This window comes from Coenobita brevimanus, chromosome 91, assembly GCF_032717465.1.
Source record: "Coenobita brevimanus isolate Jiangsu-jjx chromosome 91, ASM3271746v2, whole genome shotgun sequence".
NCBI lineage: Eukaryota > Metazoa > Arthropoda > Malacostraca > Decapoda > Coenobitidae > Coenobita > Coenobita brevimanus.
The window spans coordinates 1,021,484-1,258,478 of record NC_137044.1 but is presented as its reverse complement, the minus strand read 5'-3'; the positions used below and the strand labels follow the sequence as shown (position 1 = coordinate 1,258,478).

The 236,995-nt window shown below is 41.3% G+C and overlaps 8 protein-coding genes and 1 non-coding gene across 13 annotated transcripts; 5 read left to right on the top strand and 4 right to left on the bottom strand.

Annotated features, from left to right (window-relative positions):
• Nucleotides 1-3,628: 3,628 nt before the first annotated feature.
• Trax (Translin associated factor X) lies at nt 3,629-23,390 on the bottom strand. The gene is made up of 4 exons (XM_080281784.1): nt 23,327-23,390; nt 17,731-17,963; nt 14,228-14,367; nt 3,629-5,640 (listed from the first exon to the last, which is right to left on the bottom strand). The coding sequence occupies exons 2-4, from the start codon at nt 17,943-17,945 to the stop codon at nt 5,171-5,173; spliced, it is 825 nt and encodes a 274-aa protein (XP_080137910.1). The 5' UTR covers nt 17,946-17,963; nt 23,327-23,390; the 3' UTR covers nt 3,629-5,170.
• A 396-nt stretch (nt 23,391-23,786) lies between these two features.
• Nucleotides 23,787-46,224, top strand: Ogg1 (8-oxoguanine DNA glycosylase). Of its 3 annotated transcripts, XM_080281770.1 has the most exons (8): nt 23,787-23,896; nt 25,129-25,352; nt 25,476-25,551; nt 28,731-28,880; nt 31,278-31,410; nt 31,937-32,131; nt 39,350-39,457; nt 46,209-46,224. In XM_080281770.1, exons 1-7 carry the CDS (start codon nt 23,814-23,816, stop codon nt 39,446-39,448), a joined length of 960 nt encoding a protein of 319 aa, XP_080137896.1. In that variant the 5' UTR covers nt 23,787-23,813; the 3' UTR covers nt 39,449-39,457; nt 46,209-46,224. The 3 variants fall into 3 exon arrangements, with proteins under 3 accessions (XP_080137896.1, XP_080137894.1, XP_080137895.1); XM_080281768.1 differs by having other exon boundaries at nt 25,129-25,551; XM_080281769.1 differs by lacking the exons at nt 39,350-39,457; nt 46,209-46,224 and adding an exon at nt 37,768-37,865 and having other exon boundaries at nt 25,129-25,551.
• Nucleotides 46,225-49,220: 2,996 nt separating this feature from the next.
• On the bottom strand, nt 49,221-123,492 carry Not3 (CCR4-associated factor Not3). 2 transcript variants are annotated; one of them, XM_080281954.1, is made up of 13 exons: nt 123,361-123,492; nt 114,124-114,356; nt 107,926-108,081; nt 104,049-104,231; nt 98,999-99,136; nt 97,460-97,654; nt 96,329-96,512; nt 90,478-90,570; nt 81,427-81,755; nt 72,507-72,591; nt 67,018-67,319; nt 64,628-64,837; nt 49,221-51,624 (listed from the first exon to the last, which is right to left on the bottom strand). In XM_080281954.1, exons 1-13 carry the CDS (start codon nt 123,383-123,385, stop codon nt 51,526-51,528), a joined length of 2,232 nt encoding a protein of 743 aa, XP_080138080.1. In that variant the 5' UTR covers nt 123,386-123,492; the 3' UTR covers nt 49,221-51,525. The 2 variants fall into 2 exon arrangements, with proteins under 2 accessions (XP_080138080.1, XP_080138081.1); XM_080281955.1 differs by lacking the exon at nt 107,926-108,081.
• Nucleotides 95,502-95,620, top strand: LOC145412009 (5S ribosomal RNA). Its single transcript, XR_013899519.1, has one exon. It is a non-coding gene; the product is annotated as a 5S ribosomal RNA (ribosomal RNA).
• A 5,957-nt stretch (nt 123,493-129,449) lies between the features above and the next one.
• On the top strand, nt 129,450-141,792 carry LOC145411828 (triosephosphate isomerase). The gene is made up of 5 exons (XM_080281789.1): nt 129,450-129,648; nt 134,850-134,941; nt 136,938-137,099; nt 140,592-140,765; nt 140,990-141,792. Exons 1-5 carry the CDS (start codon nt 129,537-129,539, stop codon nt 141,194-141,196), a joined length of 747 nt encoding a protein of 248 aa, XP_080137915.1. The 5' UTR covers nt 129,450-129,536; the 3' UTR covers nt 141,197-141,792.
• A 2,640-nt stretch (nt 141,793-144,432) lies between these two features.
• On the bottom strand, nt 144,433-159,991 carry loj (p24 family member logjam). Its single transcript, XM_080281790.1, has 4 exons — nt 159,790-159,991; nt 153,968-154,164; nt 151,233-151,299; nt 144,433-145,583 (listed from the first exon to the last, which is right to left on the bottom strand). The coding sequence occupies exons 1-4, from the start codon at nt 159,979-159,981 to the stop codon at nt 145,353-145,355; spliced, it is 687 nt and encodes a 228-aa protein (XP_080137916.1). The 5' UTR covers nt 159,982-159,991; the 3' UTR covers nt 144,433-145,352.
• Nucleotides 159,992-167,502: 7,511 nt separating this feature from the next.
• On the bottom strand, nt 167,503-177,770 carry LOC145411835 (UPAR/Ly6 domain-containing protein bou-like). 2 transcript variants are annotated; one of them, XM_080281795.1, is made up of 3 exons: nt 177,634-177,770; nt 169,736-169,882; nt 167,503-167,870 (listed from the first exon to the last, which is right to left on the bottom strand). In XM_080281795.1, the coding sequence occupies exons 1-3, from the start codon at nt 177,704-177,706 to the stop codon at nt 167,665-167,667; spliced, it is 426 nt and encodes a 141-aa protein (XP_080137921.1). In that variant the 5' UTR covers nt 177,707-177,770; the 3' UTR covers nt 167,503-167,664. The 2 variants fall into 2 exon arrangements, with proteins under 2 accessions (XP_080137921.1, XP_080137920.1); XM_080281794.1 differs by lacking the exon at nt 169,736-169,882 and adding an exon at nt 169,007-169,162.
• A 4,322-nt stretch (nt 177,771-182,092) lies between these two features.
• On the top strand, nt 182,093-199,499 carry LOC145411847 (uncharacterized). Its single transcript, XM_080281805.1, has 7 exons — nt 182,093-182,172; nt 183,296-183,437; nt 183,757-183,904; nt 188,916-189,062; nt 189,396-189,614; nt 193,997-194,188; nt 199,369-199,499. The coding sequence occupies exons 2-7, from the start codon at nt 183,297-183,299 to the stop codon at nt 199,497-199,499; spliced, it is 978 nt and encodes a 325-aa protein (XP_080137931.1). The 5' UTR covers nt 182,093-182,172; nt 183,296.
• Nucleotides 199,500-214,601: 15,102 nt separating this feature from the next.
• On the top strand, nt 214,602-236,540 carry LOC145411846 (uncharacterized). The gene is made up of 4 exons (XM_080281804.1): nt 214,602-214,686; nt 221,189-221,292; nt 223,858-223,935; nt 236,520-236,540. The coding sequence occupies exons 1-4, from the start codon at nt 214,602-214,604 to the stop codon at nt 236,538-236,540; spliced, it is 288 nt and encodes a 95-aa protein (XP_080137930.1).
• The last annotated feature ends 455 nt before the right edge of the window (nt 236,541-236,995 follow it).

Sequence of the window (236,995 nt, the reverse complement as noted above, 5' to 3'; positions counted from 1 at the left end):
TTTTGTTACTGAAAGCATTAGTTGCACAGTTGCACTGCACATTACAAGTGATGATGGGCCAATGGTTAAGCACATGCAAGAAGGTGATGTAACACGATGCGCTATCGCTGCAGCAAGACATGTAACAGAATGGATGAGTGGCATGGGGTGATGGGCAGAAGGGAGCAGGTGCAGCTGACTCAGAACGGGATTCTGCACAGTTAAACATCGGATGGCCATCGTCGCTTAAATGCATGACTACTGGTTTGCCTGTCACTGCACAGACATTGGAAGGATCACTCGGATCATATAAACAGAGATTCACGGTCATTAAGTGCAGACAGGGTATATAACTTCTTGATGATCGTATAAGCAAGTGATCCCAAAGCAATCAATTGTCCAGCGAGGTTGGACTGTAAAGAAGTCACTGCATGACAGCACAGTAATCCTCACTCTAATATACAGAAGTGAAGCTTTGACTTTCTTGGAACGACACAAGTCAAGAACGAGAGGAGTGGAAACGAGTTACTGCATCCAAAAGGACTATGTGGAAGTGTGAGGAGAGGTAGACAGACAAATGAGGAAGGTCATTAGCACTGATGTTGATATGGACCTGCAGTAAAGTATCCCGAGATGGTTTGGCCATGTGGAGAATAGAGGAAGAGAGATACTGACTAGGATAAGTACAGTATGTAAGTGAGATGGAGGAGACCAAGGTTAGGGTAGATGGATGGGGTGCAGAGATATATATGAATGAGGGTGGCATGAATCTAAATAAGGGAGGTGTAAGTTGGAGGGTAGGCAGCCTGCTGGTGGAGGACACGGAGACAAAGAGGCAATTCAATTGTGGCCACTCTCTCCAGGATTAAGGCATCTGGCTATAAACAGAGAAAAATGAACAAAAATAAGTATCTTTCATTAGCAGCAGCTAATACAACAATTCCACTCAAATACACGCAGTCCTCGATGTAAGTCAAGGATGTTTCAATATACCACTTCTTCCGTACAATTTGTATTGTAAACTGAGGGAAATGGCAAATCAGCTTTACATGCAGCAATAAAACTTTAATAAACACTCTTTCCATAAGTTACCATGGAAAAAAGTGATATAATAAGGACTGACTATATCATAATGTGATCAGCTAATACAAGTGCATGAATACACTTATGTAACATAACACAACAGCTAACACACCTCCATTTGTATATCATAATTATTTACCACTTTTCACAATGTTGGGGAATAATACAATGGACAAAAGCACTGCATTAACCCCTTCAATACCATGACATACAGTACTTCTAATTAAATTTCCTGCAATGAGGTATGACCACAAGATTTTATTCAGCTTTGGGGGGACCTTTCAACTTAGGGGAGTTAACTTCGGCCTTTATCAAATACCCCTACCATATAAAACAAGCCTTGATTTAGTTCAATAAAATGCTGAAGGCTGCAAAGTAAACTAAAAAGATGTCACACAATTCAAGCGGTTAAAACACTGATAATTTACATGATACAGCCCAATTTGAATAGCAATAATATTTTCTGGCCAATTATGCTGAATTTAACCATAGCATTTTTGGGAGATTCATTAACAGTATCTCGCAGCACTACTATTCAACAATCTATTGCTGGTTGTAAATTTGGTGCTCATTTCGTGTTGTAAGGGAGGTGAATGCAAGAGTTTTAGGTGGAGGTCTGAGTCTGGTGAATGTTGATGGTGGAGAGTGGAATCTGAAGCAGCTGCTGTTTGCAGATGATACTGCACTGGTGACTGATTCAGAGGAGAAATTGAGACAGTTGGTAGAAGAGTTTGGAAGGGTGTGTGAAAGGAGGAAATTGAACGTAAATGAGAATAAGAGTAAAGTGATGAAGTGTACGAGGTTGATGGATGGTAGGGGGATGAATATAGTTTTGAATGGTGAGTTGCTTGAGGAGGTAGATTGTTTTAAATATCTAGGGTCACATGCTGCTGTGGATGGAAGAATAGATGCAGAAGTGAAGTTTAGAATAAATGAAGTAGGAAAGGTGCTGGGAGGAATGAAAAAAGTGTTAAATGTCGTTCGCTTAGAATGGATGTAAAGAGAAGGCTGTATGAGGGTGTTGTGGTACCGACTGCGTTATATGGGGCCGAAACATGGAATATGGGTGTAGCAGAGAGGAAAAGTTTGAATGTAATGGAGATGAGGTGTCTGAGGATTATGTGTGGAGTGACGCATATGGATCGAGTGCGAAATGATGAATTGCGAAGGAGAACTGGAGTTGTTTGGGAGATGGTTGGTAGAGTTGAGCAGAGGGTGTTGCGATGGTTTGGTAATATGGAGAGAATGGATAATGAGCGATTGGTGAAAAAGATAACTAGATCTGATGTGAGAGGTGTAAGGCTGAGAGGAAGACCACGAATAGGATGGATGGACAGTGTGAAGAGAGCGCTGGATGCGAGAGGGATGTCTGTTGAGCAAGGAAGAGTGGCTGTGCATGACAGAAATAAATGGAGAGAAACTGTGAATGAATAAGTGATGACGCGGCCCTGAGGGGATATTCTCCCGCATTTGGTCTGATCAGCTAGTCAGGTCAGGTGCGGGTAAGGGGATGGGTCTGTTATGATGTGGCAGGGGTAAACCAGTTCTGCTGTTGGGCCCTGCTGCGGATGTCACTGATTGCATTGCACAATTGACCCTTGTGCGGTGTGGTGTGGTGCGGTGAGGATCTGTCCGTTCTCCCCTTTGGGGCTAAGATGCGAATGAATGTGTTTGAATGGATGAGTAAATGGGGAGTGTGTCGTCCTGTCTCAGCTACCTCCCTTTCCTTGGGGGAAGCAGCCTAGGTATATAGATAGATAGATAGATAGATTTCTTGGCACTCTGTTATCAAATATTACTGAATATTGGAAATGCATAGAGAAATGGCATTTATGAGTTCAAGTCATACTTAAACTATTTTCTATAAACATTTCCATTTTTTAATTCACATCATGGCAAAATCAAAACACTAATGAATTTCGTTTTCTTGACACAGGAAGTGAAGACGAACACAAATATCCTTGTATAATATATTTAAAAGCCAGACACAACTGAAAGATGTCTATGCATCAACAAATGACAAGCAAAATTAAGTGGAATCATAATACTTTTATCTAAATGTACAGATCAGAGGTGTCAAACATGTGAACCGTGGGCCACATGTGGCCCTCGAAGAGGAAATGAGTGGCCCACAATAACGTCAGGAAAAAATAAGATATAACAGAAAACCTCATAAAATTTGTCAAATTACCAAGCTAACAAATATTACAGCACTATCAGTTAATATTTATTGATAATCTGACTGATAAAAATACCATCATCATCATCCTCATCCTGACCTTTCCCACCCTAGGGCAGGGTGAAGAGTAGCAACATCCAGACAGCCCAAGTCTGCCCAGTCCAATGGGCCATGCTTCCATGCACTCATCATTCAAGCCCCCAGAATCCTGGCTCTATCTGATACACCAAAAACTTTCACCACATTCTACAGCTTCACAAAAACGTATCCAACAGAATTTATTGGCGAACAAACAAGTCACAACACTTTTATTCAAATATTATAACACTTGAGGCAGAATCCAATGCCAATGCAAGGGCTAGAAAGTGTATCGAACTTCAAATGTATGAATAGGCTGTGGCTTTGCTGTATGATATATTTTAGTTTAGGTAGACTTGGCCCTTGGATGATTAACAGAACTGAAGTGTGGCCCTTGGGAAGGATTGAGTTTGATACCACTAGTACAGATCAAGCTTTTAACTGCATACTGTCCAGTCAACATATCAATGTTCATGAATGTAAATAAAGACAATGTTTCTAGTTCTTCTTATAATCAACAGGCAATAAAATTAGATATACAGGTACCAGAATCTGAAAAGGCAAATGTTTTACATGCATGAATGCCTCATAAAATGGTAATTTAATGCATTCTGAAGATGAGGAAAAATAGCTGCAACACAAATTCTTCAGCTAAATCATATCACCTGCCTTCTTGTTATTTCTGATTTCCACTGTGCAACTGAGAAAAAACATACAGACCAGTTTCCAACAAAATCTGAACCCTGAAAAATCTTAAGTCTGAAGAATAAAATACAGTAGTAAACAGTACAGGTAGTCCTCACACGAAGTCTAGGATATGTGCAGGCAAAATTGCTACAATAAGTAAAACAGCTTTATGTGACACACACTTCTTGTTCATTATGGGAAGGAGGGGGAATATGACTTCAAAATAAATTTGTAATTAATATCATGGAACTTGATATGGAAAAATGGCATTAATTCATCAGCAACATATGAAACAACACTATATAAAAACACACACAACTAGTGCTATTTCTGGGCAATGCATGGTACACTAGGAGGTTTGTCTGAGAGGAAAGGGGAGGGTCATGACAAGGTGATATGAGACGAAGGCTGTAGGGGTCAGGAAGACTGTAATGAAGTCTCCAGTTACCGACAGCATTAAGACTGTTAATGTAATTTAAAACAAAAACAAAAAAAAGTTCAATAACAGTAATCATATATGTGTGGTTGCAAAAGACATGATATTGCAGCAATAACAGCATAATTATTCTAACAGACAAGTGCTCAAGAGTTGTATACTGACAACACTGCAGTTGGCTTGGCTTGTGAGGTAGAGCAAAAATTCCAAAGGCTTGAATGATTGAAGAATGTTAAATGCATTTTACTGGGCATAAAGTTTACAGCAGTTCTCCTACTTTCATACTTTCTATTTCCTTGCTTTTTGATCTTACCTCACCCCAATCTTGGGGGGGGGGGAGAGAGTCTGAGGTCAACACATATGCTAAGACACAGCCATATTCACTTACTACAAGTGAAACATGGAGTTTTTGCCTTGCAAATATCTTATACAAAATAGCTGGAAGCCACTTACTATGGTACTTTTGTTCTCAACTGTGCACCTATATTTCAACCCAGCATTACAAGGTTTCTCTTAAGTCAAATAAAACTATTAGGTATTATCAACATAGGGTAAAAATGGCAACATCATACTGAAAAGATGAAACAAGACACTCTTAGAGTACCCTTCCCTACACAAGGTCTCTCATAAAGTATGAATGTATGAAACATACAGAACCATACATCATAAAACATTTCCTGTATGACACTTATGTGTCATTCCTCTTAAACCAACAGACAAATTTCAAATCACATTAAGTGAACATTATTTTCATCTGCATCATACATAGCAAACACATCGCTTAGCATCTCAGCAGGCACTTCTGACTTTCTAAGTTGCAATGAGTAACAGGCTTCTTCAACTTTGTGCAAACTGGACCTGAACACCATCATTTTGTGATACAGCTCCTTGGCTGGAATATAGCCCAGCGAGAGGAAACCACCATGCATTGCTTTCAGCACATCACATATATGGTAACACTTGTCGAAGTCCCCAGTACTTACACATTTGATACAGAACCTCATCAGTTCCCCAGTGAGGTCAGCTACACCAAGAATGTATTCTTTGGGCCGTACCAGAACACTGAGTGGAACCAACGCATCCTCCCCACGTTCTTCCCCACCATATGTCACCCGTCGCTGCACCTCATCATGGCTTATGATACTTCCCGTTAACAGGAAATGATGAAATGACAATGCCTCTATGTACTCCTGGAGGCCTGGAAGGCAGAAAAGTGTCTGAGAAAACACTGATCTGAGTCATGGTGGTACAATACTCTATAAAGCAGACCATCTTTCAACACTGCTGTATTTGAACTGATTGTAAATCCATCAACTTATTACCACCTGAAAACAGTGAAAAGTAATCTTGTTGTTTTTAATGCATCAAAAGCTCAGTTCTTACACCTATCAACCCAACAGAATCTTCCACAGGAGTACCCACTAATGTTTAATAATATCCAGCTCAATTCTGCATTACCTTTAAACATTTTATCAGGATTTATCTTGGAAAGATCATATTACATCTTTTGTATAATCTGCTCCCGAGAGATTAGGTGTGTTAAGCTGACTCCGTACCTTCTTTACCCCTGCACAGTTGCCGACTTTATATAGGGGTTTTATTCGCCCCTGTGTAGAGTACAACTCCTGTGGGTGGGGAGGCTCCCCACATACAGCTCTTCTCAACAAGGTGAAGTCAAAGGCATTTCATCTCATTAACTCTCCTCCTCTTACTGGCTCCCTTCAACCTCTGTCTCTTCACTGCGCTGATGCATCTTTATCGCTTTTCTATTGCTGCTTCAGTGGTCACTGATCCTCAGAACTGTCTGGTTGCATCCCTCCACCACTACGATGGGCGCATAACACCTGTCTAGCAACAAACTCTCATCCCTTTTCTGTCCAACTCTCTAACGCAAAAGTCAACCGTTACTCCCATTCCTTCATGTATGCAACAGGTCAACTTGGAAACTGTCTCCCTCAGTCTGTATTTCCTATTTCCTATGATCTCCAGTTTTCCAATTGCAGTGTGTCCAGGCATCTTGAAATAAATGGATCTAGAATTTGGCTCTCTGTTGCATTGTGTTTGCTTTCTCTTGGAAGGAACAGTTTTTGGGCTCCTGGCCTTTGATTCCTTCTTCCTTGCATATATATATATATATATATATATATATATATATATATATGAAGGGTTATATACCATATTGCATATAAGCTCCAAAACATCACAACATTTTTCAAGCAACTGATACTCTAAGTCTGAAAGGTAATTTATATCAAGAAATATAACACACAGCCTCTGGATGATAGGATTGAAACTGTCTCGGTCAAAAGTGATGAGACACTGCATAAAAATATAAAAGAAAGAAGGTCCCATAATAAGAGGCATACATCAGGGGTCTGTCTTGAGCCTCGTTATTGTTTGTCATGGTGCTTGAAGCTCTCTCCCATGACTTCAGAAATGAAGTCCCATGAGATATGTATGTTGATGACTTGGTGTTGACAGCAGAGAATGAAAGGAAGGCAGAGGAAAGATTAGGAAATGAAGAGATGGAATAAGGCACAAATGAGAGCAAATGCAGATAAAACAAGTGATGATATCTAGGGCAGAGTGTGGCCATGTGCAGTTTGCCACAAGGGTTTGGGAAGTAACTCCAGCTTGTGCAGTGTTTGTGCTAAGTGGCTGCGTCAGAGATGTGATGGTATTAGAGGTAGATAGCAAAATTTTGTGTGTGCAGTGTGTCAGAATATGTACTATGTACAAACTGACAGATGTGAAAGGACTGATTTTGCTGAAGAGTCTCTTAAGTGTGCATGGAGTTCTGTTATTTGGGAAACATGTTATGTGGAGTAGACTATAGCACCAGTCAAGCAGGGCAGTACTCCCGAGGTGGATGAAAACCTGATGACAGGGAGAGCTGGAGCTCCCGTTTCATCAGTCCTCAGGACTAGCTCCTGACCATCCCCCTTTGCTGAACTTTTTCAGTGTCTCAGTAACACAGAGAGTGGGCCAGCATGCTCTGCAATACAAATTTCTCTACACCAAACTACATGCACAGTGCACACTACACTTCCTTTTCCAAAATTTAAAAAAAATCATGGCTACTCAACATTCAGCCTCGGAGTCCCCGGGGGGGGGGGGGCATAAATGCCCCCACCTTCTGCCCCTCTCCCGGTGACGACTTGAGCTGCCTGGAACCACTGTCTGACTCACTTCTTCATTTCTGCAACATTTGCAGCCTTTCCTCTAACTTTCGCTCTGTTGAGCACCACCTCTCCTACTTTAAACCTCACCTTCTCTTTCTAACCGAGACTCAGCTGTCTGAGGCAACTGACAGCAAACCCTTTTTTGTATCCTCCTACTTTCTCTATACTCATTTCAATGCCAAAGGTGGATGTTGTGTACATATACGCAACAACTTATCTTGCTCTCGTGTTCCAGAACTCGATTCTTCTGAATTCTCTACACTCTGGCTTCAGCTTTCCTGTCATTCTCTGACTAAATATATCTGTGCTGTTTACTTATCCCCTAATTCTACTGACTATCAAAAATTCTTTGACTAACTTACTTCTACGATGGAACACATTCTATCCATTTCCCCTTTCTCTGAAATCTCCAATTTAGCAGATTTCAATGTTCACCACCACCTTTGGCTCTCTTCTCCTTTCATTGACCCATCTGGTTAACAAGCCTACATCTTTTCTATCCTTAATGACCTAGAGCAGTTTGTACAGCACCCTACCCGTATCCCAGACTGCCTTGGAGAGAGCTCCAACATACTTAACCTCCTCCTTACAACTAATCCTTCTGCTTACACTGTTAATCTTTTCTCTCCATTGGGCTCCTCTGATCACAACCTTATCACCTTAACCTGTCCTATCACTCCAGTACAGCCTATGGAACCTCCAAAGAAACGTCGTCTGTGGCACTTTGGAGTTGCGGATTGGGAGGCCCTCAGGCAGTACAGTACTTCTTTGATTTTCCCTGAAATGATTATTGCTTCCATGGCCGGGAGCCATCTGAGTGTGCCTTGCGCATTACGGAGGTTATTCTTTCGGGCATGGAAGCATACATTCCTTTCTCATATCTTTTGTCTAACGAAAGAAAGCCTTGGTTTAATCACGCTTGTTCTAATGCTGGCCACAACAAGGAGAGGGCCTACAAAAGGTACCGGAGCAAACCCACCCCTGAATCACATCATCTTTACGTTTCTGTCTGGAACCGTGCTAAATATGTTGTTCACTATGCTAAAAATCATTTCACCTGTACTAAATGCTCTCAACTCTCCAACTCAAACTCTTCCCACTCCTTCTGGCACCTTGCCAAAAACCTTTCTAACAACTTTACCTCAACATCCTTCCCTCCACTTTCTACTCTGATGGTTCTGTAGCTATTTCTTCTACTGATAAAGCAAATCTCTTCAATCAGACTTTCTCCTCCAATTCCACCTTAGACGATTCCGGTGCTGTTCCTCCATCACGTCCCCCCTCTGACTTCCTCATGGCTGACATTAAAATTTCTCCAGCTGATGTATTTTCTGCCATCACTGGCCTCAATACTAACAAGGCATATGGGCCTCCTGTTGTTCTCAAGAACTGTGCTTCTGTGCTTACACCCTGCCTAGGTAAACTCTTTCGCCTTCTCTGTCAACTTGTACCTTTCCTTCTTGCTGGAAGTTTGGTCTCATTCAGCCAGTCCCAAAGAAGGGTGACCAGTCCCAACCCTCTACCTATTATCCAATTGCTTTAACATCCTGTATTTCAAAAGTTTTCGAGTCAATTCTTAATAGAAATTTTTAAGGCATCTTTCCTATCACAACTTTCTTTCTGATCATCAGTATGGGTTCCACCAGGGACACTCCACTGGTGATCTTTTCACCTACATTTCAGACTGCTGGTCATCCTCCTTTCAGGACTTTGGCAAAAGCTTTGCCATTGCACTTAACATCTCAAAGGCTTTTGATCAAGTCTGGTATAAATCTTTAATTTCCAAACTGCCCTCTTACAGTTTCTATCCTTCTATCTGTGCCTTCATCGCTAGCTTCCCTCGTTCTAAAGCCACTGTTGTAGATGGCCATCGTTCTTCTCCTAGATCTATGAACAATGGTGTTCCTCAGGGCTCTGTCCTATCACCAACTCTCTTCCTTTTATTCATCAATGACCTTCTAAGCTGTACATCTAACCCTATCCACTGAAACGCTGATGACTCCACCATTCACCTTTCCATTCGGTTCCCGCAACACCCATCTCTGCAGTTACTTCAACAAACAAGGGATGAGGCTATGGCACACCTAATGTCTGACCTGACTCGTATCTCTGACTGGGGTAAAAATAATCTGGTTGTTTTTAATGCATCTAAGACTCAGTTCTTACACCTATCAACCCAACAATATCTTCCACAGGTACACCCACGAATGTTTAATAATATTCAGCTTAATCCTGCATCACCTTTGAACATGCTTGGGGTTTCATTTACTCGGGACTTATCTTAAAAAGATCATATTACATCTCTTGTAAAATCTGCTTCCAAGAGATTAGGTGTGCTAAGCCAATTCCGTTCCTTCTTTACCCCTGCACAATTGTTGACTCTATACAGGGGTTTTATCCGCCCCTGTGTGGAGTACAACTCTCATGTGTGGGAAGGCTCCCCACATACAGCTCTTCTCAATAGGGTGGAGTCAATGGCTTTTCAACTAATTAACTCTCCTCCTCTTACTGACTCCCTTCAACCTCTCCTCTGTCTCTTCGCCACACTGTTGCATCTTTATTTCTTTTCTATCGCTACTTCAAAGGTCACTGCCCCTCTGAACTGTCTGCATGCATTCCTCCACCTCTACGACAGGCGCATAGCACCCGTCTAGCAGCAAACTCTCATCCCTTTTCTGTCTAACTCTCTAATGCAAGAGTTAACCGTTACTCCCAGTCCTTCATTTATGCAACAGGTCAACTCTGGAACTGTCTCCCTCTGTCTGTATTTCCTGCTTCCTATGATCTCCAATCTTTCAAACGCAGTGTGTCCAGGTATCTCGAAATGATCGGATCTTGAATTTGGCTCTCTCTTATGTTTTGTTTTTCTCTTGGAGGTAACTGTTATTGCAGGCTCATGGCCTTTGGTTCCTTCTTCCGCACATTGAAGGAAAAAAAAAAAAAAGGGCTGGAGTATGGCTACGATAAGGAGTGGTTGGATGAAGTTCAGGGAGCTTCTGTCCCTCCTAACACTGAGAGGGCATTCCCTCCGTGCTAAGGGATCTTTGTATGCAGAATGTGCTTAGAGTGTAATACTGTACTGTACTGTAATGAAACATGGGTGGTAACAGAATAGGACATTCACAGGTTCAAATGTACAGAATTGACAATGATTAGATGGATGTGTAGTACATTCTTGAATGTGAGGCCCGGGGGAAAAGGGAATAGGACTACAACTGAAGAGCTGAGAGGAAGGATGGGACTGGAATGTATTGGTGTTGCAGTGAGCAAGGGTAAACTTTGGTGATCTGGACATGTAGAGTGGATGGAAGACAACTGGGTTTGGTAAATGAGAAGAGTGAGCATCGGGGGTAGAGAAAAAAAAAAAAAAAAAAAAAAAAAAAGAGACTAGATCACAGAGAGTGACCTCAAGGAAAAGGGACAAAAGGGAGGCTGCCATGAGACTGTGCAACATGGAAAGTCACCATTAGGTGACCAAGTCTAACACAGAGAAGCATGTTGGAGCCTTTACAAATAATACACATACAGTGCCCTCGCACAGTGAATGTATTCATAGTAAACGATTCACCTAGTGAACAAGGAGGGGGTAATCAGGTCCACAAAATCTTAATGAACGAGTTGATCTCCAAGTGAACGAAATCGGGGAAAAGAGTAGGCCATAACCACTGTTTCCCATATTGAATGATTCCCCCCCCCCTCCCCAGTAGACGCTGCACAAGAGGTCAGATCTGAGCAACATGTTTAGCAGAATCCAATGGAGGACGAAGATCTGCCTATGTTAAAGATAAGTTAAATTCTAGTGACAGTGGATGTACTGAGAGAAGAGGTCAAGGCAAATGAAACCAGCTACCTCAGGACACAGGAAGTGCTCAGTGGAGTAGAAACCACTTTTCGTTATAAGACTGCCAGGCACGATACGGAATTCAACATGAGAAAACAAACGCTCATCACATGCTACTACTAAACTCAAGAATAACAGGTGCCAGTTGCCTCTGCATCGTCTGCTACACTTCCTGAAGAAGACGATAATGATGTGATCAGTGATGTCATCTTTGGACTTTGAAGGTTTTGTGGAAGAGGTGAATGGGAGAGGTGAATGGGGTTGAGGCACGTGGGGAAGTGGTTCAGTCAAGTGATGAGGGCAGGACTGGTGACGGGAACAAAGGAGTAGAAGGTGATGTGAAAGGATCACCTTAATTGTATCTCCCTGTCTCGGAACCACCTGTATTCAAGCCAGACAGGATTGCCATCTGCTCTACTTAAGGTAAATAATCATGTATTTTATATTTTATATATCTGTACTGTATGCATTTGAAATGTGTCCCTTAGTACATCACTATGGCTCAAAAAGTGGACTTTGAGGAAGCAGTGCCGCCCATATGCTATTTTTCCCATAAGATATGTTGTTCACAGTGAATGAATTCGCAGTGAACGAGCTCATCTGCCGCCCATAAATTCGTTCACTGTGTGAGGGCACTGTACACTGTATATTATACAAAGAGTTTAGTCAAACAACGATGAACGTGCCAAATCAATGTTTTGAGATAAAGTGTCAAAAAAAATTTCAATATAACTCATTAACCAGTAGCCCAATTTTAATAAACAATGTGTCAAAAATAAGGCTGGTAAAATACTTTATGACATAAAAATAAAATACAAAATATAAGATATATCAGGTTATAATGCTGTTCTGTATTAAACCCCATACCATGGTACCTCTATGGAAAAAAGAAAAAAAAAATGAAAATACAGTAACCACTTCCAAATCCTGCCTGTCTTCTTGGTTGATATGCCTCTAAGGTAGCACTAATTTGATTTTTCAAGACTTTTGTGAAAAGTTTGTAAACAATAGGTGGAAGAGTATCATCATCATCATCATCCAATCTTACATCGCCCCATGAGGAGCGTAAGAGCCCGGGACTAGGCAAGTTGGTCCTGACATTTAAGATGACAGTGACCAGCCTCACTCATCCCTGAGTGGCATTACATGAGCAATATACCCCAACCACCCCTTGGATATAAACCTTCACCGGCTCAATTCGACTGGAGTGCCATCATTACTCACTAAACAACCAGGTGCCAAAATCCGGTTATATGGTTACCACTCAGCGTAGTAAATGGTTTCCTGGTGTACAGGAAACCTTTTGGCTTGTCACTCAGTGTAGAGTCACCCACAGGCAGAATGAAGAGGAAAGAATGAAGGAAAGACAGACAGAAGAGGGAGTGTAAAGTCATCTGTAGGCAGCAGCACGAGGAAAGAATGAAGAAAAGAAAGACAGAAGAGGATGGAAGGAAAGAAGGATGGAGGAGAGGAAAGGGCAGACACCCAAGTGCAACACTACAATGAGTGAGTGAATGGTGAGTGCCCCCACCTACCACTTAACTGCAAGATATGTATTGGGGTCTTTGATGTCACCTTTTTTATGAAGCTGAATGGGGGTTGTATATTTTCAAGATTTGGGTACAGCTCTGACTTCTAAACATTTCATAAATAGCTTTGCTAGTTCATTTAAAGCACAGTCACCTCCACCATTAATAAAATCAGCAGTAATACAATCATCACCTGCTGCTTTAACCCTCATCATTACTCTCATTCTTTATTTCATCTATTGTAATGAAAAGGATGACTATGTCTAATGTTTCTCTAGCCTAATTCTTTGGCCACAGTACTGCTACATTAAAGTTTTGTAAACAATTATTCTGCCTGACAACTTCATTTCATTTCTTTGTTGCTTCTCCATTGGAGTCTCTGAGAGAAACATTTGGTTTCTTCCTATACCAAGCCTCTGCCTGGTTGCTTTCAGACTTCCTTCATTCCTTAAAGTTTCTTCAATTTCATTTTAAAATATCTTCATTTTTTTTTTCTTCTTCAGTTTTCTTGCACTTACAGTCATGTTCTTTCTCTTCTTTTGTAGTTCCTTTGAACTTTCAGTGAGCTTGCTGCTGTTTTCTCATGGTTTTCTGTCTCCTGCTTCTAGGGCTGCTTTGTTTATGCATGAGAAGTTTTTCGCTAATTTGTTCTGTGTCAATATTTGCGTCAGCCATCTACTGTGAGTATTTATTCTGAACTTACAAGTTAAATTCTGCTGTCTTGTGCCTCACTGCTACAAAGTTTGGCTGTTCTCTTTGAATTAGCCTCTCCCTTTTTCTTCTGAGATCTAGTGTTACTTGGCATCTAAGAACAAGCTATATATATACAAAATCTGTTAGTAGAGTAGAACATAGTTTGTTTAACTTTGGGTAGGAGTACGGTATGGTGCCTGGTAATCCCAAGCTGGGGATATTTTCATACGGCAGGAACCATCAAGGTTACCAGAATGTTCAAAGTGCAGACATTTCATTGAAAAGCCTCAGCCTTTCCAGGTCTAAGAAGTCCCTGGGACATTTAACTGCTACTGGTGGTCATACAAGGGTAATACACTCCTTTCTAGCAAGTGTATCCATTCAATGAGGGCAGAAACAAAACCAAAGTGACTATTGCAATTGATCAGGTAAGTCAATCCCATATTACCTCTCTGGAGCACAAGGGCCTGAGGGTAGATTATCATAGTTCAGAATATTTAAGGGTAGCTATGAAAAATGAAAATGGTGAAAGTACAATACCTGCAGTGTAGGCATTAACAAACTGGTATGGGTCCTCATCACACAGCTCCATGGCAATATGCTTCAGTAAGGTCTGCTCCACTTCTCTTAAGTCACCACCAGCAGTACTTAGTAGTCCTTCACGCTCTTCCTCTGATAATCTACATAAAAAGTATAAAGCAGTGCCATCAAACCAATGTACTGTACTCAGTTACAGGCACAAAAAATATTGTACATGACAGTGCCATGCTGGAAGATTGTATCATTTATACAAGATGACATCATGGCAGGGCTGGATTTACATCACAAGCCACCCTAGACCAAGCAACACAGACCACTCTTCTGAGTTAATGAACAGGGTACAGTCTCCTGAAAATGTGTCAGCCTTTCAAGGGCCTAATGTTTCAGGAAATGCATATGACATACATGGCAGGTTCAATAGCATCTGTATTTATGACAGTGGTCTGAACATTCTTTCTTTTTCTTTCATCCTGATAAACATCAAAATGGCTGTACTGCATACCACCTACTCTCAATTATACATGATCTGCCATTTATTTTTTATGCCATATTCAAATCTAATACAGTTATTTGTAGTCCCACTGATTTATGTAACACAGACAATGTCTGTTCCAAAAGTTGGGTTGCCAAGAAACAACATACACTAATTCCCTGTTTACCTCATGATCCAGCCAAGGCCCAGTCAGACAATGCATTTTTCAGATACTGCTGTTCTACCCCAAAAAAACCTACATGGGGGTACAACCCACTACAAAACCCTACAGAGGTCTCCCTGTCAATAGGTTAATTTGCCTCAATACCGATTTTCTAAATTCCCCCTTTTTATATTCATTACTGTATTTCGTAGCATGTAAGACACTGTTTTGTGACATGCAACCTAATTCTGGAAGGACACTTCTGAGAAAAAGTTTGTCTGGAGCAATACTGCAGAAAGCACTGATTGATATGAGTGATTTTCACCCAAATACACGCTCAACTTTCAGAATTTCCATTCAGCACTATTCATCAATCATTGGTTTCTTATATATATATATATATATATATATAAATCACAAAAAGTTCCTTAGTGCCACCCTGTCACCTTAAATCTGCTTGTGTTCATTAATTCTCCTATTTCATTTGTATAAGAGCTAACTGGCATTAATGATCTCCTCTTTTACAGTGTAATCAATATATCCATTGGTAAATAATAATAAATGCTAATTTTGTTGAGATAACCTAAAAACTACTGTATACAGTTCTCCCTTCGAATTCGTGGGTTTGCGAGTATAAGTGGCTGGGGAATGGCTGGGAGAAGGAGGGAGGTGAGAAGACAGGAAGAAATCAGTAGGATAGAAGTTGTGGAAGCAATGAAGAAAGTTAAATCTGGGAAAGCCCCAGGAATTGATGGAGTGTGTGGTGAAATGCTGAAGCATGGGGGAGAGATAGTAGTAGAATGGATGTGGAAGATGTGCAGATTAGTCTGGGAGGAAGGTAGAGTCCCGGAGGATTGGAAGTCAGGTATAATTATTCCCTTGTACAAAGGAAAAGGGGAAAAAGAAGTGTGTGGTAATCATAGGGGCATTTGACTTCTTAGTATAATAGGAAAAGTGTATGGTAGGATACTTACTGACAGAGTTAGAGAAAGAACAAAGAAATTAGTTGGAGAAGAACATGGAGGCTTTAGGAAGGGAAGAGGTTGTGTAGATCAGATATTCATTCTTAGATCTTTAGTGGAAAAGTTTCTAGAGAAGGGAAAGAAGTTGTACGCGGCATTCATGGATTTGGAGAAAGCATATGACAGGGTGGATAGACAAGGACTGTGGAAAGTGTTAAGAATATATGGAGTAGATGGGAAGTTGTTGAATGCTGTGAAGAGTATGTACGATGGTGCGAAGGCTGCAGTGCATGTGGATGGTGAACTAAGTGAATTTTTCTCTTTGAAAGTTGGGTTGAAACAGGGATGTGTCATATCTCCATGGTTGTTCAATCTGTACATGGATGGGGTAATAAAAGAGGTACAAGGTAGGGTAGTGGATGCTGGAGTGGCCCTGGTGAGAGAGGATAGTGTTTGGAAACTCCCTGTACTGTTGTTTGCAGATGATACTGTGTTGTTGAGTGAAGACGAAAGGGAGCTGCAAGGCTTGGTGGATGAGTTTGGGAGAGTGTGTAAGAAACTAAGAAACGGAATCTGAAGGTGAATGTAGGGAAGAGTAAAGTGATGGTCTTTGAGAGAGGTGAAGTCAGTGAATGTACAGCGAGGTTGGATGGTGAGGAATTGGAAAATGTGAGTACGTTTAAGTACTTGGGTAGTGTGATGAGTAAGGATGGAGGTTTGGAGGGTGAAGTGCTTGAAAGGGTACAGCAGGGAAGAAAGGTTGCTGGTTCTTTGAAAGCAGTGATAAGAAACAGGGAAGTGAGCATGGAAGTGAAAAAGTTACTACATGACAGTATTGTGATACCAACTCTAACGTACGGAAGTGAAGCTTGGATGTTGTTGGATGGACACAAGTCAAGAGTGAGAGCAGTGGAAATGAGTTATTTAAGAGGAGCCTGTGGAGTCACATGGAGAGATAGGCTGACGAATGAGGATATAAAGGAACGTTGTGGTGTTGATGTGGATGTGATAGGGAGCGTTATGAGGAACACACTGAGGTGGTTTGGCCATGTGGAGAGGATGGAGGGTGAAAGACTGACGAAGAGAGTGTATGTGAGTGAGGTGGAGGGGGGAAGAGGGAGGGGGAGGCTGAGGATGAGATGGAGGGATGGGGTGGTGAGGTATATGAGAGAGGGGGGTGTGAGTTGGGAGCAGGGCAGTGAAATGGCGGGGGACAGGGCGACTTGGAGGCGATTTGTTTGTGGCCACCCCAAACGAGATTGAGACGTCTGGCAATAGATAGATAGATTTCACCTATATTGATGAAAGTAGTGTACTTAGCAAAATATATAACTATCAGACAGAACACACATGCTTGTAAAGTCAAAGAAATTCAGATCATCACTGGCCACAAACACAAGCAACAGAATGAGTTTCAATACGAACACCTACGACTGTGATCTTGAATAAACATGACAAAATATGACATCATTATAAAATTCAGTTTCATTAGTAAAATAAGTACATTCATGTGTTCCCAGTGTCAGTTAATGGGTTAAATGGGAAGCCTAACCCTTGTCATGTGCTACATGCTATAAAAAATTAAATGTCTACAAAATGGATTCACAAAATGCAGCTTGAGACTACCAAATTAGTTTTATATCCATGCTATACACCTAACAATCTGAACAGTCTGCCATACATTAAACTGCAGTATATATCTGTATGGTACAGTATTGTAAGACAGCTATTTCATTCTGGCTGGGGTAGTTATTTCATTCTAACCTATATAATAATCTCTACATATTTACTGAAATGCTAGTTTTTAACATAAATGTAAGATTTTTAGGGCTGGTGTAAGGGAGTTTGGAGGATTAGGAGGAGGTAGCACCCAGTAATACATCAACCAAACAAAAGCTGACCTCACCCTGGAATTCGCTGAAGAGAGAAGATAATGCGCTTGCTTCTGACAGTAATATCACGGCTGGTCTTGTAAACTCGTTCATACTTGTCATTTTTCTGATCGAGAGCTCTGGAATACCTCCGGAAAAGCTCCATTAATGGTGTGTCCTGGACTATGGTGATGGTGGAGGTGACAGATAAGCCTGCTCCTGCTTCATTGCTCACTACTGCCTCTGCCATTGTTGAGGACAGAAGGCTCTGAAAATAATGTGTTCAACTGTCACACAAACTACATTCAGTAATTACTACCAATGTACTGCTTATCTACTACAATACTGTATAAGCACTCCTCATTAAAAGTCAAGCATGCACTTCACAATTCAGTATCACAACTTTTGCCAAGAACAGAGCAGCCTCGTTATGCAATAGGGTTGCATCAAGTAAAGACTTACTTCATGACGAATTATCACAATGAGGTCAATACTGTATAACTATCAAAAACCTTATGACATTTTACGTGTATACTTTGAGTAAAAACAGAAAATAATAAAACGACACGAGCGAAAAATGTGTAGCCGTGGGTGAGGCAGGGAAAGAATGTTTTTTATCTTGCGTGCGGGTGAAGAGGAGTATTCTACGTTTGTCATCTAATTACTGCAAAACTATTGGATGTATCAATTTCCTGTAAGAACCATATTTGCCATTTCCTCCTCACTCAACCTCACTGTACATTCACTGACTTAAATTCTCTTGAAGTCCATAACTTTATTCTTCCCTACATTCACCTTTAGATTCTGTTTCTTACACACTCTCCCAAACTCATCCACCAAGCCTTGCCGTTCCCTTTGTCTTCACTCTGCAACACAGTATCATCTGCAAACAACAGTACAGGGAGTTTCCAAACACTACCCTCTCTCATTAGGCCACTCCAACATCCACTGCCCTACCTCGTATCTCTTTTATAACCCCATCCAAATACAGACTGAATAACCATGGAGACATGACATCCCTGTTTCAATCCAACCTTTAAAGAGAAAAATTCACTCAGTTCACTAACTACATGCGCTGCAGCCTTAGCACCCTCATACATACTCTTCACAGCATTCAACTACTTCCCATCTACTCCATATATTCTTTTCACAGCATTCAACTACTTCCCATCTACTCCATATATTCTTAATACTTTTCACAATCCTTGTCTATCCACTCTGTCATATGCTTCCTCCAAATCCATGATGGCTGCATACAACTTCTTTCCCTTCTCTAGAAACTTTTCTACTTAAGATCTAAGAATGAAAATCTGATCTACACAACTTCTTCCCTTCCTAACATCTCCCTGTTCTTCTCCAACTACAGTAATTCCTCTGTTATTTCCCTAACTCTGTCAATAAGTATCCTACAATATACTTTTCCTATTGCACTAAGACAAATGCCCCTATGATTACCACATTCTTTTTACCCATTTCCTTTGTACAGGGGAATAATTATACCTGATTTCTAATCCTCTAGCACTTTACCTTCCTCCTAGGCCAATCTGCACATCTTCCACATCCATTCTATTACTATGTCTCCCCCATGCTTCAGCATTTCACCACACACTCCATCAATTCCTGGGGTTTCCCCATTTTGACTTTCTTCAGTGCTTCCACAACTTCCATCATACTGATTTCTTCCTCTCTTCTCACATCCCTCCTTCTCCCAGCCATTCCCCAGCCACTTATACTTGCATTAGTTTCATTCTCCATTTTCAATAATTCCTTAAAGTGTTCTCTCCATCTGCTCACTCTTTCTCCTCTCTCCACCAGTAATCTACCATTTATATCTTTCACTCCCCGACTAACTTCTTTGACACCCTGTCCAACACTCTTTACCTCTTTCCAGTACATTTTCTTACATTCCCTCCACTTTACATTGAAATTCCTTCTGAATTCCCCATCCACTCTCTTCTTACTCTCTCATACAGTACTAATATTTTCACCTCTCTCTTCCTCTCTACATATGACTCTCTTTTGTTTCTCAACTTCTTCCACACCCGTTTCTCATCCACTCACTATGTGTTTTCTTCTTATGAGCCACAGCCTGTCTCACCTCTTCATTCCACCATGCTCTTTCCTGAATCCCCTTTCGTCTTCTCTTCACCCGACACACAATCTCACATACTGCACATATTTCTTCTGTGAATATCTTGCACACATCTTCTACGTCCCCCATCTGCTCCAATCCATATTTATCCAATCACTCCTCCACTTCTCTCTTATATTCTGCCTTTTTTCCATCTCTTGTAACCTTTCCACCCTCCTTGTATTAACACCTTCCTCCTGTCCTTCCCTTCTTCTATTCCTCCACTTCATTTGGACCTTGATTCTCACCACCATCATGTGGTGGTCAGAAACTCCACTTCCCCAACCTCTATATATATGCTCTTCCACCATTACACACCATGTCATCCTATCGTCCACACACACACAATCGAGCACTGCCTTCCATTCATTCAGTTCACCACCCACCCTTCTCATCACTTGCCATGTATACCTGTGGATTATCTTGTGTCTGAAGAGGGTATTGGCTATCACCAACTCCCTCATGGCACAATTGTCCACTAAAGCACTGCCATTCTCATCCATCTCTGCAGGCACACCCCACTCACCAACTACTCCATCCACCTACACATTCCCTACTTTTCCATTCATATCTCCAATCAAAAACACTCTCTCATTCCTTTTAAACTTTCCCATGCACGCTTCCACATACGTCCAGAACTCTTCTGTTTGCACGATCTTGCACTGGCGCATACACACAGACAATCGTCCACATTTGTGGCCCAACATTCAATCCTACCCACACAATCCTTGAGCCAACTGATCCTTACTATCTTCTATATGAAGCATTTTAATTTAACCACCAAGAACTATTCTGTTAACCTGTATCATGTTTTAATGGATATCTCCTCTGTGATGCACATAAACATTTATGACTGCACCTACCTTCACCATCACATGGTCATTTGGCAATTGCCAAACGCGCCATGACTAACGAATGCTCTTAACCCACGGTACTGTTTTGGTGCAAGTTATACCTAATGTACATTTTAGTTTGCATGCTGTGAGGTAGGTTATAATACTTGGTGGGTGTGGGGAGTGAAACCCCCCAGCTGGGTTCAAATGACTCCAGTTGAGCTTCCACTGCTATTTGTGGTGCTTAAAACTGTATACTTTTGAGTGTTTCATGTCCTAATGTCACATCCAGTCTGCGGGATTGGCAGTAAACAGGTGATCGTGGGCATTTAGGCGGCTCTCTGCAATATCACTAAGTAGGTATTGTTTGATCAAAACTATCTGACTGAGAATCAAATGTTAACCACCTGTGATGTACAGTATCTAGTGCTAAAATAATTTCCCTTGTGAATGTGGATGTAAAAGAAACCCTCTCAAATCACTGCATCACAGTCATTTTTCTTTACACTTCTTTCTATATAATGAATTGGGTGTTCTCAGTCCCAGGTGGTGTGTCTAATAACCACTAACAATGACATTTCACACACCCCGCATACCAAGGCATATGGTGGAGCGACACGACCAGAAGTCCGCCTTCCACAGTAACATCTACCTGTGCATAGAAAAAATGGAGAAATGAATTCCCCGAGCTAGGCAACTAAGGCCATATAGCCCAGCTGGGGTTACAGGAGGGAGCTACCCCTCCCGGCAATGGTAGCCCGGGCGAGGCTCGAACTTGCGACCATAACTAACAGTCCAGGAGCCAGGGACTTGTAAGTACCCAGAATGTTGAATATTGTATGAACTTACCTCAAAAACCTCATTTTATACTTCTTTTGCATTAAGTCTTTTATGTTCCTTATTGGTGTGATTTGGGTCTTAAATAGGTGCTATGCATGTCCAGAGGGAGTTGTATAGGTGTATTTCTGAGTTAGGGTCCATAAGTACAAGTCCAGAAGCTGGGGCCCAATAATCAGGACAGGACCACTATCCGGACCTGCCTATGGCTCTATTATGTCGGATATTGGAGGGATTACTTTATTCCTTTTTTATTATTATTTTTTTTTTAATGTGTCCGACTCTGGGCAAAGGCTTCAGGGCCTATATCTCGGGGGGCAGTAGCCTAACCCAAGGCCCAGTAGTCCTCCTACACCTCCACATGTCACCACTTCGGCGCTAACACCCACCGTCCATAGTGAATACATGCTAGGGCTGTCTCATACAGGACTGGTGTATTGATATTAGCAGGGGTATTTTTACGACATGTTGGCGGGTCATCTGGTAGATCAGGAAAGTCTTCATTTTATGAAATTCAAATCCTTAAACTGTCCCCTGCCCCAGCCGGGATTCGAACCTGGGTCCATCAAGACTGCAGGCAGTCTTACTACCGATTCAGCTACTGCCCCCCCCAAATGACGTTTATTTACAGTATTTATATATATATATATATATATATATATATATATATATATATATATATATGGATGGCTATTTAATTCTCTAATAAGGCTATATAATGTTATGTCTCTTTTTTTCCAATAATGACAGCGACTTTTCATAAATACCACAACACTTGGCAATGTTGCATTCCAACGTTGCCACGCTTGTAAGGGTAGAGTGACCGTGTTAATCCAGGTCATTTCCACTCTGGCCGCCACCTGAGAGGGATGCACTTAGTCCTGCTACTCACTCTCGTGTGCTCCACAGTAGAGAAAAAGAACTCATTTACAACGTAAATAAGTATTTTTTTAGAGGAGAAGGCAAACAGAGGACCTATAATTGTTCCCTCAAAAGCTGTTGATTAGGCCTCCTGGAAAAAAAAAAAAAAAAAACACGCCTTGACTTTTACCTCAAAGGTGGTGTGGAAAAAAAGTCAAAATTATAAAGTACAAATAAAACATCATACTTTAAGGAAAGTATCACATTCATAAGAAAAACATAATGTTGACAGACAGACAGTAACAGAGAGAGAGAGAGGAGGGAAAGGGAATGGAGATAAGGAGGATAGGCAGACAGCGAGGGAGGGAGGTTGGAGAGGCCGGAGATAAGGGAGAAAAGGCAAGAAGGAGGAAGGGTGGGAGGGATTGTGGTGGAAATTGATTAGGAGCACAACAAGACAGCCAGGACGCTTTTCCTCAACATCAGAAAAGGTGTGGAAAATATATCAAAATAAACCACAAATAAAACATCATGCTTTAAGGTGAAAATCACATAATAAAAAAAATGTTAGAAAGAGAGAGACAGTCAGTCAGGAGGCTTTTCCTCAAATTTTAATAATTCATAAAACCGTATACTTTATACAAAAAGAAATCTACAAAAAATGCAATTTCTATATGCAGAGAGAGAGAGTGGTGTGCTGGGAGGAAGAGCTGTCATTTGCGCCTTTTCTCTAATCCGATTAAGTTGCCCAGGTAAGGCAACACTGTGGGACGGGGACTCCCCAAGAGAGACAAAGCCCAAACGCGCTTCATAAAATAAATGGACCATAGTAGAACAGTATCCAAGTGTCAACCGTATCTAAGGTATTTCAACTAACAACAACGTTGACACGAGGTCTTGTTCATCTATTCAACTTCACAGTATACTCTAGAACTTATTTTCATTGATATAAGTTACAAAATAACTTACCGAAGCAAGAGTATAACCTACGAAAGACAAAGTAATCTACACCGCTTTGAAGGCTCGAGGCTCGAGCAATCAAGTGTCAACAATCCACAGGAAATAGATCTTTGTAAACTTTAGTAATTTATGTCGGATGATGATATATAACTCACCGTGAATAAGTTTACTTATATTAATTAACATAAACACTCAAATATTTATATACATAAACACTGGATCACTTCTTATATATATATATATATATATATAAAAAAACTACTTAAGATGTTCGCAACCAATATTTTTAGATAGAGGAAGCCGAAATATTCTACCAATAAAATTACATTCAAATTCAGTGGTTATCAACATTTTGAAAACAATTGCTAATAATAATTTTGCAGTTCTTTTATCTGCACGTTTGATTCTTTTGCGCAAGAAGGCAGCGAAGTTGCCGAATACTGTAAAAGGCATGTTAGCCCGGGTTTAAGTGTTAGGAATTCTTTCTGTTAAATCAATGGCATCTAAGATATTCAGGATATCATGTCCAAGATCTGAACTGGATCTTAACATTACCTTACAATGTGGGCAATCCTTTAGGTAGGTGATACAGCATAATGTAATAGTATTGTTGATAATGTAAAATTTTAAAAATTGAGAGACTTCTTAGTAGAACTATTAAATAAAAACAATTTGATTACATCGTGCCAACATGGATTTGTAAGTGGAAGGTCATGCTTAACAAATATGCTGGAAGCCTTGGAAGACTGGACTTTACAACATGAGAGAGGGGATCCTTATATAATTTGTCTGGACTTTAAGAAGGCCTTTGGTAGTATCCCCCATGAGAGACTATAAATTGGATACACTTGGAGTGAAAGGAAACGTCTACAGTTGGAAGGAAGGATTTTTGACTGATAGAAGACAGTGTGTATCTGTAAATGGAGTGAAATCAATATGGACAAATGTGATAAGTGGAGATCCACAGGGCTCAGTCCTAGGTCCTATACTTCTTGTTATGTTTATTAACGATTTGCCAAGTAATGTAAAGTCTGTTTGTAAAATATATGCTGATGATACTAAAATCTACAGTAGAACGTCAAATGAGGAAAACGTAATATTCAGATCTACAATATTTAGAAAAATGGTCGAAAACATGGCAAGTGGACTTCAATGCAGAAAAATGTAGTTGTCCATTGTGGCCATGGAAATACTAACATGTCATATAGAACGCTAGATAGTGAGTTGGAAGTAGTAAGAAAGGACTTTCGAATAATAATTGCAAATAATTTTAAAACTGAACATCATATAACCAGCATGACCACAAAAGCAAATAAAATGGTGACTAATAAATCTTTTGATTACTTATGCCTGGAAACATTTTAAATTTTATATAACAGCTACCAGTATGTAAGACCACATTTGGAATTTGCTGTACAAGCATGGTCACTGTATTTGAGAAGAGATAAAGACATCATTCATTCATTCATTCATTGCCAGACGCCATGTATCCTAGACGGGGTGGCCAATGGCTCAGAGTTAACTGTTTCACAGGGAGGGGCACTAATCCTCCACCAACCCCACTTGACATGTGTAGAAAAAATTCAGTGAAGACCTACCAGTCTAATGATGCCATGCCTCCTCATAAAGGAAACCCCATATTGACGATGGCAATGGTACAGCTGAGTTTTTTCTGGGGACTAAAAGCTGAAACTGGTGCCAAAACCAACTGATGACATCTTAACAGTTACTGGAAACTGGTGGGGTGGTAAATAACCTCCATTCACTACAGTACATACAGTTCTTTACTTATACTTTGAATACCATTTCAGATGGCGAAGAGTGAGCCCTGGCAGTGAGAAATGGCGGGGAGTGGTGGGCAACGTTGTGTGGACTCTCTCACAGGATGACTCTTACCTCATCTGTCAGCCACATTTCTCACACTCTCAGTACACCACACCTTACTTCTCTCAACATGGAAGAAAGAGAAAGAAAGACATGGAATTAGGGATACAAATAAAGCCTACAAATAGTGAAAAAGTACTTGACTGCATTAGTGAGGAACAAGTTGATGAAGTGTTTAGAAATTATTTCCAACTTGACATATGCTTAGAAAAATTGTACAAATCATGGGCTGAGGCTGATAGTAATTTTGCCTTAGTCTGCCCTCAATTTTCAGGTGTCCGTATGCTCAGGCAGGACCCAGTAGAAAATGTATTTTCCTTCATCTGTTCATCCAACAATAATATCCAGAGGTAAGTACCATACCCAGTATCCAGCAGTGTTGTGTACTAGTGGGAGTGTTCAGTCAACGAGTATGTTGGATATCGAAGTAATTTTCCCCCTGAGATACTGAAGAAAAGCCAGAGATGCATCCCAGAAATCCAAACCCTCTTATGCTTTACTCAGTCAATAGAGACTGACACAGAAACACCATAGGTAATGTTATTATCCACATAAACAGTACTAGTGTTAAAATATGGCAAATAATCATCACATGCAGGGGGGTGAGATGATGGGACATGCAATGTTCAACACTGCTTCAGGGCAACTAAACAGCCAGGCAGGCTGCTGACTGTGCCAAGTAGGGGTGGGGGAGGGCAGGGGGTTTGGGGAGGGAAACAAGCTGGAGTGGGGGAGGGATACAAGTGGGGGTGGTGGTGAGGACACAGAGAAGGAGGCAAGAAAGCCAAACACCCCTACTACCCTTGCCCCCAGTCTCTCTCTCTCTCTCTCTCTCTCACACACACACACACACACACACACCACACACACACACACATACACACACACACACACACACCAGATTGAAAGTAAAAGGAGGGGTCTATGGGGATGCAGCGGTGCGGGCTGGGATGGTGAGCAGGTGTTTCCAATCGGTTTTCGCTGGTGAGGGGGAGTTTGTGGAGGGGGAGGGAGTGATTGAAGATGTACCGGTGCTCGGAGATATGGGGGTGGAGGTGCAGGAGGTGTGTGAGTTGCTGGAGGCCCAGGATGTGGGGCGGGCCCCGGGACCTGATGGGGTCTCTGATTGGATGCTGAGGGAGTGCAGAGAACAGCTGGCGGATGGGGTTCACGGTTTGGTCGTGTGTTCTCTGGAGGAGGGGAGGGTGCCACAGGGGTGGAGGGGGGCGGGTGTGGTGCTGGTTTGTGGGGGAGGAGGCAGGGAGGGGCCCCTGAATTGTGGACCGGTGTCTCTGACCAGCATGGTCGCAGGGTTGTGCGGTAGAGTCCTGAGGAACGGATGGATAGGGTGTCTGGGGGAGATGAATATTTTGGCTGAGTGTCAGTTTAGATTCGGAAGTGGAGGGTCGTGTGTTTCTGGCTTGTTGGGCTTTTGCTCGGGGGCAGTTGGCGGGGTGCGGGAGAGAGATGGTTGGGTGGATTGTGTGTGCTTGGGCTTGGAGGGGGCCTTTGGCAGGGTGCTTCATGGGAGACTGGTGTGGGGGCTGGAATGTGTGGGGAGGACTGAGAGGGAGACTCCTGGAGTGGATGAGAGACTTTTTGAGAGACAGACAGGTGAGGACGATGGGGTGTCTGGGTGGAGGGAGGTGGCAGGTGGAGTCCCTCAGGGCTCGGTGTTGGCGCCGGTGATGTTCCTGGTTTACATTGGTGACGTGGTGGATGGAGTGAACTGTTGTGTGGGTCTGTTTGCTGATGATGTGGGGATCTTGGGGAGGGTGGGGGTTGGGGAGGATTGTGGGGTGCTGCGGGGGGATCTGGGTGGGGTGCGTGATTGGGGCTGTACGTGGGAGGTGAAGTTTGACATGGGGAGGTGTAAAATATTTGAAGTAGGTGGGGGTGCCGGGAGGCTGTCACTGAACTGTTTGTTGGGTGGTGGATTGGTCGCGGGGGTGGGGGTGGGGGGATTTGGGAGTGCTGGTCCGGGATAGTTTGTCGCCTGGGGGGCACGTTGGCGTGATAGTTGGGGAGACTTGTGAGCTCTTGGCTGGCATGGGAGTGGCATACAGTAATACCTCGATATACGATACCCCTAGATGCGATACCCCGGCTTAACGTTGGGGGTAGAAATTGCACCATACCCCGCCTAACAATGGCCAAACCCCGGTTTAACGATGGGTTTTTATTTTTCTTACCGATTTTGTTGATATTTTAGGCTAAAATTGTGTGTTTAGGTTGATTTATAAACTGTTTTTAGACTTCAATTAATGTGTTTTAGCCATAGGTGGGGTGAACATTATCATTTTGGGGTACAGTTTACTAAGCTTGATTTTTTTGACATTTGACGATATTCAGATCTGACTTGCTGGTTTTAGTGAGTTATTTACAGGTGTTAGGCTTTGGTTAGCTTCCTTGACAGCTGTTAGGCCATTTAGATTGCCTTTAAACCTGTTTTAGGGCTCATTTGGGTGGGTTTTGGGCTTGGTTTGGGGGGAAACCCAAGGCTGGTAAACGCTCCACATTGAAATACATGTTAAAAGTACCCCGATATACGATACCCCGCCTAACAATAGGGTTTTACCTAACCATTTAGATCGTTAAACTGGGGTATGCCTGTATATTTATATACATATATATATAGGAGCCTCTGTGGTACAACGGTAAAGTGTGCGTTTTCGTACACTGAAGAACAAGGGTTCGCGCCCTGCCAGGGTAATAAACTTTGGGAACGTTCTTCTGGTCACGTACTGCATTGGCGGACACGGGGTGCTGTGGTTGAACCAGTGTCGCATACTATAAAGTATGCTTGCACCCAGTCGGCTTGCGTGGGCCGATTACGCTTGGTTCACAGACTACACACACATCCAATGCCACTCCAACACTACAATTACACTTACAAGCTCTTCTCACCCTATATACAATCTCTACCAGACAGCCTAAGCCACTTGGTAGAGATACATTGGCTGTATCGTCCTCACTTCAGTCGGGATAGGCCAGTCCTGCAGTGGACACTCAAACGGCTGATGAGATGATAATGTACCTGTATGTGTGTATATATATATATATATATATATATATATATATATATATATATATATACAGTATACTTGTTTTGATATTGCCAGTGTATACCATGGTAAAGTAAAGTGGAGGTATTTCCACCCATACCATGCATTTTGGCAGTAAGTACTGTACTGTATACTGTATTGATAAACATAAGGCCCCTGGGTATTAAGGTGTCTTGAATCATGGCAGTACAGTACAACAACTTGTAAAAATATACCGCACCAGACAGAACAAATTTAATGTTTATTTTAAGGTCTTGAATCATGGCTGTACAACAGTTTGTAATAATATAGTGTACTGGACAAAAAAAGAAATTTAATGTCATTTCAGGTGATTTGTTTGTGGCCACCCCTTATGGGATTAAGGCGTCTGGCTGTAGATAAATAGAGAGAGGTTTTAAGCTCTTCATTAATTACCGATTGCAAGAAATCATCAAACCTAATGAGAAACTGCTGTTCACATTCAGGATCACAATGCTGGTAGATCGCCTGTGCAAGTTGTATGGGTCCCTTTTGACCACCGTTGAAGGTACAACCTGGCACTCCTTTCCCACTGTGGCTGTATTGGCTGGGGATGGAGTGGAAGACACACTCAGAGCTGAAGGATTTGGATACAGGTATTGAGTTTCAGTCATCCATTACAGTACATAGTAACCAGCTGCCCCTACAATAGTGGATAGATCTCACCACTCTGCACTTTCACAGCCGGATTTCACCAATACATGCCCTCACTATCTGTTTAAACATTTCAAACACAGTTTTGGAGTATCACTTGTTAACCTCTTCAGTTGGGTGGTCTTTTTTTATAATTGATTTGTGCCACTGGCAGGTGATTGTATTTCACTTGAGAAACTTATCAAAGTAGAGGAGTTAGACATAGCCTTTATTAATCCTGTCACTACCAGGGGACTCATCTTTGGCAGGATAAAACTGTCTGGCAGTATCCTGTCACCACCAGGGGACTCATCTTTGGCAGGATAAAATTGTCTGGCAATAGCAGGAGTGAAGTACCTAACTGAAGGATGTCAGTGTAGTGAAGGTGATGATAGACCACATGGATGTGAGGGGTATAGTCATCTCTCCCCACTGCAGTGAATATGAACAGAAAGACTATTGACCCTCTTTTCATCATGAGGGTAGATAACCTGCTCTCAACATGTACTGTACTGTATTCAGTATGCCATGGAAGAAGTTCAGGGAGCTGTTGCCTCTTCTGACATTGAGAGGGCTCTCCCTACTTGCTAAGGGATCTTTGTATGCAGCACATGTTAGGAGTGTAATACTGTATGGGAGTGAGACCTGGGCAGTAAAGGAAGAGGATATTTGAAGGCTCAAATGTATGGAAATGACAATGATTAGGTGGATGTGCAGTATGTCCCTGCATGCAAGGCCTTGGGGGGGGCTAGGTTTAACAATGGAAGAGTTGAGAGGTAGGATGGGACTGGAGTGCATTGATGTTTTGATGAGTGGTAGATTGAGGTGGTTTGGGCATGTGGAGAGGTTGGGGGATGATAATTGGGTGCAGAAAGTGAGAAGTGTTAATATTGGGGGTGGGCTTGCAAGGGGTAAACCGGAGAAGATATGGGACGAGGTCATTAAGTGTAACCTTAGGGTTAAGGGACTGAACAGGGAGGCTGCCATAGATTGAGCAACATGGAGAGCTGCCATTAGGTGATCAAGGCTGACACATGCAAGCACGTTGGAGCCTTAAAAAATGAAACAAAGACGAAACAGTGGACAGTGTGGTGGCCTGCATCTACAAAAATAACAAAACAAGCTCTGCAAGATTCAGGCCCATTCAGTTTTTTCACCTGTTCCTCAACCAGACATATTTTGTGCAACAAATTCTAGAAGTAAACAACCTCTGGGTGGACAGACACTCATGAAAACAGCAGACTGAGAATTGAGTAAACCATAATTATGAAGGCCTTTAATAAAAATGAGAAGCAGAGGAGTACCTCTGACCTATTTGCATTGCTGTCTAATTACAAATTTTGACTCTGTGGATCACTTACATGATGCAACCTGCAGAGGAGTGTGGGCTGTGCTATATGGTAACCTTAGATTGGAATGACTAGAACTACCTGTAAAGTACATCTTTTCATCACTCTAAATACAGGTAGATGTAAAGTGGCTGCAAAAGTTATGGGGCAGAATTCACCACATCACATCATTTTAGGCAGCTTGGCCATAGTGGAAATATTTTCAGGCATTTGTGCACGAACCCACTGCCCTTTTTGTCACAAACTTATTACAAGGCTCTCACTAGAGGTTTATAGCTTCCTTGGCTCTGTATCCTGTACCTGAAATTTCTTGCAGATGCCCTCTGCAGCCATCTGTTGTCAAGGTTTGAGGTTGTATTTATATTGCACAGTCTGTAATCACAGTCAAGAGACCAGTATCATACAGTATGGCCACATTTTTGTGCCTCTGTTTTTCCCCATAACCCTAATGTAACGAACATTCCATAAGGCATTGCTGCCGACTTTTTTAGGTTTCTGTTCATTATCAAGAAATTTCCTCTGCTCATTATCACATCTTACTCATTTCTGAGTTTAATAATCCTCTCTTCACATTCATTTACCCGCCAGTAACGATAGGTGTAGTCACATTCAGTACAGGTAGTAGAATACAAGTTCCTTGCTCTTGGTTGATCAGTGACACTAGGTTCATGACTGAAATCCACGACCTTATCCCATGCCTGACCTTTCTTCCATTGAGCTATCACATGCATTCCAAGTTGTCAGCCTTTGAATGCTGCATTGCATTACATAGTAGGTTGACAGCCTTCCCCTTTGGATGATGTACAATTTTTGTAATGGAAATATGGTAATAAATAGTGTGCCTCCTTGTATGTGGGAGTGAATGTAGCAACAGGTTATATGATTACTGATGTGCATGTTCCTTTAAGATTTTATTGTTTAAGGATTGAAGATAATTTTGAAATTAAAAAATATAGGATGATAGGAATTAATTTGATGTAGAAGTTCAGCAGGAGTTTTGTTTGTTAACAGAGCCAAGTTCATTCATAAGTCAGCCAAACAAATCCTGGAGAGAGGAGGAGAGAAGTGGTTACATTCTCTCAGACTGCTGCCATACAAGGAATGCCATTCACAGCTTATGAGCCTCCATGGTGTTGGGGCAAAGGTAAGCGTAGTCTGTGGAATGGAGAGAGACAGCTGTATGCTTAAACTGCAAAAGGGACAGTAAACCCTTAACTTTTAGGGTATTTTACAGAAATGTCTATGATTACCGGCATCATCCAATATCCAAATGACTGATATTCAAATTTCCACTTATCCACATTGCCATTTTTTGCATCAAAACCCTTTATTTGAATTGGTATTCCCATTGTATGCAAATTCACAGTACAAAAATAACATTGTGAAAGAGATTTTTCAACTGTTCGACAGCAAGACACAAAGAAAAGCTCATCCATCCCATAGATAGTGTGCCTGTACTTTTTTTTTTTTTTCCACCAAACCCTTTTAACTGCATCGTATTCCCATTTATGTGGGAGGAACCCTCTATGGCCACTTGACATGACCCAACATAAACAGTGTGTTATTTTAAGTGGAATATAATAGTGTGGAGGTAGCAAGAATAAACAAAATTAAGATGCTGAATAGTAAAGGGGTTAAGTGAATGAGAGTGTTTCCCTCACCTTTTTCAGGTAAGCGACTGCATCTGCCTTATGTCAATGGGTCACTTAGATGCCATTCCTGTGGACACACATGTCTTCCAGATTGCAGCAAGAGACTACCTTCCGCACTTGAAAACTCGCAAAACTGTTACAGACAAGGTCTACCAAGAAATCGGTGACCATTTTCGCACTGTCTTCGGAGAATATGCTGGTTGGGCCCACTCAGTGAGTTTTCTCAATAATGGATAGAGACTGATTGAAACTTATACATTTATTTAACCCAGGTGTTCATAAAGTAGTGCCTTGATATCCCCCCGGGGTATCAAAATAGGTTCTTGTGAGTATCCAGAAAGGCATCCTGAAAAAAAAAAAAAAAAAAAAAAACTTGTAGCCTGTGGTAACTCTTCATAGCCATTCTCTTTTTACTATTTGCAGGAAATTGAAAATGAAAAAAGTAATAATCTTAGGGAAGGGATATCAGGTTGACATAGAGCTGAACCAGGGGGTATTGGGGCTGAAAATTTTTAAGAACCATTGATTTAACCTCATCAGTCAGAGTTGTTATTCTTGAGCTAAATAAAATAATCTGACATTAGCTATAGATACAAGACAAAAATATATCTGTCCTATGAGGTTAAGTATTGAATGTACAGCGTAATGCCCAATTTTTACAGAGCAATGGTTTTACGTTAGACATTCACCATATTATGATTCTTAGTTTCTAATTCTCACCAGCACAGTGCCACATCATAAATTTGGTTTGGATTGATTTTTCACTCTGCCTGAGTGATATACAGTATCTAGTTTTCTAGTGTATCAGTATTAGACATCAGAAAGGAATGGAGAATAAATTTGAATGTGTTGCTACAACAATGTTTCACCTCTGACTTTTACATAAGATTAATATTTTTCTCATATTGCATTCCTCCTATTGCTTCCTTATCCCCTTCAAGAAAACTAAGCAAAAGTTTCACTTTATAAATTGTTTTTTTAGTGCAAGTATAAAGCAGTAGAAACTTTTCAGGACTTAAGGCATTTTTTTTTTTTTTCCCACTCTTACCTCCTTACAGGCAGTGTGCCCTCTTTGTTTTAACTTATGGATTGGAAACATAAAGTCTGACAAAGTCTTTTGCATGCAAACTTAGGATCATAGAAGGAAAGGATAACCATATCAGTTAGTAAGGTAGCCACTATCTATCTATCTATTGCCAGACACCTCAATCCCGTTTGGGGTGGCCACAAACAAATTGCCTCCACGTCGCCCTGTCCCCCGCCATTTCACTGCCCTGCTCCCAACTCACACCCCCTTCCCTCCTATACCTCTCCACCCCATCCCTCCATAATTTTAAATATCAAGCTGAGAGGAGTGAGGTGGACAAGGAGAGAGAGAAGCAGTCAAAAAAGAAAGACTGAAAGCCAAGAAGCTGAAGATCAAAGAAATGGCAGATGAATACAGGACCAAAGTAGGGAGGAGTTGCTCAGTGAATTTGAATGAAATGGATCTGGACAGCTTGTGGAATGCATATAGAGATTGCTTAGTTAGGAATGCTAAAGCGGTGTGTGGTGTGGCAAGATTAACAGGAAAGAGGAAAGGTAGGGCTTGGTGGGATGAAGAGGTTAAGAGAGCAGTGGAGGAAAAGAGGAAGTGACTGGAATGGTTAAAGAACAGGGTTCAGTTGAACTAAAAACTGAATATACTGAGAGCAAGAAGCATGTGAGCGACTAGTGAAGAGGGAAAAGAAGGATTTAAATGATGATCTACGAAGAAAAATGAATGCAAATTACTCCGAAAATAGGAAGTTATTCAGGAAAGAGGTGTGGAAATGTAGAAGTGACAGTGGAAAGAAATGTGAAAGTGTGAAGGATGTAAGTGGTAGATTATTAACCCATGGGGATGTAGCAGGAAAGAATATTTTGAAAGCCTGATGAATGGGAATAGAGAGAACTGAGCGACTGTAAACATGATTGGTTCTGGGATGTGCAGAGAAGGAATGCAGTGCCAGGAAACTTGACACTCACAGAGGTGAAGAACGCTGTGAAGCTGCTGAAAAATGGGAAAGCAGCTGGGGTTGATGAGATGTATGCAGAGATGATTAAGTGTAGTGGAGAGAAGAGAATGAAGTGCTTGTTGGAGATATGTTAGAAGGCATGGATGAGTGAAACTGTGCCTGCAAAGTGGAAGAAGGCTGTGATTGTGCCCCTGTACAAAAATAAAGGTGAGCAAAGTGAGTGCAAGAATTATTGTGGCATAAGTTTATTGAGTGTTGGCGGAAAGATTTATGAAAGAATTACTATAGAAAACATAAGAGAGATATCAGAAGTCCTAGTGAGTGATGAACAGGGTGGTTTTAGAAGTGGTAGAGGATGTGTAGATCAATTATTTACAGCGAGACAGATAGCGGTAGTGGAGAAGGCTTTTGAGAAAGACTATAAGGTGTTTATGGCATTTAAGGATCTGGAAAAAGCATATGACAAAGTAGACAGAAAAGGACTGTGGAAGATTTTGCACATGTACGGTGTAGATGATAAGCTGCTAGGTCCCGTCAAGAGTTTTTATGACGGTAGTGAGGCATGTGGAATAGTCCGAGAGTTTTAGCTGAAACTCAGAAATTTGTGGGAACAAGCTGAAATTTTCAGGGTAGGTCCAGAAAAATGTCTAGAATCACATAATAAAAGTCTCCAAAAAGCCCCCTTGTGCATTTTTCAAAATTCAAGATGGCATCCAAAATGGCCACCATTTTCATATTTTTACATAACTTTGTTTCTAGACAGGTTAGAAACATGAATAAAGTGTCTAAATATATGTTGTAAGGTACTAGGAACACATTAAAGTATTAGTTGCAGGTTACACGTACTGGAGATTTCATAAATCAATATGACAGCCAAATTAGAATAAAAAATTTGCTGATATTTCCTTATTTTCCATAACTTTGCTTCCAGGCAAGATATCAAAATAAATGACAGCCATACACAGCTCATAATAAATTAATAAATTTTCACCTTGATATTGTGCAGATTAGTGCATGCATAGTACATTGTTTCAGCAGTCTTGGATTTCATCATCCAATATTGTGTCATCAACCCTTATGTTCACTGCATTGACTCGAAGTCCTTATCATCGTTGGCTTCTAACATCGATGCAGTGTTGTTGCAAGACTGACTATTGCATTTATTGCACATCGAGGTACAATATAGCCTAAGTTTCTTGCAACTATATGTCATGGTTTGGCACTCACATGATACCATGTTAAGTAAGGTGCCAGGTGCAAGAGGGATATATATCTACAGGCACGAGAGTTCCATCGTGTGATCGCCATCCCCATTCTGTTGGAGGTAGACTGTTGCCTGTTCATTCTTGAACTGTGAGATACATGTGGCATGAATGATGCTTTGCTGCAGCATTTGTTGGAAGTAAGCTCACTAGTTGAAATGAGCTCAGGGAACTGTGACCTATGGCCTGTTTGTAAGCGATGTGTTGGAATTCATCGAGGGATTCAATGTTGCTCGCACCATAGAGCTTCAGGATGAAGGTTTCTCCAACATTTTTCACTTCATCATGAGTGCTTCCCTGGTTGGTACATGGAAGAAGAAGAAAATTAACCGGTTTGTTTCCGGAAAAATTATTTTTGAAGCTTCAAAAATGTATGCAAAATGAGGGTTTTATGTCCCATATAGTTTTGGCTGAGGCATATTACCTCTCACTATAACAGATTGTTGGTTACTGAGCAGAACACTGGTGTGGGAGGGGGAGCAGCAAGTTTCAAGAGTGGGAGCAGCCAGCATTTGGGCTGTTCAAGGTCGTTTTCTAGGCGCAAAATGTATGAACACCATATGATGTTGTCAGACTGTTGAGCCCACCTCACTCAAGAACATCATATGGTGTTGTTTGACCGGAAGGGGTTAAAATCTAAAGATTATCTAAGGCTTTCAGATCATTTTGGATTCCAGTGCGACCACCATCTTAGTTTATGACATTTCCAATGTACAGATCCTCTAGATAACCACTGTAATGGGTTACTAGTACCTTACAACATGCATTTAGATACTTTCTTGTGTTTCTAACCTGTCTAGAAGCAAAATTATATCCACCCATCCATTATCCAATACTACGTTGCCCCACGTGGATCGTAGTAAATGGTTTCCTGGTGTACAGGAAACCATTTGGCTTGTCACTCAGTGTAGAGTCACCTATAGGCAGAATGAACAGGAAAGAATGAAGGAAAGAAAGACAAAAGAGGGAGTGTAAAGTCACCCATAGGCAGAAGCATGAGGAAAGAATGAAGTAAAGAAAGACAGAAGAGGAAGGAAGGAAAAGGGGAGGAGAGGAAAGGGCAGATACCCGAGAGCAGCATTACATCGAGTGAGTGGATGATGAGCGCCCCCACCTACCACCAAGTTATATAAAAATATGAAATGGTGGCCATCTTGGATGCCATCTTGAATTTTGAAAAATGCACAAGGGGATTTGCAGGGACTTTTAGTATGTGATTGTAAACATTTTTCTGGACCTACACTGAAAGTTTCAGTTTGTTTCCCAAAATTTGCAGGTTTTAGCTTATTCTGAGCTAATGTTCTTGGACTAAAAGGGTAAAAGGGCATTAGTGAATGGTTCACAATCATTGTGGGTGTGTGACAGAGTTGTGTGGTGTCCAAATGGTTGTTCAGTATATATATGGATGGGGTGATGAGAGAAGTAAAAACACAAATAATGGAGAGAGGGATGGCATTGGTAATGAATGGTGATGGACGAAACATCTCCAGTTTGTGTGCTGATGATGCAGTGCTACTTGCAAATACCGGACAAGAACTTGGTAGACTAGTGCAGAGTTTTGTTGATGTCTGTCAGCATTGTGCTTTGAGATGAAATGTAGAAATGAGTAAAGTGATGGTTATTGACAGAGAAGCTGACTCCCAGTGTGATGTTACAGTGAATGGAGGAAGACTAGAACTGGTGAGTGTTTAAATACCTGGGTACAGTTACAGGAAAGAGAGGAAAATGTTCAAAACAAGTGGAAAGTAGAGTGACACAAGGAAGGAAAGTGGTTGGTGCTATCAAGGCCTTGATAAGAGACGGGCTTGAGTGTTGCAGCTGTGCGAGGCTAACGTGAAGGAGGGTTTTTGCTAACTTTAACATATGGATGTGAGACTATGGTGTGGCATGAAAATGAAAAATCAGGAGTTAGAACAGTGGAGATGGGACTGCTAAGGAATGTGTGTGGAGTACAGAGTGGATAGGACACGAAATAATATGATTCATGAAAAATGCGAAGTGAGGAAGTCTGTGGATACCAGAATCAGAGAGTGTGTACTGAGATGGTATGGTCGTGGAGTGAATGGATAACAACAGAGTGGTGGAAAAGTTATATCTGAGTGAATTAGAAGGAGGGAGGAGGCAAGGTAAGTCAAGGAGAAGATGGAGGGATATAGTGAATGATTGTGTGAGGAAGAGAGGTATGGAAGTCGGTGAGACTAGGGGACTGACAAGAGATCGAGCTGGCTGGATGAATGTTGTGAGCTATTTCTCACCCTGCCTTAGGGTGGGAAAGGAAGTCCGGATGATGATGACTACCCTACTTAAAAAGCAGAAATGGATATTGTTTGGTTACATTGTTCATAAAAGTGATAAATAGCACTTATTGGAAAGAGGGGGGGGGGGACTTAGTGGCAGCCCTGAGATGGAGTGTAAAGAAGAGGCAAGCAGAGAAAATGATGGAAATGAGATCGGCAGATTTACAATGCCGGGTGGTAACTGCATAACCAGATAAGGTGCTGTGGAGCCTACTATAGTTTCCCTGTTAACTGCATGGAGAGATGCAAATGCAATGTTCATCCAGGAACTAAACCTCCGCACACCTTCACAGCTTGCTGTAGTTTAAACGCTGTCCACTGCAAGGAAACTTCAGTTCCCTGCAAGGGCAATTGCAAGCCTGTGGCTGATGGGTCTCCTCAGTCAAACAGACTGGGGAAGCACAACAACAATAGCAATTAGGATTTGATGGAAAAGATGATCAGCCAGTAGGACAGGGTGAAGAATGTTAGATGGGGCCTTCATTCTGCAGTGACCAGGTAAAACATCTTGGATCACTGTCTGACTTGCCTTCCATAAAAGTCCGCACCATTCATGGCCTTTTATCTAACTTCGTCTTTCCTTCATTCTTTCCTTGTCCTTCTGCCTAAAGGTGACTTTACATTCCCTCTTCTGTCTTTCTTTCCTTCACTCTTTCCACTTCCTTCAGCCTGTGGGTGATTCTACACTGAGTGACAAACCAAATGGTTTCCTGTGCACCAGGAAACCATTTACTATGCTAGGTGGTAACCATATAACCAGATTTTGGCGCCTGGTGGTTTAGTGGGTAATTATTGCGCTCCAGTCGGATTAAGCCGGTGAAGGTTTATATCCAAGGGGTGGTTGGGGTTGATTGCTCATGTAATGCCGCTCAGGGATGAGTTAGGCTGGTCACTCTCATCTTAAATGTCGGGACCAACTTGCCTAGCCCCGGGCTCCTATGCTCCTCATGGGGCAATATTTTGATTTGACTGACTTGACCTCTGGAAAACCACCATTCCTCATGTGAACCTCACAATGCTTCTGACTGAAATTCATCTGTCAGACTACCTTCTCCATAGCTTCTTAGTTCCAAATCAGATAGTTTTTGTGTATACTGGAGTGATAATCTTAACTTCTTTGCAGACATGAATTTTTGTAAATATCCACACTTAGGCAACTGCTGTCTTGCCATCTCAGAATGAATCTGTGACCCTTATCTCTCCCCGAACTCTCCACACCACTCACTCAAGGCAAATGTTAAGGGGGCACATCACTTCATTCACCTTCCAGCTCTACCTATGGAAATTCCCTTGTGAAAACCATTGAACTTGTTATAATGAAAGTTACTGTGTTAACACTGTCCTTAGTCTGACACCAACTTATCTACTAAAAACCCTTCATGACTCCAGTTAGACTACAGATATGATTCCAAAGTGTACTGAAGTAAAACAGACATAGAAAGGTGACATTAAAAAGGCTTGAAGAATAAAAAAGTGGGAAAAATCGTACCATGATAGACTCCAACTTGCCAACTAAAACCCTCTGTGACCCCATCTCCTCTACAGGGGTGCTAGGTGCTAAAGGTCAAGATGGTGACCTACACATCACCATGCAGGTTTTTGAAAGCACTTCATTTATCGGGGACCCTTCAGAATTTGGCATATCTTACAGGCACCGTGTAAGCAGAATCTGTGTAAGCGGGGTCTGAGTAGGAGAAAGGGTCACTGTACAGCAAACAATTTCTTTGTTATAATGGTGAAAAACGGTTAAGATGGTAATTGTATATACTGTTTTGCAAAATATTCAAAATCAGCAACTGACTGATTTATAGAATTGTGTGTTATAATGTGATATAGCTTTGACTTCTCTGTGTACTCATATTATACACTTTGCAGGTTTTGTTCAGTGCAGACTTGAAAATTTTTCAAGCACTCAGACCAGAAAGCCAAAATGGTAACAAGAAACAAGGCATCAAGAAGTGCAAACATCTTTAGCATATGAAAGTAAGTGATAAAATGTAATTGATACCATTTTATGTACAGTATATTTTTAAATTAAATGCATGGAAATAAGGAAATATTTTGAGGTAATCTAAAATAAGGAGAACATTTTGACAGGTAACTGACATGATGAAAGTTTTAATTGCCTTTAACTCACTAAGGAGTAGATTTGCCTGCACTGAAATATGACATCTAATAATAGCCAGAAAAAGGTTTAGATGGCTCTGTGGAATGTGAGAGATGCGATTGAGGAGAGCAAGAGAGAGGAAATAATGAGTGATAGGTAGGCTGTGATGGCACTGTGTGAGACTAAGATGAAAGGAGTGTGAAGTGGAGGAGTGGGAGGGTGTGAAATGTATAAGTTTGGCCATGAATTCACATGCAATATGCAAAGGAGTTGCATTGTTGATGAGTGATGAATGACAGAGGGGACTGAAAGATTGTATGATGTGTCAGCTCAAGGTATATTCATGTCAAGTTCCAGTTCTAGAGAGTGAAATTAGCAGTAATTGTTGGGTATGCGTCTTGCGATGGTAGGGATGAGACAGAAAATTATATGTTCCAGAATCAGCTGAATGGAGTGAGAGGACAGATGCCCAGGAGTTTTAAAGTGTTTGTTATGAGTGACATAATTGGAAGGGTTAACACTAGTCCTGGGAATTATGTAATCAGTTGGTATGTTGGACAAGGGGAGAATAATAATGATTGGCAACTGAGTGATATTTGTAAGAAAAGGAGTTTATGCATTTATAATTCATATTTTAAGGACAAAGATGCACACAATACATGGTACGGAGGGAATGGAAAGAGTGCTGAAAGGAACTTGGTTGATTGCATACTTGTAGAAAGAAAGGTCCTGAGGAGTGTTACTGATATGAGGATGGTGAGAAACAACTTGGAGGTCTGTCTGATCATCTGATTGTGTTATGCATGGTCTTCATGTTCACCACTCCTAAGTGTTTGTTTTGGGTGGCATAAATAAATTTGCCAGATTAATTTCCCTTCAAATGTGTTAATTTCCAATGCAATCAGTTCTACTTGTGAGGGTATATCTAGTTTTATATCTGACTTGTAGATTAGATTTTTCCTTGTTAGATTATAATTCCTCCTTCCTTTTTTAAATTTCTGTCTCTTCTTCATATATTGTATTCCTTTAAGTTTAGGGTATCATTGGATATCTTTGGGGTTAATTTTGTTTCAGTCAGGCAAATTATGTGTGGTTCCTTTTATTACGTGTGTGTATTTACCTAATTGTGATATACAGGAAATGAGCTACGCTCATGGGGTCCCGTCTCTGTTTCTCGATAAGTCAAATTTAGCTTTAAACTCATTTAAGTTTTTAGACTGGACGATCTCTGTCCAGGCTACTCCACAGGTCTACACATCTGTAAGGAAAACTATATTTCTTGATATCCTTCAAGCAGCTTGGCTTCTTCAGTTTCATTCCGTGTCCTCTTGTTACTCTCTTATCCCATAAAAACAGATCTTCTTTGTCAATTTTATCTACTCCCACCATGGTCCTGAACACTGCAATCATGTTGCCTCTCTTTCTTCTTTATTCTAAGGAAGACAAATCCAGCTTTTCCAGCCTCTCTCTGTATGACAGGTCTGTCAGACTGGGGACCATCTTGGTTGCTGTTCTTTGTATTCTCTCAATCGTGTTTATATCTTTCTTTTTGTGTGAGGACCACACTACTGCTGCATATTCCAACCTGGGGCGAATCATGGCCACTATCAATTTTTTCATCATCTCCTCAACCATATAATGAAAAGCTACTCTTATATTAGTCAAGAGTTTATATGTCTCTCTAACTGTCTTGTTAATGTGTTTTTCAGGTGACGAACTATCCTGGACCAGCACTCCCAAATCTTTCTCTTCTCTCGCTTTTATGATTGATTCATTACCCATCAAATAATTCAGTGATGGCCTCTTGGGACTTTTACCCATTTCCAATATTTTACATTTCTTTGCATTGAATTTCATTTCCCACATCTGGCTCCATTTGTGTATCCTATCCAGATGCTCCTGCAGCATTTTACAATCCTCCTCAACCTCTACCTTCCACAAGATCTTTGAATCATCAGCAAAAAGACTTGCATAACTTCACTCCATCTACCATATCATTGATGTAAATCAGGAACATTACTGGCGCCAACACCGAGCCCAGTGGGACTCCATTTATTACTTCCCTCCATCCAGATATCCTATCCTTTATTACTGTCCTCATTTGTGTGTCTCTCAAAAAGTCTCTCATCCATTCCAGGAGGTTCCCCTTCAGTCCTCCTATATGCTCTAGTTTCCACATTACAGTAGTCTCATATGGGGTACCTTGTCGAAGGCCTTCTCCAAATCTAAAAGTAAAACCTCGATTTAACGGCATTCATTCTAACAGCAACCCCAGTCTAAGGGCACAAATCTCCTCAGGAATATTTAAGCAAAAAATAAAAATTCCCCAGAAATGGGTAAAAATTAGAAAAATTCAAATGTGGTGGACACCGCGTGCATCTCAATCGTCTGTTTGCAGTTTCCCGCCAGCTGGGTATGTTTATGCTCACCCAGTCTTCCTCCCGCCTAGCCCCCAAAGTGAAAAAAAATAGCATGTAAGGTTAGATTTATGAACTAGTGTTATAGACTTAATAATTTACGTAGTGCCATCTATTCTACTCCAACCTGCCAACTAATACTTACCGAGATTACAGTAGAGTCACTATTTAAGACAAAACGATCTTACAATAACACGAGCATTTAATTTCTCCCATAATTATATAATAGCACGGTAATACCACTCAGTTGCGCGAGAGAAATTGTGGGAAATGGGTGTTTTGGTACTGGATTTCCAGATACAACTCGTGTGTTATGCTTTCGTCGGTCACTGGTTTCCTCGACCCGACCCGACCCACGTGACCCCCATGCCACCAGCCACAGCCTGCTGCTTACCTCAGTGCAGTGTTGCCAGGTTGGTGGGTGCTGTTGGCGCCCAATCCATCCCGAAAACGCGCCCAAAAAGCGCAGACAGCAAATGACACACACACACACACACACACACACACACACACACACACCTCTCCTCCATCAGTATTGGGAGTGGTGAGAGCCAGTTATTGTCATTCTTCTCTATTATTAACCCGTAGTGTGTGTGTGTGTGTGTGTGTGTTGGTAGTTATAGTAGTTGTAGTAGGTGGCGGTCGAAAAGTCAGACCAGAGGAGTGGGATCAGGTGAGAGAGGGTCAGACGGCTGCGCCTGTGAAACATTTACAAGGAGGTGGTAATTGCTCTCCGGGGAGGGGTAGGGGGATAACAGGATGAGTGGAGACAGTGGACTTTAATCTGGATGAGAGAGAGAGAGAGAGAGAGAGAGAGAGAGAGAGAGAGAGAGAAGGATAATACAGAAGGTATGGAGGGGCAGAGGGAGAGCTTTGCGTCGTCAGTAATTATGGGATCAGGGTTGGATGGGCAGGCTTGGTAAAGGGTGTGAGGCGTTCAGACAAAGAGGTAGATGTAGGGGAGGAACAGGGTGGTCATTATGACTCTGGTGCTAATTGTACAACACATAAGTGATGGACGTTAGCGCTGTAGTAGCAACGTATAGGGATGAACTTATATTCTTTCGAAAATACACATTGAAGAATGACAAAAATTATACATTGATATTCAGAACTTTTCATATGAAGAGAGACTAAGAAGACTAAATTTACACTCACTAGAAAGGCGTAGCCTTGAGTCTTGAGGATTCAGGATTAAAACAAAAGGCTAAAACACACACACACACACACACACACACACTTGGGGTCATGGAAAGGCAGGTCAGGTAGAGATGCTAATTGGCTGGGGCTTCACAATGCGTTTGGGGAGTGGCAGGGCAAGGAGTACTGAGTCATACAAGTATTAGTACATCAGGCATACGTTGTGTCTTCTTACTTTTTTTCTTATTTTGATGAACATCGTATCCATAACACAAAATCGCCCAATACTCTCTCAGTCATTTCAAAAAGCGCCCAAAAAAGCGCAACGCGCAGCCGTTCAAATTTAAGCGCAAATCATCTTCCAAAGTCGCCCAATCTGGCGCGAAACGCGCGCACCTGGCAACCCTGCCTCAGTGTTGTGTGAACGGTCGCTGTGATGAGAAGATTATTTGCTTATTTCCTTGCTCCTCGTTTCCTTTCAGAACTGAGCACATGGCTCCAAACTAACTTTAGTTATGCCAAACCACCCTGAAAGTGCTATGAACACAAGCATTTATTATAAATGAAAATGTAAAATTGTTGGACGAAGTGGCGTTTAGCACTGTAGCTTAAATGCAAATGATCAGACAGATAAAATGAATCGGGATGTTTACGATGTGGATAGTTTTTTGTTGGAAAAAAAAAGAAAAAAAGTTAATGATAGAGCAGTAAAATTCATGTATTCGCCTTTAGTGCAATGAGTGTGAAAAAAAAAAGAAAAAAGGCTTTGTGCTCGATCTTTTTGTTATAAACTGACGATCTTTGGTCAAGTAAATTTGGATCTTTCGATACGTGAAGACACTACAGTTAGGCAAGATAATTATGTAAGCTCAGTTCTTGTGAATTATACTGTCATACAAATTATACTGTTTGGCAGACATGTTTATTTTTCATGATTTCTGCATTCGTGTGTATCTGAGAAGTGAGATACGCAATCACTCCATGCTGACGACTTCTTTTTATATATATATATATATATATATATATATATATATATATATATATATATATATATATAGATAGATATAGATATATATATATATATATATATAATTTTTTTATTTATTTATTTTTGATGACTAACGGCCTCAAAAGGTTTCACACTGCATTTTTTTTTTTTTTTTTTTTTATCAGTACCGAGTGATTCGTGACGAAATATGCCTAATTCTTACTTGCTTATAAAGGCACCAACATGCATGCACTGGCCTTGATCACCTAATGGTGGCTCTCAGTGCTGCTCAATCTCTGTCAGCCTCCCTATCCATTCCCTTATCCAAGGTCACACTCTGTGACTCATCCCATGTCTTTTTCAGTTTGCCACTTGCTACCTTACTTCCAACATTCACACTTCTGACTTTCCGCACCCAGTTGTCATCCTCCATCTACTCCACATGCCCAAACCACCTCAGTCTGCCCATCCTTGTCACAACAATAGTACACTCCAGTCCCATCCTTCCTCTCAACTCATCAGTTGTAAACCTAGCCCCACATTCCAGGATACACTACACATCCACCTGATCATTGTCATTTCTGTACATTTGTCTATCTATCTATAGCCCGACGCCCTATGAATATCCTCTTCTTTTACTGCCCACATCTCACTACCATACAACTTTACTCCCCTGTCACATTCCACATAAAAAGATCGCAAGATTCATTACCATGGAGGGAGAGCTCTCAAATGTCAGGAGAGGCAACAGCTCTCCGAACTTCACCCAATCACCCCGCACTCTAGCCACAAAACGAGCTCCAGCCCCACCTCCAGCACATAACATGTCTCCCAAGTATATTACTTCTCCCACACACACTTAAGGGACTCACCAGCAAGATCAATCCTTTGAGGCCTGACGATCTCCACATGCTCTCCCCAATACACGAAATCAGCATTTTCTCACGGTCTACCTGTAAATACCACTACATCTCATATGCATCACTTATCGCAGATACCGGTACTGCACAAGATGGAATTACTTCCCACACCCTTGTGGAAAACCACACATGGCTACTCTCCCTCTGCTTTGACAGTACCGCCACCAATTGTGGATATCATCACTTTTGTTTTATCTGCATTTATTCTCAAGTCCTTGTTCCCCATATCATATCTCCACCTTCGAGTTTTTCCTCCGCCTCCCTTTCATTCTCTGCTATCAAGTCATTGGTATACATCTTCCATGGGAGTCCATTTCTGAAGTCACATGAGAGGGCTTCAAGCACTATGATAAACAGTAAAGGGCTCAAGACCAGCCCGTGACGCACACCAACATTCATGGAAGACTCATCACTCAAACCTCTATCTCACCTGGGTGCAAGCACTCACATCTATCTTTATCTATAGCCCGACGTCCTGATCCCGCAAAGGGTGGCTGCAGACAAAACGTCTACAAGTCGCTGTCACCCACCATTTGACTACCCTCCCCCCTACTCACTCCCTCCTCCCTCATATACCTCTCAACTCCATCCTTCCACCTCATCCTCGGTCTTCCCCTCCCTCCACTTGACTTACACCCTCTTAGTCAGTCTTTCATTCTCCATTCTTTCCACTTGTCGAAACCACCTCAGTGTATTTCTCCTAATTTTCTCAACCACATCCACATCCACCCCACAATGTTCCTTCCCATACATAGCCATAACCTCCCTGACCACCCACTCCTCGATCCCTGTCTTTATTGCCCACTTCACAATCTCCCTAGGGACACTGAAGGGCCTTCTCCAAATCATCAAAAACAAAATACAGATCCCATTTCTTTTCATCCATCCATCCATCATCCAATTCTACGTTGCCCCATGAGGAGCATAGAAGCCCAGGGCTAGGCAATTCGGTCCTGACATTTAAGATGAAAGTGACCAGCCTCATTCATCCCTGAGTGGCATTATATGAGCAATAACCCCAACCACCTCTTGGATATAAACCTTCACCGGCTAAATCCGATTGGAGTGCTGTAATTATCCTTTTCTTTTGCCTGACATAAACCCAAACACAATATATTTATATTTAGCCCTTATGGTTATCCTGTGTGCATTCCCTCCTCAGGTGTTCTCAGTTCCCACTTGACCTAGCTTTGGGAAAGACCACCTCCAGAGTTGTGTGTGCATTTGATTATGCACATCCTTGATGGCCTCCTCCAGTTATGCCCATGGTCTCCTGGACCCCACCTCATTGGACTGTTAACCCTGCTGCTCAGTTGGTACTCTGGATCAGCAGTGAGATTTTATCAACTCTGAATTTCTGTCTCAGAGGTGTAAAATAGGTGCCAAAATGGCATAATATTTATAAATATATTTTACCCCACTATATTTGTGCTTTGTTTTCCTGATACTTAGAACTTTTGGCTTAGTGCATAGAATCTCCACCAACTTAAAATGTACTTTAGATGTGAAGATGGTTCAAATTGGTCTAAAGTTCTCTCTCCCCAACAGTCAATCTTTAAAAAAAAAAAAAGATATACTGTAGTTGTTTTATTATGGGAGGGGGCACGGTGGCTCAGTGATAGAGCATCGGAGTCGTGATCGCGGGATTGCTAGTTCGAGCCTTGCACGGGACTGCCATGCCGGGAGTGGTAGCGCGCTCCTGTAACTTAGCAGGGCTATATGGCCATAGTTGCCTAGCTCAGGGATTTACCCTTTTATGATGGCATATAGATTTGACCAGTACAATGAATATGACAGGGAAAAGTAATAATCTGCTGTCAAGTAGAAAGGTTATCATGTGTGCTTAATCTTCAGCTAAAGAAACCCTATTATACAGTTGGTCTTTTCGGGATATATTATTATCCAAGTGCACACCCACAATCAGTGCACTCGGAGTAATTACAGAGACACTCTTTGGGCAACATACAACTCTCCCAACTCTACATATAACAGATCAGTGATGCCCTGTGCCTCTCTGGCATGGGTCCCTATCCTGTCTACTGCCCACTACAACACCTTCAGACTATACAAAACAATGCTGTATGCATCATCACCAGCTGCACTAATACCCACAGCCCACTTGGTCTGAAAACTAAAGTTCTTCATAGATAATATCTTGATATGAGAGGTGCACAATCCTACTCAGCAGCCTGCTCCAACACACCTGTCATCATATGTTGGAGCCTCATAACATAACTAGGCACATAAAACAATCACCTCAAACCTTCTTCAGCAGTATTCCACATCCAGTCATTCCAACCCAGTTCATGCACAGGGCTATACAACACCTCAATCAGAACACAATAAGCTCCCTCTTGACATCCACCCATCCGAGGTGTCCTTAAACAGAGCTGATCAAGTTCACCTAGCTAGGCATAGATCAAGACATCACCCAACCCTCCTCAGTTACCAGCTTAAATCAGAATTGGGTGGAATCAGAAATGAATCAGTGTGTGGTAATCATTGGGGCATCTGTCTTCTTAGTACATTATAATACGAAAAGTGTATGGTAGGATACTTATTGACTGAGTTAGAGAAAGAACAGAGGAATTAGTTAGAAAAGAATAGGGAGGCTTTAGGAAGGGAGGAGGTTGTGTAGATCAGATATTCATTCTTAGATCTTTAGTGGAAATGTTTCTAGAGAAGGGAAAGAAGTTGTATGCAGCTTTCATGGATTTGGAGAAAACATATGCCAGGGTGGATAGACAAGGATTGTGGAAAGTATTAAGAATATATGGAGTAGATGGGAAGCTGTTGAATGCTGTGAAGAGTATGTATGATGGTGCTAAGGCTGCAGTGCATGTGGATGGTGAACTGAGTGAATTTTTCTTTTTGAAGGTTGGGTTGAAACAGGGATGTGTCATGTCTCCATGGTTGTTCAATCTGTACATGGATGGGGTAATAAAAGAGGTACAAGGTAGGGTAGTGGATGCTGGAGTGGCCCTGGTGAGAGAGGATAGTGTTTGGAAACTCCCTGTACTGTTGTTTCCATATGATACTGTGTTGTTGAGTGAAGACAAAGGAGAGCTGCAAGGCTTGGTGGATGAGTTTGGGAGTGTGTGTAAGAAATGGAATCTAAAGGTGAATGTAGGGAAGAGTAAAGTGATGGTCTTTGAGAGAGGTGAAGTCAATGAATGTACAGCGAAGTTGGATGGTGATGAATTAGAAAATATGAGTACGTTTAAGTACTTGGGTAGCATGATGAGTAAGGATATAGATTTGGAGGGTGAAGTGCTGGAAAGAGTACAGCAGGGAAGAAAGTTGCTGGTTCCTTGAAAGCAGTGATAAGAAGCAGGGAAGTGAGCATGGAAGTGAAAAAGTTACTACATGACAGTATTGTGATACCAACTCAAACGTATGGAAGTGAAGCTTGGATGTTGCTGGAAGGACACAAGTCAAGAGTGAGAGCAGTGGAAATGAGTTATTTAAGAGGAGCCTGTGGAGTCACATGGAGAGACAGGCTGACAAATGAGGATATAAAGGAGCGTTGTGGTGTGGATGTGGATGTGATAGGAAGTGTTAGGAGGAACACACTGAGGTGGTTTGGCTGTGTGGAGAGGATGGAGGGTGAAAGACTGACGAAGAGAGTGTATGTGAGTGAGGTGGAGGGGGGAAGAGGGAGGGGGAGGTCAAGGATGAGATGGAGGGATGGGGTGGAGAGGTATATGAGAGGGGGGTGTGAGTTGGGAGCAGGGCAGTGAAAAGGCGGGGGACAGGGCGACGTGGAGGCGATTTGTTTGTGGCCACCCCGAACGGGATTGAGGCGTCTGGCAATAGATAGATAGACAGACAGAAATGAATGTGCCCTGCTTTTAGACAAGGTACACACAACATAGCACATATCTGTATAATGGAACAGCACAACACATGCCACACTAAGGCTGACACATCAACAGTGTAGGGAACCTATGGGATGACCCTATAAGGGCAGTTGCTTACCTGTGGCTGTCAGACCTCCCCAGCAAAGTAGACTGGTAACGGGGTTGAGCAGCAACAACAATAGTTAATTCAATAACTTTCAAAATAATCACACTCTGAAAAACATTAAACAGGCACTGAAGTTTCATTACTTTCAACCTAACTTGGTAATTATGCCTATGCTTATTACTTATATGGGGGTATACAAAATGACCCATTCCACAGGAAATAGAGTGTATTTTATATCACTTTTATATAAACACCTTTGTCCTCTACTCTGAACCACTGTGTTGTTTGTCCCATTGTCTCATGACACCACAACCACTCTCAAATGCCATGATTAAACAGACTGGTAGCAAAAGAAAAAGAGAATTGAACAAGAAAACAGATCTACTATACCTTAGAGTCAGGAAGTCTTTTGTAAGTGTACTGGGTTTAAAACTTGCTGCTACTTATTTGCTTATGGTCAGCTTGAACAAATAATTATGCTAATACTGAAAGCAGTAACATCAATGGATATCCCCCTTACACAGTTTTTCAATGAGGCACAATTTCTCAAGAAGTTTGTGTAAGAAAATTAGGCTTTAATAAACTGGTCAAGTGGACCATATCTAGTGGTATTACTGCTCTCAGTCCATGGTCACATACTTACACTGCAACCATCTTTACCAAGCCCACCTTGATGTTCCAAATCAACCAAGAAAAGTGGTCTCTCCAGCTACACTGCATACCTCTGTAGGGATGTCAAGGACAGTATAAAAATATCATTTACACTGTATAAAAAGTCTACAACGACTGTACACTATCTACATGATCCTACTCCTTTTGCTGGACACTTGCATGTCTGGGGGCTTCCATAAGTCTGTCAGCTGCATCTTAACTTTGAGCAAGTGACCGACTTCACCAACAAAGAAATCCCCAAAATGTAAATACTGCATTTCTATTACAAATTTCAAATGAAGGAAACATGTACTGAATTGATTTAATATTAACAAAGACTAAAGTGAAATTAACTAACTGCTAATTGTTAAGTCTGGTTTGAAATCTACCTTCCTTAAAGAAAGCTAAAGTACATAGGAATCTAAGGGTATTTTTCATATAATTGTGCAATAGTTAACAATAAATTTTTTGTGACACAACAGTCTTACAAATAATAATGTACAATCTTTTTAATCCTTCAAAACTGTAACACCAGTTAAGTATAATACATCAGAGCATGGCAATGTTCAGGTAATTACTGTATTTCTTTTACATACAATTAAAACAACTTTATAATGGACCTTCTTACATAAACGAAACGGAAATTATCCAATGAATTTCTTCTTATGAGTAAGAAATTGTAATATTCTTTACCCTGGAGTATGTGTTCAACTCTGGGAGAGATGTCAAGCCCTTCCAACCTGAGTGGCAATAAAACTCAGAAGACCAACTAACAGCTTATGCTTTCAGGCCACCAGACTTCATCACTTTCCTATTGGTAGCAGTGCTTCCCATATTACACACTTCAACACCCACGAACCACTACCTAAATAATGCACCTAAGTCAGTGAAATATAAATACTGTATAAATAAATCTGACAAGTTTTTAGTTTTACACTAACAAAATAATATTTCCAATAAATTTGGAGTTATGTATGTAAAATATCTAATAAAATAAAAAATGGCATTACCACAAACAGAATGCTATACACAGTTGTACCTGAAACAATGGCTCTCGGGCGTGATTCAGTAATACCATCCGGGACAACATTTCTGGTTGTTTGGGAACATCTGTGATACAAATTCAACTTGGCATGATGTTAATAAGAGTGGCTGGCAGGCAGATGCATCACAGATCTTTGGCATTCTTCCATATAACCAAAACAAAAAAACATTTTCAATCAACAGACAGTCTTTCAGGTAAGCAGTAAATCACTGCACAATATGTAGCTTCCAGAAAATTTGAGCAATAATGCATAATGCACTAAACTTACAAATCTAAACCCTTGCCTCTTTCAAGGACGAGATCAGAGTGGTGTTTGGGCAATTGTACTCTAGTATGAGTACAACATTCAACTCAAGCATACAGACTTCATGGACATCAGTGGGAACACAAGTCTTAGGGACATGTAAGAGAGGAAACCATCCTCATAAAATAGATATAGGCTCTATTTTGAAAAATCTGATAATTCGCATAAAAAATTTCTTAAATGGAATAGATACACTATCACATATCATGGTGTGACAGTGGTTGTGGCAACCATGACACTTGACTTGACTGGAAAGCAATGAACAACAACAACCAGGGAGGTGGTAGAGCCAAGGCTAAGGCTGGTTTCAAGAGGGGATGGCAAAAAAATAATAAAAAATTCTCCCTCAATCACCAAACCCTGCACCCCAGCAGCACACCCATCACCCTCCTCTTCGTGTCCTTGTTGCCTGCCATATGATTAAATATCACTCAAATGTAGCACAACCACCCTCAGTATGGAACGTGTGCCGAGGGGAGTGTGCCCGAGATCCCCAGCTTGCTGTGGAATCCTTTAGTTCAGGTCCCGGTCTTCTAAGAACCGATATTCAAAGGTAAAATTCTCCTTCTTTCTCTGGCCCCAGTTTTCATAGTCGAAGTAGATATATGTTCCCTGGAAAGTAAATAATATATGTGATTTCAGAAAGACTACTCGAGTTGGATGTTTGTGGCTGATAGGCATTACTTAAAGTTAAAATATTTTCAGTTTTGGCTGTGGTATTCTAACACTAGACTCTTGATTAAAAGTAAAGTCATAGTCAAAAACAGTATATACTGGTGATTAGATGCTTACACTGATATCATAGTGACTTTCATATCATCATGATTATCCTGACCACTATTTCCCACCAAAGGATGGGGTGAGGTTGGGTCCACAAAACATGGAAGGAGAAAGCACAAAGGAAGAACTATCACCCGCATACTCAGTGAATTGGGCCATTCACACATTCACATGCCATTCAAGCCCCCTTGAATCCTGGAATTACATCACAGGATTAACTATTTGCACATACTTTACATTACTCTAATTTTTATTAAGAAGTCATTTATACTACTACTACTAATAATAATAATAATAAAAATTAGCGGTGGCAGCAACAGTAGCAGTAGTAGTAGTAGGGTCTTTTATTTCTCAAAAGTGTCAGTTCTTCCCAAGGAATTTGCTAGCACTTGACACTTATTTACACTTTTACAAGAACTGTGACATCACTCATATACAATTCAGACTTCATCAGCAATTAAACCCTATAAACATCCATCACAACACCTCTCCCCAAAAGTGTAGTGTCTTGAAAACAGAAAGGCTTTGCGCTGCCCTTAAAAGACTGAGCAGTAGTCAATCATCTCAACGGCAATTTATTACATAACACAGGGGCTGTATAAGAGAACGACTGATCAGATAAAGAAGACTGATGAACAGCTGCAGCCTCATCAAGGCCCACAGAATTGTCTTTATTTCTTAACATCACACCTGAGTGTGCTGACTGAAGTTTCAACATTTCAGCAAAATACTTTAGTTGACAAGATTTAAGTAGCTTGAAAATAATAAGACAGTATAAAGTCAATTCTAGTCTTTACTGGCAACCAGTGCAACTCAATTAGAAATTAGGTGGTTCGGGTTCTTGGGGAGAGGCCAATCCACAATGAATTAAAGTAAATGACATGAGACAAGACCATAACATCAACCTGTATTAAGAGGCAGTGTCTATTCAGCACCTGCCTCCCATAGTACAGGTTTCTGATGTGCAGACTACTTCTGGCAAAATGTGATTAATAGGTTATTTTTAATTAAAATATACAGTACATCCAAGTGAGAATGAATGCAGATGTGAATGGTAAGTTTTCCATGAATGCTGGCCTCTGGGCATAGGCTTCACAGCCTGCTTCCAAGGCCCAGTAGTCCTCTTGAACACCATACATCTCTACATGTCACCACTTTGGCGCTAACACCCACCGTCCATACTGAACACAAGCTAGGGCTGTCTGATACAAGACTGGTGTACTGTATTAGTATTACTGGGGGTCTTTTTACGACATGTCGACTGGTCTTCTGGTAGATCAGTAAAGTCTGATTTTATGAAATTCAAATCCTTAAACTGTTCCCTGCCCCAGCGGGGATTTGAACTTGGGTCCAGTTGGACTGCATGCCACCTGTCTACTGAGCCACTCCCTCCCCCGTGAGAAGCTTTCTCATGTGACTTCAGAAATGAACTTCCCCTGGGAGATATTGTATGCTGATGATTTGATGCTGACTGCAGAAAATGAAAAGAAGGCAGAGGAATTATTTAGGAAATGGAGAGAGAATGGGTCGCAAGGGTTTGAAAGTAAATGCTGATAAAACAAACTGATGATAGCTTGGGCTGATGGCAGTACTGCCCAAGCAAAGGGAGAGTGGTCATGTGCAGTTTGTCATAAGGGTGTGGGAAGCAACTTTATTTTGTGCCGTGTGTGTGATAAGTGGCCGCATCAGAAATATAAAGGTATTAGAGGCAGACTACAAAATAATGCTGATTTTGTGTGTGATGTGTGTCAGGGAGAGCATGTAGAGATTGTCAGGCATGAAAGGATTGATCCTGCTGGCAACCTTCTTGAGCGTGTGGAATTTTACTTCAGGGTCATGTTATGTGCTGAAGGTGGGGCTAGAGCTAGCTCTGTGGGTAGGATTAGGAGTGGTTAGAGGAAATTCAGGGATCTGCTGCCTCTCCTGCCACTGAGAGGGTTCTCCCTCCATGCTAAAGGATCTTTATGTGCCGCATGCGTTATATGTGGATGTCACAGAATGCGTTAGGAGAAATACACTGAGGTGGTCTGGCCATGTGGAGAGGATGGAGAGCAGGAGACTAATGAGGAGAATGTATGTGAGTGAGGAGGAGGGGGGGAGAGAGAGAAGAAGGCAGAGGATGAGATGGAAAGATGGAGTGGAGGGGTATATGAGAGAGGGGTGGTAGGTGTGAGCTGGGGGGAGGGCAGTGAAATGGCGAGGGACAGGGCTACATGGAGGTGATTTGTCTGTGGCCACCCCTAACAGGACTGAGACGTCTGGCAATAGATAGATGGATAGACAGATGTGTTAGGAACTTAATACTCTATGGTAGTGAGCCCTGGACAATAAGGGAAGAGGATGTTCGTAGGTTCAAACATACAGAAATTACAATGATTAGATGGATGTGTATGATGTTCTTGAATGCAAGGCCTGGGGGGGGGGGGTAGAATTACGATTGAAGACTTGAGAGGATGAGTGGCACTGGAATGTAGTGGTGTTGTGATGAGGAGGGGTAGGCTGAGATGGTTTGGGCATGTTGAGAGGATGGAGGATGACAACTCAATGTGGCAAGTGAGAAGTGTGAACACTGGGAATAGAGTTGCAAGAGCAGACAGAGAACGACTGGCAAAGAGTGAGACGTCAGGGATAAGGGACTGAATAGGGAGGGTGCCAGAAATCAAGCAGCATGGAAAGCAGCCATTAGGTGACCAAGGCCAACACATGCAGGCATGCTGGAGCCTTTATAAATGAAATGATAACAAAAACGGAGAGTGTTACCACAGCCTTTAGATTTATGGGCTTCAGCACAAAAAATACATGTGCTTTCATCAGATGTGTGACCGAGAACCTGACAGTGGTGACACTGCATAACTCAATATCTGTCAAATGCACAGCATCTTGTAAGACCTACACAGATAAAATTACCCTGCTCTACACTGAAGGAGTGCACTTCAGGAGACATTTTTAACAGGAATGTTTTAGTGTCGTTCTTAGTTCTTGTAATGAGATGGGTGAGTATACAATCACTTTTCATGAGCATCTTAATATTGCTGTTCTTACCTAAAATGCTTGAAATGATGTGAGAGACATCCAGGGAAAGAGAAAGGTCTGTCACAGTCATCTCTGGCAGCATTTGCTTTCGCTCAAGATACTTGGTAAATAACATCAAAGGTCTGTCACCACCATCTCTGGCAGCATTTACTTTTGCTCAGATACTTGGTAAATAGCGTCAGAATCAAAACATTATTTCAATGTTGCACTAGCATCTGCCTTAGCTCTTTCTGTGGGCAGCTTTGTCACAAAAACTTTATAACTTCTTTGTAGTGATGTTTTATACATATTAGACTTGTGGACGAGCGGTTGTTATACGTGAGTAACTTTGTAAGTAGATAATCATGGTTCCCTTTTGTCATGCAATGACAGGAGAGGTAAAGAATTGTATGGGACTATTTTTATTTGTCTTGGAAATATTAACAAAAGTCTCTCACACACGAGTGAAGTATAAAGTAGAGTCCCGCTAGCTACCTCCCTGTCTCGCTGTCGCTCTCTCTCTCTCTCTCTCTCTCCCATGTTGCTAAGCCCTTCTCCCTACTACCTGCCTGTTCTATGGCCTGTCTCCTTCTGCTCTGCTTCCTAAATTTTGGTGTAGCAGGGGTCGTGTCACGTGTGTTACACTGTGGTTGGAAAGTTCTAGAAGCCTGTGTGTGAGTATGTGTGTATGTGTGTGTATGGTCACGAGGCGCTGTCGTGTGCCTATAAAGCATTCCTTGAGTTAAGAGTGTGTAAGCATATTTAGCATTGCTCGATTCTCACAGACACAATACCTTCTCATCATCTGACTTCCTGCTTCTATCTGTCTCTCTATCTATCTATTTATCTATTATGATTTGTAATTATAATATGGAGACCTGACATTGCTTGGCCGTGCCGCTGAAGGTCCTCCGACAGCAATTATCATTGACATATGCTAATCTATTAGTACATAATATTGATTTTGTAGTTACATAATTGTAATAATTGCAGTCCTGACACTGAATCCGGTCATGCTGCGGTCGATGAATATTGTTTGTAGTTACATAATATTGTATACATATCATATTCATAGTAAATTGCAATGATTCAGTAATATTACATTTTTATGATGCGCCGTGCCACTAGCTTGTGGAGACAACCGTTTGCTTTTTTGTTTGTAGTTTATTTTCCAGTCCCTATCTCACCTAATCTTTAGGTGGGAAAAAGGTTCATGATGATAATGACAATAATATAACATGAACATGAATCATCCACACCAGTGATTCCACTATCTCTTGAGTTTTGGTTGTAACTGGCCTGTGATCTGAAGGTGTTACCACTGCCTAGTCAGTAATTGAGAAGGGTTTCCCTTGTGGAATGGTACTTGATGTCAGTCAAGGGCTTTCCCACACCTTTAGAGGTTGCTCAAGCGGTAGAGAGTAGCCTGCAGCCCTACTGGACCCAAGTTCAAATCCCCACTGGGGCAAGGAACAATTTAAGGATTTGAATTTCATGTCAGACTTTACTGGTCTACCAGAAGACCTGCTGATATGTCATAAAAATATCCCCGCTAATAGCAATACACCAATCCTGCATGAGACAGCCCTAGCATGTATTCAATATGGACGGTGGGTGCTAGCAATGAAGTGGTGACATGTAGAGGTCTATGGTATGCAGGAGGACTACTGGGCCTTGGGAGCAGGCTGTAAAGCCTATGTCCAGAGTCAGACACATTAAAAAAAAACTCTAGTCACTGAATAAACAAGTATATACATGCTACTGTACTCTGTGTAGCACACATTCTTGTGTGCAATGAAAAAACTTCTGCCTCATGCTCTTATGTTACTTCAAAGGAACAACACTGATGCTCTACAGCATGGGTTGCTACTGTATATTTCCCTGTGTCATACGCCTGCATTTCACATGGAACAGCACTGTTTGTAGTCATCCCAGTGACTTCAGATACCAACTGACTGATAATGATCAATCACACTAAAAAGATCATGGCAGCGTAACAACAGAGGTCACTGCCGCTGTACAGCATGAGTAAAAGGTGCAAAAGGATACCTAAGATATATTCAGATACATGTACACACATACTGCATACTAGTAACATCATAAACAAGAAGACTTCTCTTCATATACAAAAAATGATTTGTCATCCTCATCTTCATCATCCAATCGTTTATTTTATTATTCTGCAGTAGCTGGGGGTGCCCATCATCCAGTCACTCATTGCAGTGTTGCCTTATGGCCTCCACACTGTGTGACAAGCCAAAAGGTTTCCTGAACTCAAGGAACCATTTACTACGCTGGGTGGTAACCAGATAACTGGGGTTTCTGGCAGGGTTACATGTCTCCCAGATACCCCTATCTAAATTCACTAAATTAAGGCAAATGTTTTGGACAGCCTAAGAGGGCCCAACACCTGCCCAGGGCCCTAACCAAACAGGCAGATTCCCATGGACATGTGGAATATATGCTGTGATGGCACACTGTGAAACTAAGATGAAAGGGTGTGAAATGGAGGAGTGGGAGGGTGTGAAGTGTATAAGGTCAGGCATGAATGGGGGTGGAAGATTCAATGAAGTTGCTTTGTTGATGAATGAAGTGTGCCAGAGTGGAATGAGAGTTTACAAATGTGTCAGCTCAAGATGTATGTATTCAAGTTCAAGTCTGAGAAAGTGAAAGTGGCAGTGATTGTAGCGTATGCACTGTGTGCGGACAGGAGTGAGACAGAAAAAGACAGGTTTTGGGAGAGATAGCGGAATCACTGGTGTAGTAGGAGAAATGCCCTGGAGTTATAAAGTGACTGTAACGGGCAATATGAATGGTGGAGTATGCTCTGGTACTGTGAATGATAAAATGGGTAATAATGGAGTACCAGGAGAGAATGATAAAGTGAAGCATCTGAAGGACGTGTCAGGAGAGGAGGTTACTTTAAACACAAAGAGGAACATAAATATACGTTGTATAGAGGGTATGGAGATCATTATTTCAATGTTGCACTAGCATCTGCACCAGGCAATATTGGCCTGTCTTCTTTGTTACCGTTTGTATCATGCAGTCACCAGCTTTTGGCTCTACTCATTTCCATCTGTGCATCTCTCTCATTCATCATTCAATCCTACATTGCCCCATGAGGAGAGTAGGAGCCCAGGGCTAGGCAAGTTGGCCCTGACATTTAAGATGAGAGTGACCATCCTCACTCATCCCTGAGTGGCATAACGTGAGCAAGAAACCCCAACCATTCCTTGAATATAAACCTTCACCAGCTCGATCCGATTGAAGTGCCGTAATTACTGTACTCATTAAACCACCAGGCGGCAAAATTTGGTTATATGGTTACAATCCAGCATAGTAATTGGTTTCCTGGACCGGAAACCACTTGGCTTGTCACTCTGAGTAGAATCACCCACAGGCAGAAGGAAGAGCAAAGAATGAAGGAAAGAAAGACAGAAGAGGGAGTGTAAAGTCACCCACAGGCAGAAGGACAAGGAAAGAATGAAGGAAAGGAAAAAGAAGAGGATGCAAGGAAAGATGCATGGAGGAGAGGAAAGGGCACACACCCGAGAGCAGCACAACATCAAGTGAGTGGATGGTGAGTGCCCTCACCTACCACAAGCATCTCTCTCATCTTTAATAAATAACAACATTCTTTGTGCCTGCAGCTGAACAAGTACTCAGTATGAAGGAGACAGGACTATGATAAAATAATATGTATAGAAGAAATTCATTTTTCATCCATCCACCATCCAATCCTACATTGCCCCATGAGGAGCGTAGGAGCCCGGGACTAGGCAGTTGGTCCCGACATTTAAGATGAGAGTGACCAGCCTCACTCATCCCTGAGTGGTATTACATGAGCAATCAACCCTAACCACCCCTTGGATATAAACCTTCAGCAGCTCAATCTGACTGGAGCACAATAATTACCCACTAAATCACTGGGCACCAAAATTTGGTTATATGGTTACCACTCAGTGTAGTAAATGAGTTCCTGGTGTAAAGGAAACCATTTGGCTTGTCACTCAGTGTAGAGTCACCCATAGGCAGTAGGAAGAGGAAAGAATGAAGGAAAGTAAGACAGAAGTGGGAGTGTAAAGTTACCCATAGGCAGCAGGACAAGGAAAGAATGAAGGAAAGGATGTCAGAAGAGGATGGAAGGAAAGATGGATGGAGGAGAGGAAAGGGCAGACACCCGAGAGCAGCACAACATCAAGTGAGTGGATGGTGAGCACCCCCACCTACCACAAGCGTCTCTCTCACCTTTAATAAATTACAACATTTTTTGTGCCTGTAGCTGAACAAGTACTCAGTATGGAGGAGACAGGATTATGGTAAAATGATATGTATAAGAAATTCATTTTTAATAATTTAAAAAAAAAATCATGTTAACAAAAGAGTGGCTATAGGAGAATTACCTATCTACCTACTGCCAGATGCCTTAATCCTGTAAGGGGCTGTCACAAACAAAATGCCTCCATGTTGCCCTGACCCCTGCCATATAACTACCTTACCCCCAGCTCACATACCCCCCTCTCATATACCTCTTCACTCCATCCTTCCATCTCATTATTGGGCTCCCCCTCCCTCTCCCCTCCACCTCACTCACATACATTCTCCTCTTTAATATCTCGCTCTCCATCCTCTCCACATGGCCTAACCACTTCAATGTATTCCTCCTGATGCCTTCTATCACATCCACATCCACACCACAATGCTTCTTCACCTCCTCATTTGTCAGTCTTTCTCTCCATGTAACTCCACATGCTCCTCTCAAATAGCTCATTTCCACTGCTCTCACTCTTGACTTGTGTCCTTCTAACAAGGTCCAAGCTTCACTTCCATAAGTTAGAGCTGGCATCACAATACCATCATGCAGCACTTTTTACTTGCATGCTCACTTCCCTATTTCTTATCACTGTTTTCAATGAACCAGCAACCTTTCTTCCTTGTTGTGCTCTTTCAAGCATTTCATCCTCCAAACTTCCATCCTTACTCATCACTTTACCCAAGTACTTAAATGCACTCACATTTTCCATTTCGTCAACATCCAGCCTCACTGTACATCCAGTAGCTTCATTTCTCTCGAAGACCATAAATTTACTCTTCCTTACATTCACATTTAGATTCTGTTTCATACACACTCTCCAAAACTGATTCATCAAGCTTTGCAGTTCCCTTTCATCTTCACTTAACAATACAGTTTCATCCGCAAACAACAATACAGGAAGTTTTCAAACACTGCCATCTCTCATTAGGGCCACTCCAACATCCACTGCTCTACCTTGTATCTCTATTATAACCCCATCCATATACAGAATGAACAGCCACGGAGACATGACATATCAATGCTTCAATCCAACACTCAGACAGAAAAATTCACTCAGTTCACTATCCACACGCACTGCAGCATTAACACACTCATCCATACTTTTCATGGCATTCAACAACTTCCCATCTACTCCATATATTTTTAGTATTTTCCACATTCCTTGTCTATCCATTCTGTTATATGCTTTCTCCAAATACATGAAGGCCACAAAAAACTTCTTTCCCTTCTCAAGAAACTTTTCCACTAAAGACCTAAGGATGAATATCTGATCTACACAACCTCCTCCCTTCCTAAAACCTCTCTGTTCTTCTCCAACTGATTCCTCTGTTATTTCCCTAACTATGTCAATAAGTAACCTACCATATACTTTGCAAATTACACTCAGAAGACAAATCCCCCAATGATTACCACACACTTGTTTTCCCCCTTTTCCACTGTACATGAGAATTATCATACCTGACTTCCAATCCTCTGGGACTCTATCTTCCACCCATGCCAATGTGCACATATTCCACATCCATTCTACAACTATCTCTCCCACATGCTTCAGCATTTCACCACACACTCCATCAAATCCTGGAGCTTTCCCCATTTTGACTTTCTTCATTGCTTCCACTACTTCCATCCTACTGATCTCTTCCTCCCTTGTCACCACCCTCCTTCTTCCTGCCATTCCCCAGCCACTTACACTCACAGTTCTTTCATTTTCTATGTTTAACAGTTCCTTAAAGTGTTCTCTCCATCTGCTCACTTTTTCTCCCTTCTCCATTATCCATCCATCCATCCATCATCCAATCCTACATTGCCCCATGAGGAGTGTAGGAGCCTGGGGCTAGGCAGTTGGTCCCGACATTTAAGATGAGAGTGACCAGCCTCACTCATCCCTGAGTGGCATTACATGAGCAATATACCCCAACCACTCCTTGGATATAAACCTTCACTGGCTCAATCCAACTGGAGCGCACTAAACCATCAGGCGCCAAAATTTGGTCATATGGTTACCACCCAGCGTAGTAAATGGTTTCCTGGTGTACAGGAAACCATTTGGCTTGTCACTCAGTGTAGAGTCACCCACAGGCCGAAGGACGTGGAAAGAATGAAGGAAAGAAAGACAGAAGAGGGAGTGTAAAGTCACCTGTAGGCAGAAGGACAAGGAATGAATGAAGGAAAGAAAGACAGAAGAGAATGGAAGGAAAGAAGGATGGAGAGGAATGGGCAGACAACCGAGAGCAGCACTACATCGAGTGAGTGGATGGTAAGCGCCCCCACGTACAACATTCTCCACTATCAATCTACCATTTTTATCTTTCACTTCCCTATTAACTTCTTTATCATCCTGTCTAACTTTCTTTGCCTCCTTCCAGAACATTTTCTTACATTCCCTCCACTTTACACTCAAATTCCTTCCAAATTCCTTATCCACTCTCTTCTTACTCAATCTTACTATTATATGCACCTCTGTCTTCCTCCCCACATATAACTTACTCTTCCATCTCTCAACTTCCTCCATGCCTCTGTTTCCCATCCACTCACTATATGCTTTCTTCTTTTGCACCACAGTATGCCTCACCTCTTCATCCCACCATGCTGTCCCTTGCAATCCCTGTTGTCTTCTCTTCACTGCACACACCACCTCACATGCTGCACATTTCTTCTGTGAAAATCTTGCACACAACTTCCATCGCACCCATCTGCTCCAAATCATATTTACCCAATTGCTCCTCCACTTCTCTCTTTACTTCTACCTTTTTTTCATCCTCTTGCAACCTTCCTACCCTCCTTGTATAGACTACTGTACTTCCTACTATCCTTCTCTCCTAATCCTCCATTGCACTTGAATCTTGACTTTCATCCCCATCAAGTAATGATCAGAAAGTCCACTCCCCCAACCTTTGTATGCTCCTGCATCTATTACATACCTTCTCATTCTGTCATCCACACACACATAATCAAATCATTGCCTTCCATTCATTAAGTTCACCACTCACCCTATTCATCACTTGCCACATATGGCCGTTGATTATTTTGTGCCTGAAGTGGGTACTGACTATCACCAACCCCCTCCACGCACGAATGTCCACTAGAGCACTGCCATTCTCGTTATATCATGATTAAATAAAGACAACCATCGAAAAATTGCCATCAACTGGACTTGCATGCTGATGGCATCGTAAGAACATAACCCCCATCAACAACGAGAGAGACCTTGTCACTCTGGGGGGAGCACTACACACCGAAACTATCACTTGGATACTTATTTCTTTGACACATTAACACCTGCCCAGTTTAAACAATTCTAAATTTCTGTAAGACTAATTTTTCTCATAATTTACCAAGATTTTAAAATTTACATCAATTTCATTAACTACAAGAATATCACTGTACACTCGACCCTCGATTTGCCTGACTAAAAGGGGGGGACACCAGTCTGGGAATCGCAAAAGTCAGGCCCCACATACCATTCCCCAGACTATTACCATACTTTGTCCGAATTCTCCAATATTGTCCAGCAATTATTCCAATATTCTGGAGAATTCTGAGATGTAGGCTACCTATACCAACGTAACTAACATAAGCAGTATATAAAATAATAACAATGACACAATAATAATAACTGACACAATAGCAGTATTTTGCTAGCTACAACCCTAAGAATGGTTGTTTAGACAGTTGTTGATGAGAATGTGGAGGGTATGATAGAAGAAGATCAGAAAGCTGAGGAAAAAGAGGAAAATGAACAAGGAATGGAACACCACAGGGTCAGTCAACCACTAATCGCTGACCGAGATACAAACACGCAATCTTAGACCGAATCGGCAATTTTAATTGGAAAATATTTTAATTTTTATCACCATATAGGTTTGCACACCTAATTATTTGAAATTCAGTCAAAAATTTGTGCCTAATTTAATTATTAATAGAAAATCAGGAATCAGGGCAAAAATTTCTTAAAGTTAGCAGAAGTGTTTTGCCTCCAGCCTAACAACTTGCCTTGACGGACTTTTGTTTTGTAATAAATATCGATTTACAATGCAGATACATTTTTTTGTACTCAAAATACATATTTATGCAAAATAGAAGTCTGTCAAGGCGTCCTGACGATCTGAAGGGGAAATATCTGCTAACATCTGGCCAACCACTAATCAGCTGATCGAGGTACAAACAACCACCGAATGTGATCTCGATCTTGGACAGAATTGGCAATTTTAATTGGAAAATATTTTAATCTTTATCCCCATATAGGTATGCACACCTAATTATTTGAAATTCTGTCAGGAGTTTGTACTTCATTTAATTATTAATAGAATATCATGATTCAGAATGTAAATGTCTTAGTTAGCAGAAGTGTTTTGCCTCTAGCCTAACAACTCGCCTTGACTGACTTTTGTTTTGTATAAATATCAGTTTATAACGCAGATACATTTTTTTTTACTCAGAATAAATGTTTATGCAAAATAGAAGTCTGTCAAGGCGTGCTGACTATCTGAAGCAGAAATATCTGCTAACACTGGCGCATTTTAGCTTTGAAACCTAATTTTTCAATTAAGTTACATCAAGTACAATTTTTTTTGGCGGATTTCAGATAATTAGGTGTGTATGCGCCACTGTGGCGAAAACAATTAAAATATTTTCCAGTGAAAAGTGCTGATTCAGTATTTAGTCGCACCAAGTCAGGTGAGCTGAGTAGGAATGGATCCCATTGACTTTGGCTGCAAGAAAATATATAATTTTTTATTACTAATGAATATTATTGTCCAAGCCTTCTTGAAAATTTACTGTTATAAATAAACTATTTATAGTGGCATTTGAGCAAGGTAAGTGGCAAATAGGATATTGCCGCACATTAGGAACTGGTGGAGTGAAGCAAGTTGGTGGCCAAGATGTGTTTCATGTATGAAAATATCTTCTTGTGTGTGTTACAAATGGCCTTTATCGAGTCCAAACCTTGCAAAAATTATACTGTGTTGTGCAGCAGACTGCTTATAGTTTTATATGAGAGAATAATGGCCGGACTTTTGTGAGAATCCCGGACTTGTATGGGCACTTGTCCGGCATTTGATAATATTATCCGGCCTCTGCCTGTGTCCGGGAAATCCAAACTCTGAGAAATAAGGGTCTGCCAAATCGAGGGTCGAGTGTATATATATGACAAATACATAAACTGGTTTAGTCTAAAGATCCTACAATTTAGTTAAGATGCGATACTAAGACTGTGAAGTATTCCTGCAATTATTTGTTAAGCTTTTCACTGTCATGACATATTTTTCATATTTCAATCCTGCTGTCTACAAACAATTTTACTAAGCTTATGGGAAACTTCAAATGGGATATGTTAAGATATTGTAAAGCCTCCCTTAACCTATTTACAATGGGACTTCTTCAAGTTGAACACAATCATCTCGTATTAGCCAGACTAAATATACAAAAAATATCCTTAGGCTGAAAGGGTTAAGGTTATGACAAATCTTTTTCATGACAAGGGAGAAGAGATAGCAAGCTTACCTGCTCATATTCATCAGTGATGGCTTTTGGTTCCTCATGCCGTTGGAACCACATCATGTACTTAGTATGGAATCTCCATGACTGCTTCTTAAGAGCCTTGGCTGCCAGGTACTGGGCTTTGGTGCCTTCCATATAGTAGAAGATAAAGAATAGAGTTTCCGTGGACAATCTCTGGAAGAAGTCCACGGTATCTGACATCGGAGGAGAAACCTGCACAAGAAAAGAATGTGTATTTTTTACTTCTGATAATTTTTCAATCAATTATGCAAGAACAACTGGAAACACAAGGAGATATCAATCTCACAGCCAGCAGACACTGTGGACAAAGCATGGTAAACCATGGACACCCCTTTTCATGGAGAAGGCACTGTCCCAATTTAGACAACCTTGGCAGCTGTTTTTGTGGCCCTTGGTGACTGGATATTCTTCTTAATGTCAACTAAAGGTCTAACAACAGACCTGCATGTGTGACCTTTTGATTGGCAGTGTCCACACTACGTCTCTGCACCAGTATTTTGTAAACATATGTGATCATGGCCCTATACACAATCTTTTCCCATCCCAATTACCCAAAATATTGATTCCAGTAGTTTTGACTATTAGTTGTACTGGCAAATAGAGTACAGGACTATACATGTGAGTCTACTGAAAAACTGAAAAGCATATTCATTCTTCTTAATTTAACAAAATGAAAGCATATTATCATTTTTCATGGATGATCATGTTCATTACAGCAATTTTTTATTGCTGGAAAGTTTTTCAATCATCGGTTTGATACAAATAACATTGCACTATGTAGGTTATGCTGAGGATCCATGTGGTTCCTTGCTTTAATCTCAATCCTCACACCATTTTCACAGAGGTAGGTTAGAAAAGGGAAAGGTGCCTGATGAACTCCCTGGGTCAGAATGGGCCTTAACCCCCCCCCATCCCGACGTTTTCTGGGCTGTGGTACGCCCCAGTCCCGACATTTTTGGACCTTTTTTTATTTGGCTCAAACATCCGCTTTTGGTGAGAAACATTGAAAATTCATAGAGAAATCGCTCACCTAAGGTTTAAAATACTCGATCCAGGTAGAAGTACCTCCTTACCTTACAGGGTTTTCTATCAGGCTGGCTGCAAAGAATACGAGTTCTATGGGAGGATAACTATTCCACACCACTCATAAACGGTATTTATTTATTTATTTGGTACGAATTTATAATTGCTATGTGCTCCACTGAGTCAAATGCCTTTTCGTAATCAACAAAACTTAAGCACAGTTTATTATATTCTGTAGTTTTCTCAATTAGCTGATTCATTGTGTGTAGATGATCAATAGTCAAATACCCACTTCAGAATCCTGCCTGTTCATGAGGATGGTTTTCCTCCAAACAGTGGGGTACTTGAGGGGGGGGAGGGGCTGTTTGAAACTGCCCCACAAGCCCCCAATTGAGGGGTGTCCCCAAAAGCCTTAAAAATTTATAAGCTTGTTTATTAATATTCATTCATTCATTCATTGCTAATAGGAATGAAGGTTTACTTTGTTGGAAGTAAAAAAAAAAATAATAATAATAATATGCTTGCATTTCATACGTATATCATTTATTTTCCGCAAAACAGCTGAGTGGCGGGTGAGTGGTGGAGTGATGGCAGGCAGGTGGGGAAGAAATACAGTTGGGGCCAGGACCGTAAACACAGCTCACGTGTGGGCACAGGTGTCATGTTAATTCTACAGTGCAGTCTTATATCATCAGTTCACCAATAAATGTTCAAGATTTTATTTCTCTTTATTTTATTTTTCCATTTTTATGAGTACATTGCATATAATGAATAATTTAGTAGTTAACAGAACGGACTAGTGTAGTACTGCTAGACGTTGTATGCATGTGTGTTATGACCATGGTGTGTGTTTACGATGCAATTTTTCAGGTGGTATCTCTTAGTGTGGCCCCTGATGTGAGTGGTGAGTACCTGAATTGTATTTACTGCTGTGATAATTATAGCCTTTGTACAGATTTGATTTGAATATCAAGAAATACAGGAAAAATCTGTAACTGGGAAGGTAACCGGGATGGTAAATTCCCCAAGCCTCCTGGTTAACTAAGATTGTATTGTAGTTGGTTGAACTCTGATTCAGGGGCAGGTTATCATGCAGTACAAAGTTACCAATAACATTAGTACGCCGACAACTATCAAGTCATAACATTTTCCAAATGAGTTCCCAGCTGGTGACAATGTAACATAACAATAACTTGGCTGAATAGTATGCTTCCCATATTTGTGTTCAACAACAGACTGAATTACAGGTTGATTTTTTTTTTTTTTTTCTTTTTTTCTTTTTTTTCTTTTTTAATGTACTTGCAGGCACTGCTAGTTTGGTGTACGTATGGAAGGAAGGTGAGACTCACCTGTGGGTAATAAAGTGGAGTCTGGCAAGGCTGACGCGGCAGATGTAATCTTAGTCTTTCCGAGTCGGACGGGTGTGGCATGTGGAAGAAGGCTGCCTGCAGCATCTTGAACTGCAGTTCATGTTCAACAGTAAGCTGTGCGGGCCCTAGTGGAGCAACACCCAGCAATGGAGGAATGTGGGCCTCCGAGGTGCCCGTATTCTTACCCGCACTGCCACCACTGCTGCTGCTGCTGTTGTTACTCGTGCTGTTGGTGGTGCTGGTGGGCGCTCCGCTGCTTGATACACAGCTTCCACCTTCAACTGTTGAACAAACACCAAATCACAATACTGTACTGGATACAGCCACTATTTCTTGATACAATATTTAACCCCTACAATCTGACAAATTTTCATGTTCAATTATCTTCCCTCTAAGTGATTTCGTTCAACATGAAAGACTTCTCAACCCAGAGGAGTTATGTATAATCTATTCACAATAAAAGAAACCTCTTAATTTGCATACAATCTTCTGTTGGTGACGTGATTAAAGTGAAAAGGACGTCACTGCAATGAAAGGGTCAAGTGATGCAAGATCTATATGCATAACATCAATCTTATAGACATGATACACAAAACCAAATTATAGTAGAGCTTCAATTAAGCTGTGTATGTATGTGAGTGTGTGTGTGTGGGGGGAGTGGAAACTGCCATAAGAATCACTGTTCTTTGGCTGTGGGACAACACCCCATACTTTTCCAAAAGACTCTACTGATATTAACCCCCACTACCCCCACTAAAAACACACTGATCATCATAAGACTCAATAAACAGTGCATGGAAAAGAACATAATAATAATAATAATAATCTGGCCTTTTGTTTCTCAAAAGCGCCAGTTCTTCCTTTTGGGAATTCACTAGCGCTCGACACACATACATTATTTTTACAATTACAAGAATTGTGACATTTCTTGTATATAATACAAGCTACATCATATATACATGAAAGTGACAATAATTAAACCCTATAATCATCTGTCATAGTACCTCTCTCCAGGTCATAGCATTTTGAAAAAAGAAAGGCTTTCAGCTGTCTCTCAAAGGATTCAACAGTAGAGAGTTGTCTTATGGACAATGGCAATCTGTTATGTAATCTAGGGGCTCTATATGCAAAAGAACGATCAGAGAAAGATGACTGGTGAATGGCTCCTGGCTCATCAAGACGCATGGAATCATCTTCACTGCATAACATCACACCCGGGCGTGCCAATGGGAGTTTTAACAATTCAGCAAGATACTTCAGTTCATCAAACTTAAGAACCTTGAATGTAATAAGACACAGTTTAAATTCAATTCTAGCCTTTACTGGTAACCAATGAAACTCAATCAGAAACGGGGTAGTTGAGGTTCTCGGGGGGAGACCAAAGATAAGCTGTGCCTCCCTGTTCAACACAGACTGAACTTTTGTTAGTATATTATTTGGAAGACCGAACCACAGTGAATTACAATAATCAAAACAAGACAAGACCACTGCATGGATCAATGTTAAGAGGCACCGTCTATTCAGGAATTTTCTCACAGAGTACAGATTTCTGATATGCAAGTTACACCCTCTTACAACCTGATTAATACATTCTTTGTAATTTAACTTAGAATTAAAATAAACACCCAGATTTTGAACAGAACTGACAGGACGCACCTGTGACACGCCAATGTTCAAAGCCAGGGCACTGTCAGTGTCATCACTCCTTCTGTTTCCTCTGATGATGATGATCTCAGTTTTACCATCATTCAGCTTAAGTTTCCTCTTAGCCATCCAAATCTTAATATCAGACATTAGAGATTCAAACTTTGTCTTAGTATCGTTGATATCTGACAACATAAAGCTGGGTGTCATCAGCATAAAAATGATAGGACACATCATGAGCATCAAGTAGAGACGATAAACTACTTGTGTAGATAGTAAATAGAATTGGACCCAAAAATGATCCTTGAGGGACTCTAAATAGAAGAGGAGCAGAATCAGAGCTAGCGTAATCAACAACCACTCTCTGAGATCTGTCCGACAGATACGACTTAAGGAGCAAAAGGGCACTATCACGAACGCCATAAAAATACAGATCATCCAACAATAGTTTATGATCTACTATATCAAAAGCTGCAGACAGATCCAACAGAACTAGGAGAGAGGACAATCCACTACAAGTGTTTGCCACCAAGTCACTCTGAATCCTTGTTAGTGCAGTTTCAGTTGAATGGTATTTTCTGTATAATGACTGAACAACAGGAACAACTCTGTTGTGTTCCAGTAGTGGTAAGAGTTGATCGAGTATGGCCCGCTCAATAATCTTGGATAAAAAAGACAGGTTAGAGACGGGACGATAATTTGTCATGCTCTCGACATCAAGGCCAGGTTTCTTAATTAGGGGCCTAAGCAAAGCACGTTTCTCAGACTGCATAAAATTACTTTCTTACTTACCAGGACGTCACATGCAGGTTTAGCGTCAGAGAGCTGCTGGCTCATGTGTTACTCTTTGTTTGTACTTGCCAATTTTTCATGTTCTGCTGTTATCAAAATAATTATATAAAAATTTTTAAAGGGCCCAGAGAGCAAAGAGGGGGACCCAGGCAAGGTGGCCCCCCCCCCTTGGGTGTGCCCTTGTCCAAGGCTGAGGGGACAGAGCAGGGGGACTAGGCACTGCCTCTAACCCCTTGAAACTTGAGGGGACAAAGCAGGGGAACTGGGCAGTGCCTCTAACACTTTGAAGCCGGAAGGGACAAAGTATGGGGACTGGGCAGTGCCTCTAACCCCTTGAAGCCTGGGGCTACCTTAAAACCCTCAAAATCACCACCCCTATATTTATCACATCCTTGACTTTGTGAGTATTTTGAATGGTTTCCTGTACACCAGGAAACCATTTACTATGCTGGGTGGTAACCACATAACCTGATTATGGTGCCTGGTGGTTTACTGGTTAATTAAGGTGCTCCAATCGGACTGAGCCTGTGTAGGTTTATATCCAAGGAGTGGTTGGGGTTTATTGCTCCTATAATGATGAGTGACGCTGGTCACTCTCATCTTAAATTCAGGGCCAACCTGCCTAGCCCCTGGCTCCTATGCTCCTCATGGAGCAACATAGGATTGGATGATGGATGGATGGATGGTGTGCAAAAATGAAATGATTAGCAATTTTTCTGTACGAAAGTAAAAATGGAATGTTTGTAATTTTTCTGTAGGAATGTTAGTCAACAAATCTTCCATACAAACCCAATCAGAAACATATAAATGGGGTTGGAGTAGAGCTTTATACTGCTGTGTAAACTATGTTTTGTGCAATAAGATGGTTTGTAAACAGAGGGTATATTGTATACAATCAGCCCTAATTATGATCCTTTCCTTGGACATGTGTTCTGTGCCTATAGGCTCATGTGATTGTGAGGAATATCTGGGTGTACATGATTTACAACAATGCTCTCTATAAGCATTTGAAAGGTGGGATAAGCCCATTCCACTCATCTCATTAATCAACCACAGGCTATACATCAACACAAAAACAGCAAAACATGTCTCAATCCAACACTTATAATGAGCAACTCATTTATATATCTCTCTACTCTAAAACATGCATTACTACTAATACAATCATTATCTATCGCCCAATTTTTTAACAGGCTTTACTACCAGCAACTCTTAACAACATTCAACAGCATTCCATCTCCACTATATATATATATATGGTTTGTGGTCGTAAGTAGGGGCAATCCATCACCCACTCACTTGACCTACTGTAGTGCTGCCCATTTTTCTTCACCTTTATCATTCTTTTTTCTGTGTCTGCCCTCCTCTCTCCTATTTCTCCCATCCTCTTCCCATCACTTTCTGTTACTCTTCTTTCCACTTCAGATGGCTCTACACTGAGTGACAAGCCTAATGGTTTCCTGTTACCATTTACAAAACTGGGTGGTAACCATAAAACCAAATTACAGCATGACATGGAGGCTACTATGGTGTCCCTGTTATGTAGGTGGACAGATTCAAATGCAGCGTCCATCTGGAACCAAACCTCCACACTCTTCCCAGCACCTTGCTGGGAAAAGGTAAATTCTGCCACGAGGGAAGAATGGTTCACGGCATGGGATGGCTCTATAGGGGTGGTTGCTGGCATGCGGTTTATGGATCTGCTCGGCCATAAAGATTGGGATACTGAACAACAACAGCTACACCTATGTAACTTTTTCATAATTCTTCACCATTTACTTGTCATTAGCCTTTTCCAGATCCACATATGCCACAAATACCAGACAGTCCTCCTTGCATGCATCTCCACTATCTGCTTAGCTGCAAGCATCAAATCTGCACATCCTCCTACCACTCCTAAAACCACTCTATTCATCACTCGCCAGACACTCTGAGATAAACCTCATCTTCTATTTATATAATTTTCCTACAACACTTAGCTGACTGATACCACAATAGCTTTCAAACTCACTTCAATCACCATTACTATTATAAAAACATAGTCACAGCCTTCTTCTATTCCACTAGTACAACACCAGTCATTCAAGGTTTCAGGCATATTTACAATAAACATTTTATTCCAGTATGTCCATTATATTTAACAATCTCTGCACACACCTCAGCAACACCTAATGCCATCTAATTCTTCAACTTCACAGCATTTGTCAAATGTCACATTTTCAGCAATGCTGTTCTTCTCTGCACAAAACCAAAAACAGAATCATGTTTACCACTGATTTGCTCCCCATCATTCCCATTTTCTGTTTTTCAAAAAAATTTTTCCATGTGCTCCTTACTTTGCTTCCTTTTGAAAGTTTACTTCCACTCTCATTGGTCACATTTTCACACCCTTTTTCATCCTTTGTTTCTATATTTTTGCTTTTTTTTTTCTTAGTTTCCATTGTACACTAGCTTACATTAAATTTCTTCCTAGATCATTATATACCTCTTTCTTTTCTGTTTTTGCTATAGTACTGTAATATTTTTACATGCTGCTTATCATGACTGTGTTTCCTCTTTCTTTTATACGAACCCCTTCCTTGTATTCACCCTGTCCACTATTTTACCTTTTCTTTTACACACTGACAATATACCCCTTTCACGACACTACTCACTTCCGTTCACTCTATGACCATACCAACTGGACACTCTCCATTCTCTTGCTATGGCCATACCAACTGGATACACACTATTCAAGCTTTTCATCATGCAACTACCTCAACTCAATTCTTGTGTCCAACTTCTGCATGAATCTTTGGATTTCTTATCCTAGCCAACCTGTGCACTCTAATCCTTCATGGCTCCATTTTCACTGTAGCTACTCTAGTCATTCTAAAGTCTCAACCAATTCTGTATTGTTCACATGGGCACTGGCACACCTTTTATCGGTCTTCTTACAGCCCATGTACTCAATCAAAAATACCTGTACAAACTTCCTTCAACCATGCCTCTTTTGCCTCACTATGCAATATAATAACAAAAAAGAAACAAACCTGAGGGAGGTAAAGACGTGGAATTAACTTCATTAACTTTTTTCAGTGCTATCGCCTTTAACGATACCGTTGAATCTGCAGAGTTCTGTAAAGTTATTAAAAACAATTAGAAATAATGCCTGAAAATATATCAATTATTTTTAATGTCAGACTAGATATTTCATACAACGAATTCTACACCTGACCCCTGCTGGGCTAATTCCTTGTAAAATAGTTTACCTCCCCTGAGTCACTGTTTTATAATCAATGTAAATTGTACCTAATACAAGGCTTGCAACATGGTCCATGCAGACCTTCAATGTTTCTCACATGAGGTCTGCAGCTTGACATGGGTTAAAACAGTACCATATTTGCTTGCAAACATCCTATCAACATATACTGCACATGGGTATTACAATAACAGTACGGTACCATGATTTACCCAGATATAAATCTGCAGTCCACACTTACTGAACCATTATAAACTCTGGGACCTAGCTGATTTCCTGGCCAAATTTTCATACATATGTTTAGCTTCAATGCTAATCCATGAAAGTACATCTATCATCAAAATTTCTTTTCCATACCCAATACCATGATGCACTAACAACAGTATATGCAAAGACTACATAGACAGGATTACTAATGGAGGTTTTGCTGTCACTCACCAACCACTGAGCAACAAATATATTTTTTTGACAATTTTGGTGTAGCCACAAATGCAAAAAATACATGACAACGGAAAGCAATACAGTACACTCTCAATTATCCATCCTTGCAATATCCGGCCCAACACAATATCCAGCGCTGCTGGCTCAGCTCTATTAAAGCAATATCTGGTGAAGTTAATCAATATCCAGCCCTGAAACAGGACGGTTCTATACCATATCCTGCACTGAGGTGAATCAACCGACTCATAAACAATAGCCAACAGCACTGCATTACTGTACTGTATTGTTACTTTATTGTACTTTATGCTTAATTTTCATCTTGTACTCATGGGAAAGATTTTAGGATAGAGGTTTGAGACAGACTGTAACGCAATACAGGCAGACCCCGAGATACGATACCACTAGATGCGATACCCCGGCATAGCGATGGGGGTAGAAATACCACCCTACCTCGTGGAACTGTAGCCAAACCCCAGTTTAACAAAGGGTTTCATTTATTTTTAGCTAATTTTGATTATATTTTAGACTTAAATTTTGTGTTTAGGTTGATTTTAGTCATATGTGGAGTGAACATTGCCATTAGAGGGTACAGTTTACTAAGTCTGATTTTTTCCTGGCTTATTTTTGGTGATTTTCAGATTATAGTTTTGGTAGGTGGGGGCGCTCACCATCCACTCACTCAATGTAGTGCTGGTCTCAAGTGTCTGCCCTTTCCTCTCCTCCATCCTTCTTCCATCCTCATCTGTCTTTCTTTCCTTCATTCTTTCCTCATCCTTCTGTCTATGGGTGACTTTACACTCCCACTTCTGTCTTCCTTTCCTTCATTCTTTCCTCTTCCTTCTGCCTGTGGGTGACTCTACATTGAGTGACATTCCTGTATACCAGGAAACCATTTACTATGCTGGGTGGTAACAATATGACCAAATTTTAGTGCCTGGTGGTTTAGTGAGTAATTACAGCACTCCAATCGGATTGAGCCGATGAAGGTTTATATCCAAGGGGTGGTTAGGGTTTAGTGCGCATGTTATGCCACACAGGGATGAGTGAGGCTGGTCACTCACATCTTTAATGTCAGGACCAACTTGCCTAGCCCAGGGCTTCTACGCTCCTCATGGGGCAATGTAGAACTGGATGATGGATGGATGGAATTAGGTGAGTTACAGACTGCTTTTAGGCTTAGTTTAGTTTGTTTTAACCCTATTGGGGGGGGTCACATACAATCTCTTCGTTAGTCGTTCACCCTCCATCCTCTCCACATGGCCAAACCACCTCAGTGTATTCCTCCTAACGCTTCCTATCACATCCACATCCACACCACAATGCTCCTTTATATCCTCATTTGTCAGCCTGTCTCTCCATGTGACTCCACAGGCTCCTCTTAAATAACTCATTTCCACTGCTCTCACTCTTGACTTGTGTCCTTCCAGCAAAGTTCAAGCTTCACTTCCATACGGTAGAGTTGGTATCGCAATACTGTCATGTAGTAACTTTTTCACTTCCATGCTCACTTCCCTGCTTCTTATCACTGCTTTCAAGGAACCAGCATCTTTTCTTCCCTGCTGTACCCTTTCCAGCACTTCACCCTCCAAACCTCCATCCTTACTCATCACAGTACCCAAGTACTTAAACGTACTCACATTTTCCAATTCCTCACCATCCAACCTCGCTGTACATTCACTGACTTCACTGCTCTCAAAGACCATCACTTTACTCTTCCCTGCATTCACCTTTAGATTCCGTTTCTTACACACTCTCCCAAACTCATCCACCAAGCCTTCCAGCTCTCCTTTGTCATCACTCAACAACACAGTATCATCTGCAAACAACAGTACAGGGAGTTTCCAAACACTACCCTCTCTCACCAGGGCCACTCTAACATCCACTACCCTACCTTGTACCTCTTTTATTACCCCATCCATGTACAGATTGAACAACCATGGAGACATGACACATCCCTGTTTCAACCCAACCTTCAAAGACAAAAATTCACTCAGTTCACCATCCACACGCACTGCAGCCTTAGCACCATCATACATGCTCTTCACAGCATTCAACTACTTCCCACATACTCCATACATTCTTAATACTTTCCACAATCCTTGTCTATCCACCCTGTCATATGCTTTCTCCAAATCCATGAAAGCCGCATACAACTTCTTTCCCTTCTCTAGAAACTTTTCCACTACAGATCTAAGAATGGATATCTGATCTACACAACCTCTTCCCTTCCTAAAGCCTCCCTGTTCTTCTCCAGCTAATTCCTTTGTTCTTTTTCTAACTCTATCAATAAGTATCCTACCATACACTTTTCCTATTATACTAAGAAGACAGATGCCCCTATGATTACCACACACTTCTTTTTCCCCTTTTCCTTTGATGATAATAATAATAAACCAAATCATACGTGCTCCCTACATGTCAAGTGGGTTCGTGCTCCCTACATGTCAAGTGGGTTGGTGGAGGGTTAGTGCCCCTCCCTGTAAAACAAATAACTCAGAGTCAAATGGCCACCCCGTACGGTTTAACAGTGGGTGGCCACAACATCAATTATATAAGGTACGTCGATGACACAGTGTTGATTGCGGACTCAGAGGAAAAGCTACAGAGATTTCTGGAAAGAGTGAACGAAGTTAGTGAAGAAAAAAGATTAAGCACAAATTTGAAAAAGTTGGAGTGCATGGTAATAACAAAAGGTAGGGAGTCTAGATGTAATGTGAATATTAGAAACAAAAGAATAAATCAAGTGAGCAGGTTTTGTTATCTGGGAAGTCAGGTACCCAAAGGTGCATGGTGTGACAGTGAAATTAGGAGAATTAGTGAGACAAAAAGCGTTTTCGATAGAATGAAAAGCCTCTTGACAAACAGAAATATACCGATAAAAAGTAAAAAGAGGATGGTGAAAACATACACGTGGCCTGTGATGCTGAATGACTGCGAGGCATGGACCACCTGTAAGAATATGGAAAAGAAACTGGAAGCAGCAGAGATGTGGTTCTGGAGAAGTTTTGAAAGCGTCATGGACAGAAAGAGTTACAAATGAGAGAAAATTAGAAAGAATGGAAACAAGTCAAGAACTACTGATAGTAATTAGTAGAAGACAATGGCACATCTTGGGACACATGAGAAGAGGAAAGATGGAGTCTGAGTCTGGCAGGAAAAACGTAAGGTAGAAGAGTTTGGGGTAGACCAACAGAGAAGTACATGGATGGAATAATGGGAGTCACATGAGGCAAGTGAAAGACTACAGAATTGTTACAGAAGGCAAAAGAGAGAGAAGAATGGAAGTCCATGATTGCAAACGCCATATCTGGCATGGCACATTGGTAAGGTAAGGTAATAGAGTGCCTGGAAAGAAGGATAATGGAAAGCGACTGAAGAACATGTGTCACGAAAGGAGGTTGTGCATTTGTAATTCTTACTTCAAACATAAAGATGAATATAAATATATATGACACAGAGGCAATGGAGATCATGCTGAAAGGAGCCTGGTTGATTATGTGCTTGCAGAGAAATCAATGCTGGGAAGTGTTGCTCATACAAGGGCAGTGAGATGATGATGTGGAGGTTTGTCAGACTATTTGAGTGTGGTATGCAAGATCAAGCTGACAGGAGTGAGGTGGACCAGGAGAGAGAGGAGCGTCAGGGAGACAGACTGAAAGTCTAGAAGCTGAGGATTAGATAAATGGAAGATAAATACAGGGCCAAAGTATGACAGGAGCTGGAATCAGTGAATTGGAATTAAATGGAACTGGACAATTTGCAGAATGCATATAGGGATTGCTTGGTCAGGAATGCTAAAGAAGTGTGTGGTGTGGCAAGAGTAACAATGAAGAAGAAATGTATGACATGGTGGGATGAAGAGGTTAAGAGAACAGTGGAGGAAAAGAGGGTGATGTTGCTAGAGTGAATACAGGACAGGGGTTCAACTGAAATAAGAGGTGAATATATCGAGAGCATGAAGCACGTAAAGAGACTGGTGAAGAGGAGAAACGAGGAGGTAAATGATAATCTACACAGAAAAATTAATGCAAATTGCTCTGAAAATAAGAAGTTATTCTGGAAAGTGGTACGGAAATGTAGAAGTGACAGCGGAACGACATATGAAAGTGTGAATGATGTATGAGGTAGATTATAAACCCATGGAGATGAAGTAAGTATCAGATGTAAAAAATATTTTGAATGTCTAATGAATGGGAATGGAGAGAGCTGAGCAGCTGCAAACATGATTGGTTTGGGGTGTGTGCAAAGAAGGAATACAGTGTCAGGAAATGTGACACTTGCAGAAGTGAAGAATGCTGTGAAACGGCTGAAAAATGGGCAAGCAGCTGGTGATCATGAGGTGTATGCAGAGATGATTAGGTGTAGTGGAGAAAGCAGAATGAAGTGTGTGTTGGAGATAGATAAGATGGCATGGATGAGTGAAACTGTGCCAGGAGAAAGGAAAATGGCTGTCCCTTGTACAAAAATAAAGGTGAGCGAAGTGAGTGCAAGAATTATCATGGCATAACTCTACAGAGTGTTGTAGAGAAGAATTATTATATAAAAAGTAAAAGAGATATCAGAAAGCCTAGTGAATGACAAACAGGGTGGCTTTAGGAATGACAGAGGATGTGAGGATCAAATATTTGCGGTGAGACAGATAATGGAGAAGGCTTGTGAGAAGGACTATGTGTTTATCGCATTTATGAATCTGGAAAAGGCATACAACAAAGTAGGCGGAGAAGGATTGTGGAAAGTTTTGCATATGTACAATGTAGATGGTAAGCTGCTAGGTGCCATTAGAGAGTTTTTATGATGGTAGTGAGGCATGTGTGAGGGTAATCGGGCATCTAAGTGAATGGTTCATGATCAACGTGGGCATGTGACAAGGTTGTGTGATATACCCATGGCTGTTCATTATGTATTATGGAGCAATGGAGAGAGGGATGGCATTAGTAATGAATGGCTATGGATGGATTATCTCATATCTGATATACGCTGAGGATGCAGTACTATTTGCAAATACCAGACAAGAGCTTGGTGGACTAGCGCAGAGTTTTGTAGATGTCTGTGAGCATCATGCCTTGAGAGTAAATGCAGAAAAGAGTAAGATGATGGTTACTGAGAAAGCAGCTAACTCCCAAAGTGAATAACAGTGAATGAAGAGAGACTGGAATTGGCAAGAGTGTTCAGATACCTGGGTACAGTGATAGAATCTATCTATTGCCAGATGCCATAATCCCGAAAGGGGTGGCCACTTGACTCTGAGTTATTTGTTTTACAGGGAAGGGCACTAACCCTCCACCAACCCACTTGTTGACATGTAGGGAGCATGTATGGTTTGGCTATATGGTTACCACCCAGCGTTGTAAATGGTTTCTTGGCTTACAGGAAACCATTTGGCTTGTCACTCAATGTAAAGCCACCTGTAATGGAAAGAAAAGCAATAAGAAGTGACAGGAAAGATGGGAGAAATAGGAAGAGAGGAGGGCAGGCACAGAAAAAGAATGATAAAGGATAAGGAAGAAGTAGGCAGCACTACATCAAATGAGTGGATGATGGTCACCACCACCTACCACTATAGTGATAGAAAAGAGATGAAAATATGCAAAAGAAGTGGAAAGTAGTGTCACACAAGGAAGGAAAGTAGATAGTGCTATGAAGGCCTTGTTAAGAAACAGAGGCTTAAATGTTGCAACTGCGTGAGGCTTACATGAGGGAGTGCTAGTGCCAACTTTAACATACAGGTGTGAGACTACAGTTTGGGATGGAAATGAAAAGTCAAGAGTATGAGCTGTGGAGATGGGACTGTTGTGGAATGTATGTAGCGTAAGAAGAGTGGACAGGACACAGAATAATGTGATTCGTGAAAGAAGTGGAGTGAGGAAGTCTGTGGACACTAGAGCTGATAAGAGTGTACCTGGTACTAAGAAGCTATGGTCATGTAGTGAGAATGGATGACAATAGAATGGTGAAAAAGGCATATCTGAGCAAATATGAGGGAGGGAAGAGGTGAGGTAGGCCAGGAAGAAGGTGAAGAGATATGATGGATGAGTGTGTGATGAAGAGAAGTACAGAAGTTGGTGAGTCCCCAAAATAGAGAGATTGCATCTAGTGCACATGGGGAAAGGGAGCTTGGTGAGATATCACAACTTGGCGAGACAGCTAACCAGACTTGAGCCAAGTGCAATATCCATGGTGACATGCAATTTTTGAACCATCTTCTCTTGTAAGTTGAGAAATTTCTTATACATCAGGAAATTTGGGTATTTTGTAATCACTGAGGGGAAAAAAAAAAAAAAAAAGTTGGGCAAGTGGGTGATGCAACCCCTCTGTGAGGTTTATGTAGCGAAACATTTATTAACCCTTTCATTCAAGGTAAGTATCAATAAGTTTCGTGTTCCACAACACATCGTCTCTCTTCCCTCCCCCTGCAATGCACTCCACATAAGTGTATTCTTGGATTATTTTCATCACCCAAACATATTTATTTTGCCACAAAACCTGTATATTCCTATTCGTCGATGTTTTTTCTACACAATAAGCAAAAAAAAAACATACACACAAAAACATACTACAGTATATGTACATTTGGGCGATGTGAATAAACATTCGGGAACATTCATCTCACTTCCCAGCATCATAGCTTGAATATTTACTAAGCTATCTATACATGTCATACAATCTTATGAAAGAAAATTTTATTGGCTTTCGAGTGGGGTAGTTGGCATTTTGATATGAGGTACAGTTTTTGAGTAATAAGCGAAAAAGTAAAACCTATATCCGACAGACAACAGAGCTTTTATTTGGGGAGCTCTAGCAAAAAGCTTTTCTCAACAGAGTTATGTTTTTATTTTATCATCTTACGCAGAACTTCACGGGTTCTCACATGATATAATCAGCGTTCTCCTACGGCTCATAGTTTTCGAGAAAAATGCAAAAAACTACAGTGTACCCATGCCATGTCATGACCATAGGGCAGTTTCCCGCCTCCCTCTAAGCTCCTGCACATATTTCACCAATTCCTTGTACACTAGACATGCACACTATATTCACATGATTCACTGTCACTATTTTTATAGCTGAATCCAGTGCAGAGTAGAGGCAGTGCAGCTGATTAGAAACAGCAGCACAATCTTTCTTGGGCCAACGGCAGATAATGGCAGGAACAATTAACAAACACCTCATTTCCTATTGCAAACACCAAATCTATTCACAATTGTGCCCCAAAACTATACATAAGCATTATTGGTATAATGAAACATGTTGCACGGCTGGGACGGGGGTAATAGAGGAGATTTAAAGGGAAAAGACCGCGCACCACCTTCCCCACTCACGGCTCATTTGGTACTGAAAAACCTGTCTGCTCTCTCGTGGGTATCGGGACCCACTGTTGCCAACTCATTATTTTTGACGAGAGCCGGGCAAGCTATGACGCCTCCAAAAAATAATGCAAATCGACTGAATATATTATGGTTTTATGACATTAAAGGAGTCACTGTGTATTTACAAGACCCTAATGATGCCTAACGTGTCACCATGTACGAAGGGGTTAAAACTTTCCCACTACCACAACACCTATTACATCAAAGAAAATGTAAACCAAATACAGATATGTCATCAGTGGAAGAGGGGGTCTTTCAATAAATTACTAGAAAGCTACCATATGTTTAGTTTTTGGATGATCATTTTTTTTTTTCTCTCCAGGTGTAGGGAGGTAGGACTAGGCTAACCTTTGTCCATAAATTCAAAAGCAGAAAACCAGAATATGCCCCAGGGTGGTAGTCCATAACTGAAAGCCTCCAGTAAATTCCTGGAGACTGGCACAACAACAAAATTTTTACTAACCATTTCTCTACTGGAGGGATAAGGGAGTTGTTTTCAGAAATACATTATGATATGACTATATAGTACAAATCCATTTTTCATTATGTATCATCTCATTCTGCAACATTCTGATCTTAAAGAAAAAAATATCACAGACTGGAATGAGCAGGATGAGTGAAGAGGAATGATTCGAAGGAAATGGAAAATTTGATGATCCAAACTGAAGAGTAAACACAATGCTGTCCTCCGCTACATTCTATCTATCTGAAACTTAAAAATACTGCGTAAACACACAAACCTAGATGAATATTGATGAACATGACAAATTACTGAGGTTCAAGTGTAAAGTACTGTACTATGACATACTGTAATACAGTATTATGTTGTCATATAATATGCACATTAAATGTGTGTGAGAAGCTGTAATGATGATGTAGCACAGGGATGGAAGGAATGGCTGGTACCATGGTAGGGGTAGGGGTGTGGGCCGGATGAGAGGAGGGGGTGGAGGGTGTGGGGGCACCCGATGGGGGTGCTGGGGTGGTGGTCGCGCTGCCCTGGGGTGACGTCACACTGACACTGCTGCTCACGCTGCTGCTCAACCCATTGCTGCTGCTGCTGCTGCTGTTAGTGTTCCCACTACCACTGTTGTTTGATACAGAGTTGCCACTACTGCTGTTACTGCTGTTACTGCAGCTGCTGCTACTGCTGCTGCTGTTGCTGCTGCCACTTCCACAAGTACTATTCACGATGCCACTGTTTATTACTCCACTTGGTTCCGGTGAATGTCTTCCTGCATAAGTCAAAGAAAAACTATCAAAATCATGTATTTAAAAATGAAACATTTGAAACCAAAGATTTCAAAATAAAGCAAATGCAGAGAAAGTAATTCCATACACCTCTGATAAGAAACAGAAATCATAAAGTAACATGACCACTGAGAGGGCTCATACCTCTGCCAAGGCAACACCATCCTCTCCTTGTGACCTTCATCTTTGACCTTTTTCAACTGATCAGTCAATCACATTATGCCAAGTTTCCTATTATGGACTCCCCATTCTGTGGCTGGCCACAGTACAACTGTTTTCTATATACTGCTAGCTAAACCAAGTGCCAAAACCAACTAATTACTAACCAACAGTTGCTGCCAACTCCTGAGAAAATAGAAAACAAAGAAGTGTAATACAATATTAGCAGCAGATGGGGGCATCCATCACCTTATAACATGATGTAGTGATGTCTTCATACAACTACAATGGCAAACCAAATGGTTTTTTTGTACCCCAGAAAACCCTCTGCAACACTGGATGGTAATCATATAACCAAATGACGCATGGTGGTTGAGTGGGTTAAAGCACTTCAACCAGATGGGGCCTGAAAATATTTTTGTCTGAGGGATGGCTGGCATTTACTGTTTACACAGTCACTTGGGTAGGCAAGGCTTGTCACCCTTGCCTTACTGTCAGCAAGCAACCTTGCCCTGAGCCCCTATGTTCTGTGTAGCACAAAAGAAATGGATGACAGACAGACATGGAGCAAAAATATGTACAAACGTTTGTGTGGAAAAACACAATACAAGGTGCTACCAAAAAGTTCCAGTAATTTTAACAGAGGGAGCCAACTGTTTGCAGTTTTGCCTTTTGCCACCAGGAAGAGTCAGCAGCACCCCTTGTGCATCAGTGTGGCCCGGGCCGTGTCTGTGAGTGGACGTGTTGTTGAGGTGTGCTTACTATTGTAACGTGGTGTGTAGGTGGTTTGGCGGTTCTGCAATGGCAGACCAATGGCGCAACAATGTCAAGTAGATGTTGATCGTTTTCTTCTATCTCAAAGGGATTGTTTACAGGGAATTCGTCGCACTCGGTCAGTCTGTCAGTGGAAAGTTTTATTGTGAAGTTTTGTAACGTCTGTGGGAGAACATCTTCCGCAAACGTCCAGAACAGTGGAAGAACAAGGACTGAGTCCTGCATCATGACAATGCCCCCACCCACACATCAATTGAGGCCCTGCACGCCACAAGGGGAAAAGCACCATACCAGCTGAAACCTGTTCTTCTCCACTATCTGCTCCCTCAAACACTACCCTATGACTGCACAAAGTCACTCTGCTCATTTCTAATTAGTGCAGTAAGCGTGAAAATCTGAAGTGAGCAAAGTGACTGTTCAGTCACAGGGTAGTGTTTGAGGGTGCAGATAGTGGAGAACAGGTTTCAGCTGGTAAGGCGCTTTGCCCCTTGTGGTGTGCAGGGCCTCAATTGTAGTCCGGCAGTTCCTGGCTTCCATTAACACAGTACTCATTCCCCATCTACCCTGTTTGCCTGACCTTGCCCCCTGTGATTTTTTCCTGTTTCCCAAGTTGAAATTACAACTGAAAGGGCATCGATTGGACTCGATTGAGGAGATCCAAACAGAATCGCAGGAGGTGCTCAAGACCATCATGCCTGAAGCCTTCCAAGGATGCATGGACTCGTGGAAAAAATGCTGGGACCACTGTATACATGCCCAAGGGGACTACTTTGAAGGCGACAGTGAGAACTAGGAGGTTGGGCAACTTATTTTCCTACAATATTCAAATTACTGGAACTTTTGGGTAGCACCACATATTTAGACCTCAACCTGTAGATATAGCAACTGTGATTCTTATCGTTGTATCATTTATAAAGACTCCAACATGTTTGCATGTGTCAGCCTTGGTCACCTAATGGCTGCCCTCCATGCTGCCAGATCTCCAGCTGCCTCCCTATTCAGTCCCTTTTCCCTGAGGTCACACTCTTAAGACCTCAAACCATATCTTTTTTCGTCTGCCTCTTGCATCCCTACCCCTAATGTTCATACTTCTCACCCTTCGCATCCAATGGCCATCTTCCTCGATCCTCTCAACATGATCAAACCATCTCAATCTACCCCTCCTCATCCCAACACCAATAGATTTAAGTATTATCCTTCCTCTCAGTTCTTCTGTTGCAATCCTACTCCCCCCTATCCTGGCCTTGTACTGGAGGATATACTACACATCCATCTAATCATTGTTATTTTTGTGCATTTGAGCCTAAGAATATCTTCTTCCTTTACTGTCCAGGTATCGCTACCATACAGCATTACACTCCTAACACATGCCACAAACATAGATCCCTTAGTACAAAGCAAGGGCCCTTTCAGTGTTATGAGAAGCAACAGCTCCCTGAACTTCCTCCAACCACTCATTACCCTGGCCACAGGGATAACTCCAGCCATACCTCCAGCACATAACATGTCCCCAAAATGATAAAATTCCTCCACACACACTCAGGAGACTCTCCAGCAAGATAAATCCTTTCTTGCCTCACAGTCTCTACATGGTCTCCCAACACATCGCACACACAAAATCAGTTACATTTTGCAGCCTACCTCTAATATTGCTACATCTCTTATGTATCCACTTATCACAAACACAGCACAAGGTAGAACTGCTTCCTCCACCCTTGTGGCAAACTTCACATGGCCACATTCCCATTACTTTGACAGTACCACCACCAGCTCTAATTTTTTTTTTTTTTTTTTTTTTTTTTTTTTGGGGGGTCAAATAACAGAACAGGGGAAGGAAAAACAAATGAACAAAAAAAATAATCCATACACCAGATTACTGGTCTCCTCCATTCAAAAATATATGCAACAGTTGGACCTGAACAGCTGTAGGTTGAAGTTTGGAGGGAAACAACTCTGGGGAAGCGAGTTCCAGAGAGATGCAGTTCAGGGAATGAAAGAATTGTGACAGGCAGAAGTTCTGCAATATGGCTGAGTGACGTTCCAGTAATGAGCGCTACCAGATGCCCACGTAGCATGATGGAAGGCATGGAGAGGTGGCACAAAGGATGCAACTTCATCTGAGCATTTGCCATAAAAATACCTGTAAAATAATGCAAGGGAGGCAACATTCCTTCATACTTGTAGGGGAGGTAGTTTTTTTTATAATAGCAGGGTTATTAATCATTCCAACAGTTTTGTTCTGAATTTTGTTTAGTTGTTTTAATGCAACCTCTCCACATCCATTCCACAAGGGTGAGCAATATTCAAGCTGCGAGCACACATGACTCGTATAAATTACAGCTACCTGCTCATCAGTGAAGAAGTTGTGGACTCTGTACAATAATCCAAATTTATTTAAGGCAGTTTTAGCGAGTGATCTGACATGAGAGATCCAGCTAAGGGCACTGTTAAGTGAGACGCTGAGAATATCAATACTTTTGGAGATGGGAACATTAGTAGTATTGAAGGCAATATACGAATCTGTCACACACTGACGTCGTTGTCTTTGTCAGCAGCGGGAAGTGCAATTCCACAATGTGACTGGCACACGACACGAGTCACGAGGAAGGCGTACTGGACTGGCATGGCAGTACCAGGGAAACGTTCCTCAGTGTTTGCCATCTTCCCACGCCAGGGCGGGTAATAGTACTGGACGCAGAATGTCAGTATCACTGAGATCTATAATATGGAGAGGCTATCTCCGCCGTAGGCGTGTGATTTTGGCGGCCATATTGAAACACCGACACTCAAATTCCAATTCTAATACTTTATTTCCACTAAGCAGTGATTATTAATAAAGAGACACTTTTTGCTTATAATACAAAAACATATATGGATTATGATCTTTTTTTCTGCCTAGTTCAACGAAATATATCAGGTACATTTAGCCAATGAGTATAAAACGCCATAGGTTGCTGCAGTGCAGAACTTACCCTTTATGGCAATATCCATGTCATGAAACTGAATGTCCAGTTTGATAAAGGCCAGAAGAAACATGGAAATATCTACTACAGTGTGAAGAGAAGAGAAAAGGACATGGAGAGAAAGACTGGAGAGAAATGGGCCCGTTTTAGTGGTCTCATTCATGCAGGGATACTGGGGGAGAATCTTCCCGCCCCACCCCAGGGGGCAATAATCTTACAGAAGTAACAAGATATATTTCTTACTTGTGAGATGTAATGCCATCTCACTCTAATGAATCCCTGTATCCATTTTTGCATCCAGAAGCTGCACAGTTGACCATGGCACTATATATTACAGAATCATAGGCTGCTTTCAAAAATCTAACGAACACCTCGGTTCAAAAACCGTGGGCATCAGGCGAGGTCTAACATGGCTGCCGCTACACAAGCGCCACCCTGGCAGCGGCACATCAGTTACGCTGTGTTTGCCATGAGAAAGCCTCTCCATATTATAGAGCTCAGTGGGCAGTACTAGAGAAGTACTCTTTAGATTTGGCCCACTTTGCGCAGCCGATCTGTACTAGCCCAACACATCCGTACTACAGTAAAGAATTATTTTATTTCTTTGCCGACCATACTGGATGAGAATAGTACTGGACAAACGCGTACTGGAAGCGAGGGTACTGTATATACTGTACATATATATATATGTATAAATATCTATCTATCTATCTATAGCCCGACGTCCTAATCCCGCAAAGGGTGGCCGCAGACAAAACGCCTCCAAGTCACTCTGTCACCCACCATTTGACTCCCCTCCCCCCAACTCACCCCCCCCTCCCTCATATACCTCTCAACTCCATCCCTCCACCTCATCCTCGGTCTACCTCTCCCTCTCCCTCCCTCCACCTCACCTACATACACCCTCTTAGTCAGTCTTTCATTCTCCATTCTCTCCACATGTCCAAACCACCTCAGTGTATTTCTCCTAATCTTTTCAACCACATCCACATCTACCCCACAACGTTCCTTCACTTCTTCATTCGTCAACCTGTCCCTCCACGTCACTCCACATGCTCCTCTCAAGTAACTCATTTCCACTGCTCTCACTCTTGACTTGTTCCCCTCTTGCAAGGTCCACGCCTCGCTTCCATACGTCAGGGTAGGGATCACAATACCATCATGCAGTGACTTCTTAACTTCCATACTCACCTCCCTATTTCTCATCACTGGTATATATACCCGGACATTTTGGGCACCAGCCTTCAGAACCCAAAAATGGCCAAAAAACATTAAAAATCCACCACCACCCCAAAACAGCGCGCAGCGCCAAACAGCTGTGTTTACCCACGGCCCCTTCCTTCTTCCCCTCTCCAGTTACCACCTAACGTCCATCCAGACTAGATGCTCATCGCAATGGATGCCGGATCTGCTCATTTTTGTGAATAAACAGTGAATAAACTGCAATACCTCACCACTAGCCCACATGGGAATTTACAGTGTTGTGCAGTGTTAAGAAATTACAATTCAGAGTGCAAAGGATTAAGCGCGGAGTGGAAACTGGAGGTTGAAACTGGCATAGTGCAATTAAGAACAGAATGTGCAGTGTAAAACAATTATAACTCACAGTGCAAAGAATTAAGTTCAGCACAACAATGGATTACTGTACGTGCTTCAAGAGCATTTTCACCAATGCCAACCGACACATTCAGACATTCGGTATCGTGGCTGCTGGGCTAGAATCGTGAGTGGGAAGTAGTCCATAACCCACAACCAAAGCTAAAATGTCCAGATGCCCATGAACTGAAAGGTCGGGCACTTTTACGTCCAGATGATAACATGTACATTTAGATAATGGTTTAATAGAGTCAAGGTCACGCATCCGGCTAATAAACATGTCTGGATACTGAGCATCCAGATAAATGAGGGACTACTGTATTGCCAAATGCCTTAATCCCATAAGGGGTGACCACAAACATATAGCCTGCATGTGGCCTTGTCCTCTGCCATTTCATTACCCCCACCCCAGCTAACTCCCCCCTCTCTCATATACCTCTCCACTCAATCCCTCCATTAATACTCAGCCTCCCCCTTCCCCTCCTCCACCTCATTCATATACTGTACACTCTCTTTGTTCATCTCTCACTCTCTATCCTTTCCACATGGCCAAACCACCTCAATGTATTTCTCTAAACGTTTTCTATCACATCCACATCCACACCACAATGCTCTTTCACCTCCTCATTTGTCAGTCTGTCTCTCCATATAACTGCACATGCTCCTCTCAAATAACTCATTCTAACTGTTCTCACTCTTGACCTGTGACCTTCCAATAAGATCCAAGCTTTACTTCCATAACATATACAGTAATTGGTGTCACAATACTATCATGCAGTGACTTTTTTTTCTTCCATGCTCATTTCCCTGCTGCTTATCACTGCTTTCAAGAACCAGCAACCTTTCTTCCTTGTTATGCACTTTCAAGCTCTTCAACCTCCAAACTTCCACCCTTACTCATCACACTATCCAAGCACTTATATGCACTCAGATTCTCCATTTCCTCCTCATCCATCCTCGCTACACAATCAGTGATTTCATTTCTCTCAAAGACCATAAATTTACTCTTCCCTACATTCACTGTTAGATTTCATTTCTTACACACTCTCCCAACTCATTCACCAAGCCTTGCAGCTCCCCTTCGTCGTCACCTAACAATACAGTATCATCTGCAAACAACAATACAGGATGTTTCCAAAAGCTGCCCTCTCTTGTTAGGGCCATTCCAGCATCCACTGTTTTACCTTGCATCTCTTTTATAACCCCATCCACATAGACTGAGCAACCATGAAGACATGACACACTCCTGTTTCATTCCAACATTCAGCTAGAAAAATTCATTCACTTCACTATCCACATGCACTGCAGCATTAGCACCCTCATACATACTCTTCACGGCATTCAGCAACTTCTCATTTAATCCATATATTCTTAATATTTTCCATATTCCCTGTCTACCCACTCTGTCATATGCTTTTTCCAAATCCATGAAGGCTGTATACAACTTCTTTCCCTTCTCTACAAAATTCTCCACTAAAGACCTAGGGATGAATAACTGAAGCTCTATGAGCATTCATTTAGGCCCCTTAACTCGACATTTGGTTCATCCCACAGCGCCAGTTCTGCTTACCAAAATTGGCCCACTAGGCACTCAGTGATTTAGCTCTGGAGCTTCAGTCGTGGACTCACGAGTGAGTATGAGTAGAGTCCCTGTCTCGCTCTCTCTCTCTCTCTCTCCCAAGTTGCTAAGCCCTTCTCCCTGCGACCTGTCTGTTCTATGGCTAGCTTCCTTCTGAGCTCTCTCTCCTAAATTCTGGTGAAACAGAAGTCGTATCACGTGTGTTCCCTGTGATTGGAAAGTTCTAGAAGCCTGTGTGTGAGTGTGTGTGTATGTGTGTGTATGGTCACTAGGCGCTGTCGTGTGCCTATAAAACATTCCTTGAGTTAAGAGTGTGTAAGCATGTTTAGCATTGCTCGATTCTTGCAGACACAGTACCTTCTCATCATCCGACTTCCTGCTTCTATCTGTCTCTCTATCTATCTATTTATCTATCTATCTATTATGATTTGTAAATATAATATGGAGTCCTAACATACGCTCGGTACACGCAGCTGAAGGACCTCCGACAGCAACTATCATTGACACGTGCTAATCTATAAGTACATTATATTGATTATAATATTGTATACATATAATATTTATAGTAAATAGTGATTATTCAGTAATATTACATTTTAAACAAGTTGTATACATATTTGAATAAATGTATTAAAAGTAAATTATTTAATTATCCGGACTGGGATCGCGATTCCTAAATGGCCTGTAGAAGCATTATGTGTTACGCAGAGCAGAGTTAGGCAGACTTGGGGATTAATGACGTTCATTTGTGTGCTGTTGTGCACGTGTCGTCAAGCAATGTTCGAGATGGATATAAAAAAAGAACAGAGAATATGCTTCAAATTTTGTGTGATTCTTGGGAAAAATGAAACAGAGACCCTGGCAATGCTTCAACAAGTGCTTGGAGAGCAACCTCTTGGTCGCACAGCCTCACCAAGACCCAAAAGGGCCAGACAGGCGAAAAGCATTGCCAAGAGCATACTGATCGTTTTCTTTGACATCAAGAATTTGTCCCTGCTGGCAGAACTGTCAATTCCAACTTCTACTGTGATGTTTTGCGGTGACTGTGTGACGATATGAGAAGGCAACGCCCCGACCTTTGGTGAGAAAACATCTGGTTGCTTCACCACGACAATGCCCCGACTCACAGTGTGCTCAACACAAATCAGTTTGTGGCCAAGAACACAAAGGCTATTGTCCCCCACCCTCCTTACTCGCCAGATTTGGCCTCCTGTGACTTCTTTCTGTTCCCAAAAATGAAGATCATGCTGAAAGGACATCAATCTGATACAAATGAGAACATCCAGAAACAGTAGCTGGCAGTGCTCAACACTCTCGTCAAAAAGGATTTCCAGGAAACATTCCAGCAATGGAGGAATCGGTGGGATTGGTGTAAAATGCACAAGGGAATTACTTCAAGGGTGATGGCAGCCAATATGTGCTATGGTGAGTTTTCAGTTTTACATAGCATCAGTCTGGAAAATTTTGGAGAGCACCTCGTATGTCCACTTTGGCACCCCCAGGTACCTGGACGATCTCTCTCTCTTTCACCTCATCATTCGCACCCCTTGCAGTCCATGTTGCAATCCATACCACGTCCTCTGTCCAGACAAAATAAATTACAGCAAACAGTATGCACAAATAATGATGAATTACCTATACTGTTGTGTTGTGAGGTTGAGGTGATGAGATGGTTGGAAGTACCCGAACTTGTGCTGCTGTTGTTTGGAGTAGCTTGAGACGTAGAACCTGCAACAAGTTCATTACATATAATAACATGGTGCACAAACCATTTCCAGGAACAAAATAAAATAAAAGAAAACCTAATTAATTACAAGAGGCACTCGACATTCATCATCTTATCTATCTATTGCCAGAAGCCTCAATCCCGTTTGGGGTGGCCTCAAACAAATTGCCTCCAAGTCGCCCTGTCACCCGCCATCTCACTGCCCTGCTCCCAACTCACACCCCCCTCTCTCATATACCTCTCCACCCCATCCCTCCATCTCATCCTCAGCCTCCCCCTCCCTCTTACCCCCTCCACCTCACTCACATACACTCTCCTCATCAGTCTTTCACCCTCCATCCTCTCCACATGGCCAAACCATCTCAGTGTGTTCCTCATAACGCTTCCTATCACATCCACATCAACACCACAACGCTCCTTTATATCCTCATTCGTCAGCCTGTCTCTCCATGTGACTCCACATGCTCCTCTTAAATAACTCATTTCCACTGCTCTCACTCTTGACTTGTGTCCTTCCAACAACGTCCAAGATTCATTTCCGTATGTTAGAGTTGGTATCACAATACTGTCATGTAGTAACTTTTTCACTTCCATGCTCACTTCCCTGTTTCTTATCACTGCTTTCAAAGAACCAGCAACCTTTTCTTCCCTGCTGTACCCTTTCAAGCACTTCACCCTCCAAACCTCCATCCTTACTCATCACACTACCCAAGAACTTAAACGTACTCACATTTTCCAATTCCTCACCATCCAACCTCGCTGTACATTCACTGACTTCACCTCTCTCAATGACCATCACTTTACTCTTCCCTACATTCATCTTTTGATTCAGTTTCTTACACACTCTCCCAAACTCATCCACCAAGTCTTGCAGCTCCCCTTCGTCTTCACTCAACAACACAGTATCATCTGCAAACAACAGTACAGGGAGTTTCCAAACACTATCCTCTCTCACCAGGGCCATTCCAACATCCACTACCCTACCTTGTACCTCTTTTATTACCCCATCCATGTAAAGATTGAACAACCATGGAGACATGACACATCCCTGTTTCAACCCAACTTTCAAAGAGAAAAATTCACTTAGTTCACCATCCACAAGCACTGCAGCCTTCGCACCATCGTACATTCTCTTCACAGCATTCAACAACTTCCCATCTACTCATTATATTCTTAACACTTTCCACAATCCTTGTCTATCCACCCTGTCATATGCTTTCTCCAAATCCATGAAAGCTGCATACAACTTCTTTCCCTTCTCTAGAAACTTTTCCACTAAAGATCTAAGAATGAATATCTGATCTACACAATCTCCTCCCTTCCTAAAGCCTCCCTGTTCTTCTCCAACTAATTTCTCTGTTCTTTCTATAACTCTGTCAATAAGTATCCTGCCATACACTTTTCCTATTATACTAAGAAGATAAATGCCCCTATGATTACCACATACTTCTTTTTCCCCTTTTCCTTTGTACAAGAGAATAATTATACCTGACTTACAATCCTCCGGGACTCTACCTTTCTCCCAGGCCAATCTGCACATCTTCCACATCCATTCTACTACTATCTCTCCCCCATGCTTCAGCATTTCACCACACACTCCATCAATTCCTGGGGCTTTCCCCGATTTAACTTTCTTCATTGCTTCCACAACTTCTATCCTACTGATTTCTTCCTGTCTTCTCACCTCCCTCCTTCTCCCAGCCATTCTCCAGCCACTTATACTCGCATTACTTCCATCCTCTATGTTCAACAATTCCTTAAAGTGTTCTCTCCATCTGCTCACTTTTTCTCCCTTCTCCACTAGTAATCTACCATTTTTATCTTTCACTCCCCTGCTAACTTCACTTCCACCCTGTCTTACTCTTTTCACCTCTTTCCAGAACATTTTCTTACAGTCCCTCCACTTTACACTCAAATTCCTTCCAAATTCCTCATCCACTCTCTTCTTACTCTCTCTTACTAATCTTTTCACCTCTCTCTTTCTTTCTACATATAACTCTTATCATAACCCAGAAATCTGTACTGTAAATACAGTACAGTAATCCCTTAATTCACGCGAGGGTTACGTTCCCAAACCCTTCGCGTATGTGGTAAATTTGCGTATACATTCTGCCCATGTGTGCACATAATTATGCATGTGTATTAAGTGTATTACATCTGAACAATGCTATTTATATACTACATACATCATATAAACTAGTATAAAGTATGAAAAACAACAAAATTGTAAAAAAAATTTAACACTTACTGAACACTGACAAGCACAGGCATAGGTGGAGACACTTTAGCACAGTCTGGTGCACTAGCCATCACTGCCTCCCGTATGCAACGTTCTGCCTTCTTTATTGTACGAACAGTTGACTCATTCACCCCAAACATACGGTTCCAAGACAATTCCCCGTACAGTCAATTCACTGTCTAAACATGGACGATTCCCTGTCAGGACAATTTGCACTCTGGACGATTCTCCGTCATTCTATAAATATACTTATTATTGATTAATAAATACTTTGATAACTAATTTTCAGGGGATTTTATAACTTATATAAGTAAAAAACTAGTGTACTGTACTTCCTAAATAAATTGGTATGTACAGTACCCTCGCGTCCAACACGCGTTTGTTCAGCATGATTCGTGTCCAGCACGGAGCAAAAAATTAGTGCGATTTAATACGATTAAAGTACTGTAAAATGGGTGCATAAGCATAACACTGACAGAGCTCCGAGAAGTGGGCGAAATCCGCAGAGTTTGCCTCTAGCATGATCACCCCTGGTCCAACACGGTCATACTGGACGTTCCCATGATGCTGACAGCCAATCAAAACTTCCGATCAAGTAGCCTCCCCTGCCAGCTACCGTGACATGATTGTGATGTCACCCAATGAAAAACGCTTCTGCTCTCAGGTGATGTTTTGTTTAAATTTCTCCCGCCACAGCACCACTCAGTCGCATAATTCACAGTGGACAGTGCTTTTTTCTCTGCATTTTCTGCCCTTGCTACTGCATTTTACCCTGCTCACGATGCCTAGGAAGCCTTCTGAGAACCCCAAGAAGCGGTGGCACCTCCCTCAGGCCACCAAGCTAGAAATCATCGAGAGGCAGAAGAAACGGGAGAGGAATTTCAAAGGATTTATGAGGGAGGCTGAGGGGTAGCAGCAGCTATTATCCACTAGTGATGCCAGCAGCCATCCTTCAGGGACCCAGTAGGACTACATCCAGCCTTGGATATCACCTTCCATTCCCAGGAAGCCCACCAACACTATCCTAAAAGGTTAGTTATCATTCATAGTACAGTACCATTTATTATAATTACAGTAGTACCATTATATGTATAGGTATATGGTAGGTATTTAGGGTGACTTTTCCTAGGGTTGCTGACATAATTCATTTTTCCCCATAAGCTCTGTTGTTTGTCCAACAAGTTTTTGGTCCAACACGGGACCCGTGCATGACAATATTACTGTGCTGGACGCGAGGGTACTAATAAATGACGGGGAATCGTCCTGACGGCGAATTGTCGCCAACATTCCTTCCCTAGGTTTGTCCAACACTTTAAATTTCTCTGTCAGCAACATCACTTTGCAAGCCCGCTTTGGTGTTACCACATGCATCACTAGCACTACGCTTAGGCCTCATGTTGACAAACAAGGCAAGCAATCACTAGAAGGCAGAAAAATAAGCCACAAATAACAATTCGCTAGTCACGCATGGTATGACCGTCGGATTCAAACTGTGTGGTGCGTGGTAGACCGATCTCCCACACACACACACACACACACAATGTATGTGCACTGGCAGCAGGTAGGCATTTTTATATTTTATTTATTTCTCTCATATATTAATATTATATATATGAATGCTATAATTTTGTTTTAATTATTGTGCGAAAAATTCGTGGATAACCGAAATCGCGTGAAAAAAGTTCGTGTGAATTAAGGGATTACTGTAATCCCTGTACTATCCGGAAGCCCACTATCTGGACTCCCCACTTACCGGACATTTTGGGTCTGGGCCTTTGGAACCCCCCCCCCCCCAATCAACCGTACTTTGAAATTGGCACACAGCGCCAAACACCTGTGTCTACACTCGCTGCTTGCTTCTCATCTTCCCCCATCCCTCCCCAGTTTCCACCTAACTACCGTCCTGTCTAGATGCTCATTCAATGGATGCCGCACATGCTCGTTTTTGTGAATAAACAGTGAATAAACTGCAATACCTCGCCACTAGACCACATGGGAATTTACAGTGTCGTGCAGTGTTATGAATTTAGAATTCAGAGTGCAAAGATTAAGTACTGAGTGTAAACTGGCAGTTGAAACTGGCGTGGTGCAATCAAGAACAGAATGTGAATTGTTAAACAGATATAACTCATAATGCAAAGGATTAAGTGCAGCACAACAGTGGATTACTGTACGTGCTTCAAGAGCATTTTCACCACTGCCTGAGCCCTAGAGGATGCGAGTTAGCCTTCGTAACGAACGGCCATGGACGTGTTGTAAGTACCCTGTATGCTGCTGAATAATTTCCATACTCACTTCTAAGTCCTCATTTTCTGGTTCCTTTTCAAATATTTCATACTTCCTGTCCCTTATTTGTGTGAATACGGTCTTAAATAGGTGCTATGCATGTCTGGTAGAGAGTTATGTAGGTGGTTTTCTGAGTTAGGCTGGGTTAAGTTCTGTAAATACCAGTCCAGGAGGCAGGGGCCCACTATACGGACAGGACCACTTTCTGGACATGCCTATGGCTCTATTACATCCGATAGTGGAGGGATTACTGTAGTGTCAAACACAAATACAGTAATGTGAGTATTAAATACTGTACTGTACATGTATACAGATGTACACCATTCCCTGCTCCCAGCCCAAAGTCCAATTTTTCAACCCATTCCCCCCTCCCCCATGTTACATTTACCTCCCAAACATATTAATACACATTACGGCCATACCACGTTGAGTACACCGCTTCCCGTCTGATCAGCGAAGTTAAGCAACGTTGGGTCTGGTTAGTACTTGGATGGGTGACCGCCTGGGAACACCAGATGCTGTTGGCATCCCTACGTGTCAGGTGGGGTTGGTGGAGGATTAGTGCCCCTCCCTGTAAAACAATTAACTCTAAGCCCTTGGCCACCCCGTTTGGGATACATGGCGTCTGGCAATGAATGAATGAATGAATCACATACTCCAAGGCATCATTCACAAGTGTTCTAGCACATCATCATCATCATCATAATCATCTTTATCATTACCAATCAATATCACTAATCACCATTAATCACCTTCAACCACCAATCAATCACCATCAACTATGCATGCCGTAAGTCATGAAACCAATGCAGCTGACTACTAATAAAATGTCTAATGCATATTCATTGCGCTTTGTTTGAGCCTCTGGTGTGACTAAGAAATCTTTGGTCACATTTTTTCACTACAGAATTTTATTACAGGTACAGTAGCAGCCGTGGCTCAGTGGGTTAGAGCGCTCCACTCTGACCGAAGGGTCGGAGGATCGAATCCACACAAGGGTCATTGGTAGACATCAGGAAGGGCATTCGGTCACAAAATGCTACACGCTCCAGTCCAAAGTCCTCTACCCATGGGCAACGCCTTAGCCCTTCGGGGATACCTGGCGTAAAACCAAATTATTTTTTTTATTATATAGTACATGATCTCTCCCGTGAGTTGGTACAAGAGGCAGAATGATAATAATTTATGCTCACAGGTGTCCTTTTGGGGTTAAGTAGAAAGTGAGATGGTCTCACCTGATACAGGCTTAGTAGGTGTGGATGGAGGAGGAGTGGGTTTGGCGGAGGGGTTGGTGGAGTTGATGGCGACTATGGATGCTGCAGTTGTGTTGCTGTTACTGTTGTTGGTTAGGCTGCTATTGGTACTGGTAATGCTGTTAGACGTCGGTCTTACCACCAATGGCTTGACTGGCTGGCTTGCCTGCAGGGAGATTATACCAAATTAATTAAAACGATATCCATCAACTAATGAGCCAGTCTGAAATCATATTAAATAATAACAATAATAATAATAAAACAAAAATTTAATCCTTAAACTGATTACTGGTACTCAATAAAATCCAAAAATGCCCAATAAAGCCCTAACTTACCCCCCTCAAAAAGGGAGGGAGGGGAGGGGGAAGGTTCCAACTCTGCTGATGGCACACAGGCAATAGCTTAATCATAATCATTCTGGCCTTTCTTCCTACTTACATATGAGGTGGTGCTAGAACCCTCACTGTTTACTTTCAAGTTAAACATTCTAAAAGGAACCATGTCTGATATAAAACTATTAGTGAGGAGAAATCCCTATCCAACCACAAGATGCTAGTATGTGGATTGATACTGAAAAGATTTAGAGGGAAAGAAATTTTATAGGTCCAGGGAAAAACTGTGGTCACTGGGGCATCAGAATATTACAGCTGTGACTTATGTTACGTGGAGCAGTGCAGGTAGTACTAAGAACAAATGAGACGATGAAAAACGGCCACCTTTGAGCAATGTAATAATTTGTGATTGGGCAAAGAAACTTCTAAAGTACCTAATAAAACGAATATGATCAACATTGTAGATCATGTTCACCATTTTGTGAACTTTGGACAAAATGCTTTTAAAAAAGTAATGCAGGAAGGGATGGAAAATTTGAAATCTAGCACTCATGGTGGCTACCATGTTATCATAAACTGAATTCTTCTCACGCTGAGATGTGAAATAGTTCATAATACAAAATACAACACTTATATCTAAAAGTATGATGGCTATAAGTTAATAATCATATGAAAGGTAACAATACAAAAAATTAAGTACTAATCAAACTAAATTATTTGAATTCCTCATCTTTAAAGTTGACATGTGACAGATACTGAATAACAGAACTCAGACACTAACCGAACTAACAGATCTGGACTCCTCGTTTTTACTGGTTCTTTTCTTATCGTGGGGCGTGGTGGGTAGAGCAGGAAGGGGAGCAGCAGGAGTATCATGGTCGTTGGAATGGTTGGTAGCCGGGGACGGGGCAGGAGATGATCCACATGCTGATGACGCAGTTGATCCATCAGTGCTCTCATGGCTCCCACCCAGCAACTGCCGAACCAATATACCTCTAAATTTTTCATGTTCCTCTTGGTATTAGCACAAACAACTATACTTCTTATGCTCTACAAAGAATAAGATAAGATCACAATGATATAGTTACCTGACTACACTACGTATTATCTCTTGTCTTACAGCCAAAGGCACAGCAGTGGAATACCATTGTGGAATCTGCAATTCTCTCTCCCTAGACTTTCAATAATTTGCCGTCCAATATGCCGCCGTAAACAAAAGTCACGACTTGTGACGTCACATAAAAAGATCTACAGGTTACAGGTGAGCAACCACCCCTGCAGGGTCATCCCATCCAGTGAACTAACTTTCCCTTGCAGTTGACAGTGCTTCATTAAGGAAAAGTGTGGTGTTTTGGTTCACAGAAAGATGACGCATTTGCATCTCTCCACCCAACTAACAGGGGCACCATGGTATGCTCCAAATCGCCCAATTATCTGGTTATATGGTTATCACCCAGCATTCGTTTCGTTTCGTTTTTAAAGGCTCCAACATGCTTGCATGTGTCGGCCTTGGTCACCTAATGGCAGCTCTCCACGCTGCACGATCCATTGCAGCCTCCCTGTTCAGTCCCTTAACCCTAAGGTCACACTTAATGACCTCGTCCCATGTCTTTCTCGGTCTACCCCTCATAACTCCAACCCCAATATTAACACTTCTCACCTTCCTCACCCAATTATCATCCCCCATCCTCTCCACATGTCCAAACCACCTCAATCTACCTCTCCTCATCACAACACCAATACACTCCAGTCCCATCCTACCTCTCAACTCTTCCATTGTAAACCCAGCCCCTCCAGGCCTTGGACGCAGGGACGCACTGCACATCCACCTAATCATTGTCATTTCTGTACGTCTGAGCCGGCGAATTTCTTCCTCCTTCACTGCCCAGGTCTCACTGCCATACAGCATTACACTCCTAACACATGCTGCATACAAAGACCCCTTAGCACGTAGGGAGAGCCCTCTCAATGTCAGGAGAGGCAAGAGCTCCCTGAACTTCTTCCAACCACTTCTCACCCTAGCCACAGAGCTAGCTCCAGCCCCACCTCCAGCATTGTACAGTAAATGGTTTCCTGGGTTACAGGAAACTATTAGGTTTGTCTGTCAGTGCAGAGCCACATTAAGTGGAAAAAAGGGTAATAAAAAGCAACAGGAAGAACGGAAGAAATAGAAAGAGAGGAGGGCAGACACAGAAAAAGAATAAAGGTGAAGGAAATAGTAGGCAACACATCATGTGAGCAGATGATGGCTGCCATCACCAACAATCAGGTTAATCAAGTGAAGAGACAAAGAGGTTTAATCCATGTGCTCCACATTCACCTTGCCGACAGTGATCTCTGGAGTAGGGTAGTCGAGGTCCTCCATATCAATGTCATCGTACAGACCAAGATTTTCATTGAAGTCTGGATCCTGCGATGACTCAATGTAGTACTCAACATCCTCCTTTATCATCTTTATCTGCAAATTAATATACAGTATAAGCATAAATACAAATGAAAAATGCAAAGTGCAGTACTCTTACTCTAGGTCATAATTATTCATGTACAGTATATTGTAACTAAAATTCAACTGAAATCTCTGGCTTTAAGAAATTTCTGTTGTATTTAACTTTAAGAGCTGGTCAACCTTTGGGAATGGTAAGTCACTCCAAAGAAGAATATATCAGTAAAGTGTTTGGCAACAGACAGTAAAAGGGTAAATCCCTCAAGCTAGGACCAATGGACCATACAGCTCTGCAGGGCAGGGAGAGATCTTTAGAGAGACTACGGTACATCTCTCACCAGAAATATGCGACCCTGGCACAGGCTTGAACTACCAGCCCTACAGCCGTGAAGTGCAGGCAGTACCAATGAGCTATGCTAGCCCAGTGGACAAAGTCATTCTTTTTTTTCCTCACACCATGACAAGGATTAACTCCCTGAGTCAGACTGGACTCTTGAATGATGAATAAAATAATCAAGAACGTAACCAGGAAAAATAAAGACATCCTCAGACTGTAAGAGTTCAATGGAGATAATTTCCAACCCTTTCAGTCAGAAACATCAGCCTTGGTCATCTAATGGCAGCTCTCCACACTGCTTGATCTCTGGCATCCTCCCTATTCAGTCCCTGATCCCTGAGGTCACACTCTGTGACCTCATCCAACGTCTTTTCTGGGATGCTTCTCACAACCCTACCCGATGTTCACAATTCTCACCTTCCACACCCAACCATCATCCTCAATCCTCTCAACATGCCCAAACTAACTCAATCTACCCCTCCTCACCACAACATCAATGCATTCAAGTCCCATCCTCTCACCTCTTCAATCGCAATCCTAGTCCCCTCAGGCCTTGCACTCAAGGATGCACTACACATCCATCAAATCACTGTTATTTCAGTAAATCTGAGCCTATGAAAATCCCCTTCCCATTCTGCTCAAGTCTCACTACTATACAGCATTACACTCCTAACACATGCTGCATACAAAGAACCCTTAGCATGGAGGGAAAGCCCTCTCAAAGTTTGGACAGGAAGCAGCTCCCTGAACTTCCTCCAACCACTCCTTACCCAAGCCTCAGAGCTAGCTCCAGCCCAATTTCCAGCACATAAAACGTACCCCAAATAACAAAACTCTTCCACACACCCAAGACACTTGCCAGCAAGATCGAGAATGACAATCTCTACATGCTCTCCCCCACATGCCGCACACACAACATCAGCAAGATCGAGAATGACAATCTTTACATGCTCTCCCCCACATGCCGCACACACAACATCAGCAAGATTGAGAATGACAATCTCTACATGCTCTCCCCGACATGCCACACACACATCAGCATTATGTCGCAGCCTACCTCTAATACCACTACATCTCATATGCACCCACCTATCACAAATACTGCACAAGATAGAGTTACTGCCCACATCCTTGTGGCAAACTGCACACAGCCACGCTCTCTCTGCTTTGACTATACTGCCACCTGCCCTAGATATCATCACTTTTGTTTTATCCACATTTACTCTTAAACCTTTGTGCCCCATTCCGACTCTCCATTTCCTAAATCTTCCTTCTGCCTCCCTTACATTCTCTGCAATCAACACCAAGTCACCAGCATACAACAGCTCCCATGGGAGTCCATTTCTGATGTAACAAGTTTCACGCGCTATGATAAACAATAAGAGACTCAAGACTGACCCAGATGCATGCCAACATTCAAACAAAACACATCACTCAACTCTCCATTCACTCTCCCATCTGGGTGTGGGCAACCTCATACATACCCATAACCACCCTAACATGTGTTTGTGTGTGTGTGTGTGTGTGTGTGTGTATTTACCTATTTGTATTTACCTATTTGTAGTATACAGGAATTGAGCAATGCTTGTGTTATCCCGTCTCCATATCCACATTTATCAAGTCTACCTTTACACACATGAATGTTTTTTTCATGCACCACCTCTTTGTCTAAGTCGTTCCAAATATTTAAGTATTTACCTAATATACATAATTGTGATATTCACGGAATGTACTATGCTCGTAGGTTTTCGTCGCTGTTTCTCAATAAGTCAAATTTGGCTTTAAAGTCGTTCAAATTTTTAGACTGGACGATCTCTTTGCCCAGGCTATTCCATAAGTCTATACTTCTGTAAGGAAAGCTATATTTTTTGATATCCTTCAAGCAGCTTGACATTTTCAATTTCATTCTATGTCCTCTTGTTACTCTCTTATCCCATACAAACAGATCTTCTTTGTCAATTTTATCTACTCCCACCATGATCCTGAACACTGCAATCATGTCTCCCCTCTTTCTCCTTTCCTCTAACAAAGGCAAATCCAGTTTTTCCAGCCTCTCTCTGTATGACAGGTCTGTCAGACTGGGGACCATCTTGGTTGCTGTTCTTTGTATTCTCTCAATCTTGTTTATATCTTTCTTTTTGTGTGGGGACCACACTACCGCTGCATATTCTAACCAGGGGCGGATCATGGCCACTATCAATTTTTTCATCATTTCCTCATCCATATAATGAAATGCTACTCTTATGTTAGTCAAGAGTTTATAAGTCTCTCCAACTATCTTGTTAATGTGCTTTTCTGGTGACAAACTATCTTGGACCAGCATTCCCAAATCTTTCTCTTCTCTCCTATTTGTGAATAATTCATTACCCAAAATATAATTCAGTGATGGTCTCCTGGTACTTTTACCCATTTCCAATATTTTACATTTCTTTACATTAAATTTCATTTCCCACGTCCGGCTCCAATTGTGTATCCGATCCAAATCCTCCTGTAGTATTTTACAATCCTCCTCAACCTCTATCTTCCTCAAGATCTTTACATCATCAGCAAACAGACTTGCATAACTGTTCACTCCATCTACCATATCATTTACGTAAATCAGGAACATTACTGGCGCCAACACTGAGCCCTGAGGGACTCCACTTGTTACTTCCCTCCATCCAGACATCTTTTCCTTTATTACTGTCCTCATTTGTCTGTCTCTCAAAAAGTCTCTCATCCATTCCAGAAGTTTCCCCTTTAGTCCTCCTATATATTCTAGTTTCCACATTAGTCTCTTATGAGGTACCTTGTCAAAGGCCTTCTCTAAGTCTAAGTACACACAATCCACCCAACCATCTCTCTCCTGTACCACATCAATCGCTCTTGAGTAAAAGCTCAACAAGTTAGAAACACATGACCTTCCACTTCTGAATCCAAACTGACATTCAGCCAAAATATTCATCTCTTCCAGATATTTTATCCATCTGTCTTTCAGGATTTTGCGACCATGCTGGTTAGAGACACTGGTCTATAATTCAGGGGTTCTTCCCTGTTTCCTCCCTTGTAAATTGGTACCACATTTGCCCTCTTCCATTCTTTTGGCACTTTCCCCTCTTCCAGTGAGCATACAATTAAGCTGTGAATTTTATCCGGCAGTTGTTCTCTGCATTCCTTCAGTACCCAATTAGAAATTCCATCAGGTCCTGGGGTTTTCCTTACATCTTGAGTTTCCATTAATTTATACACTTCCTGTACCTCCACTTTTATATCTTTCATCACCGGAACATTTCTAATCACTCCCTCCCCTTCCACAAGCTCCTTTTCTTTAGTGAAAACTGACTGGAAACGTTTGTTCATTATTTCTGCTTGCATTGCCGCATCCTTAAAGACCTCTCCTTCTACTTTCAGCTTAGTGATTCCTTCCTTTTGTTTCAGTTTGCCATTAACAAATCTATAAAACAGTTTGGGTTCATCCTTGCATTTGTCAATTATACCTTTTTCAAAATTCCTTTCTTCTTCTCTACGTATTCTTGTGTATTCATTTCTTGTTCTTTTAAATTCTTCCTTTGTTCTGTCGTTACCTCTCTTTCTCCAATTGTTCCACGCCTTATCTCTCTCTTTTTTTGCTATCATACACCTTCTATTAAACCACTCCTTTTTCCTGTTTTCTTTCCCTCTTACTCTTGGTACAAATTTTTCCACTCCCAAATTATAGAGGTCTAGAAAGATATCCCACTTCCTCTGTATCTCTCGTTTCTCTGAATTTTCTCCAATCCGCATTTTCAAAAAAGTTTCTCAGTCCTGTAAAATATGCTTTCCCAAAGTTGTATCTTCCCTGTCTATGAAGCTCGTCTCTTGGCTCGACGTTTCCTATTAACATCTGGAACTCAATGACCACGTGATCACTTTTTCCCAAAGGACAGAGATATTCCAATGATTCTATTACATCGGGTTCTTTGGTGAACAGTAAATCTAACCTTGCTGGTATGTCCTCACCTCGAAACCGTGTCTCTTCTTTGACCCACTGCGTCATCACATTATTCATTATTATATTTAATAACATAGTGCCCCATGAATCCTCGCCGCCTCCTGAGTACCATTCCTCCCAGTTCACCTCTTTACAATTAAAGTCACCCACCAAGATTATATTATTGCCTTTCTCAACACTCGTGTGTGTGTGTGTGTGTGTGTGTGTGTGTGTGTGTGTGTGTGTGTGTGTGTGTGTGTGTGTGTGCAGAAGGTTTTGGATGAGAAGCTGAGTCCGGATTTGGACGTCTGAACAATCATGAACAATTGTAATACCCATTTCACATGGCATAGTTGTTGACAGTTCAATGTTTGTCCTTTTTCTTTGTTTTAGGATCCTACCTCATCCCATCTTAGGTGGAAATGAGAGTTAGAATGATAATCAATCTCTAATACTAACTGCACTACTTTAATATTTCATGAACTGGATAAACTTGTCCGGGGATAAAAAAAACAAAAAAAACATCATCATGAGGAATAAAATGTTCAATTACAATAATGAATGGTAATCATGTTGCATAATACAGTACATCAATCACACAATCATACCAATCATCAACTAACCAATCACTCAACTCTCACCTGGTCACAGTCTATAGACTGGTTGTCGAGCATTCTCATCAGGATCTCAAGCTTTTTGATATGGTACTGATGGCGGTCGATGTACTCCTTAAGGTCCTCTATCCGGTCAGACTTGTCTTTATCCATCTTTTTCTTCTTCTGCGTTGCTAGCAGAGACTCTATCTCTGACTCAAATTGGTCCATCTGCCAGTACAAGTGATGGATATTAACTGGAGGGAAAGCAGGAAGTCTCTCTCTCTCTCTCTCTCTCTCTCTCAGACACCTAAATACAGTACAGTGACCCCTAAATTTATATGAGGGTTGTGTTTTTTAAATACTGTGTAATGTGATTTTCACATAATTTAAACATAATTTCCGGCATAACACAACAATTGAAGGTAAGTAATGGAGTTCAATTCTGTGTTCGGTAACACTGTGATTACATACTCTACATAGCAATTATTTAACACTTTGTTCATACTACCAACTCTTAGTTTATGATGTTTAGAGTACAGCACACCTTCATTATAAAATTACTCAGTATTGAATTCATTCCCTGATAGAAGCACAAGAATTGAGGACCCCACCTTGTCAGAAATCTCCTGAAATTAATGTGTTGTTCTGAGTAGTGCTGCTGTTGGGTGTCTGCCCTTTCCTCTCCCCCATCCTTTCTTCCTTCCATCCTTTTCTGTCTTCCTTCCCTTCATTCTTTCCTCATCCTTCTGCCTACAGGTAACTTTACACTCCCCCTTCTGTCTTTCTTTCCCTCATTCTTTCCTCTTCCTTCTGTTGTGGGTGACTCTACACTGAGTGACAAGCCAAATGGTTTCCTGTGCACCAGGAAACCATTTACTACGCTGGGTGGTAACCATGTAACCAAATATTGGCGCCTGGTGGTTTGGTGGATAATTATTGTGGTCCAATCGGATTGAGCCGGTGAAGGTTTATATCCAAGGGATGGTTGGGGTTGATTACTCATGTAATGCCACTCAGAGATGAGTGAGGCTGGTCACTCTCATCTAAAATGTCAGGACCAACTGCCTAGCCCTGGGCCCCTACGTTCCTCATGGGGCAATGTAGGATTGGATGATGGATGGATGGATGGACTGAGGCCTAATGTATGTAACCCTCGACTGTGTGCAGCAGTCAGGAAATGCCAATCAGTAGAATGTGTCATACATTCCAGAAGAGCCACATGAAATACCGTATTGTAAACTTTTCAGTCATTTCTCACGCCTACTGCATGCTTATGCTTGAAGAGTAGGTCATAAATCGTCAGTGTGGAGCGTAAACTTTGTCCGACTAAAATGTTATGTTTGGTTAGGTATAAATGGGCCAAAACACATGAAAACACAATTTTTTTAGCCAGTATTCCTACACCACAGACATAGGAAATATTTAGGGTTACCGCAGCCTGCAGATTAAAGCAAAAATTTCTATTTCATACAAAGCATTATTTATTTATTTATTTTTTTAATGTAGAAAAAAAAGGAAAGAATGAAGGAAAGACGGAAGAGGAAGGAAAGAAGAGAGGAAAGGGCAGACACCCAAAGCAGCACTACATTGAGTGAATGGATGCTGAGTGCCCCCACCTACCACTATACACACACACACACACACACACACACACACACATATACATATATATACATATATAGGAAAACTATGGGGTTATCTGAACCTAGCCCCATATTTTACATGTAAATATGTCATATTTCAGCACAAATATGATTCAGCATGAGATTCTACATAACCCATCTCATGTTCTACAGAGACTCACTATTTTAGGTGGCTATTCCATATGAGGCACTCCAAGCCACAGAGGCAACCTTGCATTTTGCTTATTTGCTTTGACATCTAATTACCAAACAGTAATATATTTTAAACATGTCATGTTTACCACCATTTTAATTGTCTTGGCTAGCACTTTCAAGCTAAACAATAAAATGCATATAAGTATAATTTTACCACTGTATAATTAGCCATGTCAAAGTTTAACAACTAATTACCGAAAATAAGCAAAATGCACGGTCGCCCCTCTGGCTCGGAGCGCCTCATATCTAACATGGGATATTTCTGAATGCCTTTTTTTTTTTTTTTGCGATTTGAGTTGCTGGTTCCTTGAAAGCAGTGACAAGAAACAAGGAAGTGAGCATGGAAGTGAAAAAGTTACTACATGACAGGATTGTGATACCAAATCTAATGTATGGAATTGAGGCCTGGACCTTGTTGGAGGGACACAAGTCAAGAGAGAGAGATGTGGAAATGAGTTATTTGAAAGAAGCCTGTGGAGCCAAATGGAAAGAGAGACTGACAAATAAGGATGTGAAGGAACATTGTGGTGTGGATATGGATGTGATACGAAGCGTTAGGAGAAACACACTGAGGCTATGTGGAGAGGATGAAGAGTGTGAGACTCACCAGGAGAGTATATGTGAGTGAGGTGGATGGGGGGAGAGGGAAGGGCAGGCCAAGGATGAGATGGAGGGATGGAGTGGAGAGGTATATGAGAGAGAGGGGTGTGAGCTGGGAGTAGAGCAGTAAAATGGTGGGGACAGGACGACATGGAAGCGATTTGTTTGTGGCCACCCCATACGGGATTAAGACATCTGGCAATAGACAGACTTGAGTACAGTATGTGATTCCAAGCTGATATCTTTAAGGCTGATGATACAGGCTTATATGTTAGCAATGCAATACTAACTTAGAACAGTACACCTATGTTTGGATATATGGCATAGGTACACTTTTTTTTTTTTTTTTTTTTTTTTAAATAACTCTGGGCACAGACTTCACAGCCTGCTCTCAAGGCTCAGTAGTCCTCCTACATACCATACACCTCGCTACATGTCACCTCCGAGAACAGTTGTACTTGTGTTTCGTTTATTAAATCCTTGACCATTCTACTGTACAACCTTTTTGGGTCTGTCTTCTTTCAAAATAGTGAATAAAAAATCAAAATTAAATAATTCTATGTATAAAAAAATAAAAAAATAAAAAAACATAAAAAAATGATTTTGTATGCATGGACCTCATAAGAAAGTAAATAACACAGAGATGCTCGCACTGCTGTCTGAGCTTGGGGTATGATGGGTTTTCATGTGTGGAGAGGACAGACCAAATGGTGTAGCCAGATCTGCAAAATCCTGAAGAGCATGTGGGTCTCACAGACCTGACCACAACTTCAGTGCGTTATTCACCGAAACTGAGGGAGAGCTGTAAATCCACACACCCACCCTTAGCATGGGCACCGAAACCTACGAAGCTGTTCAGAAGGACAGGGGTCCCTGGCATCTAGAAGTTGCTAAACTAGAAAGCAGAGAAAAAATGTCAGGTCTCAGACCCAGGTATACTGTTCTAAGTTAAAGAAAAGCTTCAAAATTTAAGGTTATTGTATGAAACAATATATGAAAGCACTTACAGCCTTACAGGAATGGTTCTTGATGGTTCAGTCTACCAGACAACCCAAAATAAGTTTCTGATTGCCCCTTACCTCATTTCTTCTTGTAAGGCACAATAGAAACAGCAGCTATACAGCTGTGTGTGTGTGTGTGTGTGTGTGTGTGTGTGTGTGTGTGCACGCGCGCGCAGACACACACGCATCTACCTCAGCCATCTATGGATTTGGTCCAAAATATCACAAGTCCTGAACACTTTTCACCTGGCCTTGAGACCAAGGTCAGAGCGAGTTTTGCAGGGAAAGGCTGGTGCCTTGAAAATATGGCCTTGAGGCACAAGTCATGAGGACAAGGACAAGCCTATGCCCCATGCCTGGCAGGGAAACATGTAGGTTGGTTGGTTGGTAGATATGTGTGTGTTTGTGTGTACATATGTGACAACTTATGCATCACAACCAAACTAGTTAATGAAACAAAATGAGCAGACTTCGATAACTTACCTGGATATTTAAGGTGTCTATAGAGGAACTTAGCCAACTATTGACCTCTTCTCTCTCTCTCTGTGCTGGGTCTTTGTTTTGTGCTGCCCCGAGTCCCTCCTTACTGTATGCTTTGGTCTTCGTTTCTCTCTCCACCACTTTGAACCTTTCCATTTGCTGCAGTGGAATGCATTTGCATTGAGTTTCAATAAATATATGAATACCATTATTATACATATCCAATCACTGCGATACAGGAAAAAAAAAATAATAATGAGTTTCAATCCTCATGGGAAAAAAAAGCCTACACTGCATATGGATTAGCCTAACTGGCCCTATCATTACCCAATTCGCCCATCGCTGACCACTCTTCCTGTCTTCTTTCTTTTAAAAATACTGTAGACTCATTTTGTCTTCTGTCTTTTCATTCCCTCTGCTCCCCAGCCATTCCCATATGCTCATCACTTCACATCTGCTGCACCTCTTAAGGTAGCGTCACACTGGGACAAAAGTGGCTAACATGCGAACAGCTTTTGTGAGGCGAAACGGTTAGCAAAGCCGAGTTGCCGTCATACATGTTTTTACAAGCTGAAACGACTTTGGTGGTACCATTCTTAACTGGCGGTTTGGGTGGGGCACGAACCTCTGTACAGTGTTGCCACGTTTTCCATACCCGCGATGCCTCTCTCTCTCTCTCTCTTTCTCTCGCTCTCTCTCCTGGGGGGAGATGTGCGTCACCCTAGGGAATTTTGTTTCTTTTATGTGTCTTATAAACTTGTGCTTTCATTTCTTTATTTTGTTTTTTATTACATTATTGTTTTACATATCACACCAGATGACCTCGGTGTTGCGGCGCCTTGATTTGTTTTCACTGAATCATTCTCACCCTCCTTCCTTCCCTCCCTTCATCTTTCCCTCAGCTTGACAATGCACTCAACACTGTCCCTGGCCTGCCTTCTCTCTCTCTCTCTCTCTCTCTCTCTCTCTCCTGGGGGGAGATGTGCATCACCCTTGGGAATTTTGTTTCTTTTATGAGTGACTTATAAACTTGTGCTTTCATTTCTTTATTTTGTTTTTATTATATCTAATTATATTTAAAAATATTATTGTTTTACATATGGTGCCAGATGACCTTGCTGTTGTGGCACCATGATTTGTTTTCATTCAATCATTCTCTCCCTCCTTCCTTCCCTCCCTTCCTCCATCTCACTCAGCTGCACTCAACACTGCCCCTGGTCTGCCTTCCACCTCCCCCTCTCTCTCTCTCGTCTGTGGTATTTTAGGATACATTTTGGTTATTTTCTTTTACGTTATAATGTAAATATTGTAAATTTGACTTTATTTTCACACCACCCACGAGGTAAAAGTCTTGGCGCGTTGTTTTTAAGAGGTGTCCCCAAACAGGCCTAGGATAGAGGAAGCTCTGGCCAGGTGGGACTGGGTGTGTGTGAGTGTTGCTGCTCACGAGGGTTTAATGTATTATTATTTTTTTTTTTTTACCAAGAAATTGATATATTTTTACTTATATTCCTGCACATTATCTTATAATCATAATTGTGACATTATTACCAACCCCAGAAATACGGTAACAGCCAATAAAAGTGACTACTTTTTTATAACCAACACTGTAAAATATTTATGCCACGTTTCTGTATTGCCGTATAAATATTTTACTCATAATAAGTTTACTGTTCTTTCATATAATACACACATTACCATTATACTCTTATGTGTTTATCTTATTGTGATGCCTATTACATATATCAGAGCCGTTCACATAGGGGTATGGAACACGTGGCAACACCGTACTGAGGTTCATGCCCCACCCAACCCGCAACTTAAGAGTGGTACCACCATAGCAGTGTCGTCTGCCTTGGTGCCTCACAGTCATTTGTAAACAAACCACCATGGCGTACCCACTCCCTTTACCTCAGTTTCTATAACCACCTCACAACTTCAGCAACTCCAGAGCCACAAGGCAGTCTACTAGAGTTTTCCTTGCTGCAGGATCCATATCAAATATAAGTCACAGTCTAATTTCCAATTGTTGTTTGGAAACAAAACAGACAGCTTCAGCTGCTAGTCACATGAGTGTCAGAATATTTATTTCATGTCACAAAAAAAAAAGAGAAATGAATACAAACGACAAGAATTAAATTATATTTACTTAGCAATTATAGTTAAAGTGTCCTTCTGTGAATAACAGAATATTTTCTCACCAGTTACAAAATTAATATAGGCTCATATGAGTTCTAATCCCACCAACAAGCTGAGAGCGAAAATGGTCATCCATTTTGCCTCGCAAGCGAAATCTCACTCACCGTGGGTCAGTTTGGCTAGTGGCCCACAAAACTGGCTCGCACTTTAGCCACTTTTGTCCCAGTGTGACGTCGCCTTTACTCACTCTCCCAAGTTGCATCTTTCACCCTTTCCATCTCTTCCCCACACACATTTTACACCTCTAGGCATGCTGCATGCCCAAGCTGCTGAATTTTCTCCAAACTTCCTCCACTATACCGACTTAATCTATATAGTAGCAACATACCTAAACTAACTTCTCTGTCACTGGTTCACTGTTGTTGTTATCCTCTTCCTGCAACTTCTCTACTTTTAGAATTTACCCTTCCTCCTGATTATTCCCTTATGCTGCCTCCTATTCAACATTCCATTCCCTGATCAAACTACACAGAAGTCTGATAAGCTACTCCATTCCTCCAACTACTCTCATATTTCTAGAGAAGGGAAAGAAGTTGTATGCGGCTTTCATGGATTTGGAGAAAGCATATGACAGGGTGGATAGACAAGGATTGTGGAAAGTGTTAAGAATATATGGAGTAGATGGGAAGTTGTTGAATGCTGTGAAGAGTATGTACGATGGTGCGAAGGCTGCAGTGCGTGTGGATGGTGAGCTAAGTGAATTTTTCTATTTGAAAGTTGGGTTGAAACAGGGATGTGTCATGTCTCCATGGTTGTTCAATCTGTACATGGATGGGGTAATAAAAGAGGTACAAGGTACGGTAGTGGATGTTGGAGTGGCCCTGGTGAGAGAGGATAGTGTTTGGAAACTCCCTGTACTGTTGTTGCAGATGATACTGTGATGTTGAGTCAAGACGAAAGGGAGCTGCAAGGCTTGGTGGATGAGTTTGGGAGAGCGTGTAAGAAACGGAATCTAAAGGTGAATGTAGGGAAGAGTAAAGTGATGGTCTTTGAGAGAGGTGAAGTCAGTGAATGTACAGCGAGGTTGGATGGTGAGGAATTGGAAAATGTGAGTATGTTTAAGTACTTGGGTAGTGTGATGAGTAAGGATAGAGGTTTGGAGAGTGAAGTGCTTGAAAGGGTACAGCAGGGAAGAAAGGTTGCTGGTTCTTTGAAAGCAGTGATAAGAAACAGGGAAGTGAGCATGGAAGTGAAAAAGTTACTACATGACAGTATTGTGATACCAACTCTAACGTATGGAAGTGAAGCTTGGACGTTGTTGGAAGGACACAAGTCAAGAGTGAGAGCAGTGGAAATGAGTTATTTAAGAGGAGCCTGTGGAGTCACATGGAGAGACAGGCTGACGAATGAGGATATAAAGGAGCGTTGTGGTGTTGATGTGGATGTGATAGGAAGCGTTATGAGGAACACACTGAGGTGGTTTGGCCATGTGGAGAGGATGGAGGGTGAAAGACTGACAAAGAGAGTGTATGTGAGTGAGGTGGAGGGGGGAAGAGGGAGGGGGAGGCCAAGGATGAGATGGAGGGATGGGGTGGAGAGGTATATGAGAGAGGGGGGTGTGAGTTGGGAGCAGGGCAGTGAAATGGCAGGGGACAGGGCAACTTGGAGGCAATTTGTTTGTGGCCACCCCAAACGGGATTGAGGCGTCTGGCAATAGATAGATAGATAGATAGATAAATAAACTTCATTTAGAAGTAGTAAATAGCTGACATGAGACAGGGAGGTGAACACATTTGGCAGAGAGGCGGCCTAGGAAATTCCCAAGACGGACAACACCTGAACGCTCTTCATAAAACAGACAGACCATAGCGAACATTTTTGCAGTTGCAAACTGTGCAGCTACGCTATGAAATGACTCACGACATTATATCAATAAGCTCTATAAAAGTGGTACCGGTTATAAAAGTCATTCATGAAGTTTGATAAGGTTTGTAATGATTTTCCTCACATCATTACTGTTTTGCTAAAGTCTAACATAAACACTGGAATATCGTAATAAAATCATACGAGACTGGCTAGAAGTGTTTTACTGTTATTATTACTGTATTGCAATTACTTTGATGAGGTAATGTGGCTGTAACGCTATTTTGTATGGAAAAAATCTTGTGGTTTGGTGGAAATTTTTGACTCCCTGGGATATTTCCTGCATCAGACAGTCAAAACACACCTTGTATTATCTCCAATCGTTCTCCGTGCTTGGAGTGCCTACAGACATGCTGTTTGTTGCAAATGATAGTAGAAAGATTGACATTTGCCTAACAAAAATTTTAGCTCTCAAGATTAAGGATACGTGGGTTAAAACACGAGTTGAAAACATATAATTCTTTTCCTATTTCTCTGCAATGAGCACAGTGAGTACGTTGTCATCACAGCCACTGCGGCCAAAGGGTTAAAGTATCTACAGAAGCCAAGATTCGGCAGAGCTGCATTGTGGAGAGTACATGTACAGCACATAGGAAATGGGGGGTGCCGTTAGTCACGGAACAGTTGCTTTTGTTGTCAGCAGTGTCGATGATGTGGAGGCTGGAGGGAGGTGGGACGAGTTGTCAGAAGAGGCCATCCAGTAGTATTCATTATTTTTAACTTTTTAATTTTTTTTTGTATTAAATAAAGTGGTTGTAAACAGGCAAATAAGGTTTTTGTTTATTTATATAAGGAAATGGGGGGTCCAGGGGTGTTTTTAAGGGAGGCAGCAGTTATTCGTGGATTTTTAACATAAGCGGGTGTCTCTGTTACCTAACCCCCATCATCCAATCCTAAGTTGCCCCATGAGATGCGTATGAGGCTGAGGCTAAGCAAGTTGGTCCTGACATTTAAGATGAGAATGACCAGCCTCACTCATCCCTGCATGGCATTACATGAGCAATAAACCCCAACCACCCCTTGGATATAAACCTACACAGGCTCAATCCGACTGGGATGCTTTAATTACCCACTAAATCACCAGGCGCCATAATTTGCTTAAATGGTTATCACCTGGCGTAGTAAATGATTTCCCGGTGTACGGGAAACTGGCTTGTCACTCAGTGTAGAGTCACCCATAGGCAGAAGGAAGTGGAAAGAATGAATGAAAGAAAGACAGAAGAGGAGGGAAAGAAGAGAGGAATGGCAGACACCCAAAGCAACACTACATTGAGTGCATGAATGGTGAGCGTCCCAACCTACCACCAACACACTATATAAAAAGAGAAAGCACAACAGAAAACTTTCACACACACACACACACACACACACACACACACACACAACTAAGAAATATAGTACTGCATTTGTAACCACCTACGAACGTATCGTTGCACTAAGCCATCAACTGAGTCTGGTCAATGGTTAAATTTCACGCAGCAATTTATTCATGTCCGGTGACAAGTTTATAAAAAACAGTAAATAATAATGAAGAAAATAAACACAAAACACCAGTTATACAGTAACATATGTGTACTACATGGGTATTTTTATCCTGATACATCCACAGGACTATAGTTGAACTAATTAACAAAAACTAGTTCCCCTCAAAACAATCTACCTGGCACTACATTACTTAAGCATAATCACAAGCATGAATATAAGCCAACCACAATCTTCAGCTACACTTAGCAATATGAAGCACATAACCTTCACTTCCTAGCAACTGTGATATACTAGGCAAAACTAAAGAATGGTCATCACCATGCAACCCCAACCAATACAATTTTAACCCCATACACACTCCACTCCACCCTAACCACGTCAATCCTCACACCACACTATATTTACTACCTTCATGCACCACATTCACTTATGACAGACAATTCAAAGACATATTGTAGTCTCCACATCAGACCTCTAAGAGCACCCTCATGAAAAGATGGATATTTGCAGTCCTTCTAGTTTATGGCAACATGAACCTATGGCATAACTATAAAAACAACCCACACTGTAGCACTCTGCAGTTCCAATTCTCATCACCATTGCTTACAATCATCATTCTGAATTTTCATTCATACTTGCACTGCAAGGACTAACCGTTTCTATCAACTTGCGGTTCTCAAGGAGCTGTGATTTGTCCTTGATCTCGCCCGATGCCAGCCAGGACTTGATTTGGTCCCGTAATCTCTGGAGCTTCTTGATCTCCTTCTTGAGGTCAGCCTCATATTTCTCCTTCTGGTTACTGTTGGTGGCATTGTGAACCTTCTGCCAGATGTCTTCAAACTGCTCAACACCCTCAGCCACTTTTTTCAGGCACCGATCAATTTCACCTGTAAGATGAAAGTAGAGAAATGTTACAGTAAAACCTCAATATCATGGACTTCAACAGACCGAAATTCGCTTTTATCAGAATCAATGAGCTACCGGACTAAATTCCTATATATCAGAAAAAGTCTGATACAGCCAGAAGCAGTCCAGACTGCCTGATCACTTCACATATGTTCACCACATTAAGGTAAATAAAAGACATGTTTATCAGTGTTCAGAACAGTATTATTATACAGTACATAATATACCATTTGATTATTATAGTGAATGTATAATACAGTACAGTACTGCAATGGCAGTTTAAAACCGTTGGAGCGATCCGGACTAATGTCTGATATATCAGAAAAAGTCTAGGTTAGCAGGGGAAAGTCCGGATGTTGCTTTCATCGAAATTTCGCTTTTCTTGGAATGACTCAGGCACCAATTCGTTCATTATAGTGAGGTCTTACTGCACTTGCTAAATATAACTGCTTCCCAAAAAGGTCACAATTTAACAGGTTAAGGACTAATATGTGAGAGTTTCTGTATGACTGCACAGTGATTACATTTAAAACTTACTCAACAGGGTCACATTATCCATTAACACAACAGTGTAGGTATGGTTAATAATCTGATGAAAACTTTATTCCCAACAAAAAACTTAGCTGCCAAAGAATGGTTTATGGTACTTCATGATCAAGTATATGAAGCTGGGTGCTACATATGGCAATTTTATGGGAACTTCTCAGTTGGTATATACTATACTGTACAGAAGTTCATGCAAAAATTCATGCTCTTAGGAAAAATGAAAGGACTTGGATGAATGCATCAGAAATACCAGTACGGTACATTTTTATCAGTGCCAGTTTTTGTACAACAGCCCCTCTGCAAGCAGGGGTCCAGTATATATGTGCAGCAGTCAAGAGTGGTATACAGTAGGGCGCCTGGTTTTGGGACATACAGATTGGCGAACAGCACTTTCACAGCAGCCATCAAATATTCCCATGATTGAACATTCACAACAAAAAAACAGCATTTTCACACCTTCCGACATGACAAGTTTTAGATTCTCGTCACTGCAATACCAGCACCAACACTCACTTTCAGTCTGCTTCCCACAAGTGTTCAGTGTGTCCGCAAGTTGACTGTTACACTCTCACTTCCCTGATTAGTAACTGACGGATATATGTCATCTTGTGCTTCAAATGGAGCCAAAGGTGGACCGAGTGATAGTGGATATGGTGTACAAAGGTAAGAACTTCAGCAGGCAGTAAAGGGAAGGCCAAGCGAGACTACCGCAAGGGGTGAAAAAAATGAAAGTATGGGGACAACTTAAAAAATAAACTCGTGGTGGAAATAGAATAATTCTCTGGCTTTGTGGGGGAGCAAAAGAGGCAAGCCTGAAGGGAAAGGCACAACAGCTAATGTGCTGCATCCAAGGGCACAACAAGGAAGGAGTGGTGGTGATGAAGACGCTGTTGGAGGCAGTGGTGGTGATGGAGAAGTTGTTGAAGACAGTGGTGGGGCCCACTAGCTCTACCCAAAGCCTCAGATATCCCCCCTAACATCGAGTCCATTAAGCCTTTCACCCTGATCTATCTCGTCAGTGTTATGTTAGAATGGAGGAAGTGTGCTGTTAAGTACAGTAGTATTGCCAATACATACCAGTACTGTATTGTGTACTGTATTGCATTTTATTTATTTATTTTTTGTTACCTAGTTACTTATGACTTAATGTGTTAATAGCAACATTTCAGGTAACTTTAGTACATATTCAAAGTAGGAACTACACTAGGGGGTTAAGTAATCTTATGGGCCCGATCCCTATTAGCAAATTTTCCATAAGGTCACTGCCAAAATTTTGGTGAAATCAACTTTCACGGAACTTTTCAGTCCCTGTTAGGCGCGAAACCTAGTGCCCTACTGTACAGTATACATCAGGATCATTAGCTTATCTGGTAAGTACGGAAACTGCATGCTGGCCCTAAAATGAGAGTCCCTGACAGTCTTTCAAACCCCTTTAATATAACTGTCTCACACCAAGTGACAAACCTAATGGCTTCCTGTAAACCAAGAAACCATTTATAGTACAATGGTGGGTGGTAACCATATCACCAAATAACAGGGTGATGTAGAGGATATTATGGTGCCCCTGTCAACTGGGTGGAGAGATGCAAATGCAACATTTATGTGGAACTAAACCTACACACTTTTCCTCACACCTTGCAAGGCACTGTCTACCGCAAGAGGAAATCGGTTCACAACATGGAGCAGGCCTGCTGGGACAGCTGCTTGTCAGTGGTTGTTGGGTCTGCTCAGCCAGAGAGACAGACAGACTAGGATTACTCAACCATAACAACATCTGCTTTACCTATTATATACTGTATTCCAGGATGTCCTTGGGTAGCACTGCTATGGTCCAGTTGGAGCCAAAGAGGGTTTTTAAAAAGTATGTTCAGGTCTACCATGGTGAAGTTTCTTCCCACTTTTTAATTTCTTTACATATCTTTACCTCTACACTATTGTCTTAGCCTGCTCCTCAAGAAGCATCACGCTTATCTGTAGGCCAGTTGGGGCCAAGCAACGGGGTAGTTTAACCCTGGAATATTAGCGCTGTCAGCATCACGTGCCTACTAGTGATGTCCGGAATCCCGGACAAACTTTAGGGGTAGGTATATACACATAGGAATGGTACAGTTTATTTCAAAAAAATTTCACTTAAATTAGATGCTAATCTTAACTCTAGGAACTATGAACTAAATGTATTTAACTAAAACAACAATATAAAAAAAAATAAAACAAAAAATGTGTAAAAATGACAAACAATGCTACATCCTTGTAATCTTTTCACCACTGCCAGCCACAGTGTTGCCTGATGGTGATGACTTGTGCCACACATGAAGTTCAGACGTCCCCTGATATGCTCCAGCCTCCCTAGACAAAATTCGACATTTTACAGTATATGTTTCGTAGGCATACTCACAAGGTCCTATTTTAATAGCGTTGTACGGAATACCGGACAATTGGCTATAGCAGATGATAAAAAAACGGGAGCAACACGAACACACCTCACACACACAGGACAGAGTACAAACTGAAATGTCATGGCAGCAGAGCGCAGTAGGCCTTGGAGTGTCTCCTCCACAACGCAAAGTAGGCCTAAATTCGGAATCCCGAATGACGCTACTGAACTAGGGTTAACACATCAGATTTTTATAGATAAGGGGTTCAATAAATATACAAGTGCCTCCAAGAGCACAAAACCATAAGGTAATATTTCAGCAGCAAATACAGAGGAGCTATTGTACTACAGCTAGTGGTTAAACTCATTTACAATGTTTACTTCATCTGAAATAAGAACATCTGCACGTTTACATGATGCAAAACTATGGGATCTAACACCTACAGCTATTCTCTGGGGCTGAATACTATCTAAATTTTTTGTGATCCCCCTAGCAGTAATGATGCCAAAACCTGCAGATTTACTAGTACCTGTACAGTGCAGTTCACTGATAATAGAACCGGTATATTCTTACACCCACATGGAAAAGCACTAGGGGGTTATGTGTCTAGTTCAGTTTGTTTGCTTTTCTGTCTGTTCACAGAATTATGGAAAACTGCAGAACGGAACTGCACCATCAATGGAACAGTTGATTAATTTTAGTTATACAGTATACAGTACTGGAAAAAAAAAAAAAAGGGGGGGGGAAGAGGACATAGATCAAAGGCAAGGCCAACTCAAACGGTTCTGATCCAATTTTTACCAAACTTGGGGAAGAGTTGAAGGACTGGAGAGGGTTGAGTGATTCAGTTTTGACTACAATACTTGTATATGTAGGTCAGTGGTAAACATCACAGGGCTTGGTAAAAGGTCCAGCCCATTAACTCCCAGTTTTGATTTGCTCTGACTCAAACTTAGCATAACAGCTTAACCCGCCGCGTCCAGTCAACGTATGGGTACGTTGCAACATTTTGCATTTGCCAGTCCCGATGACGTACTGGTATGTTGCGCAATTGCAAGGTCCCTAATTTGCACAATTTTTAATTTTCGCACATGATTTTTCGTATGTATACACGGGACATCTTCCTCTATTCCTCTACAAGATGCCAAGCAGGGACAATGCCTTACACCGCATAACCTCCCCCTCCCCCCCCCGCACGCCATTGTCTCGGCAATTCACCTGTTACCAGTGACCTGGTCAATAAAGTCATTCAGGGCCAGAGTGATTCCCCAATCGATGACAATGTGGAGGACAAAGTTTACGTAGCATTAGAAGAAGAAACAGTCAGAAATGATGATCAGGTAATGTGGCAAAAGAAGGTCAGGTATGGTGATGAGTTAGTGAGTGAAACAATGCTTATAATGCCTATATTACTGTTTGAAAACCAATATACTCTCGTACTACATGTAAATTAGTACCAAGTAAATAAATAAATACCGTTTATGAATGGTGTGAAATAGTTACCCTCCCATAGAACTCGTTTTCTTTGGTGCCAGCCTGATAGAAAACCCAGTCAGGTAAGGAGGTACTGCTACCTGGATCGAGTATCTTAAACCTCAGGTGAGCGATTTCTCTATGAAATTTCGATGTTTCTCACCAAAAGCGGAGGTTTTAGCCAAAAAAAAAAAAAAATTTGAACATACCTCGGGATTGGGGGGTGTCGGAGGTGCGAAATAGCTTGGGACGTGACGGGTTAAGGTTATTCATGGATGAAATTACTGTTTTCATAATAGGTCAAAGGTCAAGGTTACAGAGTAAGGTCAACCTAAACACTTCTGATAAAATCTGAACCATTCTTGGAGGATGGGTGAGTGTCAAGCATGGATGAAGTCATTCAAATTTGATATTTGTTCAGGGATTTAAAACTGAGGGTAATATATTTTTCTTTATTCAGTAATTAACTTTCTACGCAATCTGTTCTCCCCAGTGTGATCCTCCAGGGTATCCAGGCTGCTTATAATCATTTCAGCAGCGCTCACATTTAGTGTGTTGCTAAAGAATTGGCTTTAAATTGACTGTTGCTGTTGCTGCGCTACCCAAGTCTGATCGTGCAGACACATCTACCGCAGGTAAACAACTGTTCCTGCAGGGCCATCCTGTGCAATGAACCTGTTCCCACATGGCTGGCAGTGCCCTACCTCAGCAAGGTGGTGGGATTAGTGTGAAGGTTTGGTTCTTGGCTCATCTCTGCATTTGCATCTCTCAACTAAGCAAACAGGGACACCACAGTAGGCTGCACATCATCCCATTATTTGAGCACATGGTTACAAACAAGGGTTAAAAACAGTTTCCTAAGTTACAGGAAGCCATGTGCCTTGTCCCTTAATGTACATCCACCTAAAGTGGAAAGAAGAGTAGGAAATAGTGACAGGAAGGATGGGAGAAACAGAAAGCAAGGAGAACAGATACAGATAAAGACAAACGTGAATGAAGTAAGCAGCATTACATCAAGGGAGTGGATGATGGGTTCCTACAACATAAATCAACTGGGTGTGGGAGCACTTTCCGCGTGCTCCTTCTTGTCCAATGGGATTTTATACTAATCATTAACCAATCCTGTACATATTTATTTACATTTTCTTGCTTTATACATACAGGATATGCTGTGTGTGTGTGTGTGTGTGTGTGTGGTAATCATGGACATAAGACCACCATATTTAGCAGTTTTCCTCAGTTTTGTCTTCACCACACTCCAAAACCCTTCATGGAATTCTATGAGTAGTTTTGAGTGCATTTTCATGTTCCGATAATTTTAATTTTTTCTCCTCAAAGTGGTAAAAAGTATTTTAGTCACTTTGTTTATGACCCCCAACAGCATCAAAGAGAGACAGATACCGTCTTATGGTGCACCAGACAGACAGATGCCGTCTTTGAATGGTATTTTTGTACAAAATTACCCTTATCAGTTCTGATTTATCCAAACCTAACCTAAATTTTTATAACTTGACCTAACCTAACCTATTTTATGCTCACCTAACCAAACTTATCCTAATCTAACCTATCCTTTCCATAAAAATATATATTTTTGTTTATTTATAGATCCATTTCCTACTTGAAAATGCACTTCTGCCCTGGTGAGAGAGGATAGTGTTTGGAAACTCCCTGTACAGTACTGATGTTTGCAGATGATACTGTGTTGTTGAGTGAAGACAAAGGGGAGCTGCAAGGTTTGGTGGATGAGTTTGGGAGTGTGTGTAAGAAACGGAATCTAAAGGTGAATGTAGGGAAGAGTAAAGTGATGGTCTTTGAGAGAGGTGAAGTCAGTGAATGTACAGCGAGGTTGGATGGTGAGGAATTGGAAAATGTGAGTACGTTTAAGTACTTGGGTAGTGTGATGAGTAAGGATGGAGGTTTGGAGGGTGAAGTGCTGGAAAGGGTACAGCAGGGAAGAAAGGTTGCTGGTTCTTTGAAAGCAGTGATAAGAAACAGGGAAGTGAGCATGGAAGTGAAAAAGTTACTGCACGACACTATTGTGATACCAACTCTAACGTATGGAAGTGAAGCTTGGATATTGTTGGAAGGACACAAGTCAAGAGTGAGAGCAGTGGAAATGAGTTATTTAAGAGGAGCCTGTGGAGTCACATGGAGAGACAGGCTGACGAATGAGGATATAAAGGAGCATTGTGGTGTGGATGTGGATGTGATAGGAAGCGTTATGAGGAAAACACTGAGGTGGTTTGGCCATGTGGAGAGGATGGAGGGTGAAAGACTGACAAAGAGAGTGTATGTGAGTGAGGTGGAGGTGGGAAGAGGGAGGGGAAGGCCGAGGATGAGATGGAGGGATGGGGTGGAGAGGTATATGAGAGAGGGGGGTGTGAGTTGGGAGCATGGCAGTGAAATGGAGGGGGACAGGACGACGTGGAGGCAATTTGTTTGTGGCTACCCCAAACGGGATTGAGGTGTCTGGGAACAGATAGAGAGATATATATACCAGTATATATATAGATTTATATAAATATATATATATATATATATATATATATATATATATATATATATATATACTGTACATGTAGTATAGCCATACAAAACTAATGTACGGTACACACTGTATTCTGGTATTTTCCATTCTTCATACATTTGTCCTGTTCTAGAAGTCCAGCCCTATCCTAGATTTTCATTTCATAATAGGTTTATAGACCAAGGTATGTGTAATTTACACATACCCTCTTCTGTCATGAGCCAAATCTTGCTGGCATACTGCATAACTTCTTACACATTTTATCTACTGCTGTTTCTAGCTATATCTACTTCTGACGCCCTTTAGCTTCTTTGGCCAATTCTAATTCTCCTTTATAGCTATGGACCTGAAAGAATCCTGAACCTTTTTGCTTCTGTTATTCAGGATGGTACAGTACACACACTTTTTGTCAGATTATACTTTAAACATCAAGGTTTCATCATAATGTCTTGCTAGTTAGGCTATGCACTATTCCTGGATATAATTCAAAATGTTGTCTAAAAAGCCATGACCCTGTAAGCATATGTACATCTTTTCACATCATGGTAGCTCACCCTGTGTAAGGAACTTAAGTTACTACAACTTTTAATTACCGATATGTTCCATTCAGCATTAACTACTTAATCTTCTCTTCCTAGCTAACTTACCCTGTAAAGTGGTGATATATTTCACAATTCCCTGAGTTTGGCTCTGAGTTCCAAATCTCGCCTTTATTATAATTTACACTCAATTAGGTTAAGTTTAGATGGCTCTTTCATTTCCAGAAGTTCTAATTTGTATTTTTATTGCATACTACCACTTGCCACACTTCTGATAATGTCCCTTCAACCTCACAACAACAACAACAACAATAATAATAATAATAATAATAATAATAATAATGATAATAGTACCGGGTAGTAGTACTGTAGTAGTAGTAGTAGTAATAACAATACCAATAATAATAATAATAATAATAATACCATAATATAAACTATGTTTATTATAACATACTTTTGGAAGTTTAGCCTGTTTCTTGGGTGAAAATGGGATTATTACTCATTACCAATCTTCTACATCATATCACTGAAAAAAGTATGAATGATTTACTAAATTTATGTAAATCTGTGACTCATTTTTCTGGGAAATGACCACAAACTTTGTCTCAATTCTGAAACTGCACACCCTCATCTTCACTTTAGTCTTGGCCTTGACAGGACCTCCTTGTATGGGCTAACCATCTTCATGCTATTATCTATCTTTTTCTTACATTCTTGCTATTCTATTTGTGCAGCAAAGAAAACAGTGTAAATGTATGATAACTGAACAATGGAAATCTGGAATTCATGATCATTTTAAGACTGTTCGTCCGTACAAGCAGCTATCTTCATAGTCTTATTCTGCTGGGTCTGTTGGATAGCCCATGTAAAAAAAAATATCACACACAAGAGATTATGATCTGATTTTTGTGGCACTGATCACATTAAAATGAAAATTAAAAATATCCAACACAACAGAATTTATGCATTTTTCTAACAAACATATTATGCAGATATGCTGTAATACCATATACATACAGGCTAATAAGAAGAGCTTCATAAGCATACCTGCAAACCTATCAAAACTTGGAACACAATGGTAATCATCTTGGGATTGTACAAAAACACTCTTTCTACTAGGCACATGACAAAATGATGGCTACGGCTGATTGTAAACCTTCCTATCCATCCACAGGTTTTATCTCCGTGGAAACTGAGAACCTATTTCTTTGGCACAGCTATAATGGAAGAGCGAGGGCCAGTACCCCTAACCAACATCACGATCAGCTGGGGAAGACGTCTGTGGTGAACCTCCCACAACAGCTAAACAAAGCTCTTGTATTACGACTTAAGTCGCACTCATAGACTTCAAAGTCGTGCTCATAACAAGAACTACCTTTGAGGACTGGTAAATCTATCTTCTGGCTCACTAGCATCATGCATTGTGCGGATTTTCACAATGAAGTTGCCGTGTTTACACTTTGTAAACAGGCTTTCATATCGTACCTTCACTATTTCTACGGACGTTTTACGCAGTTCTACTCACCTTGTAATTTTCTAGATGCTGCCATTGCTATGAGGAGTGTTTACTGGGGGTCTTGTTCATACTTGTAGGCCAGAAGCCTCACAACATACACAGTAAAATTCAAGAAAGTCACTATTATTTTTATTGACACTATCGACACAATATGGCTACCATCTAAAAGCTTCCTTATCCAAAACTCTTTCAGATACTTCAAATGTTACTAAAAACTACAATAAGTTTTAATTATTTCATACTTTTTCCTCAAAAGCAACTTAAGTCCAAGATTATTGCATAAATATATATTGTTTATATTAAAGTCAACTATTTCAACTTCTAAAGGCTGGATAAAAACGTAGACAAAACAAAGGGAATATTGGAACTGTCCCATTTTCAGTTCACGAACAGACACCATTGAGGATGCACATACGTTAGATACGCTGAAAATGTTCAGTGTCGTTAATGCATTGCCTTATGATTCACTTCACAGAAGATTGTTATATCAATAGTTTATGAAGTCTATATAGTCCATTTCACCAACTTATGGCAGTGTGCTGATGACTGAATAGTCGTCATTTAACGGTTACCTGTCATCCCTGCCTATAAGAACAACAACAGTTTTTTGAGATGGTTGAAATAACCTTCCTCGTACAAACTACAGAACTAAATAGATTTCATTAGGTTGCATTTTCGTATGCAGAAGAATATGAGCAGGCATTTAATATTAGCTTGAACATATCAATCTGTATTAACAGGTTAACATCGTAGTCCAGCTGTACTTCAAACTTAGCATTTTTGTACTTCACGCTGTGTGAAGTCAAGGTTAGTGAAAATACCCCGGGATTTTCGACTATTATAATTTTAAACTATAACTGATTGTCGTATTTCGGTGCTCGCGATAACTGGTAACTGCTCGATATATTTGTTGTCAAAATTTACATATTTTCTTTTTCGTGATAACTTCTCTTATTCTATGCAAGCGAACAAAACATTTCGTATGGCATAAAAGGTTACATCTTTTTATTTATAGGCATATTGCATGCGAGGAAGAGGCATGAAATAACCGCTCGGCGGAGCGAGCCGAACACCACAACAACCCCAGGAGGGTACAGGAAGGTGATCCAAACCCAACAAGATGACGGGGAGGCTGTTCCGCCTTCAGAGCAGGAACGACATATCTCCCCCGTGACCCGACGCCCCTCTTCCTCGCAGCAAGACCATCGGGTAGTACGCGGTTTGAGTGTACTACACTCCGGCGGAGAAAGCATCCGCCACAATAGGGGTGGGACTTGCAATAGTGAAGTCCCAAGCAGGCCATTGGACGCCGTGTCCACCGGATCGGCCTTCACATGAGGAGGAGACTCCACCGGAGCCTCACGTCCTGCAATATCCCAGGGGAGCAGCTGCACAGTAGCGTCCTCCGGATCTACTGTGGGAGCATGGGAGGAGTGACCTCCGGTTCTCCTCCCTCTGCCACCCATCTTCGGGAGCCAGCACGTCGGCACGTCTCCCAGACGACCTTCGCTGGAACTTCCCAGGAGGGAGGCGGGCCACCGGAACTACCTACATGGGACAGACCACCGGTCGTCCCCTCGCTGCACCAGCCCCCGATGGAAGGAGGACAGAGTCCACCGGACCTGTGGCGCCAGCCAGGAAATCCACTGGGCCTCCCTCTCCGATCATCCCCAGGACAAGCGGCCACCTGAAGGAGTGTCCTCCGGATCTCCCTCATCCCAGTATCTCTGTATTCGTGACATCTACCCGTTCCACTGTAGAATGTAGTAATACACGTGTAAGGTTGTTGTCTTAGTTTTTGTGTCCTGCCTCTCTCCCATTTGTCTAAGCTCCGGTCTAGAAAGAGAACCCTGCTACACACTATATGCGTTAGAGGGATGGGAAGCCGACCCTAAAACATCTAGCATTACGGTTTCGAATTACAGTAAAATGCCAGTTTAAAAGCATTTCAGTTCAAGATTTCACTTCCGTTAAACCACACTCGTGTGTGTGTGTAATTCACCGGGTTGGTCAGGATCACTTGATGATTGTGATCGTCAGCTTTTACCCTCCCGGAAAGGAGCTGAGAGCTCATATAGTCCAATCTAAGAGCAAGGCTGTGACCTTCATGCACGCACACATCCATCCTCTTGCTCGAGGTGGACAGTAACCACCCACTTCGTCAGTGAAACTTCGCAACCTGAGCGAGGCGCGAACTCTCGTCTACCAGATGGCAAGCGAGAACGTTACCAGTGAGCCAGCGAGCGGTGTGTGTGTATGTGTGTGTGTGTACGTAATATATATCTATATCTATCTATCTATATAGATAGATAGATAGATACAGTGGTAAAGTGTGTGTTTTCGTACACTGGAGAACGAGGGTTCGTGCCCCGCCAGGATAGTAAACTTTGAGAGCGTTCTTCATACAATTTACTGCATCGACGGACATAAGGAATGCTGTGGTTGAACCAGTGTCGCATACTATAAAGTATGCTTGCACCCAGTCGGCTTGCACTTGCACGGGCCGATTACGCTTGGTACACAGACTAAACACTCATCCACAGCCACTCCAACACTACAATCACACTTAAACACACTTTCCACCCTACATACAATCTCTACCAGACAGCCTAAGCCACTTGGTAGAGATAAATAGGCTGTATCGTCCCCACTTCGGTCGGGATAGGCCGATCCTGCAGTGGACACTCAAACGGCTGATGATATATATATATATATATATATATATATATATATATATATATATATATATATATATATATATATATATCTATATATATATCTATATATATATATATATATATATATATATATATATATATATATATATATATATATATATATATTGTAATGCTAGGTGTTTAAGTTTGGCTTCCAATCCCACACTTTAAGCACCTAACGTGCAGCGGGGTCCTCTTTCGAGACCGGGGCTTAGACAAATAGGAGAGAGGCAGGACACAAAAACTCAGGCAATAACCTTACACGTGTATTACTCAGTCAGACAAGGGAAACAGCAGATGTTACAGACACGATATTCTGGGTGATCATAAACTCTTACAACTAGGTCGGGTGAAGAGTATCTCGCAGGATACTATTGGGAAAATATACTAACACAATGTTCGAGGCGGAATGTTCTAATTTGGTACTACGTGCGGTGAGGGGCTAAGGTTATTTCTCACAAAGGGGTGGTGTAAGGCACTGGGGTCTGATTGTAATTATAGTACTATGAGGCAAGGTTTGATGATAGCGTGTTCACTTTGTTATTTTCTGCCTTAGGGTCACTTTTGGTCAATTATCATTACTTACTTCACGGCCCTGGTGTTAGTCTTATTACCGTACAGTCCGTCACTGCGTCTATCTCTTTTTCCGATATTTGGTCTATCACTGTAAGTTCACTATTCTGCCTCGGCACTATTGGATTACTATTATTGCACAGTACAGTCACCATAATTCTCCCGGCTCCAAGGGTGCTGCTGAGGGGCCACGCAGCTCCGCTACTGATGGGGCTGGGCACCACTAGGAGTCCCCATGCTCAAGGGACACGGGATCACGCGCAGGGGCGTCTGCTCTCGTCCGGGGCTGTTGGCGGCTAAGGGGTCTGAACTCTCGGGACTCGGGACCGGAGTGCTGCCCTCGGGGCTAGGGCCGAACAATTGCCTGGATCTGTCCTTCAGGCTCCTGACAGAGGGCGAGGTCTTCCGCTGTAAAAGTGTAAGGAGTTCCTGCCCGGGTGTTCTGAGTAGGGTCTGGGGTTCCCGAGGACTGCGGTCCCCAGGGCTGGGTGGCGCCGACAGGAGGGGGCTGCAGCACCGGCCTGGATCAGGATCCATCTGGTGGGTCCCTCCAGAGCCAGTCATAGGGAGAGGAGGCCCGGGGAGACTATGGGGCCTCTCCAATACTCCTCTACGCCCTCTGTGCTGGGGGTCGGGGAACAGGCATCAAACTTGGGTGACGGGGTGGCTCTCAGCCACCTCCTGCCATAGGGCCCGACTACTGGCTGTGGCTTCCTAGGGGCGCAGCTACTGGCTGCCAAGGCCCGGCTACTGGTCTTCGCCTGAGAGGGTGTGTGTCTGCCAGCAGTCCCAGCTACACCTTTGGAGCGGCTACAGGCCGTCTGATGAAGGTGGGAGCAGCCACAGCCCGTCTCCTGCAGGAGGGGTGTAGAGCGGCTACAGGCCGTCTCAAGGGGAACATCTTTGGAGTGGCTACAGGCCATCTGACAAAGGCGGAAGCGGCTACAGGCCGTCTCCTCATTACCCTCAGAGCGGCTACAGGCCATCTCCTTAGCGAGGGGCTACAGGCTGTCTCAAGGGGAACACCTTCAGAGTGGCTACAGGCCGTCTGATGGAGGCGGGAGTGGCTACAGGCCGTTTCTTCATTACCCTCAGAGTGGCTACAGGCTGTCTCCTTAGCGAGGGGTGAGCGGCTACAGGCCGTCTCTGGGGGAATGCCTTCAGGGTGGCTACAGGCCATCTGGCGAAGGTGGGAGAAGCTCTCCTGCAGGAGGGGTCTGGAGCAGCTACAGGCCATCTCCGGAAGAACACCTTTGGAGTGGCTACAGGCCGTCTGGTGAAGGCAGGAGCGGCTACAGGCAGTCTCCTTATTACCCTCAGGTCGGCTACTGGCCAATTCCTTAGCAAAGGGCGAGCGACTACAGGCCATCTCAAAGAGGAAGACACCTTCAGAGCAGCTACAGGCCGTCTCCTTAGGAAGGAGAGAGTGGCTACAGGCCATCTCCTTTGGGGTGCTGGCAGGAGCCGGACAGACAGCTCCATCCCTTAGCTGGTTGGTGAAGGCTCGCCTGGAAGGTAGTGCAGGATTCCTGCTATGGCGATGGCGGGCGGGCTCTGGGTCATAGGGGGCGTGCGGTCCGGGATGACTTATGCCGTTGTCGTCCTGAATCCTGGCGTGCGACTGCTACTCCTCCGTGGGTTCTTTAGTGTCCGGGAGTTCCTGGGGGCATTATGCTGTATTTCTGGTGGGGGTGGCTGGGTGCTCCTGGGGGCATTATGCTGCATTTCATATATATATATATATATATATATATATATATATATATATATATATATATATATATATATATATATTGCCAGACGCCTTAATCCCGTAAGGGATGGCCACAAATAAATCGCCTCCATGTCGCCCTGTCCCCTGCCATTTCACTGCCATGCTTCCAGCTCACCTCCCCTCTCTCATCCTTGGCCTCCCTCTCCCTCTACCCCCCTACACCTCAGTCACATACACTCTCCTCGTCAGTCTAGTTCTCATATTCTCCAACCTCTCCACATAGCCAGACCACCTCATCGTGTTTCTCCTAACGCTTCCTATCACCACATCCAAATATCGGACTCGCTTTTGGCACTCCACTCGCTGGCGCTGTAGCTGAGCACCCACATCAGATTCACCCTGGCAACCGAGGAAAGGGTGCCACATTTCCTGGATACAAAAAATGAAATAAATACTCGTAAATGAAAACGACTATATTATGGAAAGACTAGTAGTGGAAGCCACACAGTGTGTATTTAAAGGCATTCGTTAAATAGAAAAAGGGAGCTGAACGTCAAAATTTCAAACAAATGGATACAGGAGCGAGTTTTGGGATAACACCGGCCGTGCCCGTGAGAATGGAGGGTGGGGGAAGGGGAGGCATACAAGGAGAGAGTGAGTGGAGGGGTGGATGTGGGGTGATAAGTTCAAATATCAAGAGAGTGGAATCCGAGTCCTTTGTGAAAGAAATGAAGACAGGTAATGGGAGGGGAACGTATCTGATCTTGGTGAGCGGTGCTGGGACGAGATGTTCAGGAGACGAAAAGGCACTACAAGGGGAAGTACTCCGTAGCCAGAGAGGGGGAGGGATGAGCGGATGGGAGTATGATGGGGACGGGGGAAGAGAGTGAATATGAGGGAAGTGGATTATGGGGGAGGTGTGGTTATGGGAGGCGAAACACGAGAGAGGGTCGGACGTGATACATAATAGAAGAAGGGGTGGAGGAGGAATATGATGGAAGGGGGACTGATAGAGTGAAACGGGGGATGGGGTGGATGAACACGTAGTAGGGGTAGGGATGGGTGGGGGGATGGGGGAAAGCAGATATATCAGATGCAGAGTGTGCCGGCTACAGCAGACGACGGTCTCACTGACGGCTGAGCGGACGCGCCCTCTCTCTTGTCGACCTAAATTAACCATCATGTCAAACCAGAGGAAATTTTTCGTCGGAGGCAACTGGAAGATGAATGGAGACAAGGCTGCCATTGACGGCATTATCAAATTCATGAAGGGTCCACTCAGCCCCGATACAGGTACGAAAAATCTTTCAAGTGGTTTATCGACTTTGGATCATCGCCGGTTCATAGAATCACTAGGCGACAGTTAATGGAGCAATGGTAATGCGCTTATCTGTAGTTACTTTGTAATTAGTAAATCAAACGATGCAGCTTTCCATGACTTTATTGGTATAGCAAAGTACGGCCCCTTGAATTTGACATTTAGTGACCTTCGCCAAGGTCAACCTCTTGTTTTCGTAGGGTAGCATAATGTATCAAATAACAGGTACTGCACCTGGTGTATGGTCTTGCTGTACGGTTATATACAAGCTATCCATTATCACCTGTACGAGACCTTATTTTCCTGGCAACAGCGAAGCTAATAAATTCAGCTCAGGGGTGACAATACATGGTATTGGAAGGCATATGTTTTATTGTAAAATTAAAATGGGGCATGGATAAGACAAGCTGGACTCTTGTCATTCACATTTTTATTCAGAGGTGCTTGTCAAACTGGTCTTGGTGTGAGTGACACCTGTATTATAGTTAACTTCAGTACTCAATGTGACTTCATTATGGAGTGATGTACCTATGCAGGGAACTTTATCTTTGACCTTGGGGTAACCTCTTAACCTGCTTGACCTTCGCTTGTCACTTCAGTTGGTAGAACCTCTATTTGGCTGAGTCCATACCAGCACCAGTAATAGTACTGTTTATTAAGTTTACTCTCCCCCTTCCCCCCCCCCTTTTTTTTTTTTTTTTTTCACAATTTCTTCCATGCACTTTGGGTTGTGCTAAAACTTACAGAAATGGAGGGTAGACATACAACGTAATTTTAGTGTTCTAAACAAGAATCCACCCCACCAAAGGTAGGTACTAGGGAGGGCTTTAAAGATTTGAGGAAAATGTGGGTTTTTTAAAGCAGTGAAATTAGATGAAACCCACAGAGTAGGAAATCCTAGTAAACTTAGAATTATACAAGTAAAGACAAGGTAAAATGGAAAACTAAAGAAAACTTAGAATTTGCATTGTATGTAGTATGGTATGAGGGCTTAAAGGGGTACCAGTATTCGTGACTGGTGGAGTTACAGTCGTGAAGATTGCTGTGGATAGGGAAACCTCCACTTGAGGATAAAAAGATGTACAGCATTGCCAGACAGTTTTGGTGGTGCCTGTCACCCTCTTTGGTAGTTCCACTGAAGACGGCAACAGTAGTTACTGAAACTGATTATAAATACATACCAGGTATTTTTGTCTGCCAATGTGGGCTTTTGTAACCTCAAAAGGATATTACATTCAAAACTAAACTTGAAATTCTCATCCTTTGAAAATTATAATGATATTTTTTAGTCAAACCATGGGATTCTTTACCATCATCATAATCATCATCATCTGGACCTCCTTTCCCACCCTCGGGCAGGGTGCGGAGTACCAGCGTCCAGACTGCCCAAATTTGCCATAACTCTGAAATTCAACCTAAATCTTTTGCATTCTTCAGCACAAATTTCATAGTGTCAAATGAAGGTCTGCATGAGCCAAGCTGCAAGCTATATGATATCCCTTTATGCGATACCGGTACCTTGCCTTAGCGATGTAAAAAAATTAACACCCTTCCCTGCCTATCAATGGCCAGTCCCCAGTTATCCGATGGGTTTTTATCTGATGGGCATTTTTGAACCAATTATGATGATACTTTAGACTTAAATTTTGTGTTTATGTTGATTTATAAACTGTTTTTAGACTTAGATTAATATGTTTTAGTCATAGGTGTGGTGAACACAGTCATATTGGGGTACAGTTTACTAGGTTTGATTTTTTTCCTTGCCTAATTTTTAAGACTTTCAGATTTTATTTTTGGGTTTAGCCTAGGTGAGTTATGAATTGCTTTTAGGTTTAGTTTAGTTTGTTTTAAAGCTTTATGGGGGTTTAGGTGAGCTGGAAACTTGTTTTTGGACTCATTTGGGTGGGTTTGGGACGTGGTTGGGGGGGAGATCCCAAGGCTTCCAAATGCATCCCAATGCTTTCTGTGTTATAAGGTCCCCAGTTAATGATACCCCAGCTCAACGATTGGTTTTCCCAAAACATCTCATCGTTATAATGAGGACAGCCTGTACAGTTTACATTGGTTGTAAAATACCGTAATGACATGAGGGGTAAACTACCTTACAGGGAATCAGCTCAGCAGGGGTTTACAAGTATATACAGTATCACTGAAACCTGATGAAACTTATCCTAAACATGAAAGCAGCACCTAGTGACTGTCACCCAACCATCTTTTGGAATTAGTGAAAGGGGTATTTTGCATCTAATACTGTATTGGCATTCTTTCTAACCAGTGCACAGAATGTAGCCACAGTATTGCAAATTTATGGGAAATACAATAGGATGGTAATTAATGTAAAAGTTATTTTGCATATCCAGTTTTCAAGGTTCAGAAGTTTCAGTTGTAGTCTGTCTTATTTTGCCACATTTTCTCCAAGCCTCAAAAATTTTGTCATTTTTTACAATGTCAAGATTGTAGGATAGATGGGTCATGCAATATAGCTTTATCTTGCATCACAGCTATAGGACTGTGTGGTGCTGGAGAGGGACACCTTCACGTGGTGGCACAATATGACTGGTTCCTCAGTTCCCTCCCTATTCCCCAGGAGGAGGATGGTGGACTGCAGGGGAAGGGTTCATTGGGTTCATGTCGATGAGCCTGGGGTTGCATCTACTACTTTTACCATTAGTGTTATATAATCTAAATGCTAAGTAAGACATAATGGTATACAAATAAAGATAGGTATCAAAACCCCTCCAGGACAGTGAAGTTCGTGGCATCATAGTCATGGTTTTCTTGCTCTGTACAACAGCCAGCCAGTGATTAATGATTAACTGGATGGAGTTATAGGGGACACATTTGATCAAGATGATTTATTTGTTTGGATATTTCGGCCAACATATCCTGGATACAGAATGGGGCTTGGGGCTGTGAGACCTTATACCAGTATGACTGATTTTCTGTTTAGGGTACATGGAGCAGGTGGCACCCACACAGAATGACCCTGACTCCCTCTGATACAGAGGAGATTTTGTGATTTTGTAACAGGCTTGGAAAATAACACATTTTGGCACAGGAAAGGCAAATAAAGATTTTGCTTCTACTGTAAGATAAATAGTGGTAGGTGGTGGCAACCACCATCCACCTGCTTGATGTAGTGCTGCCTACTTCTTCCATCATCTTTATCTTACAGTTTCTGTGTCTGGCCTCCTCTCTTCCAACTCTTCCTGTTCCATCCTGACACTTTTTATTACTCCTCTTTCCACATCAAGTGGCTCTGTACTGGTATCCAGGAAACCATTTACAACGCTGGTGGTAACCATATAACCAGATCACGGGGTGAAGTGGAGTCTCCTGTGGTGCCCCTGTTAAGTGGGTGGACACACACACAAATGTGGCATCCACCCAGGAACCAAACCTCTACTCATTTCCCCTCACCTCATTGTTGCAATGCACTGTCAGCTGCAAAAAAAAGCATCACTTCACTTCATGAGATAGCCATGCAGGGTCAGTTGCTTGCCTTTGGTTAGTGGGTCTGCTCAGCCGGATACACTGGGGTTGATCAGCAACAACAGTAATTGTAAAAAGTGAAAAACTCAATAAAATGGTTAAAACACCAATATAGGGGACTTTTCATTTTAGGAAGAAAAACTTTAAATTAAACAATTTAAGAAATTATTTTGCACGTCTGAGAAGCTTAAATGATATGTTCGTAAAACAAAAAATTTATAATGCAGTACTGTAAAATGTAAGGCATACACATGTATGTTGAGTGTACTGCCCTTCCCTTAAGTTCCACATCAGATGCGTGAAAATTTGTTTAGGTTAGGAGACCATAGACCATGCTAGGGTTAACTTGATGGCATCTCTTTACGAGATGATTTTAAAAGAATCTGACATTTTTTTCAATTGTACTCTGAAATTGGCGCGCAGCGCTGAAGAACTGTGTTTATGCTCGCTCCTTGCTTCCCCCATCCCTCCCCAGTTACCACCTAACTACCATCCTGACTAGACGCTCATTCAGTGGATGCTGCACGTGCTCGTTTTTGTGAGTAAACAGTGAATAAACTGTGATATCTTGCCACTAGACCACATGGGAATTTACAGAGCTGTACAGTGTTATGAAATTTGAATTCAGAGTGCAAAGATTAAGTACAGAGTGTAAACTGGCAGTTGTAACTGGCATGGTGCAATCAAGAACAGAATGTGCATTGTTAAACACTTATAGCTCATAATGCAAAGGATTAAGTGCAGCACAACAATGGATTACTGTACGTGCTTCAAGAGCATTTTCACCACTGCCAGAACTCTAGAGGAGGCGGGTTAACTTTCGTAACGAACGGCCATGGACGTATTGTAAGTACCCTGTACACTGCTAAATATTTTCCATACTTCTAATTCCTCATTCTCTGGTTCCTTTTCATTTATTTCATACTTTCTGTCCCTTATTTATGTGAATAGGGTCTTTAATAGGTGCTGTGCATGTCTGGTAGAGAGTTATGTAGGTGGTTTTCTGAGTTAGGCTGGGTTAGGGTCCATAAGTACCAGTTCAGGGGGCAGGGGCCCACTATCCAGACGGACCCACATTTTCCGGACGGACCCACTTTCCGGATATGCCTTTAGCTCTGTTACATTGGATAGTGGAGGGATTACTGTATTTCCTTACTCATTCCCCTATCACAGAGGTGTACACAAAGGCCCTCATCCCATATCTTTCATAGACGAATCTGCCTCCACATCCGTACCAGTTCTTTTTCTCTTTGCTCTTAATATCCAAACCATTTTAACTTATTGTTTCACTTCACTTCTCTAATATCTCTTGCAGTATAATTTTCACAGTTGTGTAAATTAGGGATGCCTTACTTATCCATTTCATCCGTCTCATTTTTGTCTTTTCCTGTCTGCTTGTATCATATACAGTATAAATAAAGACTGTAAAGTCACTGATATGTGATAACAGTTTCAGCTTTGAAGATGGGGAAGGACTTGTTTATTTACATAGTTACGGCAGTTCACTGAAGTGCCACGTTGAAATTGCTGTACTGTACCGTATACGTTTTTTCTATATAGTACTTCATGTGGTGCTTGGTTGGTAGCACCTCTGCTGTTGTTGGTTATGATACTGTTACATTGTAAAGGCAGGTTTAAGAAAGTTGGTTTCATCGATCTGAGCATGTCATGTTTTTATTAACAGAGGTGGTAGTTGGATGTCCTCAATGCTACCTCATGTACACCCGCCAGAATATGCCTACCAACATTGGTGTTGCTGCCCAAAACTGTTATAAGGTATGTACATAGACACATGTATCTATTTTTGTGTTTTAGCTGAGAGGAAGACCACGAATAGGATGGATGGACAGTGTGAAGAGAGCGCTGGATGCGAGAGGGATGTCTGTTGAGCAAGGAAGAGTGGCTGTGTGTGACAGAAATAAATGGAGAGAAATTGTGAATGAATAAGTGATGACGCAGCCCTGAGAGGATATTCTTCTGCATTTGGTCTGATCAGCTAGTCAGGTCAGGTGCGGGTAAGGGGATGGGTCTGTTATGATGTGGCAGGGGTAAACCAGCTCTGCTGTCGGGCCCTGCTGCGGATGTCACTGATTGCATTGCGCAGTTGACCCTTGTGTGGTGTGGTGTGGTGCGGTGAGGATCTGTCTGTTCTCCCCTTTGGGGCTAAGATGCGAATGAATGTGTTTGAATGGATGAGTAAATGGGGAGTGTGTTGTCCTGTCTCAGCTACCTCCCTTTCCTTGGGGGAAGCAGCCTAGGTATATAGATATAGGTGAATATTAAGTTGTAAGCATACAGTTATTATTTAAAGTTACTTTTTTTTTTTTTTGTACATGGTTCTTTCATTATTCAGATGCTGATGAATTAACCATTGTTTTTCATTTTAAAATGTTCAGGTTTTTATTCACTATAAGTAATTTTTAAGTCTGAAATTGTTTTTTCTGCTCTTAATCCAGAAGCATTTCTCAAAGCTGTTTCACATAAAGTAGTGTTTTGACTGCACACGTGGTATACTCTAAGGTTTGACCGTATGTTGAACTGGAACTAGTGTAGCAGTAAGAATAGTACAGCAGTACTGTAGAGAAGATGCAGTGTGTTACTGGTACTTCTGATGTAGAGAGTTACTGTGTTTCAGTCTTAACAGTATCACTACAAAATGTCTTTTCTTAGCTGAATAAATTCACTTGCCAGTAGACAAAACAATATAAAAAGTTATCATAGGAAGGATTAATGGAGTGTTTGAGAATCCTTCACACAGAAGTATCTCCTTGGGTGAATAAGATCGTATAACAGTACCAGAATAAAATAAATACTGTATTTGTTCGATTGCCAGAAATATAAGTTCATGCAAGAGAGGACACAAATGCAAAACCAGTAAACCGTATTTTTCCATACAACACTGACTTCCTTTTCAAGAGAAGTAGTACCCCGAAACTAACATTGTTATGGGCAAGCCTCATGATTGAGCAAGTTGCTGCATCAGGTGCACTTTCAGCCTAGGGTACATTACAGTAAGTCTGAGGTAGTGAAGAATATTGATACTTGTATGTGTACCAATCATATATACAGTAATTATGTTGTCATCACAAAGTATTTCATTTTATCAACTGACTTCGAATATGATAAAGAATATGTACCAGTAGCCGTACAGCTTGATACCAAACATTCGTAGGGGACAGAATGTAGGAAACTTACTGCCATTGCCTGAAGTCATCTTGTAGCTCTTGTGCATGGGAGATAAAACTCATACTTTGAGTCAGATGCTGTATCAAAGAGCTTTGACATTGTAATCCCACCCCATGTTTCATACGAAGTATGAGTAGGGCAGTGATGACGGAGCTGCAGCATTGTACAAGGAAACTGCCAATCAATAAGCACTTTTTGTGGCATGAGATACAATTGCCAGATTGTTATTCAGCTGAGAGAAAGGTCTGGTAAATAGAGAGATTATTGGTGCTTTGTACAGTATTACTGTATACTAGTAGTACTCTTGCTTTGGTTATTGGAAGTGAATACAAATATTATATAATGTTCTCATTAGAAGATAGTGATGTTACAGACTATAACTTGTTTTAACCTACATTTAGTACTGTAAACTGGAGGAACTGGCAAATCAACTCTGCAGGTAGCAGTGGAACATTAGTTGAGAATTCCTTTGTAATCCACTGTGGAAGTAATAGGGAAGAAAATAAAAAATCATAAAAGGCAACACTGGAGACATGTGTTTTCCTAGGTATAATGGTTATTTTAATTTCCTGGTTACTGTGGCTAGGTGGAGAAGGGTGCATTCACTGGAGAGATCTCACCGGCCATGATCAAGGATCTTGGTTGTGAGTGGGTGATTCTGGGCCACTCTGAGCGCCGGAATGTCTTCAATGAATCAGACCAGCTCATCAGTGAGAAGGTTGGACATGCTCTTCAGGCCGGCTTGAAGGTCAGAACCTGGTTATCTGTGTAGTATCCTGGTATTCTGATTTCATTCAGCCCCTTGATATCTAACCTTACATATATTGTACTGTATATAATGTAAAATTGATGCCATGTTTCCTGTTAAGGAATCTCCGTAATGGAGTTTGCCTTGTTACAGCTTTTGTTTTCTAAGGATTGAAGGTTGAACCAAGTACCAAAACTAACTGACTACTTCCTAACAGTTGTTGGATGCTGTTGAGAAAAAAGAAACAGGATTTGTAATAATGTGAGTCTTAGCTTTGACTTTCACTGTATTTACAGTCACTCAGGACTGCACTTGTGGCTGAATGTTTCTCTCCTAAGAGTAATAATTGTGTGGCTAGTGTGGTAATAGAAATAGATGTTTGGTTCATTGTAAGTGTTAAATTGAGACAGAGTTGTGTCAGTATACGTATGGTTGTTGTGATACAGCTAACAATGACTGCTATATTTGTTAGTCAGTTCAGGTCTTTGAATGTTTGAGCTGCAGTGTCCAAAACTAAATATAGTATATTTTATAGTGATTGTTGTTGAAATGAAAGAACTTGTGATGTTTTGATGAATGGGGAGGATAACTTTTTTTTTTTTTTTTTTTTTTTTTTTTTTTTAAAAAAAAATATTGCTTTAAGTTACTTGGTGCCATGATAGAAGAGAGCGGGGAGTGTGAAAGTGAAGGCCAAGAAAATGGCTTTATATGGTGAGCTTCCCACAGCATCCATCTTAGCAGTTACTTTAACAAACATGGGATGCAACTGTGGCACCCTTAATGTCTGACTTGGCTCATATCTCTGCTTGGGGTCAAAATAACCTTGTTTTTAAAGCATCAAGTTCTTACATCTATCGGCAGGACAAAATTTACTACTGAAGTACTCTCAGTTTTTTTTAACAATATCCAGCTCAATCCCTCATCATCTTTAAACATACTTCGGGTTTCATTCTTTAGGGATTTGTATTGGAAAGAAAATATTATCTCACTTGTAAAATTTTCTTGCGAGAGATTGGGTGTACTAGGCCAACTCTGTATCTTCTTTACTCCTGCACAGTTGTTGACTTTATACACGGGTTTTATTTGCCTGTGTAGAGTACAACTCTCATGTGGGGAGGCTCCCCACGCATAGCTCATCTCAGCAGGGCGGAATCAAAGGCTTTTCATCTCAAACTCTTCACCCCTTATTGGCTTCCTTCAACCTTTATCTCTCTGCCGCACTGTTGCATCTTTATCTCTTTTCTTTTGCTACTTCAGTGGTTGCTGCTCCTCTGAACTGTCTGCTTGCATCCCTCCACCACTGCGGCAGGCATGTAGCACCCATCTGACAACAAACTCTCATTCCTTTTCTGTCCAGCTCTCTAATGCAAGAGTTAATCAATACTCCCAGTCCTTCATGTATGCAACAGGTCAACTGTGGAACTGTCTCTGTCTGTCTGTTTTTCCTACCGCCTACAGTCTTTCAAATGCACTGTGTCAAGGCATCTCAAATTGAATGGATCTTGAATTTGGCTCTCTCTCTTCATTTTTTTTTTTTTTTTTTTTTTTTTTTTTTTAAAGGGAGCAGTTTGCACGCCCCTGGCTTTTAGTTCCTTCTTCCTTGCATTAAAAAAAAAAAAAAAAAAAAAAAAAAATGGACTATGAGAAATATATTATGGAAATTAAAGTAAAAGAAAACTTGACAGAGGAAATAAAAAATGGGGATGCTTTTGATAGGAGTTGCATTCCTTTTTTGAAACTGTTGACTAAATGGTTGTACTCCGTAGGTGATGCTTGAGTACCAAGTGCAATGAAGCTTACTTATTGTGGTGGGTTTTGTGTATGAGATGGAGTAAAGAATTTTGGCGATATAGGTGCTGGATGTATAGACACTTCATGAGGCATTGAGTTGGATGTTTTCCTATTGATGTGGTTTTGTATTACCAATTTTTCTTCTCCATTCCATTTATTATAGTGGAAAATGGGTTGGACTTTTGATAGATGATGTGGTACAAAGGAGTTTTCATAAATGATGTGGTACAAAGTAGTTTAGGTGTAATAATAATAGTAGGTGGGGGCACTCACCATCCACTCACTCAATGTAGTGCTGCTCTCCGGTGTCTGCCCTTTCCTCTCCTCCATCCTTCTTTCCTTCCATCCTCTTCTGTCTTTCTTTTGTTCATTCTTTCCTCCTCCATCTGCCTACAGGTAACTTTATACTCCCTCTTCTGTCTTTCTTTCCTTCATTCTTTCCTCTTCCTTCCACCTGTGGGTGACTCTACACTGAGTGACAAGCCAAATAGTTTCCTGTACACCAGAAAACCATTTACTATGCTGGGTGGTAACCATATAACCAAATTTTGATGCCTGGTGGTTTAGTGGGTAATTACGGAGCTCCAGTCGGAGTGAGCCAGTGAAGGTTTATATCCAAGGGGTGGTTGGGGTTTATTGCTCATGTAATGTCACTCAGGGATGAGAAGCTGGTCACTCTCATCTTAAATGTCATGACCAACTTGCCTAGCCCCAGGCTCTTACGCTCCTCATGGGGCAATGTAGGATTGGATGATGAGTGAATGAATGATAATCTTTTTATCTACATTTTCAAAATCTTTACGATATATCGACACCGTCATAAAGAAACTGCCTAAGTCATTTTTTGGACTTTTCGAAATCAAAGAAGAACTGTCTCATTTTCTTTATTTTCAGTGGCTTAGGGAGAAACTTGAGGCACTTTTTAGACCACTCACACCCTAGACCTGGCAAAGGCACCAATAGGTGCAACACGTGATGAAGAATTGATTTAGGCAAAAATCCAGAAATTGCCGAAAAATGACACGCAGTTTCTTTATGAGGGTGACGATATACTAAACGGATGAAGAGAAATACATTGAGGTATGGACTTGTTCAGAGATGGAGACTGAGTTCCAAAGAGTGTTAGTGAAATTGAAGGTAAGAGATAAACCAAATATTGTGTGTGTGTGTGTGTGTGTGTGTGTAATTCACCGGGTCGGTCAGGATCACTTGATGGTCATGATCGTCAGCTTTTACCCTCCTGGAAGGGAGCTGAAAGCTCATGTAGTCCGATCTGAGGGCAAGGCTGTGACCTTCACACACGCACACACCCGTCCCCTTGCTCAAGGGGGACAGTAACCACCCACTTCGTCAGTGAAACTTTTCGCAACCTGAGCAAGGCGCGAACTCCCATCCACCAGTTGGCAAGCAGGAACGTTACCACTGCACCAGCGATCGGTGTGTGTGTGTGTGTGTGTGTGTGTGTGTGTGTGTGTGTGTTTTCTGGAATGGTTGTCAAAGCAGTGCCCTGTAGGCAGCTCTAGAGGGAGCATGGTGGATGATATTACAGTACAGTACATGTATTGTGATGATATGATGATGATGCACTTAAGGAAGAATTGTGTGTCAGCATTGTTTATTGTACTGTATACATGTATAGGTACATGTGTAAAAGGGGGAGGAGAGAGTGCTAACCTATATTATTGCAATATGGCATTGCAGGTGATTCCATGCATTGGTGAGAAGCTTGAGGAACGCGAAAGCAACCGAACAGAGGAAGTTGTGTTTGCCCAGATGAAAGCACTGGTGCCTAATATTTCTGACTGGTCCCGAGTAGTAATTGCATATGAACCTGTTTGGGCCATTGGTACAGGAAAAACCGCTTCCCCAGAGCAGGTTACGTATTCACATTGTTGTACAGTACACTGTCATGAATGTTTGACATTACTAATGTTACTGCTTTATCAAAATATTGGGCCATTATTACCACCTTGTATGTGCTAAGCTTTGTGGGTTTATGGTACTGGTAGTCAAAATAATGTACATCCCAGTTCATAGTGAAACTGTCAGTTATGTACAAGATTTGCATTTAATTTAACAAAGATTGTGTGACCTTCCAGGCTCAGGATGTGCATGCAAAACTGCGGCAATGGTTGCGTGACAATGTTAGCCCTCAGGTGGCTGACTCCACACGCATCATCTATGGTGGCTCTGTCACTGCTGGTAACTGCAAGGAGTTGGCCAAGACTGGTGACATTGATGGCTTCCTTGTGGGTGGGGCATCACTCAAACCTGACTTCGTGCAGATCATCAATGCTCGTGCCTAACTTTGTCAATATCAAGGACCGTCACTTCTGGATTTTATCTGCTTCTGGTCATCATGCCATACATAACTACTTTCTCGTGATTCAGAACTTTGTTGATAGCTTTTGTTCCTTGGCAAAAGTATACACTTATTACCTTTTTATCTTATTTCAGGATCTGTTTTTTGAAGTTGTTGCGGTGAATCTGTTGCTTGAGGTGGAGCTTAAAGTTCAGCAAAATCGTAGTTATGCACTGTTCAGTAGTGTGGTAACAATGTCTGAATGCCTGTGTGTTGTCCTCCACTTGTGTTGCTACTTTAAAACTGATTGTTGAGTCTGTTAAGCTGTTGTGAATATGAAATACAGTAAATGATGTTTTGGCTAAAAAGCGAATATTCATCATGTGTGTAGTCTTGTAATTTGGCAGAGTTAATGTTAATTGGCTTATAGAATAGATCTCATTATCTATGACATTAATGATTAAAGTATGCTTGTATACTGCAGGGAACCATTAGATGTGCAAGAAAATTACCATTTATTGAAAACATCCAATATAAAATTGATTATAAAACTAGAGAACTCCATTATATGGGAAATAAAGTATTAAATTATGGAAGACACCACTGGTATTCTTACCTTTTGTAATTCTATCTGTAAAATGGAAAAGGAATGTTGTTAAAAAATAAAAAAAAATGCTGAACCTTCCAAGCTACAACTGCTATTCTAATTGCAGAGATAAAAAGCTTACAAACCTCCATCACTGCCATCATCTATGATTTAATTTTTCCTGCAGTTACAGTACTGTACATCACCATCACAGATCAAAACAGCAATGACAGCGTATCTCAATGTAGTATATTACAGTTAACTTTCAAATTCAAGATGTTCAATGTACTGGAACTGTTACATGTGGCTTTTAAGATAACATCTTGCTGCAACCTAACTTAAACATTTATGGAATGATTGTATTAAATAACTACCAGATTTAGAGAACTTCTGTCACAACCCAACAACTAAAGCATTCAGGAATGATTATGTATTATACCTATATCTCTGCATTTTCACCATCATCCTAACTCTCCATGTTCACACGAGATGGAGAGATCTGATCTTTTGGCATATATTCTGGTATTTGGAAGCTTTTAAATTTTACTCCTAAAAGTGAATATGTGGATTTTTTTTTTTTTTTTTTTTTTTTAATACAGCTAATATATAGCATTAAGTAGAACTACAAACTCAACAATTCACATTCTAGTATGAATGGTGCATTGCTGAGTATCCTGTCTTTGTTTAATGATGGCAGCTGTATCATTCAAAACGGCAGCTTCAAGTGATACCTTAATTATCATAGTCTTGTTCTGATGAGCTAGATGAACAGTGAATGGATCAAGTTACAAAAGGCTACATATAGCATAAGCATAAAAATTAGTTAACACAGCATGTATAACTTGGCATAATATACTACAGCATACAATGAGTTTCTGACGGACAAATGAATAAATTACCATCTTAAACATATCATCATCATCAGGACCTCCTTTCCCACCGTAAGGCAGGGTGAGGAGTAGCAATGTCCAGACAGCCCAGGTCTGCCCAATCCAATGGGCCATGCTTCCATTCACTAACCATTCAAGCCCCCAGATTCCTGGCTCTATCTGATACACCAAAAAACTTTCACTACATTCTGTAGCTTCACATAAATGTATCTGATAGTCAGTCAAAATGCTGTTGCATTAAAAAGGGTTGCCAAATCCCTAATCATGCACTTCTTCTCACAACATTCATCCAGCCAGCTTGATCTCTTGTCAGTCCCCTAGCCTCACCAACTTTGAAACTTCTCTTCCTCACACACTCATCCACCATATCCCTCCACCTTTTCCTTGGCCTACCTCACCTCCTCCCACTTTCATGGATATACCTTTTTCACCACTCTATTGTTATCCATTTTCTTCAAATGTCCATACCAACTCAGTACACTCTTCGATTCTGGTGTCCAAAGACTTCATCATTCCGCATCTTTCTTGAATCAAATTATTTTGTATCCTATCCACTCTCTGTACTCCACATACATGCCTCAGCAGTCCCATCTCCACTGCTCTCACTCTTGACTCTTCATTTTCATGCCATACCATAGTCTCACACCTGTATCTTAAGGTTGGCACTAATGCTCCATGTAAGCCTTGTGCAGCTGCAACACTCAAGCCTCTGTTTCTTATCGAGGCCTTCATAGCACCAGCTACTTTCCTTCCTTGTGTCACTCTACTTTCAACTTTTTTGCACATTTTCCTCTCTTTTCTATCACTGTACCCAGGTATTTGAACTCTCACAAATTCCAGTCTCTCTCCATTCACTGTAACATCACATTAGGACTCACCTTCTCTCTCAATTACTGTCACTTTACTCTTTTCTACATTTACTCTCAAGGAATGACGGTCACAGGCATCAGCAAAACTCTGCACTAGTCTATCAAGTTCTTGTTTGATATCTGCATGTAGCACTGCATCATCAGCATGCAACAAATTTGAGTTATTCCATCCATCACCATTCATTACCAGCGCCATCCCTCTCTCCGTTACTCGTGTGTTTACTTCTCTCATCACCCCATCTGTATATATATTGAATAACCACGGGGACATCACACAACCTTGTCACACACCCACACTGATCATGAACAATTCACTTAAATGCCCATTTACCCTTACACATGCCTCACTACGTTTCGTTTCATTTTGTGTTTGAAGGCTCCAATATGCTTGCATGTGCCAGCCTTAGTCACTTAATGGCAGCTCTCCATGCGGTCAATCTCTGGTAGCCTCCTTGTTGAGTCCCTTAACCCTGAGGTCACACTTAAATGACCTCGTCCTAGGTATTATTTGGTCTACCCCTCGCAACCCCACCCCTAATATGGACGCTTCTCACTTTCTGCATCCAATTATCATCCCCTATCCTCTCCACATGCCCAAACCACCACAATCTACCTCTCCTCACCTCAATACCAATACACTCCAGGTCCATCCTATCTCTCAATTCTTTCACTGTAAACCTGGCCCCCCTAGGCCTCGCACACGGGGATACACTGCTCATGCACCTAATCATTATCCTATCATCATAAGAACTGATAGCACCTAGCAGCTTACTATCTACACCATACATGCGCAAAACCTTCCATACTCCTTCTCTGTCTACTTTGCCGTATGCTTTTTCCAGATCCATAAGTGCCATAAATACCTTATAGTCCTTCTCAAAAGCCTTCTCCATTATCTGTCTCACTGCAAATATTTGATCCACACATCTGCCACTCCTAAAGCCAATTAAAAAGGTAAATCTTGTACAATCTGCTGTGATCAAAAGTATTACTTTCTCATCGAAGCTGTTATGATCTTGTTAATGATCGGGTTGATGTTACATCAATTAAATGAAACAATGGAGGAAAACAGCTGAATATCCACATAAATAGTTTATGCTGGATTTGATTCTTTAGTTGTGCAACTAAATATATGGTACACATTAAAATAAATAAATGTTAAAACAGTGGTGCTCACAATGTGACTCAAATACTTACACATATGGAATGCAACATCAGGCAACAGTACAAACTACCATAATGTAAAACTTTTAAAAATAATTTATATCACAGAATGAGATTCAGTGATGAACGGTAAATCCTGCCTGCATTTTCCTGCTGTTCAGAAGGAAATGGTCATTTGTCACAATATAACATTATGATACCACAGACCAACATCAGACTATATAACTACATAAGAAACTTGCACTGCAGGCTAGACTTTTACCAGGAAGTCATGATACAATAAGCAATAACATAATCAGATCATACTGTAGTATATGAACAACAATGTCAACCTAACACTTAAAAACAAGGGAACATGTAGTACCGGGTAAGAAAACTATAAAAAGTGGACAATAGTACAAAAGATGAGATATTAGTATCACAGCTAAGTTGACAGAGGTCTGGCAAATCCATTCTGAAACCAGCATCAGAGTCTTCCTTCACACTTTCAAGACCGCTGTGAAAGCAAAAGAACAGAAAATTGCATGGAACTTTAAACCCAATCAAACAAAGCCTATGAAACATATGAACTCAAAGTAAGGAATGAAAACAAGCACCGGAAAATATTATATAGAAATGGCAGACAAATGCTGCTAAAATTGCAACAGTACACTAAGCTCTCCCTCCAGACTTAGTAGATGTCTTGGTTTCAAAGAGGCGCCTGAGAAAGATGATCTGGAGGGATCCAGTTATCATAATGGCAAGACATTGCCCAAAGGACCAATACTGCACATAGCTATTATTGCTGAGCAGGAGCTGGAAGTCCCGGGATTCCTTGGCCCGTGCCTGACTCTGGAACAGTAGGATCTCATGGATACGCTGGTCTACATTCTTGATCGAATGCTGGCAGTGGGCAAGGGAGGAAGGCTTGGTTAGTGTCAGCAGCAGCAGCAGCATCAATTCATCTCAATCCATATCCATTACATGTTAAAAGAGGAGGAGATGCCAGAAAAGAGGACCTAAGGGGGGGTGGTAGGGATGAAAAAATTAGATGAAGGAGGCAGAAGAGAGGAGGAAGGTATGAGAAGAATAAAGAAGTGAAAAGGAAGGCAATATAAAAGGTACAAAGTCACTATTTTAAATCAGTACCATAACTGTGAGACATTCAATTTTCCAATATATGTGATGAAAACATGTAGTAATTGTCATCTTTACCACTCTGGAAAGTACAAATATAAGAATGAAGATTATCTGAACATTAGCTCCCCAATGTTCTTTTATGTAACTCCCACACACACTCTCTAATGTTGTGTGATCGTGGCTCCCTGCATAATACTGCCGCTATACATTTTTACAAGGAAACTTCCCTCAGTGTCAGCAAAGGTAACAGTTTCCTAAACTTCCTCAAATCACTCCTTAGCTTAGTAATGTCGCTAGCTTCTCTTCCCCACCAGCACCTACCATTGCATATAATATCATCCATATAACAAAATTCATCCACACACACTCTAAAGGCACTTGACAAGTCTGTCCTGATAATCCAGCTGCCTCTCACTGCTTCCAATGCGCTCAAAAGTCTACAATACCATATTCTGCAGCCTGCCTCTGACACCAGTGCACCTCTTCTGTACCCATTTGTTACAAATATCGTAAGACTGAATTGCTCCCAACACCTTTCCAACATATACCTGTAGTACAAGGCCACACAACTGCCACCACAATGCCACTGTCCATAGGTTTCTTCTATTACCCAAAAATTTTCACTGGAGCTGCCTAACAATACATAATACATCAGTGATTCCTCTGGTAGGCATGAAACCAAACTGCATATTAACTTTCACTCACTCCCTAATCATACACTCAATGTTTTCATAAGCAGACCTAACAGTTTTAGGGCCCAAAAGTTATTCCAATCCAATGCATCAATTTTCTTATAAGCATTTATAATCATAATCTTCGGGCACATGAGTACCCAGTATTCATTTATAACAGCACATGTAAAATCAGTTGTTAATCCCCTTCCTTCAGCCTTGGACACTTTAAACATTTTGGCAACCACACCAGACACACCTGCAGATTTACCATTTTTACCTTATCTACAGTTCTAAGATCAATCAGTGATAAGGTTCCTAACACTGGTTCAACTATAACCAGATTATCTCTTAAAACTGGTTCAGCTATAACCAGACTATCTTTTAAAACTGGTTCAGCTCTAACCAGATTCTCTCTTAAAACTGGGTCAACTATAACCAAATTATATCTTAAAATGGTTCAACTATAACCACATCAACACTTACTTCACTCAAACCACATTTAGCAGGCAACTGTAATATTCTCTCCATGAAATATAACAGGAAGTACTGGAAACTTTAAGACTGAGAAACTGGAGGTAAAGTAAAAAGTGGTAGTTCCTCAAATTATGATATCCATTTATGATTACTGTAGGTGAATGTGTCCCTGAGTGTGAGGCCTGGGGGGGAGGCTGGGTTTATGATGGAAGAGTTGAGAGGTAGGATGGGACTGGAGTGTATTGGTGTGTCAAGGAGAGGCAGACTAAGATGATTTGGGCATATGGAGAAGATGGGGGATGATAACTGGGTTCAGACAGTGAGAAGTGTTAATGTTGGGGGTAGGGTAGTGAGAGGTGCACTGAAAAAGATCTGAGATGAGATCACCTCTGGGATAAAGGAGTAAATAAGGAAGCTGCCAGAGACAGAGCAGCATGGAGAGCCGCCATTAGGTGACCATGGCCGATGCATGAAAGCACGTTGGAGCCTTTAAAAACCAAACAAAATTTATTCATACTGGAAGCACGATAACAAAATCACAGAATGAGAGAGAGAGAGAGAGAATGTACAACATACCTGTATAGTATTTGAGTATACTGATAGATCTTTATTTTTCTGCCTATCTACAGTATACTAAAACTGGTTAAAGCTCTTTTGTCATACATCTTAAACATAACAAATTTAAAAACAAGAAGGAAACAAAAGAGTATGTGTCTGTATCTTCTAAACAGGATATCCTGCTCTCAGCTTAAGTAAAGTCCATGTTATACTATGTCTAGATAAGATGATGGAAAACCAGTGTCACCATTTCCTTTCTTGTCATGAAACACAGAATTTACTTTCTAGGATGTGAGACAGAACTTAGATGTTTTAGTAACTAAAACTGCAGTCCTTTGCTTTTTACTAGAAACTACAGTATTATAATCAAAAGTAAAGAAAAATTAAAACTACTGTACTACTTGGAATATAAAAATAATTAATCCTTTCAGTATGAACACACAAATATTTCATTCAGGTTGAGATACTTTCTGAACTGGCGAGATTAAGTACAGCTTTCTTTTACCTCTACAATACAAGAAGTCTGTCCTAAACTGAACTTCTGGGGGTAGGGAGAAAAAATAAAATATCCAACACCTTGCTACACCTCTTTCATTTTTTCAGTTACTCTTCCTCCTCCCTCACCAATATACTGCTCCACTCACTTCTTCCAGATCACCTAAGGTCTACCTCTTTCAATATTATCCTCACCCTTCCTTTCAGACTCTTTGGCATCCTATCTATGAGCATTTTTTGAATATGGCTATACATCTCAGTGTGTTTTTTATCCATTCAGTAATTTCAAATCTCAATACTACTGCCATTTCTTCCATACCAAAACATATAAAGTACGTAAATACATACACACACACAAACATACATATATGCAAAAAGGGACACCATGCTTCCTCTTAAGGAATCCCCACTCTGAGGTTAGCCATGTTACAGCTGATTCTTTCTATAGACTGGATGCTAAATCAAGTGCCAAAACCAGACAATTACTTTCCAATAGTTGCTAGAACATCTGAGAAAATGGAAATCTGTGATGTGTATTGTTATTAGATCTGTAACAATGTAACAGTCTCTGCTTGGACTGACTCTACATAAATGTGGCTGAATGTTTCTTTCCTGAAAATGATGGAAGGAAGGAATAATAAAACCTTGTACTATAGTCTGCCATGCAAGACCACTGGCTATAGGTAGGGTACAAGATACATCCCATAAAAACTCACTGCTCCCTCATCTTTGACAGTACCGCCACCAACCCTAGATATCATCACTTTTGTTTTATCTGCATTTACCCTTAAGCCCTTGTGCCCCTAAACCTTTCCTCCGCCTCCCTTTCGTTCTCTGCAATTAACACCAAATCATCAGCATACAACATCTCCCGCAGGAGTCCGTTTCTAAAGTCACGTAAGAAGGTTTCAAGTACCATGATAAACAACATGGGACTCAAAACTGACCCCTGCTGCACACCAACATTCACGGAAAACTCATCACTCAAATCTCCATTCACTCTTGCCTGGGTGCGAGCACCCTCATACATAGCCATAACCACCCTAACCACCCACTCCTCCAAGCCAAGCTTTCTCATTGCCCACTTCACCACCTCTCTAGAGACTCTGTCAAAGGCCTTTTCCAAATCAACAAAAACAAAATAAAGATCCCTTCTCCTACCAATATATTTTTCCTGAAGCTGTCGAACAATGAATAAAGCATCAGTGGTCCCCCTACCTGGCATAAACCCAAACTGCATCTCATCAATATTCACTCTTTCTCTAATCATACCTTCTAAAACTCTCTACATTACAGATGTGCCATTGTTTCAACCTGCTGATGCTTGTCAGAATGGTCTCCCTCTCCCAGGATGTTCCTTCTGCCTACAATGGGACACAACAAATAAAGAATGGATTTGCTGACAAGGGGAGATACAAAGAAGCTACTGTATCTGCAAAATTCATCAGTCTCAAATCAGAAGTCCTCAGTCCATTTCAGTGAGAGAAGTCAGGTGGAAGTCAAGTAACAAGATCTTCAAAATGATGCCCAATTATGCAGACTTAAGAATGACACTGAAAGTGGGCTGAAGACTGCTGGATCTACTGCTTCATTTGCCACACTCTCAACCAGAGATGGGTGTCATAAGGCACCCCAAACAGCTCACTTGAAAGAAAGATTCAAATCTTTTCCTCCTGTACAGACAAAATTTAACATCATTACACCATTCCCTCAGAAAGCATTTATTAATGTCAATCTTTTTTTCTCAGGATTCTGAGGATTAAAGAGAAAAACAAATAACTGCAGGTAGGACAGTGGATGTGGGAGCGGCCCTAATGGGAGAGAGCAGTCTTTAGAAACTCCCTGTACTGTTGTTTGCAGATGATACTGTGTTGTTAAGTGAAGATGAAGGGGAGCTGCAAGGATTGATGGATGAGTATGGGTGAGTGTGTAGGAAACGGAATCTAAAGGTGAATGTAGGGAAGAGTAAAGTAATGGTCTTTGAGAGAGGTGAAGCCAGTGAATGTACGGTGAGGTTGGATGACGAGGAAACGGAAAATGTGAGTACATTTAAGTATTTGGGTAGTGTGATGAGTAGGGATGGAAGTTTGGAGGGTGAAGTGCTTGAAAAGGTACAACAAGAAAGAAAAGTTACTGGTTCCTTGAAGGTGGTGATAAGAAACAGGGAAGTGAGCATGGAAGTGAAAAAGTTACTACATGACAGTATTGTGATACCAACCCTATTGTATGGATGCGAAGCTTGGACACTGTTGGAGGGACATAAGTCAAGAATGACAGCAGTGAAAATGAGCTATTTGATAGGAGCATGTGGAGTCACATGGAGAGACAGACTGACAAATGAGGATATAAAGGCGCATTGTGGTGTGGATGTGCATATGATAGGAAGCATTAGGAGAAACACATTGAGGTGGTTTGGCCATGTGGAGAGGGTGGAGAGTGAAAGACTAATGAGGAGAGTGTATGTGAGTGAGGTGGAGGGGGAGAGAGGGAGGGGGAGGCCAAGGATGAGATGGAGGGATGAAGTGGAGGGGTATATGAATGAGGGGGGTGTGAATTGGGAGCAGGGCAGTGAAATGGCAGGGGACAGGGCAACGTGGAGAAGATTTGTTTGTGGCCACCCCGTATGGGATTAAGGTGTCTGGCAAGAGATAGATAGATAGACTGTCTCAACTCAGTGCCCTTATTCCTTGCCCAAGATTCAAAATGACCATTTAATAAACAGCACTAGCTAAAACTACCACACTACAAGCCCTGTGAAGTAACTCTGAATGTGCCAAACTTGATAAAACAAAAAATGAAGGTTAGACAACAAAATTTTTTACCACTGGCACCTTCAGAGTTCCTCCACAGAGCAACATTCTATGGAGGAACTCCAAAGATGCCATGAGTTCAAAGTCCATATTCTATCTTTCATATTCTCTATTTTGATTCTGGTGCAATCATAGTTACCCCAAAGAGCCCCTCATATAGTGACCCTCAACCTCCGGGATTATATTTCCATCTAAAGATACCTTTAAAATTTCACTGATTTCCTAGTAATAACCACTACTTACCAATTACAGATCAAGCTCTTTGGGATAAATATTGATATACACATCTTAAGGAAGGTAACTATTTCAGTGCTAGAATTCTTAAACAGAAAAGGATTCAACATCTTGGTTTACCTTGATGAGTGGCCCCTTAAAGAGTGGATAAACAGGAGCATACTTACCGTAAAGTTATTGACACTGATGTCCAGCTCTTCAAGTTCTTGTGTGTACTTTTCCCACAAATCATACCTAGTGTCAAAATATATACATTAGAAAATGTGATGTATAACAGTTATCAAAATGATGGCAAGTTAACTCTTCATTCACAAGGCATCACTCATGTCAATGTTAAACAAATTATGATTAATCTCAATTATTTCAAAAGGATTATGACCACAGGGACTGTCTGTATTGTGGTGTGAAGGGTACTATTACAGAAGCACAGTGGACTGTGTGGGCTGTTATGTGTTGGTACTCAAACTGAAAAGGGTGAGGGCTACATCATAGTTGACCAAGGCAAATTCCTGTCTCTCTGGGAAGGAAGACTGTGGTATGAATATCTCTAGGAAATGTATTGTTTAGATGAAGAATGCTTGGTAGCTGTGAAGGCAATGCGTTTCCAAGCACCATACAGAATATTTGCCCATAACAAATGTTTTCACCAATTCACCTATAATGCGATGAAGTGTTCATCTTTCCCCAAAAGTTTTTATAAGGAGTACTGTATGACATGCACAATGCAAAACACACTTTGCAAATTGCCCCAAAATGGCATTTTCAACCACTGCATGACCCTTGTTACTAATGCACTAGGCATGTGACTGCACAAAAGATAACTGTGCATCTCTTCCTCTTTCCCTCACACCAAACCTATTTACCATCACAAAGTACAATAAGTGTGTTCAGAAATGTATTTATTAATGTATTGTTAGGTGTATTTATTAATGTATTGTTAGGCTTTCTTAAGAATATATGGTATCTTTAAGGCCAAACTGGTGAAAGTAAGAACAAGCTTAGAAGGGCTATTAGAATTGACACTGGGTAGGGTTGGGACTAAAGTCCTGTTTTCCCCCAACGGAATTTCTTGCTTCTAAGTTGAAAAATTTCTACAAAACAATGGCTAGTGAGGATCAAATTGGATGTGTTATGTGTGATTTTGTTTTGACCATTTGTATAACATAGTGATAGATGGTGGTAGGATGTGTTCAAGAGTGCAATTTTTCAAGTGTTAATTTTTCATTTCCTTTGGTGGGAGATGGTTACTGACATTGTTATTAATGCTGGTCAGTCTGGCTAAGCTGACCTGCCCACAGGTTAGCAAGTGCTTCTGTGGGGACATCCTACAGATGCAATATACTGTAGTATATACTCTATGTAGGGATCTGGAGCCCCCTTATAGCAGACAATGCCTCACCAACATTACACTAGAGTTCTTCCCATAGTGTAGTGCAGGGATATACTAGAAGGTTTTGACTCCTAGGTGAACACTGTAGCTGCTCCACCCAGGGTACACAGTGACACCATATGCAGTGCCCTCATCAGCACTGGTGGGAGATGGTTTGGCACATAATTACAAAGCCTTTACACTGACGTCCACTCATGTGAGGATACCACCCTTTGGAGGAACAGAGGAATGGGTAGTCAGGGTGTGTCCTAAGAGTGTATTTCAGATTCACGTCTGTGTGAAAAGAAATGCTGATTGTTTTTGTTGGTGATGGCTTCACTCAGGATCCGATAAGTCACTGAGCTAATAAGTGCATGCAATGTTGCTGCTGGTTAGTTGTGTGATGTGTTTTGAGGAGGTGTGAGGCTTCTGCCACAATTCATCCATGTCAGACAGACCTATCATAGGAGAATATAGGTGGCTCATGGAAAAGTAAATTAACCCCTACAACTCCGGGACATTTTTCTAAGCCGAAGAGAAGTGTCTAGTATTAGCCAATATAAAACTAAAGAGGTACCTAGACTGAAGAGGGCTAAAACAAAAAATACAAACAATAAAAACAAAGAACAGTTAAGTACTGTACAGAAATGGAAGTGATGATGTCGCAACTGTAGGCACCATGAATTAGTGGCACGGTAAAATTTTTTTGGCCTAGGGTATAATGACTTCCTTGAAAGTACTGCCATCCATGGCTTGGATTTCTTTCTCTCTCATGGATCACAAAATTAGTTTGAAAGCTATAAATCAATTTTATAGGTACATTTACATCCAAAGCATAACAATACAGTACAAAACCTGTTACGCTTGGGTACCTTCCTCTTCATGGGACAGTTTTCTGAAGCATGCAAAGAGATAAAGAGTGGGTCTTTGTGCTGTGTTCTGATATGTGTGTGCAACCTGGATATTAAAATGGTGTAACACTTGCATCTCTCTGGTGACATGTGGAGGTGTAGGAGGACTACTGGGCCTCGGGATAGGCCACTATCCCCAAGAAATAGGCCCTGAGCCTTTGCCCAGAGTCGGACACGTAAAAAAAAAAAAAAAAAAAATTATAACAGGTGCACATTACCTGTCAAGTAAAACACACTGACCTCTTTTATAGTTCAACTCACTAATGCTGAGTTAATCAATACTCTGTCATCCATATTACATATATGATGGGTCAACTCTGGAACTGTCCTCTTCAGTTTGTATTTTTCCCTCCAGTCTTTCATATACAATGTGACCAGGCATCTCAAACTGAATGGATCTTGATTTGGGCTCTCTCTGTTCAATTTTCTCTAAAAAGGAAAACTTATGGCAGGCTTCCAACCTTTGCTTCTTTCTTCTGGCATCTATATTCAAGGAATGTGTGTCTGTACCAAAATAAATCTGACTTGCATAACTTGAACTTTTGCAAAGACCCATCTGAATAGAAAGCTTACATAACCCTGGATGTGTATGCTTGATATAAGACCATTACTAAACTCTGACCTGAATGTTGTCATATACAGGTTGACAAGTTTGGCTGCAAATCTTGAAAACTGGTTATCAATGCAGACAGCATAATAGCCACCCGTTTGTGCAGTCTCCTCATATTCTGATGACTTTTTCCAAGTGTAGGGGTGGACAATTTCACCTTTTGGATTACGTACTGCCATTCCAGCCATGCCATCTCCTCCTTTTAGAACCTAAAAAATAAAAGTAAGTGTAAGGACTTTAAAAATTTTTTTATACATTATTATATTAAGGAACCCATGCAGAATATGAACATGCGATGACAAGCCCCAACCTCCACACCAACTTTTTTTCTCTCCATTTTTTCATTGTGTCTGACTCTGGGCCCATGCTTTAACACTGCATTCCCTGAGATCCAGTAGTCCTCCTATGTACGACACACCTCCTCATGTCCCCACTTCCAGTGCTAACACCCACTGTCCATAGTGAATACATGCTAGGGCTGTCTCAAACACGACTGGTGTACTGGTATTTGCGAAGGTGTTTTTATGACATGTTTGCAGGTCTTATGGCCAATCAGTAAAACCTATTTTATTCAAATTCAAGACCTGAAACTGTTCCCTGCCCCAGTTGGGATTTGAATCTGCCTCCAGTGGGACAGAGGACCATCTATACCAACTTGGCCACTGCCTTCTCCATCCTCTACACATGCTCAAACCAACTCAGTCTACCCTTTCTCAACACAACTCACTTCAGTAGGGACATCAATGGAAATGAGAAGGTCTAGCTGCAAGAAACAACTGGTACCAACCTTATGACTACCAACCCTAAAAGATTGAAGACCAAGTAAGAATGCAATAAAACTCTCAGTACTAACAGGTTCAAAAAACATCACAGGTGAAAGCTTATTTAAGTTTTCAGGATCTAAGGTACCACTCAAAATCAATTAAAAAGAAATCAGTAAGAGCAAGAGTAGAATATTCACAAAAAGGGTCATAAATACATGAAATAATCTGCCTGAAGCTTTCTTTGTTCAACCTGCATCAATATGTTGAAAACTGATAATGTGAGCACACAGAACAGGACTAAGCAAGAAATGGGTATTGGAAATATATCAACGCATGGTTAGTGTTGTTGATCAACTCTAATCTGTCCAGCTAAGCAGACCCATTAACCATAGGCAATCAACTGCCCCCGCAAGGCCATCTACGTGCAGTGAACAGATGTTCTCTTGTGGCTGACAGTGCCTCGCTACAGCCAGATGCAGGGAAAAGTGTGGAGGTTGGTTCCTGGATGGATGCCAAATTTGCATCTCTCCACCTCTCTATCCTGTTAACAGGGGCACCACAGCAGGCTCCACTTCACCCTATAATTTTGTTAACCTCCACCGAGCATTGTAAATGGTTTCCTGGGTTACAGGAAACCATGAGGCTTGTCACTCAGTGTTGAGCCACCTGAAATGGAGAATGAGCAGGAAAGAAAGGAAAAAGTAGGATGAGGGAAGGCCAGACACTGAGACAGAATGAGTGAGAGGAAGGAATAGGCAGCACTACACAGTGAGTGACTGATAGCCGCCACCAACTACCAAGAATAAATCCATGGTATAAACTGTCAAAATACAGAGTGGAACTTAACTGACACATAGATAGCTTGGATCCAGCAGCATCGGTTCCAAGTCTGCCTCTCTAACTGAGTGACAGTGTAAAGAAAGTGACAGGCAAAACTAAAAGCTATAAGGTGCCTGGGAGATCTGGCAGTACTACACTATTTTACCTTTATTAGACCAAGGAATCAAGCTGGTTGAATGTAATTTCATAGAGTGAAGTGCAAAGCAGAAACAAGAATGTGGAACTCCTTTTTTATCTCACAAAACTCTTGTCTGATAGGCAATGATGAAGCACAGTGCTATGTATACAAAGATGTGCCTGAGAAGCAGTCAGGATTCTAGGGGCTTGAATGGTGAGTGAATGTGTGTGTGTGTACTTCAATGGGCATGCTGTTGATTATTTCTCCTACTATTATGTTTTTTTTGTCTTCTTTTTCTTCTTTACTGGAACCCACTTCAACTCACCTGTGGATGGAATAAAAGAGGTGGAATGATGATGATGATAATGATGATGATGATGATGATGAAGAAAGAATCTTCAGAATTTAGAAGATACAATATAGACTTAATAATAATGGTAATTCATTCATTCATTCATCATCTAATCCAGTGTTGCCCCATCTATAATATTTCATCCATCATCCAATCCTACATTGCCCCACGAGGAGTGTAGGAAAGGCAAGTTGGTCCTGACATTTAAGATGAGAGTGATCTGTAATAATAATAATAATAATTCATTCATTCATTCATTCATTGCCAGACGCCATGTATCCCAAACAGGGTGGCCAAGGGCTTAGAGTTAATTGTTTTACAGGGAGGGGCACTAATCCTTCACCAACCCCACTTGACACGTAGGGAGAATATTAATAATAATAATAATAATAATAATAATAACAACAACAATAACAACTTGGCCTTTAAAAGCACCAGATCTTCCAAAGAAATTCACTAGTCCTTGAAATACATTTACATCTTTACAGTTACAAGAACTGTGATATTTATATACATCAAACTGCATTTGCAGACTTGGCAACAACTAAACCCAACAGCCATCCACCACATTACATGTAAAGAACGGATGAAACTAATAACAGTAACGTCTGCTACCTGACAGTATAAAGAATGAATTTCTCAGAATGATAAATCTACAGACCGCAAGTCCCAAACTCCTAAAATTCCATGGCTGTATGAAAGTTAAAAATTGAAATAATCCCCCCCAAAATTAGAAAAACACACTGGCTGCCTGATATTCTGAGTGCAGTAGTAAACATTTACTATTCTGGAGATAGGATAGTCACTGAAATTTTAAAATTTGGTGATGCTGTTGCTAACACTCTCAATGAAAAAGTTAAACTGGCCTATGCCATGGCAAAAGTAAACTGGAATTTTATCTTTCCCTACAATATAACCAGAATTCTGCATTTTTTTTTTTTTTTTTAACCTTTACACAAAAACTCTGATTGGGAAATACCAAAGAGTTAACACTGTAGTACCTATTACCCTCAGAAACTTTTCTACAAACAGTAAAACTTTGATAGATCATCATCATCGTCATCCTCACCATCAGCCTAAGTCAGTCCGTTGCAGGACAAAGTTTTCCCGTCTTTTTCCACTCTGGCCAGTTGGCTGTTAGCTTGCTCCATCAAATCCCAGTGAATTTTCTAATGTCATCTCGTCATCTCATTTTGCCATCTCATCTTCCGTCTGTCTCTTCCTCTCACTCCATCCCTGGGCTGCCACCCAGTTACCCTGGTTATCCAAATGTTACCGTTATCTCTTCTACGAAGGACGTGACCTGCTCACATCCATTTATGCTATTTGACTGAGTAGGGCACCAAGTTTTGCAGCATCCAGTTTGGCGAAATGCACTTTCATGGCAGTCATCAAATATTACCCTGACTAAGCATTTGGGGGGGGGGGGGGAAAGCGCCTTCTGGCACAAGTTTCGAATTCTCGCCACGGCGTTGCCAGTGCCAACATTCAGTTTTAGTGTTTTTCCTGCACGTGTTCAATGTGTCCACAAGTTGAGTGTTACACTCTTGCGTCTTCGATTAGTAACGGATCGAAATATTCTGTGCTTCAAGTGGAACCAAAGGTGCATCAGGTGACAGTGGAAATGGTGTAAGAAGGCATGAACCTGGAACTTCAGGTGGTAAAGGGAAGGCCAAGCGACCACCACCACAAGGGGGTGAAAAAACACGTGTGATGACGAGTTAAAAAATAAAATCGTGGCAGAAACAGCTGAGTGAACTTAAAACCAATCAATATTCGGATGTCCTGTACTTTGATCTGCCAATTTAAATGTATTTTTCCTAAAGTTTTATTGGTCCAGTGATCAAGAAAAAATATAATTTCATTGTGCAATTTATATTTTTTATATTTATACCAAATTCTATTTCTTATAAAAATTTGCAGGGTGGTAGTCATGAAGCACAACTTTTACCCTACGGTAGGTTAGGTTAATGTAAGACCTAACCTAACCTAACCTAATCATTTTTTTCAGCAGCCATAGGGTAAAGGTCATGCTCCATGACTACCATCCCAGAAATTTCCACAAGAACTAGAATTCGGTATAAATATAAAAAATATAAATAGCACAAAATCAACTGGACCAATATAACTTTAAGAAAAATACATTTAAATTGGCAGACCGGCATAGGACATCCAAATATTAACCACCAATCTAGTTCTAGCGAAGAAGAATTTTGAATCAGGCGCCGGAAGTAGAGGAGTGAAAACAGTGACTGAGTACAGCTCAATTATGCCAGTGGTTGAACATCATTGTTACAGCGGTTGAACAGGACCCGGAAAGGCGTTAGGTTTCAGGGCTCAAAATTCAAACCTGGCCAGCCTATTTTATGATGCAGTTCCACAGAAACGTAACACTGTGTCACCCCCAGAGTTCACTGCTTCACAGGGCTGGCAACAGAGGTTCAAAGGCAGGTTAATAGCAACATTTCAGGTAACTTCAGGAAGTATCTAAAGTACGAAATTCACTAGGGGGGTGAGTTTTCTTACACGCTAAGTCCCTATTACAGTAGCTTATTTCCCATGAGGCCAATGCCCCAACTTTGGCAGAATCAACTTTGGCAGCACTTTTCACGGTCCCTATTAGGTGTGAAACATGGTGCCCTACTGTGAGTAGTAATTATATCCTCTACTTTTGTCTGTTCTCTTATCTATGAAGCTCTTTTCATTGCTCCATGTGACCTCTAAAACAGTGTAATCCTTTCCATTGCTCTCTAAGCACTCTTAAGTTTATGCTTCAAGAATTTTGTTTGGACCCATGTTTCTGATCCATAGGTAAGAACAGGAAGGACACACTGATTACTGGTATACTGTAATATATGACCTTTTCTTTTGGCTTAATGGTATGGAAATTGCTTGTTCTTCTTGTAGTTACTTGGTTTGCCACAAGCCCTCCAACCTATTCCTATTCTTCACTCGATTACATTGTAATGGACTGGGTCTGCCTGAACTGCTTGCCCTAGTTATATGTACAGTATTCCTCAACACATTCTAGTTCTTCATCTTCCATTTTTACTAGGCAGGGACAAACGTGTCTGTTAAACATAACATTTGTCTTCCTCATATTAATTTTCAAGCCTACCTTCAGACTCTCTGTTCAGGTCACTTAGCAGTTTTTGTAGTTCCTCCCCGTAGTCGCTGATAAGAACTATATCATCTGCAAATCTAAGTTTGTTCAATCGCTCACCAATTATGTTAATTCTTTTGTCATGATCCCAATCTAAATTGATGAAAACATCCTCCATACTTAGTGTGAATAATTTGGGTGAGTCAGAAAATATCAATAATGAAAGGTGTTAGAGAAGGTGACAGATCTGTTGTCATATTGTATAGTTTATATACTTTAAAGTTGGGCCAAAGAATCCTTTACAATACCGGATGGGAGGGAATGAGATAAGGCACTGAGGTGTGGGGAATGTGTCCGTGTCAGCTCTTCTGAATCATTCAAGTCCAGTATAAGAGAAGCACCCAAATCACGCCCACTCATGACTTAAGCTCAATGATGGGTCCCTCAAATTCCAGTTGTGACTCTCCTAAATAATTACCAGAGGTATCATTACAGCCAGAAGCCTGCTACGGTTTGTCATTCGGTGTGAGAGGAACCAAAAATACTAAAACTGGCCGATAATTGTCAGTCATGAAAAACAAGTTTAATCTTTGGCGTAAACAACTGATTATTTCTGTTATCTTAAGTAAAGGAAAATACAAATTCAACATGCTGTACCTGCATATTCACGTAGAGAGTGGCAGCTGGATGAACATATTGATAATAACAATCTTCTTTACCAGCGTCTATATGGACTTTATATTCCATAGCTATGCCTGGTGCATTGTCAAAGCCCCAGTCCTCAGTGAGGCAAACAGGAAGAAGTGACAAGATGAAAATGAATAACACACGTATGCTTGAGAATTGCATGGTGTCCGGATGGTGAACAGGGATGCCAGGGAAAGTTGTTTATCCCCTGTGTTCGATTCTTCCCCTGTGTTCGATTCTTCGGCTTCATAAGCAGAGACTTGAAAATAATATTCTTTTAGTAATGATAATTATAACTAATAAATATATGGTAAATTTTTGGAATTACACCCAACTAACTGACACTTAAATTAGTACGCCCATTGCTGAATTTAAGCAATTCCAAGCATTCGTCGCAAATGCTTTTCTTCGTACAGAAGAAAGAAAATGGGAAAAGGGAGTTCCTAACCCCGTCTTTCATTGCATCTAATTTCACTTAACCAAACCTAACTTATATAGTCTGGACGTAGATTCGATAACGGACGGAGCAGCGAGCTGAACAACCCCCACTCCTTATCTACATAGTACTAAAAACTGCATTTGCTACGGATGTATATAGAAGAAAAGTCACTGAGCTCTACAGTATAGTATTTTTTTTTTTTTTTTGGCCATCACCCTGAAGGGGCATTAGGCCAGCAAGAATCAATAATCATGAAAGGCAAAATAACGATATGAAATATTTGCATCTATTTCATACCAATATTAAGTTATTATTCATGATTATGAAACAATAAGTAATAAAGAATACATCAGTATACATGGATAGTACAGGACAAATACTTAAATTCCATCTATATATCACATGTAGACTCATTACTATACTACTACAAAATAATCAAATAATTATCAAACTTATGTTAAAAAAAAAATACATAAAAAGAACAAATACAAATTTACTGGTCCTGAACAAAAGAAAAAATAATACACATATAAATGTAACCTCCTCCTGCGATTCACAAATCTATAAAAGTGTATTGACATATTTACAAATGAACAAAAACCATATCCCTATATACAATATATATATATATATATATACATACAGTATATATATATATATATATATATATATATATATATATATATATATATATATATATATATATATATGGAAACCACAACCAAGTTCATAAAATAAATCACAACTCTCAAGAAAGTCATCAACGTCCCCATCATCCCCATCACCCAGGACAGCATCAAGTGTGAAAGGGAGCGAATTTTGTCCTACAGTAGGCAGCCAGAGAGGTACGTTACCCAGCATACCTACTGCAGTACAAAAGGATGTGACTGATAACACCGCGTCACAGGTGGTACAACGCGGTGGAAATTGTCTGTTAATATATGGTAACATATGTGTTATTTGGGTGGAATTCATGCGAGGCGGGCTAAAGCGACCTCCTCCCGTCTGTTTCCTGGAGAGGAACTGGACCAATCACATATGGTCCTTTTGACTGATGGAATTGCCAGGTCGGTCCACTGACTTTGCCACATAAGATTAATTGATTTCTTTCCGAAAGAGAGTCTAGACTGTAGCTCACGAGGAACGTCCCAAGTCTCCTCGAGTTCTACAGCTGATTTAGCTAGTAGGTCAGCCTGCTCATTGCCGTAAATACCGCAATGACCAGGCACCCAGATCAGAGTGAAGGATTTAGCACATGTATGCAGCTTATTGATAATGCGGCCCAGGACCTCATGTGAATCAGTCCTACATGAATGAATTGCCTGAAGGGCTGACTTAGAGTCCGAAAAAATGACAAAACTGTTGTGATCTGAACGCAAAGCAAAGTCTATAGCTTGATCTATGGCAAGTAATTCGGCAGTGAATACAGACGTATGGGGAGGCAAGAGAAAACGGATGCGGCACTCTATAGACCACACACTCGCACCCACACATTCATCCATCTTAGAGCCATCGGTGTACAAGTGGAATGATGCTAGGTGTCTAATGAGGATCATCCGGAACAACTGTCGTACCTCCACCTCCGGCGCCTTGTACTTTGCGACGGGGAGCCAGTCAGTGTTGAATGTGGTGGCAAGTGACTCCCAGGGCGCTATTTTTGATGTTAAAACCTGATCCCCATTAGAAAGGTCGTACCCTAACGCCTCACAGAGGAAGTGAAGCCTCACAGCCACCGGCTTGAGGGCCGCATACAGCAGGTATTCCCACTGTAGGAGGATCCGACAGGTCGGAAGTCCAAGTGAGCGTTTACGGTGGGTGGTGATACCATAAGAAAATAACAGGTGGTCATGTCGCAGACGGAGGGGAGGCACATTAGCCTCCACTTCCAACCGCTCCACACGAGTACATCGAAGGGCTCCGGGACATATACGCAAGCATACGTTCTGAAGTACATCCAGTCTACGGAGGACAGCATCCGATGCCGACCCATACACCTGTGAGCCATAGTCAAGCTTAGAACGGATAAGGGACTTATACACCATCAATAAAGACGTTCTGTCTGCTCCCCAAGAATTACCGGAAAGAAACTTAAGGACGTTTACTTTTTTACTACAAGAAGCAAGCAAATGATTAATGTGTGTTCTCCAACTGAGCCTACTGTCAAAATGTAGACCCAGGAATCTGACTGAATTTTGAAAAGGTATCGGCTGATTATCTATAGTTAATTGCAAAGGAGGTACGTTAAGTTTACGAGTAAAAACAACACCGACACACTTAGGGACGGAAAATTTAAATCCCCACTGCAGGGCCCAACACTGAAGTATAGTATGGAGACGGTTTCTCATGGGTAGCACCACGTAATTTGTGTGTCCGACGCCAGGGCAGCGCTGATGTAGCGGCAGCCATGTTACACCACGTCTGATGCCCGCGTTTTCTGTATTTTTCATTACCAAATGTGGGCCAATTTGGTATTGAAAAGTTCGTTTGATAGTGAATCAGCATGATCCATTACCAAACATATAATATCTTTTGTATTATATGCGAGTGTTGTTTCAATATGGCGGCCAAAGTCACACGCTCGTGGAGATGTAGTCTCTCCACAAGTGCTCGTGGGCCCTTCGGGCCCCTCGCACTTGCTCCTGCGGAGGGCTCTCATGTTTATGTGCTGTTCTAATGTAAAGTCGTTGTCACTTGGATTTTTTGCAGCTAACCCACTGATCATGTTATTTGCAGCTTCGGAAATGGAACCCAAGTTGTCCGAAAGCAAGTCCGAAGTACACACACAAACATACGGCTACTGTTGCAGTTTATTTTAGTTCTACCTCTGGACAAAAAATTCTACGGAGATCCTATGCCGGGCTCCTGGAGCAGCGTTTTTTGGTCAAAATGTGATCGCTCATTAAATATAGTAAAAGTTTTTCAATCGTGATGGGACCAAGCTTTTTACATCAGCAATTTTTTTGCGATTTTTGTGCCAATTTTGGTGCAATTTGAATGTGTAGTTTCGGCTGCCCAAAATACACACACACACACACACACACACACACGGCTACTGCTATAGTATATTAGATACTACAGAGCTCAGTGAGAAGAACTGATTAAAACTGCATAAACCAAATGACGAATTCATTAATTTCATTCTTTGATAGTTGGATGTAATTTCGAAACACCAAAAATATTCGTTAAGATTTTTGAAAATACAGATAAATAGTTATAGACATTATACTAAAATACCCACCCCAAAGGGAGACCACAGAGAGGCACGCGGATGGGAGGAAGAAACCCCCACCCCAGGAGGAAACCACGGGGACGGGGAGGGGCGTAAGGGCCCCGAGCCAGATGAGCCCAAGTACCCTGCCACCATGCCTCCCTTTTTCCCTCAACGGAGCCAGCTGAGAGTACACCATCCCGCCTCACTACACTCCAGCCGGACCAACACTCACCAGCATTGGGGTGGGACTAGTGCTCTCACAGTCCCCAGTAGAACCACGGCAACGTCCACCGGACTTGCTGAGCATGGAACGTCCACCGGATTTCCCTAATCTACTACCCCTGAGGCTCCTGTCGAGGGTAGCATCCCTTGCTTGCCTCACCCCTCCAGAGGCCGAGAGGGACGTCCCTCGTACTTTCCCCACACCCCTAGAGGTGGAGTCTGCTCCCCAGCAGAGTCCCTGTTGGAGAGTGTCTGGAGCAGCCCCATTGTGAGCCTGGGAGTGTAATTCACCGGGTAGGTCAGGTTCACTTGATGGTCGTGTTCGTCAGCTTTTACCCTCCCGGAAGGGAGCTGAGAGCTCATATAGTCCGATCCAAGGGCAAGGCTGTGACCTTCACACACGCACACACCCGTCTCCTTGCTCAAGGGGGACAGTAACCACCCACTTCGTCAGTGGAACTTTTCGCAACCTGAGCGAGGCGCGAACTCCCGTCCACCAGTTGGCAAGCGACGACGTTAGCACTGCACTAGCGAGCGGTAGGATTCGAACCAGCGCTTGCAACTGCGTGAGTACAGCAGCTTACCAAGTGAGCCATTTAGGCACCCCAAACAGCATGACAGTGTTTAGAACTCCTTTTCTGAATGTGACTGTTCTTTACGGGCAGTCAGCGCCTCGACGTCACCAGCCGCTGTCGGACTCCCCGAGTACAAGAGGCCACAGGCAGACCCTGACGGCCTCCCCAAGCCAGTGAGACCGCAGCCCCCAGCCGTCGAGGGACGCCCCAAGGACTCCAGGCCGGGACCTACCCAGACCCCCTGGCGAGACGCCCGCCTCCTCCAAGGGCAGGTGCAGAGCCGCGCACCTGCTTGCCCTGTTTGGCCCCAGCCCCGAGGGCCGCCATACACACCGAGGCCCCAGCAGAAGGGAGCCTCCCACGACACCGCCCCACAACCCACATGGACAATCCACCACTCGACCAGAGACCTGTGCCTCTCACGGGAGTGCACACCTGACAAGCTGCCTCCCACACCTGGCCACCACCTGCAACTACCTGGTCTCCCGTAGCCCACCCCGTATCCTTACATACTAATATTGTATTTGTATTGTGCCATATGTACTGTGTCCTGCACTGTTTGTGGTAAAGTATGTGTAAGACTGGTTAGCCTGCGTTTGAGACCTGTTCCTTTTGTTGCATGCTCTATACCCTGTCTTAAAAAAGAACCCAAAGTCAGTTGCCCGTGCTCTAAGGAGAAGGAGTTGAACTTAGAGCATGCAGCATAACATATATATTGTTACGTCCCCGTCCCACACTGCCACAGGCTCCAACGGCAGTAGTTGGAAGGACGTTGTCCAGTGAGTTTTACTTCCATCCATCCTCTTCTGTCTTTCTTTCCTTCATTCTTTCCTCTTCTGCCTGCGGGTGACTTTACACTGCCTCTTGTGTCTTTCTTTCCTTCATTCTTTCCTCTTCCTTCTGCCTGTGGGTGACTTTACATTGAGTGACATGCCAAATGGTTTCCTGTATACCAGGAAACCATTTACTACGCTGGGTGGTAACCATATAACCAAATTTTGGTGCCTGGTGGTTTAGTGGGTAATAACGGTGCTCCAATCGGATTGAGCAAAGAAGGTTTATATCCAAGGGGTGGTTGGGGTTTATTGCTCACGTAATGCCACTCAGGGATGAGTGAGGCTGGTAACTCTCATCTTAAATGCCAGGACCAACTTGCTTAGCCCCGGGTTCCTACGCTCCTCATGAGGCAACGTAGGATTGGATGATATATATATATATATATATATATATATATATATATATATATATATATATATATATATATATATATATATATATATATATATATATATATATATATATATATATATATATATATATATATATATATATATACATATATATATATATATATATATATATATATATATATATATATATATATATATATATATATATATATATATATTCTCTCTTTCGGGGAAACTCATGCCAGGTGATGCAGCTTTTAACCGCACAACAAGCTAACTTGCGCAGTTTAGTGAAATGATGATTAAAGGTTCTTAATGAAATACCAAAACTGTGAACTGTCATTTCTCATATACAATATATATTTAATATGAAAGAGTACAGAGAAATATAATCCTACTACTTATGATTAATATTCTCTTAACTTACTTAATCTTACATACTTACAACCTACATAATCACACGTCTACATAAAAAGCTATTTTCAGTTGGAAGAACTACATGTCTGCTCAAACACACAGCAACACACGCTCTTTGATTCTGTATTGTACTACTATACTCCATTCCACTACTCCTGTCCCCCTTCCTTTTCAGTTAAATCATAATGCAATATCACGTGTAGCTTACGTCCCAACACTATACTATTTAATGACACTTCGGAATTACCATAGCGGCACTACATACAATTAGACCTCGTTTTGAAATTTCACCAAGTTATTTTATTATTGAGCTGCTGATGAATTAACTCATTCTTCATTTAAATTTATTATTAAGTTACAGATGAATTAATACCTATTCATCAATTAAAGTTGTTCACGATTCACTTTCTTGAAGAGGCAGCTGAAGGAAGGGGTGGAGAAGGAGCAGGATAAACCCGGTGTGGCTTGGTTCACCTGCATAGGGTGATTCACTACCTTGAGGCCCAGGATTAATTTCAATATTTTCGGTATCAATGGAACCGTTTTAACAGAACTCTGATGCTTACTTTCACTTCATTATACACTTTTTTCAAACATTCACCAAGTCTTGATTAAACATAGTTGACTATGGTGTTCCGGACTGGTGAATATTGGGTACAACTTATCCGCTGGGATGCCTCGCTTCTCCCTTGTAATATTTTCTTATAGCTAATGAAATGTGCAGGGATTGTTCTTAAATCCCTTCCCCTTAAGGTGTCCCCATCAACAAGGAAAAGCTCTCAAGCCATATCGGGAGAATTTGAAATGTGGTCATTCATGGGGTTCAGCATGATTAATGGATCAGTGCAACTGAACAATTGATGCCCAGTCAGCACTGAGCTGCTGGGAGAAAAATATTTCATTTTCAGCACATAACTGTCTTAAATTCAAATGTCGGACGTTTCTCAAATGCAGTATAGGCCTATAATTGACAAGCTGAAGTTTGTTAGCATGGAGTATCATTTAAATTCGTTTAATAATAACGGATTGGTTTTTTTTCTGGGGTCTCAGAGTGGTGAACCACCCTTTATAAAGCGACTACAGGGTTGTAATGTGCTCCTTCACTTTAACCCGAGAACGTCTTTTATATTAAACTTTCTACCTATAAGATATTTTGTTCTGTTTAGGAATGACATTTATAACTGGAGGGATTAGATTTATCCTTCATCAACGTGTTCAGGACGAGAGGTTTCCCTAAACTGAATAAAATCGCCTGGAGGTAGCGAGAACAGACTAAACTTATATGAAGGTAGTGAAAAGGAGAAACACTGGCTGCTTTTCTCACTGCCAGGATGAGCTTCTGAATCCGTTTATAAACACAGATGATGTGCTTGTGGATGCATGTCCCTCTGCCAGTATTAATTTGTGTTTTAAATGCTTGTTACACCAGCAAATTTAGTTCCCAGCAAGAAAGGATTGGTGTGTGTGTGTGTGTGTGTGTGTGTGTGTGTGTGTGTGTGTGTGTGTGTGTGTGTGTGTGTGTGTGTGTGTGTGTGCGTGTGTGTGTGTGTGCGCGCGCGCGCGCGCATTTTCTACTGTAAGGATACATACGTGGGTGTTTTAAAATGTCTTTACATAAAAAGATTAGTTCCCAGCAAGAGAGGGATGATGATATAGGGTATGATAGTCAAGATTATTTGTGGGTATCCTGGAATCTTGGATCATCAAAAATCAGGTTCCCAGCAGATGAAAGATGACAAGTGGCATGATAGTCAGGGTAAATTTGGGCATACCAGTACCCCTTAAATCTCGCTACATTAAAAATCTGATCCCAAGCAGAAGAGGTAAGATGATGAGTGGCGTGTGAGTGTGATGTATGGTTGGGGCGGGATTGCAACCGTTCATCTGGCAGGTAAACACACAGGCCCTGTACTCCCGCTCATCACCAGGCCGGCGCACCCATTCACAGTAGTTGCCCCAGTCCCGAGATGAGCAGAATCTCTTGGTGCCCAGCTGACCTGTGTAAGAATAAGGGGTTAATGCTGCGAGAACCACCTCACTCCATAGAAATGCAACTGATCTCAGAATTTACTGCAGGGAATATTGTTTGAATACTTAGAACCTGGAACATAATCTCGATGTCTTAATATAAAGTTTAAGCAATATATTTATCTTCAGAGCAGAGATCAACATAATATAGATATCAAAGAAAACATCCGACTTACATAATGTGGGTGTCACAATGAAAAGTTCAGGAAATATTTAGTTGTTAAAGTCAATTCCCATGTATGGTAAGCATGGACATCAAAAGGCAAGAATGAATACTGGCTATTTTGCAAACCAGGCATGAGAGCATGAATGCCAGGAATTAAGAACTCCTTTATTTGTGGTAATGTTCAGCCGAGTTTGAAGCTGGGTCTAAACATTAGGGAAGTGTATGTAAACTCAGTGACAAACATCTCCTTCCAGTTTCCCCACCCCCTAATTATTCACTCATACAGGGATGCACAACACAAAATGACGAGTGCTTCTCTTCAGCTCTGTAAGCAGTGTTCTAATGTATCACAGCAACCTAACTACGAACTACGTCACTGGCTGAGACAGACAGAGAGAGAGAGAGAGAGAGAGAGAGAGAGAGAGAGAGAGAGATTTAAATTCCTGGACTCTATTAGGCATATGTGACATGTTAACTTATTGTGGCAGGAACATTATGATGATACATATTACATAAGGCATTGCATGGAACCGTAATACTCTCTGAAGTACTGTGCGTACACGTACATACAACGAGCTTCAATTGACATAGTTTCATGCACTAGGTTATATGGGCAACAAAGACGCAGGCAGCAAGGCCAAAGTAAAAGACTTAGTGATGAGATAAGCAAAATGGGATACAGACAATTAGGAAACCTGTATTAAGCAGATATATACAGTACTGGATTATCTAGAAAGGAACGTCAGATCCTGTGTGTGGGAATTGCTCATTTCCACCTTAGAATCCACTCATCGTAACAGAAGTGTTCTCTGGTCTACCTTCAGGTGACAGGCAGCCAACATGAAGAGTGGGCTGTAAGAACACAAAACTCCATGCAAATTTGGCCACAACACTAAGCACTCTGGTGGTGGTTGTAAGAGAGGTGGAGGGCGATCCAACCTTCGAACATCCCCGTGGTCTTGATGCAGTACCTGGCCTCCATCACTCTGTGGCAGGAGCTGGGGAGGAGGCTGCGTGATGGAGCCTGGTAGCTGAGCAGCGAGGGGCAGTGAAGGTCGGTGCTGCTGTCACACTGGTAACAGTCCAGACCTCTGGCTGCAACCACATATGACTTTTATTTAACCATACTCCCCACATCAACACATACCCGTTTTTTACTTTACACTTACTACTCTCCACCCCACAGACAGCGCTGCTGATGTTAGTAGACATGTTAGAGTTTAAACGTAATAATAGTATAAAAGTGTCAGTGTAAGAAATATCAGTGACAAGTACCAACCAGCACCAAACAGTAGTGATGAAAGCCCTAAGAGGAGATGATCTTGTTAATGGGTATAGCAGTTATAGTTGCAGATACACCATTTCTAGTTCTCCAGGTCATGCATGAGTATATGTACGAGTATATCAGTAAATATACATCTACAAAAAGATAAATATAACTGACGTATAAAGCTTTAGAACTGACAAAACTGACAAACATCTGGCATCATGGCTTGTGAGGAAATTACGAATATTTCATGTTCCTTTGCCTGGAAAACAGAAATGCTACATCTGTGAAAATAAGTCTACTGAGATGCGACAGTCTGTGACAGGAACACAACAAGACACCTGTCCCCGATTGTTCAATAAAGTTAGTGTAGAGGTAGATTGTAATGGCAGGGTTGGCACCTTCGACAAGACCTGTCATCTTGACACAATATTGGACGTTCTGGATGTGGTCGCAGGAGATGGAACCCAGGCTGTGATGCTGAGGTAGGGAGTCACCACACGTCCGTTCACTGGTTGAGTTGCACTGGTAGCACGACATGCCTGACACTGGGAGGAAATAAAATTATTGTTAACGTATCGCAGGTTGGCTGAATTCCATGTGTTGCTGTAACCACATCACATGCACGTCGTACCGCACAAAACTATATATATCATGCCACATAACGCTTAGTACAGTACAGCATGTCACAAGTCCCGGTCACAGTCTGAATCCTTGCAGTGTACGTGTATCACTTTAGTGGAAATTCCTGTAGAGCCAGTCAGAGCGCGCGGGCGACAATCATGTCACAAGTACGTCTCTGTCCTCTTCCCTTATTCAGCACTGAGATTTTTTTTTTTTTTTTAATGTGTCCAACTCTGGGCATAGGCTTCACAGCCTGCTCCCAAGGCCCAGTAGTCCTCCTACATACCATACACCTCTACATGTCACCACTACGGCGCTAACACCCACCGTCCATTTTGAATACATGCTAGGGCTGTCTCACACAGGACTGGTGTATGGTATTAGCGGGGGTATTTTTACATATCGGCGGGTCTTCTGGTAGATCAGTAAAGTTTGACTTTATGAAATTCAAATCCTTAAACTGTTCACTGCCCCAGCGGGGGTGCGAAACCGGACTGCAGGCCACCTCTCTAACGATTGAGCCACTGTTTACAAAGGTAACAGTTAGTTTTGTTGTTTTTTACTGACCGACATGATGGGGAAATATGTCATGTGTGAATTAGATATAGCTTTGAGATGGACAGTCTCTCTCTCTCTCTCTCTCTCTCTCTCTCTCTCTCTCTCTAAAACTTGCCCTTTGTACTGTCAATGTAGCACCTAAACTCTTTATACACGACATACGAAGTGTGTCTAACGATTATCCAAAACTGCTTGACTCTGTTGCTTGAGAATCCAAACATTCTCCATTTTTCACATTACTAAACCTCCTGCTTACTGTTATGAAACTATGTTTTCTTCTTAAGACCCTAGACAGGATAAAGAAGTAAGGGCGAGGCAAAGACGGCGGGAGAGAGAGAGAAAAAAAGACAGTTTTTGTTCCGCTATCTTTACCTCTGTTGTTCATTGCTGCGGCAGCCATTCCTGGCACCATAAATCACGACGATGAAATCAGCTTCATATTGACTTTACTTCGCCTATCCAGCCCTAGCTGGACGAATCTCTAGTGGTGAAGGGATTGCTGTCGGCCATGTCAGATCCTTCCCCCCATCACAAAACCATATTATAAGCTCATTAAAATCGTCAGGAAAAACCAACACTAAAAGAAAAATGACATACTCAGGTAGAAGGATTACTCTGCCAATCAGTTCATGTAACCTTGTCTCAGCCATTCGTGTTTATACATTCCCTCATGTTTCATTTAGGTTATGCCGCAAATCTGAGAAAGTCCGAAATGGAAACTCATAAAACTGAACTATGAGTCACATCATCATTACTCCTCTTTATAACGGTGAGGTGTTAACTAAATTATTCTTGCTGCTGCCAGACTGTTGCAGCTGAGTCGCCTAGTCATGAGGAGGTTATCGAAGGCTAATTTAACTCCTCTAGCTGGGGGGGAAAAAAAAAGAATGAGCAGAGTAAATTTATCTAGAGATAACGATAATTTCAACAGTTTGTCCTCTAATGGAACATGTAATCTACTTAATTATGTTCAGCTACTGATTATCTTTCCATCTACCCACTGATTAAGAAAAATGGAAAATAAGAATACGAAGAAGGAATGTGGAAGTAAGAAAAATGAAGGACAAAGAATGAAGAGGATGAAGAGGAAAAATAAAGAAAGTATGGTTGTACAAAAGACAATAAAGAGGAGGAAAGTAAATGAGAACGGAAACAAAGAACAGTAAAGGCCGGGAGGATATGCAAACAAGAGGATGTTAAAAAGGCGAACACATGACAGAAAGAAAGATAGACGAAAGGAAGGAGGAACAAAGCACGGGTGGATGAAGGAGAGAGAGGAGAAGGGTAGATGATATGTAGGAGAGAAAAAATGAAGAATAGGAATAAATACAGGAAAGGAAAAAAAAAAAGTGACAGAAGAATGAGATGCGACAGAAAGGGAAGGAGGATTGGAGGGAGAGGTGACAGGAACGAAGGAAGTGAAGGAGGTAGGTAGGAAGGGAGAGGTGACAGGAACGAAGGAAGTGAAGGAGGTAGGTAGGAAGGGAGAGGAGACAGGTTGGAAGGGAAGGAGGCAGACAGGGAGAAAGGGGAGGCAGATGGGCACGGAGGAAGGAAAGAAGGTAGGGAGAAAGGGAAAGGAGACAGCGAAGGAGGGAGAAGGAGACGGCAATGAGGAGGAGGTATGAAGGAAGGGAGAAGCAAGAATACACAGACGGAATAAGAGAAGGGAGGGAGGCAGAGTGGGCACAGTAGGGAAGGAGTGGACGATTATCGTGAGGGAAGGAGGGAATCAATGGCAGGAAGCAGGTCGGCACGATACGGTACAGGTAGATCTTGGCTCGCGCGCGCGCTGATCATGGAGTCATGTGCTGAATAAATTTGTAAGAAAGGGGTGTGGGGGTACGTCCTTGGTGGTGGAGAACGCGTCATACCAGCGCAATCCCCATCCTCCAGCAATACGTATCGCGTCATCAGCGACAACAGTGCTGACGCTTCCTGTTTTTCTCCAACCAGTATTTGCTTGGCCTCACTTTTTGCGCTTTTTCTCCTGCTGTTTTATAAAAGATCCCTCCATGTTCTAGAGCCAATAGGGCTAAGTATGATTTTTACCACTGTGCACGATCATCACTGGGTACTCCTGAATTATTTTTGAGTGATGATGATAATGATAAAAATACCTGCAAGACAAACGAAGTGCTTTACAGACAATTTCCGCGGCCATCCTCCTCTTACAGCTGAATACACAGTCCCTAATGATTTGATACAGCAACTAGTATTTGCATTTAGCATTTTACCGTCTTCGGTGACTTTGTTTTTTAGTATATTATTGCTGGTTACAGACGATATTACCGAAATATAGAAGAGTCTAATGAAAGACACATTAAACCCCTCCACTTCCAAAAGCTTGTCTTAAGGCAACTAACATAATCTGGAGATAGCAGAATTAACCACTTCAGTCTGATTACTTTTTTTTTTTTTAAGTAGCCGAGGAGAAACTTTTCGTACAGAAGAGGTTAATATGGCCTTCATTTACCCCTTCGCTACGAGAAGTCTCCCCAAAAGGTGAATAAAATCGTGTGGACGTTGGGAGCATTAGTGATTAAAATACGTCACCGGAATGACGGGATTAAATATTAAGTACGTTACGGGGACTAATGCTATTATAATATGGCCGAAAGGAAAGCAGGAGGGAAGCAAGCAGGTTAACGAAATCGAGTGCGTATATGAATGAGGTGGGTGGCTGGTTGGGTGGGTGAGAGGAGAAAGGCTGTAGCAAGAATATCATCCCGATTTTATTTTTTCTTTAATGGAAATGTTCTGACGCCTCTACGTATGGTTTCCTTTATGACGGGATCGCCATGTAGTCAGTGTGTTTTACTGCCGACTCTCTCTGGTATGGGATGTGAAAGGCAGACCGTTTTTTATAACACCCTATAGAGATAACGTATTTCAAAACATTTTCAGGCATAACCAGATTGTGTAAAATAACAAAACAACTTGTGTTATTACTGATTGTGTAAAATAACAAAACAACTTGTGTTATTACTGAGTGGAAGAAACGACTGCAAGAGTGAGATATGCAGTTACCAAATGGATAAGCAGGAATGCAGTAAGATATTATAAGCATAGAAAAAAATGATATCGGTAGGGTGAGAAAAGAAAAATCATTGACAGTGAAATGAATGGTAATACTGGAAGAGACTGACCTTATTTGGTACATTTGCTACGGAGGAATTGAACAGAACAGGATATTCAGATGTGTGTGTGTGTGTGTGTGTGTGTGAGAGAGAGAGAGAGAGAGAGAGAGAGAGAGAGAGAGAGAGAGAGAGAGAGAGGGGCTGTCATGATTAAGAGTTAGGGCTGCATTTGATTCTAGTTACTGGGATAACACAGAAATAGCCACATTGCAAATACAACAGACTATTATGTATGAATTTAAAAAAACAAAATCATCAATCATGCAAGCCAGGTGAGAAGGGTAGCATATTCTGAGCATCGACTTTCCCCCGTTCCCCCTTCTCCCCCGGCCCACACCCTGAGTATAAGTGAGGTGAGACGAGAAAAATACCGGGAATGTGAGAGTGACTGGGTATGGATGAATATGTGAGAATCGGAGTGAGACTGAGGAATGGTGAGTGGAAAAAGTACGAGACATAGTGATTGGGTGTCTATGGGAATGAGTCTGTTAACCTGAAGTGGGTGAATGTGCGTGTGTGTGTGTGTGTGTGTGTGTGTGTGTGTGTGTGTGTGTGTGTGTGTGTGTGTGTGAGAGAGAGAGAGAGAGAGAGAGAGAGAGAGAGAGAGAGAGAGAGAGAGAGAGGGATGGGAATATGTGAAACTGAATGTGACACACAATGCGAGTGTGAGTGAAAGTCAGTCAGGAGTAAGTGTGAGTGAACCAGAGTGAGAGTAGGCGAGTAGGTGTAAGCTTTAGGGTACATTAATCTAAGTAAGAATATATGAACAAGTGTGAAAGAGTGTATACATGACAACGCATATGAGTGACAGTGTAAGTGAAAAAATGTCAGTGAGCGACAGTGAACTGGAATGAAGGTGAGTGTGTAAGTGAAAGTGCAATGGAATGAGGGTGAGTGAGTTTGCAAGAGTGACCACCAATTAATTTAGGCGAGAGTATGTGAGAGAGTAAACGAGAGTAAATCAAAGTGGGTGTGAGTGATGTTAAATGCGAGTGAGAATGAGACTGAGTGAGAGTGAATTTGAACCAGTGACTGAGAGAATATGTAAGCGTCAAAGTGAATGAATGTAGGCGAATGTGGAAAAATGGGTGAGAGAGAGAGAGAGAGAGAGAGAGAGAGAGAGAGAGAGAGAGAGAGAGAGAAAATAAGAAGTAAAACAGACATTACAAAGTATTCAATTGACAGTGGGTGAGAGTGAGACTGGTTCCAAGAGTGAATGAGAACAGTGAGTGAATAAGAGTGAGTAAATGTAAATGAAAGTCAGAGTGTAGAAAGTAAGCGAGAGAATGAGTGAAACATACATCTTGTGAGATCCTCAGCATGCCTACAGTAAGTGAATGTGTGTGTGTGTGTGTGTGTGTGTGTGTGTGTGTGTGTGTGTCTGTGTGTCTGTGTGTGTGTGTGTCTGTGTGTGTGTGTGTGTGTGTGTGTGTGTGTGTGTGTGTGTGTGTGTGTGTGTGTCTGTGTGTGTGTGTGTCTGTGTCTGTGTGTGTGTGTCTGTGTGTGTGTGTGTGTGTGTGTGTGTGTGTGTGTGTGTGAGAGAGAGAGAGAGAGAGAGAGAGAGAGAAAGGAAGTAAGAGGGTGCGAATGTGTGAAAGCGCGAGTGATGAATTGTGATTTATTTTCATTCGTATATATACAGTATATAAATAAGTAAATAGATAGACAGAGAGATAGACAGATAGACTGATAGACAGATAGATACAGATATACAACCAAAGCCTGGAACCTTCTGAAATATATCTTCCTGTTAATGACAAAGGAATGGTATAAAAAAAACGTATTCACATCGCGAGTCCTCGATCTATCTCATTAATGACTGAGAAGTATGGCTTAATGAGCATAGTTCCAGAGCTGGTTATTTGAGCATGTGCGGGACTGAGAAGATTGGATTAACTTTTGCAGACACAACAGTGAGTGTGTAAACCAGATGGACTACGTGCCTGCAATGAAGGAAGAGGGAGTTAAGCAGTGTTCGAGCAGTGAATGTGGTTTTATAATGTTCCTCTGTTGTATAGTGTGAAGTGTTATTATAGTTACGGTTTTTTTTAATGAACGCTAATATCCAGATCAGTTATATCTCCAGTTACAGCATGTCTCCTAATTCACTTAATCACTATACTGTGGCGTAAATGAGGTCAAGCTGCTGAGACATGGCTCTTGAGTTGTGGAGCAAGGCCCACAGGGTAAGGCCAGTGTCACGAAAGACGACGAATTGAGATCACTAAAGTAGCAATATTTGCTTTCTGTTCATGTCGACGTGAAACCAGATGATTTGTCTAGTGTAAATCCTCATTATTACACCATCTTCCTCTGCTTAGTAAAATCACGTAAAACTCATGGGGAAAATTAAGTTTTGCGTAAAATCGCTGTTTTCCTCCTCAAGGACAGGCTATTAACTGACCCAAAAAGGAAGAATAATTTCAAAAGGCAGAGCAGAAATTTTTTATGTACGTAAACAAAATGAACGTGCATAAATGGGCCCTAGGAGGCCTTGTTCCACAGGTGTACGTTACTTAGAAATAATGTTGGTGTACTTAGATGTTAATGTTGGTGTTCTTAGATGTTAATGTTGGTGTTCTTATGTTAATGTTGGTGTACTTAGATGTTAATGTTGGTGTACTTAGATGTTAATGTCGGTGTACTTATGCTAATGTTGGTGTACTTAGTGTTAATGTTGGTGTACTTAGATGTTAATGTTGGTGTACTTAGATGTTAATGTTGGTGTACTTAGATGTTAATGTTGGTGTACTTAGATGTTAATGTTGGTGTACTTAGACGTTAATGTTGGTGTACTTAGATGTTAATGTTGGTGTTCTTAGATGTTAATGTCGGTGTAGTTATGCTAATGTTGGTGTAATTAGATGTTAATGTTGGTGTACTTAGATGTTAATGTTGGTGTACTTGGACGTTAATGTTGTACTTAGGTGTTAATGTTGGTGTACTAAGGTGTTAATGTTGGTGTGGTTGGATATATGTTTAATGTGTTAGACTTAGTTTTTAGAAGCCAGATGTTCTAAGCTGGTGTACTTGGTGTTAAATAATGAACAGGTGGCTTGATGTTAAATGTTAAAGTGGAAATACAGTGCTGATGAAGGTAGATATGAAATGTCAAAGTAGATGCTAATTTAGCCTACATGCTAAATGTTGGCGTAAACGGATGTTATTTGAAAATGTAGGTAGATGTTATATAGCCTACTGGTGCTGGCAGACATTAAAAGCAAATATTAAATGCTGGAAGACACTAAATGTTAAATGTTATTGTAAGTAGTGCTGAAATGTTGGAAATGTTAAATGCTGGCACAGATTAATTTTAAATGGTTACTAATGTAGATTATGGATGATGGAAGGTAGCTGCAGATCAGAGTTACAGCTAACAGTTACTGTAGGTAAACTGAATGAATGACTGAAATATTTATTGTTATAACACTATACGAGGTAGTGGGTCTTGCCACACTATAAAGCTAGTCACAAATACTGGTGAAGGTGTGCATTAGCTATTACTCACGTGAAAGTCGTAAATTAACAGTGCTCGAAGATAAGTCGTAAATTAAAACAGTACTCGAAGATACTAAACAATGCATAGGTACCGGAAAGACGGCACAGGAAGTTGGTAATTAACTAACAGGCTTTCATACGCGCACTCCATATATCTAAAACACGATGGCAGGCAAATGAAATGGTGCGAGTCAATGAGGGTGTGGCCGTGAATATTCGTGAGTCATCTGTTAGGTGGACACAACAAAGGAGTCACCTCAGTCCTTGAGACATCAATGCCAAGTACAGTAGGCCTACCTTCAACGATCCACTGAAGCAGCATTTCCTAAGGTAACGTTGCTATGCAGGAGGTAAGAGCGTTTGTCAGATTGTGCCAAACAAATTTCGAATAAAGAAATCCCATTCTTATACTTATTACAAGAAGACGGACGTTTTCGATCAACAGTTTCAGGACAGCAATTCATTATACTTCAACTTACCGCTTTTAGATATGACGAGAAGACCAATAGTGATATAAGTTGCATGGATTGCGCTCATTTTTCGTTTTTCCATAATATTTTATTGACTGATGTAATAAACCCCGTAAGTCTAGCTCAATCACAAGCGAACACACCACCTGCATGAAGTTTTACTGTTTACCTGGGCGAGGTGTGGCGCTTACCTACCAGGGGGCCTCTCCACCAATCATAATAGCTCTACGACAACGGACTCATTGACTGACCAATCAAAACGCTGCTTCCAAACGCCTATGGTTGAGTGATATCGATGCGTTCTTTAACAGACATCATAGGGGGAATTTGAAAGATGATTATAATTGAGATGGATACTCTTTTGGCATTTCAGAACATTTTGTATCAAAGTTCAAAGCAGTATACGGCTTATGGCACAAAAATAACAACACTGTTTTGAATTGTCAGACGTGTTTATTGGAGAACCCATTATTCTTTAAATAGCATTTCCTCACACATAATAACTAACCCAAGATTTGAAAATCTATAATTACTTTTGTACAAGTGTTTATCATGAAAAATTTTGGTACACCGTTCACATTCTGATAAACATTGTAAGTTCGTACCCCGCGATTGTTGACGTTGTCAAAACTGTCAAAGGGTGACGGGTCATGCACTGGCACCTCTTCCTCCTTGCTCTGAAAGTGCGTATCCGTTGACATATCTAAGGAACAGGCACCAGTGATTCATTTTCCAGTAGGTTCAATCTAAGGCCGTCGTTAGATCATTCAACGAGGAATAATTAGTTATTGAAATTAAGTGAGATCATCAGACCGCAATATCCCTACCGGTACGTGCAGTGACCTTAAGCCTCCCGATAGTGAAACTTCTTATCCTTTATTATTATCAGCACAAACTTGCGACAATGTTTTATTACCAACATTTGACAATATTTAGAAAAGACAGCAATGACACATGTATGATCTATAAGTTTGAGTACATAGACCCTTAAAAAAAAAAAAAAAAAAAAAAAAAAAAGCCTTAAATGAGGTGTCCGTTGGTTTGATAATTGCTACTTAATGTAGTATTGCTTTCTTTGTATTTCATAATGGGATAATAAAAAGTGAATTTCTTGTAGTGATTTCACCTCTGAGAGTTCTGGCCTATTCAATACACCTAAGTCCATTGTACCATAACTTAAAGGTAGATACTGTACTGTGGGCACTGTTACTGCATGTTCTGGAAGTGAGTTCCATTTACAGTAAAAGTTCTCTGTCCGAATGGCAGGGGACTGAGGGTCTTTCAGACTATTGGGAGAGACCTTAAAAAACATTAGAAATATGTACCTGGTCATTAAATAAACACTTAAAATGATATGGGTTATTGTTTTAGGCATGGAAAATGCATAGAAGTGTAGCCGAATAGTTGCAGGCAGGTACATCCAAGTCCAAGAGCAAGTCCAAGCCAGATGAAGGCCAGGAAATTTTGAAAAATTTTGTCTTGAAAAATCCAGAGTATTAGGATATTTGGATTATTGGTGGTTGGATTGGAAGATTTTTAGTGTATTACCCAAATGGAGAACCACTTCCTTAATGGTGGTCCTCCAGTGCCTTGACTTCAAAAGTTTCACACATGGTCATTGAAAATTTGGGTAAAATTATTGTTTCAGCCAAAAACAATCACTGTTCAAGATTTTTATTTTTATTTTTTTTTTTTTTAGGGGGGGGGGGTATTTTGGACAATTCTAAAACACTTTTCTTCTGTGATATTTCTGTTGCAAATTATTTTTATTCTTGAAGATAACCAAACCTACCCGAACCTTCAGTAGTAAGATAAAAATAATTTGAGACGAAAATGCCATAGAAGAAAAATGTCCTAAAATTGTCTAAAATACTGAAAAAAATGAATCAGTCTTGTAATTCAGTTTTTAACTGAAATGATAATAGAACCAAAATTTGTAGTATGTAGCATACAGTACTAAAACAATTTGTAAAGGGGATATCCTCAGGACCGTGAAGTAGCTTGTTGATTTCAAACATACTGTATCCCCTCTCATCCTCCTGTCCTCCTGGGTCTGCAGGCCTAAAACTGTCTGCGTACTAGAGTCCTGCCACCTCTGTTACTGCACTAACTTAGCTGCCCTATGCTGAACCTTCTCCATCAAGGACTTAATGTTCTTGGCCACATATGGGGACCAGACCTGGAATCCACAGTCTAAGATCAGTTGAACTAATGTCTTGTATTGGGGAAGCTGTATGTCATGTTGATAAATGAAAAATTCCATTTTGTAATGCTTTACCTGCTGTTTGCTCAGGCTGCTACTTCGGCAACATTTGTTTAGGATCCACTGATGTCATAACTCCAGGGTCCTTCTCTCCTGCTGACTTAGCAAGCACAACAGTGTTTATTCAGTAATTAGACTGAGGATTTTGTAGGTCAAAGTCCATGGTTGTGCATTTCCCTTCACGGAAGGAGAGCAGTCACTGGTAATCCTGAATGAGATGGGACCGCCTCTTAGAAATTAAAAAAATTTGTACCCACCTTTGAATTGATTCAGTGACTGTAAAGGTGTACAGAAGTGCATTTTTGAGTACCGTATGGAGAGGATCCATGAAGAAATAAGGAAATTATCAGAAAAGGGATAGGTTAAGTTAGTTTAGGATAAGTTTGGTTAGGTTAGCATAAAATAGGGCAGGTTAGGTTAGGATAAAATAGGTTCAGTTGTTATGAATTTTTCATTAGGTTTGGATATAAAAGCACTGATGAGGGTTGTTTTGTGCAAAAATAGTGTTCTAAGATGACATCAGTCTGTCTTTGTTGCACCACAAGATGGCGTCCTTCATTCCTTGGTGTCAGTAGGGATTGTGGTAAATGTATGTTTTACTCTAAGCAGCACAAAGACCTTATCATTTCAATTTCTGCTCCTCCAGATTGTTCTCTGTATTTTCCTGAATATTTTTGTGGCTGTAAACAATTGTTTTCTGTTGACTCGCCCCCTTGATGTTATCATCACGTTTCTTATGCCCCATTGATGTTTGCTTTTCCTCAAGTGTAATGGAAGAGACTTTCTCAAACCTGCTTACTCAGATCAGCCCAGATTCATGTACTGTACTTTTGTATTTACTTTTTCTGCTGTATTTTTCTTTTTTTACTATTTTTATGGATGTAAATGATGTTTACTATTGACTTTGTTTCTATTGATCATGTTTTGTTGGCATTTTAATTCATGGACGTAATGGTGGACTTATTAGAACTTACTTAGATCCTGGTTTAATTAGGTTAGGTTACGTTTGGTTGGCTTGAAATGTAAGGTTAGCAAGAGGTACTAAAGGCAACCAGGATGCCAACAACAGTATATAAATATTGATTGATTTACGTATGTTGGAGTAAGCATCTGCCATTACACTTGAGAACCAGAGTTGATACAGCAGAAGGAACATGGGTAAAAGCATTAGAGATATAAATTCAATAAGGGTTGTAAAAAACTTACTTCTCAGAGCAGGCAAATCCAGCCATTGACATAAAAAGTACCAGATGGTACAAAACTTTTTGTTAATGGTATTTCCTAAGTACCGTATTGCAGTATGTACAATTTTTTATAATTGCAATGATAACTGATAAGATTTATTGTTTTAAATTTTATGTCCGTCCATCCATCCATCCATCATCTAATGCTATGTCACCCCATGAAATGCACAGGAGCCTGGGGCTAGGCAAGTTGGTCCTGACATTTAAGATTAGAGTGACCAGCCTCACTCATCCCTGAGTGGCATTATTTGAGCAATAAACCCCAACCACCTTTTGGATGTAATCCTACACTGCCTTAATCCGATTGGAGGGCCTTAGTTACCTGTTAAACCACTGGGCTTCTTATTTTGGTTATGTGGTTACCACCCAGCGTGGTAAATGGTTTCCTGGAGTACAAGAAACCATTTGGCCTGTCACTCAGTGTAGAGTCACCTGTAGGCAGAAGGAAGAGGAAAGAGTAAAGGAGAGAAAGACAGAAGAGAGAGTGTAAAGTCACCTGTAGGCAGAATGAAAAGGAAAGAATGAAGGGAAGAAATACAGAAGAGGAAGGGAGGAAGAGTGGAAAGAGCAGACACCCAAAGCAACATTACATCGAGTGAGTGGATGGTGAACGTCCCCACCTACCACAAAAATTTTGTCATAGTGTTTTAATTTTTTATATGGAACATTTACCTCTCCTGTTCATGTAACTGTGCTTCCTGCTTTGAACCCTACTGCTGCTTGTGAGTCAGTACTGTTGGATGTTGCTTTCACATTACAGTTAGGCCTCATTAGATTTAGTTGTATAATATCCACTTTTTCGGATGTATGAATGATGACTTTTGCCCCCCAGGAGAGGACATGGTACACTTCATATGCTGTAAATTCATACAGTGAGCTTTCTTGGAGCTTCACTGTCACAGTGGTTGATTTTTCCTTTTATTGTTTTCCTTACTATTTTCAGTTTCTTCATGGGTGCATTTTTGCTTGCGCATTTTGATGAGGAAGTCATACTGATACACATCCAGGAATCTACCACTGGTTATCTTAATCTAATCCAAGGTATGTTGAGATATGTCTAGGTTATGTCAGAGTGTTCTTAGGCTAGGCTATATTCAGTTATATCAAGTTTGGATATGTTTATTTTGGCTTTTCTGGCATTGTACATTAGAGAGTCTGCATGTGAGAGAAATGAAAGAAAAGAAAAAGGAAAAAAGATTTTCATATAAAAAAGGAAGAATATTGTATTTTACCAGCCTTGAATAGAAATGTTGCTGAGTTTAGATTGTAGTGGAACATATATAGGCATGGATTTAAGGGGGGGAGGTATGCCTAACAGTTTTTTTGGCAGACCAGTAATTATTTATAATAAAAGAACAGGCATATTTACCAAAACATATGCAATAAATATCTCATTGCACTTGCATTAGTCTGTCACTGTACTCCTGTAATTAAGACAAATGAAATAAAGGTGCATTCAGTTTTTAATATTACTTAAATACATTGAATGGTAATTCTGCTGGGAGTCATGCCTCCCCCCATTTTCAAAGTGCTGGATCCTTCTCTGATATGTCAACATGTCACTGCCTCCAGCAATGACAGCAGTAAACCTAACAGCAGTTGTAGGTCTAGTAGTGGGAGATGAGGAAGTACAGTACAGTATTCTATTAAATTATAGTTTAAGGACCTAGCTCCACACTTGTCTTGGAACAATGGCCAGGAACTTATCTCAGTAAATCTTAGCTGTCTAAAGCCACCCAAGATCAAAGATGGTTATCACATATACCGTAATTTACTTGAATTCAGGTCATCCTGATATTTTGGGTTTATAAAGTACAGCATAATAAGGACTTCAGATCACTGTTTAAAAATTTTTAGATATGCATTTCTAAGATTTTTATTACTTTTTTTTTTTTTTTTTTAATGCATGTACACTGGTATGCTCCTGTTAGAGAATAAAGTACAACCCTTTGTTTCTTTACCATAATTATTTAATCTGTACTGATTTCATTTAATAGTTACACAAAATTTTTAAGTGATGCATAGGAAAATATGGCATTTTGGAGTAAAGAACAATTTTTTTTACTGTAATGGTTGAGGTGTTAGTTTTTCAGTCTATCAGGTCACCCTGTGTGTGCCATTAATGTATTTTATATTAGGTGATATCTTGCTGTCTCTCCTGCAGTATGAAGACCAGTGCCAGTCCCAACCAAGCAGTGGCTGTGGCTTTACTGTATGGAAGCCTTTCTCTCGCCATGGCATTCTTCAATAAAGCTCTTATTAGCCAGTATGAATTCAATTACCCCTTCTTCATACTTTTTTGCCAGGTGAGATAGTTAGGCTTTAGGGATAATATTGTATTGCTATATTTTGTGCATATCATTGTACATATAGTGGCCTAAACAGAATAAGTTTATGCCTTAGTGTATGTGTAGCCGGTGCACTGTAGGATTTCTCAACAAAATATATGCTGGTGTGTAGTATCAGTAATACAGTTACTTTTAAAGACTTTGTTCATCGGAAAAATGTTTATGTTTTGCTGTTGTGATTGTATGTTAGTTAAGTTTATTGATAAACTGCTCTACTCTTCATGTTATTATGGAATTTTGTACAGCATTTTCTTATGTAGTGATGTTTGTTTTGCAGATGCTGGTGACAGTGACAATTCTGGAGGTGGTTAGAGTGTCAGGGAAGTTTGGACTGCCCAGTGTCACCATATCTGACATCAGGACATTTGCCTTCCCCTGCTTGTGCTACTCATTACATGCCACACTTTCCCTTGCTGCTCTAAAAGGTCATCAGTCATACTTTCAGTTCTAATATTATTTGTTCATCCCATTCAGAGTAAAAAAGAGAAATGTGTATTGAAATTGAGTATAGGATACAAACAGACTGTGTGCATAGAGTATTGTTACTGGAAAAAATAATCTTTTATAAACTGAAACCCAGTATATACTGTATACTGTATGTTGTTCATTTTCATCATCATCATCATCATCATCATCACAAAACACAAATGTAAGTTTGTTATTTTAATGTTATATTTGTAGAGTCAAGATTTATATTGGCCTTACCTCTTTCAAAACCATGCCTTGTGTGTGGTAATTGTAAGAGGCATGCTTATATGTTGTAGATAAAAGTGAGACTTCATAAATTGCTACTAGGGATATAGGTTAGTTTGTTATCCTTGAGTAAGGTGGGCTGTGGTAGTCTAGGTTGGGTCACCTATGCCCTGTCTGAAGGGAGTAATGCGGGACTGGCTGTCTCTATACAAAATTCAACATTTAAAAGATCAGATTACTGCTGTTTTTATTTTCAGTATCTTACTCTCTTATATATTTCCTTTATGAATGTTTAGTAGCTAAAAGAAATAGCTGGGTATATTTTCTGAGAAGTGACAGGAGACCATAGACAGTACAGTAGATACAGTATATAGGTATGTGTGTTGTTCTGCTTGTGTAATGGCAGCCCTGTATTCATAAAAAAGCTGTGTGTTGATTCATAGTGACACTGCATTGTACTCATAGCAGATATGTACCAGTAACATATCAGTTTTTCTTTCTAATGCCAGATGCCTTAATCTATAAGGGGTGGCTACAAACAAGTAGCCTCCATGTAGCCCTGTCCTCTGCCATTTGACTGTCCTTCCTCTGATTAACCCCCCTCCCCTCACTTATATACTCTATAGGTATCTCACTACTTCATCCCTCCATCTCATCCTTGGCCTCCCCCTTTCACCTCACAGAACTGTACTCTTCTAGTCAGTTTTTGTTCTTCATTGTCTCCACATGGCTAAACCATCTCAGAGTATTTCTCTTAACACTCAGTCTCATTCACAGCAACACCGCATAAGTAGCTTTATATAAGAACTCAAGATACAGTACTGATTTAGTTTAGCTAGACCATTATACAGTGAAAATATTTTATAGAAACTGAAAATTGTATAGCTCCACTGTATTTTTGTAAGGTATTGGTCTATGTTTCTCATGGTTAGCATTCCTGTTAGTCTTTCATTAGTGGAGGGACACAACAGCTCTTCATGTTTACTGTAAGATTTCTGTGTTGAATGGCATAACTAACACACCATTGCCACGTGTTGCTGTGATATGCTTCAAAGCCAGGATTGTGATGTGTTTTATTGAACAGGTATGCCAACACTGAACACTGTCTCAAGAATCAGTTAACATATATGCATACATAAAAATAACACTATATTTTTTCTAAAGGAACCCCCATAGTGAGATTAGCCATGTATAGCTGATATTTTCTATGGACTGGAAGCTATACCAAATCCCAGAACCAGCTACAGCAATTACTTCCCAATAGTTGCTGGTAACTGTTGGGAGAAAAAGAATCCAAGATATGTAAGATGGGTTAAACTGCTGGTCTCATCTTGAACTTCGTTTACTTGTGGCTGAGTTCCTTGCGTGAGAGTGTGATTGTGTGACTGATTACCAAGCTTGTAGTCACACTTCATTATCATAGTAGTACTTCTCAGTTAGAGTGGCAACCAACTGCCTGTAGAAGTAAAGTAACAAAGAGACAGTTCTTATCTGTTGATTGAAGGTGCCATGTACACAATACTGATATGTAACCCATTTATGAATAATGATGACAGCTTTCTCCTTGTACTTTGGGAAAAGTACTCACATAACCTTTACCTTGATTTACTTCTCTACTGCAGTGCATTCCTTCTGTGAGGACACCCATACTAACCCTCCCTTGGGTATCACCAGTTGTTCAGTGCAATAATTTAAAAAATCATCAACTCACCTTGTCAGAGTTTTTTTCTTTTTAGGTATATGAGAGAGGGGTGTGTGAACTGGAGCAGGGCAAGGAAATGGTGGGGGATAGGATGACGTGGAGGTGATTTGTTTGTGGCCACCCCATATAAGGGATTAAGGCGTCTGGCAATAGATCGGTAGATATGTATGCTACAGTAATTCAGTTATTTTATTTAACCCAGTTGAGGGTGAAATAAGAGAGGTCGGTTGATATTTTGGCACATATAAATTTGGCATAAATTTTGCTTCTTAGCAAACAAACTGAAGGACATGTGTCAGGAAATGAGGTTGTGTAGTTATAATTCTTATTTTAAACACATAGATGCACATAAATATACATGGCTTAGAGGGAATGGCGATCGTGTTGAAAGGAGCCTGATTGATTATGTGCTCATAGAGAAATTGATACTGGGTAGTGTTGCTGATATGATGGCAGTGAGAGGAAGATGTGGAGATTTGTCTGATCATATGATTGTGGTATGCAAGATCAAGCTGAGAGGAGTGAGGTGGACCAAGAGAGAGCGAGGAGCTGTCAGGGAGAGAAACTGAAAGTCAAGAAGCTGAGAATCAACAAAATGGCAGATGAATACAGGGCCAAAGTAGGGGGAGAGTTAGAACCATTGAATTGGAATGAAGTGGATCTGGACAGCTTGTGGAATGTATATAGGGATTGCCATGTTAGGAATAATAAAGTGGTGTGTGGTGTGGCTTGAGTAAAAACAAAGAAGAAATGAGGAGCATGGTGGGATGAAGAGGTTAAGAAAGCATTAGAAGAAAAGAGGAAGAAGTGGCTAGAGTGGTTACAGCACAGGGATTCAGTTGAAACAAGAAATTAATATGTTGAGATCATGAAACATGAAAGAGACTAGTGGTGAGAAAGTAGGAGGAGGTAAATGATGATCTAGGAAGAGAAATGAATGCAAATTACTTTGAAAATAGGAAGTTATTCTAGAAATTGGTGCAGAAATGTAGAAGTGACCATGGAAAGAAATGTGAAAATGTCAAGGATGTAAGTGGTAGATTATTAACCCATGGGGATGAAGTAAGGACCAGATAGAAAGAATATTTTGAAAGTCTGATGAATGGGAATGGAGAGAGCAGAGTGACTGTCAACATAATTGGTTTTGGGGGTGTACAGAGAAGGAATGCAGTGCCAGGAAACGTGACACTCACAGAGGTGAAGAACTCTGTGAAGCAGCTGAAAAATGGGAAAGCAGCTGGGGTTGATGAGGTGTAGAGGAGAGAGGGGAATGGGGTGCTTTTTGGAGATACGTAAGAAGGCATGGATGAGTGAAACTGCAATCAGAGCAGAGAAAGTGGTTGTACCCCTGTACAAAAACAAAGGTGAGTGAAGTGAGTTCGAGACTTATTGTGGCATGAGTCTATTGAGTGTTGTAGGGAAGGTATCCATCCAGCCATGGATGGAGGTATATGGAAGAATTATTACAGAGACAGTGAGAGAATACCAGAAGTCCTAGTGAGTGATGAACAGGGTGGCATTAGGAGTGGCAGAGGATGTGTGGATCAAATATTTGCAGTAAGAGAGATAGCGGAGAAAGCGTGTGAGAAGGACTATAAGGTGATTATGGTATTTATAGATTTGGAAAAAGCATATGGCAAAGTAAACAGAGAAGGATTGTGGAAGGTTTTGCGCATATACAGAGTAGATGGTAAACTGCTTGGTGCTGTCAAGAGTTTTTATGATGGTAGTGAGGCATGTGTAAGGGTAAATGGGGATCTAAATGATCTTCTCAAATCAATATGGGTGTGCGACAAGGTTGTGTTATCTCCCCATGGTTGTTCAGTATATATACATGGATGGGATGATGAGAGAAGTAAAAACACGAGTAATGGAGGGAGCGATGGCATGGTAATGAATTGTGGTGTATGGAATATCTCAAATTTGTTGCATGCTGATGATGCAGTGCTACTTGCAAACACCGGACAAGAGCTTGGTAGACTAGTGCAGAGTTTTGTAGATGTCTGTGAGTGTCGTGCCTTGAGAGTAAATGTAGAAACGAGTAAAGTGAAGGTTACTGAGAGAGAAGGTGACTTCCAGTGTGATGTTACAGTGAATAGAGAGAGACTAGAATTGGTGAGAGAGTTCAGATACCTGGGCACGGTGATGGAAAAGAGAGGAAAGTGCAAAACAAGTGGAAAGTAGAGTGACACAAGGAAGGAAAGTAGCTGGTGCAATGAAGGCCTTGATAAGCAATAGAGGCGTGAGTGTTGCAGCTGCGCAAGGCTTACATGAAGGAGTGATAGTGCCAACTTTGACATACAGATGTGAGGCTGTGGTGTGGCATGAAATGAAAAGTTAGGAGTAAGAGCAGTGGAGATGGGACTGCTGAGGAATGTATGTGGAGTACAGAGAGTGGATGGGATATGGAATAATGAGATTCTTGAAAGATGCAGAGTAAGGAAGTCTGTGGACACCAGAATCAAAGAGAATGTACTGAGATGGTTTGGTCATGTGGAGTGAATGGATGACAATAGAGTGGTGAAAAGGGTATATCTGAGTGAATTTGAAGGAGGGAGAAGGGAAGGTAGGCCTAGAAGGTGGAGGGATATTGTGGATGATTATGAGGAGAAGAGGTATGGAAGTTGGTGAGGCTAAGGGATTGACAAGAGACCGAGCTGGCTGGATGACTTTTGTGCGGAGAAGCACATAACCAGGGATTTGGCACCCCTTTTTAATGTGACAGTGTTCGGATTGACTCTGTCAGAGAGGTATATGTGAGGCTACAGATTGTGGTGAAATGTTTTTTGGCCTACCTGATGGAGCCAGGATTTCGCGGGCTTGAATGATGAGTGAATGGAAACGTAGCCCATTGAATTGGGCAAACTTAGGCTGTCTGGACGTTACTACTCGTCACCCTGCCCTGGGTTGGGAATGGAGGTCCAGATGATGATGATGATGAACAAACAGTAAGGTACAAGATTCTTCTAGTATTTAGTTTGTGCTTATTGACTCATATGGTGTTACACTTAGTTCAGCTTTGAACTTGCCTCTATCTTTAGGTATGAATATTCCAATGTATGGGGCCGTTAAACGTTGTACTCCCCTTATCAACCTGGTGTTGGCTGTCGTGTACCTAAGGAAGCCGTGTCCATCATTCCTCGTAACATTCTCCATCTTTGTTGTTACTCTGGGCTGCTTGGTTGCAGGTATGATTTAGAAAGAGAAATACATGAGTTTTAGCAATATAGTAGAGTTCAAAATATCTGTATTCTTATCCATCAAACTCTCAGAGCTGTATCATGGCTGTTTATTCCAGAAGTCAGTAGTATCCTTTATTGTATATCACTTTGCCATGACTGCAGGTGGCAGATCAGACAAGTACTGTAGATCACTGTACATCTTAAGTTCTCAATGCAGTTGATTATATCTATACTTTACACTTTACTTATGAATGTGGTTCATGATAGCGCAAAAGCATCATAATGTTTATGGAGACTGAGGAGCAGCACACCGTAATCTGTAGGTTGTATGGTTGACAGGTCTGAGTGATCCAAGCTTTAATGGGGTGGCATATAGTGTTGGGGTAGCCAGTGTGATCCTACAGGGGCTCTACCAAACACTGGTGCAGCAGTGTGGCCTCAGCATGTCACCACTCCACATACTTCACCTGAACAGTTTTATCTCAGTTGGTCCCTTTCTGCTCATTGCTTGCCTGAAAGGAGAGCTGACAGATGCCTTCAACTTCCCACATCTAACAGGTGAATATGGAAGATCTTGTACTATTTGTACTTTAACTGTTTTAACCATACTAATGGAAAATTGATCCAAGCAGTTTGTTTTGCTGTTGTTGCTGTAACCTCAGGCTTGGCTGGAGATGAACCAGGTGAACACTAGGCTAAGCTGCCCTTCTGCAGTCTACCATCCTCCTTTAGGAATATAGGGAGGAAGTTAAGGAATGTTTGTGTAACCAGGCAGTGGAGCTGCCATATTTTATTAGTGCCTCTACACGAAAGTGTTCCTCTCTAGCATTAGCAGTGAGTTTTACAGTATGGTATTTATGCACTGAGAAAGTACAAGTACTGTATTATTGTAACATTGTTTTCATTTGCGCATGCTGATTTAACATGAAAACACAGTAAACTCTCAATTATCTGGCGTAATTCAGCCAAGCCCTACTCCGGTTAAAGTTAAATGCTGACTGTTGCATAGTACCCCCCATTGGCTCAATATCTGGCATTCAGCCGGATAATGTGTTACCATCTGTCTTGAACTTTTAGCCATGAGTAGAAGATGAAAATAAAGCATAAAATACAATAAAGTAATGATACAGTACAGTAAAATGGAATACATTGCTGGTGGTTACCGTTTTTGAGCAGGTTGAGACACCTCAGTGCCAGATATTGCATAGAACTGCTGGTTACATCGTGTTTCAGCACCGGATATTGCATAATTTTGCCGGATATTGCTTTAATAGAGCCGAGCCAGCAGCACCAAATATTGCGTTGGGCTGGATATTGCAACAACAGATAATTGAAAGTTTACTGTATTTGGTAGTAGGTGGTGGTGGCCATCATCCACTCACTTGATGTAGTGTCACCTACTTCATCTTTCACCTTCATTTTTTGTGTGTGTCAGCTCTTCTACTACTCCTCCACTCCTTCCTGTAATGTTTTATTATGTACTCTTTTTCTCCCACTTCAGTTTGCTTTACACTGAGTGACAGTCCAAATGGTGTCCTGTAACCATTTACAATGCTGGGTGTAACCATATAACCAAAAAACAGGGTGAAGTGGAGCCTACTATGGTGCCCCAGTTAACTAGGTGGAGAGAGACTAATGTGGTGTCCATCCAGGAACCAAACCTCCATGCCCTGCCCCTTCAAGCAGACATGGGTTCACAGCACAGGACAGCCTCACAGGGAGAATTTCTTGCCTATGGTTGATGGATCTGCTCAGCTAGACCGACAAGGGTTACTCAGCAACAAGATAACAAAAGAAAAATATTATGGACTAGTGATTTCCAGCCATTTTAACCCCATCAGTCCAGTGATGTCTTGTTTAGTTTTGTTCTTGCTATATCTAGATGCATATACAGTATTTAGCTTATGGTAGAACTTTTAGATTGGCAAAGTTAGGTATACTGTAGCCTGCACATACTCCATCACTACCAGAAAATTTTCCAAAGTTGAATAAAATCATCTCAAAGTAACAAGAATATGCCTAAAATTGTGTCACTGGATACAGAGGTTAAAACATGCACCATCATGATATAAATTTTCTTTAGATATGCTCGTCTTTTTCAACCAGTGTGCCTATGGGCAACATACACGTAAAGTCTGCCACTAAAAATGGCACCAAGCATTTTTTTCTAATGGTATTAAGTGTGTCATGTATGCATCAGCTATAAGGCTCTTTCAGTTCAGTGAGGTGTTGTTAAATAGTGTTCACGTGCGAGAAAAACACTATCATGACTGATTTTTTGAAAGTCAGCAGTATCTTAAAAAAGATATTGACTAAGAGGTAAAAAACAAACATAATTACCATAATTCAGGTTGAATTCATGGCTGCAGCTTATATGAACTTGCTATTTCAGACACCCACAGTACAGTACTTTTCATTTCTGTTAATAAAACATTAGTATTACAGTTAGTCAGTTCGGTAATGTATGAAATACACCTGTTAAATCGCTGAAAGAAAAATGTTTTCATAAAATAAAAAGAGACAGTAGGTTAATTACTTATGAGTCTGGGGAAATAGCAGTCAGATAGATTATTTTCTGGTTAGGAGGGCCGATAGGAGGTTAGTGAGGGATGTTAAAGTTATAGGAAGTGAGGAGTGTGGGCAGCAGCACAAACTACTGATTTGTGATATAGTGCTTAAAGAACGAGTGATGAAAAAGAGGACTTATGTACAGTGCTCGTCAGAAGTATTCAGCGTTGTCCGCCGGGCGCGCAATACTTATGGCCCAAAAAGAATCACCCATTTTTAGGGGTAAGAATTGAGCCACAAGTTTGAGCTCCGAGCATGACGTCACGGTAGCCTGGGGCCTTCTGACGCGCTGGTTGGTTCCCGCCTCAGTCGCCCACGGGCTGCCTGAGAGAGAGGAACTCCGCCGAGTGTCCCTCTCAAATTGCGCCATTTTTTACCGAGTGTCCCGCAGTGTTCTGGCCTTCACAACTTTGTTATGGCACCTACCCGTGAACTATCGAGTGAAATCATATCCCAGATCATTGCTCTAAAGGAGGCAGGCCACCAGACAAAGGAAATTAGTGAATTGGTTGGTGTGGCACGATCGACAGTGCGTCGTTGGTGTGCGCGGTTTCGGGAGGAAAACAGTGGTGAAGTTCCCACAAAGAAACCGAGGTCTGGTAGGCCTAGGAAAACTTCCCCAAGGTCTGTTAATGTTTTAAAACGTGCAGTGGAGTTTAATCCTCGTGTGAGTGCAAGGAAAATTAAGGAGAGCAACCCAGAAGTGTTTGGTGAGGTGTCAGTGAGAACAGTGTCTCGTAGGGTGCATGAGCTTGGTTACACAAGTCACAGGCCTGTGAAAAAGCCTCTTCTCTCTAGCAGCCAGAGAATTCGTAGGCTTGCCTTTGCTAATAAATATCTAAATTGGGGTGAGGAGCAATGGTTGTCAGTGTTGTGGTCTGATGAGGCAACGTTTAGTGTTACCTGTAACAGAGGAGCATGCAAAGGTAGTGACCCACTTGACCCACGGTATGTAGAAAGCACAGTTAAACATCCTGATTCACTCATAGTATGGGGTTGTTTTTCAGGGAAGGGTTTGGGGAAGCTTGTTGTACTTCCCAAGAACCTCAGAGTGAATCAGGATGTTTACCTGGAGCTTCTGTGTGATCATTTACCAGACTCCTTCGAGCTAACAGGTGCACAAGTGTTTCAGCAGGATGGTGAACCTGCTCACAAAGGCCAAATCGGTCACCAATTGGCTTCGTGACTGCGAGGTATCATTCATGACAGACTGGCCAGGAAATAGCCCAGACCTCAACCCGATTGAAAACCTCTGGTACCTCGTAAAGAAGAGTCTCCAAGGGAAGGACGTGAGCTCTCTACCTAAGCTGGAAGCCGCCATTCGTGACTCCTGGGACAAAATACCGCTCCAGCACCTCAGGAGCCTCGCCCTTTCACTTCCAAGACGTCTCAGGTCCGTGAAGAAACATAAAGGCTACCCTACGAAGCACTAAAGGTAAATAAAATGCATTATTTATATGTTTTTTCAATGTTGAAAGGTTTGTTTCTCAGGAGGGACGCAGGGCGCTCCATACTTCTGACGAGCACTGTACCTAGGAGGAAAATATGGAAGCTGAAAAACCAAGTAGTAAGGGATGCCTTCTATAGCGAGTTGAGGAGAGTGGTGGCTGAACAGGGAGCTGTAGACAGAGGCGTTAATGAACAGTACAGAGCCCTCAAGAACAATCTCTTGAGAGTTACTGATGTAACATGCAGTTGGAAAAGAGTACCACCAAGACAAAGTAACTTGGTGGTGGGATGAGGGTGTAGAAGCTGCAGTTAAGGAGAAAAGAAGGCTTTTCCAGGAATGGAAGAAGGGAGGTAGCAAAGAAGAATATTTGGCTGCCAAGCGGATGGCTAGAAGAGAGGTATACAGGGCAAAGTCTGAGTCTCAGAGACTATTACTTGATAACCTAAATCATGGAGAAAGGAAAAATATGATATTTAGGGTGGCAGGTCAAGTGAAGAGGGATAATCGGGATATTATAGGTGAGCAGTGTGTGAAGAATGATGAAGGAAGGGTAGTGGTGAACAGTGAGGATATTAAAGATGCATGGAGAGAGCATTATAACCGGTTGTTGAATGAGGAGTTTGACTGGGACAGAGAAGGTTTGGAGCCAGGAGATCCAGTGTCTTTGATTGATGCTGCTACTGTGAGTGAGGCAATGGGCAGGATGAAGGTGGGGAAGGCAGCAAGTGTGTCTGGGTTGACTGCCGAAATGTTGAAGGCCTCAGGTGATATAGGGGTGAAGTTAGTCACTGACTTAATCTAACTCATCCAGTTTAAGAAGTCTTTGCTGAGATGAATATAGTAATCTAGGGATAGCAAGAATAAACTAAAAGATATGTGATGGGAATGAAGATGTTAACCTGTATGCTTGACTTATCTTCAGAGGTATGGTTTGTGTCACTGTTTGTGGCTGTGTTGGTGCTGGGGCTGGTGCTCAACTTTGCCCTCTTCCTCTGCACCATCCTCACCTCTGCCCTCACCACCTCAGTTGTTGGCGTTATTAAGAGTGTCCTTCAAACTTTCATTGGATTCTTCACATTTGGAGGTATTATCTTCCATCCTGTTAATGTAACAGGTATGTAAGAGAGTTAGTTCTTTACTGCATGTCAGTTATTGACATAGTTACAGTTAGTCCATGTCATGTGTTGGGGATGTGTTCAAAAATACAGAATCACAAATATTTCTGTTGAATAGTAGTGTAAATTGGGGGAACTGGCAGATCAGCTTTATAGGTAGTAGTGAAACTTCATTAGACAGTTTTCTGTAATTTACTGTGGAATTAACAGTAAACAAATAAAAAAAAAGTAAGTTGTATTTATGTATTCACATCTAGTGTCTACTACGTAGATGAAAAATTTAAGAAATAAATGTGAACTGATTTGCTGTACTGTGTCAGCCTAAACTTACTACAGTTTAGTCCCGTCTTGCTGTATGATGATGATGCCTCAAGTTAAAACTCATTACATATCAATTTATTGTATAGTAAGGTCGATATAACATGGATTCAGTGTTGATCGGGAGGGTGGGGATCTATGACCACGTACCGAAAATTAAATTTTAAAAAATTACCTTTTTAGGCTTGCCCTTGGTGCCCTCAGTAGCACCACACTTCTTGCCAGGGGTAGCATCCTTGCCAGATGTGATTTCTAAGTCACAAGTTTCAATATTTCACACAAAAAAGTTATTACTTAATATTGCACACTGCACTATTTGTTACTCACACTTATTTGGCAATAGGAGTGGTGTTTCAGTGTCATTGCATCCACGAGATGGAACAAAATGGAGATGATTACAGCGAATATAAACGCTGAGTGGCCATCATGGCTCAGACAACTGACTCTCAGCTTGTGCAGGAGGCACTGTGTCTGCACGGGATTGTCATATGCAGTTATCGTATAAGTGAATTTCGCCATCATTTTCCAGGTGCTTGAGGGTGCGAAAGTGGATGTATGTGGAATAACTGAAACAAAATGGAGAGGAGAAAGTGTGAGAGAATGGGAGTTTGGATGGGGTATATGTGCAGGAGTAGGTGAGAATGAGAGGGCAAAAGAAGAGGATGAAAGGAAAGAAGGATGAAGGAGAGGAAAGGGCAGACACCTGGGAGCAGCACTACATCGAGTGCGTGGATGGTGAGCGCCCCCACCTACCCAGTTATTACTATACTGATACTAAACAAGGACCCAGTGCGTACTTCTTTGTACAAACCCGTAACACTACATAGCACACCATCCAAAATAATTGAATGGCTCATTCTCAGCAAGGTCACACTCCATTTCCCTCTTGCTCCGTCACAACATTGATATAGAGCACTGCAGTCTACAAACACTCACCAGATAATGTCACATGACAAACATCTGGTGGCATCTAATCTACAGCACCCACACAATGCACACTTCTCACAAGAGATACAGTATTAGTAAAGCCTGAAGCAAACTAGTCACCAGAATGTAAAACAAAACATGGAGAACAACACCAAATGCTGACTTATGAGCTATTTTTCTGATAGACAAGCCCATGTTACATTCTGGGACAAGTTATCCTGAGCATGAAATTTCCCGAATGGAGTTCCACAGGGCTGTGTTCTTTTTATCCACACTCTTCAACCTGTACGTGCGTGATATTCCCACATCCCAGCTGTCCACAAACATTGCCATACTAGATGCAGATGATATCACCATAACAACCACATACTTCATTGCAGACACAGCCTGCACACTGCAACAGGACTACCTCAACACACTGCAGACATGGGTTGAGGACAACAGGCTGATGATTGCCTTAGCCAAATCCGCCACCACACTCATCATCAGCAGCAAACATGAACACAGGTACTCGCCTCACATCACACTTATCAATGTACGTCTGTTACACATCCCCTCAGCTAAGATTCTTGGGGTGGAAAATGACACTGAATGCCTTCAAGAACCACACACAAGCCATCGAGATGCAGTGCACCCCCAAATGCAGTACACTCAGGGCAACTACAGGGTCAGACTTTGGACAACAAAAAGAAACACTCGTTACTCTACAAACAGTACATTAGAACAGTGATGTCCTGTATCTCCCTGACATGGATTCCCAACTCACTACAACAGGTGGTAGGTGGTGGCAGCTGTCATCCACTCACTTTTCTTTTTTTTGTTTAAATAACAGAACAGAGGAAGGAAAAACAAATGAACGAAAAAAAATAATCCATACACCAGATTACTGGTGTCCTTCATTAATAAAAAATCTGTATCAGTTGGCGATGAATAAATGTACGTTGAAGTTGGGGAGAAACACCTCCGGGGAAGTGAGTTCCAGAGAGATGCAGTTCGAGGAATAAAAGAATTCTGGTAGGCAGAAGTTCTGCAATATGGCAGTGTGACATTCCAGTCATGAGTGCCACCAGATACCCGTGTAGCACGAGGGCGGGCATAGAGAGGTGGCACAATAGATGCAACTTTGTTTGAACATTTGCCATAAAAGTATCTGTAAATTAATGCAAGGGAGGCAACATTCCTTCTTACTTGTAGGGGAGGTAGTTTATTTATAATAGCAGGGTTATTAATCATTCCAACAGCTTTGTTCTGAATTTTGTCTAGTTGTTTTAGTGCAACCTCTCCACATCCATTCCACAAGGGTGAGCAATATTCTAGCTGAGAGCGCAAGTGACTCTTATAAATTATAGCTAACTGCTTGTCAGTGAAGAAGTTACGGACTCTGTACAAAAATTCGTTTCTTTGAGGCGGTTTTAGCAAGTGATCTGACATGAGAGGTCCAGCCAAGGGCATTGTTAAGTGAAACACTGAGAATTTCACTATTTTTGGAGATGGGAATAATTAGCAGCATTGAAGGTAATATATGAGTCTGGCAATATACAGTATGTATATTAGTAAATTGTATATATTTGGTTTTACTAGCTTTAGATGCAACAAGGTTATTTTGTCCCCATTCATTGATCTTATATAAGTCTTGATTTATGGAGACGGCTCCACTGGGTTAAGAGTTAGAGATATTAACTTTGTAAATGGGTGTTTGAGTGTGAATGAACTGTGAAGTGTTGAGTCAGCTGCATATGAATGGATGGGACTGTGGATGACAGATAAGAGATCATTAATATGAACTAGGAATAGGGTTGGCGCCAGAACTGATCCCTGTGGCACGCAGGTGTTAATTGAGTGGAACTTGGAATATACATCATCTGCTTTTACTCTGCTTGATGTAGTGCTGCCTACTTTTTCCTTCCCCTTTCTCATTCTGTTTCTTTGTCTGCCTTCATCTCTTCATACTTCTCCCTTTCTTTGTGGTGACATTTTATTATTTTCTTTCCTTTTAAGCTGAGTGACAAACCTAATGGTTTCCTGCAACCCAGAAAACCATTTACAGTTCTATGTAGTATCCATATAGCCAAATTACAGGGTGAAGTGGAGCCTGCTGTGGTGCCTGTTAACTGGGTGGAGATGCATATGTGTCATCCATCCAGGAACCAAACCTTCATATTTTTCCCTGCACCTTGCTGTGGTGAGTCGCTGTCAGTCACAAGGGAACATTGATTTACTACATGGAACAACCCCGCGTGGTTGGTTGCTTACCTGTGGTTGATGGGTCTGCATGGCCAGACAGACTGGGGTTGATCAACAACAGCTCAGTACAACACCTTGCAAACCATACAAAACAACGCCTTACGAATAACACTGGCTGCGCCAAAACCACTCCCACATCTCATTTACACTCTGAAGTTAAAGTCCTCTCTGTCAGAGACTATCTTGATGTGAGAAGCACACAATTCTATGCAGCAGCCTGTGCAAATACAGAACACCCATTATTACATAACAGAAACACCCAACACACTTAGGAACATAAAACAATCACTGCACAAACTTTATCAAACCCTGGACAGCAATATCCCACCTCTAGATATTCCAACATGAGCAATGAAGAAACACATCTGTACCTACTCCATGTGCAGGGCAATACAGCTCCACAATCAGAACATTACTGTATATTCCAAGCTCCCTCTCCTTCTATCCACCCATCAGAGGTGTCCATATATAGATATGATTGAGTTTGTCTAGCTAGGCTTTAATCAGGACATCACCCAGCCCTCCTTACTTATCATCTTAGATTTGGTTGGATGGGATCACAGATGACATATGCCCTGCTTGTAGAATAGACCCACACTACATCACTACATAACACATACAGTGGAGCACTTCACACATGTGTCACATTAATATACAGACACAGCATCAGCAGTGTAAGGAACCTATGGAACACCCCCATAGGGGCAGTTGCTTACCTGCAGTTGACAGGTCTGCTTGATATGACAGAGCAACAACAACAACAGTAACTGAGTTCAAATACAGTATGCAGCATGGTACTTTTTTGACAAAGAGCACATGATTATTTCAACATTTAAGTCGCCACTGTAAGATTTTAGATTCTAGGTATGTGTCTTACACCACACTCCCTACCCCGTATAGGATATTTCCCTTTGCATCAAAATCTTTCCTGTCATAACTTTTACAGGAACCTGATAGCTTGGAAAATATGGCTGCATGAGTATTGATTTCCACCAGTTGTAGCTCTGCTATTGGAGCTAATTAACCACTTGAATGTGATGACATTTTTGCATTCTAGCTGCCTCAAGATGATTTTATTCAGATCAGGGAAGTTCCGTGGTAGTAAAGTGGCTAATGAATGCCATATCTGACCTGATCAGTCCGCAGTCTCTTTTAGGCGTATTGGAGGCTCAGCACAGTAATTTCTGTATTACCCATTCACTTCATAAACTGCAGCACTTTTGATTTTATCCTTGTACCAGATGCAGTTATGATTTTTTTTTTTTTTAATGCTTTTCACATAAAGATGATGATGTGGAATCATAATGATAAAATTTAAAGGAAAAAAAAAAAAAACATGCACTACCTTGGTTGAGCTCTAGTGATGATGTGAAAGTGGCACTTTCAGTGCTTCAGAGTGGATTTTAGGCAGACACTTTGAAAGGGATCTTGGCATCCAAGTGTAATGTTGCAGTTACTCAGTCATGACTTTTGGAAGGAATGTTGCAGTTTAAGGGTTAAAAATAGACCGTTTTATTACCATATATCACATTGTGTGTGAATTTAGATGTATACATTGATGCAGGAATATTCATTAGTTTAAGAAAGAATATTCTAATGTTAATGTTATTGTGCAGTATAAAAAGACTCTTTGAATAATCATAATTACTAATTTTTTTCTGTCAAATATAAAGAAATTGTTTACTTCCAGGGATCATTCTAAACACAATGGGAGGAGTGATGTACACATATGCCAAGTATCAAGATGGGAAGTCAAGGGCTGATCCAGATAGCACATATGACTTGGATTCCAGTTTGAAGAATGGTAAACATCCAAGTTAAGGACTGCTGTGATGATAGGCATTTTTTTAAAAAAGAAAGGCAATACCCAAATCCATATTGTCCCCTTGGAGGTGTAGGAGCCTGAGGCCAAACTACCACATTCTGGAACATTTAGGTCTAGGAGACCAACTGCCACCTCTGGTACCCTTATGTAGTTGGTAAATTTCTAGTCATATCTGGGAGATATAAAATTATGTGCACAGGGCAAGACCATCGCTCAAAAATGGTATCATTCAGTACAAAATTGATATTATTATACTGTACATTATGTAATGAAGATATTTGTGTTTGTACTAGAAAGTGTAAGTTTTGAAGTGCATGTTTCTGGGTGTTATCTGTTGCAATGAGAGTTATATAGATTGTTATTTATAGAGCCCCTTCCTCTGCAGCAAATATAAAAATTATGCCTTTGTGTAATGGTTGTCTTCTAATCAGTGAGGTTGAGGTGCAATTCCATGGGTAAGAGATCTTATTTGGGAAATGTTTTCTCAGCAGCACTTCAGTTGGTTTGCTTCATATTACTGTATGTGAGACAAACAAGTCCCGCCCCACCTTCAGGAGGTTGCCGCATGGGTACACCTTCCTAAGTTTTTATAATTTTGGTTTTATCCACTCACTCGATGTAGCGCTGATCTCAGGTGACTGCCCTTTCCTCTCTTCCTTCCTTCCTTCCTCTTCTGTCTTTCTTTCCTTCATTCTTTCCTCTTCCTTCTGCCTGTGGGTGACTCTACGCTGAGTGACAAGCAAAATGGTTTCCTGTATACCAGGAAACCATTTACTATGCTGGGTGGTACCCATATAACCAAATTATGGTGCCTGGTGGTTCATTGAGCAGTTAAGGTGCTCCAATTGGATTGAGCCTGTGCAGGTTTCTATCCAAGGGGTGGTTGGGGTTTATTGCTCATGTACAGTAATGCCACTCAGGGATGAGTGAGGCTGGTCACTCTCATCTTAAATGTCAGGTCCAACTTGCCTAGCCCTGGGCTCCTGCGCTCCTCTTGGGGCAGCATAGGATTAGATATTGGTGGAATTAATCTCATATGTAAGTTTTTTAAACTGAAATGTATTTATACCAAATTTCCCTTTTTTAGAATATTTATAGTTAGCTCTTACCAAATTTTCTTTTAACATCTTAGTTTTTTGTTTGATTGTATTCTTTTATTTAACAGCTATTTTGCTCAGTTACAAATCTTCCTAGATAATCTAGCTCCTTCTCTGGGTGCATTATGTCCAGGCCCCCAAATCTCGTGGGTAATATCTGTGCCTGGCTTGCCACCAGCCAGTGCCCCTGTGGAGAAAGAGGTAGAAAAAGACTAAAATGTGACAGAGGAGCCATCCAGGTGAATGTAAGTGTAAGAAGAGAGTATACAGTGTAATGTGAATGTTTTAAATGATCGAAATAAAAAGGCTGGTTTTATGAAAGGGTGGAGAAAAGCAAGAGGCAAGATTTGCATGTGTATGAAATGCATCTGTCAGGTAGTGAGGTTTGGAATGGTTGGAAAAGGATCTAGTATGAATATGTGGAATGGAGGGGATGGTTGGGTGGTATGAGTGGGGTTGAAAGAAGAATATTAGGGTAGGAAGAAAAAAAGCTGTTGCATTGTTGCCATCAGAGTGCCTAAGAAAGTTTGTTAAAGTACATAAATGTGGTGATGAAAGGTTTATGTGATTGTGTAAGATAGGGATAAATACTGCACACATACCCACCGCCCAAAGTATTGCAATACTCCCTGTTTTTTTTTTTGTGACAGTTATTTTATGGTAAAAAAAAAGAAGTAAACTATTGCTAACCACTCACGTAATATCTGATGGTACAGAGTTTATTGTATACAGTCATTTGGCATGGAATCAAACAGACTCTGAAAGTATATCACACTTTAGTCTTGCATCCACATCTTATTGATGGCTTTTGTCAAGTGGGACACAGATGAGATATCCTGAGATTTAAAGTTCTGTTTCATGTATGACCAAGCATTTCAAATAGAATCAGATCTTCACTGTTCTCTGGTCATTACGGATTGTGAATGTTGTTGTCATTTAAACACTTGAACACTTTCCAGGACCAATGACAATGCATCATCCGGCATAAAAATATTACAGCTGCGAATGTCATAAACTGCATGCAAATGCTGTTCTGACACCTGCAAATATCAGTCAGTGTTCATTGTAGCGTTCTGTGGGAGGAAATACATGCTATGTCTCCCCATTACACCATAAAAGAGCCTTAGATAATAACAGTGTTTGGATATTTCATAGTTTCTCTGGTGTATTGATGGTCATATGGGCTGACTGTTTGTGGATGCCTCACCCTAGCACTGCTAACATTAGCACACTGGAATGAGCTCTTGTCACACCATATGACGTGCTTACTTCTCTGGTGTCAAAGGACAATATTTGGGCAAATTCAAGATAAGCTTGCTCATTTTTTTTTTTTCTTTCATCATTGCAATACACTGAGGTGGTTTGGACATGTGAAGAGAATAGAGAATGAAAGTCTGACTAAGAGTGTGTATGTAGGTGAGGTGGAGGGAGAGGTAGACCAAGGATGAGGTGGAGGGATGGAGTTGAGAGGTATATGGGGGAGGGGGAGGGTGAGTTGGGAGGAGGGTAGTCAAATGGTGGGTGACAGAGTGACTTGGAGGCGTTTTGTCTGCGGCCACCCTTTGCGGGATTAGGGCGTTGGGTTATAGATAGATATAGATAGATAGATTGCAACAGGCCAATTCATTTCTTGGATATTATGTTGAATGATGTGATGTGATACATCTCCCAGGATATCAGAGTGCTTACTTTTGTCATGCGAGGAGTCTTGAGTACTTCTCACCTCAGAAGATTGTCTGTGACTTTAGAAGTCTCATGTGGTTAACCAGAACATGGTTTTATTGGCAGTTGAACAGCTGGCAGGCCACTTAATGCAGACTTCAGTCTGCTGTGTTGCATTTACTGTACAGTTTGGCAGTTTCTCGAACAGGGACCTTTTCTTGTTGTAAAATGAGGCACCTCACTTTTTCTTCTTGTGACACACTCTTCCCAGGCATCATGGGCAAGGACTGGGAAGAACTAGGGAGGGGAGGGAGGTCCACAAAAAAACACTTTAAAAAACAAGTGAACAGGTCTGGAAACAATGCACATGCACTCAGGTATGATGGGAGCTCCATGGGTACTGAAGGCTTGTGGCAGGCAGAGTGTGACAGTGGATCTAGGAGGGTCATCAAATGCAATCAAACATGTTTTTTTATTTCAGAGGTAGGATAATGGAAAAAAACATTCAAAACTTTGGCCTTATTTCAGAGGGATTAATGTTGCAAAACTTTCATTGTGGAAGCAGAGAGCCCAGTGAAAAAGCATTTTATTGTGAACACTCATATGGAAATCATACTTGGGCAGTGAGTGACAGAACTGTTTAGGTTGCAAACTATATAAATAACCCTTCTCAGAACAGTGTCAGATGTAAGGAGGGTGGATGATGTAAGTAATACTGAAATTTATTGGTGCTATGGAATGGAAGAAAGTGCTATAGCAGTGAGCTTTGGAACTGCTGAATGATTAAAAATGTATTGAGATGGTATGGACTTATAAAAAGAATGCATATAGATAGGATGTCAAAGAAAATGAGTGAAAGTGAGATCAAGGGTAATGTTGGTAAAGGCTGATTTTATGTAGTATGGAAGAAAATAAAACAGTATATTGGAATGAGAGAGAGAGAGAGAGGAAAGAGAAGTGTTAGAGAGAGAGAGTGAGGTGCTGTATGTGAGCATAAAGTAACCTGGGTGCTCTTCTGTCACTGTCGTCTTCTGTTTGGGAGTTGTAGGAAGAAGCAGGGCATTGAATGATTGCTTATCTAGTTGTTAGATATGTATATGGTATTTTATTGTGCTTGTTTTTGTTGATTTTCGAGTTGTTAGAAATGTATTTGATATTGATCTGTTGGTGTTATGACACCAGATTCCTCTTGAAGATTGCATTTATATAAGTATTGACGTGTTAATTTATTTTACTCTGTGCTTAGGTTCTGAATTCCATATCCAGGGTCCAGTAGTCCCTCCACATCCCTACACATAATGCATACTCCCTCATGCACAATTACGTGCACACTAAAATTAGTACCGTAGTTCATTTTTTCTTATGTAAACTCAAAGCATTTATCATTTGGGCATATGCAGTATTGACTGTATTTAAGCTTTTTAACCCCTGTAATTCAGCGACTTTTCATTTTGTTTTGTTTTTAAAAGCTCCAACATGCTTGCATGTGTCGGCCTTGGTCATCTAAGAGTGGCCCTCCATGCTACTTGATCTCTGGCAGCCTCCCTGTTCAGTCCCTCAACCCTGAGGTTACAGTCAGTTACCGTATCCCAGGTCTTTTTCGGTCTACCTCTCTCAACCCTACCCATAATGTTAACACTACTCACATTCTGCACCCAGTTATCATCTTTAATCCTCTCCACATGCCCAAACTATCTCAGGCTACCTTTCTTCATCACAACAGCAATGCATTCCAGTCCCACCCTACCTCTCAGCTATTCCATCATAAACGTAGCCCCCCCGGGCCTCGCACTCAAGGACACACTGCACATCCACCTAATCATTGTCATTTTTGCATGTTTGAACCTGCGAATATCCTCTTCCTTTACTGCCCAGGTCTCACTACTATACAGCATTACACTTTTAACACATGTTGCATATAAAGATCTCTTAGCACTGAGGGAGAGCCCTCTCAATGTCAGGAGAGGCAACAGCTCCCTGAACTTTGTCCAACCACTCTTCACTCTAGCCACAGAGCTAGTTAGCTCTAACCCCACCTCCAGCACATAACATGTCTCCCAAATAACAAAATTCTTCCACAGTCAAGAGACTCACCAGCAAGATCAATCCTTTCAAGCCTGACAATCTCCACATGCTCTCCGTGACACACTACACACATGAAATCAGCATTATCTTGCAGTCTACCTCTAATACCACCACATCTCTTATGCACCCACTTACCACTGCACAAGATGGAACTACTTCCCATGCCCTTGTGGCAAATTGCACAAGGCCAGTGTCCCTCTGCTTTGACAGTACCACCACCAGCCCTTGGATATCATCACTTTTGTTTAATCTGCATTTACTTCCAAGCCCTTGTGCCCCATACCATCTCTTCACTTCCTAAATCTTTCTTCTGCTTCTGTTTCATTCCCAGCAGTCAACACCAAATCATCAGCATACAACATCTCTCTTGGGAGTCCATGTCTGATGTCAGGTGAGAGGGCTTCAAGTACCATGATAAATAACAAGGGGCTAAAGACAGACCCCTGATGCACACCAACATTCACGGAAAACTCATCACTCAAATCTCCATTCACCCTTACCTGGGTGGGAACACCCACATACATAACCTAACCAGTCACTCCTTGATCCCAAGCTCTCTCATTGCTCATTTCACCGCCTCCTGAGGGACTCTGTCAAAGGGACCATTTTTTTTTTAATATGCTTGCCATTGCGTGTCTAGCTAATGCAAGAGAACAGCATTCTACCAAGGAAAAATCTCTCTAAATGGAGAGGTTAGAAACTGTTTCCATTACTATTAGTGGTAGAGTACTAAATGATGCTGATTATATGTGTGCGTTTGTCAGGGAGAGCAGGTGGAGATTGTCAGGTGTGAAAGGATTGAACTTGCTGGTGAGTCTCTTAAGTGTTTGGAAGAGTTTTGTTATTTAGGAGACATGTTATGTGCCAGAGGTGGGGCTGGAGCTAGCTCTGTGGCTAGGGTAAGGAATGGGTGGAAGAAATTCAGGGAGCTATAGCCTCTCCTGACATTGAGAGGGCTCTCCCTACGTGCTAAGGGATCTTTGTATGCAGCATGTGTTAGGAGTGTAATGCTGTATGGTAGTGAGACCTGGGCAGTAAAGGAAGATGATATTCGCAGGCTCAGATGTACAGAAATACAATGATTAGGTGGATGTGCAGTGTATCCCTGAGTGCAAGGCCTGGGGGGCCTAGGTTTACAAAGGAGGAGTTGAGAGGTAGGATGGGACTGGAGTGTATTGGTGTTGTGATGAAGAGAGGTAGATTGAGGTGGTTTGGGCATGTGGAGAGGATGAGGGATGATAATTGGGTGCAGAAAGTGAGAAGCATTAATATTAGGGTTGGGATTGAGAGGGGTAGACCAAAAAAGACCTGGGATGAGGTCATTAAGTGTGACCTCAGGGTTGAGGGACTGAACAGGGAGGCTGCCAACGATCGAGCAGCATGGAAAGCCGCCATTAGGTGACCAAGGCTGACACATGCAAGCATGTTTTCTCTGCTGGGTGGTAACCATATCCAAATTATGGTCTTGGTGGTTTAGTGGGTAATTAAGGTGCTTCAGTCAGATTGAGCCGGCGCAGGTTTATATCCAAGGAGTGGTTGGGGTTTATTGCTCACATAATGCCACTCAGGGATGAGTAAGGCTGGTCACTGTCATCTTAAATGTTAGGACCAACTTGCCTAGCCCTGGCCTCCCGTGCTCCATATGGGGTAACACAGGATTAGGTGATGAATGAGTGAATGAAAGAAACCTTGAAAATGTGGTACAAGGTTGCTGAAAAGGAGACTTCAGGATTGTGTTGTTGAAGGCAAGGGAGTAATTGAGAAAGATGGTGATAATGTTGTTGTCACTTTCATTGTCTCCTAGGTAAGCAATTGTATCTACAGTATCTGTTAATCATCCAGTATTTGTCCAATGAGGAGCATAGAGGCCAAGAGCTAAGTTGCTTAGTCTGGACTTAGGCAGCTGTTTGCCCCTGAGTGAAATTAGTGGGCAGTGAACCCTAACCATTCCTTGGATATAAACCTTTAAGGGCCACATCTGGTTGGAGTGCCATAACTCACTAAATCACATTTGGTTATACAGTATAATTACCACGCAACATAATATATGGTTTTTCAGCTACAAGAAACCATTTAACCTATCACTCACTGTAATCACCAAACAACATTGCATAAAGTGAGTGGATGGCAGGCACCACCACTTGCCTTTCAGATACAGAAGCAAAAATGGGATTTATATAATAATATGCATTTTGTACACACACAATATAAATATAACAAGGTATTATAGCTTTTATATTCAATTCTTACCAGTATTGTACCAGGTGATTTTATGCAAATTAAGAGAGAGTAAATATGACAGTTATAAACAATCTCCTTTAATCACAGCTATATTGAAATCTTTTATGCTATTTTGATTCCCAGTTATCATCCATATTTAATTCCTTTGTTCTCATGATATGAAAAGATCAGGTGCACAGCTGTCTTACCTTTAGGGACCCTGCTATATGTACAGCATGTTAAACAAGGTTTGAAGCTGCTTGCAATGAAAGTAGGCATGTGGGATTGCCACACTGCTGTACCATATTCTCAAATCTCAAATTATCAATACCAAAGATGGGTGAAAGACTGCAAGGTATTTATGGCATGTATGAGTTTGGAAAAAAAAATGTGTGACAAGGTGAACACAAAGGAATTATGTAATGTGTCTAGTATGCATGCTGTGGAAGGAAAATGCAGAGTACTGTAAAGTTTTAATGATGGTAATGAAGCAGAATTCATAGTAGTAGCAAGTAATAGGGATGTTGATATCAGTACAGGAAGTACTACCATGAGAGTGGGCCACAAGCTTTAAGCAGGCATTTTACTCACAAATACATGGGGAAATGAATTCCCCGAGCTAGACCTTGATTGATTGCACAGCCCTGCTAGATGACAGGAGAGCGCTACCTCTCTAAGCAGGGCAGCTGCCTGGGTGGGGTGCAAACTCTCGGCCCTTCTGTCTTGAGTCAGGCGCTCTGCCACTGAGCCACCCTGTCCCCACTCCCAAATACGGAGAATCAAATTCCAAGAGGAAGTTCTCACACTTAAAAGACTCCATGCATATTTATGACCTCTGTCATTCAAGTTTCACTGGATTTGGGAAGAAAGAATAGTACTGTACCCATACCCTGCATATTTCCTACATGTTAAGGTGTTACTGGTGTTATCAATTAGTAGTTGTTCTGGATGCAAATCTAACATTGGAAATCATGAAATAGTAGGTCTTTGTGAAGCTCCTCATCATTGAAGGCTGGCTTATGCCACTCAGTAGTGGTGTGGGTGTGTGAGCCAAAGTTCAGCCTGTGAGAGGCTCAAGCCATTTACATAATGGTTATTGGTGAGTGTATCAAGTCCAGCTTAAGACTGACACAAGCCCCAAGTCTGACTACAGCCTCCTTGCAGGATTCGGACCATTGCGGATGGGTTTTGCCTGTGGGGTGGAACTCTGACTGTGAAAAGCTTGAGTGATGGAGGAGTTTAATGGGGAAAGCAACAAACAAAAAATAAGGAAGAAACATTAGAACAGATATGTAAGGAAAGAGCAGAGGGGGGAATGATTTTCTATGGACAGCTCAGATGGGGTTGCATGAAATATGACTGGGGTGACATAAAGGGAGGATCATAACAGGTAGTGCTGGAGTCAAGCCAGATTATATTAATAAAATCTTCCAGATTTGGCACTTCTCGATCAAACCCAAAGTACAGTTTTTATTGTCCATCTGCTCAACAGTCTGATACAGTCAGAGCCATGAAAATGATTACTTGCTTTTTTAATAGCAACTTTACACATAAGACAATAACTGCATCTTCTTACTGGTAAGTCACCTTTCTCATGATCACATCCCCTACTACAACTAGAGAAATTACACAACCGTTTCTCCAGTATCCTAAACTTATAACTAGTTATTAATTTTGTATGATTTATGTTCATGAAGAGAATATAATTCCAAGTTATCTTGTTTTACTCTCACTCCTTTATAATATCTTTTAATGAATGGTGACCAGGTTTATCATTACTATAAAATTTGGAATAAGCATCTTTTTATTGTGTTGTTAATTTCCTTCACTGATCTTTATTATTTTAAGTATTTTGTAGTTAGGAGTGAAAAGGAAGGGAGTTAATTTGAGCAGGGCAAAATTAACAAGGGGATGGCACTTTGTGAGGCAGTGATGAAGCTATAATATAGATCAGCAAGGGTAAGGTCTCTAAATGTGTGTGCTGTGAGAATGATGACAAAGACATTTTTTTAAACTGTAATTTTGATATGAGTTGTGATAGAGAGGAACCAGGAAGACAGTTTGAAAAAGTTTGGTAGCAAGGGACTTGTCCACTATCGTAGAGGCTTTTGTCTATGCTACTCATCCCAGACTCTAAAGGTGGAAGCGATCAGTTTCTTATTCCTGGGCAGCATTATGTGAGCAAGAGACTCCAGCCACCTCTCAGAATTAGATCCATATGGGCCATGTCCTGTTGGAATGCCCTATCTATATCAGGCAGCTGCAGTGAAAGAAAAAAAAGGAAACCAAAAAAAAATATGAGGGCAACAGGGCCAATGCACTGCATCACTATACAAAGTCCCACTTTGATTTTCCTGCATGCATCAGAGAACTGTCTCATCAAGGGAAAGATGCTTAAGTGAGACAGGGGGATATTATTACATGGATGATAGGTGGAGGTACGCATCATCCACCCACGCAATTAGTGCTGCTCTTGGGTGACTGCCTTATCCTCCCTTCCTTCCTACCTCACCTGTCTGTCTTTCATTCTTTCCTCTTCCTGACAAGCCAAATAGTTTCTTGTACTCCAAGAAACCATTTACTAGGCTGGGTGGTAACCATATAAGCAGCTTATGGCACCTGGTGGTTTAGTGGGTAATTAGGGTGTTCCAGTTGGATTAAGCCTGTGTAGGTTTATATCCAAGGGATGGCTGGGGTTGCTCACGTAATGCCACTCAGGGATGAGTGGGGATGGTCACTCATCTTAAATGTCAGGACCGATTTGCCTAGCCCCGGGTTCCAATGCTCCTAGCGGGGCAACATACGGTTAAATGATGTATGATGTATGAATGTATGGTACATGGCATATAAAAATATACTGTATCACATTTTTCAGCACGATGGAGTTTCAAGAAATGTAGACTCAAGTTATAGAAAGATGGATGAGGTGATTAGTGAATGGTGAAGGATGGAGTATCCTGGATCTATTATATGCAAATGATGCGGTACTGTGTCACTTCCTAACAGTGAACAAGAACTTTTGCAGACTGTTAAGTTCTGATGATGTCTGTAAGTAATGTGCTTTGTGATAAATGTAGATAAAAGTAAACTGATGGTTACTGCGAGAGGAGATAACTCAAGGTGTGATGTTCAGATGAGTGGGGAAATTTGATATGGTGAGAATTTAAGTATCTAGGTGGAGTGTTTGATAAAATGCATGTACCTAATGTCAAGCTACTCTATCATTTTTCCGTATCTATGACTTCAATGAAGCAACAGTTACCATGCATTTCTTAGTCAAGACTAAAAATAAATTAATGAATATTTGTTTCATATTGTCATAATCCTCTTTTTCTTCATCATTAACTTCGTGTGCGCTTGTTCCAATATTTGACGTTGTTGCTAAGTGAAATAAGGCTATGTAAATATGGAAATAATGAAATCTTGTTAACAAATCTTTGTTTACAAATCGCTTCCGGTGGAGTGCATAGGTGATATCCAGTAATTTACACCTGGCTATGAATGTGTCTATGGTATTACTCTAGATTATATGTTCTGCCTACATAATTTTGTATTTCATTCTTACGTGCCAGATATCAGCTTTGGGAGGCATTCATAGTAAGCGTTGCAGTGCGAGACACTTCCCCGTCATTTTGACAGCTGAGATTTAAATATCCTGGTAAATATAGTGTGCGATAGAAATTTGGTTAAGTCTTTTACCGGTCTCATAAATGTGCTGAAAATGATTGCCTTTTGCTATTTGTTGGTGAATAGTGTAGTAATGATGAAGTACAGGAGGGACAGTGTTGGTGTTGGACATACCAGTGTGAAATGATGTGTCAGGATCAGCTACCTCATCTTCACCCACACACTGACACTGCATATTTGTGTCCGTAATTCATGAGAGATTAGATGAATGAACTTCAGATTATCTGAGGCCTAAACCTGAAGAACAATGCAATAGTGGATTTCAAAATTTTGATAACTAACTTCATGTGTAAATAACACTGAAAGATGAACTTTTAATTATTTGGTACATAATGGATATCTCTTGCAGATCAGTAGCTAATAACCAGCCCAACATAACCAGACTCTGTATGCCTGGGTATTGAGGCAAAATAGACATTGTGAAGAGTGAGACTCCAGTGTACGGTACATAAACAGAATCATTTTAAAGTTGAGATGCAAGAGAAGTTTGTAGAACAGATTATGACTTTATTACATAAGTTCAATGCACAGTAGAAAACTAACAAAATTCATGAGTGTCCTGTCCTTTAGGTTTACCATCGAATTATTGTAACAACTACCGGTAGTTCCTACTAACTGATAACTTTCACAAGTTGGTAATATTAAAGGTACCGTAGAGGTTCAATGTGTCTATTATAAAGAGAGTCAACTCACTTTCTTTTTAATATGTTAGCTCACTCTTGTAATTTGTTGGCATACTCTGGTAAATTTATTAACAAGCCCCGTGTTGTTGCTTTTGTGTGCTAGTGTTTCTTGCCAAGTTCAGCATCTTATTCTCTTATGGGTATTGGCAGAAGGAGTTTCTCAGCATATTTTACATATTCTAGATGCCTATAGTCGCGGCGCATGACGCTGAGGTTGTTATTATTGTGCTCTGGCAACCTACCCCTCAACAGTGTGTTTGATTTCGTGTTTAATGAGACGCATGTGATTCATGTATAATATGTTTGTGTATAGTAATATGTGTGTATAATATATTCGTGCATAATAATATGATTCATGTATAATATGATACAAAATCGGGCACACTTCTGACTGGCAGGTTGTCAGGGTACAATAATGACAACCTCAGAGTTGTGCGCTGCGACTATAGTGGTGCCACTGGCCCTCTGATACAGCATTCAGGTCGGAGTGTGTTGTGGCCTGCATGCCATGGTTCAAGTCCAAGAGATGGCTGGAGGTTTTTTCTGTCATGTTGACACTACCAGGGACATAGATTGGTCACCTGTTCATATATACAGGCGGCCCTCCACCTTCGTGAAGGTTAGGGGACACAGACCCCTATGAATGTGAAATTTCCATGAATGTTTGGTGCGCCTTCCTGTAAATACCTCTACAGTCGCAAATCACCCCTTATGAGCATGTGTGCACATGTTGTACCTAATAACCCACATCTTGGACCTGAAAGCAGCATATAATATCACAGATAGTAACAGACTAACTTAATAAATAAGTTTTGATTGGATATGGCTCTACTGAATTAGGGTAAATCTGTACCTGGTGACTTGCACAGACTCCCGCGACTGAGTGTGTCTCACGCATATCCACCTGAATGTGGGAAAGTAGTTAGCTACATACTGTACTTACTTGGCACGAAATGACCTGTGAGCATCCGCACTGCTACACTTTGCAGCCGTAACGGAATCTTGGCTCCACAGAGAGGCAATCCACGAATCTGTGACACCTGCTAAAATTGAATCATCGAATGTGGAGGGCCTCCTGTATTCTGGATTAATGGTAGCCAGGCCTTGAGCCATTATGCTCAGAAGTGGAAAAAATGGGATTTGGAAGTTACCATTATTGTATTTTTTTAGTTTCACATTGTTTTCCATATATATTTTTTGTACATATAATTGGTTCTCATTATTATAGTTTTGTCGGTGTTTCTTAAGATTATTTTCCTTACATAATGCTTGTACTTAGCCAACTGGTGAAGGGATCTTTTTGAAATCCTTAAGCATTAATTCAGTCTGACCTAATGTAAAACAAAGTCTGAAGAGGTATTCAGCTATTTTGCTGTCTGAAGGTATTGTGGGTAGCCTAGTTGTTTTGCTTCTTAGAAGATATTGGTTTGCTACCAAGTTGTTTAGCTACATGAACTCATTGCCACCAGTCTTACTGGATTTACAAGCAGGTGGTTTTGTTCCCTATTGCAGATGGATATATGAATGTTTACTGTTTGTTAAAATTAGCAGAGCTGTATTTTATGTTAAATATTATCTGTAGCTAATTGGTTTCAAGAGTTGTACTATACTGAAATACAGTAATCCCTGTACTTTCTGGATGCTCACTTACTGGACTCCCCATTTACCAAATGGAAATTGTGGGCCTGGGCCTTCGGAACCCAGAAAGGCCAAAAAAAGAAAAAAATACCCCCCAAATCCGATTTTTTTCCCACCCGTAATTTGCAATTGCCATGCGGCGCCGAACAGCTGTTACACTGTGGACCCTTCACCCCTTCCTTTCTTCCCCCTCCCCTGTCAGGGTTGCCATTTGGTTTTTTCATTACCAAATGTGGGCCAATTTGGTAATGAAAAATTCGTTTGGTAATGAATCAGAATAATGCAATACCAAATGGATTTTTCACATGTGTGAGGATACACAGGATGGAGATGGTGGATTGTTTGCTCTCTCTGATTAATCTGCTAGCCTATATAGCATGAAAATAATCAACATGCTGTTAATTATAAGAAGAGTGATTACATGAATTTCCACCTGTATACATAATTAGTGAAGAATAAATGCTAGCTTTACAAATTTGATAATGAAAAGTTAAATTTGGTAATGAAAATTGAGGAGTTTGGTAATGTGGCTGTTGCGATCTGGCAACTCTGTTACCCCATCATCAACAGTCACAGCCTAACTCCGATCGAGAGCAGATGCTTATCGTAATGGAAGCCACATGTGCTCGTATTTTGTGAATAAACAGTGAATAAAGTGCAATACCTCGCCACTAGACCACACGGGAATTTACAGTGTTGTGCAGTGTTTAGAAATTAGAATTTAGAGTGCAAAGGATTAACTGTTGAGTGCAAACTGGCAGTTGAAACCAGTCCTGGAGCCAGGGACTTGTTGTAAGTACCCAGAATGTTTGATATTGTATAAACTCGCCTCTAAAACCTCATTCTCTGTTTCTTTTGCATTTATTTCAGTCTTTTATGTCCCTTATTGGTGTGATTTGGGTCTTAAATAGGTGCTATGCATGTCCAGTAGGGAGTTGTATAGGTGTTTTTCTGAGTCAGGGTAGGTTAGGGTCCATAAGTACAAGTCCAGGAGGCTGGGGCCCACTTTCCAGACGGGACCACTTTCTGGACATGCTTTTGGCTCTATTACATCGGAAAGTGATGGGATTACTGTACCGATTTTTGTATGGACTCTGATGTCTAATATTGAGTTAGAATATATATATATATATTTTTTCTCACTCCAGCCTCTAAATGTGTATGATTACACTACAACTGGATGACAGCTTATAATAGGCAGCAAGTTTGAGTGTTGGAGTGGCTTAACCAATGGACTGTGGCAGTGTGGTCAGTTTAGCAGCCATTGCATAATGACTTCAAATGTACATCTTTATCTAGGAAATGGTATGACACCTAACCATGAAATATTTGTGGTAAACTCACCATAGTCTTGAAGTTATTGTGGTTGGAAATTTCCCAGTTAGCAAGAAACCAGCAACCACACAAGCTGGATTCACTGCTTTCACTGCTGGCTCAGGGTTTAGTGTGGAAATGATTTTGAGTGAAATTATGAACCAGATTATGCCTGATAATTATGATGGCCACATCCTTCAGTCTGTATTATGATGAAGCAGGAGGTGTAATCTCATTTATCCGTGTTGGATTAGGACACTAGTTGTGTGAGGTTGGAATAATTTAACCAAGTAAGAAAAAATGAACATTGCAATAGGCATACCTCTCTGAATTATACCGGGTATACTGCATAGTTAGGCCTATACAGTATTTGTTTACTAGTATTGTAATTAATTGATTATTCAAAGAATTAGGTTACGAAACAGACATATGGTAATATGACTAAGAGTGGACAGTCAGTGTAGTGTAGTACATTGCTTTCTCAAAACTATTGTTTTGCATTATGAGGGCCTTTTCTTTCAGAATGCAGTGTGTAATCAAACTTGGATCACCAGGAAAGTAACCCTCTTATGATGTGAGAAACTGTAGCAGGAAGTTAATGACTACTTGAGCTGGCCTACAGTCATTGCATGTGGAAAGGAAAGAAATATTTTAAAAAGTGAAGTGCTTTGAAGAAACTTTGATGTGAGTGGTGTGTCTCGCACAGTACAGAATGAGTGCCCAGCTTCTTCCTCCAAATGTGGAAGCCTCCAAGATGCTAGAGGCTGCCCTGCAACAAATGGATGGCATCATAGCAGGTAGATATAGCACACACTGTACAGTATCTGTATTGATATGTTTGTTATTATTCCTGTCTGCTGCTCTGTTAGTCCTTGTATTTGATTGGTTTATTTGTTCAATATTAAGTTCCTGAAGACTTAACACTTCTTTATTTAAAGTTGCCCATGATTCAGTATACAGTCAGTTATTTTGAAGTCAGAAATGACTGGGGTTGCTTTCCCAAATAACTCTTAGGCTCACCTTAATGTACCCTACCAGTGCCCAGGGGTTCTCCCAATGGTAAATGAACAGTTGTATCTTAAGGTCATTTTATATATTCAAAGCAAGGAGAAGGGTGAGGAGTCTTTGGCTGCCTTAAAGTTGGGTGCACATCATTCATCCATGCTGATGGAGGTTTTTGGGAGATACTTTTCCATGACAGATCTGTTTTGTCATAGTTAAGGACCTGTCGTGGAGAGTACAGTATATATTCCCTTTCCTCAGTGATTGCCCTCGGGTGGGCAGGGAAGGCCTCCACTGCCATGTGGGTGCCGTCAGATGCTCCATCTCATCCATAATGGGATCGCTGGCCTTTGTTAAGTGCTTAACAGTTAGAGTGGACACATTCTGCGCAGCAGCTAGGACAACTTCGGATTGGGTTTTTGTATTATGGGATGAGATTGTGGACTGGGGCAGCTGAAGGACTTCTGCGATCTTGTTCGCCCCATGCCCATCCTTATGGTACTTAGCATTGTCCAGATTATTATCAAGGGGAAGGCTTTGCCTTTCCTTTGTAGGCTTGCCCTTGGCGCCCTCAGTGGCTTCACGCTTTTCAGTGGGGTTAGCACCCTTACCTGACATGTTTTCCAAGACACAGGTTTCAGTAGCTTTTCCACAGAAAGTTATCTTTCCACTTAGTGTTGCACACTGCACTATTCATCACGCACACTGTTATTTTGCGTTAGCAATGGTGTTTTGATAGCCATGCTTGTGTGAGATGGTTATTTAATGCAGGGAACACAAGGGAGATGATCACAGTAGCAGGACATGCGAGCAAGTGGATGAGCAGCATGGGGACTTCAAAGGGGTGGTGGGAAGGAGCATGCATGTGCAGAGCCTTTGGAAGGGGGTTCTGCTCTTTTAGACACAGGGCAGCCATGTTGGCTAAAAAATTTGACTGTCAGCTGGCAAGAGTGGCAGACCATCAGCACAGGATTATTGTATGTGACCATCGCAAAAATAATTCAGACTGCAGTATTTTTGTACGATGTATGATGGTGCGAAGGCTGCAGTGCGTGTGGATGGTGAACTAAGTGAATTTTTCTCTTTGAAAGTTGGGTTGAAACAGGGATGTGTCATGTCTCCATGGTTGTTCAATCTGTACATGGATGGGGTAATGAAAGAGGTACAAGGTAGGGTAGTGGATGTTTGAGTGGCCCTGGTGAGAGAGGATAGTGTTTGGAAACTCCCTGTACAGTTGTTTGCAGATGATACTGTGTTGTTGAGTGAAGACGAAGGGGAGCTGCAAGGCTTGGTGAATGAGTTTAGGAGAGTGTGTAAGAAACGGAATCTAAAGGTGAATGTAGGGAAGAGTAAAGTGATGGTCTTTGAGAGAGGTGAAGGCAGTGAATGTACAGTGAGGTTGGATAGTTGAGGAATTGGAAAATGTGAGTACGTTTAAGTACTTGGGTAGTGTGATGAGTAAAGATGGAGGTTTGGAGGGTGAAGTGCTTGAAAGGGTACAGCAGGGAGGAATGGTTGCTGGTTCCTTGAATGCAGTGATAAGAAACAGGGAAGTGAGCATGGAAGTGAAAAAGTTACTACATGACAGTATTGTGATACCAACTCTAACATATGGAAGTGAAGCTTGGAGGTTGTTGGAAGGACACAAGTCGAGAGTGAGAGCAGTGGAAATGAGTTATTTAAGAGAAACCTGTGGAGTCACATGGAGAGACAGGCTGACGAATGAGGATATAAAGGAGCGTTGTGGTGTGGATGTGGATGTGATAGGAAGCGTTATGAGGAACACACTGAGGTGGTTTGGCCATGTGGAGAGGATGGAGGGTGAAAGACTGACGAAGAGAGTGTATGTGAGTGAGGTGGAGGGGGGAAGAGGGAGGGGGAGGCCGAGGATGAGATGGAGGGATGGGGTGGAGAGGTATATGAGAGAGGAGGGTGTGAGTTGGGAGCAGGGCAGTGAAATGGCGGGGGACAGGGCGACTTGGAGGTGATTTGTTTGTGGCCACCCCAAACGGGATTGAGGCGTCTGGCAATAGATAGATAGATAGATCAAATCCTGGAACTGAGTCAGAGGTGCACGAATGTGACAGTAGCAACTGCAAGAGTGAAGCAGGGTGAGAGGGAGTGTGGGACATACAGAGAAGCTGTGCTGGCAGAAACAGAGTAGTAAAGGAGAGGGTAGAGAGAACAAATCGTATGTGAATGCTGTGGTGTTGGGGACAGAGGGTGGTTAGGCAAGGAGGAAGGAGCATGGGACACTTGAAAAGTCTGTGAGGGTGGAAAAAGAGAATCACCAGGGAAAGCATGCTACTTCTGTGCACATTTAGAAGCTTCTTGGTGGTTATGGGCAGATACCCAGTTTTCGCCATGAACTATCAGATTTACAGATAACAAACTCCCAGATTGAAGAGGCCAACAGTGTTGTTTAACTCTTGCATTAGAGAGCCTGGTAAAAAGGGATGAGTGTGAATTGCTAGATGGATGCATCATATATGTTGTAAACAGTGAGGGATATGAGCAAACAGTTGAGAAAGTAAGTGACCATTGTTAATACTCTAGTTTGAATGAAAAAGATGCAGCATTGTAATGCAAAGAGAGTGATTGAAGGGAGTCATCTCAGGGGAGTGAAGCTGATGAGACGAATGGCCTTTTCCACCACCCTATTTAGAGGAGCTGTATGTGATGAATTGCCCCCCCTCCCCGCAACACACAACAAGAGTAATACTGTATTCCACACATGGGTAAATAAGGCATCTGTACAGTGTCAACAGCTGCACAAGGGGAAAGAAAGGACGGAGTGTATTTAGCACACTCAGTCTCTGGGAAGCAGATTTTGCAAGGGATGTGATTTTTCCATGAGATCCAAAAAGTACCCCATGGATATTGAGACATGATGAAGAGTTGTGTTGTGTGCTGTTGAATATTAAGGAATATTCGTGCTGAAGGTTTTTGCATGTTGAAAGATGGAGGCATTGACTTTGTGATGCATTAAAAATAACAAGGTTTCTTTTGCACCAATCAGAAATAATGAGTCAGAAATCAGATGTGCCATAGCCTCATCTTGTGGTTGTTGAAGTATGATGGATGTTGGAAGAAGCATGTGGATAATTGATGGGAGGACCCACCATTGTATGATTGGATAGGGCTAGAAGTACAATATAGCTTAAAGTATGATTAATAAATTGGAGAAAGAGAGTTAGTTGTTGTTGCTGCATAACCCGTCTCTCTGCCTGGGTGTTATCTGTCAACCACAGGTGAGCAGCTGCATATGTGGAGCTATCCTGCATGTACAGTAAAATATATATGCCGTGTAGGAGGCCAGTGCCCTCTTATGGTAGACAGTACCTCACCAAGTTCTGACCAGGATACTTCCTACAACAAGATTCAGGGAAGTACGAGGAGGTTTGGTTCTTGGGTAGATGCCATTTACTCCACTCTGAGTGCACAGTGCTACCACAAGTAGACCTCTCATTGGTGAATGGACATACTAACTAAGGAACTACTATTGATAGCTTAAGAAGAAAGACAGCGGCTATCAAGTCTATAAGAGCAATGCTCTAGAATAGCACTGAACTGTACAATGTTTTTTTTTTAACTGTACAGTAGTTGAATTTTGTCATGATTAGATTATCATTAAGATAATGAATTTGTATCATAGATGTTTTAAATTAAGTTAGCCGTTACAACACATTACTGTACCACCGCATATTGTGTTATTAGGGGTATATCTTAATACAATACCTTTATAGTGTCATCTTGGTAAAATTACTGGTAACAAGAATTTATTTACTTTCAGCACTGGAATACTTTTTATCATGTAGTAGTCAGTCCTTGATTTATTTATAGTGCTGGTACAGTATTGTTATTTCTGTTACCAGGGTCAACTAGTCAGTATCTTCATTTTGATTTAGCAGTAAGCAGTGCATATCAGAGAAATTGAGTAATATTTTCTAATTCTCACATGCTTCTGTCTGCCTTTAGCAGCTCTGAAAAGAACTTTGGTAAGTATGAAGTTGTTGACTGTAGCTGTTTTACATTCAGTACAGTACAGTATAGCATTTTGTTAGGTGCAGTCAGGGACAGAAGTTTATCTACTGTTTCACTGTGTCTGCTTCACACTTTTTGCATGTCTGTTACTTGCTTTCATGATGCATCATATTGCTGAGAATCATCCACTGGGGGAGAAACTCACCAAGCTGCTCTCAGCTTAGGAATAGAATATTACCAGAAAATTCAAACCAGAAATAAAAAAGGTGAAATATGAAGCAAACATTTGTCCCCAGTTGCATCATTAATGAAAGAAGACAGAAAAAAACAGATTTCAACTATCAAACTTCCTTTGTTATACAGTAATTTCATTTACTAAATAATTCTATCAGTGTTTTGCATGCAGTTACCATTTTCAAGTAGTTTGTCTGTACTATTTGTCAGAATAAAGCTGTTTATTAACTTAAACAATTTACATACCCTTTAGTGATTTTTTAATGGCTTTACAAAGTGATCAGGATTTATAGTGAAAAGTTATGGCTGAAACAGCTCATATTGGGATTTGTTTTAACTAAGTTAATTATTTTTGCTTTGTAATGCTTGTACTGTATACCGTTATGAAATTATAATGAGCCGAAGTAGCATGTACTAGTACTGGAACTATCTATAAATTTTTATGTAGTAGATTTGAAACTTTAAGTTTCCAAGCGTATTCATGGTGACTTAAAGTAATATTCATTGAAAGGAAAATTTTGCTAAAGATAGCAGTTTGTAGGGGAATATTTTTAGTGCCCATTGAGAAACTGCATTATGAATGTTAAGTGATGTAGTCTTAATCCATTTATTAGGAGTAGTACCTTGAGGTGGTTTGGCTGTATGGAGAAGATGGGGAATGAGTGGCTGGCAAGGAGAGTGTATGTGAGTGAGATGGAAGGGGAGCGGGGGAAGGGGAAACAAGATGAATGAAGGGATGGGGTGCAGAAGTATATGAGTGAGGGTTGTGAGAGTTGGAGAGAGGTGAGCCTGATGACAGAGGACAGGGTAACGTGGATGCAGTTCGTTTGTAGCGACCCCTTTGAAGGTTAAGGCATGTGGGTATAGATGGATAGATAGATAGATTGATAGATTGGTAAGGCATTTTTCCCCCATTTAGAGTACTGTACTGTTTTGGGGCATGTAGCACTTTGTAAGTGGATGCCTTTCCAGGCATCAGTCAGTGGTCTTTCAGAATAATTGAATTCTAAACAACCAGACTTAATGATCTGTTTTCTGAAATTGATAATTCTGTACGGTAATACAATCTCCTATAATGTAAGACTGTTGGTGCACAGTCTTCAGATTTGCAGAGTTACACTGTGGGATGTATGCTTTATATGAAGGTACTGTAGTTGACCGTTTTTTTTCTGATTTCTGGGGATATGTTGTGTGGTCCTGTAGTTAGTGTTTGGCTTCAGTTAAAAAAAAGACAGGTGTCCCAGGGTTTAATGTCTCCATAATAACTGTATTGAAGCATATGTATAACAAATTGCACAAGAGCAACAGTAGTATAGTATCAGAATAATTGTAGGTACCGGCATATTAATTAGACAACGAATGATGCTTATATAGTAGCCTATGATAATACCATAGTCATAGGAGTAACCAAGCTATCATTTTAAATTCTTTCGACTTTTCATGGAGAAGTAGTATACTGGAATCTAATGGTTATTATTCAGTACAGTTTTGTATTAGGATTGTACAAACTGTGCTAATTTTTAGAGATGTTATATCATTTACATCATAGATTTCAGAAAAGAAATGGCACCACAACATTTATTTAGTGCTGAATTACAGATTATCCACATTTATACAGTATTGACGTGTTGCCATATCAAATCTCTGCATTGTACGTTCACCATATTGTGATTCCTAAGCCAGTTCCTACCGTATTATTTTTGATACCCTTACTCTAAGTATACATAGGTGTTCATTCTGCAGAGGAATGCTTTACTTTTAGTTTCACACTGAGTGTTGATACCATATTAGGTGTATGATATTATATTAACCAAGGAGAAGATTTGATTCCGCAGTGAACTCGTAGGACTGATACAGATTTGCACATAGAAAGATTGATTTATGTATGTATAGATTTTTTTATTAATTTGGGGTAAGTACAGGATTTCATTAAAAATTCTTGAGTTGAAAAAGATCAAATTTCCCAAATCTCCCATACCACAGACATCCCTTTTGACAGACATGCTGCACTGTTGAACAGTTCTTGTATTTAGTTCTGTACAACATTAATCTAATGTTTATCCTGTCTTTGGTTCTCAGGCACACAGCTGGAATTGGCAAGCCTTCCTGACCGTAGTGTTTCACCCTCAGCGTCAGTAGTGGAGCTGGCAGAGAAACTGAGGCTCATGGTTCAAACATCTCAGGTACATATATTTGTTTTTTTTTCCTCCATATTGTGTCATGGTTTCAATGCTGCAAATCATTCAGATGTGAGAATCATACCCATATATGGAGAGGGTCAAAATTTGGCAGATGCTTTTTTATCTTCTCATTAAAGTATTTCCACCTCCATGTTAGGGTAATTATTTGTCCACATTTTTGCCATAGATACAGAAGAGCAAAAGACCTTATATTTAACCTGCATGGAACTTAACTTGATTGTGCATTGTGCAGTAGTTGTTTGTTTACACAGACAGGAACCTAATGGACTGCCAAAATCCAGTCACATCAACTGTGTGTTCCCAGATATCTCTTGTTGATGTTATTTTGAAAGACTGTGTATGTTGTGACAGTGATTTCTAGGAGACTCTCTCCATGGCTGTTTTATCACAAAAACGTACTGTTCATACAGAATCTGCACAGATGGTGTCACAAGAACAATTTTTTCTTTAGCTAATAATGAAAAAATTACAGATTTTTCCTGGAGTTCCTATTTGGGCCCTTTTGAGAATTTTTTTTGTCCCCAAGTATATGCATGATACATGTAATGATAAATACAGATACAGACATTGATCACATTCGTTTGTCTATCTGTCTGACCGTATTTATTTATCTATACTGTATCTGGTTATCTACCCATATCTGTCTATATCAGTCTTTTGATAGCCAGATGTCTTAATCCTGGAAGAAGTGGCCATTAATTACCTACCTTCATGTCACTCTGTCCTCTGCCATCAAGTTTCCCTCCCTTCAACACACACACTCCCCACTTGCATGTTTCTCTCTCATTTATTTCTCCACTTGGCCGGACCATCTCAAGATATTGTACTTTTATTTCAACACAGTGAAGTTCCTTCACTTCCTTATTTGTTGATTGGTGTCTCTCCGTAACACATCGTGCACAACAATGAGGTAATAAGTGGCAGCTAAGTGGGATTTATCACTTGTTTGGATTAATAAAAAGCAGCTTGGTTGTTTGGAGGGTGGATCTGAGGCTGAGGATTAAAGGAGAGGAAACAGAGCAGTCCCTTCATCTCCACAAGGGCTTTGGTTATTCCACAGAGCCCTCGGACTTGAAAGACTTATTTGACTGAAGATTATCATTCGTTCATTTTTTAAGGCACCAGAGTGCTTGCATGTGTCGGCCTTGGTCACCTAATGGAGGCTGTCCATGCTGCTCGATCCCTGGCAGCGTCCCCATTCAGCCCCTTGTCCCCGAGGCCACACTCAATGACCTCGTCCCATGTCTTTTTCAGTCTACCTCTTGCAACCCTATCCCTAACATTAACACTTCTCACTTGCTGCACCATCCTCTTCACATGCCCAAACCATCCCAAGCTACCTCTCCTCATCACAACACCAATACATACCGGTCCTATCCTACCCCTCAACTCTGCCATCGTAAAGCTAGTCCCCCCAGGTCTCACACTCAGGGACGCTCTGCACATCCACCTAATCATTGTCATTTCTATACATTTCAGCCTGCGAATATCCTCTTCCCTTACTGTCCAGGTCTCACTACCATACATCATTACACTCCTAAGTTCCTAACACAAGCTGCATACAAAGTTCCCTTATCATGGAGGGAGAGCCCTCTCAGTGTCTAGAGAGGTAACAGCTCCTTGAACTTCTTCAAACCACTCCTCTCTCTAGCCACAGAGCTAGCTCTAGCCCCACCTCCAGGACATATCATATCTCCCAAATAACAAAACTCTTCCACACACTCATGAGACTCACAAGCAAGTACAATCCTTTCATGCGTGACAGTCTCCACCTGCTCTCCCTGACACACTGCACACATTAAATCAGCATTGTCTCACAGTCTGCCTCTAATACCACTGCACCTCTTATGCTGGGACCTGTGTTATGTAGGCATTTTATAATGGACAAGGAGATTAAAGTCAGTTCAGATGAGTCATTACAAGGACTTTCCTTTATTTTGAAAGGTATAGGTGGTTTGTATGAAAGTGAAGAGAACATAGGGTGAGTATGTGCTGTGTCATGCATTCCCATTTGAAAATGAAACATTCGAAGTGACTGACAGATGTTTTGAGGTTACAGGTGATAAAAGTGACCTTTCCAAACAGCTGTAGGAATAAGTCAGATAAATAGTAGTAATGGTAGAATTTTTTTTTTGACAACTTGATATATAAGAGAGAGTCTTGGAATGAGGTGTGATGTGAAATGAATAAAGAGACTACTTTGATTTGGTGTAGGCAGATTCAAAGACTGCAGGTAGATAAAGTGCTGAGAAGGGTACTGGAAATGAAATTGAGGGAAATGTTGGTAGAAGAAGGGGAATAACTCAGAAATTGAGAGAAACATGTGAGAACAGAACTGCCTTGAGATGGCTCTGTCACAGCATCCCCATGCCAAAGGATTCTTAGGAAGGAGTAAGGTTTGTAGAGATGATGGTTGTGATTCAAGGAGTTAACTGTAGCCTGTGGGAAATTAAGATGTTTAGGTAAGTACATTAGCCGTGAATTTATTTTCGGTCATTCTTGAACTTTGAGATTATAGGATAACGATGTTGCTTATGCTGTTTACAGGATGATTGTGATGTGGAGGAGGTGGCACAGGAAACACGTAGCTTCTTATTGGCATGGCTGAAAGGGCGACCGGGGGAGGTGAGTACCCCACATACCTTACATGGGAGGGACCAGAACAGTAATGGGACCTTATAGGTTGACATTTGAAGCTCAGTGCTGCCAGTAGCAAGAGTCATAATACAATCCTTGCTTCTTCAGTGATGGTTTATAAATATACTGCTACTCACAGAACTGGTAGGTGGTGGAAGCCATCACCGACTCACTTGATGTAGTGCTGCCTACTTCTTCCATAGGTGACGCGTCAGTGAGTGACAAGCGTAATGATTTCCTGTAACCCAGGAGACCATGTACAGTGTTGGATGGTAACCTTATAACAGGGTGATGTTGAGTCTACTGTGTTGCACCAGTTAACTGGAAGGAGAGACGAACCAAACCTCCACAGCAAGGTGTTGTCCACTGCAAGGGAACGTTGGTTCACTGAACGGGCAGTTAGCATGGTCACCATAGGAGGCCGCACACCACCCTGTTATTGGGTTATATGTTTGCCACCCACTGTTGTAAATGGTTTCCTGGATTACAGGAAACCATTAGGTTTGTCACTCAATGCAGAGCCACCTGAAGTGGGAAGATGAGCAATAAAAGTGACAGGAAGGATGGGAGAGATAGAAGTGTGGAGGGAAGATACAGAAAAGAATGATAAAGGTGAAGGAGGAAGAACTGCACATCATCAAGTGAGTGAATGATAGTTACCACCACCTTCCACTGGCATTTAACTGTTTTCCATCCATATCATACACGTGCAAAGCCGTTCATTATCTTTTCCTGTTCACCTTGTCACATATGTTTTCATCATCATCATCATCATCTGGACCTCCTTTCCCACCCTACGGCAGGGTGAGGAGTAGCAACGTCCAGACAGTCCAAGTTTGCCCAGTCCACTGGGCCATGCTTCCATTCACTCATCATTCAAGCCCCCAGAATCCTGGCTCAATCTGATACACCAAAAACATTCACCACATTCTGTAGCTTTACATTAACGTATCCAATACAGTCAGTCTGGACGCTGTCATGTTATAAAGAGGTCCCAAATCCCTGATCATGCACTTCTTACTACATTCATCCAGCCAGCTTGATCTCTGGTCAGTCCCCTAGCTTCACGGACTTCCATACCTCTCTTCCTCACACACACACTCATCCACCATATCCCTCCACCTTCTTCTTGGCCTACATCGCCTCCTCCCTCCTTCAGATTCGCACAGATATACATTTTTTGCCACTCCATATTTATCCATGTTCTCCACATGACCATACCATCGCAGTACACTCTCTTCGATTCTGGTGTCCACAGACATCCTCACTCCACATCTTTCACGAATCACATTATTTTGTATCCCATCCACTCTCTGTACTCCACATACATTCCTCAGCAGTCCCATCCCCACTGCTCTCACTCTTGACTTTTTATTTTCGTGCCACACCATAGTCTCACATCCATATGCATTTTCAAAATTCAAAAATGTCTTTAATACCTAAGATTACTGTACAGTCTTCACATACCTTCACCACTGTGTCATATTCACCCATCCCCTCCCACTTTTCAACCACCTTGTTCGTCACCCACCAGATGCTCTGAAGTCTTCCAAACTTTTTCTGTTAATATACTTCCATAGACAGTTCTCCCTCATTATCGATGGTGGTTATTTTCCCTAAATGCTGTTGATATGCAAGTCCCATCGATAGTGATATTTCAATGGTCACCTTTATATAATTATTATTGAATACTTATGTTAACATGATTTTCAATGCTTAAAAATGCATTCCCTTAATACATACCATTCCACCATAGGCCTGTCTTATTTGCATTGAATACTTGTTCAGCTACAGGAACTAAGAATACAGGTAATGTTATTTATTAAAGGTGAGAGAGATGAGTAGATGGAAATGAGTAGAGCCTAAAGCAGGTGACTAGCTGTGTACAGTCATTAACCAAGAAGACAGGCTGGCTTCACCTGGTGCACATTTACATAAACATTTTATTATTCTCCACAGAAGGAGCTACAGACACTAAGAATATTTTGTTATTTATTACTAATGAAAATGAGATGCGTAAGTTAATGAGTAGAACCAAAGGAGATGCCTAGCTATGTACGTAAAGTAACAAAAAAGACAAGCTGGCACTGCCAGGTGCATATTTATATAAATATTTTATTCTTTTCCAAAGAGGAGCAACAGACACTAAGAATATTTTGTTATTTATTAAAAGTGTAAGTGAGATGTGTATCTTAAATGGAAATGAGTTGAACCTAAAACATTTGGGTAACTATGAACATATGGTGACAAAGAGGACAGGCTGGCACACGTGGTGCATATTTATGTAAATGGTTTATTATTTCCCACAGAAGGAGCTACAGACACTAAGAATATTTTGTTATTTATTAAAATTGGGAGTGAGATATTTATAAGGAAATGGTTAGAGTCAAAAGCAGGTGACTGGTTGGTTGGTAAAAAGATGCTGGCAGTGCCTGCCTTGGATATACTGTACTGTAATTAATAAACAGTTTCCATCTCCCCCCAAAAAAACTTTTATAAGTGAAACTGTGAAAAAAAAATCCCATTGATAATGAGGGAATACTGTACTGTACCTTTCCTACAGCACTCAGCAGATGTATCCCGCAGTAACACGGTAAGTGAAGCAAAGTATTACTCTCATATTCTTGTAAATGGCAGCATGTAGCTTAAGTAAGTGACTATTAGTCTTACAGTTTAGAGCCTTAATATTTCACAGCAATGTCAGATTTTGCCAACATGGGTGTGAAAAACTGAGTATAGCAGCCAGTACATTTGTGCTGCGTTACTAAATTATTGTATACAAATTGAACTAAGAGCATTAGTACAGCTTTTTACAATGGTTTCACTGCTTCTTGTCCCTCCTACTTGTCCATTGTGAATGCTTAGATAATTCACTTGTATCTTCTGCAGGGTGTTTGCATGTTTTATTTTATTAATTTGTTTTTAATCTCTCTTTTTGAATACTGTACCCTCTTCTGGATGTATAAATGTTGAGTGGATGTTTCAAGTATGGCCCAATATTTAAGTTATTGTGTATTTTTCTCATGATTAGGGCACATCCTTAACTTTAGTTTTGGCATATGGAATGTAGGTGTATTATCTGTGCGTTTGAAAATAGTGTTTGTTCATGGTGAGAAACCATAGAGACCACACAGAGACTGTAGAAGCGTTAATGAAAGTATTGTACAGGAATATAGTAACACAGAAATGTTTTATTCTGAGTTTTGTTATGGATACTGTTACATGGTTGTGATGATTTTTTGAGCAGGAATATCTCTTGGAGCAGCCGTGCCTGTACAGTATGTTGTTCACTGAGCATTTTTCAGAAACAAAGTGCTTCGCTTCTTTAAATATTAACAACATCAGCAAAGCCCTATGTTAGGGCCCTGAAGTTTCCACCTCATGCCTGTAGACTTTAGCAGAGAAATACTCTGATATGATACAGGTATTGATATTTCAGGAATGTTGTTATTGCTGTTGTTGTTGCTTTATCCCTCATTCAGGTGAAAGGACAGAATGCGAAAGCAGGTCTCCAGAAGGGATGTATGTTGTAATTTTAAGAAAGTGAGACTGCTTTTGCGATAAGGAATGAGTAGAAGAAACTGTGAGAGCTCAATGAGGAAAGAATATTGAAAGAGAAAAAAAAAAGAGAGAGAGAGAAACCTGCATGGCCATAAGCTCACTTTAGTATCCAAGAGAGTTTGCCATGACCAGCATCTGTCAGAGGATTTCCCTGGAATGACCAAGGCTTCCAAGATGATGGTGATATATAAGAAAACTTGTGAAATTAAATTTTATAAGTTGAAACTCATGTTAGCCTTTATATAACATCACTATCATTGCAAGGTAAATATTATGGGTGTGAATTGACATCATTAAGTGTATGAGATGAAGATAAACAAATGTTAAAACTAAAGCACTGTATGGAAGTAAACGTGGAAGAATTACATTGGTCTGATGATTGTGTGTTATGAATTCAGGAAGAATGATGAACATTTCAGTAAAGTACAGTATACCAAGTAGGTGTAGGTGATTGTGAGAGGGTATGTGCTGAGGCAGAGGAGGCATTGTGTGAGTGTGCACAGTGGTGGTGGTGTGTGGAAGAGGTGGGGAGAGGGAGGCAAATGTTGTGAAGGAAGGGGTGGATAGAAGGTGAGAAAGCATGGGGAAGAAAATCATAAAGAGTGAGGGTATGGGAACAGAGAGAGAGGGTGGTTGGGGGGAAGGCTGTTAGATATTGAGGGGTGAGGGAGATGGAGGAGAAATGAGGAATGAGTATATGAAAATGAGAGAGTGACTGCAAAGGAAGAGGGATGAGGGGAGAAGGAGGGTGTGAGGATAAGGGGTGAGAGAGGTAAGTGTGAGGGGTTAGGGAGAGTGTGAGGGAGGTTGTTGAGGGTGAGGGAGGGTGTGATGGATGAGAAGATGATAGGGGGTGATAGAGGGTTTGAGGGGTGAGGGAGAGTGTGTGCAGTGATGGAGGGTGCTCGGGTTGATGTGGGAGGGTGTGAAAGATGATGAAGGGTGTGCAGAGTGAGGGAGTTTGTGGGGGTGAGGGAGGGTGTGAGGGATGAGGGAAGGTGTAGGGATGAGAAAGGTTTTGGAGTGTGTAAGGGTGTGAAGGGTGATGGAGGGTGTGAGGGGTGAGGGGAGGTGTGAGGGTTCAGGGAGGGTGTGGGGATGAGGAAGGTTCTGGGGTGAAGATAGGTGGGTAAGGGATGGTGTTGGGGGGGTGAGGGAGAATCAACAAAATAACATGACTGCTGCTTCACTCCTGCATATGACGTCATTCTCTCTCTCTCTCTCTCTCTCTCTCTCTCTCTCTCTCTCTCTCTCTCACACACACACACACACACACACACACACACACACACACACACACACACACACACACACACACACACACACACACACACACACACACCATCCCTCTACCCCCCCCCCATCACAGTAGCCCCAGCACACTTCTTTCCCCCGTGGCCCACCACACCCTATCTACCACCACACTCCATCTCGTCCTACCACACTACCCCTTCCCCCTTTGCAAAGCATCCCGCACACTGCAACATTTTTACCCTCTTGTTCACTTTAGACAAATGTAGAACAACCCTCAGTCTTTATATTCACATTCTTTTATATTTCTTTCTTTTTTTCCTTTTTTTTTCTTCTTTTAAAGAGTATCACGTATTGTGGAGTTTGTTGGTAAAGGATGTTGGACAAGAAGGTACAGTTTCAGCAGATTTCTCTCTCATTGTACTCGTGTAGGTGATTTTCAGGAATGGGATTGAGATTAACATATGTAGTGAATGTTTAATTGTGCTTGATTTAACGACAACATACGCACAAGTGGACGCTCTCAGAATTCCCCCGTAAGGTCTTCAGTAATTGTAAGTATAACAAATGAGGTTTGACTCCTCCTCGTGAAAATATTTATGGTTCAGATTAACCTGAAGTTTGACATATTTTCGCTGGACGCTGTATATAATAAATTTTCTGTAAATTTCTGTTGGGTTGGAGAGTCTTAAAAATAAGCGTAAAGGCGAATATGAAGAAAACCAGTGAGTTGACGTTTTGCTCATACCTGTCTGTTGAAAATTAGGAGATAAAAAGAATGTGTTGAGGAATGTGTGTATTTATGACAGACGTTTCAGGCAGTTGCAGTGCACAGTAATAACATCAAGAGGGGAAAAGAAATAGGATAAGGTCTTTTGAATAATTGTAGCTTCCTAAAAACCATGGACACCCAGACAGCGCTTACCTCTCCAGGCAGCACTGTTTGTTCTTTTGACCAGGGCCGTTGACCCTCTTTCCACCCCAGATTTAATAATTTACTCTTCAGTTGACCTTCAGTCATTATACTAAAATTGGTAGAATTCAGTCCTGTAGTTTTTCCAAACTTTGTTAACAGACAGACAAACAAAACAATCCAAAAGCGTGGCCTCCTTTTCAGAGGGAATTAATCGATCCTGTTATTAAAAAGTAAGATATATAATCTGTATGTCGTTTTGTCCTAAGTTGCTGATGAGAAACCTGGAGCATAATATACTCGTAGACCGTAGAATATAATCATGTGTCTGTTCAGAGGGTAAAGATCGTGAAAAATAATGTGATTGCGTGGGTAAAGGTATAGGCGAAAGTAAAAAATATGGTATCCTTTCATTAAAAGCAGAAAGAGTCAAGGGCGAGGCACATCTTTTATAGCATCAGTAATAATTGGCAACAAAAGTAACAGAATGGCAGTTAAATTATGTAGTGAGAGAATCGTAGAACTAGAGGGAGGTGTGAAGTATCGAGTGTGGAGACTTGGAAAAGGCCACCCTCTTGCAGTGAACTGAAACATGATGATGATGATGATGATGGAAAGTGTAATTCCCAACTATTCCGTATCCTTGGTCGTTTAGTTTATTATTACAAACAGAGTGAAAACAATACCCCCCCCCCCGGAGGGGCTCGGGGACGGGTATTGCTTTCACTCCCCCCCCCCAGTTAGCGGTAGGGGGGTCAGTGTGAGGTGGGTTGGGTCTAAAATTTCAAGTAGGCATAAAATCGTCAATTTTCACTCGATTACTCCAAATTTGATACATCTTTGACTAGATATCCTGTTGTGTTTATACGTCATCACTAAAATGGCTGCCGGGGACGGATTTGCTGTGCCTTGGCACCACTTCTTTGTTGTTGTTGTTGTTGTTGTTGTTGTAGGCCTGCTCAGATTTTCTTGTCTCAATACCTTCGTGTATTTCTTCTGTCATATTTTGATTTCATTTGTTATTCTCGTCAACGCTTTGTTTTGGTATGAGTTTCTCTGTTGTCTTTTGTATTGCCATAACGGCATCTGTTGTTTTGCCATCTCTTATTTGGTCATCTCGTCATCTGTTTATCCATCTGTTATCAGCTCATGTATTGGCATCTCTTGTTCTGTCTTGGCATCTCTTGTCCTCTCTTGTTTGGCCATCTTCTGTTTGGTCCTCTCTTGTTTGGCCATCTTCTGTTTGGTCTTCTCTTGTTTGGCCATCTCTTGTTTCTCTCGTTTGTCTTGCTCTGCCTACTCCTGTTTTGCCATCCCTGTCTGTAGTGAAGAGCCGAGAAGCAGATGTGCATGCAGGTATTACGGTAATCGTAAAGAACCCTTGTTTCTCTGCAGTTTTTATGGTGCGAGATAAAACCAAAGGGGGGAGATAACCCAAAGTAGAGGAGATGGGAGGGAGAGAATATGCTGGGGAGGAGAGGCTGGAGGGAAAATGTGGAGAGTAAGAGGGGAGGAGAGGAGAGGAGCGGAATGTTATGAAAGAGGAGAAGGAGGGAGGGGAGATGGGAGGGAAAATGTGGTGGGGAGGAGAAGGAGAGGGCAGGATGACGAAAGGGAGGGAGGGAGGGACGGACGGACGGAGAGAGGAGACTTATGAGGGTGAGAAGAGGGCAAGGGAGATAATGAAGTTAGGGAAGAGGGAGGGAGGGAGGAGAGGAAGGAGGCTGGGAAAGGGTAAGAGGGAGAGTGTTTGTAGAAAGTTGGAATAATTGGATGAAGTCTGGGGAGAGAAGAGAGGTAGAAGACGAGGGATGGAAAGGAAGACACGAGATGGTAGGGGGAGGTGAGGCAGGAGTGTGTTGTAGGGCGTGACTGAAGTATTAAACTGGTTGGGTAGATGCAAAGTAATGTGGAATAGAGATGGGATTAGGGTATGAGTTAGAGATGTGTTGCAGGATGTGAAGTTAGTGTGATACGGAGGAGGGCGTGAGGCAGGGATGTCCTGTAGGATTTGAGGGAGGGATGTGAAGTGAATGAAGAGAGAGACTGACTGAGGGTGTTAAGTAGGAATGTTTTGGAGGCTGTGAGGGAGGAATGTGATGTAAGAGAAGGAAGGTGAGAGAGAGGGGGGGTAGGGATGTGTTGTAGGCTGTGATGGAGGCATGTGAATTGGATGTTAGTAGGGTTGGCAAGGTGAAAGAAGGAAAAGGGCTATGGGTGTGAGTTAGGAATGTGTTGTGATGTGCGCGGGAGGGATGTGAAGTTGTGTTAAACGGGAAGCTAGGCGAGAGAGAGAGAGAGAGAGAGAGAGAGAGAGAGAGAGAGAGGCTGAGGGTGTGAGTTGGTGATGTGTTGTTATGTGTGAGGGGGATTGGCAAGAAGGAATGTGAGTGTGGTTGTTGTGAGGGGGGTAGGGGTTGGGGTGGGGGTGGGGGTGGGTGTGGGGGTGGAGGGAGGTGTTGACAGTGACGAGCCGGGTGAGTGACCTTCCCACCCTAAGCCATCTACTCCTCACCCTGGGGTCGTATTCATCTTCCTCAGCGATTTATTTTGTTCATACTTGACTGATCTGTGAGGCCTCAATAATTTGCTCTGAGCCGAATAAAATACCCTGGTGTTAGCAGAAATGGAATAGTAGAATTGTCCCGACCGTGAGAGGGTTAATGGTGACAATATTGACATCGAACTTCTTTACTCAGCTGAATAAAATCGCCTGGTGTTGGCTGGAATAGATTACTAGAGTTGACCCGACCATGAAATAGCTCCTTTTATGTTACATGGTGCAAACGGTGTCGATATTAAATACACAGGGAGCCGGCAAGAGAATATGGAGGTGTAATACGCAGACTTAAATCGCATTAGGAAGAGGTGTTAAAAAAATCTTCAACAGGAGTGAGAATGCGGTTCCCTGTCGCCTACACAGTCCGGCCTTCCCATTACCATATTACATCATTGGCTTTGGTATTAGTGTGCTGACTTTGGTATTACGTTACTGCCTGGTATTACGTTACTGTCTGTTCAAATCCCCTTCAGCCACAGGGCTTACTTTTTTTATTCTATTTATGCTGTCTCAACGATTTTATTCACCGCGGCAAGACTTCCTGTTTGTGAAAGCCTTATATAATTACCCCTGCAGTTCGAAAGACTAAGACGAATAAAAAAGAAATTGCTTGTAGACTGCGAGAGTAAGATAAAAATACCCGTGATTGAAGTGGTTAGCCTCTTCACTGCGAGGTTGTGTTTATACTCATTCAAATCGTCAGCTGGTGGCAAGAATAGAGTGACGTGAAAAAAAGTAACTGTTCACTGTCAGAAAGGGTTGAAGTCCCCATCAAACTTCATTAGCCATCAGGTAATTTTACTGGTCTAGATAATTCCACTGGTTTTCAGATAATTTCATTGGCTTTCAGATAATTCCACTAGCAGTCATATAATTCCGCTGGCCAGATGTAGCGTACTGGTCTTTCAGTTGATTTTGCCGGCTTATATAATTCCCTTGGTTTTGATAATTCCACGTAGATGATTTCCTTAGCTTTAAGTGGATTGGGTCATGTGATTTGCCTACAGATAATTTTAGACCAAATACCCCCGGCTTTCTGATAATTTCACTCGCTTAGGAATTGGTGAGTTATAACGCCCTTAGCCGTCAGATAAAATCGCGGGCTTGAATAATTTGGCGTGGATTCAATAATTTGACTGGATTAGATTATTTCATTTATCCAGGTACTTGTAATTTCAGTATCCGACAGATAATTCCACTGGCATTGGACGAAGCGTTTTACCTTTCTGACAGAGCAAATTAACAGCTTTAACAGGAGAATCCCCCCCTCTCTCTCTCTCTCTCTCTCTCTCTTTCTCTCTCTCTCGCAGCTGTTTATAAAGGCTAACCATTCCATTTCGAAAAGTCTCTCAGGCTGAAGAAAATCGTAGTAGCAAGCATAGAATAAAGAGTAGAACCCGGGACTGATGGTGTTCAGTCTCTAGGGTCGTGTAAGAAGTTGGACACAAAGGAGGACGAGAAGTAAATAAGGCAGGTTTATAATGATTCAGTGCTGATGTTGCTCTTGGCGTGGGTGGGTGTTTGCTTGCTGTGTGTGTGTGTGTGTGTGTGTGTGTGTGTAAGAGAGAGAGAGAGAGAGAGAGAGAGAGAGAGAGAGAGAAACCGTGAATGGCGTGGCTGTTATTGTACATGGGTAGCATTTTCAAAGACAGTGAATTATTTTATTGCCTTGAAGTTGATTTTACGCATCCTCAGTCAAGACAGTGAATGGTGTAATTGCCGTAGATATACAAAGAGGTGAAAAGATAAGCAGACAGCACCAGATCATCCTTTCGAGGTTGTTGGCAGTAGAATAGGCAATGAAACGTGGTATATATATTGTGAGTCAAAGATAAAAATAGCTTGAAGGCTTTATTATCGAAAGAAACATATTTACTGTAGCTAAAATTTGAGTGAGAGGAGAAATTTGACTGATGTTTAATGAAAGCCACAGTGGTTGAAAAATTCGTGTTATTAGAGTTGTATAGGAAAGTAGTGTGAGCAAAGAAGAATGTAATTGAATGGTGAGTTAGAGTGAACAAATCGTTGCAGAAACAAGGCTGTTGTTATAAAAAGTGTTAGCGTGAAGAAGAAATGTTATGATTGAAAGTAAAGTTAGCAAGAGTGAATAAGAAACGTTGTTAGTATTAGTAGAGTGAGTGTTTTGTGGAGAGTGAAGAGGGTGTAATCTGGTGGGTGACGTAGCCTCCTCCCAGACGGCGGGTCACGGCCTACATCCCGGAATAGTGGTGACGCCCAGACCTGTTTACACGAGAACTAAACTTGTACATTTACATTTGTTTCACGTGCCACTGCCCAGGTTCCTAGTTGTGTGTGTGTGTGTGTGTGTGTGTGTGTGTGTGTGTGTGATGATTAAGCTGCACCACATAAATCGTAACCCCTTCACAGCCATGGCATCTGTTTTAGTCTTGATTTGTACACACGATTGTTCATTTTAGGAGAGACCTTTCGAACTTTGGAGGTTAGCTTTATGCCCGTATTCTCGCGGCTTATGGAGACTCCCTAGCACCTCTTTCATAGCGACTTATTTTTGGATACGACTGGTTAATATAGTTTTGTGCATTATTTTTGAAGAGTGTTAGAATGAGTGATTTATTTTTGGATACAGCAGGTCAGTATGATTTTGTATATTATTCATGAAGAGTGTTGTGATATTAGAATGATTTATATAACACAGAAGAGGGTAGCAAGGTGTTAGAAGGATTTATATAAGACAGAAGAGTGTAGCAAGGTGTTAGAATGATTTAAATAACAGAAGAGGATGGCAAGATGTAAGAATGATTTAAATAACACAGAAGAGGATAGCAAGGTGTTAGAGTGATTTAAATAACACAGAAGAGGATAGCAAGGGGTTAGAGTGATTTAAATAACACAGAAGAGGGTAGCAAGGTGTTAGAATGATTTAAATAACACAGAAAAGTATAGCAAGATGTTAGAGGGTAGCAAGGCGTAATAAACATAAGTCGCCTAGGAAGAGATGTAAGGAGCGTCCATGTCCCTAATGTAACTCTACACTACAAAGCTTATTAAAATTGCCGCCAGGTGGCAAAAAATAAGCAAAAGATGTTACGGAATGAAGGGATTTAACATACATTTTTGGGGGCTACTAAAGTGGACATGTTCAAGCATTGTTTTGGCCATTAAAGTAGACATGTTCATCTCCCTTTCTTTCTTTGGACTTTCTTTTTCTCTCTCTGCTAATTAAGTGGCCTGGCGTTACTCAGGACAACATTCCTGAGTGTGCGTCAACCACTGAAAAGGGTTAAGCAGCGAGCAGCCAACTCTTATATTTATGTTTTTAGCTGAGCACTGTGGAGAGAAAAGGGTGCACAGCCTCCCATTTAGGTCACACCTTTTTATTTTTCGGTAAAGTTTGGTCACCTTTGGCCTAAACCACTTCTGGGTGCAGGTGTGTGTGTTCTCGCTTTAGACTCGATCTTATGTCAACACTAGAAATGAAGGAGGAAGTGGATGTTGGAAAAATTATGGTGCCCTGTATTAAGGAGAAGTGCGATAATTACTGTATAAAAAGTGGCTGTAATTTTTGAGGAGGGGGATGTGTGGACTGGGGGAGGGTAGCATAATGGCAGGGGACAGGGCGATATGGAGGCGATTTGTTTGTGATCACCCCTTGTGGGATTAAGGCGTATGACTATAGATAGATAGGTAGGTAGGTAGGATAGACAGACAGATAGATAGATAGATAGATACATTTTACTGTGGAGTAGTGGTAAGCAGCGAGTGCATGAAAACAGCCATCAAGTTCAGCCAAAGGGCGTGATTTTTTTCTTTTTCTTCTTTTCTTGCTGCCAGACGATTTTCATTGCGTAGGAGAACACCATTATAGTGAAGGGGTTAATAAAGGCTGTCTGTAACCCCTCTAGTTCGAAGAGTTACCCCGTAAGCAGAATAAAACAGGTTGATGATAGCTTGATGAAAATTAAAACTACCCCATCGTGCTGAAGGGTTGAAGCGTATGGGACAATGTGTAAATAGACTAGTTGGGGACTGTAGCAGTGTAACCCTCTCATTCTCCTTACGTGTTTAATATTCTTGCCGCCTCCAGACGACCTTTTTCAGCTCTGGGGAGACCTGTTGTAGTGAGAGAATTAGTGAAGGGCTGAGTCTAACCCTTTCAGGTCAAAAAAGTAAAAAAATCGAGAGCAAGAGTAGAGCAAACACTGCAACATGGGTCTGACGGGGAGGAAGAGAGGTAGATTGGGCATTAAATGGGTTGGATCAAAGAGACTGCACCACACCCAGTTGTCTGCATTCTTTTTTTTACAGCCACCCTGGATGGCGTATTAGTTTATTTGGTTCAGACTAGGAACACCTTGTATAGAAAGGTTGAGTGAAAGGTGCATCTAATTCCTCCCGTTCGAAAACGTCTCTCCATAACCGAATAAAACCGTCAGGAAGTAGCAAGACTGAAACGAAAAAAAGACGTTCTCGTGGCCTGACGAAGCTACTGCAGAAGGAGTCTGGGAAGTGGGCATGATGGTGGAGGTGGCTGTAGTGGTGCAGAAAACCGTGTGTGAAGATGAACGTTGTGTGTGGGCCAGTGAGGTGGAAGTCAAAGGTATTTATAATTTTGATTGGAAGAAAGGGGCATAAAATGGATAGAGTGAGCATGACGGACTGGGGTGATGGTTGTTGATGGGGTAAGGTGGGAGGAATACACTTTTGGAGACAGGCGTTATTATGCGGGACGAAGTTAGTGATAGGATGGTGTAAGTCGTACATTTCCCATAGAAATTCGATGG

What these genes read in the sequence shown, in the direction of transcription:
- Trax (XM_080281784.1), bottom strand. Translation starts at nt 17,945, where the DNA reads ATGGCAGAGGCAGTAGTGAGCAATGAAGCAGGAGCAGGCTTATCTGTC. An exon ending in TCTCTTCAGCGAATTCCAGG is followed by an intron (nt 14,368 to 17,730) that starts GTGAGGTCAGCT and finishes CTTTTTATGTAG; the next exon opens with ATTATCAGAGGAAGAGCGTG. An exon ending in TGTTAATGCCTACACTGCAG is followed by an intron (nt 5,641 to 14,227) that starts GTATTGTACTTT and finishes TCTGCCTTCCAG; the next exon opens with GCCTCCAGGAGTACATAGAG.
- Ogg1 (XM_080281768.1), top strand. Translation starts at nt 23,814, where the DNA reads ATGGCATCTAAGATATTCAGGATATCATGTCCAAGATCTGAACTGGAT. An exon ending in TCCATGGTGTTGGGGCAAAG is followed by an intron (nt 31,411 to 31,936) that starts GTAAGCGTAGTC and finishes CACCTTTTTCAG; the next exon opens with GTAAGCGACTGCATCTGCCT. An exon ending in ATGCTGGTTGGGCCCACTCA is followed by an intron (nt 32,132 to 39,349) that starts GTGAGTTTTCTC and finishes TACACTTTGCAG; the next exon opens with GTTTTGTTCAGTGCAGACTT.
- Not3 (XM_080281954.1), bottom strand. Translation starts at nt 123,385, where the DNA reads ATGGCAGCATCTAGAAAATTACAAG. An exon ending in ACCGCAAGTTGATAGAAACG is followed by an intron (nt 108,082 to 114,123) that starts GTTAGTCCTTGC and finishes ATTCCACTGCAG; the next exon opens with CAAATGGAAAGGTTCAAAGT. An exon ending in CTCACAACACAACAGTATAG is followed by an intron (nt 81,756 to 90,477) that starts GTAATTCATCAT and finishes TGACTTATGCAG; the next exon opens with GAAGACATTCACCGGAACCA.
- LOC145411828 (XM_080281789.1), top strand. Translation starts at nt 129,537, where the DNA reads ATGTCAAACCAGAGGAAATTTTTCGTCGGAGGCAACTGGAAGATGAAT. An exon ending in CTCTTCAGGCCGGCTTGAAG is followed by an intron (nt 137,100 to 140,591) that starts GTCAGAACCTGG and finishes ATGGCATTGCAG; the next exon opens with GTGATTCCATGCATTGGTGA. An exon ending in AAACCGCTTCCCCAGAGCAG is followed by an intron (nt 140,766 to 140,989) that starts GTTACGTATTCA and finishes GTGACCTTCCAG; the next exon opens with GCTCAGGATGTGCATGCAAA.
- loj (XM_080281790.1), bottom strand. Translation starts at nt 159,981, where the DNA reads ATGCAATTCTCAAGCATACGTGTGTTATTCATTTTCATCTTGTCACTT. An exon ending in CTGTATATGACAACATTCAG is followed by an intron (nt 151,300 to 153,967) that starts GTCAGAGTTTAG and finishes TTTTGACACTAG; the next exon opens with GTATGATTTGTGGGAAAAGT. An exon ending in TCAGTGTCAATAACTTTACG is followed by an intron (nt 145,584 to 151,232) that starts GTAAGTATGCTC and finishes GCCCACTGCCAG; the next exon opens with CATTCGATCAAGAATGTAGA.
- LOC145411835 (XM_080281794.1), bottom strand. Translation starts at nt 177,706, where the DNA reads ATGGAAAAACGAAAAATGAGCGCAATCCATGCAACTTATATCACTATT. An exon ending in TCTCGTCATATCTAAAAGCG is followed by an intron (nt 169,163 to 177,633) that starts GTAAGTTGAAGT and finishes ATGTGGTTGCAG; the next exon opens with CCAGAGGTCTGGACTGTTAC. An exon ending in GACCACGGGGATGTTCGAAG is followed by an intron (nt 167,871 to 169,006) that starts GTTGGATCGCCC and finishes ATTCTTACACAG; the next exon opens with GTCAGCTGGGCACCAAGAGA.
- LOC145411847 (XM_080281805.1), top strand. Translation starts at nt 183,297, where the DNA reads ATGAAGACCAGTGCCAGTCCCAACCAAGCAGTGGCTGTGGCTTTACTG. An exon ending in CAACTTCCCACATCTAACAG is followed by an intron (nt 189,615 to 193,996) that starts GTGAATATGGAA and finishes ACTTATCTTCAG; the next exon opens with AGGTATGGTTTGTGTCACTG. An exon ending in CCATCCTGTTAATGTAACAG is followed by an intron (nt 194,189 to 199,368) that starts GTATGTAAGAGA and finishes GTTTACTTCCAG; the next exon opens with GGATCATTCTAAACACAATG.
- LOC145411846 (XM_080281804.1), top strand. Translation starts at nt 214,602, where the DNA reads ATGAGTGCCCAGCTTCTTCCTCCAAATGTGGAAGCCTCCAAGATGCTA. An exon ending in AATGGATGGCATCATAGCAG is followed by an intron (nt 214,687 to 221,188) that starts GTAGATATAGCA and finishes TTTGGTTCTCAG; the next exon opens with GCACACAGCTGGAATTGGCA. An exon ending in TCATGGTTCAAACATCTCAG is followed by an intron (nt 221,293 to 223,857) that starts GTACATATATTT and finishes TGCTGTTTACAG; the next exon opens with GATGATTGTGATGTGGAGGA.